General features: G+C 42.3%; 1 protein-coding gene and 1 non-coding gene across 5 annotated transcripts; both read right to left on the reverse strand.

Annotated features, from left to right (window-relative positions):
- Positions 1 to 65,253: 65,253 nt before the first annotated feature.
- TTC39B (tetratricopeptide repeat domain 39B) lies at positions 65,254 to 196,851 on the reverse strand. 4 transcript variants are annotated; one of them, XM_038769402.1, is made up of 20 exons: positions 196,758 to 196,851; positions 165,022 to 165,056; positions 123,373 to 123,477; positions 120,874 to 121,005; positions 119,111 to 119,187; positions 111,238 to 111,305; positions 102,772 to 102,836; positions 101,288 to 101,393; positions 99,684 to 99,749; positions 98,111 to 98,219; positions 97,523 to 97,590; positions 97,370 to 97,429; positions 95,708 to 95,869; positions 93,433 to 93,524; positions 88,667 to 88,787; positions 86,083 to 86,203; positions 84,792 to 84,878; positions 79,615 to 79,732; positions 76,643 to 76,759; positions 65,254 to 73,285 (listed from the first exon to the last, which is right to left on the reverse strand). In XM_038769402.1, the coding sequence occupies exons 1-20, from the start codon at positions 196,797 to 196,799 to the stop codon at positions 73,189 to 73,191; spliced, it is 1,848 nt and encodes a 615-aa protein (XP_038625330.1). In that variant the 5' UTR covers positions 196,800 to 196,851; the 3' UTR covers positions 65,254 to 73,188. The 4 variants fall into 4 exon arrangements, with proteins under 4 accessions (XP_038625330.1, XP_038625332.1, XP_038625333.1 ...); XM_038769404.1 differs by lacking the exon at positions 84,792 to 84,878; XM_038769405.1 differs by lacking the exons at positions 165,022 to 165,056; positions 196,758 to 196,851 and adding an exon at positions 135,250 to 135,392.
- Positions 196,852 to 239,649: 42,798 nt separating this feature from the next.
- Positions 239,650 to 239,786, reverse strand: LOC119948568. The gene has a single exon (XR_005456956.1). It is a non-coding gene; the product is annotated as a small nucleolar RNA SNORA7 (small nucleolar RNA).
- Positions 239,787 to 248,215: the final 8,429 nt, after the last annotated feature.

Here is a 248,215-nt window from a genome sequence, read left to right on the forward strand (position 1 = left end):
TGTCAGTTGGAATGGTGTGTTCTTTCCCAGCATCTAGTGCTTTGCACTGTTCTTTTGAGGAAAGGAGGGTCAAAAGAGTCTTATCTCTTGGTGGTGGCTAGAGGAGTAGTTAGCTTGAAGCATCTGGCTCGGGACTCCAGATCATCAGGCTATTGGTGTGGTCCCTGAGTGGTCATTTGGTATGAAGTTTGAGGCCTTATTGTCACCACACGCCCTGATCAGTCTGCTGGTCTCCCATAAGGACATGCTAGTCTTCATCATCATCATCAATCGTATTTATTGAGCGCTTACTATGTGCAGAGCACTGTACTAAGTGCTTGGGAAGTACAAATTGGCAACATATAGAGACAGTCCCTACCCAACAGTGGGCTCACAGTCTAAAAGGGGGAGACAGAGAACAAAACCAAACATACTAACAAAATAAAATAAATAGAATAGATATGTACAAATAAATTAAATAAATAGAGTAAAAAAAATGTACAAACATACATACATATATACAGGTGCTGTGGGGAAGGGAGGGAGGTAAGATGGGGGGATGGAGAGGGGGACGAGGGGGAGAGGAAGGAAGGGGCTCAGTCTGGGAAGGCCTCCTGGAGGAGGTGAGCTCTCAGTAGGGCCTTGACTGTAAGCTTCTTGACTGTAAGCTCTAGACTGTAAGCTTGTTGTGGGCAGGGAACGTCAACCAACTATTTTTTACTGTACTCTCCCAAGCGCTTAGTACAATGCTTGACACACAGTAAGCGCTAAATCAATACCATTGATGATGTAGTTTTCTACTTCTTCAGTTATCTGTTCATCGTGATCTGAACCGAGCCTTGTTTTGGTTTCTCCTGTCATGGACCTCTAGTTTATGGTTTTTCCCTCCTGCCCACAACTCCCTCCATCATCACATTTGACAAAGGTGATTCTGAAATCACATCTCCTCCAGGAGGCCTTCCCTGATTAATTCCTACTCTGCCTCATCCCTCAATTACCACTTCAGTACTTCCATGTCACTCAAGCACTCATTTACATATCTTTAATCTCTCTTGCTTCTTCCTACTTGTAATTTATGTTAGGCTATATATCCCTGGCTAGACTGTAAACTACTTGAGGGCAGGGATGCCCCCTAGCCTATGAGCTCACTGTGGGCAGGGAATGTGTCTGTTTGTGGTTGTATTATACTCTCCCAAATGCTTAGTACAGTGCTTTGCACAGAATAAGAGCTCAATAAATACGAACGAATGAATGAATGTCTAAATTGCAGTCTCCCAAGTAATTAATACAGTGCTCTGCACAGAATAATCATTCAATAGTTGTCATTGATGATTGATTAGAGAGACTACCTCCCAGATAACAGAATCTAATGGCAGCAATAAATTAAACTCTGTTTTGCCAACAAAATTCTTTGATTGTGTGTAGGGATTCCAAGATGCAGATGGATGCATACTCTCTATTTCTTCAGTCTTAATCCCAATCCACATAGCTGTGTTGAATCAGCTAAGCAATCCATAATTTTCTCCATGTCATAGCATACAGTAGTTTCTGGATAACCAACTTGACAATTTTTCATAATACTTGTAGCCTGTTGAGTTGGGGGCATATTCCAGTAATTAGAAGCACATTCTGACTTCAGCTTCCAGGTCCCTTGTTGAATCCTCAAGCTTTGGTACAAAGAAGCAGCGTAGCCTAGTGAGAAGCAGCATGGTCTAGTGGATAGAGCACGGGCCTAGAAATCAGGAGGATCTGGGTTCTAACCCTGACTCTGCCACTTGTCTGCTGGGTGACCTTGGGCAAGTCACTTCACTTCTCTGGGCATCAGTTGTAAAATGAGGATTAAGACTGTGAGCCCCACGTGGGACATGGACTGTGTCCAACCTGATTACTTTGTGTCTACCCCAGTGCGTAGAACTCAGTGCGTAGAACAATGGTTGGCACATAGTAAGTGTTTAACAAATACCATTAAAAAAATATTTTGAAAAGGCCTGGACCACCACACAACCCTGCTTCACTCAAATCTTGATGATGTTGGTTATATGAAGAAGGTTAGACAGAGCACCTTCAATTTTGACCAGACCAGTCAAAGAATCATGAGCTATAGCCTAAGGATCTTGATGAACAGCTCAGGCAGCCAAATTTGATTAACGTTTAAAAGGGCCTTGCAGTGCTGGTGGTGTCAAAACTATTGTAAAGTTGGTGCTCTTCCTTGTTTTTCAGTTATGTGCTATGAAGATCCTGCCTGTTGGACTGTATTATTGGTATGAATCATATTGCAGGGTGCGGTTAACAATCGTACAGAAAGGGTCTGGCTAGAATCCTGCCAATTATGGGGAACATTGAGATAGCCAGCCATTCCCACAGTCAGCTAGGCCTAACAGAAGGACCTGTGCTTCACATGGGTCTGAGAGAAGTAAAGACCTTTTTAATAGAGAAGCAGCATGGCCTACTGAATAGAGCATGGGCCTGGGTTATAACTCCGGCTCCGCTACTTGTCTGCTGAGTGACCTTGGGCAAATCACTTAACTTTTTTTGCCTCAGTTACTGCACCTGTAAAATGGGGATTAAGACTGTGAACCCCATGTGGGACATGGACTGTGTCCAACCTGATTAGCTTGGATCTACCCCAGTGCTCAGTACAGTGTCTGGCACATAGTAAGCGATTAACAAATATCATTTAAAAAAAAATTGGAGGAACAAACATGGCCCACCCCAACCTAGTAAACTGCTTTCAACAGTAGAAAGGAGACTTTTGATGATTATTCTCCTCAATATCACCCCTAAGGTCTATGGATGAACCATTTAACAACACTATCTTTTCCCCTCCACATCTCTAGTTTTTCCTCTGGTAACCCATTATAAGCTTTTCATTTATGAATTTAACAAAGCTTTCTCGAACACATGCTGACGTTTCTGCCCCTACAATGCCCTGTAGTAATAAAGTCCATGTGCTTATACCACCCACTATGTGAAGAAGTATTTCCTTTTTGTGTGATTTGAATTTACCACCCTCAAGCTTCAATGGGTGTCCCTTTGTCCTGATGTTGCGGGATTGGTGTATAGTAACTTAATGTTGCTTTGTCCATGCCCTTATGATTTTGTTAATGTCAGTCATGTTCCCTCTCAATCCAGGGGGAATGAGCCCCATGTGGGACAGGGACCATGCCTTCTAATTCCCATTTGTGCATTTTCTCCTTGCGTTTAGTACAGTGCTCTGCACACAGTAAGCACTTTATATATGCTTAATAAATATTACCACTACTACTACTCTTGCCTGCACCTTTTCAGACTGACGCGATCTAAGCATTTCAGTGTATTCTTACATGACAATAAGACTTGCTGTTGGTCCAGTGGAAAAAATGCAGCTCTGGGCATCGGATATTTAGGTTCTAGTCCTAAAAATTGGGGAATGCCTGCTGGAGCTATGCCCTCAGGGTGAAGGTTTGTTTATAGATAAACAAACTGTGTTTGCACTTTGCAATGTGTTATGCCCCTTCCCATCCAATTGCTAATTGCACTCTGTGCCCCAAAGGGAATATGACTGGCAGGAATGAGTGTGTGATTTGTGTTGCTCAAACCACTATCACTATAACCAATTCCTCATTCAGGCTCTCAGTTTTGAAGTCTCAGGACTCGGGCTTATCTGTTGTTCTCTGGGAGAAATGGCACAATACTCTGCACACTTCCAACATCATATGGAAGCGTCAACATCCCCCAATCATCTTGATTACCCTTCTCCAATCAATAAATCAATTGTACTTATTGAGCGCTTACTGCATACAGAGCACTGTTGTCAATAGTTTCTCCAGTCTTACTAAGTCTTCTTCAAATATACTGCAAATGTAATTGACCCCATATTTCCTGGTTCTAATACAAATACTGATGCTGTCCATGCTAAGGTACAAACTGCTTTATCGTTTCAAGAGAGGTGGCCAGTGTCCTTCTTACTTAAACACCTTGATGTTAATCTAATCTAGCCTGAGTGGGTGACCTAAGATGCAAACCCTTTGGCATCTCTTCCTAAGCACCAGTAAGACATATATGCAACTCTGTGAAAATGAAAAATGAAAATCCCCAATTTTAAAACCCTATTAGGAAAACCTTATTCAGTGGTATTTATTAAACATCTCCAAAGTTCAAAGCACTGTACTAAGTACATGGAAAAATCCATTAGAAGCAAAATTCACATTCTTTACCCACAGTAAACTTTCTGCACAGAAGGCTCACATGTCTAGATAATGCAGCAAAGTTTACCCTGGCTTAAGCATTTCCTGGCTTCCCCTTTTGAAGTACTTTGAAGGACTCATCTGCAAATAGGGATAAAATACCTAGTCCACCTCCTTCTTAAATTGGAAGTGCCGTGTGGTCAGGGTTATGTGGGTGTGGATTATGTTATATCTATCCCAGTGCATTGCTTGGCCCATAGTAAGTGCTTAATTAATATCATTGAAAAAACTCATTTCAATTGCGCATTAGAGAATGGCAGACCTATTTGGCATAGATGATGGCAGATTTCAGGCATGTTAGCACAAGGTGCCTTTTTGTTAAAATAGGATGTGAAAGATAGCACTTTGAAAATAAAGTATTTACATATGTATACAGAAAGCCTGTCATTATTGTTATATAGTTGCACTGAAATGTAATCATGTTTAATCATATTTAATGTTTTCTCATTAGTGTTTTTAAAATATTTACATGATTTTAGTCAATGTCTTGGATCTTGGAAATGCATCGATGCACTCCACATTATTCCCACTGGGAAGCTATGCTTCATTTAGCACTCTTTGGCTAACTCTTTATTTTCTTGGAACCAATAACAGCACTAACCAGGGTCCAGCTATAGGGATGTTCAAGCAAAACAGAGAAGGGCTGCTCCTCTAGAGCCTGTTGTGAGGTTCATGTTGGATCCAATTACTCTAATTCCATCCAGGGTTGCTCTGGCAAACAGTGTCATAGACACTGTGTTGACGGGTGCATCTGGAAAGAAGAACCTACCAATGCCCAAAAAGAAAAAGGGGAAAACCCAAAAATCACACAATATTTTTTGGCATCTGTGGAAAATACTGGGAAATTTCATAAAAGGTCATGAATTCTGTGTACATTCCAAGAATGTCTTATGTTCTCCATTTCTACAACTCAGGAAAACAATCACAACTACACTTGGATTGACTCTTCAGGGAGGATGAGGAAGATGTGCATAAAATTATAGTATCTCAGAGCTGGAGAAAACCACGAGATATTGTACTATCCACTTGCTTATCCCCGAGAAGCAATACACAACTGATGTTTGTCAATCCTGTTCCACATTGCTATATTAAATAGGCACTTTCTCTGTCAGGAAAATAGTTCTTGAATGGGTTCATTTCACCCTAGGTTGTTATCTTTTCTTCATAGTGAAGAAAAGTCAGATCCACTCCAGAAATAGTAATTATAATAACAGTAATAATAGTAGTATTTGCTAAGCACTTACTATGAGTCAAGCACTGTTACTGTTGCTGGGGTAGATACTCAGTAAGGATACTCAGCGATCTGCCCTCCCCCACTTCCCTGGGGGACAGTTTCAGCCCCTGCAGCCGTAATAATAATAATAATAATAATAATAATAATAATAATAATAATAATAATAATAACAGCATTTATTAAGCGCCTATGATGCACAAAGCACTGTTCTAAGCTCTGGGGAGGTTACAAGGAGATCAGGTTGTCCCACGGGGGGCTCACAGTCTTCATCCTTGTACTTCCCAAGCGCTTAGTACAGTGCTCTGCACACAGTAAGCGCTCAATAAATACGACAATGAATGAATGAATGAATGAATACTAATCAGATCCTAATCCCACATGGGGCTCATAGTCTAAGGGGGAGGGAGAGCAACATATTCAATCCCCAGAGATACAGAGAATATGGGACAGGGACTGTGTCGAACCAGATAACTTTGTATCTACCACAGCGCTTAGAACAGTGTTTGACACATAGAAAGTGCTTAACAAATACCATAATAAAGCGACTTGCCTAAGGCCACACAGCCAACAAGTGGTGGAGCTAAGATTAGAATCCAAGTTCCCTGACTTCCAATTCTGTCCTCTTCCCAATTGCTATAAATTTCCCAAAATAACTTTGCTCTTTCCTTTCCATTCCTGATGAAGGCACATACATTTGCCCCCAAGAGTCACAAAATATCTGAAGCTAGGATTGCGTGGGAGGGTAGATCGTGATCTGTACTCTCTGTCTGAACCAACAGAAAAATCATTTGTTATGTCTCAGTAAGAATGCACGTGTAACATATCAGTAAGCAGCACAATGGGGCTTAATTTATTCACAGATAAATGAAGTTGACATATTTGCTCCGCTCTGTCTTTTTTATGGACTAATTGGCAAATTCCAAAGTCAACTCCCCAAATTTTCTGACTGTAACAAATGCTGTAAAGCATGGAGAAATGGGGGAAACAGAGCAAACAGAGTTTCTGAGGGCCCCAGCTCAAAATGCTTCTCTAGAGGAAAAGTGTGTGTGTTGGGGGGGGGGGGGGGGATTAGCCTGAATTGCACATATTTGGCAAATGTTTTAGTAACTGTCTTCTCCATGACGAAAACCAGGCAAGTCTCAGCATGGAAATGTCTGTAAAAACCAGCAGCAAAGAAATAAAGTGCTATAGCCACTGAAAGGTTGGAAGGATTAAAAAAATAATATCCTGATTTAACGACAGTATTAAAAACAAAATTGAACCTGATAATGGATCAACCCCAGCGGGGCTTCAGAATACATTTATAGGAGAGATGATCTTGGCAATGTAGGGCTCAGCTGACTTGGATGGAAGAGGGTCTGCCGAGCCCAAACTCCAGTGAGGTGGAAGGGGAGGAGAGGTGGCAAATAGGTTTGTGGTACGGAGCATGGGCTTCCCTCTTCCCGTGGTCTCTGCCCCAAAGCTAGGCGAGGGCTACTGGACACTGATTTTGGGCTGTGGGCCTCCCACAGAGCCTCCCAGTACCTAACTTTTCTTATAAAGGTTCTATCTGAAGGAATATAATTTTTCCAAAGCCCCCATGCCCAGATGAACCCCTACTTGCCCTCTGCTGAGGCAACCCCACATGAAAAGCATTCTAAAATGACCATGTGTCAGGGTATATCAATTATTTAATGTTACTATTGCTGACAGCACAAGAAGATGTTAAATCAGTATAGTCACCTTATCCCGGATCGTCCAGACATACTTATGGAAGAGAGGCAGCCCCCACCACCCTCTCAGGACTCCTACTGGCCCCTGCTTCAGCCCAGGAAGGGCTCAAATACTGGCAACATTTGGCCTTCTTGACTTTTAGAACATTGGCAAGGCCATTAATGAGACCGCATCTTTTGTAACTTTGGGACTGAGCCATAAGGAGCCAGAAACCTTGCTCTACTAGCCACGGAGCCCTCTTGCTTTTGCCATACTTACTGTCTTCCTTGTCTCATATTGTAGGTTTTCATCTTTCCTTATATATCTATCACCAACCTCCTTCTCCACACTATTCTTAATAATAATAATAATGATGATATTTGTTAAGTGCTTACTATGCACAAAGCACTGTTCTACGCGCTGGGGAGGATACAAGGTGATCAGGTTGTCCCACGTGGGGCTCACACTCTTAAACTTCATTTTACAGACGGGTAACTGAGGCCCAGAGAAGTTACGTGACTTGCCCAAAGTCACACAGCTGACAAGCAGCAGAGCCGGGATTAGAAACCATGACCTCTGACTCCCAAGCCTGTGCTCTTTCCACTGAGCCATGCTGCTTGACCATGTCGAATTCTCATTCATGTATTTTTTCCCAGCACTTAATACAGTACTTTGCACACAGTAGGTTGTTTGAGAAATACTGTTACAATTACTACAAAATACTGCGTGTGGTTGAGAGTGCCTAAGTGCTGAGGTGGAAGCTGGAGGATACCTGGGGAGAAGAAAACTAATTGGGGAATGCCTCCTGGGGAATTCAGAAGAGCTTTGAGGCAGGGGAGAGCTATGGTCTGGCATTAAAAAAAATTATAAATCAATAAATACAATTGATGATTGATTTGAAGAGGGAAAGAGTTCCACACAGGAGGAAGGATGTAAGCCAGAGATCGGAGGTGGGAAAGGCAGGAACAAGGCACTGTGAAAAGGTTAGATTGGGAGGAATGAAGAGAGTGATCTGGGTATAGTGGGACAAGAGAGAGAGAGAGAGAGAGAGAGAGAGAGAGAGAAAGAGAGAGAGAGCTGATCTTAAAGACCCTGGTAAAGGGTTTCTGCTTGATGCAGAGCAAAATAGGTAAACATTAGAGCTTTAGGAGAAAGGAGGAGACATGTGCAGAATGATATTTCTTTTAAAATATGAACTGGGCAGCAGAATGAAATGAGACTGGAGAGGGGAGAGGCAGGGAACAGGGAGACCCATAAGGAGGCTGATCCAATAGTCTGGCTGGAATATTCTAGGCATCTGGATCAGAGTGGAGGCCAATTGGATGCAAAAGAAGGGGTAGATCTGGGAAATGCTGTGGAAGAAAAAAAGACAGAATTTAACAATGGAAGGAATGGGAAGTTAGTTTTCCCTGGTTCTTTGTTTGTTGGCTTGCATTAACCAAGATTTTTCACCAATTGAGATAGTAAATGGGTTAATTTTAAAAATATCAAAATTTGTTGACAATTTACTTTTAGAAGTTAAATTTAAAAATTTGTCGCTGTTGACTCTGCTTGAGGAATTCATTCAAAAGGTGAAGTTTCATGTATAGCAATGACTACACGTAAATGCATTTTATACATTTTGGCTTTGCTTCTTGTCCAATTTTCCCAAATGCCAAACTTTCTCATTTAATCCCCCCCACCCCCAAACCCATGTTTACTTCAAATACCCTGCTTGAATCCTTCAAAACCCCTTCATGACTCCACGACTTTGAATTTCTTCCCAGGTGCCTCTTCCAGTTTACTCAGTTGGAGAGAAAAAAAACCTGTTTGCACATACTATTTAAATAATTCCTGAAATCCACTGAATTGGATCTTTAGCCACATTAAATTATTTTCAGTTTGCATTCTCTTTCCTTTTTGAGTCATCATATTTATCTAGATTCTAAAGAGAGCTCAAAAGCAAGGTTATACTTCATCAATTATCTCATCTAAATTCAAGATTGTAGAAGGGATATTCAACAAGATACTCAATACTTGGGTTTTTTAGTAGCTCTTGCTACTTAATAATGGCAATACCGATTTTATTTGAGTTCAGAAAAATTGACATGTTCATTAGAATGGAATATCTCTAGTAAGCCTAATAGTCTTTGCAAAACTATTTAGTAAAATTGATTTTTGGCTTAATGTAATATCAATGCAATAAAGGCAAATTTGTATTAGATAAAAGACTATGTATGGGTAAACATACTTTCAAGTTGAAGGTCAAAAGATGAACACATAATACTTGTGGTATTTGTTAAATGCTTACTATGTATTGCGGAGCAGCATGACTTAGTGGAAAGAGCATGGGCTTGGGAGTTAGAGGTCACGATGAAGATGATCATCATCACTTTTCTAAATAATAATAATAATAATAATGGCATTTGTTAAGCACCTACTATGTGCCAAGCACTGTTCTAAGTGCTGGGGGAGATACAAGGTAATCGGGTTGTCCCACATGGGGCTCACAGTCTTCATCACCATTTTACAGATGAGGGAACTGAGGCACAGAGAAGTTAAGTGGCTTGCCCTAAGTCACATAGTTGATAAGTGTCAGAGCCGGGATTAGAACCCATGACCTCTGACTCCCAAGCCCGGGCTCTTTCCACTGAACCATGCTGTTCCAGGGGAAGATAGAAAACAATCAGGTCAGGCACAATCCCTGCCCCATATACAGGGTTCACAGTCTAATTAAGAAGGAGAATAGGTACTGAATCCCCACTTTACAAATGAGGTGACTGAAGCACAAAAACGTTGTGACTTGCCTAAGGTCACAAAGCAGGCATGTGGTGGAGCAAGGATTAGAACCCAAGTCCTCTGCCTCCCAAAGCTGGGCTCTTTCTACTAGGTAATACCTCTCCTCTAACACATGGAGCTACAACTAACAGAGGCAAAATAAGGGTGCCCCCAACATAAACTTTGCCTTTTTATCTTTTCTTAGAAAAAGAGCAATGTTCCTGTATCTGCAGGAAAATGACCGATTTAGGACTTGCACTGAATGGAGGGGCTGTTCAAGAAATGAGTGAATGCATCTGTGATTTTGGCTTACTGAATGCCTTAAACTATTTTCCAAATGCTTTAGGCTTGGAAAAGCCTAAAATGTATTTTCCCGCTTCCCCAACACTTTTTTCTCCTTAATCCCATATTTATTTCAAAGGAAATTTAATCCATATGTTTCTCTCTCTCTCTCTCTCTCTCTCTCTCTCTCTCTCTCTCTCTCTCTCTCAAATCAAAATATGGCTTTCTGAGCTGTTTATATCCAAAAGACTTACTTGAGAGCAACAGCAAAGAGACTTTTACCTATGATAAATTGGCATCGATGCCAGAAAGTTAGATTTTAGTTTGAAATTTAGAACTTGGGGGCAAAGGTGGAGAAAAGGAGGTGAAGGACTAAACTTGGGTTCTAAGCTTAGAGAAAGAGATTCTTTTGCTCATAGCTCATAATAAAAATTTTTTTTAAAACCCACCAAACATTCAAAACTCTTAAACCTTATTTTGTTGTGTTCTCATAGCAAATGACTCTTCCTGGATCACATGAAAACAATTAATTTTAACCAAGTGATATACTCGGCTAGATCCCCTTTCAGAAAGTTTCAATTGCTTTTAGCTGAGGGAATGCAAGAATCAACTCTTCTTCAAACACGACTGCAATTCCATGAAACTTATGGCACTATTTATGCTTTTATGTTGAGGATGAGCCAAATGCCTTTCTTGCATTCACAGCTCATGACAACTGTTCCGTACATGTAAATTTAAGGGACTGATTTCCTAAAATTCCTTTCATGACCAAGTACCAAATGCAGAGGGCTTTACAGACCACTGACAAGGGTGAGAATCTCAAGAAATATTCATTCATTCAATCGTATTTATTGAGCGCTTACTGTGTGCAGAGCACTGTACTAAGCGCTTGGGAAGTACAAGTTGGCAACATATAGAGACAGTCCCTACCCAACAGCGGGCTCACAGTCTAGAAGGAGGAGACAGACAACAAAACAAAACATATAAACCAAATAAAATAAATAGAATAAATATGTACAAGTAAAATAAATGGAGTAATAAATATGTACAAACATATATACAGGTGCTGTGGAGAGGGGAAGGAGGTAAGGCAGGGGGCATGGGGAGGGGGAATGGGGGAAAGGAAGGAGGGGGGTTCAGTCTGGGAAGGCCTCCTGGAGGAGGTGAGATCTCAGTAGGGCTTTGAAGGGAGGAAGAGAGCTAGCTTGGCGGATGGGCGGAGAGAGGGAGGGCATTCCAGGCCAGGGGGAGGACGTGGGCCGGGGGTCGATGGGGGGACAGGCAAGAACGAGGCACAGTCAGGAGATTAGCAGCAGAGGAGTGGAGGGTGCGGGCTGGGCTGTAGAAGAAGAGAAAGGAGGTGAGGTAGGAGGGGGCAAGGTGATGGAGAGCCTTGAAGCTGAGGGTGAGGAGTTTTTGCCTGATGCATAGGTTGATTGGTAGCCACTGGAGATTTTTGAGGAGGGGAGTAACATGCCCAGAGCGTTTTCTGCACAAAGACGATCCGGGCAGCGGTGTGAAGTATGGATTGAAGTGGGGAGAGGCAGGAGGTTGGGAGATCGGAGACGAGGTTGATGCAGTAATCCAGTCAGGATAGGATGAGAGATTGAACGATTGAAATACAGCTGCCATTATACACACATCTTGCAATAGTTCAGTTAAGTCCCTCCAAAAGATATTAAAGTCTATTTTACTTAAAAAGAGATTGCTGGCCAATTTTACAATGAAAATGGGGCTAATCTTTGCATTCTGACTGTATGATCTTTAACTTCCACCTGACCAGCAACTGGAGAAGATAAAACAGAAGGGACTCATTTTAACATTTAAGAGGGTAGTTTAATAATCTCCAGATGTCAGAATGAGCAATTTTGTTTAAATGAACCTCTGTCAGATCAATTAATCAAATTAAAATGAAGATAACATCATGGCTTTCCTAGTCTGTGAAGTTTTGCTCTCTGTTCATTTATCTGAAGTTTTTAAGAATTAGGTTATATTTCACTATTTTTCTCTAGACCACTCAGAAGCTTCAGATTCAATGTCCTCTAAGCATTAGAAGTCCCTTAAACAGGAGTCAGGTTTTTTTTTTGTTGTTGCTTTTTTTTTACTACTAAGCAACCAGAGAGAATCGGGCAAAACAATCCCAAGTGACCTACCGTCAGGATTTATTCTGGCAGGAACACACCATGTTGACAGCCCTTTCCACAAAGAATGGGTGGGCGTCCATAAGCTCCAATTAATTATCTAAAACTCTCTTACCGATCCTTCTCAGTCCTTTTGCCAGCCTGTCAGTTCTCCCTCTGTCTCCTACCCAATAACTGTGGATGTCTTTCATAGCTTTGTTCCCAATCTCCTTAACTTCTCAATTTACACTCATCCACCCCCAGGCTTCAACTACCACATTTATGTGGATGGCTACTAAATATATCTAAATCTAGCCTTGATCTCTTTCTTTCCCTTCAATCTCACATTTCTTCCTGCATCCAGAACATCTTTTTTTTTTCTCTTTTTTTATGGCATTTGTTAAGTGCTTACAATGTGCCAGGCACTATACTAAGCACTGGGGTAGACAGGTAGAAGCTAATCGGGTTGGACACAGTCCGTGGGGCTCAGAGTCTTAATCCCCGTTTTACAGATGAGATACCTGAGGCCAGGAGAAGTGAAGTGACTTGCCCAAGGTCACACAGCAGACAAGCGGCAGAGCCGGGATTAGAACCTAGGTCCTTCTGACTTCCAGGCATGTGCTGCATCCTCTGGGTCATGGTGCTTCCCATTTGTGATATCCCAGCTTGACTTCTACATCAGCCTCCATGCTAATCTTCCAGAGCCCAGTCTTTCCCCTCTTCAGTCCACTCTGCTGTACAGAGCATTTTTCTAAAACATCTTTTGGCACACGTCTCCCAAGTTCTCAAAAACCTCCAATCGTTGACCATTCCTCTGCACATAAAGTAGGAACTCTGATCATTGGCTTTAAGGCACTCAATCATCCCTCTCTCCCCTACTTATCCTCACTCTTCTACCACTATCCCCTAGTTAGCAAACTGCCTGGAACTCTTTTCTCCTCAGATCCACAAATGACTTCAGATCCTTCAGATCCACAAATCACCACTGCCTCCATCTTCAAAAGCCTTCTGAAATCAAATCTCCTACAGGCAGTCTTCCCCACTCCATATCTCTAATTAATTAATCTCTAATCTCTCCATCTCATATCCCTCCATTGCCACGCCAGTCCTTTCATACCACAAGCACTTAAATCTTCACAACCCTTTTTCTCTTGGCTCTCTAGTGCTTAGGCATGCTTTTATACTCCACTGCATCCTCAGATTTGTACCTTATTTGTCTGTTTCATTCTTTCATTCATTCAATCGTATTTATTCAGCGCTCACTGTGTGCAGAGCACTGTACTAACCGCTTGGGAAGTACAAGCTGGCAACATACAGAGACGGTCCCTACCCAACAGCGGGCTCACAGTCTAGAAGGGGGAGACAGACAACAAAACGAAACATATTAACAAAATAAAATAAATAGAATAGTAAATTCTATTCTAAGTGCTGGGGAGGTTACAAGGTGATGAGGTTGTCCCACGGGGGGATCACAGTCTTCATCTCCATTTTCCAGATGAGGGAACTGAGGCCCAGATAAGTGAAGTGACTTGCCGAAAGTCACACAGCTGACAAGTGGCAGAGCCTGGATTTGAACCCATGACCTCTGACTCCAAAGCCCGGGCTCTTTCCACTGAGCCACGCTGCTTCTCTTATCCAACCCTGACTCTGAATTAAGGCCCAGATAAGACCGTCTGAAAAGTTTGGATAGTGACAAGAGTAGAGAGAAGGCTTTTTTACTACAGGGGAAGCTAGAACATCTTTAAAGGCGTCTTTAAAGGCATCTTTCAAGTAACTGTGGTATTTGTTAAACACTGTGCTGCCTGGGGCTCGCAGTATCAATCCCCATTTTACAGATGAGGTAACTGAGAAGAAGTGAAATGACTTGCCCAAGGCCACACGGTGGATGAGTTGCAGAGCTGGAATTAGAACCCATGACCTTCTGACTCCCAGGTACATGCTCTATTTTTCCATGCATTATGTGTGATCACCTCCCATCTCTGCACAAAACGACGTTTTCCAAAATTAAGTTTCCAACCATTTTTAATCCTTGAGGAAGAAACTGCAAAGCATATCATTTCAAGTTATTTGTTTTTTTTTTAAAAAAGACATTACTAGAAAAGTTGTGTGGTAGTAAAAAGAAATCTGGCAAAGTACACTCTCCTATTTATAGATAACGACGGGTTAAGAACATGGAAAGCATCGTCCCAATTCATTGTAGGAAACAAACTGCGGGCAGTTGAATTTTTAACGCAGGGCTTCTGAGATTCACTGCATCTGTCTCAGTTCATTCATTCAATCATATTTATTGAGCGCTTACTGTGTGCAGAGCACTGTACTAAGCGCTTGGGAAGTACAAGATGGCAACATACAGAGATGGTCCCTACCCAATGGCGGGCTCACAGTCTAGAAGATTCAATACCAGTTCTCCCTCCTACTTAGATTGTTAGCTCCATGTGGCACCTGATGATCATGTGTCTAACCCAGCGTTTCGTGCAGTGCTGGGCACAGAGTAAACCTGGCGAGTTGTTGGACATTTAAGACTACGGGACATAAGATATGCTCAATAAAATCTACCGATTAATTGATGGCTTTAAAATAAAAACACCAGACACAGAGAAGCAGCATGGCTTAGTGGAAAGAGCCCGGGCTTGGGAGTCAGAGGTTGTGGGTTCATTCGTTCACTCATTCAATCGTATTTATTGAGCGCTTACCGTGTGCAGAGCACTGTACTAAGTGCTTGGAAGTCCAAGTTGGCAACATATAGAGACGGTCCCTACCCAACAACGGGCTCACAGTCTAGAAGGGGGAGGCAGACAACAAAACAAAGCATGTGGACAGGTGTTAAGTCATCAGAGTAAATAGAAATAAAGCTAGATGCACATCATTAAGAAAATAAATAGGATAGTAAATATGTACAAGTAAAATAGAGTAATAATATAATAATAATAAGGTTCTAATCCCGGCTCTGCCACTCATCAGCTGTGTGACTTTGGGCAAGTCACTTAACTTCTCTGTGCCTCAGTTGCCTCATCTAATAATAATAATAATAATAATGGCATTTATTAAGCACTTACCATGTGCAAAGCACTGTTCCAAGCGCTGGGGAGGTTACAAGGTGATCAGGTTGTCCCACGGGGGGCTCCCAGTCTTCATCCCCATTTTGCAGATGAGGTAACTGAGGCCCAGAGAAGTGAAGTGACCTGCCCCAAAGTCACACAGCTGACGATTGGCGGAGCCGGGATTTATTATGGTTAAAATTACAGCCTACTGAAGTCCGTTTTCTCACTCAGTGAAGTCGTTCCAATTTAGCCTGAAGATATTTAAAATTCCCAATGATGGCCTGCACTGCCATTGTAGGGCTCATAGACTGGAGTTCGACGAGGTAACAGCAAACTGCGTCCCAAACAGCAAACTGCAAACTGTTTCTCCCACTATAGTGTGAACTCTGCATGGATCATCTCTAATAATTCTGCTGTACTCTCCCAAGCACTTAGCACAGTGGTATGCACCTAGTAAGCCCTCAGTAAATGTTAATGACCAATTCACCCCTAAATTCATAGATAACTGACTTCAGGATAGCCCTGCACAAATTCTATGGCCATCCTCTCTCCTCAGATCTTATTGTGTTTGGTTCCTTTACACGTAGTGTGAGGAAGGCAAATCGCAAGTTCCCTTTGCTAAAATCATTTAAGAAAGTCATCTGCCTTCTTCCCCAGGTCTGATTCTTCCAAATCAAGTCTGTGGGAAGGAAATGATAAAGGCAGGAAATATTTTGTGTTTGTTCCCAACTCCACTCAAGACAGGAGATTTAATTTTGGGCAAGTTGACTTGCTGGTAGCTCCATGTTCTCTTCTGAAAATTATAAATACATAAAAGAATGAAAACAATTAGAAGCAGCAAGGCCTAGCGGAAAGAACATGGGCTTGGGAGAGGACCTAGATTCTAATCCCAGCTCTGCCAATTGCTTGCAGTATGACCTTGGGCAAGTCGCTTAACTTCCCTGTGCCTCAGTTTCCTCTACTGGAAAATTGGGATTATATTCTATTCCCTCCTACTTAGACTCTGAGTCCCAGGAGGGACAGGGATTAACTTGTATCTACCCCAGTGCTTAGAACAATGCCTGACACATAGTAAATACATAACAGATAGAAGAAGGAGAAGGCGGCAAAGGAAAAGGAGGAGAGGAGGAGTAACATGAGTATGACAGCAATGCCTCATATTTCTAGTCTTTTGTATGGTGAATTTCAGAGTATTTAAAGAAATATTTGTGGAGCAAAATTTCAAAGATGTGGCCTAGAAATTGACAGAGGAGAGGCAGCCTCAGATGAGTGGTTATCCAAAATGAAATAACTGTCTTACTACTGGTCCCTCCAGAAGAGGAAGAAAAGAAACTGTGGGAAGAAGTACAAAAAACAGAGCAAAGAGCAAATTCTATAAATGTATAATGGAGAAAGGATTGTCAGTTGCCTGTTGGTTTTATCAACCCCACCCACATACCCTGCCAGTGGAGTCAATCAATCAATTGTATTTATTGAGTGCTTCCATAGGAAATGTGCGTGTATATGAAATTTAAAGTATCTCACAGCTATACTCTAATTCTACAGCAGAAGGCTGAGAGAATTCAAAGGAAGAAGCATGGCCTGGTGGATAGAGAATGAGCCTGGGAGTCAGAAGGACCTGGGTTCTAGTCTCAACTCTGCCACTCTTCTGCTGTATGACCTTGGGCAAGTCACTTAACTTCCCTGTGCCTCAATTATTTCATCCGTAAAATGGGGATTGAGATTGTGAGCACCTAGCCCACACATTTCACTCCTCTAATGCTAACCTTCTCACTGTACCTCTATCTTGTGTGTCTCACTGCTGATCTCTCATCTACTTCCTGCCTCTGGCCTGGAACAGCCTTCTTCCTCGTAGCCAAAAGATAATTACTCTCCCACACTTCAAAGCCTTTTTGACTAAGCCCTCCTTTCCTCTTCTCCCACTACCTTTGCTTCACCCTGACTTGCTCCCTTTATTCATGCCCCTCCCAGCTCCACAGCACTTTTGCTCTCCTGAGCACTTAGTACAGTGCTGTGCACACAGTAAGTGCTCAGTAAATACAATTGACTGACTGACTAATAGTATTTATTAAGCACTTAGTGTGTGCATAGCATTATTAAGCACTGGGAGAAAGTAGACAGGTGGGAATTAAACCTGGTTCCTGTCCCTGGTGAGGCTCACATTCTTAAACTTTAATTCAAGAGAAGGGATTTGAGACAGACATATCAGGAGTCATGAAACATTAGAACTCAACACAGAATAGGTTCAAAGTTTCAGCAGCAACTGAGGAGTTTGAGAGCATGCAGGAGCAGGGAACCTAGGTAGCTCGAAGGAAGGTAGTACTTAGCATGGTGCTTTTTTCCACAGTGATGGAGGAGTCTGGAAGCCTGCAGGAGAAGCAGTCAGGAAGAATATGATTCAGAGGCCCTCAAGAGGCTAGGCAAATACCTCCCCTAGCCACCGAGTGGGCACCTGGTCTCCCTGAGAAGACGTGGTCTTCTCTCTCCCTTCTGCCCCTGATCTCCTCTCTTCCATTTGTTCTTTTCTCTTATCCTTTTCTATGCCTTTTTAATCCCTCCTAAGGTGACCATATTTCTCTTTGCCTTACCCTTTCCTCCTCTATTGGCCCCCTCTGTCTCCTCCCTTCTCTAACCTCCCAACCCCCTTCTCTTTCTTCCCTCCTTCATTCTAAGTCTTTCTTTCTACTCATTTCCTTCTCTGTCATTCCCAGGGTCTCATGGCTCAGTGGTAAGAGCACAGACTTGGGAGTCAGAGCTCATGTGTTCTAATCTCGGCTCCACCACTCAGCAGCTGTGTGACTTTAGGCAAGTCACTTAACTTCTCTGTGCCTCAGTTACCTCATCTGTAAAAGGGGGATTAAGTCTGTGAGCCCCACGTGGGCCAACCTGATTACCTTGTATCCCCCCTAGTGCTTAGAACAGTGCTTGGCACATAGTAAGCGCTTAACAAATGCCATTATTATTATTATTATTATTTTTCTTCCTTTTCTTCTTTCTTACTTTGAATTCCTAAAAATAGGGACATCTTAAATCCAGCGGAAAGCAACAGAACAGGGCAAAGTGGGGATGGGGGAGGGAAACAACAGATTCCTACCTAAGATGATATCCTCAATATGGAGACAAGAAATTACAGCAGGAACTGGAAAGAATAGAAATCATACTGAGGCCATGGCCAAAGCAACTAATCTTATCTGCCCCCGCCACTGCTGCTCTACTTCCTTCTAGGCTTCCGAGGGTTCTCACCTTCACTGGAAATGCTCACCTTCACCACTGCTGTTCCAATTCCTGTGGACTTTTCACTTTCAATGGGAACACAGCAGGAATCAGAACATGAGCAGTTAAGTATAGAAATACCACTTCCAATCACAGCCGGGGTCCTCTTCCCATCATCACTATCCTCATTAGTACTGATTGAGTGCCTGCTGTGGGCAGAGCACTGTACCAGACCCTTGGAGAACATACAATAAAAATAAATGATGAGGTTCCTGCCGTCAAATAGTTTGTAATCTATGTGCACACTCCCTTTCCAAGCCCCAGTGTCTCCAACTCAGGCCGTGTTCTTTTTATGGTATTTGTTAAGTGCTGTACTATGTGCCAGACACTATACTAAATAACGAGATAGATTCATGACTCTGATCATTAGTTGTAGAAGGCTTATTGGAGAAGGTGGGACTTGCGGGGGGGCTCTGAAATTAGGGAGGACTGTGTGTGGGGCCGGGGGTGGAGGGGGATAGGGGGGACAGCGTTAAACAGGAGTAGATATAACCAGGAGATGAGCTTGGGAAAAGTGAAGAGTGTGAGCTATCTCATATGTATGGTGGGGGGGGGCGGTTGTGGGGCGGGAGGGGTGTGTTTGTGTGTGTGTGTGTGTGTGTGTGTGTGTGTGTGTGTGTGTGTGTGTGTGTGTGTGTGTGAGAGAGAGAGAGAGAGAGAGAGAGAGGGCGAGAGAGAGAGAGAGAGAGAGAGAGAGAGAGAGAGAGAGAGAGAGAGAGAGAGAGCCTGAGCCTCTAGGCCAACAGTAAATTGTGTTGCTTAATACAGGGGGAGATGAACACCCATTTGAGATTTTTGAAGAGAAGAGAGATGTGTGCTGGGCAAGTGATAGTTTAGCAAGGTAATCCTAGAAGAATCAGTCAATCAATCATATTTATTGAGCACTTACTATGTGCAGAGCACTGTACTAAGTGCTTGGGAGAGTACAATAAATAGAATTAGTGAACAGAGTATAGACTAAATCAATCAATCAATCAATCAATCATATTTATTGAGCGCTTACTATGTGCAGAGCACTGTACTAAGCACTTGGGAAGTACAAATTGGCAACACATAGAGACAGTCCCTACCCAACAGTGGGCTCACAGTCTAAAACGGGGAGACAGAGAACAAAACCAAACATACCAACAAAATAAAATAAATAGGATAGAAATGTACAAGTAAAATAAATAAATAAATAAATAAATAGAGTAATAAATATGTACAACCATATATACATATATACAGGTGCTGTGGGGAAGGGAAGGAGGTAAGATGGGGGGATGGAGAGGGGGACGAGGGGGAGAGGAAGGAAGGGGCTCAGTCTGGGAAGGCCTCCTGGAGGAGGTGAGCTCTCAGCAGGGCCTTGAAGGGAGGAAGAGAGCTAGCTTGGCGGATGGGCAGAGGGAGGGCATTCCAGGCCCGGGGGATGACGTGGGCCAGGGGTCGATGGCGGGACAGGCGAGAACGAGGTACAGTGAGGAGACTAAAGGAACATATCCGTATACATATCCTTATACTCTGTTCTTTCCCTACTTGTAATTTACTTTAATGTCTGTCTCCTCGACTAAATTGGAAGCTCCTCAAGGACAAAGCGTCATGTCTACCAACTATTGGTATCTTAGGGAAGCAGAGTAGTCTAGTGAAAAGAGCACAAGCCTGGGAGTTGGACAACATAGGTTCTAATCCTAGCTCTGCCACTTACCTGCTGTGACATTGGGCAAAACATTCAACTTACCTTAAGTCAGTTAATAGGGATTCAATACCCATGTTCCCACCCACTTAAAATGTAAATCCTACATGGAACCTGATTATCATATATCTATCCCAGTATATCCCAATACAGTGCTTGTTACATAGTAAATGCTTAACAAATACCACAACTATTCTTATTGTATTGTGCTCTCCCAAGCACTTAGTACAGTGCTTTGCACACAGTAAGCACTCAATAAATGACTGAATGAATGCAGTGCTCTGCACACAGTCAGTACTAAATAAGTACAATTAATAAATTGATAGGGAGAATAGAGAGGAAGCCTATATAATAGTTCTATTGTGATATGATGAGCACTAGGACTAGGGTATTAACTGGATAGGTGGAGTGGAAGGGGTAGATCAGCAAAATGATTTTGCAGAAAAGATGGCAGTTTTCAGCAGTAATAATAATAATTATGGCATTTCTTAATCATTTAATATGTTCCAGGCACTGATTGTGCCAGGCACTGTACTAAGCGCTGGCACAGTAGATTGGATATGAAAGAAACGTGATAGTGAGGAGTCAAGGGTGCTATAAAGGTTGTGGACTTTAGTCACAGGGAGGGTGGTGATGTCAGTGGAGAAGAGGAAGTGGGGAGGATGGGAGGGCAAGGAATGAAGTGAGAAGTTTTGTTTTGAACATATATCAGCGAGCCTTCCAAATGGACATGTCTTGAAGGCAACAGGAGATGTAGGATTGGATGGATGGAGACAGCTCAGGGTTTGCAAGGTAAATTTGTGAGTCATCCTCCTAGAGACAGAAGCTGACGCACACCCATGGTAAGGGGATGAGAGGTAGAAGAGGAGAGGGCAAAGGAGAAAGAGAAAAAATAGTCGGAGAGATAGGAAGAAAAATAGGAGAGTAACGTGATGGCCTGATTGTACCAGCGTGAAGCAGTGTGGCTCAGTGGAAAGGGCACGGGCTTTGGAGTCAGAGGTCATGGGTTCAAATCCCGGCTCCACCAGTTGTCAGCTGTGTGACTTTATGCAAGTCACTTAACTTCTCTGTGCCTCAGTTACCTCATCTGTAAAATGGGGATTAAGACTGTGAGCCCCCCCATGGGACAACCTGATCACCTTGTAACCTCCCCAGTGCTTAGAACAGTACTTTGCATATAGTAAGCACTTAATAAATGCCATCATTATTATTATTATTACCATGGGAAGTAGTGTGGCTTAGCAGAAAGAACGCAGACCCGGGAGTCAGAGGTCCTGGGTTCTCATTCTGACTCCACCATTTGCCTGCTGTGTGACCTTGGACAAGTCATTTAATTCAACTTCCTCAGTTTTTTTCCTCTGAAATGGGGATTCAATTCTTGTTCTCCTCCTACTTAAACTCTAAGCCCCATGTGGGACAAGGACTGTGTCTGACCTGATTAACTTGTATCTGCCCCAGTACTTAGAACAGTGCTTGACATAGAGTAAGCACTTAACAAATACTATCATTATTATTACTATTACCATCATTGTTATTATTATTACCATCCCTTTAGGGACAATCTAAATGCATTCCATTTTACCCGGAATGCATATATACCTAAAGGCTTTTACCCAACTACTAAGAAAAAATCTTATAAACATTTCAAGTGCTGAACTGTTCAAATACCAAACCCATAATACTGTTGAGCTCCCCTGGCATAAAAACACTTAAAACTGTAGCAGCCATCAGAATCATTCTTGTCATTTGTTAGACTTGTACCTGGCTATTTACTTGGTGCCATGGTCTCTCACTTGAAAAGCATGTATTTCAGCTTCATTACATGCTCTGATTAGACCTGACTATGCAACAGAATGTGGTCAAAGGGAACGGACTTTCCCAGACTCCATAAGATCTTAAGCATAACAGTCTAAAATGATCCATTTTCATTAACTTTAAGGTTGATTTTCTATAGTTCCTCCTTGGGCTACTCAGAGCACATGGCTCTTTTCAAATACAACATATAATTAAGTAAATTACAGTATGCTTAGTCCTACTTTGTAATCTTTAAACTAGTAGTTGGCAAGTTAGTTAGTAAGCAAAAGAAAGACTGCCAGTATACAGTACTATATAAATTCCAGGACAATACTCTCATTTATCATGCAAGTTTTGCCATGTGGTTCAGCTGTCTCAGGTGTGGATTATAAATGTGTTCTTAGATACTGACCTTTTGTTCCTTTTAACTTTCTACTCTCAAAAAAGGTATATTTCACCCAAAGTAATATTCCTGTGGCTCTGATGTCTTGAATAATGTAACATAAAAGCATCCACAGAAAGGAAAAAGAAAAAGCACAGCTCCTAAAGAAAAATCAGCACAACCACAGAGCTACATTCCTCTCTAATGATTGTTCAATCTTAACCTAAATGTAGCAAGGACCTTGTTTCTGTGAATTTTAAGGAGAAACTCTGCATATGACTGAAGAAGTATTAGTATTTTGGAGTTTTTACTCTGGATAACATGTTGAGGTCACCCCTCTCTATGATTAGAAGAATGCTTATTATGCTTTCCATTCCACAAAATCTGATCAAAATGTTGGGGTGGATTCACAGTCATATTAGTTTATATTTGTGATAGGATAAATTCATGTTTATTCACCTTCAGTACAGGATCTGCTCGTGAACAAAACTCTTTAAATCCCATAGTTCATTGCATTACACATTGGAAGGTCTGAATTAATACTGTTGATTAGAACATAAGAATAGAGGCTTTCCTGGATTGGATTAAGTATTCTGTTGATCAGCAGCAATAAAGTTTGCTTGGAGCCTTCAAAGCCTCACTGAAGGCGCATCTACTCCAAGAGGCCTTTCCCAAGTCCTTATCTCCTTTTCTCCCACTCCCTTCTGCATTGCCCTTACACTTGGATTTGTATCCTTCATTCATAATAATAATAATGATGGCATTTGTTAAGTGCTTACTATGTGCAAAGCACTGTTCTAAGTGCTGGGGGGTGAATACAAGGTGATCAGGCTGTCCCACATGGGGCTCACAGTCTTAATCCCCATTTTACAGATGAGGTAACTGAGGCACAGAGAAGTTAAGTGACTTGCCCAAAGTCACAAAGCTGACAAGTGGCAGAGCCAGGATTCGAACCCATGACCTCTGGCTCCCAAGCCCGTGCTCTTTCCACTGAGCCACGCGGCTTATCCATCCCACCTTCGGCCCCACAGCACTTATGTACATATCCAAAATTTATTTACATTAATGTATGTCTCCCCCTCTAGACTGTAAACTCACTGAGGACAGGGAACATGTCTACCAACTCTTGTTATATTGTACTCTCCCCAAGTGCTTAGTACAGCATTCTGCACACAGAAAGTGTCCAATTCATTCATCATTCAATCATATTTATTGAGCGCTTACTGTGTGCAGAGCACTGTACTAAGCGCTTGGAAAGTACAATTCGGCAACAGATAGAGACGATCCCTACCCAACAATGGGCTCACAGTCTAGAAGGGGGAGATAGACAACAAAACAAAACAACTAGACAGGCAGATATATACACGTCATTAATACAAAGAAATATAATTATAGATATGTACCTATAAACACAAGAGCTGTGGGGCGGGGAAGGGAGGGATAGAGCCGAGGGAGGGAGGCGGGGAAATGAGTCTAATAAATATGATTAATTGATTGATTGATGGCTAGAGGAGATCATAAAGATAATAGTACCTGATACAGTGTTATGTCTCTGCACACACTCAACAAATGGTTGTTAATTATGAAACTTTGAGGGGGAACACTAAATCAGGGAGACCCTAAAATGTATTAAAAACATTCATTCCAATTAATTCTGGCAGTTTAACCATTGGCTCATGAACAGATAAGCTACTCAGCAAACATCAAAGGGGACAGGATTTTAATAGGACACAGAAAATAGGAACCGCCTCCATACGTTGCCGACTTGTACTTCCCAAGCACTTAGTACAGTGCTCTGCACACAATAAGCGCTCAATAAATACAACTGAATGAATGAATAAATGAATAGTCAAATCGATGTTTATCAAAATTTCAGACCCCAACGAACTTGCTGTTTTAAGGCTCAAGTGGTAGCTTCAAATCAAACCACTGGTTTCCAGACAGTGTTCTTTCCAGATTAAAGCCCACTTTTCCCTTTAATAAAAATAATCATAATTGTGGTATTTGTTAAGTGCTTACTAGGTGACAATGACTAGGGGAAAGACAGGATAATCAGGTCAGAGTCCCTGACCTATTTGGGACTTGCAGTCTAAGTCTGAGGGAAAACAGATATTGAATCCCCATTTTACAGATGAGAAAACTGAGGCACAGAAAAGTTAAGTGGCTTGCCCAAGGTCACGCAGCCGGCAAGTGGTGGAGCTGGGATTAGAACCCAGATCCTCTAACTCCCAGGCCTGTGCTCTTTCCACTAGGCCACGCTGCTTCTCCTTTAAACACTCCTCTCAGTCTTTGGTTTTACCTTGTGCCCTGAAACGCTTCAAGCACCCCAGTTGTTTCCAAATCATTAAAGTTTAGTTGGGAATGATGTACAGACGAACCAGGATCTTGAATAGCTGATAACTGGAACCCTCAAAACTGGTTCCATAACGGTCAGCTAAAGCACTCCCCTCACCCCCACTGAGGGAACAGGAAATTCACAAAGAAAAAACTTTTTCATTCTTTCACTTAGGTGAAGACTTACATTTTTCCATTCAAAGCCTTGAAATAACTAAGGCTATTAGGAATAGCTGCCTTTGGAGTGGGATGAAAGCACTTTCATTCTCTGTGTACAGTACAAATTAAGGTTTGAAAAGTTCAACAACTTCTTTGACCTTGATTCTTCTCAAGCTACCCTCTGGAATCCCAGCCACTGAGGCATGAGGATCAGGCTCTGTCACTGGAAATCCATTCGGTGGACTTCTCCCTTTTCCTGGAAACACTATCTCACCTTGGTTTTTCTGATTCAGTTCCTTTCGTGTTCTCTCTAACATCTCTGGCTGATTTGGTTCAATCTTTTTGGGCCAGCAATTCCTCTGCCTCTCACTCCCCAACTGTGGGTGACCCTTGAAACTCAATTACTTTTCGTGGTATTTGATAAGAGTGTACGGTGTGTCAAACACTGTTCTAAGCACTGGGGTAGATACAAGTGAATTAGGTTGGACATAGTCCCTGTCCCCTATGGGGCTTGCAGTCTAAGTAGGAGAAAGAACAGGAGAACTGAGGCACAGAGAAGTTAACTTGTCCAAGGTCATACAGCAAGCATTTGTCAGAGTCAGGACTAGAACACAGGTCTTCTGACTCCCAGGGCTGTGCTCTTTCCACTAGGCCATGCGGCTTCTCTGGGCCCCTTTTATGCTTAATTTAAACTCACTCCCTTGTGGAGCTCATGATGATGGCAATAATATTTGTTACTCACTTACTATATGCCCAACACAATAATCAATCTGTCAATCATATTTATTGAGCGCTTACTGTGTGCAGAGCACTGTACTAAGTGCTTGGGAAGTACAAGTACAATACTAAGCACTGGGGTAGATACAAGATAATCAGGTTGGATACAGTCCCTAGCCCATGTGGGGCTCAAAGCCAAAGAAGGAGAGAGAGCAGCTATTGAATCCCCATTTTATAGATGAGGAAATGGAGGCACAGAGAAGTGAAGTGACTTTCCCAGGGTCACATGGCAGGCAAGTGACAGAGCTGGGATTGGAACCCAGGTCCTCTGACACCCAGGCTCATGCTCATTCCACTAGACCACTCTGCTTCCCTCTTCTGCCCACATAATTTTTCTAAAATGTCATTCTTCACATCTCCCCACTCTTCAAAAGCTCCAATGTTTGTCCATTCCTCTCTACATCACACAGAAACTTCTCACTATTGATTTCAAAGCAGTCAATCAGTTCTCTCCTCCTTTCTTAGCCTTGCTCTTTTCTCACAACACCCCAGCTCTTCAGTCCTTGCAACCTAACCAGTTCCTAGTTCATCATCATCATCATCAATCATATTGAGCGCTTACTGTGTGCAGAGCACTGTACTAAGCGCTTGGAAGTACAAGTTGGCAACGTATAGAGACAGTCCCTACCCAACAGTGGGCTCACAGTCTAAGTTCTTATCTCTCTCACCACCAACCTCTCATTCACACCTTCCTGTCTCTCTGCAACTCCCTTCCTCTTCACATTTGACCAACTACTGCTTTTCCCATCTTCAAAGGTCTTCTGAAATGGTATTTATTGAGTGTTTACTGTCTGCAGAGCACTGCACTAAGCTGTTGGAAGAGTACCACAGAGTTAGTAGACACCATCCCTACCCTCAGGGAGCCCATCAAATTTCTTTCAGGAGGTTTTCCCTATTTAATCTAATCTCCCCACATTATATCCCCCAACTGTTACTTTAGCCCTGCAACCTAAGCATTTAAGTATTTACAAGTACCTGTAGCTTGTACAATATGTACAATTATGTACAATAGATTGTAAATTGCTTTACAATTTCAGGAGGTTTTCCCTATTTAATCTAATCTCCCCACATTATATCCCCCAACTGTTACTTTAGCCCTGCAACCTAAGCATTTAAGTATTTACAAGTACCTGTAGCTTGTACAATATGTACAATTATGTACAATAGATTGTAAATTGCTTGAGGGCAGGGATCATATATTGTTGTACTCTCGCAAGGAATTAATATGTCTTTATTAACAGTCTTTTAGACTGTGAGCCACTGTTGGGTAGGGACTGTCTCTATATGTTGCCAACTTGTACTTCCCAAGCGCTTAGTACAGTGCTCTGCACACAGTAAGCACTCAATAAATGCGATTGATGATGATGATAATATGGTGCTCTGCAGAAAACAGGCATTTGATAAATTTTATTCATTACTCAAGTATCTGATTTCTGGCTGTGTTACACCCTGCCTAGTGTTGAGGGTAGTGGTGGCCACCCGCCTGAGCTCTGTGTGTTGTTGCATTGCCAGGCGGAGCCCAGTATCCCAGCCGGAAGCATGTCCACAATGGCGGAGGCAAAGGGGGAGGAGCAGGAAGTTCCAGCTTTCCTGTGATATGGGTGGCAGGAGAGGGAAGAGAGAGAGAGGGCTTGCTTTCTGTAAGGTCCTGGGATGTGGACATGATCAGACTACTAGTTCCAGCTCCTCTTCACCCACTTTTCCCCCACCCCTTGTGTTCTGGAGTTAAGTGATGAATGAAGCTCGGCCTGACTCTCTCCAGTTTCCTCCTTCTCTTCCCAATTCACTCAGCCCTGCAGTGGTGGGGACCCAAGCTGTGTTCCTCGCTTCCTCCCAGCACTCAAGTCCTGTACCCCAGCCACATGACTGCAGCCAACCCAGGATGGTGAGTCACTGTGTGCCCGGGCTCTGATGGTGGCAACCAATGACTAGCTATGGGAACAGCTTGATGGCCCAGCCACCAATGGAAGACAAATGTGATAGGGTAATGTGATATCAATCAATCAATCAATGGTATTTATTGAGTACTTACTATGTGCAGAGCACTGTACTAAGCACTTGGGAGAAAACAGTACAACAGAGTTGGTAGACACAGTCCCTGCACACAATCAGCTTATGGTCCCTTAGAAAAAACAAAATAAAACAGACTTTTACATCCAACAGTACCTGTGATCTTTGGGCATTTGATATTTGCCCCACCCTCAACCCCACAGCACTAATGTGCATATCTATAAATTGTATATTGTAAATTTATTTATATGACTGTCTCTCTCCCTCTCTAGACTGTAAGCTCATTGTGGGCAGGGAATTTACCTTACAACTCTGTTGTATTGTACTTTCCCAAGTGCTCAGTACAGTGCTCTGCACACAGTAAGCAAGCACTCAATAAATACCACTGATGATGACAATACCTGGAAAATCTGAAAGAATAATGATGATCATTGTTGAATTTGGAAGTAGAGGGAAATTCACTTATCAAACTTCAGCAAATACAGAGCATCACTCGAGGTGGGGCAGGGCTGGCATGATACTGCCAAAAAGGAAAAGGGGCTCTTCTAGGGAGGCTGGATTTGGAAAGGAGGATTGCCATAGTTTAAATTGGCTCCTACCCTCAGTCAGGGGAATTATCTAGATGACCTCCCAACATCACACCCTGACTGAGGGTTTGATGGTTAAATCTGTGGCAATTGTTTCCACAGTATCTTTCATGTGTGCCCTGGAAACATTTAGGAAGTTCACTGACTCCCCAGATCAAAGCTAAGTAGTCCAAGAATTTTGCAACCTAGCCAAGAACCTTCCAAGTTTATTAATAAATGTTAAGGGTGGTTGAACTAGGCCAGGAAAGAGGAAGAAAAAAATTGCATTAGTCAAAAGTGCAGCTATTTTGAAAGAAAAACATCGGCTTATTATCTTCCCTCTTCCATTCAGCCTACATAACTCTCCTTCTTCTCCTTCCTCTGCTGCATGTTCATCTCTTTGCCTCAGGAATGTAGAAGGGCTCAAATTAGAAATCAGTTTTTGGGTAGGTATGTACAGAAATGCAGAAAAATAAAGTTCAGAAATAATAATAATTGTGGTATTTGTTAAGTGCTTACTATGTGCCAAGCACTGTACTAAGCACTGGAGTAGATTCAAGATAATCAGATCGGACAGTTTTGGGTCAGAGAAAAAGTGGTAGATTGAGTAAGAGAGACATTCAAAGCAAATGTATTTACTGACCACAGATTTATTTATCAATCAATCCATCAATGGTATTTATTGAGCACTATTTATTGAGCACTTACTGTGTGCTGAGCTTAAGTGCTTAGGAGAGTACAATACAATAGAGTTGGTAAACTCCCTCAAGGAGTTTACAATCTACAGGGGGACACAGACATTAAAATAAATTACAAGCAGTTGAAGCAGCAGAGTGTAAGGATATGTAGTTAGTGCTCTGGGTCTGGGTATAGGGGTATCAAAATTTTATAAATAGGCTTAGATTGGAGCAAGAAGAAGAGAATCTCACAGGAGCTCAGATTCAGAACCATTTCTTTGGATTGGCATGGGAGAAGGGAGTTGAGAAGGGAATCGCAACTAGTAAAGACAAGAACGAAACAAGTACTTCTTTCATTATGCCAAATGAAACAGATCCATAGTTGGTTACTCTTGAATTGCCACAAAATCACCAAATGTTGCTATTTCAGAAAGGAGGTAGAACACCATATCTAACTGGTCATTTGATTCTTCGTCCCCTCCTCTCTTCCTTCTGCCACCTGTGGCACCACCCACTGTAGTCCCTGGACGTTCCACCACAGATTAATAGACTTCTGGCCATCTTCTACTAATAGAAACTATTTTCATTTACATTTACACCCTATCAAATTTCATAAAATGCCTTCATGGGAAACAAATTTGGGAACAAAGCCCTTGCTTTGATGCAGTGAGTCGCCTGTGCTTTCGTGTCAGCTCTTCTCTTGCTCTACGTGATTATCGACAGCTGCAAGATGTCCAATGCCATGGGAAGTTCCCAGGGATTCTATAATTCTTGTTTGTACTGGAGAGATGAGTTGAAGGTTATTTAAATGTTTAAATTTTTGAGGGAAAGGGAACTGGAAACCTCTCAAAGCAACCTTGTCTTAAATTGTAAAAAAATGCAGTGTCTTTATTTCTCTAACATTACTTACTACTGTACCTCTGCTACAATGCTTTGCATAAGGAAACTGTTGCCATCTTTAAGATGTTTTTGACTTGCAAGAAATATGAATAGCCATTTGGGTTTTAAACTTTGAAAAACCCCAGATGAAGTATTTCATCAATTTGACACTATGAGTCTCTCACAAGTGAAGCTTACTATGTGGCCTTTAATTGAATATTTGTCTTAGGAAAAGCAAAATTTGACACCTTTAAGAACTCTCAAAACAATAAAGATATATTTGTCTGCTTCCTTCTAATGTCACAAATAACAAAGGATTCATTTTAGCACTTTCAGGCACTTTTCGCTCTGGCTCAAAATGTTATAAAATTCAAGTGTCTTAAAAGTTAGTTCACCATATATTTATGTCACCTTTGAAGTAAGTTTTTTCTTACTACTTAGTACAAGGCTTTATACACAGTACACGCTTAGCAAATACTATTACTCCCATCTAGTGTAAATGTCAAAGTGAAACCATTATGTCAAGAATTGTTTTACACAGTTCATCCATGAAGCAGATTAAACAATTTTAATCTAAGTTCCCAGACTCCCAAAATTCAAAGTATACTAACTATTGAGACTCTTTAGATTTAGTGCAAAATTGTATTTTCTCATATATAAGAACACTGTCCTCTTACATAGCCCCTTATACTCATTTCTTTTAGCTAACCAAATACTACATAAAAGATATTTTCTTCATGACTACATGGTAGACACATCCAGCTATCAGAATGGTTTTTCACCAGCAATGCCTTCGAACCATCCTCGGTATCAAAAGGCAGGACAAGAGTACCAACTACGAGGTTGTGAAAGCAGCACTGAAACAATGCTCAGAGAGACACTTATCCACTGGAAAGTACATATGAAGAGATTGGACAACAAACAGCATTATACCCAAGCAGCTGCCATATGGGGAACTGAAAGGGGCACCCACAACTTCGGTAGATTTCTAAAGATGTTATTCACAATCCTCAGTTTGGCCAAAACTAAGGAAAACTGGAAGCAAAATTTTAGCTGTAATACTAATCTAGTAAATATGTAGTAATAGAGTATGGGTTGATGCTTCTCAGGAATCCCTCTAAAAGCCAATAAGGAAATGGAAAATATTAACAGGGAAGCCTCGGATTTCCATTAAGATCATTTAGGGTTTCATCCATCCCGTCTTGGTCGAAGTCATTGGGAATATCATGCATGTGGAAGTCGGGGGATCAGACCCCTCTAGGAAGTTAAATATGAACTAGGGCAGACTGTGCTTTCATTCTATGACAACAAAAACTTGAGGAGGCTAATCTCTATGTGATTATCATTTTTTTCAAAACGCAAAACAAAATAATCACTAACGTCTCTGAGATTTTAATTTCCGCGACCAAAAATTGCATTTGGATTTAGTTACAAAGGATTTCTCTACAAAATAACATCCAAGATCCCTGGGATGTGATCAACAAATGGTCTTGGCTATGGCTTTGGAACAGGGTCACTTTGGTGACATTGAAAAGGAACTCAGTTGGTTCTTCCTAAGGGAGCAGAGGAAGATGGAAGAATTTCCCAGATCCAGGAGCCTTTCTATTGAAAGGAGAGGGCTTGGTAACATTCCTGCTGAGGCCTTTTTTCTGCTGAGGTGATCATTTGATGTGGATTTGTCCCATGACTTTTCAGTTGTCCTTGAGAGGAAACTTGCAATGCAATGTTTAGAAAAGAGACCTACTTTAAAGCAGCAGTAGAATGTACAAAGGAAAGAGAGAAAGTTCAGAATTTGAGGCCACTTTTCTTGGGGGTAAGCTTCCCAAGGGCAAGGATCATGATTACCAAATCTACTGCAGTGTACTCTCCCAAGTACTAAGCACCGTGCACACAGTATTTGCTCACTAAATGCCACTGATTGAATGATTAGGGGAACCCAACTCCATTTTACTAGACAAGAGTTTGTTTTATGGTACTTGTTCTGCCACCTTTTATTGAATACCATTGTTTCAGGAAAAAGTAGTCACCAGTGTTTCAGGAATTTGTTTCATAGCTTTCTTGGATTTGCTTGAAACTATACCTCGTACTTTAATACAAATTTAACTTATTTCCAGAGTACAAAGCTGTTTTTTAAAAAAAAAATTCCACCCATTTTCTTCCCAACTGCCTACTGATATTAGTTTAATAAAATTCAAACCAAAGAAACCTTCAACTTTGTTTAATTTTCTGTCTCCATATTAATTACAGGTAACTCCCCCTAACAATACAGCTGCAATATCTCTTTGCACTACTTTAAAGATGAATGAGCCTAGGTTCCGCCTTCAGAAAACACTAAAATTTCCCCGAGTTAAAAGTGGATTAAGCCTATCTTTCTGTCATCCCTAAACACAGATTTTTCTTAAGATTCCAGCAAACTCCTTTCTTCCATCCACCAACCCCTCATCTGATTGTCTTGCAGATAAGAGGGAGCAATTCCTTTGAAGACCATTTACATTAAAAGTGAAGGATTTCCAGCTGGAATAGGCTAATACAAGTCAATTATAAGTACAACAAACTGAGTGTCCGCACCACAACAAATTGAAACACGGAAGTTCTAGACATGAATCATTTTGAATATCATGTTTATCCTGATGTTTAGAAATATCATCATTAACTGAAAGTATGTTTTAAGCACTCTCCTCCATTTGCTGCTATGTCGATCATTCAAAGCAAGTTAGTCAGAAATAGTCTCTGACCTCTGCAAATTGGGTTAGAATAATCTAGACATAGCAAAAATATGAGTCGACACCCTCTTGAATGGAGCACTTTAGCAACTCAGTCACTGAAATATTCTCACACACACTTTCAACTGTTGTAGCAAAAACAAGGGTCACAGCAACTAGATAAGGACCAGATGACTCTTCCAACAGAACTGTTAGCAACCAACTCCAAAGGAAGCTGTTAGGAGATAAGAAGATTAGGAAATGCTGGAGGTTGAAAGACATACATTTCATCTTCCAAATTAGAATTAAGAGCCAGAGTACTGGCAGCCTAGAATTCTAGATTCCAAAATAAAGCTATATAGTGTCTTGACCATTTTGGTGATGGTGGACATGAAAGTAATGAAATATCTAAGTTATCCACATTGTTTACTTAAAATACACACATTCGCAATAATGATATTAAGTGAAAGCACACATAGTAAGAACTTTTATACAGGGAGTGGAAAGACAGGAAACAAAGGCATTTCTGTAATTCCTGGCCATGAGATTATCTCTGGCAATAGCACACATTCCTTGTACTAAGTGTATTTTTAGAATTTTCTAAGTGTGTTATATGGAGGTATTGTTTCGCTATTCAACTTCAACTATGCAAATTAGCCCAGGAACAGAGCTAAGGATCAAAAAGAAATAGGCCAGCACTGAAATAACAGCCTTTGGGTAAGCAACCATTTTAATAATAGTTGAAAATATAGCTGAGTATAGTACCTTTCCTTCAACCACCTGATTCTTCATTGTAACTAGATGCATCATTTGAGGCTAATAAATGTGGAAAAGGAATGGGGAAATGGAAAAGAGGACGAGAGAATTTTAGAGAGATAATTTCCAAGAAGAGCCATTTCAGAAGATTATGGCTTCCTGTGCAAGAGGTAAAAATAAGGGAGTTGATGAGGAGGCCATCTATGCCTTAAGCAGTTGTGGGACATGGAGGTCCAGAAACACTTGAGGTGATACCATGAAGGGAGGGGTCCTACATCTAAGCCTTAACACAGGTTTTCCGAGCACAACTATGCCTTGGGGGGAGACTTGCAATATTGTATAGCACAGTGTCTAACATTTGAGGGACAGTTCAAATGAACTAGGAAGGCACCTTTGTAACAGTCATGTCAATCAGGTGGGATGGTCACTTTTTCAGGAGATCTGTCCTGTCACTCTAAAAGCCTAAGGTGGGCTCTACTTTTGACCAAGGAGGCAGGAGAGAATGCCCATAACTGTGCTGTTGGCTGTCCGCAACTGCTCCTTGAACCCAGCCAAATTTGCCCTTCTAGGACATTATTCTTTCAATTCAGGAAGGGACGGTTCTGCTGAAGCTGGGCGACAGTAATGGAAACTGACTGCATGAGTAGAGGATAGAAGAAGGAAAGAAAAAAAGGTAATAGAAAGGAACTTAGCGAGTTTCCCTTCCACTCATCCTTCTTACCCTAATTCACCTCCATCTCCATTTTCTCTTTCTTTGTACCTCCTTTTTTCTCTTTCCCCATTTTCTCCCGCATTGACTTTAATGGTAATTATCAAACACTTCTGTGCTAAGTGCTTAAGAAATTAATCAATCAGAGCAGAGCACTGTACTAAGCACTTGGGAAAGTACACTATAACAGAGATGATAGACATGATCCCTGCTCACAAGGCGCATACACTCAATAGAGGGAAGACAGACATTAAAATATGGATATGTACGTAAGTGCTGGGGGCTGAGGGTGGGGTGAGTAAAGGGTACAAAATCCAAGTGTGTAGGTGACACAGAGGGAGATGGAGTGGGTAAATGAGAGCTTAGGGAAGGCCTCTTGAAAGAGATGTGATTTTAATAAGGCTTTGAAAGTGGGGAGCTACAACTAGATACATGATGATCTCAAGGATCACATAGGGAGCTCCCAATCTCAGAAGGAATAAGAGCATGTGTCTTATCCCCATTGTACAGATTAGGAAAACTGAGGTACATAGAGATTAAGTGATTTGCCCAAGGTCATAAAGCAGGGTGGCAGTAGGGTAAGACTAGAATCCAAGTCCCTTGACTCCCTGTCCTGTGCTCTTTCCACTAATCTAAGATGTTTACTGCCTGCTGTCTCTCCCTCAATCCCTCTCTCCGGTCCAGTTCAAATACATCTTCCTTCCCTTTCTGTGCTCCCTGTCCTTTTATTTGGCCTGTTCTTCCTTGTGCACCAGGCAATCTGGTCACCTTGATAGATTTGCCAGGCCTTTTACAATAAAAATGGCAATTGGTCTATTTGATCTAAAAATAGTATAGTTTTCAGAGGGAAATCCCAGAGTATTAGGAAACATTGGCACAGCCAGCTGAAAGCAGTGAAAGAACTAAACATATAGGTTGCTCATGTGTCCATAGTTAAATCATAGAAATAAACAAATCATTTATTGTTTAATAAAACGTGCAGTGACTGGCTTGATAATAAATGAAGATATGTAACATTAATAATTATTCAAAGGCTTCAGACTTTTTATATTTTCCAACCAGTTGTCCTACTTTTAAATATATCATTTTTCAAAAATGCTTTAAGGTGACACCATTGGAGTTAAGCGAGGTATGGTAAATACATAGAAAGAAAATGTAAACAGAAGTAAAGATAGAATAGCCTCAGTAATTTGAACTAAAGGAGGAAAGGGGAGCTCTATTTGATTTAGTGAAAAAACTAAATTGGAGAAACATTTGGAAAAAAATGCAGTTTTATTATAGTACCGAGGGTATGAGCCTCCTTAAATATTTATGTGTGTGTGCGCATGTGCACACACAAAGCAGTTGATTTTAAGAATCTAAGGGCTGCTATATCTCCAAATTGCATATGCAAAAAAGTCAAAACATATTCAATAAAATAGGATTCACATAACCTGAAAATAACCTACAGATGTTTCCTTTTGCTGAACGGCATCTCACAGATCCCTGACTCAGCTTTCATTAATTTACCTTGACCCAGACCCTAATTTAACTAGTCACTAAAACGTCAACTGACATGGAGATCAGAGAAAGAAGCCAATTTGGAACTTCAGATAAGTAACCTTACTTTCTAAGGTCAAAATATCCTAGAAGAATTATTTGAAGTGATATTTGTGGAGTCCAGTGAATCCTAAATTTCCAGGGAGAATTTTACTCATTTAATCTACTCACGATTTATGAAATGAGCCAAATATATTTTTAGATTTAATATTTGCTCTGCATTCAAAGGTCCTGGCCTTTGAATCCAGGCCTGCCTATTTCATGGAGATCGTATGAGGACTCACTGACTTATACAGTGCCTGTCACTTGGATGCTGAATCCATTAAAAGTGGGTATGTTTAAAATTGAGCCTACTACCTGTAAAATATCAGGTGGTAATTCATTGAATTGTCATTCCAAGTTCAGAAAATTCAGTATATTTTTGGCAGTGGAGAAATAATAAAAGCACAAGGGAAGGGTTAAGGATATGCAAATTGGATGATTTGAATGTTAGGGGAAAACAAATCTTAAGACAGTATTTAATCTCTGGAACAAACACCATCATCCTGTCACCTAGCCTCATGTCCCTTGTCAAATCAATTCTTGTCATTTTTAAGTGATATTATTTATTTAGCTCTCTCCTTCCCACTTCTTGAAGGACTAAGATAAGCCTATAAACCATCAGCAGCAGAAATTCTGCAGCTGTTGTGATACAAACATATCTCAATGAAGCAGAGAAATCCTTTAAAAATTGGAACTATCCCCAACCTTGACAAAAATGTGGAAGCTGATTTCTGAAAACAGTCCCCAGGGAATTCTAGTAGCGTTGGAGTAAAATCGGTAGGACAACGTGCTGCTTACCATTACAGAGAATCCATTTGTCATACAAATGATAATGAATCCTTACTACTTGATTTACATTTGGGTCTTTACCCAATTTGCAGCTCCTGCCATGTTTACATGCACCATCTGGAAGAACTAATGAGCCAAGCAGCACTAGAAATTACAGCTGCTTGAACTAAACCTAGAAGATTTTCACTGGCAATAAAATCATTTGCATTTTTCTAGAGTTGCAGAGGGGCACAAGTTTCACCAAATGCAAGAGGAAAGTAGGTTTGCTCCTGGGGCAGTTTATGGTAAAATACTTAGATTAGCACAAAAATACTAAACAGATTTCAAAGTACCTGTTATAATGGTGGAGGAGGATAGCATATAGAAACGAAATCCACAGATTCTCTCAAATCCTTATTTTAACCCTTAATTTCAACCTCCCCTCCCCAAACTTGTAACCGAGTTGTTAACGGGTAGAAAAAGTGTCTTTTACTTTCTGGCTTTCCTGGGGCAGAGTTACATCCCCCTTCCCCAAATTTTGTGGGTCTTTCGTTCCAAGGCCCTTTCCAATGGAAATAACCAGAAGTTAAATGAAAGATGAAGAGGAGGAACTCAAGACCAATGGTTAAACAAAGGCAATCAGGGGATGTAGATCTCTGAGGTCAAATATTATCTCCAAGACCCCTACTATACTCTCAGCTACAACTCACACCCGATGCCTGTCCACCAACCTGGACTAGAAAAGACCACACACAACTTTCATCCTCTCATTCCTGAGGGCCCGCCTTTTTTCTCAGAAGCTGTGGGAGGCATTTCTCATGGCCATTTCCCCCTCTTCTAATTCCTGAATGGGAGACTCCTAGAAGACTCAGGGATACTTTCTACCTACTGTATTGTATTGTAGTCTCCCAAGCACTTAGAACAGTGTCCTGCACCCAGTAAGAGCTCAAAAAATACCATTGATTGATTGATGAGTCATGTCCCAAGAGGCATCATTGTCTAGTTAGGCACCACTGGATTTGCTGGACAGAGACTAGCCGAAATAATGACTATTCAAGCAGGGCATGCTTCTCCAACTCCCTAAAATTCTGCTTCCTCTGGTCAGCAAAATGCTACTTGAGGAATTTGTTAACCAGTGTCATTAATTTGTCTAAGGGGTCTCTTGGCATTAATCATTCCTTGCCAGAGGCAGCTTTAGTAGAGTGGAATTCACCATCCAGAAACTTAGCCCAACTAACATTCAATCCAGTGAGACACAAGAAATGCACGTAATAAGGCTTCTACAAGTTTCACTGAAAAATAAACATGCCCATATCAGATACAAATGGGCATTCCATGGATGAGAGAATATACGTTTATTTTCCTCCATCCATGGGGATAAATCAGAATATCTAAGACTACAAGCTCAACCCTTAATAGGCAAGTGAAAACACTACAGAGACATGTGGAGGGGTATTCCACATACCCAGAGTGGTGCCAGAAAAAGGAAAAATGTGGACTATTGAAGATAAGGACATGCCAGTGAATTCAAGGTTTTCTGCGGGAAGGCATTCTGTAAACCACACTGGGATACCTTATCAATCTCGGTGATGCTTTCCAGCTCGGGAGTGTACACTCACCACAGATTTCGCAGCATAGTGTGCCTTTCCTAGTTTCAGTTAGTCTGGCCTAGTTAGTTCCGCTTCAAGTACTGAATGACACTGATTTTCATAACACACTGGAAATCTGAAATGGTGTCTACTTCAAAGCAACTCTATTACCATAAACTGTTCCCATGCTTGCCTCAATATTTTACAGCAGTAGAGTAAATCTTTTTCCAACCAAATCTCACAATTTGACAAAGAACTTATTGGTTAGAATTTTGAAGCCAAATTTTCAAGAAGCATGCGAAAACATATCCTGCAAATTATCAAATGGTGTATTGGCATTCTATTCCTAATTTGAGTATAATGGCATCACCCATGTCTTGAAGATAGTCTGTTGGAAGGTCTTTTCCTTATGAATGTAGTATATGGATTTTAAAGTAATAATTTTGTCTATGGATTTCACAGGGTTAAATGCTAGTACTAGTAGAAAGAGTGGTTATTGAACACCCACTGGGTGTAATACAGTGGAAAATGTTTGCTAATTCTGTACTTCTGTAACTGTACTCTCCCAACTGTTTATTTCAGCGCTCTGCACATAGTAAACACTCAATAAATATGATTGCTTACTGAAACTTGGGAAATACAACAAAAGCGGAGATATTTCCCATGTCTCTAATGGAAGAGCAGATATGAAAAACTTTACAAATAGGTTAATGGGAATGAATAATTGACCATACAATTGATTATACATCTATGAAGAAGTACTGAGGAGAAGTATAGATAAATATATAAGTGGGAGAGGGAGCTCTATCATGGCAAACCAAGCAAAACTGATACAGACTCCTGCTCCAAAATATCTTCCAGTTTGCTTAAGGAAAGAAAGAAATAGACTACCACGTTAGAAAAAGAAGGTGCAGAAAGGGGACAGAGAGGGGAAGAGGGGGGAATACTCATCTCCCTTCCCAGATGCTACTTCCTTCAACACTTCTGTTTAGTGGAGCCATAGCCCAGAATAGGTTAGTTTTCTTAGCATCTGCACAATCACTTATGTCTGGGCCATTTTCCTGATGATGCTGGCTTCAGATGAATGCACCATCCTGAGTTTGGGTCGATACTGAGGCTGATGAGTAGCTTTCAGTGGCTGTATGTGATTGGCAAGCTTCAGAAGAGTGCATTGCCCTGAGAGCTCAATAAATACTAATACTACTACCCTGCTACTCTATCTTTTAGTTTGCACCCTGTGCCATCCTCATGGTTCCTGTTTAGGATATTTTGTCCTGGGATCAGAGAAACTAAGCAAAGTTTCCTCTTCACCCTTCTAGAACCAGTCAAAACTAGCCCTGGCCTATCACTCCCCAGTCCTGCCTAAATAGTCCTACCTTCACCTTCACTGAGAAAAATATTTTCAAATTAATTTTCTTCCTCCATTCCAAGTTCACCTCCTAACTGTGCCTCGCTCAGAGCCAACTTCAGAGGGTAGGTGACATAAACCATTTCAGGGCACCAGGTGGTATGGCCAGCTGTATCAGTTCTCCCAAAGATGGCTATGTCCCAGCCCTTCTGAAATGACATTTACTGAGCCTTTACTATATCCAGAACACTTTAGTAAGCACTTGAGAGAGTACAATACAATGCACGATCACAGCCCTCAAGGGGCTTACAGTCTAACAGGGGAGACAGAAATTAAAATCAATTACAGGTAAGGAGAAGCAACCGAATATAAGGCATGGACATAAGTGTTGTGGGATTGGGAATGAGGGAATGAGGCAGTAGGGAGGGAAAATAGGGTTGGGGGGATGAAAGCTTAGTCCCAGAAGGCTTTCTGAAGGAGATAAGATTTCAGTAGGGCATTGAATGTAGGGAGAGTGCTGCTCTATCAGACAGCGTTGTCTAGTGACAAGAGCACGGGCTTGGGAGTCAGAGGATGTGGGTTCTAATCCTGCCTCTACCACTTGGCAGCTGGGTGACCTTGGGCAAGTCACTTTACTTCTCTGTGCCTCAGTCACCTCATCTGTAAAATGGAGATGAAGACTGTGAGCCCCACGTAGGCTAGCCTTATGACCTTGTATCCACCCCAGCGCTTAGAACAGTGCTTGGCATGAAGTGCTTAATAAATACCATCATCATTATTATTTGTTAATATGTTTGGTTTTGTTCTCTGTCTCCCCCTTTTAGACTGTGAGCCCACTGTTGGGTAGGGACTGTATGTGTTGCCAACTTGTACTTCCCAAGCGCTTAGTACAGTGCTCTGCACACAGTAAGCGCTCAATAAATACGATTGATGATGATGATTATTATTATATGTAGATGCCAGAGTTCCAAGCAGGAGGGAAGGCATGAGGAAGGGGTCAATGGCAGGCAAGGTGAAAGCGGGGTACATTGAGTAGGTTGGTATTAGAGGAGTGACGTTTGTGGGCTGGGTTGTATTGGGAGAGAACTGAGGATAAGTAAATGGGGGGAGAGCTGATTGAGTGCCTCGAGTCCAGTGGTGAAGAGTTTCTGCTTGATGAGTTCAATTGATCATATTCATTGAGCACTTACTGTGTGCAGAGCACTGTACTGAGTGTTTGGGGAAAAAGCAATATAATCAATCAATCAATTGTATTTATTGAGCGCTTACTTTGTGCAGAGCACTGTACTAAGTGCTTGGGAAGTACAAGTTGGCAACATATAGAGACAGTCCCTACCCAACAGTGGGTTCACTGTCTAGAAGGCAATATAACAATATAGCAATATAACAGAGTTGCTAGACACATTCCCTGCCCACCACAAGCTTACAGTATAGAGGATGGATGAACAGCCATTGGAGGTATTTGAGGAGTAGGGAGATGTGCACGGAATGATGTTTAAGAAAAATGATCTGGGCAGCAGAGTGGTTTGGACTGGAGAGGCTAGAGGCAGGGAGGTAAAGAAGGAGGCTCATGCAGTTGTCAAGAAAAGGTGTGACAAGTGTTGAACCAGCGTGGGAACCGTTTGGATGGAGAGGAAGGAGCCAATTTTGGAGATGTCATGGAGCTAGAATCCATGAGATTTAGTGATTGACTAAATATGCCGGTTGAAGGAGAGAGATGATTCAAGGAAAATGCCAGGGTTATGAGCCTGTGAGAAAGGAAGGATGGTCAAAAGATGACTTCCATGTGGTTTCTTTCAAAGACATCTATGTTGCTGCCCTTCACAAACATGTTGGCAGGTGGAAATGATCTGTTCATGGAGTGTAAATTGGGATTTCAAAACCTAGCTTTCCAGGGTGCTTGTTTGGCAAGGGTAGACACAACACGATTCAGGAAGGAAACCCCTTCTGCAAAACACTGCATATGACATCAGCACATTGCACTAGATTGTTCATGCTCTGTGCTGTCATGGTGTCATGCAGAGCAACACCATGAGAAGCTGAGAAGCAGCATTGCCTAGTGGATAGAGCACAGACCTGAGAGTCAGAAGGACCTGGGCTCTAATCCTGGCTCCACCGCTTGTCTGCTGGGTGATCTTGGCAAGTCACTTCACTTCTGTGTGCCTCAGTTAGCTCATCTGTAAAAAGGGAGCCCATGTGGGACTGGGACTCTAATCCCCAGATATACCATTATTTGCTGCAGACTTACTTTCTGCAAGGCATTGTAGTGAAAGCTAGGGAAAGGTTCAAGAGTAAAAATTCAGACATGGTTTTTGGCCCATAGGGAACTCAGTCTAAAAAAGGGGAAATCTTCTTTCTTTTACCTTCTTAGTCATAGAGATAGAATACTGTGTCCCACCCCTAGACTGTAAGCTCATTATAGGCAGGGAGCATATCTACCTACTCTCTTGTACTTTCTGGAGCCCTTAGTACAATAAGCACTCAATAAATACCATTGATTGCCCCTTGGCTACTATCTTCCTTACAAAGCCACCCCTTTGTGGCCTCTTTCCTGCAGTTACTTCTATCAGTTGCTTGGTTTTCAGTCTTCTCTTACCTCTTACTGCGACAGGTAATTACTTCTGCCCTGCTTTTTCAAGAAGATGCTGGTGACAGTGGAGCTTCATCCCTGGGGGACAGTCACAGGACAGTCTCTTCATCATCAACGGTTTTTATTTTAGAGAAGCAGCATGGCTCAATGAAAAGAACCCGGGCTTGGGAGTCAGAGGTCATGGGTTCTAATCCCGGCTCCGCCACGTGTCAGCTGTGTGACTTTGGATAAGGCACTTCACTTCTCTGTGCCTCAGTTCCCTCATCTGTAAAATGGGGATTAAGACTGTGAGCCCCACATGGGACAACCTGATTACCTTGTATCCTCCCCAGCACTTAGAACAGTGCTTTGCACAGAGTAAGTGCTTAACAAATGCCATTATTATTATTATTATTACTGAGCACTTGTTCTGTGCAAAGCACTGTACTTAGTGCTTGGGATAGTACAATACAACAGAGACCCATTTGCAGAGACCCATTAACAGGGTACATTTTTCTAGCCATGGAGGTGAGCATTATGTTCCTTAGGACATCAAAGCTGCTGCTGCTATCTTTTCAGCCAAGACTCCAACCTGGGGCTGCTTTTTCAATAAAAGAGCAAATTTCAATGCAAGAATCCTGCTTAGAAAAAATGCCCTAGGGCTAACTCCCTTTTTTAAGGGATGATCAGAGACTTATCTTCTGCTTTCATTAGTTCCATAAGTACAATTTCTGCACTGACATGCTCATTCTACCCTCAAAAATGAAAAAGAAACCCTCCAAATAATTTGGCAGGTTCATTGATTCTCAGATTGGGTACTCCTTTCTTCTGTGTTCTCATTGACCTACTATAACTCTAGAACGGTGTAGCTACACCCTATCACAATAGTAGCAAATCATAAAAAAATTTCAAAAGCACAGAAATAATTGCTGCTCTTCAATCTGCTGATACTTTCTAGCCGTAAAAGGCAGAAAATTGGACGTCGATTCCGCTCAAGACCGACATCATAAATTGCCAGATTTTTTTCTCAGACAAGGGTGGCAAACAGTGATAAAAACATGGAAAATTTAGATGACTCAGAGAAAGCAAGTGTTTTTAATTAGTAATTAAGCTCTGTAGCTCCCAGTAGGAACTCTGTCCTACTGACATTTCAAAACAAAGCACCACACTTTCAAACCTTCTGCTTGGGGACATTGCCACCTACTGAAGAAAAAGAAACAGTCTTTCTTCAGTAGGTTTCTTTAGTACCTCGAGAAAGAAAAGAAAGGTGGGGGAATGAAGAGAAGGAAGGTCAGGCTGTTCAGTGTGGGATTTGGCATGCCCCTTAACCTTGCGGAAACGTTGTCAAAAGGGACCATTATCCAACAAGGTAGACAAAGGATTTGCAAGACAAAACAAATGCATCTAAACTCAGAAAACATTAATATTACAATTCAGTTTATTAAGCATGGTGTGCCACGTGTCTCCCTTAACCTCTTTTAGTGCCTTCCTTTTACATTTTCTTGCCTTTAAACCACACAACAGAATTAACTTTCCCAGCAATTCAAAACAAAACCTGGAATTTTTTCACATGTTTTATCTTAGCAGTGCGGACCCTGTGGCAGCAAGATGATGGCTTGCATGGAGGAAAAACCCAGATCTGTGTATATCTGTTGAGCCTTTCTGATAAACAAGCACTAAAATCTTTGAGAAAGAACATAATACTTGGATTATTTTTTCCCTCAGGGTCTGAAAATGTGCTAATGACAGAGAGATTGTGCGTGTTTGTATATGTGTGTTTGCAGTCGATAAGATCGAATGACCACTTGCTGTTTTGTTGTCTGTCTCCCCCTTCTAGACTGTGAGCCCGTTGTTGGGTAGGGACTGTCTTTATATGTTGCCAACTTGTACTTCCCAAGCGCTTAGTACAGTGCTCTGCACACACAGTGAGCACTCAATAAATACAATTGAATGAATGGTTTGGGACCTTGGACAAATCACTTAGCTTCTCTGTGCCTCGATTTCCTTTACTGTAAAACAGGGATTAAATACCTGTTCTCCCAACTCCTTAAACTTTGAACCCCATGTGGAATAGGGACTGTGTCCCACCTGATTTTCTTGCATCTACCCCAGAAATTAGTAGTGTTTCGCACATAAATGTATAATACATTTCATAATTATTATAAATGGGAGGCAGCATGGCCAAGTGGAACTACGATGGGCTTAGGAGTCAAAGGACCTGGGTTTAATCCTGCTGGATGACCTTGAGCAAGTCACTTAATTTCTCTGTGCTTCAGTGTCCTCACCTGTAAATGGGGACTAAATACCTGTTCTCCCTCCTGTGACATTTACTGGGCGTTCTCAGTCCTAAATCTTGGCCAAAATAGTCTCCAGAGTCACTTTAGTACCCCAGTTAGCCTCTGCTGGGTCCTAAAGACTTCCTCCCCTTCCGTTCATGAGACAGGTCTGGGGCCATTCTGCTCTGTGCACCATATCGCTGCCACCACCCTCTGGCTGAAATCCAGGCATCTCCCAAAAGCAAAGGGGGCCATTAATAATTATGATACTTGTTAAGCCCTTATTATGTGCCAAGCACTGTTCTAAGCACTGGGGTAGATACAAGTTAATCAGGTTGGACGGAGTCCCTGTCCCACATGGGGCTCAAACTCTTAATCCCCATTTTACAGATGAGGAAACTGAGGCCCAAAGAAGTTATGTGACTTGCCCAAGGTCACACAGCAGACATGTGGCAGAGCTGGGATTAGAACCCAGGTCCTTCTGATTCCCAGGCCCATGATCTATCCAGCTTGGCTTACTACCCCTTCCCGGGGCTGGCTACAGGAAGCTCGTGGAGAAAGCGTATCACCCCTCTTCCACAGCTCCCCACATCCAGGTGTCTCCTCAGCACCTGGAGCTTCTCTTCCAGTCCTTACCACAGGAAGACACCTATATTGGAGATCTCATTAATGGTAAATAGTTTAATTTCAGTAATAATGAAAATCATTCCCTAGATCTAATATATTTTCCCTGAGGAGCCTCTGCACTTCCCTGTAGGCATCTCCAGGCTCACATTCCTCTGATTTTTCCCCCCCTCTTCTCTCAGGGCAATCCAGATTCCAGGCTCACCCCTTCAGAGTCATTCAAAAGTAGGATCTCTAACCATCCTTTTCTTCCTTTGGGGGCTGGAGCCTTGTTCCTCCAAAGTAATAGCTGCTGGACCCTGAATCTTCAGGGTGTCCTAAACTTAATCTGGGATCATTTCCAATCCCTCCTTATGCCCCGTGCCCATTCAGGGATACAGATGAGCTTTCCCTTGCTCTCCCAGGCGCACAGCTTGCAACCTCTCCTCTCCAAGTTGCCCAAGAGCCTTTACCTCCTTCTCTCCAATCCTTCTCTCCGACTGGCTCGGCTAAGTATTTACTCTTCTCTCAGGAAGAGGCACCACAAAGTGACTCTCCTGGCTTTCTCCTCCTGTTCCTAAGTGTGGGGGCAAAGCAACTGGCCTTCACACCTCCTACTTAGATAGTGAACCCCATGTTGTGTGTCCAACCTGATTATATCTGCCCCAGTGCTTTGTCCTGAACAAATATTATTATTATATTTGTATGTGCTTACTAGGTACCACACACAGAAGTAGATACAATTAGATAATTCCTCTCCCAAACATGGCCCACAATCTAAGAGGGAAGGAGTCCAGGTTTCAAAACAATAGAAGTTTGGATTCTGCGACAGCTCTAAAGACCTTCACTTTGAGCAGAAGTTCAGACATCAAATGTATAGCGGCCAAGGGGGCTATACTGGATTAACATTACTGTACATGCCTGTACTGGATTAACATTAAGTAGCCAAGTGGCAAGAGCTCTCATACTTACTGTGTGCCAAGCTCTGTAGTACATGCTGGGGCAGGTACAAGATAATCAATTCAGACACAATCCCTAACATGGAGCTTGCAGTCTAAGAGGGAAGGAGAACAGGAATTTTGTCCTCATTCTTTGTGGGCAGGGAATGTGTCCACCAACTCTGTTGTATTGCACTCTCCCAAGCACCTAGTACAGTGCTCTGCATGCAGTAAGCACTCAATACCATTGATTGATTGCTTGATTTTTACAGATGAGGCACAGAGAAGTTAAGCTACTTGCCCAAGGTCACACAGCAGCCAAGTGGCAGAGCCAATTAGGGCCCAGGTCTTCTGACTCCCAGGCTTGTGTTCTTTACACTAGGCCACACTGCTTTCCCTTCCCTCTTAGCCTTTCTTCATTTCTTTCCTCTCTTACTTCTTCCTCTATCTCTTTCCCCCTCCTTTCCCCCTCTTCCCCTCTCTTCTTCCCTCTACCACTCGAAGACTTGCTTCCTCAATGCTCTATACCAAGTTTTCCCCTGCATGGAAAATGAAAACTTTAAAAGAGTGTGAGATTTCACCCCTGTATGAAGCTTGATCTCACACATTATCTGTTTTCTAAAGGACAGGGGTGTGCCATTTAACATCCTCAAATTTTTACTTTTACACACGTAACTTTCCACCTAGAAAACCCTTGTGGAAACCCTTATTAACTATTCTCCCATTCATGTATCCAAATCTCTTGAACAGCAATAGTAATAATAATAATAATAAAAAATACTTGTGGCACTTGTTAAGCACTTACTATGTGCCACGCACTGTACTCAGCACTGGGGTAGATACAAAATAATCAGGTTAGACACAGTCTCTGTTGCACATAGGGTTCTAATCAAAGTCTAAGGAGGAGAGAGAACAGGTATTTAATCCCTATTTTACAGTTAAGGAAACTGAGGCACAGAAAAGTTAAGTGACTTGTCCTAGGTCACACAGAAGGCAAGTGGTGGAGTCAGAATTAAAACCTAGATCTCCTAGCCCCCAGTCCTGTGCTCTCTCCACTAGGCCACGATGCATCACAAAGATAGTTTCTGTTTATCGTTGCACAATTTGCCGCCTAGGTAGCATATTTCCGACCCATTTGTCTTGTATCTACTCCAGCACTTACTTCAGTACCTGTCACATAGTAAGTGCTTAACAAATAACATTATCATTATTGTTACTATTATTTAGTAGAGTTCTGTGGCAAGGTTCCAAACTGTGTCATAAATGGAAATTTGGGGGTGTCAATAGATCTGATCCGGTACAGGCTGCTACAATTGTCTTCAAGCTAATTGTCAGGCCATGGTGCTCTGCTGATCCTGAGAAGTGGCTCCTAATCCTCTGAATGTCTTCTTATCATCTAGAGTGCAGGTTCTAGGACCTTCAAAGATATTCTTAGCCTGTTGAATTGGAAGAGTTTACTAAATAATTAGAATCATGTTTTGACTCCACAGAGGACATTTTGTTTCTACACGGAATTTTGCCAGGTTGTAAATCATTTAAAATATAGGTCTGTTCCTCTTTCTTTGTGCTAAGGGTATTTAAAAGTGCCTCCTATAAATTTTTTCAAGAGCCTTCATTTTCTTTGCCACATTTACTAGTAGTGAACTGACATTTAAAACTTTTCTCTGAACCAAATGTGTTTGATCAGAGTAAATAACCAATGCAATAACTTTCTCAATTAAGCTGCTATAAGTCAAGGTTTAGTAATCAGAGTACAGAAATAAAATGAGTCTATATGAAGTGCATTTCTTTGGAATTTTTCCTTGTTTGCTAAATTAAAGCAAGTGCTTCTTTGGTTTCTGAAGCATACTTATAAACTCCTTAGGTCGGAAGTAATTTATAACTGATGGTTCTTTAAAATTCAGTTGAGTATCCGGCTGGCCCTGATGCTTTATTACTTGATGTGTGTTTCAGGGCATTGTTTCTTCATTTCTTTTCATTCATATTGCTTATCTAATTTCTTTTTTTGTGTCTGACTTCAAGAACTCTGAAAATTCTCTTCGCTTTAACACACACACACACACACACACACACACACACACTTCTTTCCAGAAGTTCTATGTGAAAGACCCTCGTATCCTAAAATTAACCCCTAAAAATGTATTTTTATAAATGGAACAAGCCCTTATCACTATCTTTCCCTTCTTTAGCCACCCAGTAGTCATTCTGGTTTAACAAACAGCACTCTTACATCGATCATGATAGTAAAACTATTTAGAACTTTGGTTGCGTCCAGATACTACATAGCTCAGCCTCTCACTGGAGGCTGTTTCTCAAGGAGGTGTCTACCAAGGTACTTGTGCCTCTTAGCTTAACAAGTTGTGTCATACAGACTTTTCCTGATTCATTTCCTGCTCATTTGGACAAGGGACACCAACATTTCTATGTTTTCTTGATGGTTTATTGGTTCTAAGTGCAGAGGGAAAAGAGAAAGGACAACCATAGCACATACTCTTGCTCTTAAACTTAACTTTTTGCCTGATTCTCACTGTGGGGCAACTCTTCCAGCCCCTGCCACTTCTCTCCAGCCTCTCCCAGTCTCCCCTGAGGTGATGTACTTGCTGTAAGTTCCTTGAGAGCGTAGATCCTATCTTCTAATTCTAGTGTACTCTCCCAGGATTTAGTACAATGCTCTGAACACAGTACATGCTCCATAAATATTACCATGGGGGCACCACCCTCTCCACCTTATCAGTTCCCTAGTGGGCAGGGAACATGCCTGCCAACTCTGTTGTGTTGTACCCTCCAACACAGTACAGTGCCCTACACAGTTACTGCTCAGTAGATACCACTGATTGATTGTTTGATCAATATCACTTCTGGCCTGAGGGCCCTCCACTCCCCCTGGAGTTCTAAACGATGGTGCCATAGATTGATAGATGGGCCAAAAGAAAAGGAAGTCTTAACCTTTCAAATTTTTCTGAAAGCATTTCTTCCACAACAAACAAGTAAAAGCCTATGGCACCTCTGCTTGGTGGAGTGCTCTGCCATTATGGTTGCCCCAAGCACTACTTTGTACCAACCCCAGCACATCCTTGGAGAGTTTCCAGTACTCTACCAGTCGTGACTATGGTAGGGAAAGTCAAATAGAGGCATATCCATTCCATCCCTAACTTGGGGAGTGGCTAGAAAGCGGAAGACAATCTGCTACAAACTCACCTGTGCTGGGCAGCAGCAGCATAGGAGAGAATAAGAGGGTGGAGCAGAAGTAGGCAATAGTAAACCACTTCCATATTTTTACCAAGAAAACTCTATGGATATACTACCAGAACAATTGCAGGTGGAGGTGGGGTGTTCTGGGAGAGATGTGTCCATGGCGTCGCTATGGGTCAGAAACGACTCAACAGCATAAGACAAGCACTGGATGAGGGGTGGGGAGAATTATGACTTCCATCTCCTTCAGTATTTTTTTGGTTTCAAACTGACACGATATATATGTTCTGCAATTATGCAAGGAGACCAGAGAAAGGTCAGCATGTATCCTTATTCCCAACCCCCTTGCAAGTTGTACTTTTGAACTCAGACAGAAAGGTTTTAAAATACAGAAAGCCCTGAGGTTGACTTTGCTCCACAAATAGCTTTCCAACTCACTGCATCTCTTCCATAATCACGTCAGTCCATTTAATAAATAACCCAGATAAACCCTTCAAGAGACTCAACTTCTGACCCTGCCAGGAGTTTGAATGTTATTCTTATAGCTGGTTTTGCTAAATGAACCATTTTCTGTAAATGGAGCTTTCTGTGAGTAATTCCTTGGATACTAAAGAGGACACATGATCTATCAGTTAATACATTGGACCAAGAATCAAGAGATAACAGTTTAGTCTAAAAGAAACAGAAGCTGAGACTTCTAATGATCTCACAAGCCAGGAGTTGAATGAGTCATCTTTGTCAAAGAGAGCCAGTTGGAGTAGCTGTCCAGGTGAAATCATATGAGCTCAAATACTGTAGTGGAGGGTGCAAATCTTTCAAGTGTCACCATCTGCAGCCCTGTCTCTACTCAAACGGGAACAGCTGAAGTGGAAAGTGACTGCATGCAGTGACTGGTTTGCAAGTCCACCCTTTCCTCAACCTTTAGTTACTTTTCATGGACCTTGACAGTAGTGAAAGTCAGTGGAAAAGAGATAGAGACAGGGGGGAACCAGATTGGCAGTTATCCCACATGTCCCTGCTCACCAGTTAAGTGTGCTTTAGGTATAGCAGGAGTTGAATTTAATCAATGACATCTTAAGGTTCCTGTGAAGACTGGGATGGTTCTCTATGACCATTTCCCAAGATCTAAGAACTAGTGCCTGTGTTTTCAGACTTTCTTCAAAATTGTACCATTCAAAGGGGTTTTTCCCCCCTTCTTCCCCTCATTCACACCTCTGCTCACACACACAACAATACTAGCTAGAGCTGGACCCAATCAGTCAATCAGAGTATGAAGAGTCAGAGTAGATGACAAAGGAAACCAGTCCTGTTGCCATCTCATTGTTCCTTAGTGTTCGTGCTTCCATAGCCTTGTGGAAAGAGCATGAACCTTGGAGCCACAGGGCCTGGGTCCAAATCCTTGCTCTGCCACATGTCCGCTGTCCATAGCCTTGTGGAAAGAGCATGAACCTTGAAGCCACAGGGCCTGGGTCCAAATCCTTGCTCTGCCACATGTCCGCTGTGTGGTCTTGGTCAAGTCACTTCACTGTACCTCAGTTTCATCTATTGCAAAATGGGGATTCAATACCTGTTTTCCCTCCTCCTCAGATTGGGAGCCCTGTGTGGGACGGGGATTGGGTCCGACCTGATTAGCTTTCATCTACCCCTGATCGTAGAAAAGTGCTTCATACACAGTAAGATCCCGGCAGAGGTGAGAACTCCAGAAGCCCTTCACGGCAGCAGGAGTATTTTCTGTTAACATCTCCTCCTACCATTTTCACTGCAGCTCATTCTCTGAATTTCTCAGGCTTCTCTCCTCCTTAAAAAGCTCTTCAAGAAGCAGCCCAGCAGTGGCAGGAGGAGATGCAGCTACTGTAATGGCCAAACCTCCAGGCCTCAGTCCTAGCAAATTTGGATCTTGAGTAGGGTTGGCTATAGCAACATCTGGTGGGTTCTCCACCTGTCAACTCTTCCACAGAAAATCCAAATGACTAAAAAGTAGCATCTGGACCTTGATGCTACTAAAATGGGCAGGGAATGTGTCTGTTGATTGTTATATTGCACTCTCCCAAGCCCTTAGTATAGTGCTCTTTGCACACAGTAAGAGCTCAATAAATACAATTGAATTAGCTCCCTCTCATTTCCGGGCCAGGTAAGTGCATATTTCCCTATCATTTCACTTATATGAATGGTCATCATGAAAAACACTGTGGTGTCTGCTGTGCAATACCAAGGTCATTAACTGAATTATCCATGTATCTATGAATTGACGTAGCTACTCCCACCATAGTAATTAAGGTTTGATATCAAGTTCACAGGATTTTAGGATAGTGCCAGGCGCTTACTTTTAAAATTGATTTTGATCATTCATAACCAAGTGATTGCCTTTCTATAAATGCAAAGATAGGGATTTAGCCTGAGTGAGTCCTTACAAAGGTTGATGTGACTCATTCCAACCTTAGAAAGACCAGATAAATTATCTCCCATAGAAATGATCCCTTTCGCTTTACCCTTTCACTTTACCCATTCGCTTTACCCAAGTACCTTGAGAGCAAAGAGAACATCAAGAGAATGAGGGGTAATTAAAACAACAAGAGAGGAAGCAAGAGAATAGTGAGATAAAGAGAGAGGGAGAGAGACAAAGAGAAAGATAGACAGATACAGGATTCTGCTCAAACTATACTAGCCAGAGCTGGAGCCAATCACTCATCAACCATCAGGTAAAGACAAAAAGGTAAGGAGGGGATGTGGGAAGAGCGTTAGGGTTAGGAGGAAGAGAAATATCACACACACACACATACACACACAGTAACCCCAACCCTAACGGTACACCCACAGTAAATTCATTCACCAGGGCTGCTGAGTCAGAGGACCTGGGTTCTAATTCCAGCTACACCGCATGACTGCTGTGTGACCTTGGGCAAGTTAGTTAACTTCTCTGTTCCTCAGCCATTTCATCCGCAAAATGCGGATCAAGACTGCGTTCCATGCGGGACATGAACTGCGTCCAACCTGATTAGCCTATATCTACCCCAATGCTTAGTACAGTTCCTGGCAGTAAGTGCGAAACAGATAACATTAAAAAATGCCCACTTTAGGTCCTACTAAGCTCACTCAAAAATGTTATCATCATCATCATCATCAATCGTATTTATTGAGCGCTTACTATGTGCAGAGCACTGTACTAAGCGCTTGGGAAGTACAAATTGGCAACATATAGAGAGACAGTCCCTACCCAACAGTGGGCTCACAGTCTAAAAGGGGGAGACAGAGAGCAAAACCAAACATACTAACAAAATAAAATTAATAGAATAGATATGTACAAATGAAATAGAGTAATAAATATGTACAAACATATATACATATATACAGGTGCTGTGGGGAAGGGAAGTCTTTTAGACTGTGAGCCCACTGTTGGGTAGGGACTGTCTCTATATGTCTCTATATATCTTTTGTGTAGGTATTTAGACAATACAGAAAGCCTTGATTTATGACTTAGTTACTATGAATGGCACTTCTAATGTCTGAATTTACACTCCGTTTCTGGTTTACGGCATCAAATCTGAATTTATGGTGCCAGGATCCTAGGAATACTTTGCAACCTTAACCCTCCACCCACTTGGCTACTTACTGATTTCCTGTTTAATATCCCACCCTCTCCACACTCAGTGTCACTTTCTCCACTGCCACGCAACTAGACTTCCCCTTTCTCACCCTCAGTCCCTGCCTGGTCCCAGAAGGAGCTGGTAGCAGTGGTAGGAAGTGGTGGTAGTTACAGGGATTAATCCCCATCTTCCTCTCTTTCATTCATTCATTCAATCGTATTTATTGAGCGCTTACTGTGTGCAGAGCACTGTACTAAGCGCTTGGGAAGTACAAGTTGGCAACATATAGAGACGGTCCCTACCCAACAGCGGGCTCACAGTCTAGACGGGGGAGACAACAAAACAAAACATATTAACAAAATTAAATAAATAGAATAAATATGTACAAGTAAAATAAATAGCCCCAGAGAATTTAAGTGACTTGCCCAAAGTCACACAGCTGACAAGTGGTGGAGCTGGGATTTGAACCCATGACCTCTGACTCCAAAGCCTGGGCTCTTTCCGCTGAGCCACACTGCTTCTTAGCGCTTACTATGGGCAGGGGACTGTACTGAGCGCCTTTTAGACTGTGAGCCCACTGTTGGGTAGGGACTGACTCTGTATGTTGCCAACTTGTACTTCCCAAGCGCTTAGTACAGTGCTCTGCACACAGTAAGCGCTCAATAAATACGATTATATGTACATATGTTTGTGCATATTTATTACTCTATTTATTTATTTTACTTGTACATTTCTATTCTATTTATTTTATTTTGTTAGTGTGTTTGGTTTTGTTCTCTGTCTCCCCCTTTTAGACTGTGAGCCCACTCTTGGGTAGGGACTGTCTCTATACGTTGCCAATTTGTACTTCCCAAGCGCTTAGTACAGTGCTCTGCACATAGTAAGCGCTCAATAAATACGATTGATGATGATGATGATGATAGAGTAGATACCAGCAAATGGGGTCCCACGTGGGGCTCACAGTCTCAATCCCCATTTTACAGATGAAAGTACTGAGGCCCACAGAAGTAAAATGACTAGTCCAAGGTCACACAGCAGACAAGTGACAAGAGAAGCAGCGTGGCTCAGTGGAAAGAGCACAGGCTTTGGAGTCAGAGGTCATGGGTTCAAATCCCAGCTCTGCCAATTGTCAGCTGTGTGACTTTGGGCAAGTCATTTCACTTCTCTGTGCCTCAGTACCTCATCTGTAAAATGGGGATTAAGACTGTGAGCCCCCCGTGGGACAACCTGATCACTTTGTAACCTCCCCAGCGCTTAAAACAGTGCTTTGCACATAGTAAGCGCTTAATAAATGCCATCATTATTATTAAGTGGTGGAATTGGGATGAGAACCCATAATCTTGTGATTTCCAGTCCTGTGCTCTATCCACTATGCCATGCTGTTTCCCCAGCTTCAGGGATGTTGTCCTCTCCTGGTTCTCCTCCTATTTTTCTGGCTGCTTATTCCCAGTCTCTTTCTTGGATTTCTCCTCTTCCTCCCTCCCCCTAATAATAATAATAATAATAATGGCGGCATTTATTAAGCGCTTACTATGTTCAAAGCACTGTTCTAAGAGCTGGGGAATTTACAAGGGGATCAGGTTGTCCCATGTGGGGCTCACAGTCCCAATCCCTATTTTACAGAGGAGGTAACTGAGGCCCAGAGAAGTGAAGTGACTTACCCAAAGTCACACAGCTGACAAGTGGCAGAGCCGGGATTTGAACTGATGACCTCAGACTTCAAAGCCCGGGCTCTTTCCACTGAACCACGCTGCTTCCCTACTTCCCAAGCACTTCGTACAGTGCTCTGCATACAGTAAGCACTCAATAAATACGACGGAATGAATGAGTGAATGAAGCACTGTTCTAAGCGCTGGGGGGGTTACAAGGTGATCAGGTTGCCCCCCGCGGGACTCACAATCTTCATCCCCATTTTACAGATGGAACTGAATGTGGGGGGTCCCTCAGAGTTCATTTCTGGGTCCCTTTCTCTTCTCCATCTACACCTTCTCCCTTGGAGAACTCCTTCGCTCCCATGGCTTCAACTATCACCTCTAATAATAATAATACTGGCATTTGTTAAGTGCTTACTATGTGCCAGGCACTGTACTAAGCGCTGGGGGTGGGGGGGAATACAAGCAAATCGGGTTGGACACAGTCCTTGTTAAATTCATTCATTCAATCATATTTATTGAGCGCTTACTGTGTGCAGAGCACTGTACTAAGCGCTTGTTAAATGGTGCCAAGAGGCCAGACCACCCAAGTAACGTCCAAGTAAGAGCCTTACCTAGCTCCAGGCCCGGGGTGGAACCAGGGGAAAACTAGTAAGCACTTGAGAAAGGGTGGAGGACAGTGTAAACGCACTGTGAGCAGGGAATGTGTCTGCTTATTGTTCCATTGTACTCTCCCGAGCGCTTAGCACAGTGCTCTGCACAGGAGGCCTTCCCAGACTGAACCCCCTCCTTCCTCTCCCCCTCCTCCGCCTCACCATCCCCCCCAACCTTACCTCCTTCATCTCCCCACAGCACCTGTGTATATATATATTATATATAATACATATATTATATAATACATATTTATTATTTACAACATATATTATATAATATATGTTATGTAATAAATATATATCATATAATATATTTATTATATGTAATATATTATACATGTAATACACCTGTAATACATGTATGTATATTACATCACATGTGTACATATATTACATTACATTAATTACATACATTACATACATTACATTAATTACATGCATTACATGCATACATTACATGCATAATTACATACATTACATTATATTACATTAATTATACATGTTACATGTATACATGTAATATGATATATAATACATTACATATAATCTATATATTATACATATATGTGTGTATGTTTGTGCATATTTATTACTCTATTATTTTACTTGTACATATTTATTCTAGTTATTTTATTTTGTTAATATGTTTTGTTTTGTTGTCTGTCTCCCCCTTCTAGACTGTGAGCCCGCTGTTGGGTAGGGACTGTCTCTATGTGTTGCCAACTTGGACTTCCCAAGCGCTTAGTACAGTGCTCTGCACACAGTAAGCGCTCAATAAATACGATTGAATGAATGAATGAATTTATTACTTTATTTTACTTGTACATATTTATTCTACTTATTTTATTTTGTTAATATGTTTTGTTGTTTGTCTCCCCCTTTTAGACTGTGAGCCCGCTGTTGGGTAGGGACCGTCTCTATATGTTGCCAACTTGGACTTCCCAAGTGCTTAGTACTGTGCTCTGCACACAGTAAACACTCAATAAATATGATTAAGTGAATGAATGAATGTATTACTCTATTTTACTTGTACATATTTATTCTAGTTATTTTATTTTGTTAATATGTTTTGTTGTCTGTCTCCCCCTTCTAGACTGTGAGCCCGCTGTTGGGTAGGGACCGTCTCTATATGTTGCCAACTTGGACTTCCCAAGCACTTAGTACAGAGCTCTGCACACAGTAAGCGCTCGATAAATACGATTGAATGAATGAATTTATTACTCTATTTTACTTGTACATATTTATTCTACTTATTTTATTTTGTTAATATGTTTTGTTTTGTTGTCTGTCTCCCCCTTCTAGACTGTTAGCCCACTGTTGGGTAGGGACCGTCTCTATATGTTGCCAACTTGTACTTCCCAAGCGCTTAGTACAGTGCTCTGCACACAGTAAGTGCTCAATAAATGATTGAATGAATGAATTTATTACTCTATTCATTTTACTTGTACATATTTATTCTACTTAATCCCCATTTTCCAGATGAGGTAACGGAGGCCCCGAGAAATTAAGTGACTTGCCCAAAGTCACACAGCTGACAAGTGGCGGACCTGGGATTCGAACCCATAACCTCTAACTCCAAAGCCCATGCTCTTTCCACTGAGCCATGCTGCTTCTCTTCTCCTTCACCCCCTTCCCCAGCACCATCCTGCGGGCCACAAGTTGTGAAGAGAGCAGGAGCAGGAGCTGTCGAATATAGACAAGAACTACAGAAAAACCAACAGCCAAGATACCTGAGAAGATTCTAGCCAAAAGCCCTTCAAAGTGCCCTTCCAAACCATCTCAAAATTCCCTGGAAACCTCCCCAAGACCAACCCAGGAGTCCATTTTTGGTAAAAAAAAAATAAAAATAAAAAAAATAAAAAAATAAAATATATATATATATATATATATATATATATAGTGTTTTAACACTTTTAAAATCAATTTTTGATCATTTGTAAATAGAGATAAAGCACATTGTAGAGTGCAGTACTTTATTGTAAATAATAATGATGGCATTTATTAAGCGCTTACTATGTGCAAAGCACTGTTCTGTGCACTGGGGAGGTTACAAGGTGATCAGGTTGTCCCACGGGGGGCTCACAGTCTTCATCCCCATTTTACAGATGAGGTAACAGACACAGAGAAGTTAAGTGACTTGCCCAAAGTCACACAGCTGACAAGTGGCGGAGTTGGGATTTGAACCCATGAGCTCTGACTCCAAAGCCCGGGCTCTTTCCACTGAGCCATGCTGCTTCTCTCTGTTTACTGTATTTTTAACTGTGATTTCTATGCCAATATAGAGAAGCAGCGTGGCTCAATGGAAAGAGCCCGGGCTTTGGAGTCAGAGGTCATGGGTTCAAATTCCGGCTCCGGCAATTGTCAGCTGTGTGACTTTGGGCAAGTTACTTAACTTCTCTGGGCCTCAGTTACCTCATCTGTAAAATGGGGATTAAGACTGTGAGCCCCCCGTGGGACAACCTGATCACCTTGTAACCTCCCCAGCACTTAGAACAGTGCTTTGCACATAGTAAGCACTTAATAAATGCCATCATTATTATTATTATTATTGTAATTTGCAAGATAAAATACATTAATGAAACTATATTACTCATCTATAATTAACTGAATACACAATTCTGGGTAATTTGGGTAAAAAGCAAGGTGTCCAATCTTGATTAAGGGACCAATCTCCCTTCTGTAACATTGTCCCTTTGAGAAAAGTGGTTCCAACTTAAATTTCTACTGAAGATATGGTTTTCAGGAACCAATTGTGTGGTTAGTCCCAAGAACTACCTGTTTATGGGAAAATCGCCAACTAACATTCTTCAAAGTCATGGAATATAGCCATAGCATAAATTATTTCTCCAACTTGTATAAGATAGGCTTAAAAAACAGGCCAAGGTTAAGGAAATTTATTTGGGGTTGTGGGGGTGGAAGAGAGGCACTGGTGACAGAGTGGAATTAGAAAGAAGACAGTGTGGGGAAAAATGCATTAGTCCCACCATTTTCACAATCAACCTGGGAAAGGATCAAGGAACCGTGGTTTCCATGACAATCAGTCATTTGACCTAAGCGAAAATGGCTATTAAAAATAAAACCTAAAAGTTTTAAAAAACTATCTGCACTTTCTTCCAGACAAATGCAAACCTCTGTGCATCAGCAACCTGAGCAATGAGTGTGTGTGCAATCCTCTGAGTACAGCTTTCCAGCACTTTGTTTCTCAATAATTACTTTTCGAAACAGTGCCAATGGCAACAAGTTCTTGCAACTAATTAGCAGCAGTTTTATGGCTGAACATCAGTGTTAGCTAGAAGGCAGAAACACAGAGTAGCAAAAGGTGACTTCCTCATTGTTTCCAAAACTTTTGTTTTTGCAACTCATCCGTGAGCATAGTCTCTGTCTTCCCATGACCTAGTTGCAGATTTCTACTCATATTTTGCTTCTACTTCCCAGGGACTGGGAAATGTGACCTTATCTGGAAAACAGATGAACAGTTAAGCCGGGTCATCTTGAGGAAATACCACACTTCAATGGATTAACCCTCCCTCTTGGGGCCAAACCTCACCACAGTATGAAATTCACCTATCATTTCTGGAAACCACCGATTTCCCATAACTCTTCAAACAGCCAGGGGATGCTGATGCAGAATTTTGGGAGCATCCATAGGAGAAAAACCATATTATTTTTTCAAATACCAAGCCCCCTTAATATATTTTTGTAGCACTGGCATTTTTTTAATGTCAAATTAATTTTGCTAAAATATTTCCTTAAAAATAAGAGACTGAATGTGTGTTTGCGGGAGTAGGCCATTGATGAAATTGCTGACACCTCCCCAAGCTAGACAAAGACAAGCATAACAAAGGTATGTGGAGCAAAGAGCATAATGGGCCTTTAGTCTTCCTGAATCTCATTAGTATCTAAATCAGATTTTTGAAACAAAAAGGAAAAAAAATCATTTTTTAAAAAACATATCTGCTTTCCTTACACCCCACCTTGCTCAGTTCCAGGACCACTCATTCATGCTATCGAACCCTGTTTCGGGAACCTTCAGTGAATAGTAGCATCATTTATTGAGTATTTACTGAGTTCAAAGCCAAGTACAACAGATGCCAGAGACATCTTCCCTACCCTGAAAAAGCTTACACTCTAGCTAGAAAAATGGCTTATGAGAGGCTCTCCCCTCCATGTAGAGATTTCTTACATATTTCAAATCACTCTTCAGACCTAATTCACAAATTGAGTGAAGTAAGAGGGTCCTCACAGAGCTTCTCCAGATTGAGCGATAGGATGCTCGGGGCTGATGTTTCTGGAAATCCCATTCACTCCTGGCCCACTAAAATCAACTATGTTTATCTTTAGCAAGCTACATCTTTATTCAGTTTGTTCAGTTTATTTGTTCTTCTGGCATTTGGTTTCACTAAAATGTTCAAGCCCGGGCTATCCACACAGAGGACCTGGAAGCATTTTTTAATGAAAGGACATGGAATCATGGCAAAAAATATATATATATATATATATGCAAGCAGCTTCAGAGGAAAGAAAAAGATGATGGGTGACTTCCACTCCCCAAGCAGATGTGGCTGAAGTCAGCACTCCAGTGTAATCGTGCTCTGACAGGGTGTCGTAGAGGGAAGCCATTGTTCACTGTTGATTTACACTAGCAGAAGATACATTGGCAGCCTTCCACTCTTTTCTGCCTTCCCTGCAACAATGTTCCACACGCCCCCTTCCCTTCTACACCTTCCACCCCGGACTCTGGAAAGCACTGGGTACGATACAATTCCTAAAGTATGTTTGATTATATTATGGCCATCCCTGGGTGCCTATACCTAATCGTCCACCATCCCGTTGAAGGGGTTGATTTACAGCATGCACATAAGCCATGTCCTCCGATTGGTTCCTGCAGATTGATTGGAAGATCTGTCAATCATAGTAGGACATGGAGACCAAAAGAGACAAGGAGAATATTTCTGGAAAATCTAAATTAATATCCTTCCCCATATCCAGCCCCACAGTCATCTCCTCCCAGACTCACAGTGCCACATCCTGGCTTGCAGTCTAAATAGGAGGGAGAACAGGTATTGAATCCCCATTTTTCAGATGAGAGAATTGAGGCACAGGGAAGTTAAGTGACTTACCCAAGGTCACACTGCAGGTAAGTGGCAGAGCCAGGATTAGAACCCAGGTACTAACGCCTAGGCCCGTGCTCTTTCCACTTGGCCATGCTGCTTCTCTGTTTAGCTCCTCTAAGCTCTGAACTTAGAATAACAATTGTAATAGATAATAATAGATAACTCGGTTATCTCAGCTATTTTAATACATTCTGGTCACAAAAAAAAACAAGGAAGTTGGCTCCAGCAATGTCTTTTTAAGGGATATGACCTTCTCAGTCAGTGGCATTGGTTTTCCCAGTCTGAACCCATTCATACAGGTCTCAGAACATACCTATTCAGAAGCAGCATGGTTTAGTGGAAAGAACACAGGATTGGGAGTCAGAGGTCATGGGTTCTAATCCTGGCTCTGCCACTCATCAGCTGTGTGACTTTGGGCAAGTCACTTAACTTCTGTGTGTCTCAGTTACCTCATCTGTAAAGTGGGGATGAAGACTGTGAGCCCCACATGAGACAACCTGATTACCTTGTATCTATACCAGCGCTTAGTGCTTGACACATAGTAATCGCTTAACAAATAACAACATTATTATTATTATTATACCAGAAAGCCAGTTTTTCAGAGCCCAATGACAATTCACTCATTTACTATGATTGTTCCTGTTAGATGGTAAGATTCCTGAGGCAGGGGTCATGTCTGCTTACCCTTTTATTCTCCCTTAGTAAGCACTTAGTAAGTGGTCTGCATACCATATGTGCTCAATTCCAAAACACTCTGAAGTTGAGGACGAGCTTGGGAGAATTCCACATTTAGCCAGGTAAAGCTAACTTCTTGAGGTGAATAACATTTCAATCTCTACTTCAGTGAATTTTCCTGAGAAAGAGCTCTGTCCCTTCCTAGCTCTGCCATGTCTGTTCCCGCAGGTTTCCAGGACCCGCTCCCATTCCCTGGGCTGAATTCTTAGCACCTCAGTCCCCTTATGACTATTCTAAGGTCTTTCTGTGGTCTTTTTTTGTGACTCCAGAGCTATGGACCTTACTGCTGCTGCTTCCATCATACCACCTACCCCTCACGCCCAGTGATCCCCACAGAGCTATGGGATCAGGGTGGGCTATAGGAAGAGCAAAGAGTGTCAGAGTTGGTGGGGGTTCTTCATCACTATCTCCTCCTCAACCACCTTCTCCTCTCTCACCAACTTACCCCCAGCCTCAGCCCCTAAACCGTACAGTCATGGGAAGGGCTGGGTCAATGACAATGGTGGCAGCAGTTCTAAGTGTTGGTGGCAGCATCCTCCTTTAATGCCTATATCACAAGAATAAATCTTGCTTTACATTAGATTAAATGACCATCTGGATTATGTCTTTGTTAAAGAGGAGACTGTTCTGGATGATAGGAAGGCAGAGAGGCCGAGGGGAAAAAGTACAGGACAGGGAGTCAGGTATCTGGGTAAAATCCCGGCACCACCACTGGCCTATATGACCTTGGGCTTAACTGCCCTGTGCCTCAGTTTCCTTATCTGTAAAGTGGGGATAAAATACCTGCTCTCCCTCCCCCTTAGACTGTAAGCTATGTGGGGCAGAGACTGTGAGTAATCTGATCTTGGTCCTCTATCTAACACAATGATTGCCATTACTTAATAGTACTTGACAGTACTTAATAACATTACGGAAAATGCCAAGCCCCGCACCAGATACTTGATTTAACAGCTAGAGGAAAACAGAAATCAAGTCAGGTTTTTCATGATGTCAGATATGACTATCATGACCATTCTGCCATATACTTTCTGACCCCAGAACAGTTTTAAATATCAACACTGACATCTCAGTAAATATTTAACTTTAGTCGAGTAAGCGTAATCACCCAAATACAAATATTATAGATCAATCAAACATATTAGGGCTAAAGAAAAGATTGGCACAGACAAGACACAGCTTTTGTTTTTTTTAACAGTGTGAAAAAATATAGCCTAGATTACAGAGTCAAATTTACTTACACGGATTGGAACTTCCCCAATGACAAATAATAGATGCCACTACTTATCCATTATAGTGAGCTGTCACATGATTATCTGCCCCATAAGTTACTTCAACTCTGTCACCATTTTACGATTTTCAGCTTCCTACTCAGGAATAATATTAATGCAAAGCTTTGTTTGCTTTTTGCCTCCCTAGTAGGTTTTTCTGGGTTGTCCAAAAGGGCTCCTGCATTAATGTGAAAGACTTATATTGACAACGCCTCAGGATTGGTAATCTGAAGGATTTGTGGGTAGAAACCTGTTCAATGTGACTAGACCCTTTAACATTCTCGAGAACTAATTTATCAGCAGCCTTCTGCACTGCTGAAGCTTTGGAATGTCTCAGTTCCAGCCTCCCCAAATGTGATCCATTTTCAGAAAGCCTATCCAGTTTTGATCTTTGAAGCTTTTCAGTATTTGACATTACAACCAACTACCTAACTGGATAATGCCCCTCTGGGAAGCTGCCAATACTCTGATTTATATGTCTGTTGTCATTGGGGTGGCTGTCCAAGCCTCAGTACAGCTGGTCTGCATTCACAACTTTTTCAGTGGACTTCTGAAAATAGAAAGAAAAATGCAACGGCTAGCAGTTGCTTTAATCATTCTGTTATTTGTATAGGTGGACGGATAAGACAAAAGCAGTAAAGTTTTGAGTGTGATTTCTTCGGCCATTATCATTCATTCATTCATTCAGTTGTATTTTTTGAGCGCTTACTGTGTGCAGAGCACTGTACTAAGCGCTTGGGAAGTACAAGTTGGCAACATACAGAGATGGTCCCTACCCAACAGTAGGCTCACAGTTGTATGCAGGTTATCCTTTCATAAAAGGAGAAACTGCTTGCAACCATTTTGAATGGATGCATTCATTTTCCTGAGACCCGTACAGTTGGCAACTTACATTCAGAACTGGTCTGACATCCTCAGGAAGACCATTTGGATTGAAGTCAAATTGGAGAAATAGGTTCTTTTTTCACTGCATGGACTTTTTCCGTCCCCCTCACTCATGCTGGCTAGGAGCTCCTTTTCTCCCTCACTCCCTGAATCTGACAGATGATAGCCCTTGTCATATTTAAAGGCTTTCTGAAATTCCACCTCTGCCCATCAGCTTCATGTATATCAATTGTCAGCATTTATGCATATATGGCTTTTCGATTTCACATTAAATTACTTCTTTTAATTACTCTGTAACTATTTTTGAATCTGTCTTCCCCGTCAGACCGAAGAGTCACGTAGACAGGGAATAGGTCAATTGCTTGTTTTGTACTTCTCAAGAGCATAGTACAGTGCATTTTACCTGGTGGAAGCTCAATAAATGCTATCACTATTACAACTATTACACAAATTGACAAATAATCAAGCAGTAGAGATCCTCTAGACACCGAGATATCAGAATGTTCACAAATTGTACACTTCAGATTTTCCCTTTTTTATTAATAAGGACTTTATCGATATTCTACTACCTGAAGTTTTTTCCTTAATCTAAATTCTTAACCTCTACATAATCCTTCAAATTGTACACTTCAGAGTTTCCCTTTTTTATTAATAAGGACTTTATCGATATTCTACTACCTGAAGTTTTTTCCTTAATCTAAATTCTTAACCTCTACACAATCCTTCAAGTTGGGCTTTATGCTATCAATTCATACTTTTTAACTAAAAAAAAAAAGAGAAAATGCTCTACATCCCACTCTGCACTCACTAGAAAGAGAAATACAAAAAAAGGTCCAAAGTTATGGTTTCAATAAATTTTATTACTTTTAGATGTAAAATAAATCCTCTAAACTGACAATGGCCATTTTAAACTTAAAACATTAGGTTATTAAACTGATACCATATTAAAGGGAAAGGCATAATAATGGGAAAATTCAATTGCTTCTAGTGACTAGATTGCTTCAGTGTGTGAATTACATATCAACTCTTCCAAAATTGTTTCCTCTTATTTTCTGTAGATTATTTTGTTAGAAACAAGCCATAGGGGCTATCACAAATGCAATAATTACAGAGCCAAATGAAAATAGAGGGTTTTTTTGTTTTACTGCCATTTTATGGTATTTTTGGCATGCTATAATGTTGACATAACTGTTTTCATGGAAAACAAAATTTGTGATAATTCACTCGATTCTATTTCAGAGAAAATCCGAGGCTTTGTAAAAGGGACTAAAAATGCACGTAAGTCTGTCCACACACAGCTGTTTCTTAATGCTTAATGAAAAAAAGTTGACAATTTGGGATTTTATTTTGCTTTTTTCTTTTGAAAATCCCATTTGACAATATCCTCTATTAGACTTTTAGCGTTTATATCAGATCACAAAGGCTCTACTAGTTTTATCTGAGCTCATGATTTTTTTAAGTTTGCATTTTGTAGAGTTTTGTATAATCTGCTAGATTCAGATGGAGATCGAATAGATCCGATCCTTCCTCAGGAGTAGAAAGAACCTGAATAATATTCCTTATTAAATATTACCCAACCTATGCATTATTGGGAATAAATGTGATCTGATGGCAAACGGAATGAGTCAGAAGTTAGGATCCCCTTCATTCTTCTCTTGCACCTGGGAACATCACTTTGGGAACACCTTTGGGAACATCACTCATGCTCCCAAAACATGCAGTAGGTTCCAGAGTTTGGGGATTTAAGGTTTAGAGTGCTGTAGGGGCAAAAGCTGATCTAAAACCAAAACTTGACCTACTTTGTGCTTCGGTGAAAAACAGAATGCATTATCACGATATTCACAGCAAATGCCACATAGTTTCTCACGTGAGCCTGTTGTTCTACATTATGAGCCCGTTGTTGGGCAGGGACCGTCTCTTTATGTTGCCGATTTCTACTTCCCAAGTGCTTAGTACAGTGTTCTGCACGCAGTAAGTGCTCAATAAATATGATTGAATGAATGAATGTGAGGAAATTGTTTCCTTCTTCAGAACAAAACCTTTGAAACGTGTATTTTAATACACAAGACAACAGGTGAGATAAAAATCCTACCTAGAAGAAAGTGGAAGATTCTTCTAATGAAACAAGTCCGAGAATGCAAAGCCCTGCTCTTCTGTCAGTCTGGGAAAACCAAATCATAATCTTATATTATAAATTACTTCTGACAAACAAATGTTTGTCTCCCCTCTTTAGACTGCAAGCTCGTTGTGGGCAGGGAACATATGTCAACTCTGTTGCATTGTACTCTCCCAAATGCTTAGTACAGTGCTCTGCACATAGTAAACACTCAAATACTACTGATGATATTGTAATTCCATCCAAACCAGCTGTAAAGCAAACTACAAAATTATTGGGCGTGTGCAAGTCTAGAAAGCCACAAGCAATTGGCAACTTTGCCTAGAAAAACAAATAGCAATATGTGCAATAAGGAAACCAATTTTTATCTTTTTGGATGAGATGGTTTATTACATAATTTTAAAAACCCCCCACAATTTACAATGATGGCATCCATTTTGCATATAGCTCCATTCCAAAAAAATCAAGCTACAGGAGACCTGACTCAGTCTTAAATGCCAAGGATGACACAAGTTTATGCTTATGGTACAGAAGATTAAACATAGTGCCTTAAAAAGAATAGAGAATAGCGCTACCAAAATTTACAGAATGTTTTCACATATACAATCAATTTTTCCATTTCATTTTTTTCTTGGATCCGCACCCATTTGATTTGCAATGAATATGATTAAACATCCTCATTCATTTCTGGTGTCCAAAGAACGCAAAACCATCAATTTCTCGATCCATTTGTTCTACTACAGAATTGCAAATTTTTGTATGTGGTTAGAATGGTGGAGAAGGGGAAGAGAGTGGGATAAGTTGATCGTTTCAACCACACCAATCATGTAACATAATGATTCTGTGTGCTCTTGATTCCTGAATAAAAAGTCCTAACCACTATGGTAGCATGTTACATAATCTTTATTCTGGACATATTATTTCCTCCCTGCCCCTCGGTTAAATTTATACTTCAATACATTTAGAGAATAAGATGTATCAAATGATATGGAAAAGGAAATAAACCACTTTGCTCCCTTGGGCAAACAGTATTCACCAGTGAATAAAAATACCATGTTATGAGATTACCGACTCTCAAAATACATCTAGAGTAGTCGAGTTAAATGTGAATTTTGAAATAGAGATCAGTCCACGAAACAGAAAACAACAGGTTGATGACAATTATTTCCCAGGTTAGAAAAGACAGAAATAAACAATAAAAATAGCCTTACTCTGAAAATGAATAATAGTAATCATATCTTTCATTTGTCAACCGTGCATTTAGCACTTTTATGGGGCCAAGCTACTTTCATCCAGAAAATAACCAAGTGCTTTATAAGCATTAACTAATCAGGCTTAAAACACCAACATCGAAATGAGTTACTTGGTATTCATTAAGGTGCTGGGATACCATCTGTCAGTGTAGGGGGAAAAAAAAAGAGTTGATAAAAACAATAAGAGAGTCTCACTCAAATCATCAGGTAAATTCAACACAAAGTAGTGGAAAATGAAGCAATTTGCACATACTGATGATTTCATTCATATGAAGACTAGTTCTTGCAACTTGTATTTTTACCGAGTACTATAGGTATGGCTCCCTTAAAGATTCTATATCACAGAAATTGCACAAGATTGAAAGAGATAGGCCATAACCGCTATGGATACTTCAAGAGCTAAAGACTCCAATTTGTGTATCAGACAATTAAAAGTAAAGTAATGAAATTTTTAACATTAATAAAAGTACCTATTATTGAGTTGTCATAAGATTCTGCTTCAAAAATTCTACATACATATCCATATCTTCTTTCTTACAACTCAGAACATCTCAGACATTCGATTCTGGGGGCTGTATTGCCTGTTTATTAAAATAGCGCATCAAATGCTCAGGAAACAGGCTGTTGTAAACTGCAGTGGGAAACTCAAGCATAAATCTTTGGCCCATGCCATTTAGTGGCATGGCTATAGGCAAGGCAGAGGACACGCACTCCTAGCACTTCTGCTAGAGGATGAGAGGCAGCTACCATGATGGCTTAGGGACTGTTCCCCCATGATCTCTGAGGGGCATACATTTCCAACAGCCAAGGAGGCCACTGGCTCCTGGGGTATGAGTGACACCTAGACTTGGAACCAAGCCCAGATCTAGAATTGCATATTAGAACAGCAGTTTCTGGGAGCTAAGTTGTCACTCCTACGGAGCAGGAAGGTCCCAGAGACCCTCGGTGGTCCTCACAGGACTTCAAGTGGGTCTGAAAGTGTTCTCACGATTTCCAGCCAGTCCTTAGCACTGCTTCTAGAACGGGATTGCTGCCGTCTGTTTCTGCTCTAAAAATGGCGGGCTCAGAGAATGACTTCTTCCCAAACAAGAGGGAGTCTTCAGGAGTAGAGGGGACACTCTACAACTTCTGGAAGTGGTCCAGAGAGACTGGAAAGTTGGAGGATCCTTTTCATTCACTTTGCTTTAAGGCCAAGTCTACCTAGCCAGTCTGGATGATTAAACTCAAAAAACCTGCTCAACCCTCTTGTTCTGTCATTTAGCCCTAACCTGGCCTTACTTCTTGCTGTTCTAGCACAATGTTTAGATGAGTAGCTGGGGCTTTTGTGACTAGTAGACTAAAGGAGTTTAAGATTACTTCTTTAGCTACGATGTTCTTCTGCAGCTCTTACAGCACTTGGTGTCCTTGTCTTTTTATGGTTTTTCTATTTCTACTGTTTCATTTCTCCATCTTTGTCCATCACCAGCTGTGTGACCCTGGGCAAATCACAACTTATCTGTGCCTCAGTTACCTCATCTGTACAATGGGGATGAAGACTGTGAGCCCCACATGGGACAACCTAATTACCTTGTATCTCCTTCAGCGCTTAGAACAGTGCTTGGCTCATAGTAAGTGCTTAACAAATACCCCAAAAAAAAAAACCCTCATCCCTCTTATTCTTAGATTGTGAACTCCTTTGGGTCCAGGGATATGCTCTAATTCTCATTCATGTATTTTCTCCCAGTGCTTACTACAGTGCTTTACATACAGTGGGTGCCCAAATACTACTGAATGAGCAATGAAGAGTTAATAAGTATAAAAACTAATCTTCCACAATCAGAAATTCTTTTGTGTCCTTTTTGTGACATCCTCAATGCAGCTTTCTACAATAACCGACTTACAACAGTACAAAGGGTGGGATTGCAAAAGCAAAGTCACTAAGCAAATGCCATGTGAATTATACCTGAGTGGGCAAAAAACAGTTTGGACAAGTAATAAAAGGTTAAGAACAGAGCTGGAATTTCTTTGAAAGCTGTTTCATTCGTGCATGCTGATGTGTTTCAGTTAAACTGGCGCTTAGAGGGAAAATTCCCAACCTACTCTCTATGGATAATATTATCCTCTCCAAAACTGATGCTAGATATACTAAAAAAAAAAAAATCACACAACATTTTAAATTATCTACCTATGCTATTCTCTATTTGGTTCACTAATGATTAAAAATAACAATTCAGGATTAAACCAAAAGATTCAACATTGAAATAATGGTGAGAATACAGTGCTTTTAAAAATGTCAACGGAGAAGGGTATTTAATAAATTCTACACAACTATTTTATCCTAAGAAGTTGTTTCAATCTGGTGTGCTATCAAATGTTGAAGTTCACTTTCTTTGCAATATTAGTAGTATATGCTGAAGGGAATTTAAATTTTCTTCAATTTTCATCTCTAGAGTCACCACTAGAAAGCTTGGAAAATGCGCTTAAAAGTAGTTATCTAAATAGTTATCCTAAAAGCTGTGAATATCCAGGTGCTTAATAAAAATCTCATCTATAAACTTTATACCTTAACCTGGATACAGAACGTTTTATTATTGTGGAACAATATTCCCATTTTTGTGTCATGCCCAGCTTGAACAACAGAGACCTTTGTATACTATATCTTGACTTTAGAGTGCTCTCAATGCTGCCAACCTCAAAACAACTGACCATTACAATTTAGAAGAATGACTAGTACTGTGATGGTATCAGGTGTAATGGCCCAAGATGCTGGTGTGGCCACTGTAAAACTTTATGCCATTTAATAATAATATTTTGTGAACACAGCTCTGCCATAATGCATGTTTTCACTATACATTTTGGTTAAAATGGTGTTAGGGAATTAGCATACATCCAACAATACATGCATTATTAGGGAATTAGAGTTCCACAAATGTCACGAACTGTCTGTGTATGTGTACATTAATGACATTGAAATGGTACTACAGAATGAATTTTCCTTAACGTGATTTTGCAAGGACACTACTCCCATGTTATAGGAGAACTGGGTACAGAAAGTTTGATCTATTTCATTTTCCCAATAGGTAAGAACTCACCATAAGAGAAATTTATCAGCACATTAAAAAACAAAAATAATGCAAACCAAAACAAGTAAAAATAAAAAAGCATAAAGGTGCATCACCTTAAATATGAATTTATAACAGCCAGATCAATGACCTTAGTGGGTTGAGAAGTGGGTGGGCATAAACTGGGGAATGAGTGGCAAGTACTTTTGCTAGGCAGGAATGTTACGCAGCACAAATTCACAAGATTCTTCTTAGATTTAATTTTGCACGTATGTCAAAAAAAGATCTGGGGGAGATGAGGGAATACAGTAAATGGAGCTAAATGAGTCAGTAACAGATTTAAAAAAGCAGAAAGCAATACTATGGTTTGTTATGTAAAAAAAACTAAGGCAAATCCTCTCACTCTGCATTTTTATTATAGAGTACTGTTATTTAGTTGTGATCCTACATCTGAAGATACAGAAAACTTGCAGAGGATCCAAATTTGAGCAAAACATAATTGCTAAAAATTTGGCAAACAGTCACTAACAGGAAAGACTGCAGGAATAGGGTTTACCTAGCCAAGAGAACGTTGAGGGGGGGGGATTTGTAAAAAAAAAATAATAATTCTGAACGAATATTGGCATAGTGACATCTGCTCCCTTTCCCTATGAAGGATACTACAAAAGCAATGGGTTTTAAATTGCAGCAGGGGGAACTTAGGGTCGGCTAAGATTTGTGAGACTCTGAAGCAATGAGATTGAAGAGGAAATAAAAAGGATAAATAGCTACCTGATGAGGGTGGTTGCAATCAGGTCCAGCCCAAGAGCAGAAGGATGGTTTTAATGAGCATCTGAGGACCTGACTTCTTTTAACACACATGGAACTAGACACTCTGAGACATCAAACTGTTGCTTTAGAATTGTGTTTTGACTAGCCCATTTGGATTTAACCTTTATAATTTTCATACCTACATGCAGAGAGGGACGTATACTGTAGTCAACGGACCTGACAGTGTAGCATCATAAATAATAATAATAATGGCATTTAAGTGCTTACTATGTGCAAAGCACCGTTCTAAGCGCCGGGGAAGATACAAGGTGATCAGGTTGTACCACGTATAAGCAACCAAGTATATTTCTGCGTGGCATAATATGGTCACCCCTAGAATGCGGCTTCTGAAATGGAGAATTTTTAAGGGCAGGATGATTCCTTTGCTTACCTTCTCTGTGATTCGACAGCTGCCATCAACATCAGAGGGAGCTTTGGGGATCCGGGAGGTACAAACAGGAGAAATTAGCCCTTTGAGAGTGCTGGATGTAATCCTCGTTTCATTGCCCATTAAAATATCGAGCCCAATTCTACTGTTAGTTGGAGAGTTCAGACTGTTTTATGCTTGCCTAGGGATGGCTAAATTGTCTTTGGGGTTGGGGGAGCTGGGGCTGTGCTGGGGGAAAGGGGTGGAAATCAGGGATAAGTCATCATCCCCTACCCTGTACATGGAAGCATGGAACATGGATGCTTTATATGTAGTGAGGCATATTTTGACCCATGCACAGCTTGGGATATGATCATAGCAGGTACATGCATCTGTGGACTCTGCCTTCAGCACAGCAGCCACCACGTAAGTTCCCTCCAACACCACCTCACAATGCCTGAAAGACGCACACCACGTAGCAGAGCCTCAGCAGCACAAACAGCTGTATCCCAGTAACTGACTGATCCTAAAGGCATATTTGGAGGGAGGCTACATTCTCTTCTATTGCTTTTAATAGTGCATCAGAACAGTTAACTGTATTTATTGAGTGCTGACTGTGTGCAGAGCACTGTACTAAGCACTTGGGAGAGTACACTATAACAATAAACAGACACATTCCCTGCCCACAACGAGCTTACCCCAAGCGTTCCAGAGAGGAGACCAGGACTCAATAATAATGCTCAAAGAGATTAAAAAAAAAAAAACAACCCATACACAGAGGACTTTAGCTACCAAATGTCACTGTTAGATAGAAGGGGGAAGGAATCATTCTCCTTATTCCACGGATGGGAAATTCAACACGCAATTTCCACTCCCTTGTTCACAGAACGCACAGAATAGCTCATCTGCCCTTAAAAATCATACGATATCATCCAGTATTGTGATTGACACCAAAAGGAGTCATTGTACACCATAAAAGGTCTCAGACATACTCAGATTCACACCACATACGCTCTATAAATATAGTTGCCTGAGTTTTCTACATAGTATTCATTTATTGCCCAACTCTGTTCTCATTTTAAAAACACAGCATCACTGATATATCTTGAGTTGGAGAGCTATTCTGAAAATAGAATAGCAGGCAATATAGGAAGAAAACGTGTCAGTGCTTTTTAATTATTAAATGTCTATATTGCTCAGCCACAAAACAATTAAAAATAGGAAGTAAATTTGAAGAACCAAGGTCATTCATGATCTTATTTTTAAAATCAGCAATAATCTTTTTGATGTTGAAAAGAAAATGTTTTCCAAGGAAAATCACAGCACATTATTGTGGAAAGTCTAATCACTCAATGTAAAGAATGATCATTTACTGACCTTGCAACTTGTCAAAACAAATACAAATATTTCTATTAAACTAAAGCCTGTTCTACAAAAGCTTTTTTTGAAAAAGAATTACAAAGAAAAAAATTAATTTTAAAAAGCCACTAAGGAAAAATAGCTAAAAATATAAACCTCAAAATGCTCTTTTTTGAGGTACTAATTATTGAAGCTGATTACTGAATAATCCTTTCGGAATCACAGATTATTCTATTTCCCATTTCTTTGCTCTCAAATTAGCTAAAATACTATTCTTAACCATTACTAAAACATACTAAAGACTATGGTCAGATTGTTAGAGATACCAAAGAAGTGGTGCCCCAATAAAACATGGGTTCATGATCTGATAATAGTTTGTGATTTCCAGATCAGTCACTGAGGGTCTAAAAATTCAGCAAGCTAAGTAGCTTTCAAATAATGTTTCAACAAAATCCAAGTGTATACCAATTTGTTTCTAAATGAAAGAGAAGAGTTAACTATTGCTCTCCAATTATTACAAATGCAAGGATATATTACATTTCCTTTATAAGGGAATATTAATTTTGCTTTGCTTCCTCAAGAAAAAGCAATCACAGCTTGAATTCAATCAGAACCTTCTGGCTACTATAGGCTTTGGTCTTCTAGTTTAAGACTTCTCTCCTCACTTCTTGAAACACAAAAGTAGTTGGGCGCCAATTAGCATTAATGATTTAAACTGAAACAGAGAAGTCTTGAACCAAGTCGAATGCTCACCAGAAACCATAACACAATATTACAGTTTGATTTCACCTTATCAAGATAAGGAATCTCCTTAATTCTAATATCTTGTCACAGAAAAAAAATCTATAATTGACCTGTCTTTCTGCCAGTCTTGACAAAGTTGCTGAGGATTATCATTTAATATTTTGAATTTTGGAATAAAGTATTATTTCTTTAAAAAGGCAAACATTTAATTGACAAACTGTCCTACAAATTACTCTCCAACCATAGTCTATGTTAATAAATTTAAGTCCCAGGCCAAAGGTCTAAATAAGTGAACTTCAGAAAAACAAGCCTCTACTGAATGCTCTAGCTGTGAACCAGGATCAGAAAATCTAATTCTGTTACCTCGATGTTAATAGCCACATTAAAAAAATAAATAATCTAAATTAGACTTGACTGCATCTGCAGTCTTGTAATATCCTTCCATTCGAGCCAAACATTAAATTAAATTTCCTTTCACGAGATGAAAATACAGTCACTTCCTCCATAGTATAGTATTGTACAGAAATATGACAAAATTCTACAGAAAAAACAAACTAGATGACCTACATCAAATTACACAGATAGAAAATATTAATACAATCATTTACCACTCCCGTCTCTCTCTAGGTTATTTACATGATCACTTATCTACTTTCAAACAAGGGTGGGTCTATAATAGACACGTACTCATTTAAGAAAAGAACAGATGCATTAAGCTTTAATCAAGGTGTAGAAGCAGGTGATCCTCTCAAGCTGTTGAGTGCGGCATGAATTCTGAAATGTAGTCTGGATTCCATGGAGTATTCTTTGTAGTTGTTTCTATAACAAAAATAATGTCCATTTAAAATAAGTGATCTGGCTCTCATGCTTTTTCCTTCTTTGTTCTCCAAATTTACTCTCAATCAATCAATCGTATTTATTGAGCGCTTTCTGTGTGCAGAGCACTGTACTAAGCGCTTGGGAAGTCCAAGTTGGCAACATATAGAGATGGTCCCTACCCAACAGTGGGCTCACAGTCTAGAAGATTGCATCTGCAGTCTCATCCAAGACATTACAAGAAAGAAATCCAACAACTAAGAAGTTGTTACCTAAGTACACCCATTCTTCAAAAACCATTATGTTTTTAGGAAAAAAAAGGGTGGAAAGTTTGCAAGCCCTTTAAATTTATGAATCTAGAAGAGGAGTAACTCTTTCAAAGCAGACTTTTGGGGAAGAACATAATACCAAGAGATAAAACTGAAAATCAGTACTAGCCACTCCAGGCAGGATATGCACCAGCACAGCAAAGTATACTGCTGTGCACATAAAATACTGCAGAAGGGATTATCAGTCTTTCTGGACACACCCACATATGTGGGAAAAAATCCCAGTCTTTAGTGGCACAGGGACTGTGTTGTGACCTGATTATCTTGCATCTACCCCAACACTCAGTACGGTGTTGGCGCCCAATAAGCACTTGAATACCACAATTATTGTTAACTTTGAAACCAAAAGACAGACAATTTCATCAACAGATTTACTACAAAATCTAGGAAGGAGAAAACACAACTATATCAAACAAATAAGACAAATAACACTCTTAAGAGAATGAGCTTAACCAATCAGAACTATGCTGTGCAGCTGAAATGGGGTGTGTGTGCCAATGGAACCAGGGATGAGAGACTATCTCCTTTCCAGGGGAGGCATCGATAAGTGTGATTCTGGAGGCATTTCTAGGCTTGTTCTGAATGGCAAGACTGTTAATACATTCAGCTGTTTATCAGTTTGGACGGTTAAGAAAGGACGGCACTACCCTCTGCTGGAGGCTTGGAAAGGGGAGGAGGGAGACCTGAGAAAGGACCAAATCTGTCTAGTATATACTGGGGATAGGGTTGCTTAGTTCCCTCAGATCACTAATAAATTTTAGCCACACATGCAGCTCTTGATCACCTCTGATAGTGGAAAGAGCCAAAAGCTCAATTCTCCCACATTTCCCGTGACAACTGTGATTTTGCATATGTAGCAGTAAAAATAATTGTGGTAGTTGTTGAGAGCTTGTGTGTGCCAAGCACTGTATTAAGGGCTGGGATAGATAGGAGGTAATCATATCCGACACAGTCCTTGTCTCACATGGGGCTCGCAGTCTAAGTAGGAGGGAGAACAGACAATTAATTTCTATTTTACAAATGAGGAAACAAGCAAAGAGAAGTGACTTGCCCGAGGTCACATGGCAGGCAAGTAAGCAGAACCGAGATTAAAACCCAAGTCCTCTGACTCCCAGGCTTGTGTTTTTTACCCTAAATCAAGCCACTTTTCTGTTCAATATCTATGTTCAATTGTCTGTACACCATTTTGAATATTCAGTTTTGAGTAATCCGGCTTTCCTTGACTGTGAGAAACACTGATCATTTCAAATAGGTTATGTTCAAACTTGCAACCCTTGCACTTGCAGCTCAATTTGCTTCTCCATCATAGTATCAGTAATTCATCAACATTACCTAGTTGATGAACAGCTCAATGTACACTGTTACCATTCATTTACTGGTACATGAAGTAGAACAGTTAGTTTCCCATGTAATGCTGGCGAACTACTGAGTGAGCGTTGGAGAAGTGCAGTGTGGTCCTCAGAGTGCTGACGATCTGAAAAAGACTTAGAATGCCTTGCTAGTTTCTTTTACACAAAAATTCTTCAATTCCACCTAGTGATCAAAGCAGATCAACCCTATACCCTCTTCATTCAATAAATACACAGTAAGCACCCAATAAGTAAATACTATTGATTGATCTTACCAGCCACAGTTTTACAAATGCTGGCTTTCAGAAACTAACCAGAGCAGTTGTCCAGTAAAACACAGACTGAGTCAAAGAATAATTTTACTGGAATTATACAGAGATTCTCAAACCTTTCTCATTGTGTTTAAGGTCAGACTACACCTTGACCAATTTTTATCCCTAAGACTTTCAATGCAGCTAGCAGAAGTAGGAGACATTAAAACAGTTGAAACATCTTAGTGAGGAAAAAATTAGACATGACCAATATACGGAAGTTCAACTAAGACTCAGAGAACAAGGTTGGGAGAAAAAAAAATCAAAGGCTGATGATGGGAAAAGGAGAAAAGATTTAAAATGGGCCAAGTATTCAAAGGGAGATAGACCAGAAGTTAAAAATAAGAGTTGGCAGTATAGAAGTAATAGCATGAATGAAAGCCTCCCACCACCTAGAGCTTGGCATAGGTTGAACTTTAGGCCTCAACTAGGTCCTACATGTTCTCCCAGAGATTTAGCTAGGAAGATCTGCATGTGGTAATGTATTTTTCTCTACCCTAGCTATACCTGAGATAAAAAGGAAGTGAGTGTGGGTTAATTTGCCCTTTAGCTTAATCTGTGGACGACAGACAAAACCTTCTTCCTCTGCTTTTCCCCCAAAGAGAGTACATCACAAGGCCTGCTTACCAGACTCTCAGCTTGGCCCTGACAGTTTTAAAGATCAGGAGCTGAAAATACGACTTTGCAAAACTGGAATTTTCGCTAGCATTTTCTGTTGAAATCGTTCCCATTTGTGTTATCAATCAAATCTCAATTTTAATCTTCTCTGTTCTATGAGTTTTGTTCAGCCATGACCACTGGTGCCTACCAAGAACATTCAATCAGGTTCTGGGTAGGGTTCCTAATTCCCTATCTTCCTCTAGTGGCCTTCAATACAAGATAGCTGGTGTGTGTGCTTGTTTATAGTTATTCAGCAGAGTAGCCCCAAAGTCCATCTGAGGAAAAAATTCTTTTTCAATAAGTAGAATGTTCTTCCTTCTTTTGGCTTGGTCTCTGGCCCAGGGCAATAAAGCCAAAATAAAGAAAGAACATTTAAGTCTCTAGGGAACAGAGACTCTGCTTGTCTGAATCTGCCAGGACTTGACTTGGTTCAACTTGGACTATCCTGACCCATTCCCAAAAGCTCATTAAATTGTGCAGGGTTTCACCGCCAACATGGCTCTACACCTCTCCCGACTACCCCAGTAAGAGCCAGGAGCTGCAGTGAAGCGTGCTTTCTTCCGTCTTGGTAATTCCTGCATAGGTGCCAGATGGAGACAGACACACCCTTGGCCCAAGTGCCTACCTTCAGCCGGCACCCGCCTCTGGACTGCCTTAATCGTTGCCACAAGATCACAAGAGCACGGCAAAGCTACAAAAAACCCCACTTACTTTGCACTTTCTATTAATCTTATGGCTTTGTCTCTGTCTCCTTGTTGCTTGTACAGAAGTCCCAATTCATAGAGTGTGAATGGCACCAGGTAGTGATCATACTTCAGTTGCTTCTCACTAGAAGAGCGTACAAAAAGAAGTTTAACTTTGGAACGTAAAGGGACACACATAACAATATTTTATCCATACCTTGCTAAGCAGGACATAAAGACAAGTTCATTTTCCCATCAAATCTATTTTTTTTTCATTTAAAAACTGCAGAGAAACCAGATAGGATGTTTCAGTGCCAAGGTACACATATTCCCAAGTGTAATGAAAGATAGCAAATATTTCATACATAACATTTTTTACTGTGATCTTTATTCTGGGCAGGGATGGCTAGTGTCCAAATCTCAAATATACTGTGGATTTTGGGAATCCTAACCCAGAAACCTGACAGCCTACTAACACAAACGGGAAGTAATGAGGTCAGAATTTATTTTCTATGTGCCTTCTGTTTAATAAACATCCTGTCAAATGAAATGAAGTTAAACTGCCTCAGCCCCACGCTTTGGAGGCAAGACAAACTGGATGGAAGCTAAAAAGACTTGGAATCAAATTATTAGAGAAGCAGTTAACTAGTGGTTAGAACACAGGCCTGGGAGAAGAACCTGGATTCTTATCCCAGCTCTGGCACATTTCTGCTGTGTGACCTTGGGCAAGTCACTTCACTGTGCCTCAGTTACCTCATCTGTACAATGGGGATTAAGACTGTGAACTCCACCAGGGATGGGGGCTGTGTTCAACCTGACAATCTTGTATCTACCCCAATGCTTAGTACAGTGCCTGGCACATAGTAAGCACTTAAATACTATTGAGAGAGACATTATGGAACTCTCTCAAGTCAGGAGAGGAAACTCCTCTCTAGAGAGAACTATCCAAAGTGTAGTGGGAAGGCCTGAAAATACTGACACCAGGAGCTTAATTTATCAAATCTGAAATCAGAAGCATCCTTTCATATTTTTATAAAGATAACTGTATAATGCTATTAGTGACAACTTTCCTCACCCTGATTTTCCCATCACTGTAGACAGCACCACAATGCTCCCATCCTCACAAGCCTGTAACTTTGGCATTATCCTCCACTCATCTCTCTCATTTAACCCACATAATAAATCTGTCACCAAATCCTGTTGCTTCTGCCTTCATGAAATTGCTAAAATCCACCCTTGCGTCTTCATCCAAAATGCTACCACATTGATCCAAGCACTTATCCTATCCTCCCTAGACTACTGCATCAGCCTCCATGCTGAACTCCCTGCCTCCTGTCTCTCCCAACTCCAGTCCATACTTCAACTCTGCTGCCCTGATCATTATTCTTTTTTTTTAAAAAAACAAAAAAGGAAAAAAAAAAGTTCAGTCCATGTTTCCCCACTCTTCAAGAAACTCCAGTAGCTGCCCATCTACCTCTGCAAACAAACTCCTTACCACTGGCTTTAAACCACTTAATCATCTTGCCCCCTCATATCTTAACTCACTGATTTCCTACTATAACCCAGCTCACACACTTTGCTCCTCCAACACCAATCTACTCACTGTACCTCGATCTCATCTATCTCATCACCAACCTCTCGCCCATGTCCTGCCTCTGGCCTGGATTGCCCTGCCCCTTCATATTCCAACCACAAACTCTCCTCTCCTTCAAAGCTTTATTAAAAATCACATCTCCAAGAGGCCTTCCCCAACTAAGTCCTCATTTCCCCTACTCACTTTCCCTTCTGCATTGCCCTTGCACTTGGAAGCAGCACGGCTTAGTGGAAATAGCACGAGCTTGGGAGTCAGAGGACCTGAGTTCTAATCCCAGCTTCTCCAACTGTCTGTTGTATGACCTTGGGCAAGCCACTAAACTTCTCTGTGCCTCAGTTACCTCATCTGTAAAATGGGAATTAAGACTGTGAGCCCCATGTGGGACAAACTGATTACCTTGTATCTACCCCAGCACTTAGAACAGTGCTTGGCATATAGTAAGTGCTTAACAAATACCATAATGATAATAATAATAATTTGCACCCTTTATTCACCCCTGTCAGCCCCTCAGCACTTATGTACATAATTGCAATTTACTTTAATGTCTGTCTCCCCCTCTAGACTGTGAGCTCCTTGTGGACAGGAATGTATCTACTAACTCTGTTATACTGTTCTCCCCCGAGCGCTTGGTACAGTGCTCTGCACCCAGTAAGTGCTCAATAAATCTGATTGATTGCATTCAAATATTAATGTGACAAATCACGGGTAGTCTCCCTGAAGGTTGTTAAAAAGCTTCAGGGACTGTGGCTTCTTGCTTCAGTGGATTAAGAAAAAGTAGAAAAGGGAAGAGCTGATCTGCTCAGCTATACAGAGTCCTTTGGGAGTGCTCATGTTTCCCGGTAGGGTAGCCCTGGAGCACTTTTACAGCTCCAAATCCTCAAGCATACACTGAAAGCATTGCCTAATTGATGAGCTGATGAGAACTGTCTCCAATTTTGAGAGAATCCAGCCTTCAAATTTTATTTGGGAAGCCTTCTCCATGTTTTCCTGAATTTGTAATATTAAAATGGCTCATAAGTGTTACTGTATATTCAAAGAACTATTTTAAAATAAGTGAGCCATGTAGCTATATGTTCTATTTCTTTAAAAGTGAAGAAAGCCCATGTGCTAAAAATTAACAAACAAGACTGGTACTTCAAGAACTAATACCATTCCTATGCATCGCAAATAGCTACAAAAGATATTTTGACTTATCTTTAAGCACCAAGTTTGATTACTTTTAAGTACAAGTTACAAGAGCCCACCAAATATATGTTCCAGGAAGCCACGAAAATATAAGATACTCATTTTGAACAATAGAAGTTCAATAGCAGCAGAAAGAAAGGGTCCTTTATAGCCCACACCAATTCTAAAGTTCTTCACAGTTTTTCCCCAAAACACACATATAGCCTTAGATGATCTTTTACCTTTGAATAACCTGATTGAAACATAGTTCAGCTTGCAAGAGTCGTCCTAAGTGCTTCAGGCAGAGACCTTTCAGTAACTGTACCAAACATTGGTCATCCATAGAGTATTCTGTAGGCTCTTAAAAAATAAGGAAAAAAATAAATAGAATGCAACAACAGTGGTATTATGGGCCATCTCTAATAGAAGCCTCAATAAGGAAAGCAGTAATCTCAATAATAAGAAAATTTACATTTTCCCCAAGACAAAGCACTATGTTTATATTGGTTCTGAATACAGTATGATGAAATTCAAGCTATTGAAGTTGTTGTGATCTTGCCTTACTGCTTTTATACATTCCCCAAGCAATTACAATTCGACACAGAAGGTGTTCAATAAATACTCTTGATACTGATACTTGTTTCATCAGCATTCTGAGTTATATTCATTGAAATATACTGCCAATGATTCTACAGGGTAAGAAACCAAGAGCATGATGAAGAATTTTTGTAAAATCTCTCAAAGGCAAAGCAGTAATAAGAGGGCTGTCCTGTCTTTTTCTTCTTGTTTTGGCTTATAACTGTTGGCTTCAGTAAAGGAAGGGATAAAACACACATATGGAGAGGCAGATGGCTGTGTACCTATTAAAAATTCAGGAAGCAAAATACCCTCTTCAGATCACCATGTTTACAACTCATTATCAATTCTCTCAGGTTACTTTTTTGTTTAATTAGTGAAATAAATTTTAACAAAACAGTTCTGCAAGATGGGAAAGACAAAAACACTTTAAAATTCACTCAACTTTTGATTTGCTTGTCTAACATTCATAAAGTAGTTTACCCTTTCTCCTCTCTTTTGAATAATTCTAATTTGTATCTTTATTCGCTTTACCATTCAACTTGGGAAAAGGCAATGTCTTTACAAGCAAATTTCCAGGATAATTAATCCCCAAATTTTTTCAGACCTGATTTGGCTATTTCTGACAGGGCGTTTTTTTTGTCCTGAAATACCATGAAAATACAGTGAAAATATAATAAGTATTATTATACTTACTATAATAATTAAATTATAATAATATTTATATAAAAGTATAAAACATAAGTAAGCCTGAGTTAGCTGTTTATATGGGAAGAAGCTGGTATTGGTATCAACTCCAAAGTTCTTGGCTTTTTTATTGGTGGTGTTGGAAATACAGTATTTTTGACCCAGAGTAGACTGTAAGCTCATTGGGCAGGTATCATGCTTAGTACAGTGCTCTGCACATAGTAAGCACTCAATAAATAAGATTGATGATGATGCCTACCAACTCTACTGCACTTTCCCAAGAACTTAGTGCAGTCCTCTGCACATAGTATGTGCTCAATAAGTACCACAGAGTGTCACATTTCTAAATCCCAGAAATGTTGGTATAAAATTTAAACTGGATGAGATTTAATGGTGATAGAGGAAGAAGGGTGAATACACATTCCTTCTTTTTTTCCCCAACCAGGATCTTTAATGTCGAGAAATAGGAGAAATCACCTTTTTGGCATAAGTTCATAAGACTGATCTTTTTGACACATAATATGTGTTCACCTTTTGAGGTTAATGAACTGTTCCAAGAGCACCAGAATTCCATTCAGTGCACCAGAAGAGGTGGGTTGCCACCTGGTACCCAGTGCGGATGAATTTACTTCACATGCGTGGAAAGTTGATCTCCTGCAAATAGTCTACTCATCTAGATTTTGATGAGTTTAGATGAAACATTGTACTTTAGATTTTTTTGGAAAAAGCATTCTATTACACCACCAATGCTCGATTCTTCACTAGGGCATGTGCTTGTGAAAACATCCATTGGAGAAATAATGCCATCTGAACCTAAAGAACAATCCAACTCCATATATTAACTTGCTTTTGGCCCAGTAGCCATGAAATTGTGCTCGGCATACAATCCATCAGATTCTCCCAGTCTCCCTTTCAATCCCCATGGTCTCACGTAACAATTTATTAAATAGAACTCTGGCTTGAATAAAGTGAGGCTTCTATAAATATTCAATATATCATCAGGGAGTAATCTGCACCCAGGGAGAATCCAGATGAATAAGAGTTCATAACATACTATTTAGTGATAAGGAAACTTGGGAGCGCTGAGGCATTGCTTTTCAGTAATGGTGCAACACTATATTCTTTCCATTATAAAGTGGGCCTTAATAATTGAGTAGTGTTCCAGGAATGTCACCAGAAAGCATGAATTTCCTTTTAATTTGGGAAAGATCAGTGTTATGACAGATGGCCTGCGAATCACCACATTTCTCTTTCACAAAGCCTTCGTAAAATGTTTTTATTTCCTCAGCCTGCTGCTAGTCTCATGATAAATTCTTAGCAACATGTTGGGTTATAATCTTGATGATTACAACGACTCATTATGTGAGTTCATAGTGATTGGTGAAATTTTATTTGGGTTGATGAGGGAAAATTCCCAACCTGAAGCTTGATTTTACTTTCATGGAACACACTGATGGCATTGATCAAGGGAGAAAAGCATTACTGTCCTCTGACGTCTTAGAAGTGATCACTTCACCTATTAACTGAACGTTTTTATGGTATTTGTTAGGCGCTTACTGGGTGTCATGCACTGTTATATGTGCTGGGGCACCTTCAAATTTATCAGGTTAGACACAGTCGCTATCCCACATGGGGTTCACAGTCTATGTAGGAGGGAGAAGGATTGAATCCCCATCATGGGCAGGGAATATGTCTGCTAATTCTGTTGCATTGTACTTTCCCCAGAACTTAGTAATAATAATGATAATAATGATGGTATTTGTTAAGTGCTTACTACATGCCAAGCACTGTTCTAAGCGCTAAATGTTTGTGTACAGTACTCTACACATAGTAAACACTCAATAAATGCCACTGATTGATTGAATTTCACTTTACAGTTGAGGAAACTGAGGCACAGAGAAGTTAAGTGACTTGCCCAAAGTCACACAGCAGATAAGTGGCAGGGTCACAATTAGAATCCAGGTTCTCGGATTCCCAGGCCCATGCTCTTTCCACTAGGCCATGCCACTTCTCATTTTGCCATTCCAAAATGTTTTTATTGCAAAAAATTCAAGGAGACCCACCACCAAGGTAGGGGAGATTTAAAGCCTAATTGACCCTTGTGATTTCAAAGGAACCCCAAGTCTTTGTTCCAGATTAGTTTTGGTAGCTTAGTGCTGGCTTCTCCCAGCTCCCAGCTAGAATGCTAACAGAGAACAAAACAACAACTACAACCTTTCATCTGCTATTTCAAAGTTACTCAGAATTCACACACACAAAGGTTTTCCTTTTTGGGGAATCACTGGAAAATGAGGAGTGGCAGAGGGAGCCAACCTGACTTAAGTGGTAGGCAAAATTAATAAAATACAATATAAAGTAAATCTTTCTCCCAAAAAAGCGGAAACTGACCAATGAGGAAAATCTAATCCTAAATGTTATTACCACCAGCTTAAACAAAATGGCTGCTAAAGAGTCTATTGATGATTTTAGAAATTCTTTCTGCTTCCTTACATTTCTCCCACATTAACCTGATGTTTGCCATTGTAATCCTGCCCATATGAACAATTTGCCTATAGCATCCAACTGTCTATTGTCAAAGGGGAAATAGAGAATACAAAACATTTTAGATTTAGAGTATTTTCCCTCAAAACAAGAAATGGTTGGTGACTTGGGCACTTTTTTGTCAGCATACAATCTGTTAATTGCTATTAAAAACTCTTGGTCTAGCTGTTCTACTTCACCTACTACTCAATATCGTTCACGAGGCAGATTACTGGAAGGAAGACCCTGTACGTTTAAAATAAGTAACAAATTACCCTTACAAAAAGTTTCCCTTTTCACAGACTTTAAGCTGAAATAGTATGCACAGTTTGTTAAGAAGGAAAGTAAAAGGATGAATTTACATTTGTGGGTGTACCAAAAAAAAATCAAGTTGTATTTTCTAGAACAAAAAAACCCCTAATCAATCCTTTTACTTCAAGATAGCTTTCCAGAAGTATCAGGAAAATTCAGTAATTTTTCCACCTTTGATTACCAAGGTATTGGGTCTTGCATATATGTTTAAACACTTTTTATATTAGGATTCCCTTGGAGACAAGGATATATAACCCTTATACAACTCTATGTTATGCAATTCAATCCCAAATGAGCATTAGTAAAATTACAAATTCAAAGAATTAGTAGTAATTGTGATATTTAAGTGGTTATTTTGTGCCAAGCACCGTATTAAGAGATGGGATAGATACAAGGTTATGAAATCAGATCCCAGTACCTGTGCCACATGGCATCATGGCCTACCAAAAAGAGCACAGGCTTGGTAGTCAGAGGACCTGGGTTCTAATTCTGGCTTTGCCACGTGTCTGCTGTGTGACCTTGGGCATGAAACTTTACTTCTATGTGCCTCAGTTCCCTCATCTGAAAAATGGGGATTCAAACCTGTTCTCCCTCCTACTTAGACTGTGAGCCCTATGTGGGACCTGATTATCTCTAACTACCCTAGTGCTTAGTACAGTGTTTGGCACATAGTAAGTGCTTAAATACCACAATTATTATGGAGCTCACAGTCTTAGGGAGGAGAACAAAGTATCTCATTCCCATTTTTACAGATGAAGAAACTACAGCATAGAGAATTTAAGTGACTTGCCTCCAGTTACATAGACGGCAACTGGCAGAGCCGGAATTAGAACCCAGATCTCCTGACTCCCTGCCTTGTGATCTTTTTACTAGGCCATACTGCTTCTCTATTCTAGAAATGCAGGAACATTTTCTTTTTAAGATGGACCTTCAAGTAATGACGGAAAAAAAATTCTACAAGCATGAAAATTTGTTTTGGAACTTGGTTATAATAATGGCAGTGTTTGTTAAGCACTTACTATGTGTCAAGCACTGCACTAAGCACTGGGTTACATACAAAAGACATTCAGGTTGGACACAGTCCTTGTCCCACATGTGTCTCACACAGTCCTCATCTTTTCCATATCCCTTAAAATTAGATGCATTTAGTTTCATTTTTCCACTTTGAAAAGATGACCTTCTTCCCTTTGGCACTCTTTTACTTCAGAAGTGCAAATTTATCATATATAAACAAAAATAGGAAGAGATATAGAATAGGTTGGGGATTTAGAATTTAAGTGAAGATAGAGAAAGTGTGAAACCTAAAGTATGTGCTTATACATACTTCCTGGTGCTTCTTTGCGAAATAGTACATTTCTCTCCTTCCACGTTTTGCTCTCGCATTCTGTTGCCAGCTCTTCTTCTTGCTTCCCTGTAGCCCAGAATTCAAAGGGATTGTTTTTATGTCCATAACTCAGGGTCTGAAAAAGGGTACTACAACTGTTTGGTTAATCTACCTAAGTTTCAGACCAGCTAGGATACTGGTCTGAAAATGGGACAGGGGAAAACGATAATTTTTTTTTTCCTGAGGTGGGTGGCATATTTTATAAGCAAAGGGAAATATGTACTCTAAAGCCTAATCAACAATTGTTTTTTAAAAAGGTCATAATGGAAAAAAGTTTCTTTCCGGTTGGAGAACAGATGTGCTTCAGCAAGCAAGCTAGCTTGCCTGATACATTCCATTTTGAAATCCAAATTGGGCAATTGTTCTGCATTTTCCATTAATCATTCACTCATTCAAAATAAAGTGGGACATTTTTCAAAAATGAAATCATAAACTCTTAACTAGCTCCTTTTAAATTGGGAAAAACGTGGGAGTGGATTAAAACAAAACAATGCATTCATAGTTATTTAGTCAAATTTCCATTCCTGGATTCCTAGTTGTATTGTTAAATAGGTAAATGTGTTGTAGTTTGTCCAGATTCTGTGAATTGGGGTTTTTAAAATAAGTCAGTCAGGCTATCACAATTCCCTAATTCTATTTGAAAATTCCTTTGTTTTTCCTGATCATTTGGGAGAATTAGGGGAGAAAGGGAGTAGGTATGTACCAAAGTGTTCCTAAGCAATATGGATTCCCCATATTTCACAACACTCAATATCTACAGTGGTATTTTTATATTTGGGGATTATGATAGAAATACTGATTAGCTTTGGCATTCTTTAAAATCCACAGTTAGTTCTTATGAGAATGGGCAGTAAAGTTATTATATGGAGCCAATCTGAATGTGGCACCTGGAATACCCCCCCCCCAAAAAAAACCAACAATATAATTAAAGTTTGATCAGCTTTCTCTTTGGGAAAAAATATTTACATTTTTTTTTTCAGAAAGATAATAGTTTTTAAAGGAAGATCTCAGTGAATTCCTTGGACACAGTCAGAGTAACTTGGAACTAGTCCAATTAGAGGCATTTTAAGAACAAACTTTCCTTATTGTGCTCTAAGGTATGAATTACAGCCATAATTACTTTCTGTTAGCAGACATCCACTGGGAAGAGTTTCACATGAACAACCTCCAGCAGGGTCTCAGAATGTTTTTCCTAAGTGGTGGTTTAAGGAGTGGATCACTACAAGTTTACCTTTCATACTTGTTTCATTGCGTAAAGCTAGTTCTTCTTTTTCAATGGTTATCAACAAACTTTCAGTAAGATCAGCTCTTTTGCCCACTATTGAGAAACCATTCCAGACATACATCATTTCCTAATAGGGAAGAAAATAAAGAGATTTAATTACTATTTTTAAAAATCAGGATAAATTAAATTTCTGCCATTGCTTTTAAAGATTTCAAAAAAATATACACCAGTTTACATAAAATGCTTCCAGGGAATGCAATAAAGAAGAACGTTAGGGAGATTTTATTGGGCATGCCTTCTTTTATATTTCCAAAATGCTGCTGCCCGATTCCGTAATCCAATATGGGAAAGCCTAGTTTATTAAAGACCATATGGCTGAATGACAGCACCTGAAAATATGAAGTAATGCTTTTTCATTGCAGGTTACATTTAATAGACCAACAGATGAGATTTTTTTGACCCAGCACAAATTAACTTTTCTGAAAATATTTTCCTAGTATTAATAATATATTTCAGATTCTAAAGGTCATAAACACCAGGAAGAATTATTTAACATAAAACAGCAATTCAGAATGAGCATGACAATGGGGAAAGAGTTCACTAACGTTCTAGAAAAGTCACCTTCGCTGAGGTCTCATAAAACCAAGCAGATTAAAATCTGAGTGATCATTTTGATGGCACAATTTGCCACGGGAAGGAATCAGTCCAGTCTTTTCCTTCTCAATATTTTATGAAGCTATGCATCTTCCTTACAACAACAGCCTGAGATGAGGGCAGACCACAAGACTGCGTAGGCCTATGACTTGAGGAGTAATGAATGTTTGGGCTCCAGTCCAGCTTCCTCTACTGCAGAATCCAATCCCTCCCTCACCCACCACCAGCAGCAGAGGATGATCACCGTCACCCCTACCCCTGCTTACCACATTCCATTCTCCCCTCTGCCTGCCATCTCAAATCTCCTTCCCCCAAAATGACCTCCAACATGTCGCTCTGATCACACCCATCCTACACCACAGCCCAAGTAGGGAAACATATTGCCTAGTGGAAAGAGCATGGCCCTGGGAGTCAGATGATCCGCGTTCTAATCCTGGCTCTGCCATTCTTCCCGCTGTGTGACCTTGGGCAAGTCACTTAGCCTCTCCACGCCTCAGTTACCTCCTCGGTAAATAAAGCATTAAGACCGAGTCCCATGTGGGACACGGACTGTGTCCAACCTGATTAGCTTGTACTTACCCCAGTTCTTAGTACAGTGCCTGGCATATAGTAATAATAATAATGGGATTTGTTAAGCACTTATTCTGTGCCAAGCACTGTTCTACAGCCCTTAAATATCATTAAAAAGTGAAATGTGGCCCTTGGATCACTGTTCCATTGTGACTGAATTTCCCTTCAACCTAGAACTTTTACCGTCTTCCTCCTTACAATCAATGAGACCTGGTTCACTGCATATCTGCTACTCTTCTCCCATTATCCCCAGTTCCCTGGGAAAGTTGTAGGAGTAAATTTGCTCTATACCCCCAATGCAAATGACATCTTTCACCTTGGCAACATTCAGAGCCTATATCATCCACCTCCAACTTTGAGTTGCCATCATCTACTGACCTTCCCACCACTGGATTTTGTCGATGCCTTTCTCTTTTTCCTACTTTGATTTTCAACTACTTGCAATGATCCCATCAGCTTAGTAAAATGGTAGGAATTTCTTACCCTTGTGGATTCTGCTTTCATGGGTTAAAGAAGCACCTAACTCCACCAGAACCAGAAGAAAAGAGAAAGGTTTGCTCTATGCCCCACTCAAGAGAACTCTGAGGGTTTGGTTCCATTCAGGAGCAAGTTAGCCCCTTTTGCTTCCTGGGAAAGTCAGCTTCTCCTTTCCTTCTCTTCAATTTCCTTACCTACTTTAAAAAGGACCTCTGTGGGCAGGGAATGGGTCTAGTCAATCACATTTATTGAGTGCTTACTTTGTGCAGCGCACTGTACTAAGCACTAGGAAGAGTACAGTATAACAATAAACAGACACATTCCCTGCCTACAATGAGTTTACAGTCTACCAGTCCTATTTACTGAGCACTTACTGTGTGCAGAGCACTGTATTAAGTGCTTGGGAAAGTACCAACTCTGTTATAATTATAGTAGTAGTAATAATAATAATAATACTGATAATTGTGGTGTTTGTTAAGCACTTACCATGTGACAGGCACTGTACTAAGTGCTAGGGTGGATACAAGCAAATCGGGTTGGACAAAGTCCCTATCCCACATGGAGCTCACAGTTTTAATCCCCATTTTACAGATGAGGGAACTGAGGCACAGAGAAGTTAAATGATTTGCCCAAAGTTTCACAGCAGACAAGCGGCAGAGCGGGGATTATAACCCAGGTCCTTCTGACTTCCATTAGGTCAAACTGCTTCTCTGCTACTCTCCCAAGAGCTAAGTATAGTGTTCTACATACACTAAGCACTAAAATACAATTGATTGCTGTTTTGAAAACACATAGCTCTCACTGAAGATTGTGCTCCACTACACTCAGTGTAACAGCCATCTAACTAATTTTAGCATTTAAAAAAGGAAGAATTAAAAAAAGTAATTACCAGGGCAGGTAAAATCAGCTTCACAGGTTGAGGACTTGAGTAACGTCGGGACTTCCTCACTGCAAACTTCTCCGTTGGGATAGATTTGCCTGCTATTCTCTGCTTTAGGCTCTCGACCTTCCTGGAAAGACCCACCCCACAGATTGAAAATATGATAAATCAACAAAGATAAGCATAGGTACCTTTTATCATGATTACTATGTTAAAATACATAACAATTAGCTCAGACTGCAGATAGCTATTTATTTGGAGAGAAGCAGCGTGATTTAGTGGAAAGAGCACAGGCTTGGGAGTCAGAGGGCATGGGTTCTAATCCCAGCTCCACCACTCGCCAGCTGTGTGAATTTGGGCAAGTCACTTCACTTCTCAGTGCCTCAGTTACCTCATCTGTAATATGGGGTTAAGACTGTGAATCCCATGTGGGACAACCTGATTACCTTGTATCCACCCAGTGCTTAGAACAGTGCTTGGCACATAGTAAGTGCCTAACAAATACAATCATTATTATCCAGCACTTAGAACAGTCCTTTGCACATAGTAAGTGCTTACCAAATGCCATCATTATTATTATTAATATTCAGTAGCAATTTCTAAAAGTTAAGAAACGCTCTCAGATTTTCCAAATATTGGCATCTATGTGGCATAATTTCTTATATTTAATTCCTGGAATGCCCCCACCACCCCCACACAATCCACATCCAACATCTCTCCCCATCTTTAAAGCCCTTCTGTGATCACATTATCTCCAGGAGGCCTTCCCTCAGTAATCTCTCATCTCCCTAATTTACACTCCCACCTTAAATTGTAAACGTGTAATGGGCAGGGAATGTGTCTGTTTATTGTTGCACTGTACTCTCCCAAGTGCTTATTACAGTACTCTGCACGTAGTAAGCTCCCAATAAATATGATTGAATCCCCCAACTACCACTTTAGCCCTTCTGTACCACCTAAGCAGTTAAGTTTATCACAACCATTGCAGCACCCATCTACGTATTTTTATATACTCTATTACTCCCCTTAGCAGTATTTTATTTAAGGGTATGTCTCATCTGCTAAAGTGCAAATTCCCTGAGGGCAGGGCTCGTGTAGTCCACCTTTTTATTCTACCAAGTGTTTAGTACAAGATTCAGCACACAGTAAGTACTCAGTAAAATGCCATTAAGTTGTTGGGGTTTTTTAAAAATGGTATGTGTTAAGCACTTACTATGTGCCAGGCACTGGACTAAGCACTGAGGTAGACACACATTAATCAGGTTGGACACTGTCCATGCCCCACATGGGGCTCACGGTCTTAATTATACAGATGAGGTAACTGAGGCATAGAGAAGCTAAGTGACTTGCCCAAAGTTACACAGCAGACAAGTGGCAGAGCTGGGATTAGAACCCAGGTCCTCTCCCCTCTATCCACTAGGCCGTGCTGCTTCTTGCTGGTTAACTGTCCAATTTCAGTCAGTGAATTTTTTAATAGATGTGGGAAAACTGGAGAATGTGCAGAAAAGATGATTTAAAATGTGGACAAAAATGATTAAAATGGGTCCTGGGAGGAAAGGCCGAGGGAATTAGAATTTTAGGCCTGGAAAAGAGGAAATTGGCTGGTGATTTGATAATGTCTAAAGCTATATGATGAGTTTTAGGAGAGGGCTCATTTGAACACAAGGATGAATTTCTTGGCTATAAAAGATATCCAAAGCTAGTTGAGGTTACAAAATTGGATTGCGAACTCTGCTTCACTAGGGATACTAATTAAAAAAATGGAAAATATGGAAGCATGCACTTGATTGCTTACAGTTCTTTAAACATCCTGGATGGTTTAAGCATTCCCATGCCTGGGGGCAGAAGCGGGATCAGATGACCTACCTCAGTCCTTTCTAGGGATTTGCTGAGATAAAATTTCAGTAACCACTGCTAATTTCCCATGTTATTATGACAGTCTCAAAATCATAAGTCGTTTTTTCCAGAGTTAGCCATAAAGACTTTAGAGAGGTAATTATTATGAATGGAAATTTAAAAGTGAAATGCATGCCTTGCCATCTGTCCCTTAGTGTATCACTATGCAGAAGCAGGGGGATAGATTAGGTAAGGTGTTTTTGGCTCCCTGCTACAGTTTCTTGAATTTGTGAAAAAAAAAAATGAAAAGACTTTTAAGAATAAGTAAAGTGGTCCAGATGGAGATTCTGAAATCAGTTAAGGGAGAGAATTCAGAAAGATTATACTACACCATTCCAAATGTGAAAAAAGTCTAACAGGAAAGAAAAAAAATGGAAATAACTTTTCCAATCCAGATCTGGACAGGACATGAAATTTGATAATGGTTATGAATGAGCACATCTCCATTCTATCCTCCATTACCACGGATAATTGAGAGTTGATAGTATTCTCACTGAACACCACTTTATGACTTTGGTTATGGCAGAATGAGGTAATAAATCTCAAATGAAGCATATTCCATTAAAGTTTCCTCCTGAGTATAATTTTTACTCCTGATTTTAATTCATCTTAAATGTAGCATATGTCATCTGATATTCAATATCAAGAAACTGTTCCATTCATAAATCATTTGATTCATACTTACTGTTTAAACTAGAAAATAGAAGCTCAGAGGGTGTCTTAGTTCTCTTAGAGTATAAGAAATGCTGTTTTGGAAATGTTACTCAGTTGCCTCCCTTGACCATAGGACCGAACAAGAAGTGATGATCTTAAAGTGATTTATGTTGGACATAGGGCACAACTTCTTGACTGTTAAGGTAATAAAACCACTGGAACAGGTTACTTAAAGGGGTTTTAGAACCTTCATTCCCAGATACCTGGATGTAGGAGGTTGGACCAAATTATCTCAAGACCCTTTCCTGCTCTTCCAGTTCACCTGGCTTCACCACTTAAAATGCTTTCCTCTAGCTTTAGATGGTCACCTAATGGTAAAAATGAACAGTGGCAATTTCTTCAACAACCTCGAGCTCAATTCACAGTCTGGAGGTCATGCACAGGCTTTGGGGAGGATTCTTAAACTTCAGAACTCTCTGGGAGCCCCAGCTGAGCAGTTTACATTACAGTTCTACTTCTGAAAGCAAGGGTCCACGATCACGGGAAAACGGGGGGATTTTCAGCCTTTGGAGTTGTGACAACTGTTACTCGATTGTGGTATACTTATGTGTGGAGAGTGAATAATAATAATAATAATGTTGGCATTTGTTAAGCATTTACTAGGTGCAAAGCACTGTTCTAAGCACTGGGGGGATACATGGGGATCAGGTTGTCCCACGTGGGGCTCATAGTCTTAATCCCCATTTTACAGATGAGGTAACTGAGGCTCAGAGAAGTTAAGTGACTTGCCCAAGGTCACACAGCAGACATGTGGCAGAGCTGGGATTCGAACCCATGACCTCTGGCTCCAAAGCCCGTGCTCTTTCCACTGAGCCACGCTGTTTCTCTAGCCAATATGAATTTTAAAATGGGGTCAAAAGATTACACTTGCTCAACCAGCTGTATCCCTTGCATTGCTGCTACCCAAATGAGCAGATACTGCACAGAACTCTATTGTTAAAGAGGGCTACGAGAAGACATCAAAAGAAGGTTATTACTTTACTAATCTTCCTTCTAGATCACGATCTATCATAAATGTGAGACGAGTAATTGGGTCTTAACAGAACCCCCTTCCCAAAAACATCTATCCTGTTTTGTGTTTCCAGGCCCTCTCGGTGAAAATTCCTGCACCAAAAGTATGTTAATATAGGCCTATGCCCTCGCTTTTCCCTTTCCACGATCCCTGTAGATTATGACTTCCCCTGGGAGGCTCCAGCAGGGCAAGCCCACCCACACATCCCATCCATTTTCTAAACAATGAAAGCACATTCCCATTGACTTCCATTCAGTAACTATTCCCAAGCCTGAAGTTAGAACCAAATGCAGCTCCCCCGATCAGTGACAGGAACGGCCACATCCATGCTCAGCTAGAGTTTGTTCTTCCCCACGCCCAGCCCCACAGCACTTATGTATATATCTAACTTATTTGTATTAATGTCCGTCTCCCCCTACTCTAGACTGTAAGATCGTTGTGGGCAGGGAATGTATTTTTTTTTAGTATTTGTTAAGCGCTTACTATGTGCCAAGCAGTGTTCTAAGCACTGGGGTAGATACAAGGTAATCAGGTTGTCCCACATGGGGCCCACAGTCTTAATCCCCATTTTACAGATGAGGTAACAGACACAGAGAAGTTAAGTGACTTGCCCAAAGTCACACAGCTAAGTGGCGGAGCCGGGATTAGAACCCATGACCTCTCACTCCCAAGCCCATGCTCTTTCCACTAAGCCACGCTGCTTCTCTTTTGTATTATACCCTCCCAAGCGTTAAGCACAGTACTCTGCACACAGTAAGAGCTCAATAAATACACCGATTGAATGAATGCAAAGCTAGCACAGAGGTGCAGCACAGCCCCAAGGCCACTTGTTGACAAACATGAACAACTTAGTCTCTGTAAAATGACTCAGTTTGAGAAAAATATAACAGAATTTTAGAATTATGTTTTCACAGCATGTTACTATAGCAAGTTCAGAGCATCCACAAAAGAGCATCCTCTAATGAACTTCTTCTTTAGGGCAAATGCCTTTAATCAGATGCTTTGATCCTTGTGATTTTCTCCAACTCCTGCTCTCCCTGCACTTCACTGCCCTAGAGCATGAGCAAGTAGCTATGTGGACAACTGCAGCTGCTTGATAAAATTTTCTGCTCTGCCTCCCAGCCAATGTACCACCAAGAGTGCCTAGTTTTACCTAAATAATGACACAACATTCTCTCCAGTTGATTTCACATCCTCATCTGATAGCATGCTCAAAATTGCAGCTTTTTGGAACACATATATTGCCTAAAAAACAAAGAGAGGTAAATAAGTATAAAACAGCTTTGAACATGGGGCATCGTATTGTTAGAATGAGAGGCAAAACTGTTAGATGAGAAAATATCAACTCTGTTCCCAGAACACTTGTAAGAGAACAACTTCTGGGACTTCTTTCTGGAAAAAAAAGCACCCAGTGTGGAATTGACAAGTGAAATGTTGTGGTAATTTAACAATCATCTTGGTTATCTGATCAAGGTAGATCGTTCAGGCTGCACAGTAGATTTAAAAAAAACCTTCAATTATCCAGTGGACTATCTTTCCAATGGCTGTGTACATATCCAAATTCCTCAAATCATTTTCAACTTTCCATTACCTGGGACCAACTTTTCATTTTAAGTACAGGGATGAACTTAAGATGGAACACCGATGAGGCAGAGAGGAAGAAATGACAAGGGAAAGGGTGAAGCTGAGGGAAAAGGAAAGGAAGGAAAGTGAAGAATAGAAGGAAGATGGGTGGGGGAGAGGGAGAGAAAGAGGAGTAGGTGAGAAGGGAGAGGAAGAGTGGTGGGCATTTCTTTACTGAAGTACCAGCTCCTCCACAGCTGCCCCATGCCAGCCAAGAAGCAGTAGGTAAGGTACCAACCCAGGTTGAGGGTAAAAATCAATCTTACTTATTGAGCGCTTACTGTGTACAGAGCACTGTAGTAAGTGCTTGGGAGAGTACAATATAACAGAGTTGGGAAACACATCCCCTGCCTACAATGAACTTACAATCTTACAATTTAAAGTATATATATATAATATGTGTGTATATATATTATGTGTGTGTGTGTGTGTGTGTGTGTGTGTGTGTTTGTAAGTAAGCACTTACTTTTGTGCCAGGCACTGTACTAAGCACTGGGATAGATACAAGGTTGGACACAGTCCATCTCCCCCTTGGGGCTCATATTCTTAATTCTCATTTTACAGATGAGGTAACTGAGGCACAGAGAATTGTAGTGACTTGCCCAAGGTCACGCAGCAGACAAACGGCAGAGCCGGGACTAGAACCCAGGTCCTTCTGACTCCCAGATCCAAGCTCTATCCACTAGGCAACACTGCTTCTGGGCCTGAGGGTGGGGTGAATGTCAAATACCCCAAGGTCACACATCCAAGTGCAAGTTTTCAGTGATCGAGAAAGCCTGGAGGAGGCCAGGGTTTGGCTGGGAAGATTAGGAGTCCGGTTTGAGATATGGTAAGTTTGCAGGGTCAGAGGGACACAGTAGAGCTGTCCTGAAGGCAGGAAGAAATGTGAGGCTGCAGAGAAGGAGAGAGAGATTTGGAGGATCATCTGCATAGAGATGGTAGCTGAAGCTGTGGGAGCGAATGAGTTCTCCAAGGGAGTGGGTGCTTCCCCTGACTGAGCCCTTATGTCCCCTATCTGTCCTCCCCTGTCACGTATCCACTTGGCTGTGTACCCCCTATGCATTTAGATACTCACCCCAGACCCTCAGCACTTACATACATACCCTTATACTCTCTTTCCTCTATCTGTAATTTTTTTTCTTAAATGTGTCTTTCCCTATAAGCTCCTTCTGGAGGGATCATATCTACGAACTCTACTGTAGTGCACTTTCCCAAACACTTAGTACAGTGCTCTGCACACAATAAATGCTAATGACTGAGGTTTTTGGGAGTGGTGCGCAGAACTATTTTTTTTGAAATATGATGCAAGCATCAGAGTGAAGTATGCAATAGATGGGGAGAGGCTGGAGGAAAGGAGATCAGCGAGGACCACTGGCCTGGAGTGTTGAAAATGAGGAGAACTCTGCAGGAGCCAGGAAGTTAGAGCAAGGTCTGTCCACATAGGAGCAAGAAGAGGAGTCATCACCTTGGCTCCACTAATGGCTCCTTTCCGGCTTCAATGACACAGATAGGTTAGCTGAGGCTGCTTAACCCTACCCACAGAGCTGGAGGGGATGTGAAGCTAATGGCTTTGCTCCTCAGTGAGGATCCTATAAGGGTTGATGGTCCCCACTGATCCCAGTGAAGCTGGACCCCTTGTCTAATGCAATGAAGACAGACACAGCATGATAGAAATTATGTACTTGAGGAAGAACCTAAAAATGAAGTACAATTTTCTAAATTGCTCAGCTTCCAAAGCAGCAGAAAATGTAATACACTGCAACATTTCTTAATGACAAACAAAATGATAACTCATGTCCATTTACCTTGGACCACCTGCTCTCTTTGCATAGCAGATCGGCATAATGATAAGCCTGAAGCCAGTCCTGCTGGAATGTATAACACCACATCAGCTCCCAGTAACAGAGGTGATGAATCTGCTTCCATTCTTGCTGGGCAGATATGCAATCTTGGAATACCACTTGTGCCTGCAATGCAATTTAAGTTAAAAAAAATACACAAAACTGATCATTAAGTACATAAAACTACACTGCCACTGTGTTAATAGTTGGAAAAAGTATTTCTTACTGATATTCAAGTATCAAATCGATCTAATTGCCATTTGGCTTTGGGGTTGATACTAACGATGGTAAGAGTCTAATCAGTGAATGCCAAGCGGGTGGTAACTGTGTGATCGACAATGCCTTCCAGATCACCTGCATGCAGAAATTGTTTCTTAATCACCTGTTACTCCCAACTTCAACCCACGCTGCATCTGTTTGGGTATTATGTTATTAGCCCATTCTCCTCACACATCCTGACCAGCAAAGGAACATCACCTCAATGCCAGTCAAGGTAAGTAGTTGGTTGATGGTACTGATGGAACCGCTCTAGAATTTGGACTTGGAGCTACCGCAAAGGTCACATCTCACAGTGCCGACTGCTCTATAAACCTTCAGCTCGGTTTGAATCACGAGACCATGCTGGTGCCACACTCTGTCAGTCTACCAAAGTTTTCAGGGCAGCCAAACATTTTTTTTTTTAGCAGTTACTACAATTCACAACTGCTAATGTAGTTAAATGCAGATTGATGAATACTGTGTACATGGCTTTGTATTATTCCCTGCATTTCTCTTATTTTTTACATGCACCAAATGACCACTTCTCCCATGCCTCACAGGGGTCTGAAACCATATTGCAATTCTGGGTACTCCCAGTAGTCAAAGAGCAATAAGACTAGATCTTGGCAGTGATGAAAAGTAATGAGTCCACAATAGATGGCTGCAGAAACTCCCTCTCTAAGCTTTCTTTTTTAAAATGGTGGCACCTTTGAACTATTGTGACATTTCCTCAGCGCTACATAAATTGAAAAAGAGTCTGTGTAGGAACAGAATAACCCTCCCTGCTTGTAGATATTGACCAGTGTACCATCAAATCTAGGAACTTTATGTTCTTAATGGCTCTAATTGCAGGACCGATTATACTCCTAAGAAAACTATGGCTTCAGAGAACTACAAGGGACCTTAACAGGTTATCATCAGGTCCTACTCCTTGCCTGCAGGGAGTGAATGCCTAAACTGTAGTTGGACAGATTTCATTAATTCACTCATTCATTCATATTGATTGAGCACTTATTGTTTGTAAAACACTGTACTAAGCGCTTGGGAGAGTACAATATAACAAATGCACACATTCCCTGCCCACAGCAATTTTTTTTAAAAAAAGCTCTTCTCCAGGGAAACTTTCAATAACGACAGGTATAACATTTTACCAGAGAGAAACATGTGCACCATATACCATCAGTGTGCAACAGCACTTCTAGCTGAATTGTTTTTTAATTCTTTGGAATATACCTTATTGCTGCATGTCTCTGACCTAGTATGTCCTTTACTGCAAGTTTTCTTGATGAATGAATATATTTTCTTGGCTGAGACAGAAAAATCCATGAATGGCTAAACAGTAATAAAGTGTAATAGAAAGTGAATTACCTTTTCAAAATTCCCTTTCAGCAACTCAATTCTGGCAGCATAAAACAAAATTAGTGAACCCTTGGGAGAAAAGGAGAAAAAAAAAAAGGCTGTTCAGCAAGGTCAGTGAAAGTTGACTATGTTTGAAAAGTATAACCAAAGAACTGTGCATACGTTTGGAAATCTCTGGAGGTAGGGTTCAAGGAGAGTCTCTGCTTCCTCAAGATTGGCTTCCCCTGTACCTAGAAATGTCACAGAAAATCTCAATCATTTTAGTAAATACCAAGGACTTTAATACCCATCCTCACGTTCATTAAAAAAAGGCTAATGAACTAATTTTCTATAAAAGATAAACTTTGTTATCATATTAACTTTTATTTGGGAATAATCCAAATGTTATCTTTGATTTTAGGATAAAAAATGTGGAGAATAAAACTGGTTGGTCCAGGAGTTTTCTTCAATTAATTTCAAAATTAGATTCCTAATGGCAAACTTGGTTTAATAGTCTCAAGCTTGCAACTCAAAAATAGGCACCAGATGGCATTGGAAATGATGATAGCATTCAGAATTTCCAAACTAGAAGACACAAAAATGTTCATTCACCAAATTGGATTCTGGTTTAAAATTTTGTACACAGCCCTTTTACTTGCTTTTCAAGTTTTCTATAGAACATGCTTCTTTCTTTTATTGATTTTTCCAAATTGTGATTCAAATCAAGCTTATGAACAATTGCAAAATAATCACTTATAGCCTAATCCTTACCAAGTATCAGCGAAACATAAGTATGATATAACAGAAGAGTTAAGATGCACAGCGTAGCCCTCAAACTGGCCCCAGAGGCACCTTCTCGTAACTGACAAAGCCCCAGGTCCTGTGGAAATCAAAATCATCTCTATTATTGCTAAAATGTTAGACCTACCATTTTAAATGAATATAAAATATATTTTTAATGGTATTCGTTAAGTGCTTACTATGTGGAAGGCACTGCACTAAACACTGTGGTAGATACAAGCTAGTTAGATTGGACTCACAGTCCATGTCCCACATGGGGCTCACACTCTTAATCCCCATTTTACAGAGGAGGTAGCTGAGGCACAGAGAAGCTAAGTGACGTGCCCAAGGTCACGCAGCAGGCAAGCAGCAGAGTTAGGATTAGAACCCAGGGTCTTCGGATTCCTAGGCCCGTGCTCAATCCACTAGGCCACACTGTTTCTCTTTTCTTCTGAAACTTTAAAAACAGGCCTTCTCTTCCTCAATCTTCAGCATTTTTTAAAAAACATGCAATTGGTTTCTTGTGAGTGTCGGTTTCTAGATTTAGATTTCTTTTAAAGGATTTTTATATTGGGGGTGCATCTGATAGTATTCAAAATTGAATAAAGATGTCCTAGTTTTTTTTTTTCTTATACAGGCATGAGGCAGTCTTATTACTGTTCAGACACCATTTGGTTTAGAGAGCATGCTTACAGAATACTCCTAGTACTCATTCCTTATTTTAGTCCGATAAATGACTACACACTGTAGAACAAGGTCTAAGAATAAAGTAGCAAAAACATATAAACTGCTTTACCTTATTCAACTGAGCTTCTCTATGCCTGCATAGTGGATAATATAAAAAGCTTTGGTAATTAGATTAGAAGGTTCCAATACCTTGCAGAGAATTTATGATCTATAAATTTGATCATTTCAGTTGCAGTATAGAATTACAGGATATACTCCTGCAATTACAGTAGAAAATATATCACTAAAACCAAATAAAAGGAACATGCTTTCCTATCTAGTATTACAGACAACTGAACCTTGGCAGAGGCAAAAATGGGAGGTAGGAGGGATTAAAGCTTTTAGTATTGGGGAGAGGTTTTTTGTTTTAAATTTCTCCTTGGGGATTTCCTCCATCTAACTGCCTCCCTATGGGGAAAATACACAAGAAGCAAGTTTAAATGTATATAAGAGCCACAGAAAGCCATGATCCTCCTCTCTCCTCTTTCTAGGAGTTCATGACCAGTTAAGGATGAAGGGGTACAAATCCCCATTGCCCAGGGGCAATGATTTATTGGGAGACAGGGTATGTCATCTACAATGATACATATACATAACACACATAACTTCAAACCTCAAAGCATTTTTCAAAATTAAATCATTTTAGACTTGCATGCAACAGTAAAAATATCCCCTGTTTAAGAAGTTGTAACAATATTACATTAAATATCATACTAATTACTGAAAATATGGCTCACTGGCTTTAAAAACAACAAGTTAGCTGGCTAACCTCTTTGTCGTCTACAGAAAATAAATTACAATGTGTTATCTATAGAATTCACTGAAAGATAAACTGTACCCTATTGCCAGAAAACCCAATGAATTCCAGAAGTCGGAGAATCCTTGCTGGTAAAAGGGAAAGCATCTGCAAGAACAAACATATAAACAAAACAACAACAAAAAAAAACCTTTAAGTAAAGTCTATAACTTAGTCCACTGTCACATATTTTGTGGTGCCCCAAAAATGATGATTAATTATGCAAATGATGAAGAGTTAACAGCACTTTCTTTCAGATTCAGTTTTGCATAGTTAGCCCCTCCATGTGTATGCCAGTAATTTGATAACACTTTCAGAACTTTGAAATATAATACTATGATGTCATCTGAAGCTAAAGTGAATACGGTCAGAGCTTCAGATTTCATGGTTTTTAAAAAAAGCTTTCAAGACAGTCTTTGATCTGGAAGTTGGACGTGAACTCTAATTGTCAGGCTCCACTTCTCCTCTCCCAGACCCCAACTATGCTCCCCAAATCCTTGAAATTAAAAATAAACTGGTTCTCTGACAGATGGCAAGATATCCACCAGTATCACAAACAGATTAGTCCTGTCCTAGAGATGGTGGAATGGATCTATGCCCAAGTGTCACCTAAGATTCTTTCAGCTCCTGAGACTTGGTTATGTTGTTAACCTTAGGATTATACTTAATTCATCTCTCCCATTCAACCCACACATTGTCACTAAATCCTGTCAGTTCAACCTTCCCAACATCGCTAAAATCTGCCCTTCCCTTTCCATCCAAACTTCTACCATGTTAATCCAAGCCTATCCTGCCTTGACTACTGCATCAACCTCCTTGCTGACCTCCCTGCCTCCTGTCTCTCCCCACTCCAGCCCATACTTCACTCTGCTGCCCAGAGCATTTTTTCTACAAAACCATTCAGCCCATGTTTCCCCACTCCTCAAGAAACTCCAGTGGCTGCCCATCCACCTCCACATCCCACAAACTCCTTACCACTGATTTTAAAACAATCACCTTGCCCCCTCCTAGCTTACCTGTCTGATTTCCTACAACAACCCAGATGACACACTTGGCTCCTCTAATGAAAACCTCCTCACTACACCTCAGTCTCATCTATCTCACTGCCAACCTCTCACCCATGGCCTGGAACAAGGCACCTTCCTTCTACATATCCAACAAGCAATCACTCTCCCCACCTTCAGAGCCTTATTAAAAGCACATCTCCTCCAAGAGGCCTTCCCCGACTAAGCTCTCATTTCCTCTTCTCCCATTCCCTTCTGTCATCGTCCTTGCACTTGCACCCTTAATTCACCCCTCCCTCGGCCCCACAGTACATCTGTATGTATCCCTAATTTATTTTAATGTCCATCTCCCCCTCTAGACTGTAAGCTTGATGAGGGCCGGGAACATGTCTACCACCACATATTGTATTCTTCCAAGCATTTTGTGCAGTGCTCTGCACACAGCACTCAAAAAAAAATAAGACTGACTCATTGCGTTAACACATCAGAAATAGCCCTAGAAGGGGCTGATGAGTTGACATGGAGTAAATGATGAAGAGAGGGGATAGAAGGTTAATAAAGCACATTCACAGGGATGGGTGGAAGCTAGTGAAAAGCTGCCAATGTCACATTAGGTTTCTAGAGTCTATAAATATGTCCTACCAAGTTAAATGCACCTATTCCAAGCTTCACTCCCCCTTCAAACTGATGATAGGTTTCTTTATTGCTTTTGTTGCTCTGTGTCATCTGCAGCACAGAATGGCATTCCCTGAAGTGGAATTAAAAGATCAATGTTAATGTGAAAGACAAATGTCATATACACTATATTCATCACAAAACAACAGAAATACTTGGCATGTTTACAGAAATCATTCCAGTGAAGTAAGGATTAGAGTAGGATAGGGAAATGGAAAACCCAGATGTAAACAGGACATTTCTGCTAGTTCCAGATGAAGGAATAATAGCTGAAGGAAGAGTTCATGACATTTTTCTTGACTTAAAAACTTTATGTAAACTCCAGCATTTCTCATATTTGTCTAAACTTGATGTAACTCACTCTTGGCTCGATTGCTAATATCAAATCTGTTAGTCATATCTTAACTAAATATAGTCTCAAAAATGTAATTATCATAAAGAGGAATGACATTTGGGGGTTTTCTTTTCCTTTTAATTAAAATGATGGGAATTTTTTAGTTTAATTTTAGTTTACGGCAAAGTCTTGAAATTAAGGATGGAGCAAAAATTGCCACAGAATTAAGTCTCCTGCCAGGAATGACAAATGAAGCCACATGGCCCAGTGGAAAGAGCACGGACCTGGGAATTAGGACCTACTTTCTAATCCCAGCTCTGCCTTTTGAATGCTGCGTGACTTTGGGCAAGTCACTTAACTTGCGTGTGCCTCAGTTTCCTCAACACTGAATGGGAATTAAATACCACTTCTGCCTCCTACATACTCTGTGAGCGTCATGTGGGACAGGGACTGTGTCCAACCTGATTAACTTATACCTACCCCAGCGCTTAGAACAGTGTTTGACACACAGTAAGAGCTTAACAAATGCCATAAAAAAATGAGCCTCAGTCCTCAGGATTTAGGACTAAACAGGAGAATTGATTATGTGCTAGGGATTCATGCAGCACCACCTGCACTCTCTCATCACTGCCCATCATATTCCTGCTGGGGCATGGGATACGACAAGCAAGTAGTAAGGCAAGGGTATAGCATATTGCAAAATCATGTGCAGTCTTTGTCTACTTTAGCCAGACAAAGGTAGAGCTGAATAAGAACCCAGGTCTCCTGTTTCCCAGAGCAGTGCTCTTTCCACTGAGCCAACAGCAGGTGGAAAATGCCAGAATTGATATGGAATCTTTCGGTTCTAAGAGAAAACTGCATTAAATGTTCTCTTAAGTACCACACTGAAATTGGCGTTTTATCGGTCCTTAACATCCTATGAGTCTTTAGAAGTACAGTTACTTTTCTTTCATCCGACAGATTTCATTCAGTGACTTACCTTCCAACCCAATAATAATGCACTCTGCTGACATTATGGGTCTTCTTGGAGTTGAATTACAATGTGGCATAAATCATACTCACCAAGTTTTAACAAGTTTTAACAATAACAATATCATTTGAATCAGTAACAGCTTACTTATATATTTGGTAACTTGTCCTGATTTTAAGTCCACCTTTGATGAAGTTGATCATATTTTCATCCTGGAAACAATGCAGGATATTATTAGGTATTATACAAAAGATTATTTCCCTGGTCCATTTATCACTTAGTTTGTGAAAATAAAATTTTTCTAACCACAATCTCTGATCAAGAGAGACCAAAAAAAGGACCCCAATACATTCATAATAATCTTTTTCTAGGCTATTAGAAACTGTAATGTCTCACCCATAAGCCGGCTTTAACAATTTAACCAATTCAAAGCCTTATTAAAACCACATCTCCTCAAAGAGGCCTTCCTTAATTAAGTGGTCCTTTCCCCTACTCCCTCTCCCTTCTCCATCACCTATGCAGTTAGATCTATATCCTTTGGGCACTTGGAATTCATCCCACCTTCAGCCCCACAGCACTTATGTACATACATGTAATTTAGTTATATTAACATCTGTCTCCCCCTCTAGACTGTAAGCTCCTTGTGGGCAGGGAACATGTCTACCAACTCTGTCATATTGTACTCTCCCAAGTGTTCAGTACAGTGCTCTGCCCACAGTAAGTGCTCAATAAATAACAGTGATTGAATGAATTGCATACTGGACATTCATAAAACAGCCAATGCCTAATAAACACCACTTTAAGCTTTCTTGCGTAGAGATAACCTAAGGCTACATCTCCTCTGGGAGGCCTTCCCCAATGAAGCCCTTTTTTTCCCGGCCCCCTTTCCCAAGTCTATGCACTTGGATCTGTGATCTTTGGACATTTGATACCTCTCAGCAGCCTTCAACACTGTGGACCACCCCCTTCTCAACACGCTATCCAACCTTGGCTTCACAGACTCCGTCCTCTCCTGGTTCTCCTCTTATCTCTCCGGCCATTCATTCTCAGTCTCTTTTGCAGGCTCCTCCTCCCCCTCCCATCCCCTTACTGTGGGGGTTCCCCAAGGTTCAGTTCTCGGTCCCCTTCTGTTCTCAATCTACACTCACTCCCTTGGTGACCTCATTCACTTCCATGGCTTCAACTATCATCTCTACGCTGATGACACCCAAATCTACATCTCTGCCCCTGCTCTCTCCCCTTCCCTCCAGGCTTGCATCTCCTCCTGCCTTCAGGACATCTCCATCCGGATGTCGGCCCACCACCTAAAACTCAACATGTCCAAGACTGAACTCCTTGTCTTCCCTCCCAAACCCCGCCCTCTCCCTGACTTTCCCATCACTGTTGATGGCACTACCATCCTTCCCGTCTTACAAGCCCGCAACCTTGGTGGCATCCTCGACACCGCTCTCTCATTCACCCCTCACATGCAAGCCATCACCAAAACCTACCAGTCTCAGCTCCGCAACATTGCCAAGATCTGCCCTTTCCTCTCCATCAAAATCGCTACCCTGCTCGTTCAAGCTCTCATCCTATCCCGTCTGGACTACTGCATCAGCCTCCTCTCTGATCTCCCATCCTCGTGTCTCTCCCCACTTCTATCCATACTTCATGCCACTGCCCGGATTGTCTTTGTCCAGAAACGCTCTGGGCATGTTACTCCCCTCCTCAAAAATCTCCAGTGGCTACCAATCAATCTGCGCATCAGGCAGAAACTCCTCACCCTGGGCTTCAAGGCTCTCCATCACCTCGCCCCCTTCTACCTCACCTCCCTTCTCTCCTTCTACAGCCCAGCCGGCACCCTCTGCTCCTCTGCCGCTAATCTCCTCACCGTGCCTTGTTCTTGCCTGTCCCGCCGTCGACCCCCGGCCCACGTCATCCCCCTGGCCTGGAATGCCCTCCCTCCGCACATCCACCAAGCTAGCTCTCTTCCTCCCTTCAAGGCCCTACTGAGAGCTCACCTCCTCCAGAAGGCCTTCCCAGACTGAGCCCGCTCCTTCCTCTCCCCCTCGTCCCCCTCTCCATCCCCCCCCATCTTACCTCCTTCCCTTCTCCACAGCACCTGGATATATGTTTGTACATATTTATTACTCTATTTATTTTGCTTGTACATATCTATTCTATTTATTTTATTTTGTTAATATGTTTGGCTTTGTTCTCTGTCGCCCCCTTCTAGACTGTGAGCCCACTGTTGGGTAGGGACTGTCTCTATATGTTGCCAACTTGTACTTCCCAAGCGCTTAGTACAGTGCTCTGCACACAGTAAGTGCTCAATAAATACAATTGATTGATTGATATTTGTCTCACCCTCAGCCCCACAGATATTTACAGATCTATAAATTATATATTATAAATCCTTTATTTAATGTGTGTCTCCCCCTCTAGACTATAAATTTGTTGTGAGCAGGAAACACGTCTACCAACTCTGTTGTATTGTACTCTCCCAAGTGCCTAGTATAGTGCTCTGCACACAGTAAGCATTCAAATACCACGGATTGATTGATTAACCTCCCTCCCACTTAGGGATGGGGTCAGGGACACTTCTGGATGCCTGACCTGCTTTCACAGAACAGGAGCTTAATCAACTGGTTCCCTTATTTGAACACAAAATGATTTCTTCCTGGCATATTCATTCATTCAATTGTATTTATTGAGCACTTACTGTGCGCAAAGCACTGTACTAAGCACTTGGGAAGTACGAGTCGGCAACATATAGAGACGGTCCATCACTTTTTAACTGATTGCTTAAGAAAAATGGCACTAAACATGGACCAGTTCCTTGACAGCGGTTATTTCAATAAATGTGCGAATATCATCATCATCATCATCATCATCATCAATTGTATTTATTGAGCGCTTACTATGTGCAGAGCACTGTACTAAGCGCTTGGGAAGTACAAATTGGCAACATATAGAGACAGTCCCTACCCAACAGTGGGCTCACAGTCTAAAAGGGGAAGACAAAGAACAAAACCAAACATACTAACAAAATAAAATAAATAGAATAGATATGTACAAGCAAAATAAATAGAGTAATAAATATGTACAAACATATATACATATATACAGGTGCTGTGGGGAAGGGAAGGAGGTAAGAAGGGGGGGGATGGAGAGGGGGACGTGGGGGAGAGGAAGGAAGGGGCTCAGTCTGGGAAGGCCTCCTGGAGGAGGTGAGCTCTCAATAGGGCCTTGAAGGGAGGAAGAGAGCTAGCTTGGCGGATGGGCAGAGGGAGGGCATTCCAGGCCCGGGGGATGACGTGGGCCGGGGGTCAATGGCGGGACAGGCGAGAACGAGGTACAATATCTTCTCTTAAAATTATTTCCCTCCCTGAGATCAGTAGAATCTTGGTTCAATGACTCTAAAGACAAGCTGCAGTATCAATTCATTTTAACAGTTCGACTTGATTGAACATTGAAAGAATCTGTTTTATGCACATTTCTAGTGTGTGCAATAAGTAACCAATAACCTTAAATAAAACAAGCATGATATATGAACTTGATTTCCACTAGATGGGGCTACGGGAGAAGGTTTCTCAACAATGTTTCATATCCCTTGGCATCATACTACTTTTATTTTAACTAGTCTTTGAAAAACATTAACTTTTTATTTCACGGACATTTAAAATGTGCCTAGTAAAACTACAAATATAAAACATGCTTAACAGCTTTCATTAACTATTTAATGATTAACATACCAGAGATGATGATAGCAATAATAGCATAATTAAGAGTGCCAGTTTCTACTCAGAACTCTCAGTAGGATAAATTTAAATCTATGCCTTTTTCAGGACAGAAAAGACTCTCTTAGGCAATGCGAAAAATATTTAAAAACACTAAATTCAATTTTACAGTATAGTTCAAAATTCACAGCGATACATATAAACCTCTTTGAAAAAGAATATATACTAATAATTCATGGCCAATATCGTGATGGCAACATTGTTTTTATTTAATGAAATCTTCCAAATTTGGTACCGTTGTTTAAGCTGAGGTCGTATTGTTTTCCAACGTGGCCTCTCAGCCTTGTGAAACAACCCTACCTCTGCAATTATATTGCTAAACTTGTAGGAAACCCCCCCAAAGAAGTCGGAATACAGAAGAGCAGCTCCCAACATGCCCCCCGCCTTTGTGGTTTTTTTTTTTTTTTTTTTTTTTACAGATTTTTATACATTTCTACCATTCCTACACTCCAGTCTATCTCCCACAGTACCATACCAGTGACACATAGTTAAAACCGATGGTCATGATCAATCAATCAATCAATCGTATTTATTGAGCGCTTACTATGTGCAGAGCACTGTACTAAGCGCTTGGGAAGTACAAATTGGCATCACATAGAGACAGTCCCTACCCAACAGTGGGCTCACAGTCTAAAAGGGGGAGACAGAGAACAGAACCAAACATACCAACAAAATAAAATAAGTAGGATAGAAATGTACAAGTAAAATAAATAGATAAATAGATAAATAGAGTAATAAATATGTACAACCATATATACATATATACAGGTGCTGTGGGGAAGGGAAGGAGGTAAGACGGGAGGATGGAGAGGGGGACGAGGGGGAGAGGAAAGAAGGGGCTCAGTCTGGGAAGGCCTCCTGGAGGAGGTGAGCTCTCAGCAGGGCCTTGAAGGGAGGAAGAGAGCTAGCTTGGCGGATGGGCAGAGGGAGGGCATTCCAGGCCCGGGGGATGACGTGGGCCGGGGGTCGATGGCGGGACAGGCGAGAGCGAGGTACAGTGAGGAGATTAGTGGTGGAGGAGCGGAGGGTGCGGGCTGGGCAGTAGAAGGAGAGAAGGGAGGTGAGGTAGGAGGGGGCGAGGTGATGGAGAGCCTTGAAGCCCAGGGTGAGGAGTTTCTGCTTGATGCGCAGATTGATCGGTAGCCATTGGAGGTTTTTTAGGAGGGGAGTAATATGTCCAGAGCGTTTCTGGACAAAGATAATCCGGGCAGCAGCATGAAGTATGGATTGAAGTGGAGAGAGACACGAGGATGGGAGATCAGAGAGAAGGCTAGTGCAGTAGTCCAGACGGGATAGGATGAGAGCTTGAATTAGCAGGGTAGCGGTTTGGATGGAGAGGAAAGGGCGGATCTTGGCAATGTTGCGGAGCTGAGACCGGCAGGTTTTGGTGACGGCTTGGATGTGAGGGGTGAATGAGAGAGCGGAGTCGAGGATGACACCAAGGTTGCGGGCTTGTGAGATGGGAAGGATGGTAGTGCCGTCAACAGAGATGGGAAAGTCAGGGAGAGGGCAAGGTTTGGGAGGGAAGACAAGGAGCTCAGTCTTCGACATGTTGAGCTTTAGGTGGCGGGCGGACATCCAGATGGAGATGTCCTGAAGGCAGGAGGAGATGCGAGCCTGGAGGGAGGGGGAGAGAGCAGGGGCAGAGTTGTGGATGATGGTGATTTCTAAGTCATTATGCTTGCAACATAGAGCTCTATCACATCATAAGACCTCCAGTGGCTCTGCAACATCAGGCTCCATATTTTTTTTTGACCCAGTATTTCCCCACCCCCAACCAAACCATAGGAAAAAATGATATCATCCTTAGTCACAAAGAAATGACATGCATATTAATTTCACAATATTTACGGCCGCACTTTAAGCTTCAATTACAAGGGATATTTGGCTTTTTGCAAATTTCCACTAAAAACTTTTTACTCATCTGTGCAATGAATACCCTGTACAGCAGATAGTCTTGGTGCCAGCAACTTCGGAACAATGTAAACTGGTGTTCTGGCAACTAAGAAAAATGAGAGTGGGAGGATAGACGGGCGATAAGGAAGGAAATGGCAATTCAAGAGGGAGAAAATATATTTCAAGTCCTAAAACCTTAAGTACAGACCAGTAAAATGGAAAAAAAAACTGGTATGTAAGCCTCAGGGTAGAATTAAGTCTGGGACCCCTGGCATCTTGGCATCAGGCTGAAGAAACCTCCAGATATTCTTTGGGACTGTAGTTCCAGGACTTCTGCCATGTTTTAGAGCACCTGCACTTGAAGCCAATATTTATATATATATATATAAATTCAAGCTCTGAGAGCCCAGGCCCCATTTCTGTTTCTCAGAATGTAAATGTCAGGTTTCCTCCTATTTCAGGGAACCCCTATGTCCTCAGACAGCAATGTAGGCATAGACTGCCACAGGGTTGCACATACACCCTCTAAAATCTGGGAGCCAGCCCAGGTGCCCCAGTGGTCAATTGGTTCCTGGATTGATAAATCTTATCCAGATCTACGAAAAAGAAAAGGGATTTCTGTGTGGAAGGCAACTACAAACAGCAATGCTCCAAAAGCATCACACCACTCTACTGGTGGCTGGAAAAAAAAACCCCTTGATACTCTGAATGAAAGTCTCCAATTACTTGTAGCTAGTCTGTATATGCTGGCCAAAATACAAATCTAAAAAGCAGACTCTGCTTTTCTCTGTGTGTTGGTTTTAAATAGCAACGGTTATTATAATTTTATATTCAAAGTGCTCTTCAAGAGTTCCCTTCCTAGGACTAGTTAATATGCAGCTTTTCAAGCTGACAAATCAAGTGAAAGTGTCTCACAAATGGGAGAGAAAACCCCAAACAACACTCCTGACCTCTTGCTAATTTTCTCAGTGTGGTTGACAACACAACTATCTTACCTGTCCCAGAAGCATACCACCTTGGTGCTAATTAACTCCCCTTGGGGATTTTTAGTCCTTATGTACAACCTGTTGATAAATCCTGCAGGTTTTCCTTTTACATTACTTCTTGGATGTAACATCATCCTTGGTCATGCTCTCGTTATTGTCCAAGTAGAGTACTACATCAGTCTCTTCACTGGCCTGCATCCAAACTCCCCCCTCTCCAGGCTAACCTTCACTCTGCTGCCCAGATCATCTTTCTGAATATCACTCCCATTCTATGAAAACTTCCAATGGTTACCTTTTAGCTCAACAACAAACAGAAGCTCCTGATGACTGGCTTCAAGGCTTTCCACCAGCTCTCTCCTCCTTACATATCTGCTTTTTTCAGCTGTAATACCCCAACTCACACTCTTTGCTCCTCCAAACTGAATTTCTTACTACACCTTGTTCTCAAATCTCCCCTCTCCGACCTACTGCTCAGGCCCATCTCACCTCTTGAATCCACCAGAACACAGCACTTCCGTTTCAAGTCAAAAACCCCCTCCTCCAGAAGGCATTCCCCAACTACTTCCTACTAGTCATGTCACTCCAAAAGCCACACATAGCACTTTTTTTACTTCAATTTACAATCTATTTATTTTCCTACACTGTTGATTTTCCCCCTTATATAAGTAATTTTCCTCCTGCTCCCACAGTACTCATATAATTTATGTCTGATCCCTCGTCCTCCCCCCATTCCCTTTAAGAGTATATGTTCCTCAAGGGCAAAGGCCCTGTCTTTTATTGTACTCTCCAAAGTGCCCAAAACAAAACCCTGCACAGGGTAGACAGTCAGTAAATACCATATTTACTCATATTATTGCCTCACCACATAATTTGCCTAACCCAGTAATAGAGGAGGAAATTAAAACTTATTCTTTGTACCACATAATTGTAAGCAGTGGTAGCCGTGCATCCAGGGGAGGGAATAGGAGGATGAGAATGGAACACCAAAGCAGAGACAGGCTCGGGCCACCTGGAGCGGGGAGGTTTTTCTTTGAAATGGATGTTCTCCAGAGCGGGAAGAGAATGGAGGGGAGGGTTAATTCACTGAGGGCCTATTGTCTGCAGCACTTGGGAAAGTACAGTAGAAATAAGATATGTTGTCTCAAGTGCTCTCATCTTTCTCTTCCTTCTCCCCTCCCTTTTTTCACTTCCACTTCACTTTCACCTCCCTTTGCTTACATGATCTGGGTAATAACCCCATCCCTGCTTAAATGTTATAAAACCTGCAAAAATGGGACAATTATTTAAATTAGTACAATAATATTCAATGAAGCCGCCAAAGATGGATAAGGTGCTGAGATCTGCCTGAACTGGAAGTTTGGCACGGCCAAATTCCGAAAGGCTTTCTGGCTCAACGATCCTTAAATTTCTAAAGCTCCAGGGACCTGAAAAGTAAGGAACTGGTGATATCATCTGTAGAACACTGTCCCTTCTACACTTTATACATGAAAAGCACCATTATACTGGGGTTTCTTTAAATGAAAAAACTTGGAATTGCTGCCAGATGCAAGAGGGAGAAATCAAGATGTGGGATACCTATTCATAGCTCCCACACACATATCCTAATCTCCTGGCTTGTGCCCTTCCCAGTGCTTCTCAGAGTTTTGCCCAGCTGGCTACTGACCATCCAGGGACATGTGAACAGAATGCAAAGGCTGGGGGGCGGCAGCAGATGAATTATCCCGATGTTTCTAAAAATCATGGACTTGAGTGCAGCTTGACTTTTGAAGTCCTGTTCCTGATTTGAAGAGAGAGAGTCCTCTGCTTTTCCAGAGAAAAGGGCTAGGCTATGAGAGTAATACTGATTCTGATATTAGTATTGCAAATATCTTTCTACACAGAGTTACAATCACCCACTCTGTACTTTCTGACAATTTAATACTGGCTAAGGACTCAAGTCAAACATTCATTACCTGCACAAATGTCAGTGCTGCCTTCTGAAGTAGACATTCAGCGTAACAGATTTCTGCATGCATCTCCTCTATTTGAAAATAAAGGGGGAAAAGTACATATTATAGGAAGTCCTCAAATTAATTAATTTGTTGTTAAAATACGGATGATACTTAGATAACGCCGAAAAGGTCAAGTAAAATCTCGGGTGCCTCCATTTCTAAAAGAACAGAACTGCAAAAAATCAAATGCACCCAAAATGCAAAAACAGCAAAAACAGAATCTCCTGGGGTAACAACAGACTCGTATAATGTTAAGACACCTGCCAATAATCCAAAGTCACAGATTCAAAATACATATTCTAATTCTTCTGAAAAAGGTAGATTCAGGCAGCATGGAGGGTGAGAAAGGAATTCAACTGGCTTGAATCAGAGGGAACAAGGAAATCAGGCATTCTGCAAAATTCCCCAAACAGAAGTGTATCCTCAATCTGTCTTATCTGAATAGCAGATTTGTCTCGACAGATATTGCTCTTTGTACCACTTATGGTGTTATGAAGGTTCCTATTCAGAGCAATAGATGACCTTTGGATCCGGTCATAAAGACTTCAAGACCGAGAACCTGCCCAGAACACGTGCATATATATACACACACACATATCGTGCCTGATGGACAACTATGAATATGTGTATATATAGATATGTATAAATATACACATGATATGCATGCCTATATATTATATAGATGCATATACACACACACACACATATTGTTGTCCATCATAGCAAAGGAAGACATCACTGTTGGTGGAATTTATCCAAGGGTACTTGTGTGATCAAAAAAACCCAGCTGCATTATGCACCAAAGAAGGCTGACCCTTGTCCCACTGCCGGTTTGACATTTTTCCCTTTACTTCCTTGCTTCACGAACCTTATGGAGCCTCTACTCCAACTAAGCTACTCCTTTCTTGAATACAGAGCTTTATGCTGTTTTCTAACTACAGCACAAAGCTCATCTCTAGACTGTCAACTTGTGGGCCCGGAATGTGTCCGCCAACTCTGTTGTATTTGCCCAAGCGAATATATACCATTGCTTGATTGATTGATTTTCCTCACATGCTCCACCCAGCACAGCTGTGTTGTGATGATTGTAGCTTTTGAGTGTAGGACCCTGACTCCATTCTATAACTTCATTGCTTGTGATCGTATCCTGCCCTTTGAAGTTGAGGATAGCCCCTAAGTGACACTGATGAAACTGCTCAAGCAATCTGTTGTAGCATATGTATGGAGTCCAAGTATCACACCCATAAAGAAGGCTAGAAAGCACTACAGTTCTATAGATCTTTCATTTGATCAGGAGACTAATACCACACTGCCACCACACTATTTGATAACTTCCTAAAGGATGTGCTGGCCTTTTTGATTGAGTTTCTACTTCCTTTTCTATTGTTGCATTATTGGTCAGTGTGCTGCCCAAGTAACAAAATTCCACGAGAGCATTTCTCTCTGGGTTGCCGATATAAATTTTGGGGAAAATGCATGGCTTCCCTCTTGCAAGCTCATACATCACCCTTAGTTTTCTTCAGGTTTATTATCATGCTTTAATACCTGGCTCATTCAGTCAAATCAAGGACATGCAATGTCTCCTTGCATGTATGTCTCAAAGGTGCAGTCATATGCATACAGTGGTTCTTGAATGACTGCCTAAGACTTTGGACAATGTTCAAAGCCTATGAGTTGAAAGAGTTTCCCAGAATAGCCGAAGCAGATTCCAACACCTGTATCCAGGTCTCTTTCTGCGTCTTCCAGCATGGATTAACAGAATAAGTTCAAAAGGACCAAGCCCACCTACGCATTCCTGCTTTATCCCATCAATGAAGGGCAGTGGACTGGACAAGGCACATCTGGCTCTGACATAGCCAGCCTTGCAGTCCTGAAATCGTTTCAGAATTTTAATGAATTTTTCAAGGTGGCCAACTACATCAACAATTTTTAGAATCCTGATGATATGTTAAGTCAGTGCTTTAGCATTATAAACTAGCAGGGAATCACCAGGGTAGCTGCATGGATGGGCCTCGGAGTTAGAAGGACCTGGGTTCTAATCCCACCTCCACCACTTGTCCGCTGTGTGACCCTGGGCAAGTCATTTCACTGGGCCTCAGTTACCTCATCTGTAAAATGGGGAGAAAGACAGAGCCCCAGTACTTAGAACAGTGCTTGACCCATAGTAAGCCCTTAACAAATACTATCATCATCACTTTAGTGGGCTATTTTCACCCTAAGTGATTCTTCCATCAGAAACCTTCACCCCTGATGGCATAGCCCCAGCCACATTCCCCTTCCTCTGGCTGTTTCACTGTCCACATATAGCGAGATGTGGGTTTATGGAACTCAGATAGACTACGACTAGAATACATGTGAGTTTTTAGCTTAGACACCACCAACTCCAAGCAGGTATGACTAGGGCTTTAGATCGCTACACCAGCAAATCTTCCATTTTTAAAAATGATCAACTGGGCTACTTATGAAAATTCAGAAAGAGTACGGGCTTTGGAGTCAGAGGTCGTGGGTTCAAATCCCAACTCCACCAATTGTCAGCTGTGTGACTCTGGGCAAGTCACTTAACATCTCTGTGCCTCAGTTACCTCATCTGTAAAAGGGGGATTAAGACTGAGAGCCCCCCGTGGGACAACCTGATCACCTTGTAACTTCCCCAGCACTTAGAACAGTGCTTGGCACATAGTAAGTGCTTAATAAATGCCATCATCATCAACCCCTTCTAAAACAAAAGGCCCCAAATGACAGATTATAATTTTCCTTCAAGACATAAGTTAAACTTAAAACCTACAAGATTTCACTATATTTTTGCTGAGATACTCTAGCTTGTCCTCCATCTTTAAAGATTACAGTCTCTACCAATGATGAGATTCTATCCACGAGAGTGGGTGTGACTGGAAAGACCAGAGTTCAACCAATATTCCCCTCCATCCTGCATCTACATATAATTCCTTTCTGTGCTGATGTATTTGCTCAATAGACTGTGAAGCCCACAAGGTACAGGGACTGTGCTTAATTCCCACCTGCGTATTATTTTCTAGCACTTACTATGTACTTTGTACACAGTATGTAATTAGTAAATACTATTACTATTGTGCAGCCTGTCACTGCTTCAGAGCCAACCTCTGGGTACCCTAATCTTTGAAAAGTCACCACACACAGAGGGCATTCCTCTCCTGATTCCAGTGCTTTGCACAAAATAAGGGCTTAATAAATACTATCTCTACCATTACTACTTTGGGCAAGTCACTAAACATCTTTGAGCCTTCCATTTCTTCATCTATGAAACAGGAATAAGGGATGTGCTCTCCCTTTCTCTTAGACTGTGAACCCCATATGGGACAGGGACTGCATCCAATCTGATTATCTTGTTTCTAGCCAGCACTTAGCACAGTGCTTGGTGCACAGTAAAGGCTTAAATGCCATAGCTACTAAAATTTTAAAGTCTCTGATCTTCCTTTACATTCTTAGCATCCTACTGCCATCAAAATAAGATGGAAAAATCCTTTCCTAAAGTCCTCGAAATGTACGTCTGAATAGACATGTAAAAGTTGCCTAACATTTTAAATCCATAACAAATCTTGGGCATTCTTTATTACATATAAATGTCTGCTTTTAAGGCCAATTTGAAAGCAATTCTAGGTAACAAACCGGCCAAACCTGAATATTCAACTCTATCAGATGTGGAAACAATGAGTGGGCGTGAAATATATTAACCCTTCAGAAAGCCTAATTAAATACGTGCTCTGCCGCAAAACATTAGCCATTTAAGACTGTACAGGAAAATTACTATGGAAAAGCAAATCACATACTGATGCCACATTGTGGTTCAATGTTTTGACTTTTTCTGCTTGAACAAAGTATGTTTGGGTTTTAGTGACAGTCAAAAAGCATACTGAGATAAATTCAACTTTAATAAAATTAAGGTTATAAATTTTGACTAATTTTTCATGCATGCTACTTGAGTTCAAAAGTCAAACTGACGCAGAATGAGCAGACACTAGCATACTTCATGCGCACAGACCCTTCACTTCCTCAAAAGTCATATCTTGTTGCTATTTTGAAATACTAACCTTGGCACTGTTTTCAAAACCGAGGTCAATGACTAAACAAGCTAGAATTTCAGTTCCCACTGGAATAGCAATTGGCTTGAGAGATTTACAAGTAATCTTGTCCAGGCCAGAGGAAGGTAGCGGGGAGTCCATGCTTTTGGATACAGGACATGCCAGCACCAACATCATCAGTTCCTCCAGCATTGAGGCAGTCAGCTCCTCTAGTGCGCTTGAGGCTATGGAATTTAAGCACCCTCTCTTCCCACAGTTTCCAGGCCCTTTTTATGTTATGGACAGGTTACACTATAGACAGGGACAAGATATTGTCTACCTTGGTGCCACAGAATCCTGAATCCAACTCTCAAATCAGCACTGGAGTAGACGGGGTAATTCCTAGCTCATTTCAGGATTCATCATTTCCCAAAAACCAATTATAGAAACAGAAACCAAAGATATGCCTAGTAGACATGGACCAATTATTAGACTTGGGTTCATAACTATGAGCTCCAAAATATAAGCTCATACATTTTCTGGAAATTAAAATAGCTACATCATACCATTGGAGAACTGTAATAGATCTTTCACAAATGTAAATCATGAGGTACACAGCTGACACGAAGATTATCAGCAGCAGTACAGAATTCAAAACTTTCATTAGTGTGCTTTAAAGATAGCACACTATTTTACAACACAGTTAGCCACAGAAACAGAAAACCAAATCAAGATGGCCAACATTGGGAAGAATGTCTCCCCCTTCTAGACTGTGAGCCCACTGTTGGGTAGGGACTGTCTCTATATGTTGCCAACTTGTACTTCCCAAGTGCTTAGTACAGTGCTCTGCACACAGTAAGTGCTCAATAAATACGACTGACTGATTGACTGACAGAATTTGGTGACAACAGGCTGTCTGGCTTCATATCAAATCAAAGATCCCTGAAACTGTAGTGTATATGGCTGCAAGACCTAGACAGTCAGTGTCTTCGGCAGTTAAGTAATGGCATTTATTAAGCGCTTACTATGTGCAAAGCACTGTTCTAAGCGCTGGGGAGGTTACAAGGTGATCAGGTTGTACCCCGGGGGACTCACAATCTGAATCCCCATTTTACAGATGAGGGAACTGAGGCACAGAGAAGTTAAGTGACTTGCCCAAAGTCACACAGCTGACAATTGGCAGAGCTGGGATTTGAACCCACGACCTCTGACTCCAAAGCCCGGGCTCTTTCCACTGAGCCACGCTGCCTCTCAGTTTCATCAAGATACCTACATATCCTACTTAACATCAATTGGGATGAAGGGATTCTCAGTCCTGAGGTCCTGGAATGCAGTAAACTCACCAGCACTGAGGCAATGCTCATCACAACGTAACAGTACTGGGAGGCATCCGAGAGAAGAATTTAAGAATAGAGTCATGGCTCTATTGTGAACTGAAAGGGGATATATGTATATAGGTAAGAAAGGTAGAGGAGTCATTTGAAGACATACCGAAGCAAAGGCACAAACAACATGACATAATAGTGATATCCCCTCAGCCAAGACACCAACAAAATCTTACTTACAGTGTAAGCGCCTTAAGAGCAGGGGCTGTGACTTCTGTTTTAATAGTATGCTCCCAAGAACTGAGTATATACACATATATATACATATATATATATATATATATACACACATATATACATATATATATATATATATATACACACATATATATATATATATACACATATATATATATGTATATATATATATATATATATATATATACACACTCACCGTGGGGTTCCTAGGGTAGGCTCATATACGCATTTATAGATGGTTTATTCTTCCTGCTCTCTATTTTCTTATCTGCTTATATTAAGGAATATTTTCAGTACCTGGTCCAGGAAAACATTCAGGTGGCCAGAAAAACAATAGCTATAATTGTGGCACGTATCAAATACTATGTGCCAAGCACTGGGGTAGATTCAAGATAATCAGATCAGGTAGAGTCTTTCCCCCCACACTGGGCCCACAATTTAAGAGGGAGGGAGAGCAGATGGGAATATTTGAGCTAGCTAGACTATTACCAGAGGATTTATTGGCAAATAGGAACTGAAGATGCCTAAATGGGCTGAGTTCAAGGGGAACATGAATGGTTATAAAAGGGTTCTGCGACTCATAAGGCTACAGGGTTTATAGCTTTATATTACGAGCTTGTTCCCTGCTGTTTACTTCTCGATCTGTTTAGCTTGATCAGGAAAAAAAAAAAATTCTGGCTTCCTAGGAACAGCCCAGCTGAAAACTTAATAAGACCCCCTTGGCCAAGATGATTAGCGAGTGGCTCAAGGTTATAAAATACATTGGGGGAAAAAAACTCCTAGTTCAAACATTTGGGAACCATCACCTGGAGGATTGGGGAACCTCCCTCACCCCCCCAACCCAGCCATTCCACTCTGGGTAACCACAACCAAAGTGTTCCCCAACAAGCTATCCACCTGAAGAACCCATCTTGTCCAGCTCTCATTTCTTATGCCCCACGATGTCCCTGGGCTTGGTGAGATCCCCCTGTTGTGATAGGGTAGTCTGGAGTGTGCATATGACAGCTAGGACCTACCTGAAATACTTTACCCACTAGAAGGTAAAAGCCCATCTGTCAATTCAGTCTGGCCCTTCTACTCTAGGGATTAAGGAAGTGTGGAAAGGCAGCCAGTGGTAAAAAAAAAAAAAACAAAACCTGGTCATTCATGGATAAGATGATTGGAAGAAGCACAATTCAGGGTCAAGAGAAACTATTTGTGCACATGCTTGAGTATGTGCGGCATTGGGCCCTGCAAATACTACCATGTGAGTTTTCCTTAACATGGGGTGAGCAAGAACACAACTTCCAAGTAATAAAGGAATAGAAATGTGATAATATGAGACCAGGGGAGGCAGGAAGTTGACTTGGGCTGGAAATCTGGGGAGGGAAGAAGAGGAGGGGGATTTTATTTTTGGGTCAGAAATCCTGTCCAGGAGAATTGTATCTATTGGGTTTCATGATCCCTAGTGGTTTTACAGCAGAGGCATGTTTCACTTGGACCACTTGTTCTTGCCCCAGAAGAAGCCCCTCCTATTCCCCTTGATTCTGCAAGAAATAAAAAAAGCTATACACACCAAATTCATGAGCTTTTGTTCTAGTTAATTCCTTCTGTTGTCCATAATTTTATAAAATGAATTTAAAATTTACATCCCGCATGGAAATACACCAACCCATAAACCACCCATTTGCAGGAATACATTTTACCCATCTAAATAGATAGAGATCAGCAGAGCTCTTTATGTAAAAGCTAACATTAAGCAAATTATTTGGTTATCCCTGTCCTAGAAATCCATGCCACCATTAGTTTCTGAGTTGAACTACCATAAAATTGGTCTGCTCATCTCCATGAAACATCTCCGCTCCTATCGGATACTCTAGGCATTAGCAACACACTACAGCCAGTTTTCCCATACTGCATGCTTTCACTATGCATTTGGGATAGTGCATCGTGAGGAATTAGGGAAGGTTCTTCTGACAACATACATCTGCCTGGAGAGAACACAATGCAATGTCGGAAGAAGCTGTCGTACACATACCCACCAAGTCAGTCAAGGCGTGTGTACTGCAATGCCCGCTTTCCTTAATGCTGGGTTCTTCAGAGACAAAATCCCCACATCTTCAGAGAGCTGACTGTACCTGAAATCCACTCTATAACACCCACAAATCATATTACGCTTGAACTATGATCTCTTAAGACAGACAGTCACACACAGTTAAATGCAATTACTCTTACCTTCACTCAGTTGATCCATTGATGGTTTGGAAACCAAACTGGACAGAGATTCTACCACTGTATTTCTTTTCCTGAATCTGTTGTCAGTACACAGGGAGAGGGAGAAAAAGCATACAAAATGAGTAACAAGGTTGTGATCATTTTCATTTGGGACTCATATTCCCAAATTACTGGAAATGAAAAAGTTATTCTTAGTGAACTACTGGAAGGATGGCCAAGTCAGGAAGTATACTGATCTTTCAAAAAATCACCATTTTTTCTGAGACACAAGCAGTAATGGAAATACCTCAAATGTCTTAGAAGTTTAGTTTCTTTGTGCCAGAAACTGCTAAGATGAGCATCTTCAGTGAAATCCGCAGTGATTTTTATTCACCAATACCACAGGAACACCAGGAATTTACATGCACCCTTTTTAAATACAATACCTACAACCTGGTCAAACAGAGTTTTGATCATTCAAAATTGGGGGCTGACTGCCTTTGCTTTTAAAATCTCCCAGAATGTTTTCCCTTAATATAGATGTTAGATGAAATTTCAAGTCAGTTCTTTTTTTAAAAATCTCAACTAGTTCACCGATCCCTAAGATTAAACAGCCAAAAAGCATGTCATCCTATATTTCGTAGTGGTAAAAAAAAAAAAAAAAAATCATGCATCTGAACACTGGAATCAAAAAGGGACTATTGCACTGGTTAGACTTCAGATGCCCTACCTTCATTCATTCAATCGCATTTATTGAGCACTTACTGTGTGAAAAGCACAGTAGTAAGCACGTAGGAGAGTACAATGTAACAATAAACAGACACACACCTGCCCACAATAGAAGGGGAGACAGACATTAATATAAATTACAGATATGAACCTGTACACTTAGTTTTCCTTTAATATAGGGGTTACATTCTGACGTGCCTATGCACTTGGATCAATACCCTTTAAGCACTTGATACCCCACACTCAGCCCCACAGCATTTATGTACATATCCATAATTTATTTTAATGGATGTCTCTTCCTCTACATTGTAAGATCCTGGTGGGCAGGAAATGTGTCCTCCAACTCTGTTGTAGTGTATTCGCCCAAGCACTTAGTACAGTGCTCTGCACAAAGTAAGCACTCAAATACCATTGATTGGTTGACAACCCCTATATTAAGAAAACCGATATTGGAGCATTTGGGCTTTGATTGATGTCATGTGCACATGCACAGCAATTTCTACCATCATTGTATTCTATCCAGATAGACAGGAATCATTGGAAGTATATTTCCTAACAATGTTCCTTCCAAAAGATGTAGTAAAAATACATGTTAGGGAAGAGCTGAGTGTTCTTTAAAATTGGATGGACATGACAGCCAGTTTACATATCCATAATTCAGATTACATTTAAGAAACAGACCATACTTGCCTAGCTTTGAGTAAATCTAAAATATTTTGTAATACTTTTCATTCTTTTATAACTCCAAACACACACACCAATTAAAATCTGAAACTTTTCTTCCCATCCCTTCTCTGTGCCTAAATCACTTAATCTGTAAAATGGGCATTAAGACTGTGAGCCCCATGTGGGACATGGGCTGTGTCCAGCTTGATCGCTCTGCATCTACCCCAGGGCTTAGGACAGGGCCTTGCACATAGTAAGCACTTAAAAGCCATTAAAAAATTGGTGATTGTTCCATTATGCACATAAACTTGTCCCCCCCAAAAATAATAATAATAAATAAAGCCTATATTTACAGTCTCAAATACAGTATTAAAATAATTCATGCTTACCTCTGGCAAGTTTGCAAAGCTTCCTTCATTGTGGTGATACCCATTTGAATATCCTGTTGTTCAAAGGTCATAGCAGCCTGCATTACTAAAATAGTGCTGTAGCCCAAGGCATGGTACATGCTTTCTTTAGACCTGGGAAGACATAAGACCTTAATGTACACTAGAGAAGGCCAGGGTTTGAAGAAAAGGCAAATTAGTTCACTACTATTACTAAAGTTTGCAATAATATTTGTGTTCTTCATCCTTACCACTGATGGCTACGGGCTTTACGCATACAACTTGATCTGAATAACTCAGACCTCCAGAAACTATTTTATGGATTTTCAACAAATCCAGGAATTATGACAGTTCATTTATTCATTCAATCACATTTATTGAGCGCTTACTGTGTGCACAGCACTATACTAAGCGCTTGGGAAGTACAAATCGGCAACATATAGAGACAGTCCCTACCCAACAACGGGCTCAGAGTCTAGAAGGGGGGAGACAGACAAAAAAAATAAACCAAAAAACAAGGAGATAGTTCAAACTGCTCTCCTTTATGTAGGCACAAGGGAGCACACTGAAGATGAGTTTTTGAGGAGGGTTGATTGATGAGCATGGTAGGGGTCAAACATGTAAGAACACAGAAGGACCAAAAATTTCAAGAATATCCTTCCATGAAAGTAAATACTGGCTCTGAAATAGTGAAATTTCTATCCTATGAATGTAAAGTCTATCAATTTCAAATATGCTTTAAATCCTTGATGTGACACTTTAGACTGAAGCTTGGCTACTTCTGGATTTTCCTTTGAATAAAAATGTAAACATTTTCCATCATAAAAAAATGAGCTGATGCAATATTCATGGAATTCTATGAGTCCCATAAGTTATTCAACTCTAGATTTTATAGGCCATGAAATCCCCAGTCTGATCTCTAAACTCAAACAGATTTTTGTTTTCAGTTTGTGTTAATAGCTAGCAGTAGCAGCTCTATTTTAAAAAAAAAAGCCAGCCCACATAAAATTCAATTCCTTTTGCCCTGAAAGTAGCTTAAGCATCCCTTAGCATTTCACAACTTGTTTTAAATACAGCTTGCACCACCTTTCCAGGGCTATAACCTAGGATGATGGCTTCACAACTTTAATTTTTAACTAAAATGATTACTTCCTGTAAGGAAGACTGCTGCCACTGAATAAAAATACAGTCCGAGTATTTGTCTCATATACGTTCACTCTCTGGGAGAGCTCATCTAGTCACCCTGTTTCAACTTCCAGCTTTATGCGGATGAAACCCAAAACTAAAACTCCAGCCCTTATCTTGCTCTCAAATGACAATAACCCTAGGCATAACCTGTTACAATATTCCTCATTCCAACAATATATTTTACTCGAGAAGCAGCTTTGCCTAGTGGATAGCGCACGGGTCTTGGGGTCAGAAGGACCTGGATTGTAATCCCAGCTCCACCGCTTGTCTGCTGTGTGACCTTGAACAACTCACAACTTCTCTGTGCCTCAGTTAGCTCATCTGTAAAATGGGGATTATGACTGTGAGCCCCAGGTGGACTGTATCCAACCTGATTACTTTTATCTACCACAGTGTTTAGTATAGTGCCCGGCACAAAATAAGAGCTTTACAAATACCTACATACAAAAAAAGATGACAACACGTAGCAGTTAGTACCATTCTACAATAAAATCGTACAAATCCCAGGGGTGTGTGAATTCCCTCCCTCCCTCAGATTACTTTTCCCCAGAAGTGAATAGGCTGGGGATTAAGGATTAGGCCACTGTAGTGTGAGGCAAGGACAAGGCAAGGCTAGTCAGCAGTTAGGGTGTTGGTAGGTTTGACAAATTCAGAAATGAATGCACTTAGGTGAGTTATTAAAAAAAATGACAATTGATACTGGTAACTTCTATAGGTCTGTCATTTATGCTAGGCCAGAGAAGGAAGCACGATGTACCCTCCAAGGCAAGCCATACTCTTTCCAATGCCACAAGCCACTGCTGGGATATGTAAATAATAATAATGATGGTATTTGTTAAACGCTTACTATGTGCCAGGCACTGTTCTAAGTGCTGGGGCAGATACAAGGTAATCAGACTGTCCCACACTCTCTCCTACTCACACCTGAACCCATAAGTGGCTTTCAGAGCCTCTGACACCTCCAGAGCTACCCCAGGGATGCAGGATGGGATCAGTGTGGATGGGGGATATCCAATCACCCCAGGAAATCTTCATTAGATGCTGCTGCATGGAGTGATTCTGGGCCTCTTTAGTCCAAAGACTCCAAGCGGCTCCAGGGAAGTCACAGACTGAGATCCGGTTCAGACCAAAGTCCCCATGCAGCATTTTCCCACAGGAGATTCACACCCCCACAGGCCACGGCATTGACTTGACCTCCAGGGTTCCTTTGGCAAGAGTGCAAAACAATATTCTTACGCTAAAAATACATACACGGCCATATTTTTCAAATTGGACGTCTTACGCTATTTGCAATTCAAATAAAGTTCTACATACCAAGGTCGAAGTAAGTCCAGGGCTTCTGAGAATTTATTATTTAGAAATAAGTTTAGAGCCATTGTACATTCTTCTAGGGCACACTTGAGATCCATCTTGGATGCCCTAAACATCCAAAAAAAGGGAAACATATATTGAGCAAATTGCTTGTAATTTTTACTCCCCCTTCACAGTCTATAGTAACCAATCAATTTCTCATGTTGCATGCTTTCCCACATGTGACACTGAACCAAACTGCTTATTAATTCAATCGTATTTATTGAGCACTGTGTGCAGAGCACTGTACTAAGTGCTTGGAAAGTACCATTTGGCAACTAATAGTGCTTAGGCTGATGATGTTGCTGTCCCTGCAGGTCTCTCTCCCACACTACCACCACCCTTCCACCGGTTCCCCCCCACCAAAAAAAGAAAAATTCTCCAAAAATCAGGCAATTCTACAAGTTTGACAAACAAAATTCCAATTGAGAATGTGTTACATTTTAAAGAAAGAACCCTCAAAAGGGATTGGCACTGTTCCTCTGTCACTAGTATGTAAATGACACTTCACTAAATACAAAGGATGATCTAGCAAAGCCAACAGCCCTGCTATCTCCTTGTGATCACCTGAAATACACACCTAGTTGAAGCCTAAGAAAAGACTTTAATCACCATGTCCCTGAATTCAGCCTCAAGAAACTGAAGCAGTGGTGAGCAGCCCAGGAGCTCTGCTTGAGTTATCCCTACTCTTGCAACTCTCGGACTCTACAGTCAAAAAATGTCTTCACTAACGTTCAGTAGATCAGAAGGCAATTTTCTGACACCCAAACAGTGGTCATTTTCCAACTGAAACTCAATCATGTTCTTCCCAGACCCCACTGAATTAGATCCATTGTAGGATGCTGATAAATCTAGCCAGCTATCAATACAACTATCCTAATCCTCTGCTGACTAGCTCAGGACAAATGGCTAATTTGACATCTGGGAATTCATTTTACAAGGGGTGCCAGGAGAAAAGTAGAGCAAGTAATGCACCCCCACACTCCAGTCATAGAGCAGCGGAGAATAATGTGGATTCATTTTTCTTCCAATCATCAGATCCATCAACTCTTTGTGTCCCCATTCTTGTCACGGAAGGATTTTATTTGACTTGGATGTATTAGTGGCAGCAGCAGCACTTACTGAGCACCCATTAGGTGCAATCCATTGTACTAGGTGATTGGGAACTATGGAATAGGGAAATGACAAAATCCTTGCCCATAAAGCTTATACTTTAACAGGAGAAAAACACAAATATATTTTCATCTAGGTGGTTTTCAACAGCTTATACCCAAAAGTTGATGAAATTTGAGATGAACCTGAATCAGTTTACTCTTGCTTCTTCTATGGAAGCTGATCAAAAAGCCTCAAAACAAATGAAAAATCCTAAGTAGTGTAATGACAGTTTTGCTCTACATAAAATAGGCCCTTAATAAAGACGACTGATTAAGATCCATGACACAATGTAAACACACAAGTCTAGGTTAACTCTCAGCCTAAGTCTTAAACGTCTACTGCCGGGGTGCCGGCGGGGGGGGGGGGGGGGGTCTTTAACCTATTAAAGATTATAAAGTATATTGGGTGAGTAGTATCAGAAACCATGTCTTTACACTTGGTATAATTCTCCGAGCCTCGTTTCATCAAGAATAACCCGGCTGCTGTAAAACACGTTAATGAAGGTTTAAGACGCATGCTCGTTAGCTGTTACTGCTGAGATTTTTTTCTTCATTAAATCTTCATTTGTTTTTTTAAGCCCTGCCAACCATTACTACAAAGTTTCATTGTACCTATGTAGAGAATTTAGCACATTTAAAAAAAAGAAAAGAAAAGGAAATAAACTGGTCATTTTCAGGCTTCCCTCTTAAAGAAAGCGTTCTCCCACACACTTTTCTATATATTCTTACATTTCTCCAACATGACTCAAAAAACTAAGCTATCTGCGACAGGTCAACTGGAAGAGGCTCACACCCAGACTGGCCTTGAATGATGTAATCTTCCATTCAGGCTGAGCTAAGACCTGACTGGCTAAATTGGGCTGGATGCCAGATCAATCAATCATATTTACTGAGCGCTTACTGTGTGCAGAGCACTGTACTAAGCTCCTGGGAGAGTACAAAATAAAAGAGTTGGCAGATCATGCAGAGCTCAACTGGGAAGGCCCTCTCATTGGTGGCCACAAAGAGCCAGTCCCTCCACTACTCTGCAAGCTCCTTGAGGACAGAGTTCATGTCTAAATAGTTTTATTGCACTGTACTCTCCCAAGTGCTTAATACAGAGTTCTGCACCCAGTATGCAAACACCACTGACCGACTGGCACACGGCAGCCTGATTTCGGTACTGCTGCATGGACTGCCTGATGCAGTTACCCCATCTGGAGGTTAGGAAAATACTGAAAAGGAGCCTGAAATAACATTACCAAAGTTGGACCCGCTACTGGACGAGATGCGGGAAGACACTGAAATTTCTCAACCTCATCTACAGCAAATCAATTCTAATGTAAAAGGGATTGTACTGAAAACAAAATGATTTAATTTTTGCTTCTTGACTACTATTTTGATAAATGTACACAATTCCTTTAAAAAACCTATCATTTAGAAAACACATAAGGCAAAATATTTTAATGAGTGACATAGAAGAGAAGCAAAATATACCATGGTTCACTATGTGATCAAGACTCCACCTTTGCTGACTACAAAGACATAATGATTAATAAAAAAAACAAGACAATTAAGATTATATCCTGATACTAATGGTATACAGACAAATGGTGGCAAACAAATTTAATCTGCATTCACATTTTCTTTCCCACCAATACACAAACACTTTGACAACTTAAGTTATACAATGAAGGTGTATCGCCCAAAGCAATGCAGAAAAATTGAGATTCAATAATCTAACGAATAAGAAGGGAAGAGATAATAATAATAATGATAATAATAATGGCATTTATTAAGTGCTTACTATATGCAAAGCACTCTTCTAAGCACTGGGGGGCTACAAGGTGATCAGGTTGTCCCACGTGGGGCACACAGTCTTAATCCCCATTTTACAGATGAGGTAACTGAGGCCCAGAGAAGTGAAGTGACTTGCCCAAAGTCACACAGCTGACAAGTGGTGGAGCCGGGATTTGAACCCATGTCCTCTGACTCCAAAGCCCATGCTCTTTCCACCAAGCCACGCAGATCTGCTACTAGGGTAAAGAGTGGTGTTTTTTTCCCAGATTGGCTGATGTATCACGTTTACAGGTAATTGTTCAATTCTGTACTTCCGTTTGCCAGGAAAATCATAACTGTAGCTTTTAGATAGCAATTTTGGTACTGCTCTGCAAAACTGCAAAATAAAGGCTTGCTCAGGCATATAATTCTAGGCCATGAGCCACTATTCATAACTACAATCCTTAAGACATTTTCTCAATGCTGGATTGTGCCTAACTGCCTTAACAGGATTTTGTTTTTGTTTAAAGAGTGAACTTTTCCCCATAAGGACATGCACATCTATGTATCACTTAAAAGTGAAGTAGGATCTCCTCTTAATCTTCCCTGGAGGTCTTTAAAAACAGGATTATGTGTTGGTGTTGTTTTGTGTTGAAAGTAGGGGAGTGGATTAAGGAAAAAAAAAAAAACCTTTCAGTTGCCTCCAATTTTAAGTTTCTGTGACTCATCCTAAACCTGCTCTGGATGAGTCAGTAGGCGTTGCAGTAGAATCAAACTCTAATTACTTGGGTTATTTCAATGGATGGTCTACCATCTGGATTTAGCACAAGAATAGAAATTAAATTGGAAAAAACCCACCCCAATCTTCAGCTGCTTTTTCCTCCTTTCTTACTCCAAATTCCATCCCAGATTCCTTCTTCAGCATCATCTCCACTCCTCTTTACCTTTCTGCTTGGGATTGGATTGCTGTTTATAACTAGCTCCTAAACTATGAATATCCATTTCATTTCTATTTGAGGCTCGGCAAAAACACAGACTTCTCCACCAGAGGCTGAAAGAAAACAAATCTGATCTGCTTTCCAATTCCCCACAGGACCTAAAATCAAAACGTCCCCAAACTGAGGCTAAGAAGTGATCCAGTGGAATACTAGAGACAATTCAAAGCAACTGAGACTCCCAAGGGAGTGCTCTGCACACAGTAAGTGCTAAAAAAATACGATTGAATAAATAAATGCTTTCCCCAAACCTCTTTTTTCTCTGCAACTTTGGGATACCTTCCAAACTTCCTCACCAACCCAGTTAGCACAACTAGTTACTCCCCTACCCAGATCAAATATTTAGTTTCCTACAGTAGCCTGGTACCTTGTTTTGCATTAGCACTTGAGAAAATGAGAAGTTCTTCAGAGTTCAAAGGAGCCAAGTCTCTAAATCGTACATATACTGGTATATTGTTTATTGAGTGTACACTGGGTGCACAGCACTGTACTAAGTGCTCGGGAAGTACAAAGCAAGGAAGTGACAAGTTCCCTGTCCACAGAGAGATTACACTCTAATGGCAGAGAAAGACATATTTACCAAATATTTACAAAAAGAGCAATCAGGAGAGACACTTGAATATACAACTGAATAAACATGTAAATGATGAGGATGGGTACAATTAAGTATATGAATGCTAAAGACTGCTGATGGATTTAAACAGCTTGGGGTGCTGGAACCTAATTGGGGATGGCTTACTGGATCTCAGGAGAGCTGTGAACATGGGGAAGAGCTGTGGTCTGTGGGAAACAGTGAGAGTGAAGGGATGGAGGTGGGAGAGTAGAGAGCAAGGCAGAATTCAAAGGCAAGTTTGGGTGGAATGAAGAGAGCTAGTTGGAGAGGAGCCAATGAAGAGAGCAGATAGATAAGGTCACTACCATTTTTCCTTTAAGCTTTTCATTTAACCAGTTTTATTTTTAAAAACTAGAGTTCCATTTCACCTGTGACAATTTGCCATTGCCTAAAGTCATATCCAAGACATGCCCTTATTAAAGCAGCCTATTCACCTAATGTCTACAGTTGGCAATTGTTCCTCAAGTAGCAGCAAAACCCTTGGCTGCTACCAGATGAGTAGGAAGGGAACCGGGGAAGACAAAAAGAAAAGGCTGAGGAAGATCATGCCGGTTTCCCAGAGTCTGTTCCAGAGTGTTCTCTCTCCAGAGCTAACTCATACTTGTGGTAAGGCATGTCAATCTCCTTCACCTTGTGTCTTCCTGAGATGGTTAAAAAGAAACTCTGAATATCACAGTAATACTGAGCATTTTACAAAGGTAAAAGATGAGTATGATTCTGACTCCCCCAAGGAAAGGAGGGCACCTGGGCTGGATGGGCCTAAACCATCCTGCTTTGGCAATGGAAACCCTGATCCTAAGGAAACTTTAAGACACATATACTGGAAAGGCTCTCCAAAATACTCTATGCCTCATTCTATAAAACTAGAAACTCACAATCTCAGATTAAACCATTTGCAAAATGGTAAGTGTGGTTAATGAGACCAAAAGCAGAGAAAGAAATGAGGATTTCTATCCACAATGGCAAAGTAAATAATTATCATTATTATGTTATTTGTTAAGTGCTTACTATGTGCCAAACACTGTTCTAAGCCCTGGGGTAGACACAAGGTAATCAGGTTGTCCCACATGGGGCTCAAAGTCTGCGTCCCTATTTTACAGCGAGAAGTGAAGTGACTTGCCCGAAGTCACACAGCTGACAGGTGGCGGAGTCGGGATTAGAACCCACAACCTCTGACTCCCAAGCCTGGGCTCTTTCCACTAAGCCACGCTGCCAGTCTTCTCCCCAACTACACCCCTCTCCACCTAGCCACTGCTCCTCTTTCTGAAGATAAGCGATTCCTAAAGCTTCAGCAGAAAAAGCATTTCAAAGGAGCATAAGTGTCACAAGCAATGCCTAAAAGCCATACCTTTCTCCATGTTAGCTCTCCACTTCTAGTCCTGGTAAGAGAACTCACTGGCCCACTGCCTGAAAACTTAAAGTTTACAAAAGGGGGAAGGAAGGGAATGGGCAGGAAGGTGACCCAGTTGTCACCACCCCTCTTTTTGGAGTGGAACAAAAAAGGGTTCAGAAATACACTTGGCTGCCATATGCTGAGAAGAGGGCCTTTACTTCTCACTGCTACACTTCTGGTTCCACATCATTAACACAATCTCCTGTTCCTCTTTTCTGCAAACATATAAAAATGGTCACCTAATCCATGATCCATCATCTCAGGAACACCAAGCCACTGTATCTGATTTGGATTTGTAAATGCTAAGTGTTCCCCCTTCCCCAATACATGTGTGCCCTCATCACCATGCATGTATTTCCCTCCTTAGCACTCTCTGCACTACTTTTATCCTGGAACAGCAGTTACAGAGATGCGTAACAGTGAATAGGACGTCATCAGGCTGGCTGATAGCCTCCAACAGCTTGTGGGTTCTGTGAGCTCAGTGGATAATCTGCCCCTGAATGGCCAGTCTGACACTGATGCCCCATAATTTAAGTCAGAAATGGGAAAAGTGTGTATCTTTAAAGGGCTTCACACAGTGCCACCACCACAGAGAGACTGCAGAGAAGCAACTAATCCCTACTGATTCCTTCAAGTGTCCTGTCCCCTCTAATATGGAACTCTGGAATATCAGCTACTTGCAGCATCTTTCAGATCTTCAGAAACAATATCAGAGGATAGCAGTTACATGAAGGAAGCACAGAATTTAGGTGCCTACGTTTCCACTTTTATCAGCTTCTGTGGGATCTCGAAAGGTGAATGGGAGAGTGGCAGCAAAAGACCAAACTAAAGGGCAGCCTCCAGACCCATAGCCTGTGTCCAAGGCTCAAGGAAGGCCTTCCTTATCCCACCTCTCCTTCCCCACTGCTGAAACTGGCTCAGGGGTACTGTGGCCAACAAAGCCATAACCCTAGCCTCACACTGGACCTGCTTGGTCTTATATTTAGTATCATGGAGCATCCCTTGAAGTGTCCCACAGCAGCAGCAGTTGGCACTGCGTTAGTAGTGCTGTTCCTGGATCACTGATTAACTGGTGACCCGGCCTGACATTCCCCACACTTGGAAACAGGTCATGGAGGCGAGGCTCTCTCCTAGCACTTGCTCTGGAGAGTAACCCTGAGAGGCAGAGAGAAATAGTGACGGGCAGAACAGGGAGAGGAAGATATAGAGACAAGAGGAAGGAGAGGAAATAAGTGCCATTTTTTCCAGAGGACCAACTGTCACAACCTATTTACCTGCCTTCTTCCCCTACTTCATGCCAGTTGGCTCTCATCACTCCCCTCAGTTTCACTGGACTTTGCTTATGATTCGCTCATCTGTTATTCATTGCTCACACCTCTCGTTGAAACTTAGCAATTGCACTCACTCCCTCACAGAAATAGCTCTCAGTTTTTAGAATATACAGTGACAGTAAAGCACCATTATTTTTAGGCCTGGTTATATCACACTGTCTTTGAGTTTGCTGCAAATGTGGAGTGGATAGAATTCATTTCCACCCCCAAATCAAAGTATGATACTTTTTTTGAAAGCCTTAATTTACAATTCATTTTAACATTTTTCCTTAACAGAAAAATCTAATGTTGAATTTGTAATTTTACCATCTCTACTTCTTATTGCTCGCTTTGTATTTCCTTGATCAGTGCTATTTTAAACCTAAAAGCCAGAGAAGACTGCCTTTCATTTCTTATTGTTTTCATAGCTCTGCAGAATCTAGACATGCTACTGCATACAAATCATTATTTTCTCAATGAGATTTGGATATATCCTTATTGAAAACAAATAGTGTTCATCTGTTTCATTAAAAGAGCATATCAGATCTCAGCAAAAGAGTATATCAGATCTCTAAAGCTTCTGTTCATCCTTGTTCACTAAATTCTATGAAGACTGACATTTCTAAAAAGTGCATGATACTACAAGCTGGAATACGCTTGTTTCATTTCCTTCAAGTTGTATCTAAGATCCATTCCATTTGAATTAGTGCTGAACTGCATTTCAGACCTTGCCTGGCTTTTGAACACAGAGGAAAACGTGATCTTTATTGTTACAGGTATTTGATTTTAGGCAGAAGGCATTAATCTCTTACAAAACCTTGAGATGCCTGGGGTGTCCAAAACCTTGCCAAACTCTCCAATATCAGCAAGTACTTTACTAAGGCTACCAATACTAGGGTGTCCCTAAACATCGTGGCAGTTTATGGATAAAAAAAATAATAACAATAATGATAATGGTATTTAAGCACTTACTATGTGCCACACACTGTTCTAAGCACTGGGGTAATAATAATGATGGTATTTGTTATGTGCTTACTATGTGCAAAGCACTGCTATAAGCTCTGGGGGGGGGATACAAGGTGATCATGTTGTTCCATGTGGGGCTCACAATCTTAATCCCCATTTTACAGATGAGGTAACTGAGGCCCAGAGAAGTTAAGTGCCTTGCCCAAAGTCACACAGCTGACAAGTGGTGGAGCCAGGATTGGAACCCACAACCTTTGGATTTCCATGCCCATGCTCTTTCCACTAAGCCACGCTGCTTCTCTACCTCAGGATTACAAGGCTATAAGACTCTCTCAAAGGAGCGCATTTTGACTGCTGGTCCCCACAAAACATGGCCGAAGAAAGTTCCTAATCTGAAGTTTAGGGGCAGAACTGACATGATTCCAGGCATCCAGAAGAGGAAGAGCAAGACTGTACAGGAGTACTAAAGATCCCTCCCCTAAACCATCCCAGCATCTGTTAATAACATCCCCAAAACTGGCAGCCACACCAATTTAGAGTCCCCTACCAATGGCGATTTCTCTAGGCTTGATAGTAATATTTGCTCAAGTCAGCAATATTTTAAAAATCCACCCCTTCGGCTTTTGTCTGTGCCCCTATCTTTAACACTTGTGTACAGCTGGTTTTCCTGAAACACAAGTTTTCACTTCATGCTCTGGATAGAACTTAATGAGAGAATTTGAGAATGTTCTTCTGGCAGCACTTATGTCAGAATCAACCGCATTATAGAGTCAAAAGAAACAGTAGTAGTATACTTGCTGTGTTGGACACCGCATATCATAAAGTTAAGTCTTCCATAACGTGGAGTTTGTCAAGAGCATGACAAGAACATGGGCAGCAGCATGGCCTGGTGGAAAGAGAATGGGCCAGAAAGGCAGAAGACGTGGGTTCTGATCCCAGCTCCATCACCTGCCTGCTGCGTGACCTTGAGCAAGTCACTTCAATGGGCCTCAGTTTTCTCATCTGTAAAATGAACACTAAATACCTATTCTCCCTCCCATTTAGACTGCGAGCCCCGTGTGGGATAGGGACTGTGTCCAACCTGATTACCTTGTATCTAACCTAGGGCTTTTCTATTATGACCTCTACATTCTAGAACAACCTTTGCGTCTACTTATGTTGACTCGTGTTTCTATTTGTGCTGCCACACTCCTGCTACCAACAACTGTATCTTTGTTCATTCTCCTACTCCCACTACATGTAAGTAATTTGCGTCTGCTAGTTGTGCTAGGTGGCAAACTCCTTGAAGGCAAAAACTGTGTCTCTCCCCCAACAAGTAGCACTGGAGGGGGGCTACACTCTGTGGTTAGATGACGATATGGCTAAACAAGCCCAGTTATACACAGGTATGGGCAAGCACTAGCCCATGACTCTCTCGAGCTACATTGGGTTACATTCCCAGGTTCTGCAGATTAATTCTCACATCGATGCCATTTGGAAATCACACATGCCTGCTTTCTGTAGTTACACCCACCTAGAATTCTTTTTTACCAGTGCAAATTTTTTAATCAGCTTGTCTAGAAGAAAAATCAGATTCAGTTGCACTTCTAGTCACTAGAAAAAAAGTATTGCTAGCAAATTTTAACAGGACCAGTACAATTCTTACAATCTCATCTTACAAAAGTTCAAAGGGGCTATTATAGCAGGATACATAGCCATCGTCCGGGCTCCTCTAAAGTCCACCTAGCATAACTGCATTGTGACTGGTATTGCCTCAATGTTGGTGAATGGTGCATATGAGACCTCACTGTTGATGATCCACTATTATTAGAGCTGTAGAAAGGCAACAAAAATGGTCAGGGAGATGGAGATGTTTCTATATGACAAAGTGCTGAACAGGCTAGGCCTCTTCCACTTTACAAAAATCATTAAAATTTTTAACTTTATTCACGTTGCCTCTAAACCCTCATCTTTTTTTAAAAAAACAACAGTGAACATGGAACTTTAGTTCCCCAAATTCCACAACATCAGGGTAAAGGAGCACCCACTGTAGTTTGAAGGTGATGGAATTACAAGTAACATGATAATTACAAGTACACATAATCTACCCACAATAAGCGCTCAAATACGATTGATTGATGATGGAATCTGTTACCACAAAAATCCGTGCAAGTCCGAAATTAAGAGGTTCAAGAAGAGTTCCAATAAAGTCAGTGTGTCTTCAACTTTGTCCTAATAATAATGATGGCATTTATTAAGCGCTTACTATGTGCAAAGCCCTGTTCTAAGCGCAGGGGAGGTTACAAGGTGATCAGGTTGTCCCACTGGGGGCTCACAGTCTTGATCGCCATTTTACAGATGAGGTAACTGAGGCACAGAGAAGTTAAGTGATTTGCCCAGAGTCACACAGCTGACAACTGGCGGAGCCGGGATTTGAACCCATAACCTCCGACTCCAAAGCCCGTGCTCTTTCCACTGAGCCACGCTGTTTCTCAACCTTGAGTATGGTATGCCTTAACCAACCATACCCCCGTGGACTAGCTTTAGGATCTACATTGAGCAGTCAATGTTGCCAGAGTCTGGCCTGTTAATGGTGTCCAATGTTTCTGTCATATCTATGAACACGGGTTAGAGGTCTTGGTGATACTCCCTGGATTTTTCCTCTAGCCATATACAACAACGTCTGTGATGCTCTGTCTTTTCTGAAGCCACACTGAGATGGCAGGAATGTTTGGTGAACTATACTCTTCAGAAGCCTAGCCAAAAGGACTCTGGCCAGGATCTTGCTAATAAGTCTTTGAAGTTCTGTGGCATTCTTCCATGTGCTGAGGAATAGCCCTCAAGATGTTTAAGCATTACATCCCTGTCTTGTTTGTGTAGTTTTACAGGATGCCATCAGATCCGGGTGCTTTCCTATTCTTCAGAGCTTTGCATAAGTTAGTGACTGCCACAAAATTTGAAGTAAGGGTCCTTCCTCTGCATTTTGACCGGTTTTCTGTGCTTCTTAGGGAGTTGATTTCAATGTTAAAGAGAATTGTTTAATATCACTGGAGTGTTGTTGCCACCTACACAGAATTCTCTACTGGTCTGTAATGAAGGTGGAGCAGTGCTATGCTTGTGTGAAGAGGGTAGTATAGCTTCTTTAGTGGAGAATAAAAACCATTGGTTTGGTGGCAGTCAGTATAAAGCTCTTCAGCCTTGGCATTAAGCACTGCTCAGTAGGTTCCTTAACTTCATCTGTATATCAATCACAGGCCTCCCATTTATTATGTCCATGAGAAGCTAGATGTGGCTCATGCATTTGTTTTGCATATCCTTTTAATGCCAGAATCATCTTAATCCAAACAATCTTTGTGGATATCAAAAGATGCTGCCACCATCTTGCTGCTTTCTTGGTCGACAGCATCTCGGAGGCATGTCCATTCGAGGGAAGCAAAAGAACCACAATTATGACAGAAGCCCAGAACCAGGAGATTGCCTGGAAAAAACAAACCGCTGGGTTTCCAGATGGAAAGCTTCCCTTTCCAAACAGAAATTAGGACCTGGTGTGAAAGGAAAACCCACCTCCACCACACGCTGCTGAATGCAAGATGTGAGTCCTGTTTCTCTCAGGGTAAATTAGGGGCAGGGATGATACGTTCTTCGTATCTTCCCTGGACTCTAATGGACTTACCTGGTGAAGCTTTTCCCGAAGGCCAAAAGAAAATTCTGGAGCTCCAGGGAAGAGTAGCTATCTCCTCCATGGTGAGAGGAATCGGAGGGAAGCAGAGGTACGCCACAGAGACACCTCCTGGAGCAGGACCTGGAGATCCTGTAAGGTGGGCTCTGGGTGTCTCTAGGAGAGAGGCTTTGCAGTTACCAGTCTTCCTGACATCCTCAGAGAGATACCTGTAGTGAGAGATGATGAGGCCTTACCTACTTTTGGAGATCTACTAAGTTCAATGTATCAACCACCAAAACAGCTGCATCATTAGTAATCAGATATCCACTAAAAGACCTTAACTCAAAGTATTTTACACCCACAGTTCCAATTTTCAAGAACCACTCTGACAGGGATTTATATACCTACTTCAAGTTAAACAATTCACCAAACAGTTCACCCAAAGAAGGGCAGCTAGCAACAGAACACATTGAGTTTTCCCACCAAGCAACCAAGACATAATCAATCGTAATCAATAATCAATCTGAGACCAGGGTTCAAGACAGGTTCGAACGGTTCTCTGTATTCCCCAATTACAGGTGAAGGATAACTGCACAACATGAGGTGTTGCCAGTCCAGAAATAATAACTGTGGTATTTAAGTGCTTACTATGTGCCAAGCACTGGGGTAGATACAAGAATCAGGTCCGACATAGGATTCACAGTCTAAGTAGGAGGGAGAACGGGGATTGACTCCCCATTTTACAAATAAGGGAAATGAGGCACGGAGAAAAATGACTTACCGAAGGTCATGCAACAGACAAATGACAGAGCCAGGATTAGAATCCAGGTCCTCTCCCAGGCCCGTGGTCTTTCGTTCATTCATTCCATTGTATTTATTGAGCCCTTACTGTGTGCAGAGCACTGTACTAAGCGCTTGGGAAGTATAAATCGGCAACATATGGAGACGGTCCCTACCCAACAACGGGCTCACAGTCTAGAGTACACTGCTTCTCGGGCATGTGATCCTGGCATAGGCGCCCACTGCACAGGGGTATGGGAGTCATTGCCCCTAGAGCTTTTTTGGACAGAATGGCTAGCCACACTAGCCCTTGCAGCCCCTTGGTGTTGAAAAAGGTCCAGAGGTGGAGCCGAGACGGCGGCTTCACTCCATGCCAGAAGAAAGCAATGTAAACCCTGGAGCTGCATTTCTGGTACTCCCAAAAACCTGATGCAGGTCCTCGTGGCACTAGTTAGGATCCCCCATGGAGTGAGCAGGGAATGGGCAGAGGCATACCCATTCCATTCCTAGCTTGGACAATGGCTAGAGAGCGGAAGGCAGGCTACCACAAGTCAAAACTTACCTGCGCTGGGCTGCATCTGCATGAGAGAAAGTAGAAAAAGTGGAGACTCAAGTTTACTGCGCAGAAGGCGGTGATGGTAAACCACTTCCGTATTTTTTTTACCAAAAACAACTCTATGGATAAACTACCAGAATGACTGCAGATGGCCGTGGGGCATTCCGGGAGAGATGTGTCCACATAGTCACTATGGGTCAGAGACGATCAGACAGCATAAGACAAGACCTCTTGGCCTCCTTTTCCTCCTATTTCTTCCTCTCCTGTCCTCTCAAAGCCCCACCACCATGGTCAAAGTGAAAAGTTGGCATCCCTATTCCTTTCCTGGGACACAGAGTCCCAGAGGTCCACGGGGAAACTGAAGACATTGAAAATGAGTGCACCTCATTTTCCTACAATGTGAAAACTGTGTTCTAGCCAAAACCCCACACTAAGGAAAACTCATACTGGAGTATGAGCATACCTGCCAAATCAATGGGGTTAATGTTCCTTGAAAAATTGGCAATATTATAAACGGCTGTATCGTGGGGTACATTTTCCCATAGACCTAGGTTGTATAAAATTTGGATCCATTCCAGAACCTCTGGAAAACTAAGAGTCCTTTCCATGTTTTATACTGTAATGTTAAACATTACTACTGTTTAATTTTTGCTAGAAAATTGTTCTACTAACTGCAGTAGAGCTTTTTCCATCTTAGTACAAAATGTATCCAATTTAAGTTGAAGAGTAGCCTTCATTTCTCCTTAGAGCACTTCAGAGCCAGCTAACTCCTTCTGAGAAACTCTGAACTCCTCTCTCCATTAGAGCCTTCTTCAATCATTTATTTAGTTCCTCTTCTTTCTTGAAAATAGGTGCAAGGCTTTTTAGTTCCAAGATTTTAGCTGGTGGCAGGGAAACCATATTTTTCTTCTTTACCTGCTTCAGTATCTTTCAGTGAAGCCCTGGGAATTTCAAAGTTCGATGAGATCCATGTTGGACAATACTTCCTCTGCAAGAGATTTCATTTCCAAAGGGAAGGTGCCTCCCCAGGTCAGCAACTTCTCTGAGTATCTGCTCGGAGGCCTCTTCTTTGCCACGAAATCCTGATGCAAACCATAGGCAGAGCTTCCTCCAAAATCCACTCATTATTGGTTGCTCCTCGGCTGTACCTTTAGGACAGGTGGGCTTTCGTGTACAGCAAGACATCACAATTTTGGTTATATCCCTGGAATGATCATATAGTGGGGTGGCTGCAACCTAGGGTACGATATCAAACAATACCGGCTGCAGCCCTGGGCCATATATACTCACCCGCTCAGACATCATACGCACAAGCCATTTCCCTTAATACCACAATATGCCATAACCAGAGAGACTCGTATTGTCAGATGAACATTCCCTAACTGCCTTACAAGACTCTAGCCAAAACCAGTAGTGAAACCATGCCCCGTGGCAGAACTGAGTACATTACACCCCTTTCCGAGCCACTTGAGGTTCAGCAAGGTGGCTGATACCAGTGTATTCCAATATGTTAATAAAAACAACAAATTAAATTTCCCTCTGTACCAACTCCACCCACAACCGAGACATTCCCTATACCAGTCTGAAAAACTAAGTTCAAGTCTTTGGCACACCAGTCATCCTGATGTTTGATGAAAGAGAGGATATTATCATGCAAAATTCAAAATGTTGTAACAATTCACTGAAACCAAGCATTTTTTTTTAGAAAATTAAATATTACTCTGCCTAGATAGGAAACCCATTCTCCCATAATCTGAAGGGCATGAAAATTTGCCTTTCAGTTCTATTGTGCTAAAGCACGCTCAAATCACTACAATATTAGGATATGTGCCTTGCTCCCATCAAAATCTGAATAACGAAGCTCATTGTAATTGTATCTCACTGAAAATTTAGTTACTAGCAAATTCTTTTAAACATCATCCGGTTAGATAAATCCAGCCAAAGTTTCCACAAAGCTGAGTTACAGGGTTGAAGAGAAGAAAACGCTAGAATTCTCAACTGCTACTGGATCCAAGTCACTCTGATCAGTGATATGTACTGAATGTTTACTGTGTGCGGAGCACAGAGTACAACACAACTGGCAGATGTGATCCTTGCCCACAAGGAGCTTACAATCGTGTGGGGGAGACACAATAAAGTTAATTACAGAGTAGGGGATGAACTCAAGTGCACTACAAGGAGAGTAGGGTTGGGGGGAGATGAAAGAATAGTCAGGGAAGGTTTCCTGGAGGTCACATGATTTTAGTAGGATTTTGAGGGTTGGAGGATATAGGCAGGCCTGTCAGATATGAAGGGAGAGGGAGAATCAGACAGGAGGGAGGACCCAAGCAAGGTGTCAACTGTAATAGAATTAAGATCCAAGTATAGCATCTATAGTGTCTTGAGAAGTCCACATGGAAAAATCACTGAGCCCCCTCCTTCCTCTCCCCCTCTTCCCCATCCCCATCCCCCCCGCCTTACCTCCTTCCCCTCCCCACAGCATCTGTATATATGTATATATGTTTGTACGTATTACTTTTTATTTATTTTACTTGTACATATTATTTTATTTAGTTAATATGTTCTGTTTTGTTGTCTGTCTCCCCATTCTAGACTGTGAGCCTGCTGTTGGGTAGGGACCGTCTCTGTATGTTGCCAACTTGTACTTCCCAAGCGCTTAGTACAGTGCTCTGCACACAGTAAGCGCTCAATAAATACGATTGAATGAATCTAGGTTGGTGTTTGTGGGGTGAAGTGAGCCCATTGGGTTGTAGTGGAAGAAGAGTGAGGTTAGATAGGAGGGGAGAGAGCTGACAGTGTCAAAGCCAATGGTAAGGAGTGTCTGTGATGTGGAGGTGGTTCGGCAACAACTGGAAGTTCTTGAGAAGTGGGGAAAATATGTGCTCAATGATTTTTCAGTAAAATGACCTAGGTAGCAGAGTGCGAGAATATATCTGTTGCATTATTATATTGTACTCTCCCATGAGCTTAATACAGTGCTCTGCACAGAGTAGGTGCTCAATAAATTCAACTGACTGAAGTACAGCCTGGAGAGGGGGAGAGACCGGAGTCAGGGAGGTCAGTGAGGAGGCTGATGTGATAGTTGGAAGGATGTGACAAATGCTTGGAGCAGCATGGTGGCAGTTTGGATGGAAAGGAAAGGGTGGTTTCTAGAAATGATGTGAAGGTAGAACGGTTAGGATTTGGTGACTGGCTGGATATTTAGGTTGAATGAGGGATGAGTTGGGGATAATGCCAAGGTTACAGAGTTGTGAAGGTTGTGGTGAGATGTGTTGGGAAAGTTGGAAGGAGGAGAGGGTTTGGGTGGGAAGATGAGAAGTTCTGCTTTAGATATGTTAAGTTTCAGATATTGGCAGGACATACAAGTAGAAAGGTCTTAAAAGCAGGAGGAAATGAGGGACTGCAGAGAAGGAGAGGTTGGGGCTGGAGAGGTAGATTTGGGAATCGTGCACAGAAATGGTAGTTGAAGCTAGGGAGTGAATGGGTTCTCCAAGGGGAGAATAGAAAGGGACTCGGAACTGGACCTTGAGGGACTCCCACAGTTCATTCATTCATTCAATCATTTACTGAGCACTTACTGTGTGCAGAGCACTGTACTAAGCGCTTAGAAAGTACAACTCAACAATAAAGTGAGACAATCCCTGCCCACCAGGCTTACAGTCTAGAAGTGGGGGGAGACAGACATCAAAACAAGTAAACAGGCATCAACAGAATTATAGATATGTACATATATACACACACAAGTGCTATGGAGTGAGGAGAAGGGGGTGGAGCAGAGGGAGCGAGTCGGGGTGATGGGGAAGGGAGGGGAAGCTGAGGAAAACTTGTACTTCCCAAGCGCTTAGTACAGTGCTCTGCACACAGTAAGTGCTCAATAAATACAACTGAATGAATGAAAAGTGGGGCTTAGTCTGGGAAGGCCTCTTGGAGGAGGTGAGCTTCAGTAGGGCTTTGAAGGGGGAGAAATGTAGAAATGAGGAGGGGGGACATTCCAGGCCAGAGGTAGGACGTGGGCCAGGGGCCGACGGCAGGACAGGCAAGAACGAGGCACAGTGGGAAAGTCAGCACCAGAGAAGTGGAGTTTGTGGGTTGGGACGTAGAAGGAGAAAAGGCAGGTGAGGTAAGAAGGGGCAGGTTAGGGTGTGGAAGGAAGAGGAGGAGCCCACAAGAGACTGAGAAGAAGCAGCCAGAGAGTAGGAGAACCAGGAGAGGAAAGTGTTAATGAAGCCAAGGTTAGATAGTGTTTCCAAGAGAAAGGGGGTGGTCCACAGTGTCATAGGCAGCTGAGAGGTCTAGAAGGTTTAGGATGGAGTAGAGCCTGTTGGATTTGGCAAGGAGATCATTGGTGACCTCGGAGAGGACAGTTTCCATAAAGTGTAGGGGGTGGAAACAAGATTGCAGAAGGCCTAGGAGAGAACTGGAAGAGAGGAAGTGGAGGGAATAAGTACAAACAACTCATTCAAGGAGTTTGGTAAGAGAGAAATGGAGTGATAACTGGATGGTGCCATGGGGTCAAAGCATGTTGGAAAGCAGTGGGGAAGGAGACACTGGAGGGTGAGTGGTTGAAGATGATGGTCACGGAGGGAAGACGGGAGGGGGCAAGTGTTTTAAGAAGATGTGAAGGGATGGGGTTGGAAGAGCAAGTGGAGGGAACAGATTTCAAAGGAGGCAGAGATCTCTTCAGTGATGGCAGGAAAGGATGACAGTCAATGTGGGGAGGGGAAGCAGGAGTGGGGAAGTGTTGGGGAGATTTTAGGGAGTTTGCACTTGATGGTTTCAATGCTGATGAAATATCCAGCAAGGTCATCGGGGCAAGAGATGGGTGGGGAGGGGACAGAGGGCCTGTATTTACATGAATTATAGCTTCGGAGAAAATACAGACTTTGTTTTCCAGCATGCTGTCTGTAAGTCAAATATTTTTGTTAACCTACATCAAGGCTAAAGAGTCTGAACTGTCCCAGAGAGAGCCCCTCAGCAGAGGGGGCTATCCTGGGTGATAGGAAGAGCTATCAAGGCCACATCAATGCTAATCCAGTTTCTGTAAAACCCAGTTGGTTCAAATCCTGCCATGCTTAATCAGAGATTGGGCGGAGGGGAGAGAGTGTGCAGATCCAGGAAATCCTGCCCAACCACTACCTCTGAAGCTGCTTGCTAATCTGATTAGCAAAAACCAACCCTGTGCCACCCCCCAAGACACAGATACACTCTTTCTCTCTCCCCCCCTTCCCACTCCCAATTCCCTTCCCTCTGCAGTCAGGGGTAGGGCGGAGAGGGGCAGGGCAATGGTCTGATCTCTCCCTCTCTTCCGAGGGCCTTCAGCACTGTACTAAGCACTGGGGAGAATACAATAACAGACACGTTCCTGTCCCACAACAAGCTTACAGTCTGAGGGGAAGACCAACATTAATATTAAAAAAATGACAGATATGTACATAATTGCTGTGGAGCTGGGTGCAGGGTGATATAAAGGGCAACACAGGACAACACAAAAGAGTGGGAGAAGAGGAAAAGAGAGTTGAGTCAGGGAAGTCCTCTTGGAGGACATGTGTGCTTTGAAGGTGGGGAGAGTAATTGTCTTTAGGATATCAAGAAGGAGGGCATTCCTGGCCAGAGGCAGGACATGGGCAAGGTCGGTGGTGAGATAGATGAGACTGAGGTACAGTGAGAAGGTTGGCATTAGAAGCTTTATTCTTCTACTCTTGTCTTCTGCATTACCCTTGCACTTGGATGTATACCCTTTACTCCCCCCACAGCACTTATGTACATACCTGTAATTCATTTATATTAAATGTCTGCCTCCTCCTCTAGACTGTAAGCTCCTTGTGGGCAGAGAACATGTGTAGTGACTTGTACTGTACTGAACCTGTGTACTGACTGTTGTATTGTACTCTCCCACGTGCTCAGTACAGCACTCTGCACACAGAAAGTGCTCAATAAGAACAACTGATTGACTGATTAGCAGCCTCACTGTTCGCCTACCCAAAGCTGCCTGGCCTGCAAGAGGTTTTATGAGGAAAGCTCGTTTTTATTTACCAACCCCAAACCTACCATGGCAGAGGTCTGGGACATATTCTGGTCATTTGTAAACTCTGGATGGGTGCAGGTATTCCCCGCTAGGGATCAATCACCTAAACTGCTTGTGAAATGGGGAATAATAATAACGGTAATTGTTAAGTGCTTACTATGTGCCAGGCACTGTACTAAGCACTGGGGTGGATACAAGCAAACTGGGTTGGAGCTACTCCGGCCACCTGTGCTTCTGACCCCATTCCCTCTCATCTCATGAAATCTCTTGCTCCATCCCTTCTCCCCTCCTTAACTTCCATCTTCAACCGTTCACTCTCCACTGGTTCCATCCCCTCTGCCTTCAAACATGCCCATGTCTCTCCCATCCTAAAAAAACCCTCTCTTGATCCCACATCGTCTTCTAGTTATCGCCCCATCTCCCTCCTACCATTCCTTTCCAAACTCCTTGAACGAGTTGTCTACACGGGCTGCCTCGAATTCCTCAACAACAACTCTCTCCTCGACCCCCTCCAGTCTGGTTTCCATCCCCTACATTCCACGGAAACTGCCCTCTCAAAGGTCACCAAGGACCTCCTGCTTGCCAAATCCAACGGCCCATACTCTATCCTAATCCTCCTCGACCTCTCAGCTGCCTTCGACACTGTGGACCACCCCCTTCTCCTTAACACGTTATCCAACCTTGGCTTCACAGACTCCGTCCTCTCCTGGTTCTCCTCTTATCTCTCCGGTCATTCATTCTCAGTCTCTTTTGCAGGCTCCTCCTCCCCCTCCCATCCCCTTACTGTGGGGGTTCCCCAAGGTTCAGTTCTCGGTCCCCTTCTGTTCTCAATATACACTCACTCCCTTGGTGACCTCATTCGCTCCCACGGCTTCAACTATCATCTCTACGCTGACGACACCCAAATCTACATCTCTGCCCCTGCTCTCTTCCCCTCCCTTCAGGCTCGCATCTCCTCCTGTCTTCAGGACATCTCCATCTGGATGTCTGCCCACCACCTAAAACTCAACATATCCAAGACTGAACTCCTTGTCCTCCCTCCCAAACCCCGCCCTCTCCCTGACTTTCCCATCTCTGTTGACGGCACTACCATCCTTCCTGTCTCACAAGCCCACAACCTTGGTGTCATCCTCGACTCCGCTCTCTCATTCACCCCTCACATCCAAGCCATCACCAAAACCAGCCAGTCTCAGCTCCGCAACATTGCCAAGATCTGCCCTTTCCTCTCCATCCAAACCGCTACCCTGCTCGTTTAAGCTCTCATCCCATCCCGTCTGGACTACTGCATCAGCCTCCTCTCTGATCTCCCATCCTCGTGTCTCTCCCCACTTCAATCCATACTTCACGCCGCTGCCCGGATTGTCTTTGTCCAGAAACGCTCTGGGCATGTTACTCCCCTCCTCAAAAATCTCCAGTGGCTACCAATCAACCTGCGCATCAGGCAGAAACTCCTCAACCTCAGCTTCAAGGCTCTCCATCACCTCGCCCCCTCCTACCTCACCTCCCTTCTCTCCTTCTACAGCCCACCCCGCACCCTCCGCTCCTCTGCCGCTAATCTCCTCACCATGCCTCATTCTCGCCTGTCCCGCTGTCGACCACCGGCCCACGTCATCCCCCTGGCCTGGAATGTCCTCCCTCCCCACATCCGCCAAGCTAGCTCTCTTCCTCCCTTCAAGGCTCTACTGAGAGCTCACCTCCTCCAGGAGGCCTTCCCAGACTGAGCCCCTTCCTTCCTCTCCTCCTCTTCCCCCCCCCCATCCCCCCCGTCTTACCTCCTTCCCTTCCCCTCAGCATCGGTATATACGTATATATGTTTGTACATATTTATTACTCTATTTATTTAACTTGTACATATCTATTCTATTTATTTTATTTTGTTAATATGTTTGGTTTTGTTCTCTGTCTCCCCCTTCTAGACTGTGAGCCCACTGTTGGGTAGGGACTGTCTCTATATGTTGCCAACTTGTACTTCCCAAGCGCTTAGTACAGTGCTCTGCACACAGTAAGTGCTCAATTAATACGATTGATTGGACAAAGTCCCTGTACCATATGGGGCTCACAATCTTAATCCCCATTTTAGGAATGAGGTAACAGTCACAGAGAAGTGAAGTGACTTGCCCAAGGCTACACAGCAGACAAGTGGCAGAGCCGGGATTAAAACCCATGACCTTCTGACTCCCAGACATGTGCTCTATCCACTGTGCCATGCTGCTTCCCATGCTAGTAGCTACAGTTTTCTGATTAGTAAAGTGCTGCTTAACAAAAGCTTTTATTATTTGTTTCTGATCTCCATGTTTGTCTTTGTCCTTTTTCATTATTTAGTACCTGAAATCATGCAAAGATAGGCTTGAAATGAGTATCTACAAGCTGAGGAGGAATCAGACAGTCATCTACACAAACCTGAGGCAGATGCTGAATCATGGAAGCACATCCAGCGCTTAGAACAGTGCTTTGCACATAGTAAGCGCTTAACAAAATGCCATCATTATTATTTAATAAGAAGAATAATAGTATTTGTTGAGCGCTTACTATATGCCAGGCACTGTACTAAGTGCTGGGGTGGATACAAGCAAATCGGATTGGACACAGTCCCTGTCCCACATGAGGCTTACAGTCTCAATCCCCATTTGACAGATGAGGTAACTGAGGCCCAGAGAAGTAAAGTGGCTTTCTCAAGGTCACACAGCAGACAAGCGGCAGAGCCAGGATTAGAACCCACATCCTGGCTCCCAGGCCTGTGCTCTACCCACTACACCATGCTGCTTCTCATGGTGACTGCAATGGTGAATTAATGGTGAATGAAATGGAAAAACAATAGCAATCTGAACTTTCTACAAAGAGAACCCCAGTTTCATTTACTGGGTGAGCAGCTGTTAAAAAAAAAAAAAAAGAAGAGGAGAACTTTTCAACTCCAACATTATGCACACTATAATATATACGAGTGAATGAATGAATATATAAGCCACAAGTAACATACAGAGTGACAGTATGATGAATGGGCAGGATATTCTTATAAAATTATGTATCAAAGAACCACGGCAATGCACTGGGGTGGCAAGTAAAGGCAATTTAAGAAACTAAGCACAGATGGGCTGGTCACATGGCTCAATGTCAGGATAACAGATGGACAAGTCATCTCACACACTGGGTACCCAGAGACCATAAACAGATACTCAAGAGACCAAAAGATATGCTGAGTGGATCTAATGATGAAACACTTTGGCCAGAGATGGAAACAACGTGTGTTCAACAGAATGAAATGTGTAATGTCAATTTGTGCTCAGGGAGAGTCAGATGAGGATAATTCAAACAACTGTGATACTGTAACTTCCTTAAGGACAATGACAGTGACTTACAGAACCACCATGAAGAGTTGCAAAGAAAGTGTGTCCGACAGGGACCAGCAAATGGAAGGTACAAAAACACAGCTATATTATTCCCCCCATCTTTTACAATGCACCCACAGCAAATGAATACACAGGCAACTAATATTTTTGGTTTTTTTAATTGCTCATCATGATCCCCCTCTTCTTCCTCCACATTTTCAGTGAGCATCAGTTACTCCTTTGGAATTTGACTTTTATTACACCTTTCTTAATGCCTTTCCTCAAAGTTTTGGGTGGCACATATTTACCTTTTTACATCACAATACTCCCCCAATGCCGAAAATAACAAGATAGTATGTTACAGGCCCAAATGCACTTGGAACTCTCTCATACACTAGGGGTTTGCAAGAGAGAGGAATTTGGCCTGTTTTCAACCTTGACATTGATTAAGGTCACATTGGTGATAATTAGGCTCCAGACCAAGGAAGCAGTTCAGCAGTTGAAGAAGGGCTGGATGCTGAGAGACATTATTCAAGGAGAAATAAGAGGATTTGGTGACGAAATAGATGAGAACTCAACACCAATCTTCTTGTTTAATGTCTACCTTATTGCTGCTTTAACCACTGGAGGTCTCTGAAGTGACCAAAGGGATTTTCTTAGTTCTCACTTCATTGGTAATTCATTCCATGAAATGACCTCTATAAAAGAAATTAACTTAGAAATGACTCAAGGGCTATGAATTTTTAGAGAAGTATATGGTGACCTTAACCAAGGTACTCCAAAGCTCTGGGAGGTATACACTAGAAAGATTACCCTTCCTATTAAAATGGTAAATTGTACTTGAATGCTTGTTGTGTGCCAAGCATTGTACTAAGCCCTGGGTTCTAATACAGGCTCTACCCCTTATCTGCTGTGTAAACTTGGGCAAATCATTCATTCATTCAGTCGTACTTATTCATTCATTCATTCAATCGTATTTATTGAGCGCTGTGTGCAGAGCACTGTACTAAGCGCTTGGGAAGTACAAGTCAGCAACATATAGAGATGGTCCCTACCCAACAACGGGCTCACAGTCTAGAGGGGGAAGACAGACAACAAAATCACAACTTTTGTGTCTCAATTTCCTCATTTGTAAAATGGGGATTAAATCCTACTCCCTCCTACTCAGACTGTGAGTTCCATGTGGCACAGGGACTGTGTCTTGCCTGCTTCCTCTTCTCCAATTCTCTCCTTGACCCCCTGCAATCTGGCTTCCATCCCTTTACACCACTGAAACTGCCCTCTCAAAGGTCACCGATCTCCTCCTCCTTGCCAAATCCAGTGGCCTCTACTCCATTCTAATCCTCCCTGATGTCTCAGCTGCCTTTGACACTGTCGACCACCCCCTTCACCAACCTTGGCTTCACTGACACCATCCTCTCCTGGTTCTCCTACCTCTTTGGTCACTCATTCTCAGCCTCTTTCATGGGCTCCTCCTACGCCTCGCCCCCACTATGGGAGTCCCTCGAGGCTCAGTTCTGGGTCCCGTTCTATTCTCCATCGACACCCACTCCCTTGGAGAACTCATTTGCTCCCATGGCTTTAATTACCACCTCTATGCAGATGACTCCCAAATTTACATCTCCAGCCCTGATCTCTCTCCTCTGTAGTCTAGAATTTCCTCCTGACTTCAGACCACCTCTACTTGTATGTCCTGCCAACAATTTATTTTTAAATGGTATTTGTTAAGCGTTTACTATGTGCCAGGCACTGCTCTAAGCACTGGGGTAGATACAACTTAGTCAAGTTGGATACAGTCCCTGTTCCACGTGGGGCTCACAGTTTTAACCCCCCTTTTAAAGATGAGATAATTGGAGCACAGAGAAATGAAGTGACTTGCCAAAGGTCACACAGCAGACAACTGGTGGAGCTGGAATTAGAACCCAGGTCCTTCTGACTCTCAGTCCCTGCTCTATCCACTAGGCCATGGTGCTTCGCCACAGTAAACTTCAAATTTAACCTGTCCGTAACAGAATTTATTTTCCCATCCAAACCCTGTCTTCCCCATCCCTGTAGAAAGAACCATCATCCTCCATGTCAAACAAGACTATAACCTTGGCATTATCCTTTACTCATTTCTCTCACTCAATACACATATTCAATATGTCACAAAATCCTGTGGGTTCATCCTTCATGAAATCCACCCTTCCCTCTCCACCCATACTCCTAACACGTTAATCCAAATGCTTCTCCTGTCCTGCCTTGACTCCTGCATCAGCCTCCTTGCTGACCGCCCTGCCTCCTGTCTCTCCCCACTCCAGCCTACACTTCATTTTTCCACAAAACCATTCAGTCCATGCTTCCCCACTCCTCAACAACCTCCGGGGGTTGCCCACCTCCCTTCACATCTTACCATCGGCTTTAACCATCGGTTTTGCCCCCACCTACCTTTACTTCACTGCTCTCCTACTACAACCCAACCCGCACACTTCACCCCTCTAATTCATTCATTCAATCGTATTTATTGAGTGCTTACTTTGTGCAGAACACTGTACTAAGTGCTTGGAAAGTACAATTTGGCAACAAATAGAAACAATCCCTACCCAACAATGGGCTCACAGTCTAGAAGTGGGGAGACGGACAACAAAACAAAATGCCAACCTACTCTACCTCGATCTCATTTATCTCCCTACCAACCTCTCGCTCACATCCTGCATCTTGCCTAAAACGCCCTCCCTCTTCTTCATATCTGACAGATGATCACTCTCCTTATCTTCAAAGCCTTATTGAAAGCATATCTCCTCCAAGAGACCTTCTAAGGCCTCCTTTCCTCTTCTCCCACTCCCTTCTGCACTGCACTTGATTTTACACCATTTACTCCCCCCTCAGCCCCACAGCAGTTATGTACAAACCAATAATTTATTGATTTATATTAATGGTTGTCTCCCACTCTACACTGTAAGCTTGTTGCGGGCAGGGAACGTGTCTACCAACTCTGTTGTATTGTATTCTAAGTGCTTAGTACAGTGGTCTGCACACAGTAAGCGCTCAAATGCAACTGACTGATTGAAGGCATGATCCCTGCTCTCAAGGAGCTAACAGTGTAATGGGAGAGGCAGATACAAAAATGACAGCTAGGAAGAACAGGAGAATAGAAAGATTGGTACACTGAGAAGTGCTTAAAAAGAATATGTTGAGAGAGATATATATACACACACACACCACAGGGCTTCAGGTAGTTATGAATGCATAAGTGCTGAGCTGTAGTTGAGAGAAGAAAAATAGGGGAAGGCCTCTTGGAGGTGGTGGCATTTCAGGAGGGCTTTGAAGATGGAGAGAGCTGTGATCTAGCAAAATCTGAAGGGGAGGGACTCCAGGCTGGAGGAAAGGGGTGGGTATGAGCCACGGGTCAGAGGTGGGAGAGATTGAGAACAATGAATATCAATCAGTGAAATTTTCTGAGCACTTAAATGTGTGTGGAGCGTAAGTGAGATGGTTAGCTCAAAAGGAATGAAGTCTGAGTTCTGGGATGCAGTGGGAGAAGAGATTTAAGTAGGGTGGGGGGGTGGGAAAAGAGCTAATGGGGTGCCTAAAAGCCAATGGCCAGGATTTTCTGCTTCGTAAAATAGAGAACAAGTAACCCGCAGGTTTTGGAGGAGTGGAAAGACCTGTGCAGAATAGCATTTTAGAAAAATGATCAGAGCAGCAGAGAAAACCTGGAAGTAGAAATGGGAATGGGAACAGCTCTTCAGAAGAGGGTTCTTGATGGTTAAAATCAAAGTGGCTACATTTCAAAATGACCACAGGTCAAAGAAAAAAAAATTAAACTGCAAATTTTGCTCTACGAGTAGCAACAAAAAAAATCATTCAATTTTATACTACAGGAAGAGAAAAATACTAATTCCCTCAAAAATCCAAAAATCATATAAAAAAACTTTTAAGCAGTTTGAACAAATACCTTAAAACAAAGATCAACAGAATGTATTTTCCTGTCTATCATAGAAATGGAGGATCAACATACTATTCAGAAGATAAAACCATCTTTTTAAAAAAATTCCTGGTCAAGAGTACTGACAAAGAGGAAACGGCAGGCTCTGATCTGACAACTATCATTAACAAAAATTTAGACAGGATATAGTTAAATTAATTTTATGTGAGCAAGTAGGACACCATAAATCAGGACACAATGAACCAGGCCAGATGTTTATGAGGATAAGACTGCGTCATACAAAAATTGGCTCTGCTCCAAAGATATAATTAGAACAGAGTGGTCATGCAATAACCACTTTTGGTAACTACAATTTACCGCAATCTGCGCAAAGAGTGCAGCTACTGCAGCACTGTATATCTAGAGATTAAGGTCCATTGCTAGTAATTCTCTCTATTATCTAATAATGCATCACTTTGGCTTGTTTTTTTAAAAAAATTAATGCTTTAATCGTTCTAAAGGAAAATTAGAAAAGCTTAATGGTAAAAAGCACTGAGGCACAGTAAACAATAAACATAATTCTGTTGCTACATGGTAAAAGTCGCAATATAAGCACCCCAGAAACCTTGCAGTATTCTGTAAACTAGCCACAGCATTCTAAATGATTAATAATGGACATCAGCAGGAGATGTTTCCTCAGACCTAATGCCCATCCCTGCAAAGTACGGAGGCAGAAATAATCATTATCTTTATACAGCGCATCTGTCTGTAAATCCACAAGAAAAAACAATGCTACCTAAAACTGCAGGTTTAAAATTAAATTCTACCTTTTTTTTTTAAACAAGAGTGCTCCTTAAATATTCACAGATTTAATAAGCATAGTGTATTAATGATCTCAAGAACTACTAAATAGATACAATATACTTACCGATTCAAAGCAGCAGTAACTTTAAAGGAATGAATACAATCCCACTATGCAGGTAAGTCTCTTTCTTTCTGTTGTATCAGACCAAAAAAAAAACCAAAAAAAAAAAAAAAGCCCAGCAAGAGACAGAACACTCAATTTGTACTTTGTCCTTGGTACCCATTAGACCTCATTAAACAAAAAGGAAGTTCAGAAGGCAGCAGCAGGAATTAAAGGAGCTCTCCTTAAAATATTTTTTTAATGTCAGTTAAGTGGCAGCTAGAGTCACTGCTGCTAGCCGAAGCCTCTGCAGGGAGAGGATGCTGGGAGATTTTTCCCAATCTATGCTGCAGCCTAATTCTAATCCATCACTGCCTAAACTACCAAGGGAAAAACACACGAGAAAAATAAGAATGATTTACATTCGACTCAATGATTTCATTTATCTTGATTAACTACCCCTAAAACAACTTGAGAAAAAGGTGACTAAATGAAACTAACTTCTGAATGCCTTCCATTTTTATTAAAAACAAACTCAGAGCTAGTTACATTTTACCATAACTGGTTCCCACTTATACACACACACACACACACACACACACACACACAGAGATCAGAAAGCCTAATTTTAAGTGAATGCACAATTAACCCTTTGAAATGCCTCTATAATTTGACTGGTTAATAACAATGCCCGTAACTAAAACCTCAGGTGCAATAATGTTCGAAACCAACAGGAGAAGAATTTATCAGCATAAAAACATACCATGCACACTCTCTCCAATATAACCTGCCCTATGCAAGCTTCAATATATTTTGAAAAACCAGGAAGATGAGTGGTTGCATTCAGGATACTTTACAACAAAAAAAAGCACCTAAAAAGAGGGGCGGGCAGAAAATAACTGACAAATCCAGCTCTAATGTTGACCAACACCTGTCCTTCATAAAAATGGTAAAATGAAACTGATCAACCCAACATTACAACATCTTTCACTATGTTGTGAATTAATTTTCCACTGTGGGCTGTTAGGTTTCTGAACCATAAGAAAGGAAAAGCATTTTTCATTCCCAGACTAACCATGCAAGGAGCCATGAGAAGAGATGGGATAGTCCCCTCCTCCCCCATATATGTATCATTCTTTTCTCTATGCGATTGAGATCAACTTCAACTATCATATTTACTGGGATAAGGAGAAACTCCCCTCCCTATTCTTGATGATATTTTCCCCTTATCTCACAGTCAGTAAAGCAACCTTGAAGATAGAAACTATGTTGGCAAAAAAAGTGTTACTTGCCCTAGTCTTCCCACAGTACTCACACTCCCAGTCACTTTATTCCTCAGGAGAACACCTGTGAGATAAGGAAGTGTCTAATTTCACTTCCACTTTACAGACAGAAAAGCAGTTAAGGATTAACTACTGAAACTTTAGCCTCACTGGGGATTTATAATAAGCAGAATTATCACACACACAGATTTACTTTGCTACTGCTATCCTCTCTTTGCTGGGCTACCTGGCACATCGGTCCTCATGCCTGAAAACTTTTGGTCACCCTCGTCCCACTCCTGCAGAAAGCAAGGGTAAAATAGAGACCTGATGGGTGTATGAGAGGGTGAAACTAGTCACAGGTTCATAGGTGCTGGCTCCGTGGTAATAAAGGGGATCCACGTGGCTAGTACCAGGGGGCAAAGCTATTAACTTTTTAGGCCAGGTGGGCAACAATAGTGAGTTACCCTATTCCTTGCCACTCCCAGTCAGAAGGGGAGGAGAGAAATCAACCGCATCTATTGAGTGCTCACTGTGGGCAGACTGAACCAAGAGCTTGGGAGAGTCCAATAAAACAGAATTGGAAGACATGTTTCCTGCCCATAAGGAGTTTACAGTCTAGAGGGGAAGGCAGCATTAAAATAAGTTACAGATATGCACATAAGTGCTCTGGGGCTGAGGGTGGGGTGGGTGAAGAGTACAAATCCAAGTGCAAGGGTGACTCGGAAGGGGGAGGGAATTAATGGAAATGAGAGCTTGGTCGGGAAAGGCTTCTTGGAGAGGGTGTGATTTTAATAAGGAGTTAAAGGTGGGGAGAGTGGTCATCTGACCTGGAACTTCCTCCTGCTTCATACCTGACAGAGGCAGGACATGGGCGAGGGGATTGGTGGCAAGATTGATGAGATCTGGGTACAGTGAGAGTAGTTTGGTGTTAGAGAAGCAAAGTGAGCATGCTGGGATGTAGTAGAAATCAGCAAGGTAAGACAGGAGGGCGCAAGGTGATCAAGTCCTTTAAAGCCAATGGTAAGCAGCTTCTGTTTGATGCGAATTTGGCAAGAAGATCACTGGTAACCTTTGAAAGGGCAGTTACTGTGAAGCCAGATTGGAGGGGGTCAAGGATAGAACTGGAGAATAAGATGGCAGTCCCACCTCATGCCCCCTGCCAATGGGAGGAGAATATTGTCACCATTACCAGTCTTTAGGTCCACTGGGGTCACAAGTGTTTCTCTCATCCCAACCCTGAAGTCCTGAAAGAAAGAGTTGTCCACTTGCCTCCCCCATGCCTAATCCCCTCGGACAGCCTCGTGGATCCAAGCCTGAGCTGCTGTGGTCTGGGGTCCCTTGTGAAAGCACACAAACGCTGTCACTTTAGGACCAAGATCCATGGCTGCATAACCTCTGCAGCCATAAAAACAACTCAACTCCAGTGGCACAAACCGTGTCTGTGGCTGCTGCCATGACAGAAACAACCCAGCTGGTTAAAAGGACTACATCACAATATCGACACTACTTGCCACAGTCACTCCAGCTGTGAGTACTGTGTGCTCAAAAAAAAAAAATATTTGCATTGCTTGCTCAAGCACAAAGTGTTACAACTATAATCAACTCTAGAACTTGGTTCAATGCACTAAACACTTGAGAAGAATACAGTAAGAGCATGAGACATTTTTCCCCACCCACAAGGACTTTACACTCAGAGCAGAAGACCATCACTTTGAATGCGTGCTCTCTTGCAATCCTTCATTCAATCAATAGTATTTATTGAGCACCTGTGTGCACAGCACTCTATTAAGAGCTTGAGAGTTTATGACCCATTGTTGGGTAGGGACCATCTCTATATGTTGCCAACTTGTACTTCCCAAGTGCTTAGTACAGTGCTCTGCACACAGTATGCGCTCAATAAATACGATTGAATGAATGAATGAATATGAGCATTAGAAGACAATTTCCAATAACTACCATAGTATGGTTGAGAATCCACATGCTTAAAAACCCTATTAATTCCGGGTTTCCTGTTAGATCTGGTCTGTCAATATTTGGGTCATTGCATTAAATTGACATAAGTGTAAAAAAGAGACTCCTCAAAAATCCCATTAACTCATTATGCAAAATTATAGTTCACCTTATTTCATCAGAGAATGTGGCTTCAGAAAGTTAACCTATGACAGCCATTCAGTTTTCTACTCAAAGTGAAGTCTTCTCCCAAATTAGCTTTGCTTATCTCTTTTTCTAAACTCAGCCATGACTTCTAAATTTGCATCGCAAGTTGCTCCATAAACCTTTCCTGGCTCAGAAGCTCTCCAACTTTGGTGTCATCTCTGACTTGGCTCAAACAATAATAATAACATTGCACTTACTAGGTGCCAAGCAATGTCTTAAGCACTAGGGTAGGTAAAGGATAATCAGATTGGCTCAGTCTAAGGGGTAGGGAGAAGAGCCGTATTTTTCCATTTTTGAACTTTCACAAGCACTTAGTACAGTACTTGTGCCCAGAGTAAGCATGCAATAAATACCATTAATTTTAAAGATGAGGACATTGTTGCACAGAGAAAATAAGTGATTTGTGCAAGGACACAGCAGACAAGTGGCAGAGCTGGATTAGAGCCCAAGTTTCCTGACTCTCAGTCCTGTGTTTTATCCACTAGTCCACACTGCCCCATCTGTCTCTCTCTTGCTGCATTCATTCTGTCACTAAATTCTATAAATCTGTTGATGGTATTTGAGCCCCTACTGAATTCAAAACATTGCACTAAGCACCTAGGAAAGTATGACAGAAGCTAAACACACATTCTAAATCATTTAAAGTATTTAGTGAGTGCTTACTCTGTGCAGGCCCTGCTTGCCAAATCCAACGGCTCATACTCTATCCTAATCCTCCTCGACCTCTCAGCTGCCTTCAACACTGTGGACCACCCCCTTCTCCTCAACACGCTATCCAACCTTGGCTTCACAGACTCCATCCTCTCCCGGTTCTCCTCTTATCTCTCCGGTTGTTCATTCTCAGTCTCTTTTGCAGACTCCTCCTCCCCCTCCCATCCCCTTACTGTGGGGGTTCCCCAAGGTTCAGTTCTTGGTCCCCTTCTGTTCTCGATCTACAGTCACTCCCTTGGTGACCTCATTCGCTCCCACAGCTTCAGCTATCATCTCTACGCTGATGACACCCAGATCTACATCTCTGCCCCTGCTCTCTCCCCCTCCCTTCAGGCTCGCATCTCCTCCTGCCTTCAGGACATATCCATCTGGATGTCTGCCGCCACCTAAAACTCAACATGTCCAAGACTGAACTCCTTGTCTTCCCTCCCAAACCCTGCCCTCTCCCTGACTTTCACATCACTGTTGACAGCACTACCATCCTTCCCGTCTCACAAGCCTGCAACCTTGGTGTAATCCTCGACTCTGCTCTCTCACTCACCCCTCACATCCAAGCCGTCACCAAAACCTGCCAGTCTCAGCTCTGCAACATTGCCGAGATCCGCCTTTTCCTCTCCATCCAAACCGCTACCCTGCTCATTCAAGCTCTCATCCTATCCCGTCTGGACTACTGCATCAGCCTTCTCTCTGATCTCCCATCCTCGTGTCTCTCCCCACTTCAATCCATACTTCATGCTGCTGACCGGATTGTCTTTGTCCAGAAATGATCTGGGCATGTTACTCCCCTCCTCAAAAATCTCCAGTGGCTACCAACCAATCTGCGCATCAGGCAGAAACTCCTCACCCTCGGCTTCAAGGCTGTCCATCACCTCGCCCCCTCCTACCTCACCTCCCTTCTCTCCTTCTACAGCCCAGCCCGCACCCTCCGCTCCTCTGCCACTAATCTCCTCACCGTGCCTCGTTCTCACCTGTCCCGCCATCGACCCCCGGCCCACGTCATCCCCCGGCCTGGAATGCCCTGCCTCCCCACATTCGCCAAGCTAGCTCTCTTCCTTCCTTCAAGGCCCTACTGAGAGCTCACCTCCTCCAGGAGGCCTTCCCAGACTGAGCCCCTTCCTTCCGCTCCCCCTCGTCCCCCTCTCCATCCCCCCATCTTACCTCCTTCCCTTCCCCACAGCACCTGTATATATGTATGTTTGTACATATTTATTACTCATTTATTTATTTTACTTGTACATATCTATTCTATTTATTTTATTTTGTTAATATGTTTGGTTTTGTTCTCTATCTCCCCCTTCTAGACTGTGAGCCCACTGTTGGGTAGGGACTGTCTCTATATGTTGCCAACTTGTACTTCCCAAGCGCTTAGTACAGTGCTCTGCACACAGTAAGTGCTCAATAAATACGATTGATTGATTGATTGCAGGGCATGGTACTAAGCCCTTGGTAGAGTACAACAGTAATGGACACTGTACAGAACTAGACTTTCTATACTTTTTTCCTTTTTAAAACTTCCCATGTGATTGAGCCACTGTGATTACCACTTTCAATAGTATCACATTAATGTAGTTATATCACTCTTTATTCTGAGTAACTGTGGTAAAAATAGGGTATTTGCCCTTGGTTCAGGAACCAATCCCCCATCTTATAATATTATGCCTGAGAGAAAAATCAGTTCCATTTTGAGGGGCAGTTTTCAAGAACCAATTCTTGCTCCCATTGTATGCATACCATTTATGTCTGCCTGTTTACCCCATTCACTGATGAACACTTTTATGACAGGGAATGGGCCTTATTGCATTCTCCCAATAGCCTAGTTCAGTGCTCTGAACACACTTGGTGCCTGATAAATACCACTGAATGAATGAATCATGTCTCTCCACTCTCAAGTAAAAATGCCTTACCACTGGCTTTAAGGGTCCCCATCAACTTTCTCCATCTTATATTATGGCATGATCTCTCAAATTTCCCCTGCTCCTCTCCAGTCCCTCCCTTCTCCTGCCCCTCCTTCAACTCTCCCACCTTACCCAGCAGTATCTCAAGAAATCTCCTGCCTGCTCTCAAAATCCACCCCCTCCACCTGCTCATCCGACCCCAGCCCTTCAGACCTTTTCAAAGCACTTGCTTCCTCCCTTTTTTCCCCTCCCAGACAGCCACCTTAAATTGCTCATTTGCTAATGACTTCTCCACTGCCTTCAAACACCCTTATCCTATAAAACCCTCCCTTGACCCCATGGAGTCTTCTAGTTATCAGCCTATCTCCCTCCTACCATTCCTCTCCAAACTCGAGTGAGTTTTTTTTACATCCGCTCTCTGAAGTTCCTCTCCTCCAATTCTCTCCTTGATCCCCTCCAATCTGGCTTCTGTCCGTGTAGTAAGGGCTTAAATACCGTTATTATTATTATTATTATTCACTCTAGAAATCACCCTGTCAAAAGGTAACAAATGATCTCCTTCTTGCTAAATCCAATGGTCTCTACTCCATCCTAATCCTCCTCGACCTCTCAGCTGCCTTCAAAACCATCAACCACCTCTTCTCCCCAACATCGGCTTCACTGACACAGTCTTCTCCTATCTCTCTGGCCACAGTTTCAGTCTCTTTTGCGGGCTCCTCCTCTGCCTGCCTCCCATCTTCTAACTGTGGGAGGCCCTCACGGCTCAGTTCTGGGTCCCCTTCTATTCTCCATCTACACCCATTCCCTTGCACAACTCATTCACTCCCATGACTCCCATGACTTCAACTGCCACCTCTATGTGGATGATTACCAAATCTATATGTCCAGCCCTGATCGCTCTCCCTCTCTGCAATTTTACATTTCCTCCTGCCTTCAAGACAGCTTTACTTGGATGTCCCGTCAACACCTCAAACATGTCCAAAATAGAACTCCCTATCTTCCCACCCAAACTCTGTACTACCCCTGATTTTCCCATCACTGTATAGAGCACTACCATCTTTCCTATCTCACAAGCCCATAACCTTGGCATTATCCTTGACTCATCTCTCTCATTCAACCCACATATTTAATCACTAAATCCTGTCGGTTCAACCCTCGCAACATTGCCAAAACCCACCCTTTCCTCTCCAAACTGCTACCACATTAATCCAAGCATTTATCCTAACCCACCTTGCTTACTATATCAGCCTCCTTGCTGACCTCCCTGCCTCCTGTCTCTCCCCACTCCAATCCATACTTCACTCTGCCAAGCGGATCACTTTTCTACAGAAGTGTTCAGTCTGTGTTTCCCCACTCCTCAAGAGCCTCCAGTGGTTTCCCATCCATGTGCACATCAAACCAGAACTCCTTACCAATCGGCTTTAAACCATTCATTCACTTTGCTCCCTCCTACCTCACTGCTCTCCTTTCATTCTTTCATTTTTTTTTTTGAGCACTTACTGTGTGCAGAGCACTGTATTAAGTGCTTGGGAGAGTATACTATAACAACAGACACATTCCCTGCCACAACAAGCTCGCAGTCTACGGGGGGAGACAGATACCAGTATACACCCAGCCCACACACTTCTCTCTTCAAATGCTATCCTCTCTGTACCTCAGTCTTGTCTCCGACCTCTCTCCCTGGAATGCCCTCCCTTTTCATATCCAACAGAAAATTACTTTCCCTGCCTTCAAAGCCTTATTGAAGGCACATCTCCTCCAAGAGGCCTTCCCTGACTAAGCCCTCGTTTCCTCCTTTCCCACTGCCTTGTGTGTCACTGATTTGACCCCTTTATTCACCCCCTCCCTCAGCCCCACAGCACTTGTGTACATATCCATAACTTATTTATATGTCTGTCTCCCTCTCTACAATGGGAGCTCATTGTGGACAGGGCATGTGTCTACCAACTTTGTTATATTGTATTTTTCCAAGCTCTCAGTACAGTACTCTGCACACAGTAAGCAGTGAATAAATACTAATGATGGATTGATATGGCTGCCTTCACCTGCTACTCCTCAGCTCACACTCTTTACTCCTCCACAACCATGTTTTAACTGGAGCCTGCTTTTGAAGTTCCTGCCTTTGACCCCTTGCTCATGTTGCTCTCCCCTGACTGGAAACCAGCCCCCTATATCTGTTGATCCAAAGCCTCTTCTTCGTCAAAGCCCACCTTCTCCAGAAAGTATTCTCCAATAAAAGTTCCAACACTCAGTCAAATCAACTTAATAGCCACACTTCTTAGCACCTATGCATATTTAATTGTACATTTGATTTTGATACTTCATTCTTTCATATTTGCTCTGTCACTGCTCCCTTTCATATTTGCTCTTTGTTACTGCTCCCACTATTTGTAAATTCTTAAGTTTTTCTGTCCCATTAAATTGTACATTCTTTATGAACAGGGTAGAGAAGCAGCATGCCCTAGTGGATAGAGCACAGGCCTGAGAGTCAGAAGGTCATGGGTTCTAATCTCAGCTCTGACACTTGTCTGCTGTGGGGCTCTGGGCAAATCACTTCACTTCTCTGTGCCTCAGTTACTTCATCTGTAAAATGGGGATTGAGGCTGGAAGTCCCATGCGGGACAGGGACCATGTCCAACCCGATTTGCTTGTATCCACCCCAGCGCTTAGTACAGTGCCTGGCACATCGTAAGCACTTAAATACCATCATTATTTTATGTGTTTTGCTTCCACTAATCATCCCTAAGCAACCAGTGCAGTGTGTTGCACTCCATAGGGACTCTAATCCAGGTTCTGCCCCTTATATATGTCATGAGACCTTAAGCAAAGTCACAGTTTCTGAGACTCAGTTTCCTCATACATAAAATAAGGATTAAATACATGTTTCCCCCTACTCCCACACCTCCCCTGCCCCAGACAGAGACCGTGTCTGACCTGATTATCTTGTATCTACCCCGGCACTTTGTAGCATGCTTGGCACATTAAGTAAACAATAAATACTACAATTATTAATAGGAAATCATTAAATGTCATTACTATTATAATTATAGCTCTTTGAGCTTCAAGCCCTAACTTTTCCTCTATATCCCCAAGTGTTTAATCACAGCACATGGCAACTGTTAACCCAGATCTCTGCCCCAGGTCTTCCACAGGCTCATTCTGCCACTGTCTAAAAGTCAATCAAGCACTCATTTTAACATAGTAACACTTTCTCATCAGGCCCTCTGTCTTTCATTTGTGCTCAGTGCCTTCCTTCAGAGGCCTAAGAGCAAACTACAGTTCACCTTATTCCTCAGAAGTGTCATTTGGGCTTTCTTTGGCCCATTCTTGAATAAGATTCCTATTTTATGTCCTGCTACTTCAGGTCCTAGATTGACTTTACATATTTTGTCCCATCTTTTTCCCCCTTCATGAAATCACCTCAGATTTGTTAACTAGAAAAGGAAAATAGCTTATTTCCATCAGATTTTCTCAATATTCTATCCAACTTAAGTCCCACTGGATACTAGATACTTCTTCCTCATGCTACTGAAAGGCAACAAGCTCGCTGTGGGCAGGGAACATGTCTATCAACTCTGTTGTATTGTGTTCCCCCCAAGCACTTAGTAAAGTGCTCTGCACACAGTAAGTGCTCAATAGACATGACTGATTGATTATACCAATGAATAAGCTATTTAATAGACTCAAATGAATGCAAAGTTCATTATTTTAATACAAGCATGACAAACTGGTGAAGACTCTGCCAGAGTACCCTGGATTTTCTGCATGGAATCAATTCTTTTTAATGTCTTACATAGTGTACCTGCATAATTAAGCCTTGTTCATTAACCAAAGCCTGGAAGGAGGTGGTAAATATCAGTAGTTTCAATACAATTTTTCACTTAACTAAGTGAACCATGGGGTGCTCTGCAAATTATACCAGTAATGCATGACACAAGAAACAAACTTGTGTTTCCAGAAAGACCTGGAATCTAATCCCAGCTCTGCCACTTGTCTGTTCTGTGACCTCAGGCAAGTCACTTACCTTCTATGGGCCTCAGTTACCTCAGCTATAAATTGGGGATTAAGACTGAGAGACCAATGCAGGATATGGACTGTGTCCAACCTGATTAGCATATATCTACCCCAGTGCTTAGTACAGTGCCTGGCACAGAGTAAGCACTTAAATACCATTAAAAAAAATATAAGATTTTTCAGATCTTAAACTTGTTTCACCACTTCAACCACAGTAAATTTGACAGCACTGTAGTCCTAATTCACATAAATATTATTTGGTCCTTTGTTACCATTTGAAATCTAAGAAATGTCATTACTTTGTTAGTGCAATGATCCAGCCAGACCAATATCATGCTTCCTAAAGAGGCAGCAGAATGTTTGAATGCCTAAGTGCCAGCTTCATGAGCTAAGAAGTCCTAACCAGACTCATTTAAGTGGACCTACAAAGCTTGAGAGTTTCTAAGCAAGGCTGAAAAAGATCTAGCTCCCTTAGACTGTTAGTCCCATCTGGCACAGTAACTGCGTCTGACCTGATTATCATTTATCTACTCAAGCACTTAGAACAGTGCTTGAAACATAGTAAGCACTTAAATACCACACTGATTATTATGATGCCCAGAGTCACATCTTTCTGACTGGTTAGTTCTTTGAAGCCTGACACTCCCGAGATCCACCTCACCAACTTCACTCAAAGTCTCATTCCTTTTTGCCCCCACCCTCAAAATGAAAAATTAGTGTCTCTGCTTGAGGGACCATGTGATGGCTGACCTCCTTAATGTTTAAGGATTTATCATGTAACATGCCTAACTTTTCCCTTGACATCCCTAACTTTCCCTCTAGTCACCCATTACTTGTCCAAGAACTTACCCAAACCACTCAAACCTGCCAACATTTTCAGCCTGCACAATTTCTTGTGGTAGTTAAATTCCCAATGTTTATTATCTACCTTGTGAAACAATTAGAGTGTCAGGAGCACCAAAAGGAATTATCCATATTTACAGCACATTCAATTCTGCCATTCCAAGTGGTTTCTTGATGTATTTTGGATAGAACGCTGATAGGAAATGTGGGAAGAATGTTCCCTAAACACAACTGCAGTGTGGGTTTTCCTTGTCTTGAGGTATTACAGGAGAACTGGTAATACTGCTATCAAGGGTCAGAATCAGGGACTCCACAGGAGGCACTTCTCAAAAGGTAACTCACCAGACAAAACGCTTTGCCCATATGCTCCTGTTACCACCAGCACAGCTCTTAGAATTTCAAGGGTATAGTTTGGTTTTTATTTTTTTTAAAAAAAGGAAAAAACTAAATGGTGAAGGAATACAATTATCTACATGCTAGTTTTGCATTTTAATGTATAACAACATTTTACCAGAATACTCCTGGGTCCTATCGCTCATTTCAGAGAGCCCCAAGAAATGAGTAGTCAATTTTTCTAACAAATTTAGCAACGGGCAGCGCGAGAAGCAGCATGGCCTATAGGAAAGAACATGGGCTGGAGTCAGAGCACCTGGGTTCTAATCCCAGCTCCCTAACTTGTCTGCTGTGTGACCCTGGGCAAGTCACAACTTCTCTGTGCCTCAGTTAACATCTGAAAAATGGAGATTAAAGCTGCGAGCCCCATTTTGGACACAATGTATCCAACCAATCATCTTGTTATCTACCCCAGGCTTAGTACAGTGCCTAAACAAAACTGGGGCGGGGGGGCAGGGGGGCACAACACTACAATGCAGACTGAGAAGTTTCCAGTTTTTCTGGCAAAAGTCAGAGCATTGAACAGGACTTGTGATGTCAAAGTCATGACTCTCACAGATAAAGTTGGTGAGGTTTTCCTGTTCTAAACAGCCACCATATCCACCGCTAGGAAACATGCCCAAGTTGCAAAATTTCCAAACTTCCAACATGAGCGTAAAACACGGTGTTTTTATTGGGCTTCTCCATTTCCAAAGTATTTTGCTTAATACACCTAACATAGCTCATCAAACCTTGTATTGCTGAAAAATCTTTGAAAACTTGAGAAATTCATGTCTTCACAAGCCAATACACAACCAAAATAGAAAGGCCAAAGATCTTTTCAGAATTTTGCCAGTCAAAAATTTTTTTGTGTGCATTCTTTGTGATTTTTTTTTTTTTTTACAAAACATCATACTGCTTAAGGCAGTAGTAGAGTCATATTCATTTCAAAACTTGACAAATCCTCAAAATTCTTTTATACAGAAAAGTCCTTTCTTAGTTTCAAAAGTCCTAAATTCACCCCCATAAACTTAGGAAACAAGCATAGCACCTTCCCTTTGTACCTGGAGTTGACCTTGGGTTGTTTGACCCCTTGAAATGAGAGTGGTAGGACACAGTGCTTTTTTCAGTCTGATTCAAATCATACAGTCACTTACCAAATGATTTATGGAGCAAACTCTTGGCTGGAAGCAGAGTAAATATGGAATTCTTTTCAAATTCTAACCCATAATCTTTATTACAAAATCTTTAAGAGAAGAATTGAGTCACCTGAAATGCTTTGAACTACAATAAGCAAAAGGCAAAATTTTGGTCTTTATACTTTAATTAAAAACAGTGCATTTTTCCCCAGGAAGCAGGACCCAGAGCTGTCAACCTCTGAAGTTGAGCCTGAGAACGGGTACAGGGAAGAAGGTTCCAGAGAGAACACAGCTGTAGGGATCTTAATAGCTGTTGGCAAAACAAGACTGCTCTTTAAGTTATAAAACCCTTTCTCCTCCATTCATCTTTTCATAGCCTAAGGTGTACACTCTCCTACTTCAACTGCTGACCTTTAAATAGGCTACTGTGTTTTTCACTACCCCATTAATGGAGAGACATATTCTGTAATTCCTATATAAAAGCCTTGCCTAGGGTTCTCAGCAGTGAACTACACTCACTAACAATTCCATAAAATAATTTCAAAAACAGAAAACACTAGTTAGCATTTTATTCACAAGAAATGAAAGCAATGTTTGGGAGCCTTATAAAACTATTTTTAACTGCACCATTGATTGCTTTATATCCTCAAAGTTTGTTGGAAGTTAATCTTCATCTTCCTTGTCAATCTCCAGTTAAGGGTATTTACCCAATAATGTCTATGAAATTTGTCAATTATTAGAACTACAAGTTCAACTTTTGATCAATTATAATACTTTATAATGCATCACTGAGCACTGATCAAGGTGACAAATTAGAAACTGGCTCTGTTTAGGTAGGGGAACGCCCCCCCCCCCAAAAAAATTTTTTTTTAATCTTGACAGGGAAACAAAGCTTCATGGAGGAAGTTACTCAGGATCAATGATACTCAGTTTTGCAATGTTGCTTTTGGTTTGCTTTTGTTCTTAAAAGAAAAAGGGGGGGGGGGGGGGACCACAAAAGCTAAATACTTTTGCTTATTGCAGAAGTGACAGTGTCCATCTAGATTATTAGTTTAAATAATAATAGTAACGGTATTTGTTAAGCTCTGTGTGCCAAATACTGTTCTAAGCGCTGGGTAGATACAAGGTAATCAGGTTGTCCCACATGGGGCTCACAGTCTTAATCCCCATTTAACAGATGAGGTGAAACAAGTGGCAGAGCCAGTGTTAGAACCCACATCCTCTGGCTCCCAAGCCCGTCTTCTTGCCACTGGGTCATGCTGCTTCCTGTTGAGGGGAACATTACGTTTGTACTCTCCCAAGCACTAATTACAGTGCTCTGCACACAGTAAGCAATGAGTATATACCATGGTTGATTGATTCTTTCCTACTCACCTTTTCTTAAGACCAGCAGCTACAGTACACAAATGGGCTATTTGCTTTGGTTCCAGAAATCAATGCAAACAGTCATATGGTGCCACTACAGCAGTCTAACAGACAATCTGCAGTTCTTAATGAGCATGGGAGATCAGGTTACACCCGGTCTCCAACACATAGATCCAAGACAATATATTAATGGAAAAAAGTTAGACTTACTAAGTCCACTATGCTTGCTAAATGCATAAAAGTCATCTGATTCTTTGGATTACTTCAAAGCACTATGGAGGCAGTCACTTTGAGAGAGAATTATTGTTCTCTTATGCTAGATCAGGCTATTTAGTGAAAAATAGCCTCTGCCCTATTGTAAATCCTATCTTTTGAAGCTTCCTACATTCAGGTATCACACTTTGGACCCAACCTCGATCTTCCAAACATATTGGCTATAGCTAACAGAACACTATATCCTTGTAACAATTTTTAAAGGACATCAACAAGTGTATTTTTATTTATAAAAAAAAACAATGTACTTACACAGGGATGCTTTCAAAGGCATCTTCAAAGCTGTCCTGAAATTAAAAAAAAAAAAAGTACACTGAGTTCCCTGTGAATTCCAAACCCGGAAAAGGAAAGGAATGAGAGAAAAATCCATAACATGCCAGTACACCATTTAATGATAAATTAAAAGTTATCAGAATGTTTGACTTTTAGTATGTATTTAATAACCGTTTTCCGAAGACTATTAGCAGTGTATCCTAGTCCAAAAGTTCGAAAAGGTGGAAATATTAAAAGTCTAAAAACATGACATGAGTTTAAATACAAAAGAATCCTGGGTTGGAAAAGCAATAAGGCAGAAAAGGTGTCCTATACCCTATTCGCCCTCTGTTTTGTATCGCCTATTCACTTAGGAATCCCATAAACAGTTGGTTACTTACCTCATTCTCAGCCCTAAGGCACTAGTGTTCCTATCTTTATACTCTTTTGCTTCCCTTATATGAATTTTAACGTCTGTCCCCCCTCACTAAACTAAGCTCCTTGAGGGCAGGAGTCATGTCTACCAACCCTATTGTACTGTACTCTCCTACACACATACCACAGTGCTTTGCACCCCAAAATGCTCATTGAATACCACTGACAGAGAATCAATGCAATCAATGGCACTTAGGCAGTAATACTACTACTATTAATAATACCGATGGCATTTGTTAAAACACCATGTACAAAGCACTGTTCTAAGTGCTGAGGTAGATAGAGGGTAATCAGGTTGTCCCACATGGGGCCCACAGTTTTAATCCCCATTTTACAGATGAGGTAACTGAGGCCCAGAGAAGTGACTTGCCCAAAGTCACATAGCTGATAAGTGGCGGAGCCAGGATTAGAACCCATGACCTCTGTCTACCAAGCCCGTGCTCTTTCCACTGAGCCATGCTACTTCTCTCAGTTATTGCAGTAGGCAATTATTATGACCTAATAATATTCATAATTATTCATAATTTCAGCTCTCAGATTCTACTATCTTGTGAGGGTAAACAGAAAGCTGCTTGGATGGAGAGAACTGAACGTTTAATGTCCCTCTCTGCATCAAGCAGCCACTCCTGACCATAGGCTTTAAGGCAAGGTCGCACAACAGGCTAGTGATGGAACGGGAATTATAATCCATTATATTCTGGAATTATTACTGTAGGCATGTACACAGTAGTCATTCCTATGTTATGTAGAATACTATACCAAGGGTTGCATTACTATGCAAAATAAAAAAAAACATTCCCACTCCCTCTAATATGAAGACTGATCTTCATCAGTCTTCAGAGAAGCAGCGTGGCTCAGTGGAAAGAGCATGGTCTTTGGAGTCAGCGGTCATGGGTTCGAATTCCGGCTCTGCCAATTGTCATTTGTGTGACTCTGGGCAAGTCACTTAACTTCTCTGGGCCTCAGTTCCCTCATCTGTAAAATGGGGATTAAGACTGTGAGCCCCCCCCCGCCGTGGGACAACCTGATCTCCTTGTAACCTCCCCGGTGCTTAGAACAGTGCTTTGCACATAGTAAGTGCTTAATAAATGCAATTATTATTATCTCAAAGACTTCTTAAAAACCAATATGGTTTTTCCAGCTGATCCCATATAATGGTCAAGCATAAGATTTCTGGGGCTCTCCCTTCCCCCTATTTAAAGGGTGCCCCCTAATCCCACCAATCCCTCCACACAGACATTATGACATAATCCTAATTATGAATAATAGTGACCAGTTATTCCAGACCTGTAACTCATTCTTGAAGCACTCACTCCTCCCACCTCCCCATTCTTGCTCCTGATAACCTTGCTTACTATTTTGACATAATTGAAGCCTCTAGACTACAAGCTTGTTGTGGGCACCAAAGCAAGGGAACTCTGTTGTACTGTACTCTCCCAAAAGCTTAGTATAGTGCTCTGCACACACTAAGCACTCAATAAATACCATTGACTGATCAGAGGTGAGCTCCTCCAAATCTCCTCTAATCTTGCTAACTTCCTCCTTCCCTTAAATCCTTTTATCCTTCCCAGCCATCTCTCAAGAGATCACCCACCTCCTTTAGAAGTCTACTTTTTCTACCTGTGATTCTGACCCTATCCCCTTCACACCATCTAAAAAATGTTTGCACTCACCTCTCTTTCCTCTCATCCACATTCCCCCTCTCTCTCTCTTTTACTTTGCCTTTGAAATGTGCATGTGTCCCTGCCCTCAGAGTTAAAAATCTAGCCTGGAAGCACTACCTGGGTTTCACTGATTGTTCTCTCCTGGATCTTCTCTTCCATCTGACTGGTCCCCACTGTTGGGTAGGGACCGTCTCTATATGTTGCCAACTTGTACTTCCCAAACGCTTAGTACAGTGCTCTGCACACAGTAAGCGCTCAATAAATACGATTGATTGATTGGTCCTTCTCAATTTCTTTAGATGCCTCTCCCTCTGTCTCAACCCCCTGACACTGTCCCTCAAGGCTCCATTCTGGATCTTCTCAATTTACACTCATTCACTCCCACTGCTTCAACTACCACCTTTATGCAAGTTGAGGAACAACAGGTGGAGAGAGCAGATAAGTAAGGTGGAGACTCTTATGAGGAGTCTGCTGCAGAAACATGGCAAGTCAGTGGAGGATTTCGACCAGGGGAGCGCTGCGGGCCAAGTGATATTTCAAGAAGCTAATCCATGCACTAGCATGTATTATAGATTGGAGCTGGCAAAGGCTGGGAGACCAGTGAGGAGGCGGCTGTTGTAACAGGCTAGCCACAATATGACCAGAGCTTGTACCACCATGTTAGCAACTGCAATGGAGGGGAAGTGATACGTTCTCCTCTCCAGTCCACATTTCATTTTTCCACATTATTCTGCACATCTCTCCACTTGTAAAAAAAAAAAAAAAATTTGTAATTGCTTCCCATCCCTCTCTGCATCAAGCAGCCACCCCTGACCATAGGCTTTAAGGCAAGGTCACACAACAGGCTAGTGATGGAGCAGGAATTATAATCCATTATATTCTGGAATTATTACTGTAGGCATGTATGTAGTAGTTGTTCCTATGTTATGTAGAATACTATACCAAGGGTTTTATTACTATACAAAATAAAAAAAGTCACACTCCCTCTAATATGAAGACTGATCTCAAAGACTTCTTAAAAACCAATATGGTTTTTCCATCTGATCCCATATAATGGTCAAGCATAAGATTTCTGGGGCTCTCCAGTCCCCCTATTTAAAGGGTGCCCCCTAATCCCACCAACCCCTCCACACAGACATTAAACATTCAGTTCTCTCCATACAAGCAGCTTTCTATTTACCCTCACAAGATAGTAGAATCTGAGAGCTGAAAAAGACCTAGAGTGGTCCATCCTTCTTTCTTTATACAAATCACACCTAAAAGAGACAAAGATTCACCTTATCTCTTCCAGAGGAGAGTCCACAACCTCCCCTCATAGTAACCTGAGGATTGATAAAACCCCTCATTACTTGAGCTTGGGAGGACTGCATAAAGATTAATTGGAAGATACAGGCCGGCCAGCCTTGCAGAGAGCTACTTATCAAAGTGAAAAATGACCTATGACAGGAATAGAAAAGAATGATCTCATTGATTTTACCTCATTAAAAATTTATATTTGTATGCCCACAGAGTGACAGGCATAATCCTTCTAGAGAGAAAGACAAGCAGATAAAGAAATGGAGTGGGTCACACAGTTTCTCACACTAATTTGTCAAGCTGATTTAACCTATATCATCCCTCATTTCATAACTTTTGGTAATTACAGGCTCCTCTCACGAGCCTCCTTTAATCTGTCAGCTTCACATATTCAAGTAGCAGCAATTTCCTGCAACACCATTTTCTCAACTCCCATGTTTGCTCACCTCTTTGTGTGGCAGGGAGTGAGAAACGAGGCAAGATAGGAAAACTGGATGCGTTTTGCTGACCAGCTCAAAGCAAAAACATACTATTCCAAGTGAGGAATCACTAAGTCACATATCAGTGACAATAGTGTTTACAGGCTATTCCTTTGGCCCTGCTACTATGGTACTAAAACTAGGTGTCCAGCCCACCAAATTAAAAAAAATAAATAAATCAGGGGAAATAAATTCAATATTGTTCTCTGAGATAGTAAATTTTAGCATGAGGTGAACAGCATGACATAGTAGATAGAGCATGGGCTTGAGAGTCAGGTGGTCATGGGTTCTAATCCGAGCTCCGCCACTTGTCTGCTGGGTGACCTTGGGCAAGTCACTTCTCTGTGCCTCAGTTACCTCATCTGTAAAATGAGGAATGAGGTTGTGAGCCCCACATACAACAGGGACTGCATTCAACCCGATTTGCTTGTATTCACCCAGCGCTCACTACAGTGCCTGGCACATAGTGTTTTACAAATATTATTATTATTATTATTATTATTATATTACCAGGACCTAGCCCAAGTCCATCCCCCAAAAGGAGGATGCAACATCATTGTGAGAAAGGGGGATGACACCATAAAATACCACACAAAACCATCCCTGTGAGATGTTTGGTTTTGTGATCCTGTACTCTGACAGGTCTCCAGACACACGTGATTCACCATGCACTTGCAGTACCAGCATGACTGCATTCTGTTTGGAGTCTCCATTCACCTCATCCCTGTCCCCTCCGAGCCAAGGGGGTCCCCAAGAGGAAAATGGAAAACAGAAGGAGAAAGAGAAGAAAGGAGACAGGAGAGAGGGACAACTGATCTATTTGAGCAGAACCTGCCATTCCACAGCCCTGAGTCCTACAGTGGTCCAGGCCGAAGAGGCAGTAACAAATCATTCCATGTCAGAACCAAATCAGTCAGCTTGCTCTTCTCCAAAACTAGAGAGCACAAATAACTACATTTACAGGCCAATAATGATATCAAGGCCAAAGTACTCAGACACCCGCACACATATTCATGAACAGACAATATTCCAAAGGTTAGAGTGAAAGCAACTATGATTAAACAAGTAACTTCTTACATTTGCCTAATGATGAAATGTTTCATTCTAATAATGGACACTAATTCCACCTTCCAGATTTAATTCAGACTGTGTATGCACAAGAGGAGACAAAAATGAATGGGAACTATTATTTTCAAAGATGGTGCTATTCAAAATGCAATCCTATCCAAGTAACCTGGTTTACTCAAAAAGGTCTTTGTCATCCAGCAACCTACTTCACATGGTGAAGCTATACACACACTTTCTTACTGTGCTGCTGCACTGGCCACGCATGGCTCAGTGGAAAGAGCCCGGGCTTGGGAGTCAGAGGTCATGGGTTCTAATCCCAGCTCTGCCACTTGTCAGCTGTGTGACTCTGGGCAAGTCACTTTACTTCTCTGTGCCTCAGTTCCCTCATCTGTAAAATGGGGATTAAGAATGAGCCCCATGTGGGACAACCTGATTACCCTGTATCTACCTCAGCACTTAGAACAGTGCTTGGCATGTAGTAAGTGCTTAAATACCAACATATTTATTATTATTATTATTATTATTAAAGGCACCTGTTGCAATTTTTTTGAAACTTCCTCTTGGTCACCTGATCTTCCTAAAGCATCTGGGCAGGAGGGGAAAACTCCCTCTCTGGTTTATTGCCTGCCTGCCAGACTAGTCCCTCTCCTGCTGTTGCATCGCATCATTTGAGACTTTGCTTCCCTGCTTTAGACTGTGAGCCCACTGTTGGGTAGGGACTGTCTCTATATGTTGCCAACTTGTACTTCCCAAGCACTTAGTACAGTGCTCTGCACACAGTAAGCGCTCAATAAATACAATTGATTGATTTAAAACACTTGTCTGCATCTGCTTATGTCCTGTTTCGTTTCAGTTTAGGCACCCTGTTACTGTCCCTTCTTCTCCCACACCCTGTTCAGAGAAACAATGTTTTTTGGGGAGGGCTTAATGGTATTTAAGCACTTACTATGTGCCAGGCACTGTATTAAAACACTGGGTAGATACAAGTTAATCAGGTTGGACAGTCCCTGTTCCACATGGGGCTCACACAATCTCCATTTTACAGATGAGGTAACTGAGGCATAGAGAAGTTAAGTCACACAGCAGACAAGTGGCAGAGCTGGGATTAGAACACAGGTCCTTCTGACTTCTAGGCCTGTACTCAGTCCACTAGGCAATTCAACAGGCCACAATGCTGTTCTCCTCCCCTTTATGGGGGTGAGAACTGCCTCAATACTGGTGCATTTCAGAGACTGACAAAGAATAACTCAGGAGAGTACACAACAGAGTTGGTAGACATGCTCCATGCCCACGAGGAGTTTACAGCTTAAAGGGGGAGACAGACATTTAAAAAAAATGGATCCTTTGTGTAAATTAAAAAAAAAAAAAACCTTCACAAATTGCTGCACCCCTGACCACTGCACTCCATGCCCCACTGGCAAAATCACAAGCAGAGGCAAGAGTGTGTATGAGTGACTCTGAGCAAGCCACCAGCACTAGAATCAATTTCTTCATACAGGTTTGTGGTCCTGAAATGTCAGGACTGAGGCTCATCCATTGTGCCTGACTGAAGACTCCATCATCACCTTATTCTCAAGCCTAGCAGAATATGCCACAGACTGAAAAGACCACCCACACCACCCTACTTTATTCCAATTTTCACAGGGAAAAAGATCCAACAAGGTACCTTCAGCCACAATGTCATCAAGAAGCCAAAGTATCTTGTGAACATCCAAAAATGTTACAATGCCACAATGTTTGTACAGTTCATGCCAGATTGCTGATTTACTGATGGTGTCAAGTGATTTTGAAAGATCTAGATATAGTCTAGAAAGTCTTGGTGTAATCTGCTGCAAAACACACTGTGGTGTGCTTTGGTTGGAAGCCATTTTGTGATTCAAATTCTACCTACAATTCTAAACTCCAGGGAGCTATGAAAATCATGAAGACGTGGCATGCAGACAATCCTTCAGGTCTGCTTGGTAACACCACTATTTAAGAGGTGCTTGGTTACACACAACATAAACTAAAGTTATACCAGGAACAGGTTTCTTTCAAACCACAGGAATAGAGGATAGATCATCTGAGCAAAACCCAACTGCTCTTTTTTAAAATGCGTGTTTATTTTTTAACAAGTAGTTATGTGAACTGCAGTCAAACTAGTTTCACACAATTTCTAGTAGTACAGTCACTGAAGAATTATGCTCTTCGCCTTTTTTTAAAAAAACCTTTTTTAGTTTTCACTGAGGAAGTATTTTCCTGGTTTTATTTGACCTGAAACTCACAGGAGAATTTAAGAAGCCACAATGATATTTATTACTTCACTATGGAACAGAGCACTTTATACAAATCAGATAACAGAGGGAATATAAACCTGGTAACATGATAAGAATCAACAAGTACACAGAACCATTAAAGCAGCTTTCAGAACCATTAATTTTTTCCTGTTTACACGTAGGCATAGGCCATTCAGAATTAGTCTGCAAAATGACTTTGGGCAACTGAATCACCATCACCTGATGAACTTTCTAGGTGGAAAATAGGGTTGAGAAAGTTGATTGAAAAACACTCCCCAAAAATCAGAGCTTCAGAATGCTCCATTTTTCCTTTCACTACTGAATCCTAATATTTCAAGTTATATACCACTGGTTAGAGTAAAAAAAAAATTCCACAGTAGTGTCATATTTGGTCGACCTTCATATTTGAAGGGAAAATAGTGAGATTTCACCCACATGAATCTGACTAAAAAGGCAGCCTCATCCAAGATAATGGGGCACTTTTTCTAGTCCCATACCCAATCAAGATAGGCAATCCTAAACGTTGCTCCAATAGAGTACTCCCAAAGGGCACTATTGGATCTGTTTAAATATTTATTCATTCAATCATATTTATTGAATGCTTACTGTGTGCAGAGCACTGTACTAAGCACTTGGATAATAATGATGGCATTTGCTAAGTGCTTATTATCAATCAGTCGTATTTATTGTGTGCCAAGCATTGTTCTGAGCACTGGGGGAAGACACAAGGTTATCAGGTTTTCCCAGGTGGGGCTCACAATCTTAACCCCCATTTTCCAGATGAGGTAACAGGCACAGAGAAGTGACTTGCCCAAAGTCACACAGCTAACAAGTGGCAGAGCCAGGATTAGAGCCCACATCCTCTGCAGAAAGAGCCCGGGCTTGGGAGTCAAAGCGACGCTGCTGCTCAAATATTTATTTCCATTGGTTACAGCAAAAAAAGTGAAAAGTCAAATCCTTGGCACAGCTAACATGGGTGACTCACTCAATAACTTACCACACTTCAGTATTTCCAGGTCACTCAAATACTTTAGTATCACACCCTCCATCCCCGTAGCATGTGTACATATATCTTCGCACTTTATTGGTTCCCTACGTAAATTATTTTAGTGTCTTTCTCCCCCATTCGATCATAAGCCCCTTGAGACCAGGGATCATGTCTAACTAGCATACTCTAAGAATTTAGTAGTCAGTAGCATTTATTAATTGCTTACTGTGTGCAGAGAACTGTACTAAGCACTGGGAAACACCACCACAGAGTCAGTAATAATGATGGTATTTGTTAAGCACTTACTATGTGCAAAGCACTGTTCTAAGCGCTGGGAAGGTTAAGGTGATCAGGTTGTCCCATGGGGGGGCTCACAGTTTTAATCCCCATTTTACAGATGATGTAACAAGCACAGAGAAGTTAAGTGACTTGCCCAAAGTCACACAGCTGACAGTTGGAGGAGTCGGGATTTGAACCCATGACCTCTGACTCCAAAGCCTGTGCTCCTTCCACTGAGCCACACTGCTTCTCAGTAGACACATTCCCTGCCCACCAAGAGCTTACAGTCTAGTCTTAGTACAGTGTTTTACACAGAATTAGCACTCAGATACTACTGACCTGAAACCCCTGGCATCTGTCCTACAATGTGTACTGTTGGTCATTTAGGTGTCCCTTAAAAGTATGGATATAGTTCAACCTGTGCCCCTCTGACCATAGGAACTGTAAAATACTAATTTGACTGTGGCACACATTAAGTACTTAGTATGTGCTAAGCCCTGGGAAGGAAACAAGATAATCAGACACAGAAAGTCCCTGTCCTTCATGAAGCTCACCTTATCCCCACTTTACTGATAAGGAAATTGGATGCTTAGAGTTAGCAAGGTCTAGTGGAAAAAGCTCAGGACTGGGAGTCAGGAGAACCAGATTCTAGTCCTAGCTCTGCCAGTTGCCTTGGTAATCACTTGGGTATATTAATTTATCTATGCCTCAGTTTCCTCCTCTGTCAAATGGAAATTAGATGTTCTCCCTCCCTCAGATTGTGAGCTAGTGACTGATCTGATTATATTGTCCCTAGGAATTAGCATAGTGCTTGGCCCATAGTAAGCCTTTAACAAGTACCATTAAAAAAAAAAAGAATACAATTATGGGGCTCAGAATCAGGGATGTCTGAGTTTTAATCCCTTCTCTGCCCTGGCCTGCTGTATGACCTCGGGCAAATCACTTAATAACAGTAATCATAACTGTGGTATGTATTAAGCACTTAATATATGCCAAGCACGATACTAAGCACTGGGGCAGATACAAGAGAATCAAGGCCCACATGTCGTGGGGTGGGGTGGGGTGGGGAATTCACATACTAAGTAAGGGGGAGCACAGGTATTGATTCTCCATTTTTCAGATGAGGGAATTGAGGCACAGAGAAGTAAAGTGACTTGCTAAAGGTCACAAAGCAGGTAAGTGGGGGAGCCAGAATTGGAACCCAGGTTCTCCGACTCCCAGGCCACTAGGATATGGTGCTTCCCCAAGTCTCTGGGCTTCAATTTCCTCATCTGTAAAATGGAGAGAATAAAACTTGTCTCTTTACATAGAGATAATTTAACAGTACAAATGAGATAACCCGTGAAACTGCTTTGAAAAATATTTAAGAGCTATACAATAAAAAACAAGGAATTATTATAAATTACTTGTCCAAAGTCACCCACCAGGCCAATAACAAGGTTGGCAGAGCTGGGACTAGATTTCCTGATTCCCAAACGCATTTTCTTTTCACTATTTGGAGGGAGAAGTCTTCGGGCACATCATTACTTCAGGTCTCAGTCAATGGAATTTGAAAGCTTACTATGTGTAAGGCACCATACTAAGAACATGGAAGAGTACTTACGATCCAATAGAGTTTTTAAGCACATTCCCTGTCCTCAAAGAGCTCACAGTCTAGCCACGCCAACACAAAATTCCCAATATTGAGCAGAAAAGATTCTTCTTGTCTTGCTCTTCGGCAAGTGGAGGGCTACTCTCTCCACAATAGTAGTAGGAAGAGAGACAGTCACACTGGTCTACAGAGCACCAATGGAGAGACAAGTCCCAGACTGCTCATTTTGGGGAAAACACAGCTTCACTTCTGGAACTGGTAGGCAGGAAGGAATATTTGTTATCAACTTTCATCCTTACGGTTAAAAAAAGGGTTTTTTGCACATTAATGAAAATGTTTAAGTGGGAAAAGCTCTATATCTTGACTTCCCATCAAGAGTGTGTGTTGTCTTACAGCCTTTAAAGGTGCTAATTATAAGTGCTGAAATTTGTAGACCAACTCTGTTGTATTGTATGCTCCCAAGTGCCTAGAACAGTGCTGTGCACACAGTAAATGCTCAATCAATACCATTGATTGTTTGCTAGAACACATATTTTCTTGTATTTAGATCTTGTACTTTATTCCAGGGAAATCAGATCTTTGAAAAGGAGACTTTTTTTGACATTTAACCTTAATAGCAATAAAGGGCATCAGTTTATCCATTATGGTCACGTGAAGATGTTGCTGTGTATGATATTAGGTGAACCTAAAAGGTTCCTTTGTACCTAAAGGAAATTTCAAAAACATTAACTACATTTTCTGGTTACCCAGATCTTGGAAAATATGGAATGGATGTATTGGCCCCTCACCACCTGGTAGTACTAAGGATTACATTATGAACGGGAAGGGAAGAGGGAGAGCGATGTGCCTCGTACCATTTCAACTCCCTTTCTGAGTAAGAAAAAGATGCTCCTCCATTCCTCGTCCTCTGCATCATTTTTCCCCTTCTCATGCACTCAAAGCCGGCTCTATCTAACCTTAGCTCCAGTAATAATACGATGGCATTTATTAAGCGCTTACTATGTGCAAAGCACTGTACTAAGCGCTGGGGAGGTTACAAGGTGATCAGGTTGTCCCATGGTGGGGGCTCACAAGTCTTAATCCCCATTTTACAGATGTGGTAACTGAGGCCCAGAGAAGTGAAGTGACTTGCCCAAAGGTGAAGCTGGAGTATGCATAGAGAGCCATTTTTTAAGTTGTATGTGTTAAGCACTTACTGTATGTCAAGCACTGGGGTAGAAACAAGTTAATCAGGTCAGACAGTCCTTGTCCCTCAGGGGGAATCACAGTAAGTTGGAGGGAGAACAGATATTCCATCCCCATTTTGCAGTTGGGGAAACTGAGTCCCAGAAAAGTGACTTGCCCAAGGTCACACAACAGGCAAAGAGCCACGATTAGAACCCAGGTCCTCTAACTTTCAGGCCCATGCTCTTTCCACTAGGCCATGCCACTGACCTATAAGAATGTTAAGGTTGAGCCTTAGTAAGAATAAGAAGTACAACCCAATTTTACACTACAAAGGGCATTTGATCCTGAGAGTAAGTGACAGTTTTCCAACATGGGGAAGCAGCAGAAGCCAGCTATTCAAATCTATTTCTTCCCTGAAGAGCAGAAAACAAGTTATTTAGATGGAGCAGTTTGTACAGTTTAAAAAAAAAAAAGGGGGGGGAGGAGCCTAAATTAAGTGCCTGATAGCCAAATCCAAAATTCTATTTACCTGAACTAGCTGCAGTACCAAGATAATCAGCTTTCCAATGGAATAAAGGCTTCCAATCAAAAATTAAAAAAGCTTCTCTACAGTACAAACTACCTTAACAATTATCAAAAGAATTCAGCTAACCACATGCAATCCCTTCAACATGGAATTTACCAAGACATTAAGACTATAAACAAAGGGATACCTTATTCATTTTTAAATTGAGAAAAACGCCAGGTAGGAAGATTTCTTGAATGTAGCCTTTGAAAAATATCCTTTCCTGAGTGGAAATTGCAATAAAATAAAATAGGTTTAACTGGAGAGAGGTTTTGTGGCAGAGAATCCCCACCTAAGGAAATGGATTCAGACAAATATTATAGTGGATGACTGAAAACATGCAATTTTATATTTTTTAAAAAAACCTTTCAGGTAAGAACCAATCTGGTAGGGTCTGAGGCAACATGCTATTTTTTTTTTTAAAAAAAGAAAAAGCTAGTAATTGTAATGTAGCAAACCTGACTCAGATACTAATCTGTTCTAACCTGCTTTTAGGTACATACCCTGGGTTTTGAACCATCTTAACTTAGTTTAAAAATTAAAAACCACATCAGGTTATATTGTTAGAACTCAAGTGTTTATAGTCTTCAAATTTCTTATCCCAGAGCTTTGTGAAATTCAATAAAGTAGTATGAGTGAGAAGCTGATTTCATTAGATGAGATTTAATACAGCCTCTCCTCTTGGCAGGGCATCCAAGAGGAAATGTCCTGGAGGCAACACCTCAAATCAACTTGTCTAAAACTGAGCATCTCATCTTCCCTTCTTAACATACTCCTCCTCCCTGTCCCATTTCTGTTGAGAACACCAGCATACTCCCCCCTTTCCAGAATCCTGCAACTTTGGAGGTGTTCTTTATTCAAATACTGATTACTTCTATATCTTCCACCACATTTCCCACATGCACCCCATCCTCTTCACTCAAGCATATACCTCCCCGATCCAAGCTCTGGTCATACTACCGTTAGGGCTTCTGTATCACCCTTATCATTTGTCTTCCAGCCTTTCCTCAATTCACCCAATACTACACACTGCCACAGGGAACTTGAAGGACTTCCTTAGGACATACGTCTCCTGGCCTCAAACTTCCAATGGCTACTCTTCTCCCTCCACAGAAAGCAAAAACTCCTCACAATTGGCTTCAAGGCTTCCCCCGCTTATAGATTGGCTCATCACCTGCTGTTTGTCAGCCCTTACTCTTCACTCCTTCCAAGATCACAATCTCATTCTCAACTCTCCCACCCCTCACTGTTCCACTGGCCTGGAACTCACTTCCCCCACCAATTCACACTACAGATCTCCCCAATTTTCATAGCCCTCCTAAAATCCCACTTCCCACTTCCTCCAGTAAGTGTTCCCCTATTAATTCATAACATTCTAGGTCACATTAACTCAGTCACCTTTAAAACATTTAATTCCTAACTTCAGCATGCATATGTAAGCTCCTTGCTGGCGGGGGAATGTGCCTACCAGCTCTGTTGCATTGCACATAGTACAATGCTCCGCATACACTAAGTTGTATATTCAGTCATTCAGCCATTTCATCCTAATTTACTACTTCTACTTCTGGTTATACCTCTCCTCTTCCTCCTGCTCTTCCTGCTTAAAAATAAATTACATCTCCCTCTCCTCAGATTAAAAATTCCTCTGGGCAGAGCACCTGTGTTTTGCTTCTGTACTTTCCTAAACACTGAGTACAGCAGGTGCTCTGGGCAGAGCACCTGTGTTTTGCTTCTCCTGTACTTTCCTAAACACTGAGTACAGCAGGTGCTCACTGATTCTGCTCAGTGAAAAAAGTTTAGAAACATTTACACTTGTCAAATCTTTTGCCTAGTAACCATGAAACAGTATATTTTCAGTCCTGTGTTTTGATATTCACTGAATATTTCTCATTAAATGGCTAACCAATTTGGAATTTCACAATATATGAATTTCAGGGCATTACCAAGGACAACTGCTTACTCTTCACATTGCCTCTGAAAAAGCAAATTTTATTTGCACTGAAATATTATGATCACTCAGTTGTACTTACTGAGCTCTTAGTTCAGTGCTCAATAAATACCACGGATCAATTTGATTCAGATAAATCAGGGGAGCCAGGAGTATACGGCATGTTCCCTGCCCAAGAGGAGCTTACAGTCTAGAAGGGGAGATAGACATTTATATTGGAGAGCCTAGAAATAGTTGTAACTCCTGAAGTGCCTGATAATAAGGGTATTTGTTAAGTGTTTATTATGTGCCATGCACTATACTAAATGTGGGGTGGATACAGGCAAAAGGGGTTAGACACATGCCCTGTCCCACGGGAGGTAACAGGCACAGAGAAGTGAAGGTACTTGACTGATATGTGCTGAAGGAGCAGCTTACTCTTGACAATGTCTCATTTCACATTAGGAGATCATTCACTCCTACCTACTTATAAAAAAAGATGACAGCTGTATTATTGTAAATGGAAAAGCAACAGTGGAAATTTAAGGAACATAATCTGTGCTGTGTTGACTCCCTGTTACTAATGTTCAATTAGGGCCGTAAACAATTGAGGACAGCCTTATGAATATGGAGACCTGAAACATATACCAGTATTATGTTTGGACTGCATTTGCGGCTCCTTAGGGCTCCTCCTCCCCATTCCCCGGCCCTACCTCCTTCCCCTCCCCACAGCACTTGTATATATTTGTACAGATTACTCTATTTTACTTGTACATATTTACTATTCTATTTATTTTAATGATGTGCATACAGCTTTAATTCTATTTGTTCTGACGACTGACACCTGTCTACACGTTTTGTCTTTTGTTGTCTGTCTCTCCCTTCTAGACTTTGAGCCCATTGTTGGGTAGGGTCCATCTCTATATGTTGCCAATTTGTACTTCCCAAGCGCCTAGTACATTGCTCTGCACACAGTAAGCACTCAATAAATACGATTGAATGGATGAATATTCCTTCTGCAGGTTCCCCAAGTGCTTCAGACACTTGACTCTGTAAACAATAGGCACTCAACTACTGTGGGTGCTGATATTTTACCAACTATGGAAAGAGAGCTTGGGAAGATAAACTAAGCACGCAATTGATAAAAATAGTCAGCCTATCCCTGGTCTTCTTAAGCCATCTTCAAACACACTGGAATCCCACTACTGGGCATAATGGAAAAGTATAAGGGTCGTCTGGGCCCAGGAGGTACACAGCTGGCTGGCTCAAGTATTACTCCCAGAGTGAATATCAATGGTACAGTGGCAAACTGGGAGGGGGAAGAAAGAAGGAGGTGGAAGGAGTGTTTTAAGTGGTGTCCTGCAACTGACCAGTCCTGAGATCGATTTTTACCTATATCTTTATTGATGGAATGGAGAACATGATCTATTCATTTCCAGAGGATATCAAATTGGGTGGATCTGCTAAACACTTAAGATGACAGAAATAGAATTCCAAGTGATTCAGGCTAATCAGAAAAAACATGAAATTTCATAGAAACAAGTATAAAATCATTTTTCATTGTTAAGTACATTAAACACCAGAAATACAGGCTAAGAAAAGACAGACCAGGCACAAGTTAACAAAAAAAATCTCAAGGATATAGTTGAACACAAAATATTTGAGTTGAAATGACAACCCAACATGCTGGAGTGTGGGACATGCCAGAGTTTGCATATGTGTGACATTCAAGTACTCTTTCCTCTTCTGTTCACCTTAAAAGCACACAGGAAAATGGGAGAGGTTCCACAAGGGAGCAACAAAAAAAAATTAAAGGGAATAAAAACAGGTTCTTTGGAGAAAGATAACAGGTCCACTAAATTCAAAAAAGGGATTTCAGTTAAACACAGGGAAGAACTTCTTGATTAAAGGACACACAAAGGAATGGGCTAGCAAGGGAATTTATGGAATCTCCATTCCTAGAGTTCTCGAAAGAAAAAAAAATAGAAAATCTAGATGAAATATTCATCTGTCTGAATAGAAGAGGCTGGATTAGTTGATCTTTCTTCAAGGTCCCTTCCAACACTACAGTGCTAAAATTTTGGGAGTTTCTCTCTGCTCTCCACTCTTTTAAATAGAAAAAGGCATTATAAACTGGGAGGAACATTGCCAAAGCAAGTTATCATTTTCAATCAGTAAATATTGATTTTTAAGTAGTCTTAACTCCATGGCCTTGCCCACAACTGTATATCACACAACTGACAATAGCATTGACAAGTGCTAAGAAGTGTTTGTGAAAAATGCTAGAGAAAGAAAAGTTACTCATGTGCAGCAGCAAATGAAATTAACTTTGTACAGCAGTACCCATCAGTTTGGGGAAATTTAAAGTTAAAGACATTTATTTCTTAAATTTTTTTGTCTGCCAAAGAATACTATATACCAAACAGCATGCTTAGCATAAGTGCTCACAAAAAGCTTCTTTTATTAGAGGATTAAAATGAGAACAGATTTGCCCCCAGGCAAAACCTTACAAATTCTAAAACAAGAAAATGAGGTAAGATGCATAAGGAAACAAAATTTGCCTGGCTCTAATAAACCATCAACCAGAAGAATCACCTAAATCAACAATATTTGTTTTGATGAGACATTTAGAAATCACTTCAGAGTCCATTAAAATAATTCACATAGCCACTTTCCAGATCCTTAACAAGTATTGCAAGCCACATATTGTCTAAGGTAGCTCCTATAGCTATAAGAACTTGGAAAATTACACGGTGAAATAGGTTTTAACTGAATAGAACCAAAAGGTATAATAGGGTAATCAAATAGCTTGAGCCATTTCTAGCTTTTGACAGGTCAAAAGCAAATGGATTTTTGAACATTTCACTTTCACCTACTACAGCTGCACCAAGGGGAGCCATATAAAGAGAGATCTTTCCCAATTCTATTTTCATTACAAGGTTTAAGAAGTTGGGCAGTAATCAATTTTTGAAGATTGTTGGTTACTAAGACTCCATATTCTAAGGATCTGGCTCCCCTGGTTTGTCCAAACTGGATCAATCAATGGTATTTACTGAGCTCTGTATGCACAGCAGACTTGGTATACACACTCCCTTCCCTCAAGGAGCTTACAATCTAGAGGGGGAGACAGACATTAATATCAATAAATTACAAGTATGTACATAAGTGCTGTGGGGCTGAAGCTATGGTGAATTTCAAATGCTTAAAAGGGTACAGATTCATGTGCATTGGTAATGTAGAAGGCCTCGTGGAAATTTCATTTAAATAAGGCTTTTAAGGAGTGGGAGGGAGTTCCAGGTTAAAGGAAGGAGGTGGGAGAGGTGTTGGCAGCGAGGTAGGCAACACTGAAGCACAGTGAGTAGGAAGTCGGTAAGGTAGGAGCAGGAGAGCTGATTGAGTACTTTAAAGCTGACGGTAAGGAGTTTGATGAGGAGGTAGAGGCAGCCACTGGAGATTCTTGAGGAGTGGTGAGATGTGGACTGAACTTTTCTGTACAAAAATGATCTGGGCAGCAGAGAACTGTGGACTGGAGGGGGGGGGGGAGGAGGGAGAGAGAGAGAGAGAGAGAGTGCAATTACGGCAGGAAAGAAGGAGGAAGAGATGAGATGGGATGGGGTAACTTTTCAGAGATAAATGGGGAACCTCCATTTTGAGCAACAATTGGAAAGAAGAAAATGGAGGTAGTAGTGTAAGTGCTTCCTATCAATCATTTATTGAGCACTTACTGTGTGCAGAGTACTGTACTAAGTGCTTGGGAGAGTATATTATAAGAGTTGGTAGACACGCCCTGCTGACAATGAGCTTACAGTCTAGAGGGGGAGACAGACATTAATATAAATAAGTTATGAAGATATAAGTGCTGTGGGGCTGAGGGAGGGATGAGTAAAGGAAGCAAATCTGAGCAACACAGAAGAAGTGAGTGGGAAAAGAGGAAATGAGGGATTAGTCAGGGAAGGCCTCTTGGAGATGTGCCTTCAATAAAGCTTTGAACAATGGGAAGAGTAACTGTTGGATATGAAGAGGGAGGGCGTTCCAGGCCAGAGGCAGGATGTGAGCAAGTGGTCAGTCATGAGACAGATGAGATCAAGATACATAATAATAATAATGGCATTTGTTAAGTGTTTACTATGTGCAAAGCACTGTTCTAAGCGCTGGGGAGGATATAAGGTGATCAGGTTGTCCGTGGGGCTCACAGTCAAACCACATTTTACAAATGAGGTAACAGGCACAGAGAAGTTAAGTGACTTACCCAAAGTCACACAGCTGACAAGCCATGGAGCCAGGATTTGAATCCATGACCTCTGACTCCCAAGCCTGTGCTCTTTCCACTGAGCCGTGCTGGAGTTGGTTGGCATTAGAGGAGCAAAGGGTGCGGGCTGAGTTGTAGCACTGAGCTCAAGTAGGAGGGAGCAAGGTGATTTAAGGCTGATGGTAAGGCATTTTTGTTCGATGTGGAAGTAGATGGGCAACCAGTGGAGGTTCTTGAGGAATGGGGAAAACAGGAACTGAATGTTTTTGTAGAAAAATGATCCAGGCAACAGAGTGAAGCATGGACTGGAGTGGGGAGAGACAGGGAGGTCAGCAAGGAGGCTTATACAGTAATCAAGTTGGGATAGGATAAGTGCATGGTAGCAGTTTGGATGGAGAGGAAAGGCAGATTTTAGTGATGTTGTGCAAGTAGAATCGACAGGATTTAGTGATAAAGTGAATGTGTGGGTTGAATGAGAGGGATGAGTCAAGAATAATACCAAATGCTATGGGCTTGTGAGACAGGAAAGATGGTGGTGCTGTTTGCAGTGATAAGGGGAAGACAGGGTTTGGATGGGAAGAGGAGTTGTTCTGTTTTGGACATGTTAAGTTTGAGGTATTGGCGAGATAATCAAGTAGAGGTGTTTTGATGGCAGGAGGAAATGCAAAGGCCACCAAATGGGTGAGAGATCAGGGCTGGAGATGTAGATTTGGGAATCATCCACATAGAGGTGGTAATTGAAGCCATGGGAGCAAATAAGCAAGGGAGTGGGTGTAGATGGAGAATAGAAGGGGACCCAGAACTGAGCCTCGAGGGACTCTCACAGTTAAAGGATGAGAGGCAGAAGAGCAGCCCGTGAACGACTGAGAATGAGCAGCCAGAGAGACATATCTGCCAGTACTGTACTAAGTGCTGAGGTAGATATATATGCACATACAAGGGGGAACTTAGGGAAAATCATTCCTGATGGCTTCTGTTTTACTAACGTAGTTATTATTATTGTATTTGTTAAGCACTATTTTAAGTGCTGGGGTAGATACAAGTTAATCAGGTTGGACACAGTCCCTGTCCTAAGCCTGTTTGTGATAAGGGGATAAAAATGTTTGGGTGACTGTGTAGAGCACTGAATTAATGTTTGGAAAAAGTACAATAGGAGACATGTTCCTTCTCCTCAAGGAGCTTACAGAGAAGCTGAGTGCCCTAGTGGAAAGAACATGCGCCTCGGAGTCAGAGGACCTGGGTTCTAATCCTGCCTCTGCCACTTGCCTGTTTTGGGCAAACTACTTCACTTTTCTGTGTCTCAGGTCCCTCATCTGTAAAATGGGGATCCTACTTGTGGAACACTGCCTCTGTCGACCTAATTATCGTGTATCTGTACCAGCATTTAGTACAGTACTTGGCACATAGTGAGCACTTAAATGCCACAATAATTGTTAATACAATCTGGGTAGGTGAGGTAGACAAAATAATTCACAGATACATGGGGAAAAAGAGAAAATGGAAGTGCAGGTGTGTTTATTAAATAGTGGATTAAGTTGACACGTACAGAAGTGCTACCAATGGGTTTCAGTACATACTTGAGTAGTGGGCACAGAAGTGCTGAGGCAATGGTTGAGGTAGTATCACCTAAGGAGAAGAAAGTTTAAACTAGGGGAATGCTCCTGGTCGAGATGTGATTTCAAACCCTGAAGATGGGTAGGTTCTACGGTCTGGTGAATTTGAAGTGGAAAGCAGTTCCTGGCAGAAAGAGGGTATAGGCCAGGCTTAAGAGGCAGGAGATACAAGAATGAGCCAACTGAGGTTAGCTTGAGAGTAATATAGAGAATGAGCTGGGGTACAATGGGAGAAGAGTGTGGATAAATAGAGAGGAGAGAGCTAACTGTGCGTCAAAGCTAATGGTCAGAAATTTCTTCCACTTGCTTGATGCAGAGAGGAAAGAAAACCATTGAAAGTTTTTGAGGAGTGAGGAGACATGAGAAGCAGTGTGGCTTAGAGGAAAGAGCACAGGCTTGGGAGTCAGAGGTCATGGGTTCTAACCCCGGTTCCACCACTTGTATGTTGTGTGACCTTGGGCAATTACTTAACTTCTCTGTGCCTCAGTTCCCTCATTTGTAAAATTGGGATTAAGACTGTGAGCCCCATGTGGGGCAACCTGATTACCTTATATCTATCCCAGTGCTTAGAACAGTGCTTGGCACATACAGCACTTAACAAATACCATTATTATTATTATTATAAGTGATGTTTAGAAAAATGATCCAGGCAGCAGAATGAAAATATAGACTGGAGAGCAGAGAGTAGATAAAGTAGTTACGCCAAGATGGAATAGGGGTCTGTACCAGGGTATTGCCCAATTGAATGGAAAGGCAGATCTAGGAACTGTTGTAAAGGGAACACATGACAGAATTTAGCAATAGATTTAACATGAAAGTTGAGAGGGAGAAATCAAGGATTATGCCAAGACTGCAGGTAAAGGGACTATGGTGATATGGTCACACAATTTTATCTCAGTCTTCCAAAATATTAGCAATGCCTTCTGTTGGTATATTACTTATAAACTTGATAAATAAGACCTCAATTCCTTCATCCAGGCCACTGCACTTGGATCTCCCCCTCTAGACTCTAAGCTCCTTGTGGGCACGGAATGTGTCTACAAACTCATATTGTACTCTCCCAATCGCTTAGTACAGTGCTCTGCACACATTAAGTACTCAAATACCACTGATGATTGATAATGATAGTTCATTGATTCATGCCATCCAGGATTTTTCTCCATGTTTTGACAATAGAAGAACAGCACCAGTAGCTTAATTACCATCACCTCTCTCCACCACATGCAGTTAAGCAACAGTAGACACTAGTTTGTTTTACCCAAAATAAGGCTCAGATCCAATTATTATTGAGTACTTCTAGGCAGTGGCCACCCCTGACAGCACTGTATACTCAGAGTAAGAAAAAAATTATGTAGCACTACATGTAAAAAATGCCACTATAAAGCATATTTACCTAGAGAAACCCATATTCTTCAGGTCATAGCAAGCCTTGAAACTGGAATGGACTGGGTTTTAGAAAGAAGAATGATTTAAATACAGCCCTAACAATCTCTCCCACAAGAAGCTGATTGGAACGAACATGTCATTTTGAGATTTACTGGGTGGAACATCTTTATACAACAGATTGGATTTGTGCCATTTTCCCTCCAAAATGATCAGGGTATTTGAAATTTCCACATTCATCAGTTTAAGAATTTACAATTCCTCTCAGCCTATGGGGACCGAGTATTATCTCCATAAAAATTTAGAATCGAGAAGTGACTCCTATATGCTGCCCCCTCAAACCCCACCCCATGACCAAATGAACCCTTTGCACCAGCCACACTGCCTCCCCAGAAACTGGCACCAACTCCCTTTCTGCACCCTCAAGGAAACCTCATTCTGTCCTGCTTTCCACCCCCTACCCCGGCAGGAATGAGGGCAGGGAATGGGTCTGTTTATTGTTGTATTGTACTCTCCCATGTGCTTAGGACAGTGCTCAACACACAGTAAGCACTCAAATGCAATTGAAGGAATGGAGAATAGCAACTGTAGCATGAGGTTTCAAAAGCCTCAGGAAGGCAAGTGGCTACAGGTGTGCTGTGTATTCCGAATCACAAGGAGCTTGAAGTTCTGCTCTTCCGGTCATTTTCATTTTGTATATCTGTTCTTGTCTTACTTTGTTTTAATGGTTTACTGTTTCATTGATCCCAATGTGCCTACCTTTAGTCCTCTGCCCCAAAATATATTCATAGATTGAGCCCTCAAACGGGATCCATGTCTAATTCCCACCTGTGAACTTTCCCATTAAATGCTTAATACTACTAGATTGCCACACTTTTGCTGTTGCCTCCAAAATTAAACATAGTAACAGACTTAAACCAACTCTGAACTTACCAAAATACCAGTGTGTACATGACAATAATGTATACCCTCTACAAATTGGCACGCCTTTCTGTCCCTTGAAGGATTAAACAGAAATCTGCACAAAATATCCATTTCACAATTCAACTTCCATGCATTTAACTCCTAATTTGATGCATTGTTCTCTGCGCAATTCAACTGCTGGCATGTTAAGGAGTAAATCAAATCAATCAATAGTATTTGAGCAATTACTGTGTGCAGAGCACTGTACTGGGCACTTCAAGGAATACAAGTTGGTAGACATAATCCCAGCCCACAAGGAATTGGTAATCAATAAGTATTGAAGTTGTATTTTAATCTTACACACACTTTTCCTCAATCCAAGATTCTTTCAACTACAAAAAAAAATATACACACATTAAATTTGGAGGTGAAAAAACTGGGGCACAAAACCAACCTACTAAGATGACTGTTCAATGCAGCAAGATATTAAATGGCTTTAGACCCGACTGGCAAATTGGTCAGATATGACTACTACCTGAAAGATGTTAAGCCAAAACCTTTTGTTTTAAAGTGGTGAAAAATCAGAATCTCAGAGCTCAGAGTACCTTCCCACTGCTCTAGCCTAGTATTATGCAGATATACTGACTGCCATCTGATGCACGATGACTCCAATTTCAATAAGTGGGAAGAAATAAGTGCTTGTAGTCTGATCAAAAAATCAACACTCACTTGAGGTGAACGGCCTGACCCCTGGACTGGTTCTTTCCTCAGCTTCTCAGTAGTCATCAATAAACTGACTAGTTCAACGATCAGGCCATTCACCCCAAGTCACCCAGCTTTACCTGTAGTCCCATTTCCCAAGGGGGCAACTTTAATGGCTTGTCTGCCACCCGAGAGAAAGGAGAATCAGACCATAAGACTCATTCCCTCTCTTGCCTTTTGAAAAGTCAGTTTTAATGCCAGGTGACTTTCCCTCCCTCTCCCCCCCCCCTCCCCAAAAGTAGGGGCCTATAAGGAATGAACCTCAAAATATAGGACAAAGAGCCAAAGCAAGCATACATGATTGCAAGACAGAGCCGGTGTGACAACAGCCTGCATAAAGAGGCCCATGAGCAACCAATATATACAGAAGTATTCATCCGGCTGTCATCTATGCACAAAGCAGAAGTGACAGGTAAACAGTGAGAATAACAATCAGCCAGGCTGTTCAATGCCCAGCTTTGCTGTTGCCCCTGCCACCCCTACACAGACTGTTCACTAGAGGTTGCCAGCATGGCTGCTTTTCTCACAGCCAGAGTAGAAAGCCACGGGGAAGCCAGCTGCAGCAACCACAGAAGGCACGATGGTGGAGGGATCAGCCGTGGGGAAGGAGTAGTTTGGCAGACTCTCACTCTCCACCCACCTGCTGCTGTTCACCAGTAAGAATAAATCCACCAGATCGTAAGCTTCTTGAGACCCAGAATCGTGTCTATTCTATTGTACCCAAGTGCTTGGCACACAGTAAGCCCTCAATAAATAACTGTGATATTTAATCACTTATAGCTACCCCAGTGAGTGACACAAAAATACCCAGATCTCCTGACTCCCAAGCCTGTGCTCTTTCCTCCCATTAGTCCATATTACTTCTCAGAGTTTCCCCTACCACAAGCAAAACCTCAGGGGATTCTGCCTGCTGTTTTCTGTATGGCAAGACATAGGGCTGAAATCTGGACCTGTTTTGTTTAATGTCTGGAGAGATTTGTCCTATAGACCAATGAGTTTTGCAGTTACCAGTTTGAAGCATAAGCTTTCCATCTTGCCTCATTTTTACTATTTGTGTAATTACACTGATCTGCAGTGGCTGCAAAGTAGATGGACTGAGAAGTACTTTTAATGTTTACAAGTATAGGAGTATAAGCAATACATAAAGGAGGGCAAATAAGGGAAGGCCTCCTGGAGGACATGTGATTATAGTAGGGCTTTGAAGGTGGAGAGAGTGGTGGTCTGTCAGATATGAAGTGGGAGGGAGTTCAAGTCAGAGGGAGGGTGAGGGGTCAGCGGCAGACAGACAAGATCAAGGTATGTGGAAAGATTGGCATTAGAAAAATAAAACTTGTGGGCTGGGTTGTAGTAGGAGATCATAAGATAAAGTGGGGTGAGGGAGCTTGGCACATAGTAAGCACTTAAATGCCATCATTATTGTTATTATTAAAGAGCTGACTGAGTGCCTTAAAGCCAGTGGTAAGGAGCTTCTGTTTGTTGCAGAAGTGGATGGCCATCCATTGGATGTTTAAGGAGTGGAGAGACATGGACTGAATTTTTTTTCAGAAAAAAATTATCTAGGCAGCAGAATGAAGTATAGACTGGAGAGGGGAGATCAGTGAGGAAGCTGATACAGTAGTATAGACAGGATATGAGAAAGTGCTTGGATTAATATGGTAGCAGTTTGGATTTTCATTCATTCATTCAGTATAGACAGGATATGAGAAAGTGCTTGGATAAATATGGTAGCAGTTTGGATTTTCATTCATTCATTCAGTATAGACAGGATATGAGAAAGTGCTTGGATAAATATGGTAGCAATTTGGATTTTCATTCATTCAATCGTATTTATTGAGCGCTTACTGTGTGCAGAGCACTGTACTAAGCGCTTGGAAAGTACAAGTTGGCAACATATAGAGATGATCCCTACCCAACAGTGGGCTCACAGTCTAGAAGGGGGAGACAGAGAACAAAACATATTAAAATAAAATAAATAGAATATGTACAAATAAAATAGAGTAATAAATACGTACAAACATATATACATATATACAGGTGCTGTGGGGAGGGGAAGGAGGAAAGGTGGGAGGGAGGGGGAGGAGGGGGAGAGGAAGGAGGGGGCTCAGTCTGGGAAGGCCTCCTGGAGGAGGTGAGCTCTCAGTAGGGCCTTGAAGGGAGGAAGAGAGCTAGCTTGGTGGATTTTGGGAGGGAGGGCATTCCAGGCCAGGGGGATCACACGGGCCGGGGGTCGACAGCGGGACAGGCGAGAACGAAGCACGGTGAGATTAGCAGCAGAGGAGCGGAGGGTGCGAGCTGGGCTGTAGAAGGAGAGAAGGGAGGTGAGGTAGGAGGGGGCGAGGTGATGGAGAGCCTTGAAGCTGAGGAGTTTTTAGAAATGTTTTGAAGGTAGAAGGAACAGGAATTGGTGACTGATTGTACGTGCTTAAATGCCATCATTATTATTATTATTATTACTAAAGAGCTGATTGAGTGCCTTAAAGCCAATGGTAAGGAGTTTGTTGCAGAAGTGGATGGGCAACCATTGGACATTTAAGGAGTGGAGAGACATGGACTGAGTTTTTTTTCTTAGAAAAAAATTATCCAGGCAGCAGAATGAAGTACAGACTGGAGAGGGGAGATCAGTGAGGAAGCTGATACAGTAGTATAGACAGGATATGACAAAGTGCTTGGATAAATACAGTAGCAGTTTAGATGAAGAGGAAAGGGTGGATTCTAGAGATGTTGTGATGGTAGAAGGAACAGGAATTGGTGACTGTACGTGCAGGTTGACTAAGAGAGCTGTAACACCAAGGGAGAACGATGGCGTTGTCTCAAGCCATAGGAAAGTCAGGGGAGTACACTCCTTGGTTAGGAAGATGAGGAGTTATGTTTTGGACATGTTAAGTTTGAGGTGTTGACAGGACATTCCAGTAGAGGTGTCCTGAAGATAGGAGGATATGTGAGACTGTAGGGGAGTAAAACGTTAGGGGCTGGAGAGGTAGATTTGGGAATTTATCCACATATAGACGGCAGTTGTTGCAAAAGGAGTGAATGAGTCTTCCAAGGGAGTGGGTGTAGACGGATAATAGAAAGGGACCCAGAAATGAGCCATGAGGGACTGCCACAGTTGAGGGATGCAAGGCAGTGGAGGAGCAGAAGAGATGCTGAGAAGGAGCAACTGGAGAAGAGGTAAATCAGAGAAGACAATGTCATTGAAACCATGGTTAGACAGTGTTTCCAGGAGAAAGGGTTGGTCCACAGTACCCAAAGTAACTGAGGGGTCGAGGAGGATTAGGATAGAATAGGGGCCACTGGATTTGGCAAGAAAGAGATCACTGGTGACTTTAGAAAGGGTAGTATCCATGGAAAGGAGGCAGAAGAAGCCAGATTGCAGGGGGTCAAGGACACAGTTGGACGAAATAAAGTGGAGTCTATGAGTGTAGACAGCTAACTCAAGGAGTTTGGAAAGGAATGGTAGGAGTGAAGTGGAGCAATAACTGGAGAGTGCAGTGAGGTCTAGGGAGGGGGGTTTTTTTGGAATATGAGATACATGGGCATGTTTTGAAATCAGTAGGAGGAAGCCACCGAAGTGAAAAGTTGAAGATGGCAGTCAGGGAGGGAAGAAGTTAGGGAGCAAGGGTTTTAATAAGGTGCGAAGGGCTGGGGGAGATTTTACGAGGCAGGCAATCTCAAGATATTATGAGAGTAGAAGAGGGGAAACTACAGAGGTTCAGGGGAGATTTTAGGGAGAGCTGATGGTTTCAATTTTATTGATGAAACAGGTGGCAAGGTCCTTGGAGAAAGAGATGGAGAACAGAGGTACAAGGATTTAAGGAAATTAAAAATCTGAGAAATTGGGGGGGCGGTACAGAGTTTTTCCCCTATGATCCTTGGAGAGTGGGAGAAATTGAGGCCCTCTCAGGAGACACAAGTTTCAATGATTGGGTCAGGAACAGGTCACGGGTGAAGGAAGTTTTCCTATAATGGAGGAGTTTACGGCTCTGTGCTCCCCTCAATCACCCTACCTGGATTTAGAAGATAATTATGAGATCACTAAGAGGATGCAGGTAGAAGAGGGGGAAAAAAAGCATTTAAAGGTGTTTTTTTTTTAAACAAAAAAAGGCACACAAAATGCAGTCTGTTGATCAGAGTCCCAGGGTAGGCTTGGAGGTGGGATTAAATGGTATGTGGGTCCAAAACATTGTTTTTTGTCTGCACAGTGAAATTTCAATATAAGTTAGATTGGGGTCAAAATATAGTGTGATGAAGCCACAATCAATGGGTTGACAGTCAGAAGCTAGGAATTCTAATACCACAAATACACCTTACTGTTTAACTATAACAAGAAGGTGCCTGTAAAGAATACAGGCAGATGAATAACCCAAGCCCCCAGGGCTGCAGGATCTGCCTGGTGATTAATAGGTAATGTCAACTGCAAGTTGGAACCGGTCACTGTTGGTCAATTTTCCCTCACTTTGCTTGCCTGTGACTTACGTGAACAAAGAGCTATAGTTTGGCCAGTGGCCAGCTACTGAGTGCCCACCCTTACAATTGGACAAGTGTCACCAGGGAATGCATACTGTCAGTTCTTGATTACTCAGCTTGTACAATTTTCATGCCTCTTGCTCTGCCTACTTCTGGCTAGCTCACTGTTCATTAGCACTTCCTCCCCAAAAGGGGTAAAAGGAAAGAAAGCAAAAAAACTCAACAATTAATTCTGCTCATTGAAGGTCTGATGAAAAGGTTTGGAAGGAAAAAATAAGAGTATTGACTACAAAGAAGCTTTTGGCTTGATATGGATTAGGAAGCAATGCCATAATCCATCAAGTTTACTGAGCACAGAGCACTTGGGAGAGTATAACACAACAGAGTTGGTAGACATCCCCTGTGTACAAACAGCTTACTCTAGAGGGCTGACTGTGTATATTTGTACATATTTACTATTTTATTAATGATGCGCATATATCTATAATTTTATTTATCCATTTCGGTGGTATTGACACCTGTCTACTTGTTTTGTTGTCTGTCTCCCCCCTCTAGCCTGTGAGCCCATTGTTGGGTAGGGACTGTCTATCTGTTGCCAAATTGTACTTTCCAAGCACTTAGTACAGTGCTCTGCATACAGGAAGCGCTCAATAAATACGATTGAACGAATGAATGAATGGCCATCTTGATAACAAGGAAGATTGGAGAAAAAGGGAGAAGTTTCCCCAAGATTGTGCCCTGACACCAATAACTAGCACACAGTATAAGGAAGTTGGTAATACGGTATACACTTACTTGAATAGCAATGGAGGTTTCCTGCTGTTTTGGCCTTTCCTATGGTTTAAAAATGAATTTAAATTGGGAAATGTTGCTATCTAGATGGTCCAACTCCAAAGTGACCTGACTGGCTCAGAGAATGCTCCAGGTATCCATCAATGATATTTACTGAGCACTTACAATAAGAGAGCTAGTAAACATGATCCCTGCCCTCAAGAAGCTTACAGTCTAGTGGGGAGATAAATGATTAAGTTACAGATAGGGAAAGCAAAAAACTCCTCACTCTCGGCTTCAAGGCTGTCCATTACCTCACCCCCTCCTATCTCACCTCCCTTCTCTCCTTCTACAGCCCAGCCCACACCCTCCACTCCTCTGCCACTAACCTCCTCACTGTGCCTCGTTCTCGCCTGTCCCACCATCGACCCCCTGCCCACATCCTTCCCCTGGCCTGGAACGCCCTCCCTCCGCACATCCGCCAAGCTAGCTCTCTTCCTCCCTTCAAAGCCCTACTGAGAGCTCACCTCCTACAGGAGGCCTTCCCAGACTGAGCCCCCTTTTTCCTTTCTTCCTCCCCCCACCCTATCTCCTTCCCCTCCCCACAGCACTTGTATATATTTGTACAGATATTACTCTATTTTACTTGTACATATTTACTATTCTATTTATTTTGTTAATGATGTGCATATAGCTATAATTCTATTTGTTCTGACGATTTTGACCCCTGTCTACATGTTTTGTTGTCTGTCTCCCCCTTCTAGACTGTGAGCCCATTGCTGGGTAGGGACCGTCTCTATATGTTGCCGACTTGTACTTCCCAAGCGCTTAGTACAGTGCTCTGCACACAGTAAGCGCTCAATACGATTGAATGAATGAATGCTCTGCACAGCATAAGTGCTCAATAAATGATTGATTGAGTGGGATCTGAATGCAGGAGCATAGAATGGGGGGAGGAAAGTACAGAACCAGCATGGCAGAGGGGAAAGGACACTGACTTAGGAGTCAGAGGACCTGCGTTCTTATCCCAGCTCGCCACTTGCCTCCTGTGTGACCTTAGACAAGTCAATTAACTTCTCTGTGCCTCAGTTACCTCATCTGTAAAATGGGGATTAAGACTGTGAGCCTTATGTGGGACGGGGACTGTGTCTAACATGATTATCCTGTCAACACCAGTGCTTAAAATGGTGCCTGGCACATAGTAAGCATTTAATAAATTCCACAATTATTTTTTCCCCAATATGTCAAGCAGTTTATTAATACTAGGAAAGAGAAGGAGAAAGAACTAAGAAGAAGGGGAAGATTGGGACAGCAAGAACTTCATGGAACTGAGGATAAGGATAGCCATCTGCCTGAGACAAATTGAGCTGTGAGAACAGGCTTGGTTACCTGGACTGGGTGGACTTGATTCTCTTCCCTGATGGGAGAAACAAAAGTGATGCAGCTTTTTTCACCACCTCAATGGTCAATCCCACTGGCAAGCCAGAATTCCTTGTGCATTTACCAAAAGGAGTCAGAGGAGGTGGAAAATTGGTCAGCCAGTAGCAGCAGTTGCACTCCACTGTAGTTTCCCTTCATTTACCAGCAGCAAAGCAGCACTTAACACATAGTTAAGTGCCAAATAAATGCCATTATGTTCAAAAAAAAAAAAATCTATCCCAGGGCTTAGCATCAAGTGTTAAATACCAAAATGATTAATGAAGTTACAGCCACCACTCTCTCCACTGACTGATCAACCTCACACCTCTGCAGACTTCCTACCATCGCCTTGCCTGAAATTCCTACCAACCAGCAAGGATGAGCGTGGCAGGTTTAGAACTGTTGCCCTTTCACTTAGCTCCTGTTTCTGCTGCTGCTTCACTCCACGGGAGAATGACTGCATTGGAAAGTGTGTACGTGGGTCCCTCTGAACGGGTGTGTCTGTTCCTCTCTCATATCCGTGTTCAACGCACAGTTCTTTCTGCTGTCAGCAATAAACATGTGCTACTAATCACCAAATACTCCGGTTCAAAAGGTTTGTGGTTGTGTTTGGCCTTCGGGCACCACAGGAAACCATGCAATTAAGTATCCTCCGAGAGGTTGCAGGAGGTAGCTATCAGAACCAACACCACCTCCCTACCTTTTCCCTTTCCTTCTGCCTGCTATTTAAAAGGTAAACTAAATGAAAGCTTCGAATACTTGAGTTTAAACACAATCCCGTGAGACAAATTCAGAGCCGAGGAATGTTTAGAGTGCCATTGACCTGAGTCGCCTTACTCAAGTACCGCACCACTGAAACTGAACTTTGGTGCGGGCAGAAGCCTGTAAAAACCAAGTCAGGAGACAAAGCAGAGGCAGCCCATCAAATCTGGCTCATACCACAACTTTTTTTTTTTAATGGTATTTGTTATGCGCTTACTAGAACAGTGCTTTGCACATAGTAAGCGCTTAACAAATACCATCATTTATTTTATTTTTACGTAGCAGACATTGTACTAAACGCTGGGGTAAGATCGAAGATAATCAGATCTGACAGTTCATGTCCCACATGAGGCTCACAGACTGAATCCCCCATTTGCCAGATCAGATAACTTTTCCATCAGCAAGGTTCCTACAAGGAAGCAAATAAAAGTCAACAGCTCTAAAAGTGTTTAACAAGAGGAAGTGATCATAAAACGGTAGCTCTCTCCTCCTCCCTCAACGCCCTCCGAGAAGAGGAGCAGAGTCAGGAAGAGGCTTTCTTCTGCGACCATGACCCTGGTGGATGTCCCCGGGGTAAAGGTTGCAGAAACTGCTTGGATCCCGGGAGTTTGTCTTCTCTGCCACAGGGAATGGGACCTTTGGGAATAGCTCATTCCTGGGAGCCCCACACCTCCTCCCTGTAGCTACTCCCATTTGTTTCCTTTGCCCCACCACCACCACCTGTTACCGAGCCGTGCCCAGGCCGGCTCCCCGCCCCCGACAGCCAGTGGACACCTTGTGTCATCATCATCATCATCATCATCAATCGTATTTATTGAGCGCTTACTATGTGCAGAGCACTGTACTAAGCGCTTGGGAAGTACAAATTGGCAACATATAGAGACAGTCTCCCCTTGCACCTCTGAAATTGCTCATTTTACTCTCAGGTTACCCCTAAGACTTCTGACCCTTAACAATAATAATAATGTTGGTATTTGTTAAGCGCTTACTCTGTGCAAAGCACTGTTCTAAGCGCTGGGGGGACACAAGGAGATGAGGTTGTCCCATGGGGGGGCTCACAGTCTTAATCCACGTTTTACAGATGAAGGAACTGAGGCCCAGAGAATAATAACAATAATAATGTTGGCATTTGTTAAGCGCTTACTATGTGCTAAGCGCTGGGGGGGGAAACACAAGGAGATGAGGTTGTCCCATGGGGGGGCTCACAGTCTTAATCCACGTTTTACAGATGAAGGAACTGAGGCCCAGAGAATAATAACAATAATAATGTTATTTGTTAAGCGCTTACTATGTGCTAAGCGCTGGGGGGGGAACACAAGGAGATGAGGTTGTCCCATGGGGGGGCTCACAGTCTTAATCCACGTTTTACAGATGAAGGAACTGAGGCCCGGAGAAGCGAAGTGACTTGCCCGGGGGTCACACAGCAGCCACGTGGGGGAGGCCGGATTCGAACCCACGCCCTCCGCCACCCAAGCCCGCGCTTTCCCCACCGAGCCACGCTGGCCTTCGGTCCCCCGACCGCAGCATCCTCACACGTGGGTCCCTCTGCCCCAGTCCCGCGTCCTCCCCCCGGCCCTGCCGGTCCCCGCTCGGCCTGGGGCCGCCCGCTGCCCCTTCTTTCCCCCCAGCGGGGTATTTCGGCCTCTCGTCCCCCGTCCCCGCCGCCCGTCTCTACCTCGTCCGCTTGGTGCTCCGCTCCGTTGCCCACCAACGCCATGTTCCCGCCGCCCTAAAGCCCGTGCAGGCTACAGCGGCCGCAGCGTCTCCGGCTAGAGAAGAAGGGGAAGGGGGCGGCCCCCTTCCCCGCAGACCCCGCCCGATCCGGCTTCCTCGGCGGCCAGCGGAGCCCTTTGAGCCCCACGCAAACCCCGCCCTCTGATGGAGTTTTCTCTCTCTCCTCCTCTGTTACTCCTTCCCTCCGACCCACCTTCCTCGTTTCCAACTCGTTGAAGCGACGTGGATCAGTGGCAAGAGCACGGGCTTCGGAGTCAGAGGGCATGGCTCCGCCTAGCTGCCAGCTGTGTGACCGTGGACAAGTCACTTCACTTCTCTGTGCCTCAGTTACCTCATCTGTAAAATGGGGATTAAGACTGGGAGCCCCCCCCCCGTGGGACAACCTGATCACCTTGTAACCTCCCCATTGCTTAGAACAGTGTATATTATATAAATGGAATGCCCTCCCTCTGCCCATCCGCCAAGCTAGCTCTCTTCCTCCCTTCAAGGCCCTGCTGAGAGCTCACCTCCTCCAGGAGGCCTTCCCACACTGAGCCCCTTCCTTCCTCTCCCCCTCGTCCCCCTCTCCATCCCCCCATCTTACCTCCCTCCCTTCCCCACAGCACCTGTATATATGTATATGTTTGTACATAATTTTTTACTCTATTTATTTATTTAATTTATTTGTACATATCTATTCTATTTATTTTATTTTGTTAGTATGTTTGGTTTTGTTCTCTGTCTCCCCCTTTTAGACTGTGAGCCCACTGTTGGGTAGGGACTGTTGCCAACTGTTGTCTCTATATGTTGCCAATTTGTACTTCCCAAGCGCTTAGTACAGTGCTCTGCACATAGTAAGCGCTCAATAAATACGATTGATGATGACGATTGATGATATTATATAATATATATTATATATATATTATATATATAATATATAATATAATATATTATATGTATTATAATATATAATATAATATATAATATATTATATGTATTATAATATAATATAATATAATTCTATAATATATTATATATTATAATACATATATTATATCATATATGTATTATAATATAATATAATATATAATATAATATATAATATTTATATGATATATTATATATTAAGCGCACATAGTAAGCGCTTAATAAATGCTATCATTCTCATTATTATTATTATTATTATTATTATTATTATTATTTCCCTACCCCGCCACCCCACCCTCCGGGTCCCTACTCCTCAAGCCCCTCCTCCTTCTGGATGCCCTGCTCTACCAGGCTCCTCCTCTTTGTCTCTGCCTTCAAGCGGCAGTCCTCTCACCACCTTGCTCTCTCCTTTAATTACTTCTTGCAAATTTTCTGCTCGCCCTTGGGTGCAAGCCCTTCAGCCGTTCGCCTAATTACATGCCAGACTGTGAGCCCACTGTTGGGTAGGGACTGTCTCTATATGTTGCCAACTTGTACTTCCCAAGCGCTTAGTACAGTGCTCTGCACACAGTAAGCGCTCAATAAATACGATCGATGATCTCTGTTCAGCGACTCAACTTCCCTTACTTCAGTCCAACCTCTAAAACACTCAGACGTTTGAAGTTTGGGAGAATTCCTCTATCCCGGCTGATGATTCATCTGGGTGGGAGGAAACCTTACTCTCTTGAAAAGAGGAGTAAAGTACTACTGTAAAGATTAGACTAATCTACCAACTGTATTGTGTTGCGCTCAGTATAATGTTTCGCACATGGTAAGCGTTCAGTGAATACCACTGTTTGATTACACTTGGGCAAAAAATCCCACAAGTAGGGGAATCATCTTAAGGGAAAGGCTTAGTGCAGTGCCTGGCACATAGTAAGCCTTAACAAATGCTATCAAGAATAAAGGAGGGGGCTTGTAAACTGGCTCCTGCTGTGTGCTGTGAAGAATTGCAACCATCAAGATATGGGGTGCAAGTGATGATTTTATTTCCTTGTTTTTATCTTCTTGGTTATGTTTGGGTTTCTTGGGCTGTTTACTAGCTGTACACATACATCACACATGTACAGAGGGACTCACTGAACCATATTTTGTTCGTGAAACCTGATCTGTTTTAAGAGATTGAACATTTCTCCCAGAACCATAAAGAGAGGAAATATTCACTGCAAAAAAACTAGTCTGATGGAAAACAAGATCATGCTCAAATAAAGAGAAGGGAAGATTTCTTTCTTCCCAACCCAATTATACACTTTATTAGTGATGCATGACTCCCATTTTCAGGTTCAGTAGATCCAAATTGAATATTAAATCCTTTGATCTGCAGCTTTCTTCTTCTCTGTCATCTTATTAGACAATCCTTCTGGTGATTTTCAGATACTAAGATCCTCTGTAGGTTCAAAAGAACTTGAAGGCCTCATTTACTTGCTCTCAAATTATTGACTTTTAGTTGTAGAGATCAGATCAGAGATCATTTATTTTATACTACTGCAGAAGAAGTTCTCCTTAGCTCTAGGTCGATGATATTTACTGAACGTTTACTGTGTGTAAAGCACTATACAATTATAACCTATCCAGATTTTTTAAAGGATGTGGAGAAACTGAAAAGGGTTCAGGGAAGAGGAACAGAAGTGAATCAATGGAGGAAAGGTTAAGGGAATAGATCGTTTAGAGAAGTCTAAAGGGTAAGTTTAATTCTAGCTGTCTTTATTTGAAGGGTGTATGTGAGAAGGATGCTGACCAATTGTTCTCCATGACCGTGGAGGGTCACACAAGAGTAAATGGAGAACTTTGTGACTCTTAGGGTAAATAAACACAGGGCTGGGCCACCAAGGAAGACTGTGGGGTCGCCATCCTAAAGGTAATAAGAAGATGCTTACCAGTCCTGGAGGCAAGGGTCTGCGGAACACATGATCTCCCATTGTCATTCATTCTATCATATTTATTGAGCGCTTACTGTGTGCAGAGCACTGTGCTAAGTGCGTGGGAAGTACAAATCGGCAACATATAGAGACAGTCCCTAACCAAGCTTAGGATGCTATGATTCTACCATCTAAGCTACCATGATAACCTTAACTAAAAGACCTAATATAAATTGCTGAACACGTACTTGAATGAAAAATGACCATTTTCTTTGTCTGCATATTGAATTATATATTGATTTCAAAACGTGTACTTAGTACATCCAAGTGAAAATGGAGTCATCTTTATAGCTTAATTTTGCCATATTTCCATGCCAACATGCTGTTACATGGTGCTCTACTAAGCAAGTTACATTACTCACGTGTTCCATTTCATAATAGCAACCAACATGGAAATCAAATACAGTATTTTCAGTTTATATTGGTTTGAGGGCTCAGCATCTCTCATAGAGATAGAAGTCTGTGTTTAAAGATGAATCCTATCATATGCATTGGAATGTGATCTTTCATAGTCTGGCATCTTGTAAATGCCTGGCATGTTTTTGTGCTACTTTCCTTTTTTTTAATAAACAGTTTATTACTCCTGATTAGGAAATGTATCTCATGCCACTCAATTGCCTTGGGTTGCAAGTGGTGTGCGTTATAAAAGATTACCTTTGGAAACAACAATGTTCCATGAAAGTTTCAAATGGTTTAAATTAAAATGAACCATTTTTCAATTGATAGTTCATAAATTTTTGATACTTGTGTTTTTCTCCTTGCTATACACCACAAAGCCAAGAGGAGGACCAGGAGTTCTTTTAGAGTACTTTCCTAAGGAAATAAGAAAAAGAAGACATTTTCCAGGGAGAGTTAGGTAAAGGCAGTTGGTTAGGTCTAAGAAATAAATATTACTCGTGGGGAAATACTCAAATCGGTTTTTACAGTTTTGGTCTTGATAACTTCGTGAAATGGCACTGTGCCAACAATTAAGCCAGAATAATTTCTACATAGGAAGTCCTATAGTTTTAAGAAATGAAATCTCCTTTACTTATGAATTCCATAGTCTTATCAATAGCTTAATTTGCATGGCCAAATCCAAAATGAATTTGCCCCTGACTCAACCCAACTACTTATCACCACCATAGAACATTTACCCTTGCACAGTTTTTCATCCCTGCCTCCCCAGAATCATCACCCTCATTCTCATCATCTTCAGTGTCAGTGGAAGAAGAACCAGCTAAGCTCCATCTGTTTGTTTTCAAGTTGCTGTTCTTAGCAAGGGAATGCAAGCACTGGGGAAGTTGCAAAAACTACCTCTAACAGCTATCACCTGGGAACACTCAGAGCTAGAGTCTTCCCCTCCGGGCCTCCGTTGCTGGCAGGTGTAGGCCTCAGTAGGTAAAATGTTTAGGGAGGTTTATTAACACCTGCAGGTCACTGCCATCAATTAGCACACTGCTGGCCACAATGCTGTTCCCACTCCAAATTGATGTCTGCATTGTTGCTGGTCATTATAGTGATTTTTCCCCAAGTGTGGTCCACAGACCACTGGTGTTTGGGAATCTTTGTGTGAGCCCTGGAAACACCACTGAAGTCAATGTTTCTGAAGACTTTTTTAAAAAAATGATATTTAAGTGCTCACTATTTGTCAAATACTGTTCTAAGCGTTGGGGTAGATACAAGTTAATCAGGCTGGGCACAGTCCCTGTTCCGCATGGAGCTTACAGTCTATATTGGGGGGAGGAGGATTGAATCCTCATTTTACAGATGAGGTAACTGAGGCATGGAAAAGTTAAGTGACTTGCCCAAGGTCACACAGCAAGCAATTGGCAGAGCCTTTCACTACCAAGAGCTACTGGCTCATGCCCTGATAATAATAATGATGGTATTTGTTAAGCGCTTACTATGTGTAAAGCACTGTTCTATCCGATGCCATTTTTGGAACAGGGCTGTGCTAAATCCAACCATAAGGTCATGATCTTCTTCACACAGTAGGTAGAAAACATATGGAATTTGTTACCACAGGAAATCATGCAGATCAAAAATAACAGTAGTCCCAAGAGGGACTCATGACTGTAAGCTCTTTGTGGGCAGAGATCACGTCGACCAAGTCTGGTGTATGGCACTTTCTGGTGTATGTTTTGTACACATTAAGTGCTCAATAAATACCATTGATTGATTGATAAGAAGTAATGCTACCAAACCAATTGGGCAGTAATGACCCCATGGGAGGTGGCTAGCAGCAGGCTTCCCTCTGGGTTAGACCACCCACACTGGGGGAGACCCAATCCATGACATCCACACTACCTAAGCAAGACAGAAAAAAGCCACACTCCGTATGAAGTCTTTAGTGCCCTTTAATCTCACACAGGCTGATACCAGCAGCAACACAAAGCTGAAAACTTCTCCCTTTTATACATCCATTCAACTCATTCAATCAATCAATCAATCAGTGATATTTTTGAGTGCTTACTCTGTACAGAGCACTGTACTAAGCACAGAATTGGTAGACATTCCCTGCCCACACGAAGTTTACAGTCTAGAGGGGGAGACAGATATTAAAATAAATTACAAGTACGTACATAAGTGCTGAGGGTTTGAGGGTGGGGTGAATATCAATTGCTTAAAATATACAGATCCACACGCACAGGTGATATACAGAAGGTAAAGGGAGTAGGGGAAATGAGGGCTTAGAAGCACATGGCTTCTGACAGTGTGACATACCTATCCCCTTTTAACCAGTGGTGTTTGAGCAGTGAGCAAGGAGCCAGCAAAGGTGCCTACTTTATTTTTGTGGACAAAAGGGGCAAGAGATTACCCCTCAAAGACACTCCAGTTCAAAGATACAGGCTTCCCACAGGCAGCTTCATCGTCAAACCACGCAAGTACAGTTCTCTATATGTATACTACCTCGGTCTGCCTGTCTCCCTCATTAGAATGTAAGACCCTCAAGGACAGAGATTGTGTCTTCCATGGTTATCATATGCTCCCAACCATACAGTGCTCTGTTTGTAGTGAAGGAGTCTCCTATCAGGAATGATGGATGAGCCTCAGTCCAGAGGAATAGATTCTAATGTTAAGGGTTCGCTCAGTGCCACTCACACCCTCTAAGTCCTGCCAGTCAGGTTTCCACTGGGCCATGGAGCTCAATGGGCGAGCAGGTGAATAGAGCTGAAGCACTTAGAGAAATACATGTGCAATCCACATTAGCCAGCTACAGGTAGAACTGGGACTAGAAAGCCAGTTCCACTGAACCAATAGCAGAGCTTCTGCACATGGTAAATATTGATAATCAGTAAACGCTGATGATGACAATAAAATCCCTAGCCATTAAGAGGAATGTCTAGGAGAGCAACCATCGTTCTGTTCCTCCAAGTACCTTGCTGCCACTGTCTGAGGTGGGGCTGGATAGATCATTGGTCTGAGTCAGAAACGGCATTTTTATGTTACATTCTTAGGAAAATAATTCTAAGGACTGCAAATAACAAACGTATACTCAGTTCATCCATAACGTGTGCTTTCACCATGCATTTTGGATAGACTCCTATGAGAGAATGAGGAACAAGAGCCAGGAGGCCCAGGTTCTAATCCCTGCTCTGCCCCTGACCTGCTGTGTTACCTTGGATAAGTCACTTAACCCCTCTGATCCTCAGTTTCCTCATCTGGAAATCAGGGATAAGATACCTCCTCTCCTCTCCTCTTGAATTTTGGGACATGCAAAGCCCCATGTGGCTTTGCAGAAATGGTTTGTGTGATCTGATTACCTATATCTACCCATAACAGATACTGTAATTATTCCTACAGCATGAGTTTTCTTTAGAACAAAGCTTTGCAAAAATATGTCTTCCATTACAGAACTGGGCAGATTATAGTTAAGAATACTAGACTAGACATAAATGAAGAAAGTTTAAAGAAAAATACATGAAGGTGGGGTGGCACAACTGAGAAGGTGGGAGATAAATCAGGGAATACCTTCCAGAGCTAGTGACCTTTTAGGAGGGTTTTGAAAGAAGAGAGGAATGTGGTTTGGTAAAACTAAGTTGGGAGGAAGTTGTTGATCTATGTCACTGTTACAGTGGAAAGAAATCTCTCGCTCCATCCCTTCTCCCCTCCTTAACTCCCATCTTCAACCGCTCACTCTCCACTGGTTCCTTCCCCTCTGCCTTCAAACATGCCCACCTCTCTCCCATCCTAAAAAAACCCTCTCTTGACCCCACCTCACCTTCTATTTATCGCCCTATCTCCCTCCTACCATTCCTTTCCAAGCTCCTTGAACGAGCCGTCTACACGCGCTGCCTCAAATTCCTCAACGCCAACTCTCTCCTCGACCCCCTCCAATCTGGCTTCCGTCCCCTACATTCCACGGAAACTGCCCTCTCAAAGGTCACCAATGACCTCCTGCTTGCCAAATCCAATGGTTCATACTCTATCCTAATCCTCCTCGACCTCTCAGCTGCCTTTGACACTGTGGACCACCCCCTTCTCCTCAACACACTATCCAACCTTGGCTTCACAGACTCCGTCCTCTCCTGGTACTCCTCTTATATCTCCGGCAGTTCATTCTCAGTCTCTTTTGCAGGCTCCTCCTCCCCCTCCCATCCCCTTACTGTAGGGGTTCCTCAAGGTTCAGTTCTTGGTCCCCTTCTGTTCTCTATCTACACTCACTCCCTTGGTGACCTCATTCGCTCCCACGGCTTCAACCATCATCTCTACGCTGATGACACCCAAATCTACATCTCTGCCCCTGCTCTCTCTCCCTCCCTCCAGGCTCGCATCTCTTCCTGCCTTCGGGACATCTCCATCTGGATGTCTGCCCGCCACCTAAAACGCAACATGTCCAAGACTGAACTCCTTGTCTTCCCTCCCAAACCCTGCCCTCTCCCTGACTTTCCCCTCTCTGTTGACGGCACTACCATCGCTCCCGTCTCACAAGCCTGCAACCTTGGTGTCATCCTCGACTCCGCTCTCTCATTCACCCCTCACATCCAAGCTGTCACCAAAACCTGCCGGTCTCAGCTCCGCAACATTGCCAAGATCCGCCCTTTCCTCTCCATGCATACCGCTACCCTGCTCGTTCAAGCTTTCATCCTATCCCGTCTGGACTACTGCATCAGCCTTCTCTCTGATCTCCCATCCTCGTGTCTCTCCCCACTTCAATCCATACTTCATGCTGCTGCCCAGATTGTCTTTGTCCAGAAACGCTCTGGGCATGTTACTCCCCTCCTCAAAAATCTCCAGTGGCTACCAATCAATCTGCGCATCAGGCAGAAACTCCTCACCCTGGGCTTCAAGGCTCTCCATCACCTCGCCCCCTCCTACCTCACCTCCCTTCTCTCCTTCTACAGCCCAGCCCGCACCCTCCGCTCCTCTGCCGCCAATCTCCTCACCGTACCTTGTTCTCGCCTGTCCCCCCATCGACCCCCGGCCCACATCATCCCCCGGGCCTGGAATGCCCTCCCTCTGCCCATCCGCCAAGCTAGCTCTCTTCCTCCCTTCAAGGCCCTACTGAGAGCTCACCTCCTCCAGAAGGCCTTCCCAGACTGAGCCCCTTCCCTCCTCTCCCCCTTGCCCCCCTCTCCATCCCCCCCATCTTACCTCCTTCCCTTCCCCACAGCACCTGTATATATGTATATATGTTTGTACATATTTATTACTCTATTTATTTATTTATTTTACTTGTACATATCTATTCTATTTATTTTATTTTGTTAGTATGTTTGGTTCTGTTCTCTGTCTCCCTCTTTTAGACTGTGAGCCCACTGTTGGGTAGGGACTGTCTCTATATGTTGCCAACTTGTACTTCCCAAGCACTTAGTACAGTGCTCTGCACACAGTAAGCGCTCAATAAATACGATTGATGATGATGATGATGATGATGATGAAGAGAATGGGATTTAAATAACAATTATGGTAGCTGTTAAGTACCTTAGTATTATGTGCAAGGCACTGTACTAAGCACTGGGATGGGTACAAGCAAAATCAGGTTGGACACGGTCCCTGTCCCATGTGGGACTCACAGTCCCAATCCCCATTTTACAGATGAAGTGACTTGCCCAAGGTCACATGGCAGACAAGTGGTGGAGCTGGGTTTAGAACCCATAAGCTTCTGACTCCCAGGCCCATGCTCTATCCACTAGGCCACGCTGCTTCTGTAAAAAGTCCACTACGCCATCTGTAAAAAGTCCATTTTACAGATGAGGAAACTGAGGCTGAAACTAAACTGAAGTTAAGTGACTTTGTCCAAGATCCCACGGCAGTCAAGTGGCAGAGCCAGGATTAGAACCCACATCCCGAGTACAGTGCTCTGCACACAGTAAGCGCTCAATAAATACGATTGATGATGATGATGATGATGATGATGATGAAGAGAATGGGATTTAAATAACAATTATGGTAGCTGTTAAGTACCTTAGTATTATGTGCAAGGCACTGTACTAAGCACTGGGATGGGTACAAGCAAAATCAGGTTGGACACGGTCCCTGTCCCATGTGGGACTCACAGTCCCAATCCCCATTTTACAGATGAAGTGACTTGCCCAAGGTCACATGGCAGACAAGTGGTGGAGCTGGGTTTAGAACCCATAAGCTTCTGACTCCCAGGCCCATGCTCTATCCACTAGGCCACGCTGCTTCTGTAAAAAGTCCACTACGCCATCTGTAAAAAGTCCATTTTACAGATGAGGAAACTGAGGCTGAAACTAAACTGAAGTTAAGTGACTTTGTCCAAGATCCCACGGCAGTCAAGTGGCGGAGCCAGGATTAGAACCCACATCCCGTGACTTCCAGGTCCATGCTCTTTCCACCAGGGCAAGCTGCTTAAACAACTCGAGAAAATATAAATTTTGAGAGTTGATTCCATAAAAACGGGACTCAACCTACCTGGAAAAAGAGCGTCAGCTATTGTTCCAACTCCGTAGAGCATTTAACAGCAGAATTAACTTCTGCAGTTATCTGCCACATTTTAACATCTTTCGGCCATAATAAGAAGAGATACCACGAGGAAAGGAAAAACAGAGGGACAGGAATACATGGCTAGAGAGAGTGCTGAATAAGTAAAGAGACCAGTTAATGGGAAGAGGAGAAAAAAAGAGTTGAGAGTCGGGGAAGAGGGATATAGTGGTCCAGGAAAAAGAGGAGAACGAGAAATCATGAATTACATAAAGTAAGGAAAAGGGACAGAGAAAGGAGGGAAAGAATCCAACCTAGATGGAAATTGGATATGTCTGCTGGCCGGAATACAAAAATCAAAAATTCCATTCTCTAATGGGCACAGGCTAACAAACATTCAAAATTCCAACAATCCCTAAAACTCTTCCCTCCTGCTCACACTTGCAGGAAGAATGAAAGGAAGAGGAAATGGTCACCACTCGAATGAAACACTAGGCTTTCCAGCTGGATAGCTCCCTTGGTGTTACTGGCTTTTTCATGAATAAGCTGTTCCTCTAAGTCAAAAATCAACCATGGAATTGTCATCATAGTCAAATGCTGGTTCATTCATTTTGTTCACCTATTAAGAGATTGCAGCCATCGTGTCATGGCCTAGACTGTTTTAGGAATTCACTGAAATAAATGTATACGTTTTACCCTTGGCAGAGCTCAGTGTCTTGCATATAGTACTACTTCATGCAATTTCCTGTTCAGTTTAAGATTTGGAAATTACACTGCATCTCACCTGCACGGCATGCATCTAGAGGGAGGATTTTCTACTGAAAACTCCTTTCCAACCTGAATCTTCATGGGACCAATCTAACTCTTGGCTTCAAAGCAAGGTAGAGGGGAGAGTGCTGAGTAAACAGGAAAAAATGTCTTTAATAATGATATTTAATAATAATACCTCAAATTTGTGTCCCCCTCTTTATTTCCTCCTAAGGGCCATCACGCCAATTATCTCATTTAATCCTTGCAACAGCCCTGTGAAGTGAGGAGAGATGGTTATTATTATCCCCCTTTTATGACAGAGGAAATGGATGCACGGAGGGGGTAAGTAGTTCTGCTTCAGGCTCTGCACACTGTAAGCATTCAATAAATACCATTGACTGATTGCAGGCCTGTGGCCGAAGGGGGACAAGAGCCCACATGTCCTGAGTCTCAAACCTGTGCTCTTTCCACTAGACCATTTTAGAGCCAGATATGACCAGGCTTGCCCCAGAGTACACAGATATCTACCCATTCACTTGATCGACAGCATTTGAGGCTTTTCTAGCTTCTGCTCTGTCCATTCCCCGCCACCCCCATTGCAATGAAATTCCAGGGTACTTCAGGGAATGTCACCGAAGTAAGGGGAGCCACCCAGAGGCTCCAGGACCCCTTGGGGAGCAATGTCAATCAGGCCAATTCCCAGGTGGATTAGGAGGCATATAGAAGAATGAAATCAACAGCCCCAAATTCATTATAATAATAATGATGGCATTTGTTAAGCGCTTACTATGTGCCAAGCACTGTTCGAAGCGCTGGGAGGGATACAAGGTAATCAGGTTGTCCCACGTGGGGCTCACAGTCTTAATCCCCATTTTACACATGAGATAACTGAGGCGCAGAGAAGTTAAGTGACTTGCCCAAAGTCACACAGCTGACAAGTGGAGGAGCCAGGATTAGAACCCATGACCTCAGGACTCCCAAGCCCATGCTTTTTCCACTGAGCCACGCTACTATGTGTACCAGATTGAACCGTAACTCTTTAAGCCAGCCCTTAAATGTGCCAATCCCTTTAATTTGAGTGAAAAAAAGAGCTGGACAACATTTGCACCCTTAAGAAACAGGGAATTGCAGGATTTCTTGAGAAATGAGCAGAGTGTAGGTTTTGCCCCTAGCAGATGCTGCCATGGATTCCAGAGCCATTGAGAACATGCAAATGAAAAAATATGACAGAGTAGCAGCATGGCCTAGTGGAAAGGGCTCAGGCCTGAGTGTCAGAGGAGCTGGGTTCTAATCCTGACTCTGCTACTTGTGTGCTGTGGGACCTTGGACAAGTCACTTCATTTCTATGCATCTCAGTTTCCTCATCTGTAAAAGGAGGATTAAATGCCTGTTCTTCCTAGTTGCCCCCCAGACTGTGAGCCCCAGGTGGGCCAGAAATTATTTCTGATCTGATTATCTTGCCTCCAAGATAAGTAAAGAGACCAGTTAATGGGAAGAGGAGAAAAAAAGAGTTGAGAGTCAGGGGAAGAGGGATATAGTGGAAAAGGAGAAGAATGAGAAATTGTGAATTACATAAAGTAAGGAAAAGGGACAGAGAAAGGAGGGAAAGAATCCAACCTAGATGGAAATTGGATATGTTTGCTGGCCGGAATACAAAAATCAAAAATTACATTCTCTAATGGGCACAGGCTAACAAACATTCAAAATTCCATTCCCTCCTGCTCACACTTGCAGGAAGAATGAAAGGAAGAGGAAATGGACATGGCACCTAGTAACACCTCAGGACATGGCACCTAGTAAGCATTCAACAAAGACCACAATTTTTATTGTTGTTATTATTTGCCATAATGACAGCTCCCCATCATGACGGCTACTTTATTCAGGCTGGTTTTTCAATAAGTGACACAAATTAATCAGTGCTATCTATTAGGCTGACCAGATGTCCTGGTTTATCCAGTGCCATCCTGTATTCTTGTAGAAGCCCCGGAGAGATCATAGAGAAATATAAACATGTTTCAGAATTGGCATTGCCCTGACTAACCCGATCAGCCCACTTCCCACTGAACCCCAGTGGCTCTTATCCCTTATAATGTGTGAAAGTACACTCCTCAACTGAAGCATGTTTTGTATTTACTTAGCTTAGGTCCCACTGCAATCAATCAATCAATCAATCAATCGTATTTACTGAGTACTTACTGTGTGCAGAGCACTGTACTAAGCGCTTGGGAAGTACAAGTTGGCAACATATAGAGACAGTCCCTACCCAACAGTGGGCTCTGCAATATGGGAGAGATGTTGGCCCTCTTAGGTAATAACTGAGTCCGTCTTGGAGAAAGCCTATCCAGAAAATGGCTGGCTCTGTTCTTCGATTTCTGCAGGCATGCAGCTATCATTAACATTCCAGCAGCTGAAAAACTTCCACTTATGTGGACATACTTCCCATGAAAAATATTTCTGTGAAATGTAAAGTTAGGATGCAGCTATATATAGTAAGCACTCGGGGTGGTGGGCTAGGGAAAAGTTAGAGAATTAATAAACTGGTACTATTTTGCCAATGACTACATAGGGGCATTGGTCTTCTGTCCCTTTGGGGCAATTTAAATTCACTTATCAGGTATATTATTATTCACTATCTTTGAACTATAGCAATTTTGTGTTTTAATTTTTGTGTTACATGATCTTCCCTCCCTCCCTCAATCTCCAACTCGGAGTCTTTCCACACATTACTTTTCCTAGTGTAATGGAGATTGTCATTCACCAAGAAGCATTACCACTTCGCGATTAATGAGGCCAAAATTATCAATAAACTTCACACCTTAATGGAACAAGACTCCTTTCGGGACCTGCAATTGCTAATAGCTTCTATTAGACTGTAAACAGTGTATGGGTGGGTGTACATCTTATTTTTTCTTTCCTTTCTTTGGGGGAAAAGGAAGAAACTTGATTTGGGGTGAGAAAATTTGAAGTACATTGACTAGGGATGACTGATTCACACATGACAGGTTGAAGCACATTGAGGTGGAGGGAGAACTATTTTTACCCTGCTGGACCCTAGTCCGTGATAGTGAGGCAAATTTCACTTCCAGCTGAAGCAAATTGCATGTGGCATCCCCACCGTGACAGAGATGCATCGTCCCACCTGTCAAACACACAAACTCCCCCCACCTTCCCTCCAACTTCCTATCTCGTTTGCCTTGCCTTCCTTGCAATTCTTTGAGACGTCTGTCCTTTGGCAACCATGAGCCATGCCCCATGGCCCCCAAGCTTGATTCCTCCTCTTATGCCTATGATTCCCTCCTGTTATGCTTATGATTCCTTCCTACCCAGAGCCAGCTCCGGAAGCAAGGCCAAAAGAAACACCTCGACATTCTTCATGGCACCATCACCTCATTCTCTGTGAGCTTGCAACATAGTGTAGTGACATCATACACAATCTTTTGCAGAAGAGTGTTTCTCCACAGCCACCCCCACCACCATGTTTACTGTCATTCATTCATTCATTCAGTTGTATTTATTGAGCGCTTACTGTGTGCAGAGCACTGTACTAAGCGCTTGGGAAGTACAAGTTGGCAACATATAGAGACGATCCCTACCCAACAGTGGGCTCACAGCCTAGAAGGGGGAGACAGAGAACAGAACAAAACATATTAACAAAAATATAATAAATAGAATAAATATGTACAAATAAAATGGAGTAATAAATATGTACAAACATATATACATATATACAGTACCGTCCTCGCCCCCGGCACTCACATTATTCTTGTGGTAACCCCTGGACCTACTGCTTTAGGCAGTTCAGCTCCAAGACCCTGACTTATCCCCTCAGTAATGGATCACATGCTTCCCACCGCTAGTACTGAATGGGATGAAACCACGCCGACATCTTTGGAAGGTGTTGTGAAGCCATCCCCACCACGCAGCACCGTAAGGCAATGGCTAAATTTGCTTACCATCTAAAGCCAGCCCCGATTCCCCCTTCCTCTGATCCCAGGCTAAATTGGACCCACTTCTGTGCTTTGTCCCACCCTAAAGGTTGGTTTTTTTTCAATTTGTCCTCGGGGTGGGGGGAGAGCAGCAGCAGGACAAGCTTCCAAAACTAGCTGCATTGGCTGGGTCCAGTACTGGGGACATAGAGAGCCCGGAGGGATGGGGAGGGGAGAGAGGGGGGCTGTAGAGATAGGGGAATGTGTTCGAGAGTGTGGAGGAGGAATACATGGCAGCTGTGTGGGTAACGAGAGTGGGAGCTGGCGGGGCAGAGACAGGGAGGGAAAAGGGTGGAGTGTACATGTTTGACAGGTGGGACAAGCCATGTGTATCAGGATGGGGCACTTGCCTCATCCAGAAGTGATGCGCCCTTTTCATCGCTCATCCTTTTCCCCTCCCTAACTCTACCTGTACTTTGTGGAAACCATTAGTAGTATATTTTTCAGTTATAGATTTATAGTGATATTCCTGTTTATAAAATGAAGAGGTGGAGTTAGCATTCTGCAGCATCAAAAGAACCCACAGAGCACAAGAAATTTGAGGGAAGGCAGTGTGATGAGCCATCTAACATGGATCCTCATTTAAGATTCAAAGATACTAATTTCCTGAGGAATGATAAGCCCTATTTGGGGGCAATTTTCTGGGGTGAGGATTTGGCTTCTGCCCTTAATTTATCTAGAATTTAAATGAAAAGTTTAACTGGCTATTGACCTGACCTTGTTTTCTTTTGAGATTTCCTGTTTTAGTTTCTGGACTGTCTTCAAAATTAATATTTTTCAAGGGGCTAAAGGAGAGTTAGAAATGTGAACTGCAATTACCAGAGCAAAGAGCAGGGTAAAAAGAAAAGAAGTCTAGAGAGGACCAATTCACCTGTGAACCCTATGAAGTAGAAAGATAGTGTCTTTCAGGCTGCTCAAGGTGAATCTGGAACCGGATTTACTTGATGTTTATCTTGCTTTATGAAATCAGCTCTGTGGAACCAATCCTAATCAAATATAATTCTACATAAGCCAAGCCATCTGACCAGATTCTGATTTCACGATAATCCCATTTTTTTCTGTGTCTCTGCTTCGGTTTTTCATAGAGGCAGTCCCAGCCTCGGCTAAAGGGGAGAGGGAGAAAACTAGTTGACTGAGTGAGATCAACTGGCCCTATTATTCTACAGGGTAATATCCTGAGATTACCCTCTCTTGATCCCCACCCTCACCCCTGCCCCCCAAAAAGGGAAATACTGAAGTAATGAGCATTTCTGTACATCCGGGACAAAGAAACTAGAATACAATCATTCGAGCCCAACGATTCTGAACTTCCTTCCTCCTGGATTTGCCTTGTTCAAGGTCTGAGCACCTTCCCTGGTATCCAGGTTCCTGGCTCATACTGTAGAGCAGCAGATTTCAATTTAGTGGCCAAGCTTTTTTTTTTTTTTACAGAGATGAAGCAGCTCAAAACAGGACTTACCTAAGTAAGTCATCCAGCTGTGATCAAATCTAATGCCTCTTTTACAAGAGAATGTTCATCAGTCTTTCACCTTTGGAGATCACAGTATGGCCCAAATAGATCGCTGCCTTTTTAATGAATATTTGCTGTCATCACGGATGATCAAGTAGAGCCACTGTTGTCATGGTGACAGATTTGAGGAGCTCTGTCAGATGTGTTCTACTTTTTATAAGTTCGTGGTGCCAGAGCTATTAATTAATAAAAACAGGGCTTTTGTTTCATTTGCATGCTCTTTAAAAAGTCTGTTTCCTGTAATACTCTCAAAACTGTCTTATTAGTTTAAGAACTTTCATTAGTGAGAAGAAATTATTCTTTAAATAGCATTTTCTGATTGTGTCATTTAGTCATCTTTTTTAAAACTGATTTGCATGCTATTTTTTATATAATTGCAAGGATAAATGTAAAATCTTGAAAAAGTGACTGCTAAAGCGCTTAACATTTTTCAGCTATAGATGGATTTGTCAAGTTCTTTAAGTTTGCTGTTCAATGTACATTAACTTAACCGTATGTATATATGGTATAAACTCTTGTTCAGGGTTGTTACCTCTGCAACAAAGAAGTAGCATGTCCTAGTGGTTAGCGCATGAGCATAGGAATCAGAAGGACCTGGGTTCTAATCCCAGCTCTGCCACTTGCCTGCTGTGTGACCTTGGGCAAGTCACTTAACTTTTCTGTGCCTCACTCCCTCATCTGTAAAATGGGGATTAAAACTGTGAGCCCCATGTGGGACATGAACTGTGTTCAACCTGATTAGCTTCTATCTACCCCAGAGTTTAGTACAATGCCTGGCGCATAGTAAGTGCTTAACAAATATCATTAAAAAATCATGAATTTATTCTGTGTCCTTTAAATGCTATATATTATAAAGAAGTTGCAGACCCAGGCCATGTATTTAAAGTCCTAAGAGCCTGAAGAAAACACATTTACCTGTGTTTGTGCCATTCCAACTCATTCATTCAGAATACTGCACAAAGTATGCAATCCCTAACCCTAAATCTTTTAGACAGAGGATCCTGTATATTTAGACATTAAGTACTAAGCCTAGCGTGTTGAGTGTACTCAGCATGAAAGATTAATAGTACAAAGAACCACTGTCCAATTATAGACTCTATTGCTCTAAAGAGCTCCATTTGACATATCCTGATGCAACTGCTTGCACAGCCTAGATTCAATGACCCAGAGATATTCCCTGTCCTGTCCGGGTAAAAGATAAATTAGAGGATGAATTTCGAAGGCTCTGTCATAAACTGCTAAATTTAATCTTCTCTACTGACCTAAGCCCCATGGCCAATGCCCCAGTGCAGTGGCAGGGAGAAAACAAGTGTTAGAACATAGTAAGTGCTCAATAAATACGATTGAATGAATGAATGAATGAATAGAACAGGGGGAGAACAGAAACAAACATGTGGTGGTGGGAGGTTCAGGCAGAGAGAATGAGAATAATAATATTTGTTAAGTGCTTACTATGTGTCAAGCACTGTTCTAAGCACTGGGATAGATAAAAGCTTATCAGGTCGGATGCAGTCCCTGTCCCACATAATAATAATAATAATAATGGCATTTTTATTAAGCACTTACTATGTGCAAAGCACTGTTCTAAGTGCTGGGGAGGTTACAAGGTGATCAGGTTGTCCCACAGGGGGCTCAGAGTCTTAATCCCCATTTTACAGATGAGGTAACTGAGGCATAGAGAAGTTAAGTGACTTGCCCAAAGTCACACAGCTGGCAATTGGCGGAGCAGGGATTTGAACCCATGACCTCTGACTCCAAAGCCCATGCTCATTTCCACTGAGCCACGCTGCTTCTCATAATAATTTTGGTATTAAGTTATTTACTATGTGCCAAGCACTGTTTGAAACACTGAGGGAGATACAAGGTATTCAGGTTGTCCCACATGGGGCTCACAGTCTTAATCCCCATTTTCCAGATGAGGTAACTGAGGCACAGAGAAGTTAAATGACTTGCCCAAAGTCACACAGCTCATAAGTGGCAGAGCCGGGATTAGAACCCACGACCTCTGATTCCCAAGCCCGCGCTCTTTCCACTGAGCCATGCTGCTTCTCATAGTCTTAATCCCTATTTTCCCGATGAAGTAACTGAGGTCCAGAGAAGTTAAGTGACTTACCCAAGGTCACACAACAGACAAGTGGCAGAGTCAGGATTAGAACCCAGGTCCACTACATCATCGGGGATCTTTGGGGAGAAGAGGTGGGCCCCATGCGGTCCCCCACTTCCTCCCCAGTCACAGCCCTTGATCCTTCAAATAAAATGGAGATTTGGGGATGGGGCATGATGACCTGCTCTTCCCAATGCCTCCTCTCTACCATTGCCATCACAGAGGTCAAAACTTCCACTGTGGCTGGAGCCAAACCCCTCCACCCCCATACCCATTCCCGTCAGAGGATAATAATAATAATAATGATGATGTTGGTATTTGTTAAGCGCTTACTATGTGCAAAGCACTGTTCTAAGCACTGGGGGGATACAAGGCGATCAGGTTGTCCCACGTGGGGCTCACAATCTTAATCCCCATCTTACAGATGAGGGGACTGAGGCCCAGAGAAGTGAAGTGACTTGCCCAAAGTCATACAGCGGACACTTAGCAGAGCCAGGATTTGAACCCATGACCTCTGACTCCAAAGTCCGGGCTCTTTCCACTGAGCCATGCTGCTTCTCCAATAATAATAATATAATAATAATAAGAGTAATGGTGGTATTTGTTATGCACATACTATGTGCCAAGCACTATACTAAGTACTGGAGTAGACACACGATATCAGATCAAACATTGTCCCTGTCCCTTATTGGGTTCACAGTCATTGGCTCAAAGGAGTACCACTTCTTCTCTCCTGACTCCATCTCTGTCAAATAGTCATTTTTGTGTCTATGTCACTGTCTGAGTGTGTGTACGTCTGCTTATTTGTATGCGTGTCACTGTCTTTGTGTCTTCATGTCCCCATCCTTAAATGGGTGAGCAGGTCACGATTTATGTCTGTATCTATTTGTCCTGTCAGCTTCTGTCCCTACTCTGTACGTGAGCCTGTGTGGTCCATTGCTGTCTAGGTGTCATGTGGGGTATATGTGTGTCTGTGTGTGGCATGGGTTTTGGCCAGTTAAGTGGTAATTAAAATCCATTAGAGATGGGGCAAACAATCAATTGATCAATGATATTTATTGAGCACTTATGGGCAGATCACTATACTAAGTACTTGGGAGAGCCCAAGACAACAGAGTAGGTACAGGTGATCCCTGCCCACAAGGAGCAGAACTCCTGGTTGCTACGGTTGCTGAAAGATTATCCATTCTTTTCTAACTATGAGCTACTCCTTTAATTTTTTCTAGCTCTCCTAGCCATTCCTTAATTACTAAGGCAAAAGAGCTGTACTTCAGGTGGAGGAGGACCATACTGACAGTGACACTGTATGTATGAGTTTAGTGTTGCTGATTGCATGCTGAAGCAGTAATGCATTCAGAAAGCCCTATAACGTTTGCCATTCACGTTTGCCACGCTCTCTAGAGTTATTCTTCTGAAAGAGATCGGCATTTCTATCTCCATTTTTCACCCGAGAAAACTGAGTACGGGAAGTTAAGGGACTGTATCCTTGAACAAACAAGGCCATGGCAGAGGATCCAAACCCTATGTACCTCAGTAACTCATGCCACACATGATTCACCAAGAAGAAATGAAGTCGGAGGTGGATGGGGAATTTCAGGAGCTCAGAGAAATTAACTGTGATGAAGAAAGAGAAAATAAACCCTGACCTAAAGACCAGAGAAGAATGGATTTTGCAAGGGATATTTGACCTTTAAAGGGAGTGCAAGGGAAGAGATCCTGACCTTTTCTTGAGCCCTGTTTTCTGAACCCACTTCCTAGATAGAGGTCAAAAGAGTCCTATTCCTTTTCCCCATGCCCTCCCATCATCATCTGCTAATTGGGAATATGATCCAGTTTTCAAATTATTTATGAAGAAAACCGGGCAGGCAGTCCACCAATCCAGTAATCGCATTTAGGGAGGAAGCCCATCACAAGATGAAAATGCATCAACTATAGGCATAGAGGAGGCTGGATGCTTGTCAGAAACTCCTGCGCTTGCACCAGGAGTTCCTAACCAGTTAGTAATAACAATAATTATAATAATAATTATAATAGTACTCATTAAGCTTACTATGTGTCAAGCACTGTTCTAAGTGCTGGGGGTAGATACAAGTTAATCAGGTTGGACACAGTCCCACATGGGGTTCACAGTCTTAATCCCTATCTCACAGATGAGGTACCTGAGGCCCAAAGAAGTGAAATGACTTGCCCAGGGTCACACAGCAGACATGTAGCAGAGCCAGGATTAGAACCCAGGTCCTTCTTTCTCCCAGGTCCATGCTCTATCCACTAAGCTACACTGCTTCTCTGGTAGACAAGTTCCCTGTCCACAAAGAGCTTACAGTCTAGAGGGGGTGACAGACATTAATATAAATAAATTATGGATTTTTTTAAACATACTAGGCTTTTTTGTTGTTTTCTCAATGAATGATTAGAGATGTAAATATTCCACATCCTTGGTGTGCTTAATTATTTGACAAGCCCAGTCAATTTGAAAGCTCAATTGCACACAAATTTATTTTTATTTCATACAGAGCTGTGGCTTTAATTTGCTAATATTATGGTACAGGCATGCTCAAGGTCCACAGCCTCCTGTTGTTCAAAGACTCATACTTTCCTTGAACTCAATGTTTATGTAAACTAAGTTCAGGTGAAATAACAAAAACCTTTAGTCAGTCGGTCATTTAATCACGCCTACTAAGCACTTGGGGAACACAATATAACAATAAACAGATATTCCCATGAGCTTAAGACAGACAGCCCAGAATAGAAAGCAAAATAAAGCAATTTTAGTATAACAGGATGGATATAGGGTTGAAGGTTCCATACTTAATTGTATTGAGCTAAAGATGTTTATGCCCCCTCTCAGAATTGCAGCTGGAGAGTTTCTAGTACTCTACTAGTCTCGGCTACAGGAGGGAGAGTCAAGCAGAGGAGTCAAACAGAGGCATGCTCATTATATTTGTAGTGTGGGCAGTGGCTAGCAAGTGGACGGCCATCTGCTACAAGGCAAAACTCACCTATGCTGGGCAGCAGCAGCATGGGATAGAGTCAAAGGCGGAGTCTTAAGCGTTGTTCAGTGGAAAGAGCACGGGATTGGGAGTCAGAGGTCATGGGTTCTGATCCCGGCTCTGCCACGTGCCTGCTGTGTGACCTTGGGCAAGTCACTATGCCTTAGTTCCCTCATCTGTAAAATGGGGATTAAGATTGTGAGCTCCATGGGGGACAACCTGATTATCTTGTGTCTACCCCAGCACTTAGAACAGTGCTTGGCACATAGTAAGTGCTTAACAAATACCATCATCATCATTATTATTATTACTGTGTCGATGAAGGCAAGGGTAAACCACTTCTGTGTTTTTACCAAGAACGCTCTATGGATACCCTACCAGAACAATTGCAGGTGGAGGTGGGGCATTCTGGAAGAGATGTGTCCATGGAGTCGCTATGGGTCAGAGAAGACTTGACAGCATAAGACAAGACAGTAAGTGATATGACGTTGAGGAAGGGGTGAATGAAGGGTGTAAATCCAAGTAAATCCTCTTTGTAGACAGGGAACTCAAGTGCATTGTAATAATAATGATGGTATTTGTGAAGTGCTTACTATGTGCCAAGCACTGTTCTAAGTGGTGGGGTAGATATAAGGTAATCAGGTTGTCTTATGTGGGGCTCACAGTCTTAATCCCCATTTTACAAATGAGGTAACTGAGGCACAGATTTGCCCAAAATCACAGCTAATAAGTGGCAGAGCCGGGATTAGAACCCACAACCTCTGACTCCGAAGCCCGTGCTCTTTCCACTAAGCCATGCTGCTTCTCTCCCAAGCTCTTAGTACAGTGCTCTGCACCCAGAAAGTGCTCAATAAATACTGTAGTTGATTATTATGATTTTTATATCTAGTCTCTCCCCGTAGCTATTGTATACTGGTCAAATTACATCTACTGCTTCTGCCATTAGAGCAGGGATTTATCTTTTATGTCTTTTCTATGTCCTCCAAGCACTTAGTATAGTGCTCTGCACGCTAGACATACTCAATAAATACTGTTTGACGTGGTTGTTACTGATCCCGTTGCTCCCCTGAGAAGCGGCAGAAGGGCCAGAGGGCGAGTTGGTCCAGGAAAACTGGTGAGGTGTGGGTTTGGGGGGTGGGGAGCAGGTGGGGGCAGATTGGGGTCTCTCTCCAGCTGAGTGTGAGGCTTGGGGGAGGTAAGAGACCCAGGTGTCCAAAGATCTGTCCCTCATCAGCCTTCCTGCCTCTGCTCTGGGAGCTGTTTCTTTTAGGTTGGTAACCAGAATTAGATAAGTAAAGATCTCTTCAGAGAAGTAGTGTTGCTTAGTGGATAAAGCACGTACCCGGGAGTCAGAGGACGTGGGTTCTAATCCCAGCTCTGCCACTTGCCTGCTGTGTGAACCTGGGCAAGTCACTTAACTTCCCTGGGCCTCAGTTGCCTCACCTTTAAAATGGGGATTGAATACTTGTTGTCCCCCCTGCTTAATGATAATAATATTAATAATAACGATGCCATATGTTAAGTGCTCACTATGTGGAAAGCACTGTTCTAAGTGCTGGGGTAGATACAAGGTAATCAGGGTGCCCCACGTAGGGCTCACAGACTTCATCCCCCTTTTACAGATAAGGAAACTGATGCCCAGAGAAGTTCAGTGACTTGCCCAAAGTCACACAGCTGACAAGTCACAGAAGCGGGAGAAGAACCCATGACCTCTGAGTCCCAGGCCCGGGCTCTTTCCACTGAGCCACGCTGCTTCTCCAAGCTCTAAGCTACTGCTTAGACCGGGAACCCAATGTGGGACGGGGACTAGGTCGAAGTTGATTAACTTGTGACTAGTACCGTGCTTGGCACACAGTAAGTGCTTAACAAATATCAATCAATCAATCAATCAATCAATCGTATTTATTGAGCGCTTACTATGTGCAGAGCACTGTACTAAGTGCTTGGGAAGTACAAATTGGCAACATATAGAGACAGTCCCTACCCAACAGTGGGCTCACAGTCTAAAAGGGGGAGACAGAGAACAAAACCAAACATACTAACAAAATAAAATAAATAGAATAGATATGTACAAGTAAAATAAATAAATAAATAAATAGAGTAATAAATATGTACAAACATATATACAGGTGCTGTGGGGAAGGGAAGGAGGTAAGATGGGGGGATGGAGAGGGGGACGAGGGGGAGAGGAAGGAAGGGGCTCAGTCTGGGAAGGCCTCCTAATAATAATAATATCACCATTATTACCTCTCTTTGCCCCACTTGAATATGTTGCAGAGAATTGTTTTTGAGCTGGGAGAGAGACAATCATGTCTTACATCTGAGATCATGACTCTGATTTCACAGGCACAGATGTGACCACATCTTTCCTTCCTGTCGCATATGCCACTGCTGGTTGTCAGAGTCAGACTCTCTCAAATTCATTAAAACATTTCCCTTATGGCCAGAGGAATCAGCTGCACTGTTGGGGATTGGAGTCAACCACACCTAGGTGCCACTGTGCTCGTGGGAGAAACCTGGTGCCCTTTCCTTTCTCTTGCTGCTACATAAGAGAAGGGATGGTGTGGACACCGGATGTTCAAAGGAGCAGCATGGCCTACTGAATAGAGCACGGGCCTGATAGTCAGAAAGACCCGCATTCTAATCCTGGTTCTGCCACTTGCTTGCTGTGTGACCTTGGGTAAGTCACTTCACTTCTCTGGGCCTCGGTTACTGCATCTGTAAAGTTCATTCATTCATTCAATCATATTTATTGAGCACTTACCATTTGCAGAGCACTGTACAAGGTGCTTGGGAGAGTACAGTATAACAATAAACGGTCACATTCCCTACCCACAACGAGTTTACAGTCTAGAAGGGGGGGGAAGACAGACATCAATACAAATAAAGTTACAGATATATACATAATGGGGAATAAGACTGTGAGCCGCATGCGGGACACAGACTGTGTCCGACCTGATTAGCTTGTATCTACCCCAGCGCTTCGAACAACGCCTGGCACATAGTTAGCACTTAACAAATACTATAAAAAAAGCGATGGAAGGATACAGGAGTAGATGAGTGTGCTGATGTGCTGATGGAAGCATCAAGATGTAGTGGATCTGGAAGTCAGAAGGTCATGGGTTCTAATCCCGGCTCTGCCGCTTGTCTGCTGTGTGACCTTGGGCAAGTCACCAGTTACCTCATCTTTGAAATGGAGATTGAGACTATGAGTCTCACGTGGGACAGGGACCGCGTCCAACTTAATTCGCTTGCATTTGCCCTAGTGCTTAACACAGAGTAAGGGGCTAACAAATACCAGAATTATTATTATGTGGACAGCATCTTTTTCTCCCTTTCCACTGCACACCCACTCCTCTCCTGACAGCCACCACCCTTAGCTAACAGGGTGGGAGGCAAAAACCACTAAAGACGGGGAGGGAGGATTCTGGGAACAGCCACAGCGTAGCATCGTCAATGCATCCCCATGCCATGGATCCCTTCCTTTTCACACTCTGTTTCCTCCTTGATGGTGAGGGTGACTTGCCTTTGTCCACGAAGGGGTGGCACACCTCATCTTGGCTGGGGGAAGCTTAGTAGTGGCAGCAGATTGCCAAGCACAAGTCCTGCTCGGCACCTAATCCAGAAGGGGACAATTAATTTGGCTGAAAGAGCTCTTAAATGCCTTTAAGGTAGGTGAAGAGGCACAGGTTAAATCCTCTCAGACATCAGGGTAACTCCAAGCCAACCAAGGGATACAGGCAGCAACCTTCTCAAGGCGTGCTGGGGAGTAGCTGTGATGCCAATTTGTACTTCCCAAGCGCTTAGTACAGTGCTCTGCACATAGTAAGCGCTCAATAAATACGATTGATTGATTGAGTAGCTAACTAAATCCCAGGGTGGCTTGAAGGCATGCTGAGTCTGACCTGCTGGCCTGATTAAGTTGATCGGTGAGCCCTGGGGTCATATTTTGCCCACCTGTCCCTAACCCACTTCAGAATCCTATTCTGTAAACTCCACTTCATTAGCAGGTATCATAATAATTCCAAAGAAATCAATAAAAATAAGAGCATGTGCGGTGTGGCTTAGTGGAACGAGCACAGACCAGAGAGTCAGGGGACCTGGGTTCTAATCCCTATTCCGCCCCTTGCCTGTTATATGACCTTGGGCTAGTCACTTCACTTTTCTGTGCCTCAGTTTCCTCATCTATAAAATGGGGATTCAGTACCTGTTCTTTCTCCCCTTTAGGCTGTGAGCCCATTGTGACATGGACTGAATCTGATCTGTTTATCTTGTATCTATCCTAGCACTTAGTATGGTGCTTGGCGCATAATAAGCATTTAATCAATCAATCAATCAATCGTATTTATTGAGCACTTACTGTGTGCACAGCACTGTATTAAGCGCTTGGGAAGTACAAGTTGGCAACATATAGAGACAGTCCCTACCCAACAGTGGGCTCACAGTCTAGAAGGGGGAGACAGAGAACAAAACCAAACATATTAACAAAATAAAATAAATAGAATAGATATGTACAAATAAAATAGAGTAATAAATATGTACAAACATATATACATATATATAGGTGCTGTGGGGAAGGGAAAGAGGTAAGACGGGGGGATAGAGAGGGGGACAAGGGGGAGAGGAAGGAGGGGGCTCAGTCTGGTATTTGTTAAATACCACAACTATTATAATAATAATTATTACTATTGTTGCTCTCTTGAGCACTTAATATAGTGCATTACCCTCAGCAGGGGCTCAATAAATACCATTACAACTCTTTTGCTCGTCACTTTTTTGGAGTCCCACAAATAGAGAGAATAAGACTTGCCTTTTGTTGTCTCACAGAAACTCACTAGACTTGGTTTTATCTTATTTGGGGGTTGTTGGTTTTTTTCTGATTTTTTTTTTTACAGTTGGCTCCAGGCTCTCAAATTGCACAGACCCTTAAATGCATTTGAGCCAAATAAGATTGCTTCTATAGAGAGATTCTGGAATACTTACCAACACTTCTACTGGGGTAAATGAGTAAGGGAAGGTACACCCAGAATTACTCCTCTGTAGTAACCAAGAGTAGATTTACCAAGAAGGACAGGAGATCTCACCTTGGGAAGCAGAGGCTAGGGATTGTGTTTATCTACTATCCTGTTCTCTCCTACTTGCTTTGTAAATGCCATTAAGTGATGGATCTGGCAAGAAAGATGCTAAAAAGAGCAAACAATTACTGTAGAATATGCAAAATGAGACTTGGAAGGGTTCAGGCCTTGGCCAAGTGAAGAGATATACTAAAGGGAGAGAAGGGCCAATCCTACCAATTCTAGGAAATGCAATGACTGCTTTAAAATTAGGTGGCTGGATTTACCATCAGCAAGGACATTTTTGGCTCAATCCTTCAAGGAAGCCACAACAGCTGCCAGAAAGAGTGATGTGGGAAGTCACCCTTAGGCACAATTCACTGAACTCTTGCGAAAGCTTATCTCTCTGGATAAAGATAAAATATTAGAACAAAGTTTTTGAAAACTGCCCTCTGACTTAAACAAACCCCATCATATGAGAACAAAGAGTCACCTTGGTGAAAATCAAAGGAAAAACTATTTAGAACACCCCGATTGCTAGCACCATGTGAAAGTCAGTTCTCAAAGGCCTCCAATTCAGTGCTTTTGTTTTCAGGAAGACCTTTCTTTGTCTTCTGGACTGTTTAGGTTTTTGCTGTCACATAAATGTGAAATCTCTTCTGTTCATGTGCTCCCACAAATCAGGGGATTGCCTTTGCAGCCCTAGCCCAGTCGGAATTCAATAGGGCAAAATAGTAATGCTAAAAAAGATGCTACATCAGAGTTAATAGAAAATGAATCCATCTGCCCACCCAACACAGAGATATGGTATATAGCATAATACTAGTAAAGAGCCCATTCTTCAAGCTCGTTTTGGGCAGGGAACGTGTCTACCAACTCTGTTGTATTATACTTTCCCAAGCTCTTAGTACAGTGTTCTGCATATAGTAAGCGCCCAATAAATACCACTGACTGTCGGATAGACTGATTTCTTCAAGCAAGTACAGCACCCAGACACCCAAACTTTCAGAGGAACAGAAGAAATAGGGAAGGTCCAGTGAGTCATAGAAGGGAGGACTCAAAATAAGGTGACTGGAATTCCCCATCTGGATGGGGTAGGTTCTCCCCTGTCACTGGAGTATTCGGCCAGGAATGGCGGAAGGTACCCCGACTCTGTCTCCCACACTAGACTATAAGCTCTTGAGAGCAGGGATCATGTTTACTAATTTTATTGTACTCTCCCAAGTGTCTAGTACAGGGCTCTGCACACAGTAGGTACTCAGTAAATACTATTGATTGGAAAAATCTATGATGATGGAAATGGTGGCATAGTGGCATGGAGAAAGCCCTACTAAAACCACAGCTCCTCCAATAAGCCTCCCCCAACTAAGCCCTCACAACCCCTACCCAACCTCCTTTCTTATAATAATATCCACAGAGTCATCTTGTTGAAAATAAAGAAGTGGTTTAGCATTGCCTTCTTCCACTCAGTCAAAACTTGAGTCTTTTCCTTTGTCTTTTATCAATGTTTTGATCACTTGATCCTCCCCTTAAATAGCAAACAATCCTCATTTGTTTGTTGAACCATATTTACTCTTAACATTAGCTACTCCTTGGGAGTAAATTATGTATGTACTTAGGAAAGTACATAAACTTTTAGGATAGTATTTTTCAGTACAATGAAGTAGTCGCTTTCAGACCTATCTAGTTCTAAGATTATTTAACTTTCCAGGATATTGACTCTCATTAGACTACCTATAAAAAATCCTTGATAGTTCAGTTTGCTTCTGAACATAAGGGAAAATTGTTTTATAAGCATTTTGCATAAGTTCAAAATATGAACCACCATCCTCTTAAACAAGTAAATGTTTTTAAAGGTTGTCATAATCTTTTAACATTATAAAATAATTTTTCCATTAACTGTGTACTGTGATCTGAATCTTGCTCAGTTTTCCTCCTGAGTATTGAAATGAAAATTTTACTTGAATTATTTTTCCTTTTTTGTACATGTTTGTAAGTGTGGCTCAAAAGTGCAGAGTTGTGGGCAGCTGGCTTTTGCGGAAAGAAAAGGAAGATGTTCAGTCATGAACTTGATGACTGTGAGCCTGTCGTTGTGTAGGGACCGTCTCTATCTGTTGCCGACTCGTACTTCCCAAGAGCTTAGTACAGTGCTCTGCACACAGTAAGCGCTCAATAAATACAATTGAATGAATGAATAATAATAATGATGGCATTTATTGAGTGCTTACTATGCGCAAAGCACTGTTCTAAGCGCTGGGGAGGTTACAAGGTGATCAGGTTGTCCCACGGGGGGCTCACAGTCTTAATACCCATTTTACAGATGAGGTAACTGAGGCACAGAGAAGTAAAGTGACTTGCCCAAAGTCACACAGCTGACAATTGGTGGGGCCGGGATTTGAACCCCTGACCTCTGACTCCAAAGCCCGTGCTCTTTCCACTGAGCCACGCTGCTTCTGAATCCATACCCTTTAAGCACTCCATATTCCCCCCACCCTCAGCCTTTATGCCCATATCTGTAATTTATTCTAACGTCTGTCTCCCCGCTCTAGACTGTAAGCTCCTTGTGGGCAGGGGTCTTATCTACCAACTTTTGTACTGTACCCTTCCAAATGCTTAGTACAGCGCTCTACACACGGTAGGTGCTAAATAAATACGATTGATTCACTGACTGAGAAAGCAGAGTGAAGGAGAGACTACCCATTCTCTTCCTCTTCTTTCTCTTCTCCCTTTCTCCTCCTCCTCTTTCTCATCTTGGGGATTAGGGTGGGGTTACAACGGAAGCTGCTGCTGCTGCCACAGCTACTACTGTCACTGCCTCTGACGCCAAACTGACCCATTCTGGGCCTTCTGGTGTGGTAGAAACACATCACCTGGTTATGTCAGAAATTTCACGTATCAGCCCAAGAAGGTCAGTTTTGATGAAGCCAAAAAGTCAGGGAGCTGTGATTGCCCCTCTTACCACTGCCAGTCAGTCATTCGTATTTACTGAGCACTTACTGTGTGCAGAGCACTGTACTAAGCTTTTGGGAAAGTACAGTATAACAGACACATTCCCTGCCCACAGTGATCTTATAATCTAAAGGTGGCACCAGCCACTGGGCCTCCAGAACCAAACAGAATTCTCCCCTCCAAGCCATTCCTTGGAATTTTAACCCAGAAGATTCCAGTGCTGCCACCGCCACTGCTGCCATCCAGCTTGGATGACGATGGATGTTCTGGTGGTGGCAGCCAGAGAAGAGGAAGAACAGGAGGATGGGTGGATGAGAGTAGCAGACAGAGACAGGGATGAGGGTGACTCACTGAGCCACTTTCCATATGTCCCTCTCTCCCACTCTCACCCCCTCTTTTTCCACTCTCTGTCTCTCTCTCTCTCTCTCTCTCTCTCTCTCTCGGTCACCCTCTCTCTCCTCATTTCCTTTTTTTTCCTTTCCTACTTCTATCCCTCCCACTCTATCCTTCTCTCCTTTGTCTCTCTCAGCATTTCTTTCTCCTTTTTTCTGTCCCCCTTTTATCATTCTTTCTCTTTTCTCCCTCACTCAATGGCCCTGCCCCAAGGAAAGTGTAGGGAGGGAGAGTTCTAGGGGGAGATAGAAAGGAAATCTCTGAGGGGCCAAAGAAAAAGGGAGCAATGAGGGTAGGATCAGTCTCTGGGGAAAGAGACTGTCCCACATCGGCCACACAGTCTTAATCCCGTTATACAGATGAGGAAACTGAGGCACAGAGAAGTTAAGTTGACTTGCCCAAGGTCATGCATCAGACAAGTAGCAGAGCCTGGATTAGCACCCAGGTCTTCTGAGTCCCAGGCCCATGCTCTTTCCACTAGGCCACACTACTTCCCTTACAATAGAGTTGGTAGACACAATTCCTGCCCTGGAGGACCTTACAGTCTCCTTGCTGCCTCTATGATTTAAATTGAGACAGGAGTCTTGGAAGCAAAAGGCCACCAGCCACAGAATTACCTCCTGAGTTTGCTCTTCCTCCACATTCTCAGACGACTGAATATGGATGTAGAAATTAGAGTTGGCTATGTGAAAAAAGGATCCCAACACCTGAAGCAGCAACCCGCTGCAAGGCTCTGTGCTAATGCTTTTCATATTTTTCAGTACTTTGATGCACGAGGACATATTCCAGTCTCAGACTGCCCTAAACCAGTTGGATGCTTTCAGAAGCAAGAGAGGATTGTCCTTGAATAACTGTTAACAGCTGAAGCTGCCTCCTCTATCCATTGATGTCACACTTACAGAGCATCCCCGTGGTGGCTAAGATCAAGAAGTTGTCCTTCGCTTTGAAGGCAACTCTGCTGACGATGAGACCATCTCCATGGGCCAGCCTTCCCCATGACCTTGTGCCTTGTGCTACTAGTTTCCACCTCTTGTGCATTGTCTCTCAGTGGGGCCCAGGATCATTTCAGGGCCACAGAAAGAAAAGGAACAGCATTTTCTCTCCCTCTCTCCACTGCCAAAAGAACCCTGACCACCACAGCAGAACCTAACTGAACACGGATTGGCGACCGTGACTGCTGTCACTACCGGTGCAGCGCAGTGCAAAAGTCAGATGCATTTTGGCAGTGGAGAAAGGAGGTAGAGAGCATTTCCTCTCTCTAATTCCAAAAGGAAACTGGCCACTGAGATAATGGTGGTGGTAGTGACTGTGGCAGAAGTGGGAATAAGAGTATGAAAGTGTGTGTGGGAAGAACAGGGGAAAGAATCAGAAAGGGGAGAGGCAAAAGGAAATTGGGGAGGGAGAGAGAGAAGGTAGTGGAGGGAAAGGATAGAGGGAGAAAAGAGGTAGGGAAAATAAAGGGGGAGACAAGGGACAGTAGAGAGGAGGGTAGGAGCTGACTCATGGTGGGGAGATAGAGAGGAAAAGGGATGAGAACAAAGGTGAAGGTATGAGGTAATCAGGGAGAGTGAATTCTTCCGTTTCAGTTATTTTTCAGTCTCCTTACAGTCACGGCTGGTCAATGGTATTTACTGAATGCTTACTGTGTGCACAGCACCGTACTAAGTGCTTGGGAAAGGACAATACAGACCCAATTGTTGCCCACAAGGTGCTTACAGTCTACAGGGGGAGACAGACATTAAAATAAATTACAAGTTGGGGAAATAGTGGAGTACAAGGAGATGTACATAAGTGCTGTGGGACTAGGGTGAGTATCCAAGTGCTCAAGAAGTACATAGCCAAACACCAGATGACAAAGAGGGGAGGGAGGAGAGGGAAAATGAGAGCTTAGTCAGGGAAGGCCTCTTGGAAATGTGATTTTAGGAGGGGTTTGAAGGTGGGAGAGTAGTGGACTGTTGGATATGAAGGGGGAAGGAGGTCCAGGCCAGAGGGAGAATGTGGGTAAATGAAGTACGGAGGGTAGGTTGGGGTTCGAGGAGCTGAGTGTACGGGCTGGATTGTAGTACGGGATCAGAGAGGTAATGCAGTATGGGGAGAGCTGATTGAGTGCCTTGAAGCGGGTGGTGAGCAGTTTCTGTTTGATACGGAAGTGGATGGGCAACCACAGGACTTTTGAATGGAGAAATATGGACTAAATGGTTTTTCAGAAAAATGATTTGGGCATCAGAGTGAAGAATGGACTGAAGACGGAAGAAACAGGAGGCAGGGACAATCCATTGGTTGGCTCCACCCTGATTTGAGAGGTGGTTTGAGAGAGTACACAGTGTACGGCTCACAATTCCTATGGGAAGGCCCAGATTTTTGCATTTCAGTGTTCCAGCCACATTGTACACTGACACGCTCAGAAAAACCTAAATGAAGGATAGGAGGCAGAATGTCACACACGCACACAGCTCCATTGTTCTTTTGAAGATTTCCAAATTGGCTGGTGGGAGGGATGTTACAGTTGTGAAACACGTATTGCTGTGAGCACTCCCACCTTTTTTTAAAAAAAAATAAAATTCTTCATGAGAATCAGTAGGAGTTGGCTGCCGTCACAGGTTTAGTCATCCCTCATAAACAAAGAGCTGTTCACCTCTCAGATAAGAGCACTTCCCTGGATCTGAAAAAATGGAGAGCTCTCCTCTGGACCCAGCAGAGCAGAGGTGGGTAGAACCAGGTGAAAAGAAGCAAGTATTTTGTGAACATTTCCCCTGACTTTATTGCATTATGCTCTCCCAAGTGCTTAGTACAGTACACTGTGCCTAGTTAAGTGTTCAGTAAATACCATTCATTGATTGACAAGGGCTGTGGGGAGTGGAAGGAGATTCCTTCTCTTGTAAGTGGCCAAAATGATCTGGAAAGAGAAATTGCAGCCAAAGAATGTGGTGATTATACAAGGAGCATCCTGGAAGTCCAGACCATTAAACTCTAGAAACCTGGAAAACTTAGTGTACTGTGTCCCCCAGAAATCCTCTCAAATAGGGTATGTCCCCATGTATCTGGTGACGTTTAAGGGAAGGAAGATTCAGTGGTTCCATTGCTAAGGTTTTTTGACAGTACTGACAGCATGGAAATGACTAGGAGAGGGACATGGTTGCAAAGAACTACATACTTCGTACGGGATGAGGTTTGGCACTGGACGTTTGCTTCAGTCAAAATAAAGTTGTTTCAGGTTAGAGTGATAGTCCCTACAGTATGGCCTAGTGGAAAGAGCATGAGACTGAGAGTCAGGGGACCCAGGTTCGAGTCTCAGCTCTACCATGAATCTAGCTGTGTGACCTGAGGCAAGTCACTTAACCTCTCTGGGCTTTAGTTCCTCATCTGTAAAATGGGGATAAGATAAACTGTGAGTCCTGGGTGGGACAGGGACTGTATCCAATCTCATAAACCTTATATCTACAGCAGCACCTAGCACAGAGCAGACAATAAATGCCATAATTATATTAGCTCTTCTTTCTCAGTTCCAGAGCAAATGTCATTAAAATTGCACTGGCAGCTTGGGTGCTATCAATCAATCAATGGTATTTATTGATACCTATGTGCAGAGCACCAGTCTAAGCGCTTGGGAGAATGCAATACAGTGTAGTGAATTGAAGGTGGAATACTAGACCTGCTCATAGGGTGTCTAGGAAAATCCTGAGAGGAAGTCATGCCCACAATGCCTGCATAGCGTAAGCTGACATCTCCTCTGCAATTGGTCTTAGCTACTGCTTTTCCAGCGATGGCCAACCCAACCCAATCCAGTGATGCCCTTCCATTTTACATTACTTCCTCTCATCTGGTGCAACCACCATCTAGCAGCAAACAGACTCGGTTGGTAAAACAGAAATATTTTAATGAGATTAGCTTTAGGATTAACTAAGGGGCAGGTCACTCTGCCTGTTCCATCATCAGATTTTGTATCTCCTCCAAACCAAGTGAATAAATACCCAAACCCAAGACTTTCTACAGAGGACTATAGTTATTAAATCCATTAAGCTTGGACGGAAAGCTAGAAGACTAGTTAGGGCAAAGATCGCTTTCCTCTGCACCTGAAACTTTCCAGACAGTTCTGCCAAAGCATTATGGATATCTGTGTGACAAAGCTATCAAAACATCCAAGTAAGAAATCCGCACAACTTGAGACTTTACCTCCACACACACTGGGATTTTCATGCTTCTATCCCTAAAAGTCAAATTTAACCTGGTCACATCTCTCCTTGGAATGATCAACGGCCAAATTCTCAGAATCACTCTATCCCCTCTGACTTGGACCTGGGCTCGGAGATTCTCTTATTAGCAAAAGTCACTGAGTGTGCGTGTTCTTTTTGGTTTTTTCATTTGTTCCTTAAAGAAAATATGGGCCTTAAAGAAAAAACAGATTAACAAGTTAGAAAGTTTCAGTGAGCAGCAGGAACGGATGGGATCCTGAAAGAGAAAATACAGATGCTGGTCCTTGGAAAACGTAACTCTTGCTTTTCTGAGCAAATGTAAAAACAGAGGTAAAAATGAGGCTTCCTGGGACTTGAGCATGCTGTTCAGTCAGCCATGCCCCTGGGTTTTCCTCTGATTTGGCCTACCACTGAACAGCACCAAGTGAGATAACTATCTTCCTCTCTTCTCCCACTCAGGGCAGCCAGTTGTAATTACGGCGTGCAATCTGAATCAGGACAAAGGTGTGGGTAAAGCCACCCACATGTAACATGGTTATGGAGTACTGTCACAAGAAGCTGGTTGTCCCTGATTGGGGCTGTCATTGTCCCCATTCTTCTTCCTCCACTCACTCCTGCATTGGCAGTCAGGAAGGCCCAGTAGCAGGGGTGGCTTTACACTTATTAGAATAGGAAATGCCCAGACAACTTTTCAGGAGGGATGAGGTAAGTATGAAACAGGAACCTTCTCTTCTTCAACTTCCCCCCTCGCCCCCACTCTGACTTCCTTCCATCTAACCCCCTCCTAGCCAGTTTTGTCTCTTATGAGACAATATCGATGGCGAATCCTAGTCCTAGGTACAGTAACGCCAGCTCAGATCCCACCTTCCCCAAATTGCATATCACACACATCCCCCAGGCAACCTGGGAAGATCCCTCTTGTTGGGGGGCTGCATCTTTGGCCCACAGAAACAGGGCAAGAAGGTGAGGTGAGACTCCACGCCCAACGGGAACCACCCTCCCCGCCTGTTTTCTACACAGCGAAAACACATTCCAGTCAGCATCAATGCAGTAACTAACTGCCAAACCTGGAAACGTAACCAAATGTGGCTCAAGTGAGTCATGGACCGAGGAGAGTACGTGCACAAAATGGCTGGGATTCTTCAATCCCTCTTGTTGAGCTCAAGTCACACCAGTGCTGTTTGTTGGCAAACAGAAGCCGTTTCAGAACGCTTACATAAGTAAATGACTTGTACTTGGAGGAAAAAAAATTATAGGGACAAAATTTGATCATTTTTGATTTGGGTAGTATGTTACTAGCAAGCCCAGAGGAATTCACTACTAAGAAATCTCTCCAGGATTTAGAAAACTAATTAAGATGGTAGTCATTCTGTCCTATTGACTCACCTCCTCTCCATGGTAACAGCATCTCACATTCTGATTCTGGTGCACCTGTCTCTCCATTTTCAATCAAACAAACAAGTTCCCTGGAAGATCTTATTGACTAATACACTGGCAGATCCCAGGGATGTGGGGCCCAGAGATCATTGAGAACAGTCCTGCTCAGAGAAAGTCTAAGTGGAAGAAAAGGTGGTGCTGGTAAAATTGATTCCCCTGCTCCATTTAACACCAAACGAAGCAAGTGCTTCCCAACATAGACAACTTGCTTTCTGTGTGAGGCAGTGAATACATAATTGAATGAGGCTACCTGCCTCGCTTTGCCAAAGAAAAACAAAATATCCAGTACTGTAAACTGGTAGACCATTGTCTAAAAACTATTTGGCATAGCATCTTTTTTTCAAAATATCCAGTACTGCGATCTAGTGTCTAAAGATGAAGTTACATTTTAAACAGTACTTGTTAAGTGCTTACTATGTGCCAGGCACTGTACTAAGCACCGGGGTAGATACAAGATAAGTAGTTTTGATGCAATCCCTGTCCTGCACGGTGCCCACAGTCTTAATCCCCATTTTACAGATGAGGAAACTGAGGCACAGAGAGTCTAAGTAACTTACCCAAGATCACACAGCATACAAGTGGCAGAGACAGAATTAGAACCCACATCCTCTGACTCCGAGGCCTGTGCTCTTTCCACTAAACCACATTGCTACATTCTTCCCCAGCAATTATTTTTGCACATATTGAAGGGTGCTACTGCTGTGTGACCTTAGGAAGTCCCTAAACTTCTCTATACCACAGTTTCCTCATCTGTAAAGTGGGGATTGAGACTTTGGGTGCCAGCAGGAGCAGGACTGCAGCTGAGGTTGTCAGGACCCCCACTGCCATTTGGGCCACTTTGAAAGCCCTCAGGAGTCCCAAGTCTCCAGCTTATCTCTATGAGTCACTTTTCCTTCCAAGTTCCCACTCCTGCTTCTGTCCCCACCAGTCAATGGCATTTATTGAGCACTTACTGGGTGCACTGTACTAAGCACTTGGGAGAGTCCAGACAATAGAGTTGGTAGACAATAGAGTTGGTAGACATGATCCCTCTGGATTGTAAACTCATTATGGGCAGGGAATGTGTCTGTCATATTGTTATATTATACTCTCCCAAGTGCTTAGTACAGTGCTCTGCACACAGTAAGCGTTCAATAAATATGATTGACTGACTGATGATCCCTGACTTCAAGGAATTTATAGTCTAGAGGAGGAGTTTGCCCCTGTATTCTGACACTCCCAACCCCTCAAAAACCCCTTCTCTTCTCTATCTCCCCCCACCCAATCACACCCCTTCAAGTTTCTCTTGCCCCCTAGGCCAGGACCCTATTTTAGTCCAGGCTGTTACAACTCACTCCCCACTTCCCAACCCCATTCCAGCATCCCCTTTTTCCACCTCAGGCCCTTTCCCAGCCCCATTCCACTTCTCTTCTCAGTGACGTTTTAGCCTTATGTCCGTTCTGACCCAGCTGCCCCAACCCCACTTCCCTTCTCAGTTCTGTCCCCGTTCAGTCCTACTTCCAGACACATTGGTAGAGCTCAATGGCTGGAGGGAGGCTTAGGAGATCTGGAAGGTCAAACTGATTTAATCAGGCAGGCAGAGGTCCAGCTTGGCTGAGGACAAAGAAACCTGGACCCACAGATGGAGGTCAGGGCAAATGGAAGGTGAAACAGGAGAGTCAATAAGCAGAACGCAGGACAACAACAGGCAAATGGACTTCGGCGAAAGGACTAGATTCAGACTGGGCCGGCTTCAGTCAGTCAGGGTGCACCATCGCGGTGGGTGACCCCGGGGCAAGTAAGGGGAAACCATTAAAAATTTGAAAGTGCCAGTCCAAGTCAGAAGCAGTGTCTGGGTGAACAAGGACCCAGAAATCCCCTCTTCCCCTCCTAATTCTGTCTCTTCCCTATCTCAGTCCTGTTCTGGCTCTCCCTCCTGGAAATCCTTGGCTCAATTCCTCCTTCCCCTTCCAGCCTCACTCATGACCTTCCAAGTACCTTCCCAGGACCATTCCAGCCTATCCCCACCCTCTCCCATTTCAGGCCCCTTCCAGCTCCAGCCTCACTCAGTCTACACCTTCCCATCCCAGTCCTTTCCCAATCCTGTTCCTCTCCCCACCTCCTCTCCTGGCCCCTCCTACTTCCCTGCGGCAAGACTGGCCTTTCCTTCCTCCACTCTGCCCCACAGAGCAAAACTTGCATTTCCTCACCCCTACTTGTGGCAAAATCCCTCCTCCTTACCCATCCTCAAGAAATCTGGCCCCTTACGACCTCCCAATCCATTCAGTGACCACCTGTATATATGTATATATGTTTGTACATATTTATTACTCTATTTATTTATTTATTTATTTTACTTGTACATATCTATTCTATTTATTTTATTTTGTTAGTATGTTTGGTTTTGTTCTCTGTCTCCTCCTTTTAGACTGTGAGCCCACTGCTGGGTAGGGACTGTCTCTATATGTAACCAACTTGTACTTCCCAAGCGCTTAGTACAGTGCTCTGAACACAGTAAGCGCTCAATAAATACGATTGATGATGATGATCCCTATCTGCTGCCAAAGTTAAGTGCTCAGTGAATATGGCTGATTGATTGACTGGTTGATTGATTTACTGATTGACTGATTACAGTACTTCCTTTGTATACATATGAGTGTTTGTGAGGTAAGTGTGGCATGTGAAGGTGTCTGCCTCCCCCTTCTAGACTGTGAGCCCGTTGTGGGTGGGGACCGTCTCTATATGTTGCCGCCTTGTACTTCCCAAGCGCTTAGTACAGTGCTCTGCACACAGTAAGCACTCAATAAATACGATTGAATGAATGAATGAACCTAGGTGAGGCCAGGCTATTTTGCTAGTCAATGATATTTATTGAGCACTTACTCTGTGCAAAACACTGAACTAAGTGCTTGGGAGAGTACAAATAACAGAGTTGGTAGACATGTTCCCTGCTGACAGATAGCTTACATATTTATTATTTTGATTGGTGTGTTTTTTCCCCCAAAAAACATACACCTACCAAAAACTATGAGTTATCAAGAGTAAAGAACAATCACTATGCTTCAGATAAATAACACCCAAATAACTCACATTCCAATCTCAGGGTCACTGCAATCCTACTACACAAAGAAGGATACTTAGTGCACCAGTGAATTAGATAATGTTCTTACTCTACTGGGAGTGCCTCTATTTTCAGTTTTGTTCTGAGAAGCTATTAAGTGCTCATATTGCAGTCATGAAGTTCACAGTCTTAAGTGTCATTAGAAAAAAGTGTGGGCGTGCACTAACGAGACTTTCCAGATAAATTGTCTTTCACCTTTGTATTTGGGAAGCAAGGCAATCATTTTTTATTTTTTAGATTTTCATCTGGATCCTTCTTCTTTGAGACTCCTCTTTAGGCAATTAGATCTGGGGAAGACAGACTTTGTACTTTGCTTTTTGGACGATTTGGGACACATTCATTTTCAATCTTTATCTCTCTCAGTTTCAGAGTTTGATGGTGAATGGAGGAAAAGGATGCATTTCTGGGCCCCTGAATATGGCTGCTGAAACCAAATGGGATCTTCCCACTTGGAAAAAGCAGTAAGTTTGTAAACTCCTTGAGGCAAGAAATTAGATTTCTTTTGCATTTGAAATCTTGCCAAGAACATAATTCTTAATAAATAAAGATTACTTGAGAACCCCTTTATAGATTGTACCTTATACCATCAGCATTAGACCAGTGCTCTACATTCTAGACTTCAATGCTATCTTGAATATGATGATTTCAAATGGTTTAAAAATGTAAATGAACACAAGACCACTGGCTACACTGAGGTTTCATGTTACACAAAGAAAGAAATGCTCAAACATTTATATAACTGAACAATTAGAAATTTACATGATAATTCTCTGAAAGTAACTTTAAAAATCAGCTTGAGTCACTCATAATTGCGTTTTTTGTTAAGTGCTTATTATGTGTCAAGCATTGTACTAAGCGCTGGGGTAGATACAAGATAATCGGGTCCCACGTGGAACTCATAGTTTAAGTGGGAGGGAGAACAGGCATTGAATCTCCATTTTGGAGATCAATCAACCAATCATATTTTTTTGAGTGCTTACTGTGTGCAGAGCACTGTACTAAGCTCTTGGGAGAGTACAATATGACAGAGTTGGTAGACATGTTCCCTGCCTACAATGAGCTTACAGTCTAAAGGATGAGGGAACTGTGGCACAGAGAAGTTAAGTGACTTGCCCAAGGTCACACAGCAGATACGTGGTGGAGCCTGGATTAGAATCTAAACCCTCTGGCTCTTAGGAGCACGGGCACGTTGCTTCTCCAGGACTCAGAACCTACCTGAAGATCACCTTTTAGTGGTTTTTGAAGGGCAAGAAATAAGGAACTTGATTTTCTGCTCCAAGACCAGCATAGAGTCACTTCAGGGAACTGAAAGTATGGTTCCTAAGTACATTTTCCCAGATATTAATATTTAAAAGAAGGTACAAAGCCTAGGGCAAATGTAGATCATGTTTCTCCCAAATATCCTCTACTGAGGCCCCAAGAAAATAAATGCAATATAAATCAGAGGAAAATAGGGCAGTTCCTGTGGTAGGGCCCTATCCATTACCAAATGCAGTATCAGTTATGGACCCGACAAGCCAATGGGTCATTCAACCAATCCTATTTATTGAGCACTTACATGTGTAGATACAAGATGATTAGGTTGGACATGGTACCTGTCCCACAGGAGACTCACAGTCTAAATAGGAGGGAGTAGGTTTTAATCCCCCTTTTACAGATGAGGAAACTGAGACACAGAGAAATTAAGTGACTTGCCCAAGGTCAAGCAGCAGACAAGCGACAGAGGCAGGACTAGAGCCCAGGTCCTCTGACTTCTGGCCTGTGCTCTTTCCACGGGGCCAGGCTACTTCCCAAATTATTTTTTGGGCCTTGGTTTCCTAGGCTCTAAAAGAGGGATAAGATAGATTGTATGTTTCATTGTCAACTTTTGATTTTGGTCCTCAGTTTCAATTGGTTCATTTTCCTTAATGGACAATTATATTATTTCAAGAGAAGGAAGCAAAATACAGCCAGTTCTCCCATAATTTATGTTTTTGCTGTGCATTAGGATAAAACACTTTTGGGGAATTAGGGAGCATTCTTCCAACATTATGCAGTTATCTGGATAGAACGTGATGGCGATGTTGGAAAAAAACAGCCGTGGGCATGTTCGCAGTGTCGGTCAAGACTTGCCTATTTCTATGCAAGTTTCCTTCAACATGGAGTTGTAACTCAACCCCTGTATCTTCGGAGACCTGTCTGTACATCTATGCCTTCTGCCATATAACTGGAAGATGGCTGCCAATTGCTAACCACTCTCGTAACATATTTGATATTCGTTTGTCATCCCACTAGGAGCTCCTACTGCTTGTTTTAGAAAATTATTCACCTGTTCCTTCATTACGATTAGAAATACAAGACCCCTCATCATCATCATCATCATCAATGGTATTTATTTAGCTCCTACTGTGTGCAAAACACTGTACTTTTAGACCAAATACCATCGTCTGACCTGTTACAATGTAAATTTGATGGGCAACACTTCCATATTTTTTTGAAGCATTCTCTTTTCTAATGAGAACCATTATCTCTGGCTCCTTTATTAAAGGCTGGTCATATATATGAAAAGCAATACCTTTCCAAAAGAGATTTACCAGCAATCATGATAAACCATAACAAATGGTGTTCTATTTATGGCAGCTTTCTTTTAGCCCTAATAACAAACTAATACACCTGAAACTACTTTTAATGGTATTTGGTAAACGCTTACTATGTGCTAGGCACTGTACTAAATGCTGGGGTAGATGCAAAATAATCAAGCTGGCCACAGTCCATGTCCCACGAGGTGCTCATAGTCTTAATCCCCATTTTTACAGATGAAGTAACTGAGGCACAGAAAAGTTAAGTGATTTGCCCAAGGTCACTCAGCAGACAAGTGTCCGAGCCAGGTCCTCTGACTCCCAGAACTGTGCTCCTTCCATTTGGCTAGGTCCTTGACCCAAACCACAGTCCCTGTCCCACGTGGGCCTTACAGATTTAAGTGGAGAACAGGTATTGAAGTCAAATTTCACAGATGAGGAAACTGAGGCAGAGAGAAGTTAAGTGACTTGCCCAAGATCATACAGCAGGCAAGTGGCAGAACTTGGATTAGAACCCAGGTCTTCCAATTCCCACACTGCTTAGAATCAATCAATTACTGGTGTTTATTGAGGGCTTACTCTATGCAGAGCACTGTACTGACTACTTGGGAAAGAGTAGGCAGACAGGGTCTCTTCCCACAGGGATCTTAGAAAGTACTCTAAATAAACAGGGATTAGCTAGAGGGGACCCATTAAAAGGAATGAGGGCCAGATTGAGCCTAGGAGAGACTGTACCTCCTGGTGCTACTGTGAAAACACAGCACTCAACCCAGCCAAAAGGAGCAAACTGGCTCCCAGAGAACTAGTGGACAATTGCTGCATTTGTGGCAACAACCCTGCCTCGCTTGCGAGTCCTCCTGCCATAGATCAGGATTTGCCAATCGATCAATCAATGGTATTTACTGAGCACTTACTATGTGCAGAGCACCGTACTAAGCGCTTGAGAGAGCGCAGCACAACAGAATTAGCAGGCACATTCCCTGCCCATGATGAGTTTACAGTTTGGAGGATTTAAGCTACATATAATCAACTAATCAACCAATGGTATTTATTGAGTGTTTACTGTTTGCAGAGCTCAGTACTAATCACTTGGTCTCCCAATACAATAATAATAATAATAATAATGTTGGCATTTGTTAAGCGCTTACTATGTGCAAAGCACTGTTCGAAGCGCTTGGGGGATACAAAGTGATCAGGTTGTCCCACGTGGGGCTCACAGTCTTAATCCCCATTTTACAGATGAGGTAACTGAGGCTCAGAGAAGTTAAGTGACTTGCCCAAGGTTACACAGCAGGCATGTGGCGGAGCCGGGATTCGAACCCATGACCTCTGACTCCAAAGCCCGGGCTCTTTCCACTGAGCCATGCTGCTTCCCAACAGAGTTGGAAGACGTTCCCTGCCCACAAGGAGCTAAAAAGGCTTCCACCAGAATCCAGGCCCATAACCAGGTCACCTAGATTGTCGGTCAGAAGAAGCAGGGTGCCCCAGTTTGCTGGAGAGAGATTTGGAAAGTAACTGGGATTGAGTAGCTTTACCTGGGGCGCTGCCTAAGGGAATGGGTGGGGTACCCTAGGGTTGCAATAAACAATTCTTAACTCAAGTTTGTGAGTGGGTGTATAATGCACTTGGCAGCAAGCACTTAAAGATGGTTGCTGATAATAATGAGGGCAGCTGGCCTTATCACTCATATTCCCCTTGGAGGTAGAGAATTGCCAGTTGTCAGCCCGTGGCTTTTATTACTGGTGACTAGGTCTTTACATTTAAATTCCTTTTCTGAGGTATGATTTCTTTGTAAAATTGAAATGTGCTTTTTTCTTCCCTGCACAGAGAACAAAGCAATCCATTTTGAGGCAGCACAAAGTGCAGAAGGTGTGTCCTGACAATCCTATAAATGGGATCTACATATACGGGCAACTTAATGTGGGTCAAGGGTTATTACATAAGTCTTGGGGCGTGAGGCTCTTTGAGCAAGTTGCAGTGCTTGATTTAGCATCATCACCAACAGCAGCGTCCATTGAGGGTCTTCTGGGTGCAGAGCTCTATACTTGGTACTTGCTTTTTAAAGATGAATTTTGACTTGTAGCAGATTGCCTTCCACTCGCTAGCCACTGCCCAAGCTAGGAATGGAATGGGTATGCCTCTACTGACTCTCCCTCCAATAGCCAAGACTGGTAGAGTACTGGAAACTCTCCAGGTGTGATCCTGAGAGGGCTTTTCAGTGTGTAGTCTACATAAAATTACCAAAGAGGCTCCGTGTCGGTACGCACTGTGGGAACTACTACACGTGAATCGCCACTCTAGAGCCCAGAGCAGTTGCGGGGGGACAGGAGAGCCCCAAAAGCAGATGCTATGGCCACCATAATCCCCATCACCAGGGCTGCGAGGGCCCAGGAAACCCACTGGAGTCCTCTGAGGCAGCCTGGGCTATGACACATGAAATACAGAACTGATTCTTGAATCAATCTGCTTACAATCCACATAGGGAGAGGAGTTTTGGGCTTGAAAAGACAGAGCAGTAATTTTTTAGGAAGTCAGTCAAAGATAACTGTTCATCGGCCCCTGCTGTGGTAAGGCAGGGGCACATGACAAATGAATTGCCTGTGGAGCAGCAGACTGCTCTCATTTCCCCAGGCACTGGTGAAGTAGGAGGCAGGTCTATCTGCAGACAAGCAGAATGGGTCCGGTAGAGGGATGGCAGTGGAGTGAGGTGGAGGAGAGGAAGGGAAGAACTGTGGGATTGTGGTTCTACACAGGGATTAATTTGTGCAAGGGTTTTCTGAGACCCAGGATCTCTAACCCCAGATCCAGGAGAATATATCCCTCAGCACCTATGGTCTTCAAATCTCCACCCCAAGGCTGCTGCTCCCAAGACTATGGCATTGGGAGAAGCACTGGCATTTAAAGTTCTGGCACTTCTCCTGGGACAAATTAAATCACTCATTCTAAAGGGAAAGTCCCTGAAAAAATGCCCCCAAATCCTATGGGCAAAGTGGAAAGCACCAGTCCATTCTACTGCCTCCCTGGATTTTCTGCCACTGGAAACAACTGACTGCAACAATTTCTCATGAAACAAGCTGGGAGCTAGGAGAGAATGATTTACTCTGACAGCAGCCCAGCTTGTACCCCAAAGTATTTACCTGAGTAGCAAGGGTGAGTTATTCATTCAGTCAGTGGTGTTTACCGAGCGCTTATTGTATACAAAGCACTGTAATAATAATAATGGCATTTATTAAGTACTTACTATGTGCAAAGCACTGTTCTAAGCGCTGGGGAGATTGCAAGGTGATCAGTTTGGCCCACGGGGGGCTCACAGTCTTAATCCCCATTTTTACAGATGAGGTAACTGAGGCCCAGAGAAGTTAAGTGACTTGCCCAAAGTCACACAGCTGACAACTGACTGTACTAAGAGCTGGAGAGAGCACAGTACCTAGGACTGTCATTTTTCATTTTCAATGTGGGGCTAAGCTTGGGATGGGACTCCCAGAGGGGACATGACCTGAGGTGGGAGGGGGAGAGGCACTGCCATAGGTAAGGCTGGGGAGGTTAGACGAGTAAAACCAAACCTGGGCCCAGTCACACGGGGCTGAAGAGGCGGATGCCCACACATGAGGCAGGAGGTAGTACAATGCCTGGCACATAGTAAGCACTAAACTAATAACATAGGTAATCATAACTATTAAGTAAGGCCCACGGAAAGAGAGAAATAGCCGCAGCCTGGGGAAGACCGCGGAGGCTGCTGCTGGAGCGCTGACCGTGGCTGCGGTTGTGACTGTAGACTTTGAAATCCTGCTCCTCTAGCCACGGTGCCCTACTGATCTTTGTCTCTGTCTTCGTATTTTGTTTCATCTCTCCTTATAGTCTGTCACCAGTTCCCTCTCCCCCGTTTTATTTTAAGACTGTGAGCTCCCCGAGAGAGAGGGACTGTGTCTAATTCCCACCTCTGTACAGTGCCCTGCCCACAGCAAGCAATTGAAAAACACTATTACTTTTATTACTACTATTGTGGCCAGAGAGGTGGACATCCAGACACAAACGTAGGCCAGGGAGTCTTTTAGACTGTGAGCCCACTGTTGGGTAGGGACTGTCTCTATATGTTGCCAACTTGTACTTCCCAAGTGCTTTGTACAGTGCTCTGCACACAGTAAGCGCTCAATAAATACGATTGATGATGAGGGAGGGGTACACACAGTCTCTCACAAGGCCTGGGCCAGCAGTAGCTGGTGGCATTCCATCCCTGCACTCACCCCCTTTATACTCAGTGGGTCTATTAGCAAGTTTAACTATGGCCAGTCTTCTGATGTTGTGAGTTTCACAGTCCTAACCATGCTGCTATCCCCAAGGCTCCTATGTGCTTTCCCAGTCCTCGGACACTGGAGTATTCATTTGCCAGAGATTTGTTTTCATTAATCAGTTGATTGTTAGTATTTATAGTTCTTAAAGCTAAATGGATGGGTCCAAAATACTTCATTATTATTGTACTATAATGGGATTCTAGTGAGGAGTAGGAGGAGGGCAAAGAAAAAAAAGAAGAAAAGAAGAGGAAAGGAAAGATAAGATTCAGAAAACCCCAAGCCTTTTCCAAGGCTAGATTATAGCTAATCCACAAGATTGAAATTTGGAAGTGTGGTACCCCATTGATTTCAAAACATAGGCTACTGGAGAGAGCTTTGACTTGGAATCAGTCGGTCAAAAAATGGTAGTTACAGAGTGATGACTGCATACAAAGCTCTGCACTAAGCTTACAACAGAGTAAGTAGACATGATGACTGCTGTCAAGGAGCTTAATCAAGTGGGAGAGACAGGCATTAAAATAAATTCCAGGTAGGGGAAAGCAATTTAGTATAAAAATATGTACATAAGTGCTCTGGCTAGGGGTTGAGTGAGTACCTAAGTGCTTCCGGGGTAGGACTAAATGGAAGCCAGGAGACCTAGATTCTAATCATAGCTAGAATCTAGAGAAGCACTGTGGTCTAGTGAATAAAGTACAGGCCTGGGAGTTAAAAGGACCTGGGTTCTATTATTATTATTATTATTAATCCTGGCTCTGCCACTTGTCTTCTGTGTGATCTTGGGCAAGTCACTTCACTTCTCTGTGCCTCAGTTCCCTCATCTATAAAGTGGGGATTAAGTCTGTAAACCCTATGTGGGAGCTCACTGTGGGCAGGAATGTGGTTAGATGTTATACTGTAATAATGATGGCATTTATTAAGCATTTACTATGTGCAAAGCACTGTTCTAAGCACTGGGGAGGTTACAAGGTGATCAGGTTGTCCCATGGGGGGGCTCACGTCTTAATCCCCATTTTCCAGATGAGGTAACTGAGGCACAGAGAAGTTAAGTGACTTGCCCACAGTCACAGAGCTGACAATTGGCAGAGCCGGGATCTGAACCCATGGCCTCTGACTCCAAAGTCCGGGCTCTTTCCACTGAGCCACGCTGCCTAGCACAATGCTTTGCACACAGTAAGCACTCAATAAATACAATTGAATGAATGAATGACAGGGACTGTGTCCAACCCAATTACCTCATATCTACCCCAAAGCTTACTACAGTGCCTGGCACATAATAAGTACTTAACAAATACCATTATCATTATTATTATTACTCTGCCACTGGCCTATTGGTTTACTTTGGTCAAGTCATTTAATCACTCTGAGCCCCTGTTTCCTCATCTGTAGAATGGGATAAAATGGATTGTGAGCATCAGGTGGGACAGGAACTATGTCTGATCTGATAATAATAATAATTGTAGTACTTGTTCAGCACTTACTATGTGCCAAGTGCTGTACTTGAATTTACTAAGGTAGATTCAAGATAATCAGGCTGGACACGGCTCCTGTGCCATATGAGGCTCATTGTCTAAATAAGAGGAAGAACCAGTATTTGAGCCCCATTTTACAGATGGGGAAACTGAGGCACAGCGAAGCTAAGTGATTTGCCCAAGGTCACACAGCAGTCATGTAGCCTGTATCTTTGTTCTCCCTCAGCACTTAACACATAGTAAGCACTTTGCAACTACCACAGTAAGATTATGAAAAAGTACTTAGGTAAGTAACTGGGTGTTGTCTAAATATCACATACCTCTTTCCTGAGTATAAGTGTGATGAACATCCCAAAATTCAAGTCTGAACAAGCTGTAATTTTCCCCTTTCTGGTCAAAATGAGTCACTCCACTGACATCTGAAGACAATGGCAAAAGAGAAAAATGAGAGTGTGGTGAAGATGATCCCTGGGATGAGAAGGGGCTCTTAGTTCACTCCCCATCTCCTGTCTTTTATCCAGCTTCCATGAAGCCTTTGCTACAAAGTAGTAGCTTGGCCTAGTGGAAAGAGCTTGGGCCTAGGAGTCAAAGGACCTGGGTTCAAATCCCACTCCACCCCTTGTCTGCTGTGTGACCACTTCATCTGTAAAATGGAGCTTAAGACTGTGAGCCCTATATGGGGCAGAGACTGTGTTTAACCTGATTACCCTGTATTTACCCCAGCGCTCAGTGCCCAGCACATAGTAAGCATTTAACAAATACACTGAAAAATATTTAGACTGTGAGCCTCATGTTGGATATGATTTTCTCGTATCTAGCCCAGTACTTAGTATGGTACTTGGCACATAGTAAGCACTTAATAAATACCACTATCATCATTATTATTGTTATTACAAAGGCTTCTAGCCCTCATGAAAATATTGAGGCTGTTTGACCACCTTATGCAGCTGGTCGCTGGTGACCCCCAGGGCCTCATGAAGCAGGATGACACAGGAGACACCACATGAACATCAGCGCTTCACGTCATGTCACCAGGATGGGTGGGACTTCAGGATGGTTTACACAGATCTCCTTCAATCCAACTTGCCATGAACTTTGTCCCTTGGCAAAGAGTTGAGTTGTTGGAGTGCTTGGTGATCATCATCAATCGTATTTATTGAGCGCTTACTGTGTGCAGAACACTGTACTAAGCGCTTGGGAAGTACAAGTTGGCAACATATAGAGACAGTCCCTACCCAACAGTGGGCTCACAGTCTAAAAGTGGTGATCACTTGGGTTATTTCTGATTGACAGATAATTATCAGAATTGCATAACCGTTCCCTGTCCTCACACCACAAAGGGCTGTGTAGCAAACCTAATTTCTATTTTCTCCATAACCAATCTGCCTCATCCTCAAAATCGATGTAAGTAGAGGTTCAGAATTCTGGATTGAAGAGACTATTTGGTGCCAAGCCTCTGCTTCCGGATCTGGGGCTTCCACTGAATTTTTTTAACCTTAAAAAACACTCTTGAAAACTACTCCTGAGTTCCTGTCAACTGCTGGTTCATATTTTGGGCTCATCAAGTATCTAATATGGAGCTTTTGGAAAAAATAACTGCCTTCCTAGCAGTACCCAAATCAGCAAGTGTTCTTTTATGAGCTTAGCCATCATTTTGGCATCCCTCAGGGGACAAAAAAAAATGGTTCACTGATTTACAGCAAATGCCAAAATGCAAATCACTAATGCATCCTCTGGCCACATCCCCCCAAGTCCTAGCAACCTCTTTGTCCACTCCTGTGCTTTTTCTTGGTGTTTGTTAAGCACTTACTATGTGATAAACACTGCTGTAAGCACTGGGGTAAACACAAGTTAATTAGGTTGGACACCGGCCCTGCCCGCATGGGGCTCACAGTCTAAGTAGGAGGGAGAACAGGAGAACTGAGGCACAGAGAAGTGACTTGCCCAAGGTCACACAGCAACCAACTGGCAGAGCCGGGATTAGAACCCAGGTCCTCTGACTCCCAGGCTTGTGGTCTTTCCACTAGACTATGCTGCTTCTCATGGGCTAATCTGAATCAAGGGGTTCCTTCAACTGACTTGGTTTCCTGGGCCACTCCGGCCTGGAAGTTATTCATTCATTCATTCAATCGTATTTATTGAGCACTTACTGTGTGCAGAGCACTGTACTAAGCGCTTGGGAAGTACAAATCGGCAACATACAGAGACGGTCCCTACCCAACAATGGGCTCACAGTCTAGAAGAGGGAGAAAGACAACAAAACAAGTAGACAGGTGTCAATACCATCAGAATAAATAGAATTATAGCTATATTCATTCATTCATTCAATCGTATTTATTAATAATAATAATAATAATAATAGCATTTATTAAGCACTTACTATGTGCAAAGCACTGTTCTAAGTGCTGGGGAGGTTAACAAGGTGATCAGGTTGTCCCCCCGGGGGGCTCACAGTCTTCATCCCCATTTTACAGATGAGGGAACTGAGGCCCAGAGAAGTGAAGTGACTTGCCCAAAGTCACACAGCTGATAAGTGGTGGAGCTGGGATTTGAACCCATGACCTCTGACTCCAAAGCCCAGGCTCTTTCCACTGAGCCACACTGCTTCTCCAAGCTTTATTGAGCGCTTACTGTGTGCTGAGCACTGTACTAAGCGCTTGGGAACTACAAGTCGGCAACATATAGAGATGGTCCCTACCCAACAATGGGCTCACAGTCTAGAAGACTATATACACATCATTAATAAAATAGAGTAATAAATATGTACAAATATACAAATATACATATATATGTACAAATACATACAAGTGCTGTGGGGAGGCGAAGGGGGTAGGGCAGAGGGAGAGAGTGGAGGCAATGGGGAGGGGAGGAGGAGCAGAGGAAAGCCTGGGAAGGCCTCCTGGAGGAGGTGAGCTCTCAGTAGGGCTTTGGAGGGAGGAAGAGAGCTAGTTTGGCAGATGTGCGGAGGGAGGGCATTCCAGGCCAGGGGAAGGACATGGGCCGGGGGTCAACGGCAGGACAGGCGAGAATGGGGCACAGTGAGGAGATTAGCGGCAGAGGAGCGGAGTGTGTGGGCTGGGCTGGAGAAGGAGAGAAGGGAGGTGAGGTAGGAGGGGGCGAGGTGATGGACAGCCTTGAAGCTGAGAGCAAGGAGTTTTTGCTTCATACGAAGGTTGACAGGCACCCACTGGAGATTTTTGAGGAAGGGAGTGACATTTCCAGAGCGTTTCTGTAGCAAGATAATCCGGGCAGCAGAGTGAAGAATAGACTGAAGCCGGGAGAGACAGGAGGATGGGAGATCAGAAAGGAAGTCATTGACCAAATCCCCAAAACACCTTGAGAAAGCAGTGAACTTTCCTGTGCTAGTCCACCTAGGAACATTTAGAATAGTGGGAGGAGAAGGGCATATTTTAATTTCTTTTTCCCACCAGGTCACATCATTTCAGCACTCTTGCTCCCCGCTTGGCATTTTGCTCTATTTCCCATTGCACTTTTGTACATTAATATTCTACATTTTTGTACTTCCTATTTGTAATTTAGAGATTGCTGTCTTTCCCACTAAATTGTAATTGTGCTCAAGAGATTTTGACTTCTACTATTTTTCCCAAGTGCTTAGGACACTGCTCTGCACACAATAGATGCCTAATAAATGTTATCGATTGATGGGCTGATTTAGTTTGGGTTTCTTCTCTTTTGGCCCCTCGTGCACCACTGGATAGTGTGCTGCCTATTTAGTAGAATTCAGAGTCAACATTCAAGCCCATACTGTTGCTGAAAATCTTTGGTTGTGGGAAGTTTTTTCTTGTTGCAGGATGATTCACCGTGTTCGTTAGGCTCAATGTCAATCCACTGTACATTACTGAGTCAACAGAAATCAGGTACATGCCTTCTTGCATGTGTGCAAGAGCAATTATCCGTGCGTAGTAGCTCCTGCCTGACTCAGGGATCTTTCATGACATTATTACCCTATTGAATTGGAAGAATTTCTTAGGGGAGGGGTGGCATATTCTAACTAGCTTCCAGGTCCCTTGTTGTGTTTTCAAGCCTGGGTGTGTAGAATGGAATGAATAAAGCAGGATAATGAAAATAATGATGGTATTATTAAGTGCTTATTATGTGCCGAGGGCTGGGGTAGTTACAAGTTGCTCAGGTCGGACACAGTCCCTGTCCCACATAGGGCTCACAGTCTAAATAGGAGGGAGATTGGGTACTGAATCTCCATTTTACAGATGAGGAAACAGGCACGGAGAAGTTAACTGACTTACCTAAGGTCACCCAGCAGGCAAGTAGTGGAGTCTGGATTAGAACCCAGATCCCCTGACTCCCAGTGCTGTAAGCGTTCCCCTAGGATGTATTACCAAAACTTCCTCTTAGAGCCTGTAGAAGGTTGAGATTTCATCTCTTGAGAAATGTGCGTGATGCCGGTTCAATACACAAGATTAATTTTTCATTTCAAGAATTAAATAATAATAATAGCGATATTTGTTAAGCGCTTACTATGTGCCAAGCACTGTTCTAAGCACTGGGGTAGATACACAGTAATCAGGTTGTCCCACGTGGGGCTCAACCATCTTAATCCCTATTTTACAGATGAGGTAACTGAGGCCCAGAGAAGTGAAGGGACTCGCCTGAGGTCACACAGCAGACAAGTGACATAACCATGCCGGGATTAGAACCCATGATCTTCTGACGCCCAGGTTCGTGCTCTATCCACTGCACCATGCTCAACTCCAGTGGGCCTTTGCTCCCGCGAGGAGGCCGGAATTAAGTCAGCCTTAAAAGAGAAGTTCCGGCCTTGCCGGGCAGGGTCCGGCTGGGTGATTGTGGGCAAGTCACTTAACTTCTCAGTGCCTCCGTTTCTTCATCTGTAAAATGGGGAT

This window comes from Tachyglossus aculeatus, chromosome X4, assembly GCF_015852505.1.
Source record: "Tachyglossus aculeatus isolate mTacAcu1 chromosome X4, mTacAcu1.pri, whole genome shotgun sequence".
Lineage (NCBI taxonomy): Eukaryota > Metazoa > Chordata > Mammalia > Monotremata > Tachyglossidae > Tachyglossus > Tachyglossus aculeatus.

Excerpts from the sequence above, each read along its gene's own strand:
- TTC39B (XM_038769402.1), bottom strand. The coding sequence starts at position 196,799 with ATGGCGTTGGTGGGCAACGGAGCGGAGCACCAAGCGGACGAG. Across the intron at positions 123,478-165,021 it reads GCCTTTGAAAGCATCCCTGT|GGCATCCAAGATGGATCTCA; the intron begins GTAAGTACATTG and ends TTGGATGTTTAG. Across the intron at positions 86,204-88,666 it reads AGCTGATTTTACCTGCCCTG|GAAATGATGTATGTCTGGAA; the intron begins GTAATTACTTTT and ends CTTCCCTATTAG.